The sequence below is a fragment of the Carettochelys insculpta genome, chromosome 3 (genome assembly GCF_033958435.1).
Source record: "Carettochelys insculpta isolate YL-2023 chromosome 3, ASM3395843v1, whole genome shotgun sequence".
Lineage (NCBI taxonomy): Eukaryota > Metazoa > Chordata > Testudines > Carettochelyidae > Carettochelys > Carettochelys insculpta.
The window spans coordinates 48,563,051-48,810,286 of NC_134139.1; the positions used below are offsets into that span (position 1 = coordinate 48,563,051).

Here is a 247,236-nt window from a genome sequence, read left to right on the forward strand (position 1 = left end):
CAACATCTATACCCCTCCAAGACTTCCACCCTCCCCATTGGGAGGTTTTCCATCTGAGTGTGAAAGCTAGAAATCCCAAAGAACTGCAATCCAAACTCTACCTAGGGAAACGTTAAACCATTCATGCCATAAATATCTCTTAGAGGCTGCCTGACGTCAGAGGCTTTGGAGAGGGAGGCTGGTCTGAAAGTGAAAACAGCAGCAGTCCAATCCCAGTACAGTACTGTGCAGAGAGCTAAAGGAGAAGAACAAGTACTGCCCTGTGTGGATTATAGGAGCACAGAAAGGGGGGAACTGCACAGAGACATGGGGACTACAATGTAAGTGCAGCTGCTGCAGCACCTCTTCTTATTTCTTTATGAACAAAAGCTCCGGCAAACTCTGCTTTCCTTTCTTTGCTAAAACATTCTGGAGACACTTTGAAAGCTCCAATGATTTGGGTTTGGCTGTTTGTTTCTCTCAAGTGTACACACAAGGGTTGACAGAGCTTTCATGCTGTGTGTGTTTGTGTGAGAGAGAGAGCGAAAGAGAGAGATTTTTTTGAAAGCTACCGTGTGATCTGGGGATTGAAATGTTCTAGTAACAGGACAGTTAAACCCCAAATAAACCCCAGGCAACATGCAACTTTGCTCAGATTTTTACACTCTGTAATTTATTTTTAACCCTTTGATTCCTAGAACACAGCAGTGAGAAATTTTTCTTTCACTGTCAGAAGCAAAGCTCCAGGACAGTGGCATGGAGAAGTTCTGTCCAATTCTGTTTGTCTGGCATCTCAGGGAAGCAGATGCTTAACTGCTTATTAGATAATGCTTATAAAGACCTGAATACTAAGTACCTCAGTGCTGTCTAACCTGGTGCTACTGGCTCTCTTTGGGAGTTTGGTAATTGCATAGAAGGAAGGAATTAAGAACTCTCAATTCAAAAAAACTAACTATGTCCTTTTCTGGGGCATCCCCAAGGAAAGCATCTACTGCAGCAAGGAAAAACTCACTGCAGAAAGGATGGGGGTGGTGAACACATGTCCCCACTGATAACAGAATTAGGGACTGACAGCATAGAAAGCATTCTGAATGCCAAATAAATTCTTTTTTTCTACCTTTACAACCCAGAGGATTCTCAAGCAATTTATGAAGCCCTCTCCATTAAAAAAAAGGGATGCTCACTGTGGGATTTTACGTACTTATTTTTTATAAAAATTGAATGTATTGTGCAATGTTATTAGTGTAATTAAATTATCTATCTCCATACATACACATTCACTCACAGAATTCTCCATCTGTGGGATGAATAATTATTCTGAACAGACGTGGACGCTGTCAACTCTAGAATGAGTTGTTCAATGTGATCGCCTCTGCTTAGATTCTCTCTCCTATCTAACCATACCCTTGTCACTTTAAAGTCAATGGCTTTGGTTGACAAAACGAGTGGAATGTCCATACACAAAATGTGTTTTGTCGACAGTTTGTTGACAAAACTCAGCACTTTTGCCAGCAGCATTTTGCCTCCAAGATGTGAGGCATAACGCTGCTGTTGACAGATTGTGTCAACAAAAAAGCTGTGTGGATGCTCTGTGGGAGTCTTCTCTTACAGACAGGGCATCCAGAACAACGGGGAGCCCTGTCTGCTGTGCTTCTGAGTGCCTGTTTTGTCAAGAGAGCAGCTGGGCAGTCCGGCTGCTCTGTCGACAGAGCGGAGCACTCTCCCAACTGGCTTTTTTGTGTGGCTGCACTTTGTCAACAGAAGATTTGTTGGGAAATCTCTTCTGACAGTGACTTCTGTTGCCAAAGTGCTGTCATGTAGCCATAGCCAATAACGGGTTTTAGATTTTCTTGTCCAGACAGGCAGGAGAGTTTGATACATGTTTGGTGACACTAATCTCATTAACAAGAGATTTGAAGAAGACAAAACTCCTTTTCAACTGAAAGGCAGTTATATCAGTGCAGGAGTTGCGAGAAAAAGCAATGCTGTTTAATGACTTAGGATGAGCAGCAGAAGCAGTGTGAATTTGTACAATATAGTCAGTGACGTCAGAAACTGGCTTTAACCAACAAGCAATCAGAAAAAAGGCTGTTTCAAGTCAGCGCTAACTTGGCTGCTGTTTCAATAATACAGTAAGTCTGTAAATACATTTTCTCTTGTGGATGGGAGAGTAAAGGGGTGGGGGGCAACAATTTGACAAGGAGATGCTGAAAAAATATCCTTGGCTCTTTTACACTAAATTGGGCAGATCCAGGTTTCTGTATGTAGCATAGCTGCAGGAATCTCCCGCTGTGCTTGAGTGGGTGGTGTAATGCCTACAGCAGCTAATGAAATGGGGCAATATTTCAATGGACAGATGTTCAAGGGCTAATCCAGCTGAGCTATGCCATGCCACGCAACACAAGCTTGCCTGAGCTGAAGCAAATTAACTGTACTGGAAAGGAACATGATTGTGCATGTGCCCAGGGCCCAATCCTGCTGTCATTTACCCTGGTGTCAATCTGAAGTTCAATCTAATAACTTTTAAAGTATTAGCTCTGGGTTTGTGCTGGCATAGCACAGCAGCATTCAGACTCCCCAATTTATTTTTCAAAGGGTTTTATTTCCAGTAACTTGGCAGCTGTTTTTCCAATAAGCATTTCTTCACAGCAGCCTAATTGCACTAGCTGGCTGGCAACATGAAGAAAAACCCTTTAAAAAGGCTTTAACAAGTTGTTAGGAGCTGAAAATGGTTTCCCCAGTAAATGCTGACAATATTAAAAAAGGGTAACAATGACTATGCAGGCATTTCAGGTGGCTCAGCAGTGACTCAGCCTGGCACTGAAGCACTTCTGTATCATACCGGGCTGTTGGCTCTGGAGCTGGCAGGGGATGGAGGAGAGAACTTCACATTTGGAAACTTGTGAGGAAGATCTGGTCATGTCTGTCCCACCCCTTTCCTCTGCCTGACCAGCTGGCTGGGGAGCAACTTTCCCTCTAGAGGTTTGAAAGCCTGGAATAGGCTAGAAGGAAAAGATCTCTATAATGATCCAGAGGGGTAGTGCTGCACACACAGCTGCTTGGGACAAATGGGTAGGGGAGCCACTGGTAATATAGAAGACAGGTATGGTGGCTCAGAATGAGTGGGTGGGCTGGGCCATATATACATGTGATCCTTGACATGGATAAGATTGCTTCAATGGAGAGAGCCTACTCTTGGTTGCTTTATTAATAGACACTAAGCTTAAAATGGAGAGAGAAAGTTGGAAGGCAGTAGGAAGCAAATGCTGCACTAAAAGGACCATGTTGGTTTCTTTGTTGGGTTCTGGCTTTAGGGTGCAGTGGGATGATTTCTCAATAAAAACTTCATGACAATAATTATGTGACCTTAACATTTTAAAATATCTCCATTGTATGCCATAAATCTAACCATGTGATCTTACAAAGCTGAATCAGCAGTTTAACCTTTTGACATCTTGTTTCCCTGTAATTCTTTTGCTTGCTGGTACTAGAAGTGCATCCTTACCTTAGCTGAGTTTTCTGTGTCTCTAGGCACGTTGAAATCAGTTGAAAATCTTCCCAGCCCTGGACCTGTAGCCAAGGAAGACTAACTGTAAACTCTTGAATATACTTTTTTCTTCTGGCAGTGAATGAGATCCTGCTGGAATTGAGCATTCTTGTACCATTATCCTGCAGATGGAGCATTTCTGTTTCGGATCCATCTCCCACATCCATTGGAAGGTTCCTCAGGGTATTTGTGGAATCTTAGGCAAGCCAGATGTCCTAACTGTTCAGAAATGGGAGGACCCCATTTCCTGACACCAAGGGTGAAGATGTATGAGAGCTTTGGCTCTGAGCATATTCATTAGTGTAAATTTTCATACTCGGGTCAGTCCCCTTGAGATCTGACCCACCACAGCAAAATCATCATGTTCCTAAGTGAAACAAAAGCTGACTGCTCTATTTGTAAGTAGATGAAGGAATTCATATGTTTGTTATCATGGCTTTTTTTTATCAAACTACAAATGGACATTGGTTTCTCTTTCAGCTTTTTGTTCTCTCCATTCTGCTTTCATGAAATATCCCTCCTTTGATATACTGCTGTTCCAGTAGGTAGTTTGTGTAAGAACACGTATCAGACCTGATTCTTTTTTTCATATTCATTAGTTTTATTTCACTGTAGCTTTACTGACTTCAAGAGAATCTCTCCTGGTTTACACTGGGGTAAGTGATATTAGAATCAGGCTCATCACCCTCAAAGTGCTGCACCGACATTAACTGTACTTCACAATGCTCATTAGGTTGAAATGATTGGACCAGGATCTTAGCTGATATAAATTGGCATAGTGGTAACTGATTTCCAGTTTATACCATCTGAAAAGCTGGCCCATTGTCTTCAGTTGAAAACATGGGTTAAGTAAGGCACAGACCACCCACATCTGCCCACATTACAACAGTGAAAATCTTTAGGAACTCCAGACACTTCAGTGAACTTACTTTATTAACTTATACCTTTCTACTGTACAGTTCAAACAGGTAGCAGAATTTGGCTCAGAGAAATGGAGGACCAAATTCTGGGTATCTCTATTTTTGGATTCCAACTTAAGACACCTTTGACACACAAATTGTGACACCAAAAATGACAAGGAGCTTGTGTATATGTTAGCCCAGTGGTTCCCAATCTTTTCACTAGTGAGGATCTCCAATCATACTCCCCAAATTGGTTGAGTACCCCCATCAAAGCCAGTTCTAGCTGCTATGCACACTTCATTACATGAAGAAAGGAAACCACAACATAGATTTTCAGACGGCAATTAATAATTTTATTGGAAGATATTTAATTTAAAAATAATAAATGATTATAACTTTGCAATTTATTTAAAACTTATTTTCTATGATCATTTTTGTTCATCTTTTATATTTTTCTGGACCCCCTGCAATATCCTCACAGACCCACAAGGGTCTGTGGCCCAAAGGTTGAGAAAAATTGTGCTAACCTAAGTGAGGATGTGAAATCTATGAAGTGGGCTTGATTCTTCTTATACCAGTTTCACACTGGTGTAACTCCATTGAAGTCAACGAAATTACTCCTGATTTAAAACAATGTAAGTAATAGAAGAATTGGGTGCAGTCAGTGTCAGAGCTTATGGAAATCTTGAGAGCTTTTGGATATCAATCCTGCACTCACATATTGCTTTTCTTGAAAAGTCATGGAATAGGCTTCTCACAGTTGTTTTCTCTCTTATGTCTGCTGTTGTCCTCTGATCCAATGCATTTTGGATCATTGAGGGAAGGTCGGGCTGTGCTTCTGACCCTGAGAAAACCACAAGTTTGTGGGATCAGAATAAATTACTCAACACCTTAGAGAGAGAAAGCAAGACTTGACCCCCCTATTGGTGGGTTATCATTAAAAATAGATGTTTCCCAGGAGTCGCAGAAAGGGACACGGAGAGACCTCTTTCAGGCAAGAAGAGGGAATTAGGTCTGGGATCAGAAGACCTTATGGAAATTGGGGAATATAAAGTGGATTTTAGGCAAGGAACAGTGGATATGACTGGACTGGAAGGAGGAGAGAGGAAGAAAAAGAGGTAACCTTAAGAGGCTGGGAAAAGCCTTAGATAAACTTTCCAGGGCCCATCACACATTGCCACCAAAGGGGAATGAACTCCTCCAAATGCTCCAAATGCTTGCTTACTTCTCTGGATTTGCTGGCCTCTAAGCAATAATCCCTAAAGTCGACATTTCTTGTTACAAGCTTTGAAGTTCACATTTGTTTTTGTTCAAGAAGAATTTTTCTCTTAACTGTGTCCCAAGATGACTCAAATGCTGGCGACGTATGTTCCTGCTCAGTTCAGCTTCTATTTGAATGTCAAGATGAGCTTTGAGCCCCTGAAGCTACAGTAAATTCTCTGTCCTTCATGGATTTTTAAAAAGAGTTGACTGTAAACAAAGGAGCATTTTTATCGTATGTTTCTGTTGATTCATGACAGCCAAAAAACCTAGATTTTTTTTTATTTGTTTGAAGGGGGGAGAATATGTTTTAGCTGTTAGATGACTGAGTTTTTGAGCTATGTAGTCCTGACAGGCTAAAATTTACACAGAGACTTGTGGGAAAATGTTGAGCCTCTTTGAGACAAGCTACACTGATACCATATGATGTTTAAGTCCTGGACTGAAGATGTGTCTCCAGGAAACCTGGAAGAAAAGAATTAGCTTATGGGACGTACAGCAAAACAAGTTGGTTGTTCATCTGGAATTATGCCTATCAGTGTCCCAAAACTTAACCATTAAAATGGACAAAGAAATGCTACAAGAAATAAGTAATTTTCACTACAGATCTCTCTAGTTTTGCACCCTTGGGACCTGACTGATACTGAATGAGAGAATTTGCTGAACCACCAGAGGTCAATATTGTCTAGCAGCATACCCAACACTTACACTGCTTACTGGGCTCTTAGAAGACATTTAGGGGTAAATTAAAGCTAAATAACAGCACAGGACACTGAGAGCCAGGACTGGAGTCTGTAAACAAACTTTATGGGACCACAGGAAACTTGGCCACACCAATGATATGTGAACATCTGGATAACTGAAATCATGATGGACCATGGATGTTGCCAGATGAGAGAGTGCTGGACAAAAGAGGTTCAACCTGCATCTAGGGACTGAGATGTGCAGCACTGGTGATACCATGCTAGAAGTCAAGCAACAAATATTAAAAGCAGAAAATTACTTTCATAAACTTTTCAAATAGCTAAAAAGTGGCACGATGGTTTCCAATACAAAAACATAATTTTTAATGCTACCATCATATCCATTCTCTTATATGATGCAGAGTCATGAGATGTACAAACTGAATTGATAAGCAGATTGACAGGGACATCTTTAGGTTTTATGACGCCCTTTACAGTACTATTAAATTGGTGCCCTATGCCTGATAACCGCCTGGGAGCGAGGATGATGAGTTTTTGAAATGCAATTTTATACTCTTAAGCAACACACTAATGGAATATTTGTAAAGAAATGTTTAAACTAATGTTCTATAGACTAATTCAGAAACTGACGTCCTATACCTGGGTTTGCCATATGCCCATTAAGCAGCTGCATTGCCATTTGAAAAGCTCTTTCACAGGTTCAGTGTTCTGCTCATAATTCTAGCTGGAGTTTTCACTTTTAAATTAACTAGACCCTCTCCAGAAGAAACAGAGCTCCAGAGCAAGGATAGGAAGAAAACAAGTCACCCTCCTCCCCACAGTGCTCCCTTTCACTGGAATTCTATGTTCACTGCTTTCAGTGCATGCTACTTTCCATTCTTCTTCTTGTGCTATTTTTTATCTTTCCTCTCTGCTCCACCTGTGCTTCCTAAATAGATTCTTGTCTACCCTAGAAACTGCTGTGTCTGTAATTGTCCTCTGATCTTATTGTTGACAATGATTGTTGGTAATGGATCTGGCCCAACAGACTGAGTTGATTGGTTTGCTAGACAAAACAGCAAAAAACAATTGTTGACACCTTTGGAGAGAGGATGATTTAAGATTTGGTTTCACTGATGAACATTCTCAGTAACTGCCCAGTGTGTTAGTGCAAATGCAGTCTTGCTTTCTCACTGACTCACTGCTGGCCATGTTGTCTGGATGCCCAGGATGTGAGTCCCCTGCTTTAATTCTCCTCAGCAGAATCCTGACCCCCTCCATACAGGAGATTCCATTTCTGTCTGCACATCAGATTAAAGAAAGCAACATCTTAACCAAACATGAGGAGACTTTAGTCCTTTGCTACTTTCAAAGCCACGTATGCAGCGGGAAGCAATTAAACTGTGATGCCAGCAGCTGAATGCATGGTGAGACAGTCAGTTGTGGTTCTTGCCTATTTTGTGATCTGTCAGCCTCCTTTAACACTATTACACAGGGAGGAAGTTATAACAACATCAGGGCCCTGCCAATACAGACTGTTCTCCAGCTGTGCCCTACTGAGATACGAACATGACCACATTGATTCTCTCCATATTTTTACTGCCCTAGGGGTCACATGTCCCAGTGAGTGAATCCCTGCACTATGTTGTGGGTGACAGAAGTACAAAGCTTGACCCTAACCTTCCATCATCAGCAGGAATCAGGCAGCTAGCTTATGTGAGCATAGCAGTGTCTCTAGCACTCAGCATTGCTATGGGGAGAAGAGCGATGCGCTTTTTGAGTAGGTAAAATTTTCCTCAGGGATCCACGAGTAGTGTTCCAGCTCTGTCTGGGCCTATCTAAATTAGCTTTATGCAGCTACAGCTACTGAGGGACACATTTTGTACTTTAAAGGGAGGCAACATTTTATAGGCAACAATTCATTCCCCATCTCTGGTATTAATCATAACAGTGTTTCATACTTGCCCTCTCTGGGCCATGTCCAGACGACCTTACTGTGATTTTACTCAGCCTTTATTCAGACCTAGCTTCTATGTGTCTGAGAAATAACTAAATGAAAACTGGTAAAGGTTGAACCTCTCTGGTCCAGCATTCTGGGACCTGATTGATGCTGCGTGAAAGAATGTTCTGAGCTGCAGGAGATCAATATTGTCTACCAGCATTACCAACATTTCTTCTGCTCACTGGGCTCTTTGAAGACATTTAGGGGCAAATTACAGCTAAATAACAGCAGAGAACATTGGGAGCCAGGACTGGTAGCTATAAACAAACTTTCTGGGACAACAGGAAACATGGCTACACCCATGAGAAGTGGTCATCCAGCTAAGCCTAAAATCATATTAAGTTCTGGATTAGAGAGGTTCAACCTGTATTATGAAACATTTCTGTGTCCACACGACCTCCCGGTGCCTTTCAGAAAACACATAGGAGGAGAAAGCAGCACCTTGAGGCATGGAACTAAATTTTCAATTATTGGGCTCCATATCTGTAGGTGCACATGGCAGCACAATAATTCCAGCTTACATTTCAGGCCACCAAGCCTCATATTTGCAAGAACAAACAAAGACTTAGACATCAAAGTGACATTTGCTGCACCTGTCATTATTTTCATTCACCATCAAAAATGGAGGCTTACATGAAACAGGGCTGAAAAGAGGTCTCTAGTGTCTGTCCAGAATGTTATGAACAGGGACATGGTAGTCCATTTCTGTACAATGGAATGAATCAGAAAAGGGATGGTTAACCCATGCTTGTTGATTGCCCTGGTGACGGATGAAAATGGGGCTATCCTTGAGGCCTTTAACTTGACCTCACTCCCTGTGGCTAGCTCATGATCTGGTGTTACATTAATCAAAGAATACTCAAATGCATTGAACACAAAGTCCAGGGGACCAGAACACATGCAGCAAGTCACAGTAACACATGTGACCAAATTAAAAACGAAATAGTTTGTGGAAGATCCTCTTTGAATCTCCTTTTGTTTCTCTTTTTTCACTCTTGGATGTTGCCCTGAGCATTGGCTGAACTGGCCTACCGGAAAGTATGTCCCTGAGTTCTGATAAAACGGCACCAGGCTTTATTGTTTCTGGGCACTTAAGTACCAGGGCCTACATACTGTGGGGTGCAGGAAGGACTTCCAGATTCCTAAGGTGCCAGTGCCAATAGAAAATTCAATCTCTAATGACTGGGGCTTCAAGGGACTTGGAACTTTCTTTTTTCCACCTGAGTCAGTTCATGTGGTTTTTTTAAGATAAAAAATAAAAATAAACCAAAACCACAATCAAACAAGCATGGGTTTGGAAATTTAGAACCAGGTCCTGAAAGTTGCTGTACTACCTGAGGCAGAGTGAAAGCTTTCAACTTCCACTGAATTTGTGTTATCCTGTATGGTGACTTCGCTTTTGCTAAATCATCACTGCAAATTTACATTACCATTACTGCCAATGTCCGTTAGCTAATAATGGACACTTCCATGAGAGCTGGGTTCACTGCTCCCCAGAGTTCTGTGTGTTAATGGATCAGCTCACACAGCATGAATGTGGAAACCACATTTTCCAACTTTTATATTTAAACTGAGTGTCCCAAAGGACTGCAACCCTGGCTACATTTCTACATTTGTTGTACATAGTCTAGCAAAATTTTTACCATCCCTTCCAGATTCAGGGTTCATATAAAGCAACTTATACCTCTGTATTGTCCAGAAAAGCTTTTTAAAGCCACTGACCATCATACAGATGTACAGCTAGTTTGGGCTGGTAGTTCTGGGTCTTCAGGTAGGTAAGTGCAACATTGCTTTCCTCACTGCTGTGAGTGGGAGAGAATTGCTGCTTGGCTCCCAGCTGCCTGCCACTCACAGGAGCCAGGAAACTGACCAGAGCAGCTGGACAGGTCAGTTTCCTGGCTCCCCTGAGTGGTGGGCAGCCCAGAGCCAGGTGGCAGCTCCCGCCACTCAGAGTCGCGTTAACCCGAGATCCGCACAATTTGAGTGCATGTATCTTGGGTTCTATTGTATGTAATTTTGGGAATCCTTTCACTTAGGGTCAAAGTGAGCCTTGTATTAACTTCTTCCTGGCTCCCCACAGGAACTTCCAAGATCTTTGGGTGTAGACAGTCTTAATATATGTCTACATTTGCCTGTGACTTGCTCTGCTACCCTGACCTAGCTGCCAAGGACTGCATTTTCAAAAATATCAATTAGTTTTCAGTGTCTCAATTTTGGGATCACAAAATCTGGGGGTCACAAATTTAGACCTTACATTCTGACCCAGATTCATTGAATTCAATGGAAGCTCTTCTGCTGATCTCAGCAGGGATTGGATTGGGACCATAAGTTTTAATTTTCAGACATGCAAAGCATTCATGCCTCCAGTTCATTTCTGATTGAGTTGTGGGAGGCACAGAGAGATTCCATCACTTGCCTAAAGTCGCAGATTGCAAGGTCAAACCAAGAATTAGAAGGCAGCAGGTCTTGGCTCCCAATGATTAAGCAATTACACATGAAAAACTGATATGACCTCCTGAGCTGTGCAGGGATCTTATTTAACAGCAGGTCTTGAAGTAGGTCATTAGTTTTTATTTTTAAAAAATTGTATATTTTCTCATAACAATATCAGCTGCCACCATCTGTGAAGCAAGACTGGCAACCAGCTGAGAAGGAACTTTTGTCCATCAATAAGAGTTCTCCTCCCATCAAAGTGTCTATTTAATAAACATCAGTATTGAAACTGTTTGAAAGTCATAAGCTGTGATTTAGCAGTGACCCAGATGATCCCTGAGTCAACATGTGGCTGTGGGACTCTGTGGTACATCACACTTTTAAAAGGCACTGAGTCTTGCTTTACTGTGTTAGGGAACTTATGTTGACTGTCTTTTTATTCTTCAGTTGGGGTCGAGGATGCAGGAAGCTCTGCTTCCTACCAGTAGCCATACTTTGTGTTAGGACTGTCTGGATAGGGTTCCCATATCTAAACTTTCAAAAAAGAGGACACCCTTGAGAGAGAGTGTATCTATTTCACTATTTACCAGTTCATGTTGTATTAATGTGTTATACCTTTAAATGAAGAGAAACCCTCTAGTTTTTGCAAATGTAGCTGGCCTTGTGCTGAGATGCAGCCTGCTGCTGAAAAGATCCATATACTGTGCTCTCTCTATCTCTCTTACTCTTTTATTAAGACTTGTCCTTATTTTGGTTTTTATTCAGTATAAAAACAAAGGCCTTTCTTATGGCTGTAAATGCATTCAATGTACTGTATGTGTTTCTGAATGATTATAAAAAGTATGCTCGTTGTATGTAAAAACATTCATTCATTCATTCTCCATGTGTCTTGCTGGTACAAAAACAATTTTCCTATTTTAATAGACTTTAAGTCCTCTGTTTCGCTTTTCAACTAGTGCAACAGCCATTAATATTTCCATTGCTGATCTAGCTGGATCAATTGACTACACTAATCTTTTTTTTTTTTTTAAGATATTCACTCCTTATTGAGACATTTCATTTAGAATCAAACCTTTGTGGGAGTAGGTAAGATGAGTATCGATGTGCTGACAGAAACCAGAGTATATAGCTAGCTTAGAGGAAGGGTATGGGAAATACGTGACAGAGATTCTATCCAGAGGTTCTCAAACTGTGGGTTGGTATCCCTCGGGGTTTTCAAGGTTACTACAAGGGAGGTTTCAAGCTGTCAACTCCCCTCTCAAATCCTGCTTTGCCTCCAGTGTATATAGTGGTGTTAAAATACATTAAAAAGTGTTTTAAATTTATAAAGGGAGCTCCACTACATGAAAGGGGTCACCAGTACAAAAGTTGGAGAACCACTGTTCTACACCTAGTTCTGTCATTGCATGACCAAGGGCTAATCTTACAGGGATCACTTTTCAGATGGTCAAGACTAATTTGCACAATCAAAACATGTGCCAACCTATTTATATGCACAGCTGAATTGTTAATGTAAATGTGAGTACTTTTACCCCCAGCTATCTAGCTGTGAGAGAAAACTGGGTAGTTATTAGTGAAAATAATCACATTTGTGCTCATAACTTAATTTTATAGTCACAAAATGTGAGTTCAAATTGTCCCTCAGTTTCAAAACCAGAGAAACTTATCCTAAACTCTTCTGAAAATATAACCCTAATTTTCCTTGTGCTCTGGTTTCACCATAGATACACTGCAGCTAATACATTATAATACACTTGGAGATCTTTGGGCAAAATGTGCTTTGTGTAAGTGTAAACTGTACATTATACAATACTCTCTGTATTTCCCTTCTTCGTATTTTCTTCATTATTGAGAACATTAGCATGAAAACAGTAACCTTGTTTCTTAAATGTTCATCTGTTTTTGTTTTGCATTTTTAAATTGAAGTCAGAATCTCCTGTTTGTAACAGCATAGGAATTGCCACAATACCCATTCATAATACTATAAAGAGACTGTACTGATGACTTTTCAGCCGAGTGTTAATGGGAATAAAGGCACAGGAAAGGCTATTAACTGGAGAGAGAGAGAGAGAACAAAGTCAAAACTTCAAATTTGAGCTTCTTCCTTCCCTGCTTCTTTCCTGGAACTTACAGATCCAATCCACCCCCTTTACATCATTGCCATGAAGCCTCATCTTTTGCCTGTATCTCCTGATCTGCACTCAAAGGGCATCTCTTTGGTTTGCCTCTTACTAACAATACTAGTTTCCAGGGCATTGCACTGGTCATAAGTACAATATGTAAAAATTATTTTTGTTTGCCTATCCAAGGCATTAAGTTGACCCCCCATCTCTTCACCTGCCTCATCCCAGATCAGCTCTATTTCTTTTCCCTTCCCCTTTGCTATGGGCAAGAACTTGTCTTCTGCCCATCGACCCCCTTCCCAAATCCTGTGGTCCTTGACTGGGTTCTTGGAGTACAAAGTCTTCTGAGAAGCTTCTTGCAACTTTCACTGTAGGGGTCAATTTCTGGCGGAAAAAGGGGGTTCTAGGTCTAGATATGCCCTATCCCATTTTCCACATAGAATGGGTTTTCAGAGATCTATTTGGGCATCTTCTTACTGCAACAAAACTCCTCCCAGAGTCAGTGCATATCTACTAACACTTCAGTTGGTTTCCCATTAAGCTTATGGTTGAAGATGTCCCTGAAAAATGTAAGAGCAGGTTTTGCCTAATTGTATGCATACACATGGCTGGGGAAGGGGACTAAGGACCCTTCCTTTCACTCCCATAGCTCTGCAGAGGAGCCATTACAAGCCTGCTTTCCTAGGTAGTCTAGTACTGGCAGAAGCACTAGATTTGTGAAGGGGTTGGAAAGGGTGGGACAAATGTGGAAAGAAGGCCCACCTCTCCAACACAGCACCAGCCAGAAAATGCAGGCTATGCCTAGTAACTGGCTAGCAGCAGGTACTGCTCTCAAAGGCACTGTTCCTGCATAAACTGATACTGAGACAGAGGGCTTCGACCTCATTAGTAGCACCACCACCACCACCATGGCTTTGTGTCTTAAATCCAGTCAACTCTAAGCGATTTGCTTGGGAGGGTTGGCAAGGAGGCAGGAGGCAGAGAGGATTAATGTCAAACTGCTTCACTTGATGCAAATGCCAGTCTCCTTGAGTGTTAATTAAAATTGCCTTTGTGGAGACATACTTTGCTTAAGAAGAATTTACCTTTCCTTTTTTATAATCTTAAGAAAATTTGGGAAGAATGCAAATTGTTTTGTTTTCCATCTTCCTGTGATGGCAGCAATTTATTTATAGCCAGAAACCAGAGGACAGTTCTCACGTGGCTGCTGAAAATTAAAACAGCATGTGGGGTTTTGTTTTGTTTTGCTTCTATGCCTTTGCAGTTAAAATTTCTCTCTGCATTCCCTAAATCCTTGTTATTGTAACCAGAGCTGCATTTCACATTGCTACAATTCCGGGTTATGTAAATTCTGAGATCTTTAAAGGCAAGGGCCTGCACACTCTGGGCTGGCCATGGGGAAACTGACAAAAACAGTAATCAATTAAACACAAGTGACTGACCTCAGCTCCTTGAAATATAAATGCTAGACTCTGCTTACAGCTTGAAATGCTAATAGTTTTCATCAAACTTCCATGTGTCATAGAAGAACATGTTTACTTTCCATCCCTATTAACAGTGATCCAGATATATCTTCAATGTGCTTTACCAAATCTTACTAATTCATCATGATTGACACCATTAATCTTCTCTCAGGCGATGGATTTCTCCTCTTGATGGGCAGTGTTTCATCAGCTCATAATAGTTTTTGGAGTCTGCCCCACCTCTGAGTGTGAATCTAGGCCCTGAGTCTCACTCTCTTATCTTCATTTTAAGCCAGTGCAGGCCTGCTGGAAGGGAAGGAACTCCATTTTCTGACTGGCAGTAGCTAGGTCAACAGAAGGACTGGTCCATCAGCCCAGCTATGTCTACACCTGTTGTCTAGTCCAGGACAGCTACGGCATTCAGAGCCATGACTTTTTCATATCCGTTAGCAATGCAGGCATGTCAGTCTCAATTTTGTATTGACTGGGCCTTAATTAGTCCTTCAACCACAGATTATTGTAGGTTTATGTTTCTGGAGCAACGCAGTCACAATGTTAATCACTTGTGTACCACTTAGTGCCTCTCTGCATCATCCCCAATGCACTAAAAGCCATTCTGCCAAGTATAGCAAAGCTGCCTTAAACCTCTTCCTCTCCTCCCATGCACTCCTTGAGATCAAGCAGCTTTTCAAATTAACAATTTGGCACCAGGTCACTAAGAACGTGGAGCCACCTTTCCGTAGGAACATTGTCACATTTCCAGGGCTCCTAAGTATACAGGAATTCCTGTTAAGGAAAGCCAAGTGTTCTTCAGGAAAGTGTGTGTCACAGAGTAGGACAGTTTCTGTGTGATGGGAAGTCATGCCATGTCCAGGAAAATCAGGGTGGGTTAAATATGGCACAATATCAAAAACACTGTGCTGGAGACTAAATGTCATTTATCATCCATTGCTATAATAAGATCAGCTTCTTTCCTAATTGATCACAGCCTCTTACTAAGAAATTGGCTTTGCCAATTAAATTGCCTGTAAATGCTACAGAATGTTAATATTCAGAATTTACATGGACATTTTACCCACATTCACTAATCTTTCTAACATTTCCACAAGGGAGGGACATGGACAGGTGTTATTGTCCCTATTTTACAGAGCTTTTTATGTGGCTTGTCAAAGATCAGAAGTGTTACTGGGCAGTGACCTGCTCCATCTGCTTTGTTACTCTCAGATGATGCAAAGCTGACAGAATCCCCATAGAGCTGGCTAATTGGGAATTCCCTGAAACTGGAGAGGAATTTCTGGGTGATGTAAGGATGGTATAGAAGCCCTATAACATGCCCATGCCCTGCTCCCAGTCTGGATGGGAATTTAATGTTAGGCAATAGGATTGGTGACAGGAGTACCTCTAAGTTCCCTGGCTATTTGAACAGCAACTTGGAGCCATAGGCTGTTGGATATAGTTTACAGCAGCCCTGAGGTCGTTCTAAATTGCAGTCTAGACCAAAGCTGCCCCTGACCAGGGAGCAACAAAGGCAGTTTAAAGCTATCTTTGCTTTCGCTCCACTGGAGCTCACCCACACCAAAGGATCTTCCCCAGTGTCTGAGCCAAGATTAGGAATGTCTTCCCATTCTGAGATAAATTATTTTCCTCTGGTTCTGTAGCAAGATGCCCTCAGACGCTTCAAAGGCTATTGCTTCTTGTTTTCATTTATTTATTGGTTTGACTTGACTGTCAGATGCTGACAGGATGCTAAGGAATAGATCACTTGATGATTGCCCTGTTCATTCACTTGGGAGTATTTGGCACATATCACTGTTGGATAGTAAGATACTGTGCTAGTTGGACTATTGGTCCAACCTTGTATGGACATGTTTATGTTCTGTGTTCATATACACTAGTTTTCAATTCCTTCTGCACATACACTGGAAGTCATTTAGTACTGTGTGTGGCATAGTTGGGAGCTTCATTAGTCTCTTAGGACCAGATTTCTCAAGGTATTTGGGTGTTGCTGGGCTCAGTATTATAATGCCTAACTGATTTCAGAACCTAAATCTCATTTGAAAAGGCACTTAGGCACTTAGGAGCACAAAGCCCATTGCAAATCTCTTTATATGGGCAGTAGAGGAGAATATAGAATTGAAACAAGTACACAACAAGGGGAAGCATAGGAGCAGTGCTTCATTTCACAAAGCAAAGATCTGTGCTTCACTGCATTTGAGACAGAAGTAAAGTCTGAGCAACTGTAATTCAACCACAAAGAACACATAGGCTACGTTTACACGTGAACGCTACATCGAAATAGCTTATTTTGATGTGGCGACATCACAATAGGCTATTTCGATGAATAACGTCTACACGTCCTCCAGGGCTGGCAACGTCGACGTTCAACATTGACGTTGGGCAGCACCACATTGAAATAGGCGCTGTGAGGGAACGTCTACACGCTACAGTAGCACACATCGAAATACGGGTGCCAGGCACAGCTGCAGACAGGGTCACAGGGCGGACTCAACAGCAAGCCGCTCCCTTAAAGGGCCCCTCCCAGACACAGTTGCACTAAACAACACAAGATCCACAGAGCCGACAACTGGTTGCAGACCCTATGCATGCAGCATGGATCCCCAGCTGCAGCAGCAGCAGCAGCCAGAAGCCCTGGGCTAAGGTCTGCTGCACACGGTGACCATAGAGCCCCGCAGGGGCTGGAGAGAGAGCGTCTCTCAACCCCTCAGCTGATGGCCGCCATGACAGACCCCACAATTTCGATGTTGCGGGACACGCAACGACTACACGGTCCCTACTTCGACGTTGAACGTCGAAGTAGGGCGCTATTCCTATCCCCTCATGGGGTTAGCGGCTTCGACGTCTCGCCGCTTAACATCGATGTTAACATCGAAATAGTGCCCAACACGTGTAGCTGTGACGGGCGCTATTTCGAAGTTAGTGCCGCTACTTCGAAGTAGCGTGCACGTGTAGACACGGCTATAGTAGGCTGGCTTGCCCCTTATGGGCTTGTGATAGCCAGCCCTAGTTTTGGAATGAAGCAAACTTAAGTAACTCCCTGTGAAGGGCAGCAGCTGGCAGCATTGAAAGAGGAAGTGCAGAAAGCCATGGGAATAAGGAAAGGTGCATACTGAGGACAGCCTGAGATCAGGGAGTTGTTGTGGGGTAGGGAGTTTGAGAGGAACTGTAAAGGCCCAAGGTGAGGAGGAGGAAATCTTATGTTGTGTGGATTAAAGAATGGACTTGCTTTGGGCATGTTGAGTTTTCTTTGCAAGTGTTTTTAAATGTATATTTATAAGCCTGGTCCCCAAGGTGGGGTATTTTGACCAAGTAAAAAACCTGAAGGAAAATTTGCTTGCATAGAGCAAGAGGGGAAATCGAGTCAGGCTTCCAGTGGCATGCCCTTAGTCCATGAGGGTGTGCATGGGAGGCAGTAGGCCCAGTTACAGGAAAAAACTAAGGAGATAATTTACTTTTAGAAAGTTTTAATTCTCTCTCTTCACTCCTCACTAGATCACCCTGCTTCATTCCTCCAATAGCTTGGAAACTTTTCCTCTGTCTAAAAATAAAGGGCTGCCTTTCAACCCCTTCCCCAGCTGCTCTCACTTCAGTGCTGCCAGCTTTTGCTTTCCCCTCACTCGAGGCTCAGCTGTCTGAGCTCACACATGTTACTTGTAACATCTAAATAGATACTGAATAAGAAGTTTAAAAGGGGTCTGGGATGGCAGAGGGAAATGAGCTGGGGAGGGGAAGAATAGAACTCAGTAGGGGGAAGCTGCAATTGAGCCATCTACAAGAAGGCCGAAACCAATACACCAGATCCAAACAACCCACTTGGAGCCCTATCTGAACGTAGTGTTTGGCTTGGCCTGAACTTTTATAACTGGCCAGTCCCTAACTCTGGATCAAAATGTCCCCCAACTTTGGGAACATTCAGATCTGGAGCTGAATGTTGTGGTTCAAGCCTTTTACCGAGGCCAACACAGATTTTAATTTAGCAGAATAATATCTGGGCTAGTATAGCTGTGTTGGAGCAGTTGAGAGCCTGCCTCTGTAGTATTGAGGACTGTTACATGTCATTAGGTAGCTATTATACTGACTTCCTTTGAACAGAGGATGCCGTCTAGTTGTTGAGGCCCAGAACATTGAATTACTTCACATCTGTTACTAATTTGGAGGGATATTTAGGTCTAGATATTATTTTTATTTAAAAAAGTACATTTTAAAAATATTCACTGAGAAACAAAGCAAAACTCCTCTCTTCACACTGGACCTACAACAACAATATGTTTTACTCTTCTAGCAAAGCAATTAACTAAGAAACCCTCTTCTCAGAGGCATGCTAGTGTCAGTACTGTAAAAAGGGAGTAAACTAAAAGTCCATGTATGTTTCAAACTAATATAATTAGACATATGTTTTGGGACAATTGTCAGACACATAGACTCCATTGTTTGCCAACTGGAAAACTCCAAAGCCTATTCATTTTGATGATTTTCTTTAACTTTCCATCATATAGAATAGAAGAGTCCAGCTCCAAATCACAGTTTATTTAAAGGGTGCTTAAGTCCAGGGTTCTGGCTTTATGCTTTACAGAGGTGGATCAAGGTGAAAAGATTGAACCTGGAACCCCATGATCCTGCACCATGGAAGTGAATAAAAGCAGGATCAAACCCTTAGATCTGGGGGTTTGTTTTGGCCCAACACTTCTAATAAACAGAGGTAAACTAAATAAAGCTATATGCATTTCTGCATTGTCAGTATATTTCTTAGTGCTGCCTTTCCCAATGGAACAGATCATTTCTGGGGCAATATGGTTAAACATAAAGCCATCCCACTGGCACTTCTGATGGTAGTGCAGTACCAACCTTTCTCCATGTGCTCAGTAGAGCCAGGAGATACTGCCCGCTCTGTACAGCATGTTAGAAAAGGGAGATATGATGAATCAGTCTCTGCAGAGAACAGATTAAAATAAAGACTTCCTAGTGTTGTAGCATGTGGTGACTGAGCAGTTAGAGTGTCTGTTCACTGAGCATGGTCGCCTTTGAGTGATAGTGTGAGGCATGGCACTCAGCCCTGCCCACAAAGCTGGGGTGTTTAATCTCCTCGCTGGCTGGAGCGGTGAGCCTGGCACTGGAGCTCCATTCACAATGGGCACCTTTGTTCTCAGATTAATAATGCCCCGTCTTTGTTTTGAAACTGTCTCTAACAAACAATTTAGCTCTCCAAAGGCATTGTGACATCTCACAGAAACCTTTGCAGAGCATTCAGTGTGGAATCAATTATGTCTTGTGTGTGTGGCATAACTGAATATCTTAAAATGTCTGTTCTCCTTGACTTTTGTTACGGAGCCAATAGAACTTTGTTTTTTTTCTAATTTTCTATGTTTCCCTTCCTTCTTTCACATGTGGATTAAAAATCCCTTTTATGAGCCACCAAACATGATCACTGAGGAAATGACCATAATGCCTGCAATACATGATTGTGATTTCAGGTTGGGAAGGAATAGGGACAGCTGAGAAAGTAAGAAATATGCTGCCAAATCCTGGCCTCGCTGAAGTCAATGGCGCCATGATTTCACTCACATTCTGTTATCCTAAAGACACATAACATAGATTTCACTTCCATCCATCCTTGGATTACAGAACCTGAAAATGTATAATTGTGGACCCAGTCCTCCAGGACCTACTTCCCTGATTCTTTGTTGACCTCATGTGTTTTGTTCTGCGCCTTTACATTTCTAAGGAAGCTGTTTGTCTGCAGGAGTGGTTGCTACGTTTTGAGACAGTTTGTACATGTTAGAGGGAGACAGACAGATGCTTACACACACACACACACAGAGTGATCTTGCTCAGAATTTTTTTCCCTTGGTTTTGCTGTTTCCCCTTAATCTAAAGTAAGTAATTCCTCCTGAAAGTATATGGTTGTTTCTTGAGTAAGGGCTGTAGGACCACTCATGGCCTTGCTAAACAGAACGCTTGTCAATCATCAGGGAGGCACCAAGAGCACTTAATAACAACCAAGCCCTGTCTACTAGATCTGTTTTCCTCCAAGGCTCTGAAATCACTTGACAAATATGAATTGATTAATCCTCACACCACCTCAGTGATGGAGGGTAGTTTTACAGTATCTATTTTATAGTTGGAAACTGAGTCACAGAGTGGTCAGAACAGTGGTTCCCAACTTTTTCAGTAACACGACACACTTCAACCAGACAAACCATTCCATGGCACATTCACTTTTTTCCAGCTGAATCGATTGCTCAGACACCACCCGTCTCACCACCCCGTTGGAGCTGGGATATGGTATTTAAACCATGTCCCAGCTCAAACAGCTCCCTCCCGCCCTGCCACAGCAGGGAGCGGGAATGGGGTTCCCACCAGCCCATTTGGGCCAGGAAGCAGCATTTCCCAGCATGAAAGGGCTCCTGCAGAATCAGGATTTCCCCTTACAGCAGCTATACAAAGAACCACCATGGGGGTGGGGGAAATTGACCAGCCCTACACCATCTGGGGCTCAGTCAGCAAGACTGGCATGGGATTGTCAATCCCCCCTACCCCATGGTGGCTCCTTGCAGAGCTGCTGCAAGGGGAAATTGATGAACCCCACGCTAGCTGGGATTCAGGCAGCCTTGCTCTTTGAGCCCCAACTGGCATGTGCCATCAGTCTGTCACCTCCCCACTCCTCTGGCGGTGACTCTGCAAAGAGCCGTGAGGGAAAATTGACTAAATTTCATGACACACTTGGACAGTTCTCATGACATGCCAGTGTGTCATGACACACTGGTTGAAAACCACTGGATTAGAAGATTGGCCCAGTGCAAGACTGAATCAGTGGCAAAGCAGGAAACAGAAAGCAGAAGCTCTCATTGTCAGCACTCTTTATCCATTGACACTCTCCCCCTGCCCACCTGAAGCCAGAAATAGAGCTTAAGAGTCCAGGTATCATCAACACACCCTAGCCTATCAATATAAGAGCCAAATCCCACATGTGGATGCTCAAATCTATGCTTAGGTGCATAAAAATAGAACCCTACATGTTGGAAATGGAGGCCACCTGCCAGAACATCCAGCTCTTCTCACTGGGGACAGTGCAGGATTGTTCCTTACATGACAGATTCTTGTATTTTGTCCATTCTAGTTTTCAACATGTTTTGCAGTGGAGCCTCTGTCCTTTCTCAGGGGAGATGACCCCCATGTACACCTCTTCAGTACTGTGATTCTTCTCCATCTTTGGTGTCCCCCTCATCAAACATTTGCACATGGCAATATTCCTTCTCTGTCATCTTGGTCAAGCTTTCAATACCTATTTCACACACCTTTGGTATATAATGGGAGTCCAGTGAAGGATTTTGGATAACTTGGTAGGTTCCCTATGTATTTTTTTTCCCTCTCATAAACTGTATCTCATTCTGTTTCTTATCTTATGTACACACACGATAGAGGTACGGTACAAGGTGCTAAGGTGAGAAGGGAGAGTGTGCTAATAGCACATGAATCTGCCTAACTCATGACCTTTGGCCGGAAGGTTTTTTCCAGCCTCTCTGCTAAATCTCTGGTACTAGGCCCTCTGCCAAATTGGCAGATGTTGAGTTGCCCTACATTGTCTCCTAGTTAGTCAATCAGTGCCTTTTACACCTGTCCTCCCAGCTCCAATGAGACCACAAAGGCCGTGTCTACACTAGCCAAAAACTTCGAAATGGCCATGCAAATGGCCATTTCGAAGTTTACTAATGAAGTGCTGAAATACATATTCAGCGCCTCATTAGCATGCGGGTGGCCACGGCACTTCGAAATTGACGCGGCTCACTGCTGCACGGCTCATCCAGACGGGGCTCCTTTTTGAAAGGACTCCGGCTACTTCGAAGTCCCCTTATTCCTATGAGCAGATGGGAATAAGGGGACTTCGAAGTAGGCTGGGTCCTTTCGAAAAGGAGCCCCGTCTGGACGAGCCGCGTCAATTTCGAAGTGCCGCAGCTGCCTGCAAGCTAATGAGGCACTGAATATGTATTTCAGCACTTCATTAGTAAACTTTGAAATGGCCATTTGCATGGCCATTTCGAAGTTTTTGGCTAGTGTAGGCACGGCTAAGGGGTGGTTGGATGGCTTCTCCACTAAGTGCAAGAATGCACCTTCCCTCTGGTTAGCTGCCATCTACTGAGCCCATTTGTGAAGTGTCTTTAGTGCCTTTTATAACTGCCATCATTGTGTCAAATGAGTGTGAAATGCTAATACACTGCAGTAATCACATTGCATGACCACTGTGCTAGAGCAAATGACCATGCAAGGCACTGGACAGCAGTGAGTTGGCTCCGCTTTCTCTTCTAACTTGCTTTTTTTTTCACAGAAATATGTCCTGCTTTTTATGACTCATTTATACTTTTTTTTGGAATGAAGTTTTTTTCTTGTAATGTGTTTTGGTTGGTGGTCTTATTGTTTATTTATAGCATGAAGCATCAGTATTTTCCATATGAAAGATCAAACCATGTTCTTTGAGGCTGGATTTCTTGCATTTGTGACTAAACGAAAGAACAAAAGAACAAAACAAACGTAAAGCCTGTTTGGAAACAGTTACTCTCTAACTTCCTAACCAACAGAGGGAGCAACTCCTTCCATTTTAGGATGCAATACACATCTCCTGAAGTAGAAAATCCCTTAGAAAGAGTGGCTTGGTACCAGATTAAAGTTAGTTTCAGAGTGAGTGAGAGAGTGAAGAAACAGGATAATTATAGGTTTGCATTTGTTAAAATATACTGTCTGCCTTACTAGGGAGTAAATACTTATAAAGACAATGTAATGTGAGTCACTTGCAGCTGTGTCTGATTGGCTAATTGTATAATATGGGTGTGTATATATATATATGTACATACACATGGGTATATATATCCATACACACAGTCATTCTTTACTGGGAGTGAATGTGTATGCTATTGTTTAGATCAGTGATCTAGAGTTGAAACTGGCATTTTAATCTCAGCTCTGCCACAGATTTGCCAGGTGATCTTGAGCAAATAAATCATTTTCTCAGTTTTTCTGTCTGTAAAACAATTCCCACCTACCTTTGAAAAAAGCTCTAGCAGCCTTGAATAAAAGGCTGTGTGGAAGACTAGTATCTTGTTGTTAATGAAGCATGTAGGAAACTATTTCACATGCTGATGGTTATCAGCCAGGTCTTAGACAATGAGAACACAAATGTCTCCTCTAGCCCTCCAAACACCATCCTGTTCAGTTTTTCTTACTTTTTTCTTCTTTCTTCAAGATCCTGTTCACTGGCATTGCCTGTCAGGCTGGTGCTTGTCTCTTTAAGAAAGTGTAGCACAGTAGCAGAGGAAGGCCCTGCCTCCTGGAGTGTAGCATTGTAGCTGGACTGTGGAATGGGAAACAGTTCTTGTTTCTCATCCGAATACAGTACACACACATGTAGTCACCCCATCTCCAGCTCACACAGTAACACCCAGTGTAGAGATCAGCACTCCTGCCTGGACTGCCTAACACAGGATGGACGTTCCTGAGCACTGAGCTCAGCTGCTGTAAAAAGCAAGTAGGAAAACATACAGCTGGATAAAATTGGTAAGTCAAGCTAAAGTCACATCCTCCTCTTTGCACTGCAGCTTTCAAATCTCTTTATTTTTAATATTCTTTGCAGACAGTTGGGTTTTGTTATTTATATTGTCTTCTGAACAGAGCAGCTGGGAAAACATGAGGGGAAAATAACCATGAAGTAGATCTTGAGCATTTGTGTTCCCTTCTGTTTTAAAATCCCTTTTCCACATTAACAGTTGGCTGCAGGAGCTGAGAAAGAAAAGCCAGCAAGTGCTTCTGTGTGGGGGGAGGAATCTGGTAAGAGTGCTAATTGGCTTTTGTAGCGAGTATGATTCAAGGGGGAGATCTGAAAAATAAAAAAATCAAGTTGTTTGAAATACATTGACTGTCATTTACTTTACAAGGGTAAAGTATTTCATGTTCAGCTGTGTTTTGCAAAATTGTGGTTGACTGTGTGTAGTAGCAGTAGATGGAATTTGAAGATGAGTTATTGACTGCAGTCTGATTTCAAAATACTTTTAAGCAAGTGGTGAGTAGATGTCGGTTTGTTTCAGATAAAATATACTGGTAGATATGGAAGAGTAGGTAGTGGAATTAAGTGCCATTTCTCGGTGGCAGACAGAGGGCGGTGTTGCTGCATTAGTACTAATCTCTAGTTAACTAGCCAACAAAGTTGGTAGAACTCATTTGTTAGTAACTTAATGGTGATAAACTGGTACAAAAGACATATCTATACAGCACCCTCTACTTTGTAGCACCCAAAGGTAAGTGCATCCATTTGGTGGCTTGATGTTTTGTATTTTAAGTGACAAAAGTAGGTTGATTATTGGAATTGTTATAAGAATAAAACTTCTGTCAAGCAAATCAGAGACCGCTTATAAAAATTAGGTTCCAGGCTCATGGTGACAGGAGGTAAATGCTTAATTGATACATTTCTTGCATTTTACTCATGGACACAGCTTTTTGAATGCTGTGGAGAAATAGTGCTGCACACCAGCTACTAAAACAAATGTGTGAAATGTTTGTTACTGGTGCTGCCCTGTGGTGTGCTCTGCTGTGTGCGTAGACTGAGTCTAGATAAAGATTTTGATGGTGCCAAATATAAAAGGTTTGTTAGAATCTGACAAATGCTTCTTTAAAGAAAGCCTAAGTCAGTGTTAACCAGGTTGCCAGTAGGCAGTAGATCACTGAGTCTGGAACCAGTGTGTCTCAAAAATTGGTCCAGTGCTTACTGCAGGAGGTGGAGACTTGGTATTGGGGAGTCAGGACTCCTCGGTTCCAGTTCCATGTCTGAATCAAATATTGTCATGTGGTTAGGATATGGGGGGCAGAGGAAGTGGCTTCAGAGTGGCCATTGGGAATAGGTTCTGTTCCCTGCTGCATTGTTCTGGTCAAATCTCTGAACCATTCTGAGTCTCATCTTACCCTGTGTAAAAAATAAGAGTTAGAGCATATACTAGCATATGTACACAGGGATAGGGTGTAAAATTCTTGCCCCTATAGGTAGCTAAACCTGAGATCCTCAAATAAAAGGAACTACATTGGACCAAAATATTACTATAATTAATGCAGTTATGCTAGAGAAAGGTCTGAATTGCCATATCCAGTGAAAAGGTAATCAAAGTTTGATGTCTGTTTTGGGATCTGGGGGCTTTTGTACTGGTTTGTCTTGAGCTGTATGGCAGTCTGAGATTCCTAACTTTCATTCTTGCTCCTTAAGGTGAGGATGGGTTTACAGTCTCTTAATGCTCATTGTAAGTGATTATGAGAAAAGCAGATTAAGACCAGTTGAATGACTACACAAAATCTGCTCATTCAGACATTGTGACCACATTTCATTGAAGGTTTCAGGGCACTGTTCTGCATGTTGTGGCAATGGTGCACATGACTTGCAGTCACATGGGTAAACTTGGAAGAAGCTTGGAGAGAGCTAGCTGGGGACAGAGCACGTCCATGGTGGTAGAGGCTTTTCAGAGAGTAGGCAGGTAGGTAGTGATCCATGAATGAGAAGTGGGTACAAGAAGTCCTTTTACATGATGCAGTTTCCTATGTAGGAACACTTTCTTGTTTTGTCTCGCTCTCTCACACACATTCCCTCTTTAAAAGAGCACACTGGTTGTTGCTTTCTCTAACGGGCACTTGCCAGCTGTTTAGGTGCTGCACACTTTGCACTGCAGTGATCTAGCTTATTTTGCCACTGGGATTGAAACAATTTGCCTGAACGCGTTACTCAGCTTGAGGTGTTGGCTGTCTCTCAGTCATTATGTCCGGTATTTGAGCCTTCTTGGGGAGGTAAAGGGGCTGTCGTAAGCATTAAGTGAAGTGGTAGGTTACTAAACTTGATTAATCCCTGAGCAGGAAAGAAACCCTGAATGGTTGCTAGGATGCCTTGGCGAAAATGTTCTTAGTGACTTTACTACAAGGGCTGAAATCTCCCTTTGAGTTTTGTGGCTATTCATTCACCTCCGTGCAGCAGCAACTTTTGTTTCTGCTTATGAAAATTAGTATTTGGTACTCCAAGTTTAAGTGGGAATGCTGCTAAAACCATTGAAAATGCTGAGGTGAATTTGCTACTTGCTGATGTTCATCCCGGCAGCCAGGATGTTCATTTGCTGAGATGTCCATAACAACTTGACTTCTATCTTCTTCTACTCTGCTGACCGAGCAGGTTAAATGATTATCAGTTGCATCTCCAGGTCTACTCTCTCAATCAGCAAGACTGCTTAGTATGTGTATATGATTTTAATCCAGTTACTGTTTTCCAGTTTACTACATCATCAGACTGAAGTCTCCAGTTTAGCCACAGAATTGATACAGTCAGGAGTAATTCACCTCAACTACTATAGGACCTGCTTTATTGTGAACTGGACATTTGCACTAGGCACTGGGCATCTCTGTACTTAAATGCTACAATACCACAGCTGAGCCCCTCTCAGGGAGTTCTCCCATCAGTGTTGGTAATCTACCTCCTCAAGAGATGAAACAGTTCTGTTGATCTAGCTAGCACGGTCTACGTGGAGACTTAGGTCAGCTTATCTATACCTCTTAAGTGTGGATTTCTGACACCACTGACTGACATAATTAAATGGACCTTATGTTCTAGTGTACAGCAGGCCTATGGGCTCAATCCGATCCTGGTATCTGCATTGTATCCTCTCTGTTTGCTATCTATGTATGATTTCTGAATTTTGGAGATACTCTGTTATCTTAAACCTAACACAGATAACATTTAATCTGAAGAAGTGGGTCTTAGCCATGAAAGCTGATGACCTAAGACATTTGTTAGTCTTTAAGTTGCTACAGATGCTTTCTTGAGATAAAAGTGGGCTACTTCAAATGGTTTTTCCTAGTTTGGATGTCTCTAGGTCTATCTTTCTGTAACAGCATTGTTTTTTTTTAACCTTTCAAAGGATACCCACGCCTTGAAGTTGCTATGAAGTCTAAACCCTTGTCAGACATTCAGTTAAATTGTCAGTGACAACTCCTTGTGAGTCTAGCTAGCTTGAGCTCTGTCATTACTATGCTACTTGTTGACAGTTCTGTGGCTTGTGCGAATGCATCTTTTCTCTTGAAGAGTCTCTGGAAAGCTCATACTAGTGGGAGGAGCCTCATTTGCTGGTGCACTTTACGGGACCATCCTGACTTTAATGTCTATGTGGCATGTGCACTTGCAGGACCATACTGACCTGCAGAGGAGATGAAGGCAAAGAGACGAGATTAATAGGACATCAAGGGGAAGAGATTGAAAGGTCAGGTTTCCCCAAGAATAGTTTGCTGAAGATACCCAAACGAGGCTAGTCCTGACTGACACTTCTGGATAAATTATATCTGATCTTCCAGTGCTTACATATCTGTCCTCTGTGGGGTTCATTATGCCTCCCCCACCAGTGCAGTTTCTTTAAGGATTCAAGTGTCTGTATAATTGATTTGTTATTTCATTTGAGTAAACAATGAAAACTAGTCACACAGAAAGCTTTTAGCCAGCCTAACATTTCACTAAATTTTCATAGACATAATGACCACCCAATGTCATTAACTAATCCTAGCCAAATAAGTGCTAACGTAGACAGCTGATAAATCATAGTACCAGGAAGATCCCTCTCTTCTTGGAACATGCTATCAAACTAGACCCTTCCCCATCAAATAAGTGGTGGCCTTGCAGCATATACAGAAACTCACCAGCTTGAGGCTATTTGGGACTAAGCTAATGATGAAGTCGGGAGGGACGACTGAGTGATTTCCAGAGTCTTAGGGCCCCATCGAAATGCCATATTGGAAGCTCCACTCCCTTTTTGAAGAAGATCATTTCAAGAGACCAGGGATTATAAAGAAGTCCCATTAAATGGAAAAGCCTAAGGTGCCGCTAAGTCAGTGCGGCCACGGGTCTCAGCTCTATCATTGCAAGGGGGGAGCTTAGCTTTTTTAAATTTCAATTCACCTTCCTCTCATTCTGTCCTATTTGTTGTTTTAAGGTGTATATGGCAGAACTGCTGATGTGTGAAGAGGAACATAGAGGAAATGTAAGTAAGGACAAAGTCCTTCTTTTCTCGTTGTTTCCAGCTTCCTGCATTGTTGTCTCTTTCCTCCTGGGTCTCATAGTTGGTCTTTGGCTGGCTGAGTGGTGTGGGTGGTTGAATGGGAACCAGAGAACCCTGAATGATCTCCTATACTATGTGATGCCTAATGCAATATCCATACACAGGAAGGTGGGCTAAGGACAAGCAGGGAGTCTTCTTTCTGATTTCCCATCTGGCTTTTCCCACTCATGTTAGAGGCACTGCTTCACTGTGGCGTTTGTGGTTCAACCCATGTGGTGTGTATGCCTCGTGTAGCTCGGAAGCCTCTTTCTAAATGTGTTGGAACATGTAACCTTACCTAGCTCTGTCTACTAAGAGTCATGAGCATATAGCTGTGTTTACTTTGAAGCCCACTGTAAGTGCATGGAGAAGCACTGTAATTTCAGCTGAGACAATCTTTTCCAGCAGCTGATGAAGCCCAAGTATGCATTAGATAAAAAGTTCTTGTGTTATCATTTTCAGTTTATTAAAAAAACAAATTCCAAATCCCTTACAGAAGCAGTTTTACAAATACCAGATATATCTCTCCACCCTTGCTCTGACTGCCCTTGGCTTAGACAGCTGCCAGGATATTGCACTATGGTAGCAGGTAAAAGACATGGTAGCAAGGGAGGATAAGCAGTATTTTTCTCTTCACAGTTCTTAGGTGCTTATTTACTAGAATTAACATTTTTTGACTGAAGAGTGTAAACTGGAAGCTAAGCATTTGCTTTGAATGGCTTTTTTGAGCGGGGGAGAGGGGAGGACATTTTAAAGGTGCAATTTTATTTATGGGAGGGCAAACAAAATATATTCTAGCCATCTGTCTCCCTAATAAAATGAGGCAGGATTTGATTTGATGTGCCTCTTTTTTGCCACTAAGAACAGGAAGCAGTATTCACTTGAAAGGAAATGTGCATAAGGAACTGGGACCAGTGTGCCTCTGTTGGGTCCCATGTTGATCAGTTAACTCCACTTTGCTGCCCGGGAAACTCCCAGATCCTGGGCAGCTTCACAAGTGAGCCTGTTTTTTTGTTTTCAGTTTTCCTAAAAGTGATTGTTCAGTTCTGGCAGTAGGTGCCAAATACTCAGCCTTGAAGGCTGTAATCCTCTGTTTGTCCATAGAATAAGTGTAGCTTGGACAGTAACAGAATAAACTTCCCTATCCTGCCCTTTGCCATTGTGTCTACCCCCACCTACAGTGCCAAGAGCCATGTTCAGTCTCCCTGTTCAGCTTCATTCTTTGCCATCAGCAGGGCAATTAGTTACAACTGTGATGATAGATTGTGGGCCGTTTGGGTCAGGGGTTTTGTTTGCCTCTATGTGCTTTGTGAATGCTAACTGGGGTACTTGGTGCTCCCTTACCACAAAGGCTAAGTAATAGACATAGGGTTTCATTTACTAGGAGCTGACCGGGGCCTTCCAACTCATTTCATATGAACAGCCATCAGATGATGATGAATTTTGGTCATTATCGCAACCGAATTTGACCCACTGATGTAGGGAGGTGGGGGAAGGTTCTGTATCCCATTACCAGCCCTCTGAGTCATCAGCCTTCCTGATATAGTTTTTCCATCAGTGGTGCAAAGTCTGTTTCCAGGCTCTCCATTCTTCCCTTGGACCATGTGGGCATCCGTGGAACCTTTAGGAAGACTGATAACATGAATTTTTGTAGTTAGTGTCTGACTTGAGGATCCATCCAAGTTTGAAATAAAAGATTGGTGTCCATAGACTTGAAGGCATGTTTAAGGGAATATGTGTATCAGTGTCATACAGATTGAAAAGCCAAAAGGCTGAATCACAACTTCAGGACAAACTGAATTTTTTGGGGCAATTTCATTCGCGGATTAAAAAAAATATTGTTTTAAAGCATTTTTGCAAATTATGCATTGATACCTGTAGTTATTTACTAGTGCCTTTGTCTCTCAGCTATAAAAGGCATCGCCCTATTACATATAATGTAGTCCCAACAAATGCTTAACTTGCATTAACTACTAGAAAATTAAACCTAAAAGTATTTTTAAAAATTGAAGTTACTTTTCATGGGTTTTGCTGCTTGTTTAATAACTGTATGATGCTCAGTTTAGAACGAGAAACAAAAACTATCAGTTTTACTTCTTGTCAGTTTCACTGGCAGTCTTTCATGCACTGACACATGAACTATTTGGGTTGGAAACGCTACAGGGACATATTTACATCTAAACAAAAAAGGTTTAATTAAAAATGAATCACAGTATCAGTTGTATTTAATATAGGTTTTGCACCTAAATCTTGCACCTAAGGCAACCAGATGAGGTCACACTTCAGGAAGCTCATTTGGCTGTTCTTAGAAAGTGGAATTAAAATAACCATGGCCAGATTTTTTGGTGGTTTCATTTATTTTTAAGATGTTAGTTCATTTGGGCTGAAGAGTTGATCTGAAACTCTTAGAGCAGTGTAGTGATGAGAGCAGGACTGTAAAGATCAGAGTGTTGGGATGCCATTTCAGGTTCTTGTACTGCCTTGCTATTTTATCTTGGGCAAGTTATGTGAGCCAGATTTTCAACAGAGTTCTAACCCTGGTTGGCAGATGCTCAGCATTGACAACTGGGGACAGATGTCCAAGAGCCCAACCCCCAGCAACTTCCATTGTGACACTTACAGATGGATTTTTCAAAAGAGTAGAACATTCAATATGCTGAGCTCGTTAAAAACATAGCTCCTTATTATCATGCCTAAACAGTACCTGAATTATCTTGAAAGTCTGATCCTTCATCCCTGTTCATCTGTGAAAGACACACACAGTCTTCCATGTCTTATGGGGTGCCAAGAGGTATAGCTAGGCTTGCCAATGCAGGGGAGGAAAGGGGGAAAAGGGCAATTGCCCTGAGTCCAGTGTTTCAAAGGGGCCCAGAGCTCCAGCTGCTGCCACTGCCAAAGTAACAACAATGGCAACTGGTGCTGGGGGCCTCTCTGAACTGCCATGGCAGCGCTGCTGTGTGTGGCTGTGAGGAGCGGGGAGAAGAAGGCCAGCACCATAGTCTGTGTGGTACTGAGGGCTGAATGCCATAGGCTCGCCCCTTCCACCCTTTGCACTGCCTCTTCCAGGGTGCAGAGTGGGCCCCCCTCTCACCTTGCCCCAGGGCCTGCAGTGCCTTTCAGCACTGCTGGGTGTTCTTTAATCGTTGACATCTTTTTTGAGATCCCTGACTAAAGGGAGTGAACACTTGCACTTATGTGTTGTCATCTAAGTTATTCTGGGAATCACACACAAACCTCTGCAGTACTGGAATCCCAGCACACAGGGCTTACAATGCCACAGGTTTTTCTGCCAGACCTCTGAATTATTGATTTCTCTTAGGAGTATGCAGGGTCAATAAGATGCAAGGAGTAAAAGCTGAGTAATCAAAAAGAAATCAGTCTTCTCCTCTTTACTTTTAAAAATCCTCTTCTGTTATCCTCTTGCATACATCCTTCACTCCTTAATATACCCACCACGGCTCCTTAAGTGGAATAGACTGTACTGCAGTATTTGGCAGCATGGGACCAACTTATTGTAATGGAGGTCTTCATTCACCCACAAATGCAAAGGAACAACTCCTTTAAGCAGCTTTGATATGACTGTAGCTAAAAACATGAGGGTATGTGGCAGGCAGTGTTTATATAGGGGTATGGTTAGATGAATGTTGGTTTGAGGCTGGGTGTGGCTATGAGAACATGCAGTTGTCTGTATGTGGTTGTCTGGTTGTCTCTGGGAGCATCTGCAGGGAATTGTACAGTATTAATATGCTGATGTGCATGGAGAAAGCACTGTAACTTTGCTTATTTTCTACTTGTCTTACTGAACCTTATCCCGGTTCCTTATATCATGATATAATCCAGAATAGATCCACAGCTTGCTGCAGCTGGTTCTTTCAGCCCCTGGGAATGTTCCCCTGACTTAAATGGATGATACTGAAATGTGTAACACAGGGCTGGAGCTTATAGATCAATAGTGACTCTGTTTGTGGGAATGAATGAATGCCTCATGTTTGATGTGCTATGGAGAGAGATCACAATTGACTCCTTATGTTATGGCACTATGGTTTTCAGGCAGTGTTTTTTGCCATATCTTGGCTTGTGGAGGTGTTACCCTGTGTTTCTCTGGGAAGCGAGTAATACAGGAGGTATTCCTCCCTGGTGGCTTTTTAATGGTTTCAGCAACTCCTTTTAGGTGGGAATGGAATAGTGATATTGTGATCATTAGAGTGGTATTCCATTCCCACCTGAAACAGGTGTGGAACAAGACTAATATGCAGGAGAGCTCTGGGCTACAGTTCAAAGAAAAAAATCTTCCACTTTAGCAATGATTTTTTATGAAAAACTCTTTTTGATTTCTCACTCATTTTCCCATTGCTTCAGCTCATTTAAGAGCTGCGGACTGGATTCAATATAATCTGTGTATCACCTCTTTGCTGCTGATTTCTGGGACTACCTACCAATTGCATGAAACTGGAGAGGAGCTCATCTCCTGGCCTTGTTGCATGGGGCTGCTTAGACTGGGCCAAGGAGGAGGTCTGAAGTATGATGTCTGTCCCCTGTGAACCAAATTCCTTTCTGAATGCACCTATCTTCCCAGAAGCCTGTAAACTGTGGCCCAGATCTCAAAGCTCCATGGAGTTAAGTGATGTGCCAACTAGAGCTGCAGGAATATTTTTTTGAATTTGTTCATTCAATAAACCAAAAAAACGTCAGGGGAAACATTTGGTTTAATTTTAAAAACTATCAAAATTTGTCAGCAAGTCAGTCATTTCAGGCTGGCCACTGTACTTGGGTCCATCTCTTTGGCCCCATCCTCCAAGCCTGATAACCTTTATCCTGATTAGAGGAAGGAGTTGAATCCACATCTCCTTCCTCACAGGTGAGAGTGGTAAACACCAGACTGTAGAGTTACTCTTTCTTTCTCACAATGAATGTTTAAGTATTTAATGGAAGTAGAATAACTCCAAAAGGAGAGACTGAGTGTAACCTACCCTACTTCCATCCTTGACTGGTGAGGGCATGCCCCTGTGGAGAGAAAAGGGAAGGATGCAGGACACGTGAGTTCCAGTCCCTGGTCCTATCTGGTAATTCGAACCTCCATCTTACATCCCAGACAAGTACCCTAACCACTGTGCTACACGTTATAAAGAAAATCCCTCCTCTTCCACCCCCTACTTTCCCTCTCCTCCCCTTCCACCAAGAAAAATCTTGTTCATTTCAATTCATGCATAGTTCTTGGTTGGTTTAAACTACATTTTTCAGCATGTAAACTTCTCCTGAAATGTTGTGCTGCTCAGTTGTTAACCCCGTTGCTAATACCATCTTGCTGTTTTTACATTTCATCCCTTACCTTTTGTCTATATGTTGGCTGCTTTAATTAGGTGATTGTAGGAGGAAGGAAGTACAAAAAAGACGTAGCTGCCTCCTACAATACTCCATGCTATTAAGGGCATCAACCTGAAGGTACAGGGCAAAGTTGTCCGACAGCTTTAGGAGTGTTTTGATCTGCTTGGTGCCCTTATTGTCCACATTGACAAAACCAGCAGAAGATGCTCACTTCAGTCCATGACTGGTCAGGAGACTTTCATAGCATTTTGGTGATTTTGGCCCCATCCAGGGCCAGAAAGAACAGATTGTGAAAACATTAAAGGGGAGGGAGACAAGTATTTAAATAACCATTGAAGGCTTAATTAAAGAAATGGACAATGGGGTGCTACGGATCAAGAAGGGAGTGGGTTGTTTCTGGGACCGGCGAATGTCTGGGTCAGTTATTCCATTCTTTTTAGCTTGGCCATTCCTGTGTTTAGAAACTGACTTGAAAGGAGCCAGCTGATCAGGCTTTGGAGGCAATCCAAATCACAGACAAGTCTTTGAGGGTGCCAGGGGAATAAAATTCAGAACAACCTTCCAGTCTCTTTTCCCAAAAGGAATGAGGCAAGTGGCTCACAAAGCTCCAGATGAAGAAATGCTCAGTGAATGCCTGGAATCTCTTGCTCTCCCTCCATGTGGGTGGGGCTCCCTGGGAGAGTGAAGTATCACGGGCAGAGGGAGAGCTTTAGCCAAAGATGTGTAGTGGGAACCTCCTGCTGACAGGTTCCCACGCTATGCACAAGCCAGGGGAGGCTGAGTATGGCTTGCCTTGTCCTTGACATGTTTTCCTGCAGTCTTCCACCCTGGGCAATCAGGCTGGTTTGGCGGCATCATTTTTAGTGTTTGAGGGGTCTTCCACCTCAGTGCCAAAAGTGCATGTAGTACATCTACCATGCTCAAGACCACTGGGGCTCAAAGAATCTGACTTCCAATCACAGCCACTTCCCAGTAGAAATTGGCTGGTAGTTACTGAACATGTCACTGGTGATTCCAAAAAGAGATTCAATAGCTGTTGTAACTTTGGACCCTGGTACTGCCTCTGCTTGGCATGCAGTTATGTGGCAGGCATACAACAGCTGAGATAGCTCCATGCATCTTATGCTCCCTAAGCCAATCTTCCAGTAAAGTATGTTAGCTAAGATAACGCTACAAGCCCTCTGATGTGTGCATTGGAGGTACACAGGACTGGTTCCTAGAGAATACATAGGACTGACTTACTGATGAACATACTGTTCATTATGCTGCTACTATCCCTGACATAAATGGGCTGTCACTCTCTTCCTTAGTTTACCCAGCTGTGAAATGGGGATGATAGAGCTCAGAAATCTTTGGCTGAAACAGGCTAACTTATTAGACTTGGAAACTCTCAAAACACAGCATTAACACAGATCAGCTTCTCCTGCCTTTTGGAAGAGGGCTGTGAAAGTGTCACCTCCAGTTTTCAGAGGAGAGAATTTAGAGGACTAGAGAAGCAGTGCCTTGCTGAGGGTCAACCAGCAAGTGATTTAATTTGTATCTCTCTCCTGCTCATCCTTCCTCATGTGTAACAAAGGATGAAAATAGTTAGGCAAACTCTTAGATCTGAGCTTGATTCAATTCCGCAGGTACAGTGGGACTTCCTAGGTCCTCTTACAAAGGGTGGCTCATGGAGGTAGATACTGAGGGAATTCCCAGAACTCTATGGGTGGGAGAGATGCTCTGAGGGATCCCACAGGTAGTGGGGTGGAACTCCCAGGATCCTGAAAACAGGGCCTTCTTGAGGGTGGGGTGGGGTGGGGTGGGGAGGGGTCCAAGGCAGTCCCCTCCCAGTGCCCTGGGTGTGTGGCTTCAGGAAACCTTCCCTCTGTGCCACAGGCTGCATCCCTCCCCTTTTCTGCCCCCACCCTGCCCCCAAGCCTGTCCCCAACCACTGTGGCCAGGGGTCAGTTAGGGCAGAGTGTGTCAATGGCAGGGGCAGAGCAGCAGGAGGGGCTTGCCTTTCCTAACCCCCCCCCCCATGCACACACCACACAATGCAAGCAGCAGCTGGCTCCACTCTGCTCCGCTGCACCTTCTCAGGCTGCTGAGCCCTTCTTTTCCCTGCTCCAGGTAACCCTCCTCTGCCCATCCGTAGGATGGCTCGAGCAGCTGCCTTGGGGCCCCCAAAAGCATAGGCCCAGGCCAGCTGCGTCACCTCCTCCTGTGGAAAAGACTGCACTGCCTGAAAGTCTTGATTTCATCTGTCCCATTGCTTTTGCTTCTTTTGCTCTATCAAATATCAGTAACAAGTCCCTTGCTGTGCTGTCTTCCTGGTTCCTTGAATATTGCATGGAAATTCAGGCAGAGGGTCATAGCATGTAAGGGTCCCTCTTGAATTACTGCTGAAGGATGTTGTAGTTTTACAGCAACAGAGTTAGGTCTCCTCTCTCTCCCTCTGGGATCCTGTGGGGAGGGTTCAGTCCAGACATAAATGTACTTGAGGGAATGCAGTTTCCATAGAAGGAATTGTTGCTCAACTCAGTTCCCGGAACTGGAAAATTCCTCACTTTGCTGTGTTGTTCTGTCTTGTGGGCAGATGGAACAGAAAGAGGGTATAGCAGACTAAGAACTTAGAGCGCCTAACGCTCTCTGAACAACAAAATGCGGGACGGGATGCTGCTGCAGAGGTCAGCAACAGAAAAGGATCACTCAGAGAGGCTCTGCTGATCATGAGAACAGCTTCTGGTGCAAGAGAAGTTGCCCTTAGATTGTAGGTTTGTGGGGCAGGGACTCTCTCCCCCCCCACTCTACATTTGTACAGAGCCTAGCGCAGTAGTGGCCTGGTCCGTGACTGGGGCCCCTAAAAGCTACTGCAGAACAAATGATACATGTAATAGCCAGCCATGCATCCTTGGAAGAATCTTGGTAGATTCTGTTCTGATTTGGGCTATCAAAAAGTCCTGTTGGTTGACTACAAGATTGACTTCAAGGTTGATCTCCATTCATGTCTCTGTTTCAACAGCCAGAGCCTAATGTGACAGTTGAGGGGTTTGGGGTGTGGTGGTGTGTGTGTGTGTTGGGGGGGGGCATGTTAAGATCACAGCTTGTGATAGTTGACATGTCAATGATGCTTTAGATTATAAAAAGGAGGTTTAAACAGTGTTATTGTTCACTAGCTAGTATGGTTTGTTTGCAGGCAATTTACTGTGAAAAGCTAACGTGGCTGAGCATTTCTTTCCAGGTGGTTTCAGTCCCTCTGATCATATTCTGCTAAAGGATGGAGGCCTGCTGATTCTGATGAATGAACTCCTGCTGACACATTTTGATCTTTTTTTTTAAAAAGACTCTGGGTGTTTCATTCACTGAAAATTGTGAGGACAGCTTTCTCCTTATTGCATCCTGACTTGTTTCCTGGTAACAATACCGAGGCATTGATAGACAGCTTCCTCTTCAACATAGGAGGCGAGAATGCCATTTCTGCACGCTTGCTGCATGCCAAGGCTGCATACAGAATGGCCACAGCGGTTATCAAGTGTGCAGGGTGGAGAATTTCTGCTTTGTCTTGCAAAGGGACTTATGCTGTGAAGAAATTATTTATTTGTGGCTCAGGTGAATTTTGCTGTTGGCTGCAAAATGGATAAGTCAAGGTATGTGGGTAAAGACGATTTGAGAGTCCGTCAAGGTTGGCAAGGATCTGGTCTCTGTTGGTGTCCCCCAGGTTTTGCTATTGACTTTGCTGGGTCAAAGATTTGGACCAGTATGTGTAAAACAGTGACTTCAGACAGATGTTTTTGATCACCTTGTGAGTTAAGAGCATCTAGGTGAATCTGGCATTGTCTTTTGCCTGGACATGCATCTGGGAGGGGCCAACAATCTGACACATGAGTTAACAGGTAACATGAAGACCTTCAGTGTGCATTCACTGTACTGGCAGGGGATTGAAACATAGGATTGGAATTGAGGCCCTGGGCTCCTCTACCAGCTAGTGATAGATAAGTGAGAGCTTGAAGTCAATCATAAAGCAGATCGTAAAGAAAGGAAATTCCTAATATTCCTTACTTATCTGAGTGACAAGGAGAGAAGACAGAACTCAGGTCTTTGTAGCCCTCACATGGCTTGATAAAACATTTAAAGATGCTGAGTTACTACGGAGATGGGTGTATTACAAATATCTAGATCAGCAGGCTGGGGGAGCTTTGCATTTTCTAGGGACATAATTTGGCTTTAGAATCAATGCTCCACAGGCTTAACTTTCAAACAACTGGTAAGAGGGGCTTGGCCTGACTGTCCGGGTCACTGCACTGATCATAGCCTTGGGAGTTATTTCAGTTGTCTTCATACAGCATTGATATTTGTCATGCTGGATACTGAGCAAGTTACCATGTGAGTGACACCAGCCTGCATAATTATTTCCCATTCTGGTCCTCTTGCCATCTATGTGTGGCTCTGCCTCAGATCTTTCCTAGTCAGTTACTGACAATTTAACAAAGATACTTCTGGGAAAGTTAAGGGCTGAGGCAGACTGCAAGTGCCTCTCCCCAGGCCTGTGACTATTAGGTCTTTCAGTATTGATATGGACTATACCCTGCCCAACCTGTCTGTGAGCTTAGTCCAGTTCAGGGTGTGTTCGGTAACTGGGAAGGGAAAAGTCCTTGTACTTTGTTCTTTTTAGAGGTAAACAATGTTTCTCTTAGCAACGCTCTGTGAGCTAGACCTGGAGAGATGAATGATCTCATTCTAGTTAATTGGGCACCCTAGAAAAGGCTTTCCTCCTTTTTCTCAATGAGCTTTGGATTTATGAACTCCCTACTTCACATTCAGAAGTCATGACCTGCAATAGACAGTAATGTGTCCTTAGGGGTCCTTTGGCAAGCTGCCACCAAAGCTACCTTACTGTGTTCAGCAACTGTTCTGCAGCAGGGCAGGAAACAGAGAAGAGGACCTGGAGTTGGGATTACTTGGTTTTATTTCAGGAGGACAGCATTGCCTAGTGATTAGAGCAGAGCAGGGGACTTCTGGCTTGCTATTTATCAATCGTTTGTTTATCTCTATGGTATCTCAGAGCTTTATATGTCTTTAAAATGAAGTTACTACATAGCTTTAGTATCAGAGAGGTAGCCATGTTAGTTTGTATCTTTGAGAACAGCAAGAAGTCCTGTGGCACCTTATAGACTATAGGTGGTTAGTCTATAAGGTGCCACAGGACTTCTTGCTCTACATAGCATTAGGTGAGTCACTTAACCACTCTGAGTGAAGTCTAGGCCACAATTCTCATTGACTTCAGTACGTCTATAATTTCATCCTCTGTCTCTCTCCATTAAATGGGAATAATAAAAATGTGTCTTAATTTCACACATGCTTTGTGCTGCTCTCCCAAGTATGTAGCAGATCATGTGACCTGACCCAAAGACCTAACATTCTAACAACATTTGCTAGTCCCCCTCCCCCAGGGGCTAGGGGGGCTGTTAATTCCTTAACTTTTAGGATGGAAGGTGCTATAACACCGCTATGGACACAGTGAATGAGTCTGAAAGGCACCTTCTCCCTCATTTTGTAGCGTTGTGGCCCCCATAAGAAGGGGAGGTAATAATTTTAAAATGTGTATCGTTGTTTTTCCTCCCACCCTTCATTTCTAAGTTTCCCACCTAGGCCACAGACAGTCAGCTAATCATAGAATCCTAGGGCTGGAAGGGACCTCAGGAAGTCCCTGGTGCTACTTTAAATGCTGGGATGCAGGAATGTGCTTTCCCAGGACCGACCTTCCCTCCAACTAAAGCTTAATTCCTAACAAATTATTCAGTTGCCCAAGATGAGACTTTTTGTGGTGTTTAAATAAACTCCCTGTTCCAGTCACTTAGAAAAAAACCAACCACCCTGCAAACAGGCCCACTTCTATGTGCTGGGTGGCTCTGTCCAGCTGTTCTGTTTCTTGCAGGAGCCATTAGAACAGGTTACAGTGCAGCATGACAAGTTGTAACAGGTCTGCCACTTCAGAGTTCAGTCAATTCTGATTTTTGCATCTGCAAGTCAGGGGCTGGATCTCTTCTGCCCTGTGTTCAGCAAGATAGTGTGTTGATTCAAAGATCCTTTAAAGACCCTCTGCTGGAGCTCCAGTGGGGATAGATTTCTTGGCATTTTGTGAGGCCTGGCAGGAAGCAGCAGAGCTACTCTCTTTGGTCCCCATGACTCCAAGTGATAGCGTAGCCACTCAGATATTGGAGCTTGTGAATTTTTCCTGCAGCAAGAGCAGCCAGCCAAGGTTATTCTGATCTCAGGTTCCACTATTTTCTCTCCATGTTTCCTGAACACTCATCTTCAGAGTTCATTCTCTGCTTGCTCCTAGCTATGCATGCTAGGATGAAGGACAGGTGAAGGCTAGGATGCAGCATAGCCTTTGGCAGCAGGCAGGTTGACTTTTGCCAGCACATAGCCTCCTTTCCCTAATACATCCAGCTGCCCCCTTCTCTCTAGCAGTGAAGTAGAGAGTTTACTAGTGAGGATTAGAGGCACCAGTGAGTCAAAAACTTTGTCTGGCACTAGAGAACTTCCCAGATGAACCTAAGAATTCCTAGTAACAGAGAGGTAGCCGTGTTAGTCTGTACGCCAACAAAACAAAGCAGCAGAAATGTAGCACTTTAAAGACTAACAAAATGATTCTGTTCCACGAACAGGAACAGGACTCAGTGGTTTCTGTGACATGGCTTTGGTGGCCTCCATCCAGTTCTTAGCGGATGAGTGTTCGGTGGTGCTGGGTTTTCAACACGTGGACACATCTGCTTGAAATATCAACAAATGCCAAGGGCTAAACAGCCTTAGATTAAAGTAGCTTCTTTCCCCGAAGGAAGGTGGTTTTCCCAGTATGGGATTATAGCACCATGTGAAAAGCAGGTCTTACTACTATGCCTTCCCCCCCACCCACATATGCACAGGGGCTTCCATTTCCATAGGTATTAATGAAGAAGCTTTTGTACTCAAGAAAAATATTTAAAAGGTAGCTCGGGAGGGAGGGAAGTGAACAGCCTTTAATTTGTGTGTAGATTCTGATTGAGACAGGCTTTTCAGATTTCAAATGGGCTTCTGTGCATTTTCCTCTCTTTTTGAACAGATTCATTCCTGTGCAGATTCTGGCTTAGTAACATTTATTACTAGAGGTTCAATTCCCTGAAATTCAAGGAGCAGAGCAAAGCTTTAATAACGCTATTTTCCCTTAAGCCTGGTGTTTTTAACTTTGCCTGGGGTGATCTCTTGTTTTATTAAATTATAGACCCAACTCTGCCCGAAGGAACACAGTTCAAAACAAAAAACCCACCAAAATCCCCAGGTGATTGGAAACTTTTTGCTGCTTGATTATTCTATCCTGATGGGTAAGCTCATACATAAAATATGGTTGGCACGAAGGGAGTTGTCCCTATGACTGTTTTGATACTGCATGTCAGACATTCCCAACCAACCATGCGAAGGGCAGCTCTTGGCAAAGAGCCTCTTGAATCTGCAATTCTTCTAGAGGGAGATAGCTGGGAGATGCTTGCACATCTCAGGTAGACTCCAGAGTAGCCCCAGCTACCATGCTCCTAACATGCAAATCTCCTGGCGATGGCAAAGATTCTCCTGACCATGAAGAGCTCTGGAATTGAGAACATAGGCTGAATTCTGTTAGCCAGCTGTAGTTCAGAAGGCATTTCTGGCTCTACTGCTATATGAAATGTTTAATAGTTCCTGAACAGGGAAGTCCTAAGCTCCGTCAAATCTTTTTCTACACCAACAGGAATTCTCTTCCTTATGCTTGAACTGAACGTAAGGCAGCTTTTTTTTCCCCGGTATGTCACTTAGAGCACAACTTGTATGAACAGACAAATGGCACTTTTTGATCAATGCTTGGGTCTGTCAGCAGTTTCTAGACAGTAACATCATGGGTTTCTGATCTGTCTTCTGTCCTGACTGAGGTCATAAAGTGGCCTGTTCTTGCATCGCTATCAACCATGGCATCAATTGACAATGTTGCCATTTGTGTGGTTACCGTTTCTGGAAGGGCAGCTCTTTAACTGGCCATGAACTGCAGAACTGCTCAGGCTCTCATGTTCTCCCCTCTTCTGTGAAGCACTATTCACTGGGACAATCATTACATCAGATGACTGAAACAAAAAATATTAGAGAAGATGAGGCTCTGTAGTCTTTGGGATGTACACCTTGCAATTGCTGTCTTACATGGCTTTCATATTTTTATTATTGAGGCTGCTGCAAAGTTGTAGTCTACTATAGAATTAACATACTAGGAGACTTTAAAAATAGCCTGGCACAGGGATAATTTTCCCTCCCTAGCTTGAGCAACATTGCCTGGATGCTTTGCAGTCCACAGGGTTCAAAATAAATGGATTTGTGCTCTTTTTAACTGAGCCTTGGGTGGAAAATGAGCAAAGTAAAATTCTGTCCATGTGACTGATAGACACAGTGAATTGGGAGAAGTTGAGAAAATTGTCCTTGCTGTTTGGAATGGTTCTTGATCACTTGATAACATGTTCTCCCCCATCTCCCTCTGTGTGTAGGATTCAATATATTAGGCAAAAATAAATTATACTCTAATTTCTGACATCAGGCTGAATTTTTATCTGGGGACTCTGGTCACGCTTTAAATGGCGATAATGAATCCCAGGTGCATGGTTGTCAAATACAGCCTTTTTATACGTGTAGTTTAAATACATTTTGTTTTGCAGTGTATGGAGCAATCCAAAGTGAGGGAGAGGGAAAAAAATGTTGCTTATAATTAACTTCTTTGCTTTGAATTTGATTCTTGTTTGTTGTTGCTGGGGTCAGTCCAGCTTCTGCCAGATGTGTATGCTACACTTCCCACTCAAAAACAACAAGAAATCCTGCGGCACCTTATAGACTAACAGATATTATGGAGCATAAGCTTTCTTGGACAAAGGCCTGTTTTGTCAAATGCATGAGTGGGGGTTCTAGAGGAGGGTCAGAATATATAGGCTTATGAAAAAGAGGGAGTCCCGGTCAAGAGGAGGGCCAGAGTTGACGAGGTCAGTTCAGTCACAGAGGATGTGGCCCATTAGCAGCAGCTGATGTGGAATTGTGAACATCAAGAGAGGAGAAACCAGGTCAATTCAGTCAGGGGGGACGTGGCCCATTATCAGTAGCTAATGTGGAGGTGTGCACATCAAGAGAGGAGAAACTGCTTTTGTAATTGGCTAGCCACTCCCAGTCTCTGTTCAGTCCTTGGTTGCTGGTGTCAAACTTGCAAATAAATTGCAGCTCTGCGTTTTCTCTTTGGAGTCTGTTTTTTGAAGTAACTTCCTAGGTAAGGAAAGCTATGAGTGGACAGTGATACTCACCCTCTAGCCTCCCATCAAACAGGCTCCAAACTAGCTTTAGTGTGGCCATGTCCAGGGATAACGAGGGAAGTCTTTCTCAATCAACTCTTGCCCATTTTGCTGGTGCTGTCAGTGGCTGGAGCTTGTTGCGTTGGTGCACTTTTTATTTCTGTTGCAGGCATCTGTCCAACGAGCACTGCATGGAAACAGCAAATTCATTACATAGATGAGCAGAAGAGCATTCATCTGCTGGATACATTTGATCACCACACAACTGGCCTTAATTTTCTCCCCTGGAATTCAAAATAAATGTATTAAATGCTACTGAAGCTATAAGAGGGTAGACTTCAGGTAGTTGGAGCACCTGGAGTCTGTGCTTTCAGGGTTCCTGAAAGCTCTTAAATTGACAGCTGACTTGGGGAGGCAGAAACCGAAACAATCCTTGGGGGTGGGGTTGTTGTTTTTTAAGAAGTCCTAAAATGCTTCTGGAAAATAAGCCTTGTACAAGAAGACATGTCACACAAAAGGGACTGTTTGGATCCCACAGGAAGCTGACAGTGCATAAAAATACAAGAAGGCCACCCCAGATCCACTGAATTACTTCAAGTGTGAAATAATACTGTTCTGTACAGTGAAGTGTGCATAATCCTCCTCTGTTTCTGACGGAAAATGATTGGATTTTGTTACCAATGTCTAAACTCCCAGGCTCTTAAAGCAGCACAGACAAACTGGATAAGAGCCTACAGAAGCTACTGTCTTTTTCAGTTGCCAAATGACCTTAATGTGATTTTGATTCTGCTGAAGTTCATGGATTTCCAAGAACTTGCTGGATGCTTCCCCAGGCATAAGCATTTGTGTTTCTCTCAAGGTGACTATCTTTATGGCTTAAGCAAGTTTTGGTGAGCTTGCCTCGAGCAAGCTGGAATCCCAACCATGCACACCCTCCTCAGGCAGTGTCAGCTCCGCTGGCTTGGCCACGTCCACAGGATGAATGACGGAAGGATTCCAAAAGACATCCTGTATGGTGAGCTAGCCTCTGGCAAAAGACCTCCCGGACGCCCCCAGTTGCGCTACAAAGATGTCTGCAAGAGAGACCTCAGAGAGGTAGGCATCGAGCTGGACAACTGGGAAGAACTAGCAGATGACCGCAGCAGATGGAGGCAGGGGTTACACAAGGGCCTTCAGAAGGGCGAGATGAGGATCAGACAGCTAGCAGAGGAGAGGCGAGCACACAGAAAGCACACTAAGGACTTGCCAGACACCCACCACATCTGCAAGAGATGCAGCAAGGACTGTCACTCTCATGTGGGTCTTCATGGTCACAGTAGACGCTGTAAATGAAGTCCTCAATTGAAACTATAAAGGGCGCGATCCATAGTCTATGCAGACTAAAGGATGCCTACTACTACTCTTCAGAAAACCAAGTGAAGTGGTCCTGGAAATAAACCAAGATACCAGGCCTGCAGGAAGTGCCATGAGCACGTGAATTGGAGCAATGGAGAAGTAAATGTCTTTTGTCACTAGCCTTTGTTATTGGAGAAATCTCTTCCCTTCCTGATTGCCAAGATACAGCCTTTTCCTCTAAACTTCTTTTCAGATACAGAGAAGAGGCTTGCATTGTTCAGGCACATCCACACCTGCATGTTGGCAAATGCACTGGTAGGCTGAGATTTGCACAACACATGTACACTGGCCCACGTGTGCACACACCCTGCCATATACAACACACAAGTTTTTTCATGTATGTCTGAATGCTTGCTTTCCTTTGCTAATGCTAGTGCATTCACGAAGACACCATCTTACAAACACTTCCATCTAGCTTTTTTTCCCAGCTGGAACATGCTTTTTCTGTCTTAAACAGAAATCTTACATCTTATCCTTAGAAAATATTTTGATGTTTTGGCCTTTTGCAAAAGTCCTGATTCAGCCATCCTGATCTGTTGTGAAATTAACTGTGTGATGACATCGTAGCTGTTAAATACAAGGTTTTGCTCTTGCTAATAGTGGGATTTTGTGATATCCATAACTGCATACAGTACATCTTGGGTGTGTGAACCAGTGACACAGCATAATGCCTGCAGGAAACTCATTCTTTTACAATGGGCCATCTGGGTGTCTCTGCATTTTTTTGATGCAGATAGGAAGATAAGGGTTGTTGCTTGAGCTGTTTTTCTTTATTTAAATCTCTTTGTATTGCATTTTGTTCCAGCACGTAGCTCATGCATCACAAAAGTATGTCTGAGATAAAGCAGAACTCAGGAGCCCTGTACCAACATTACAGCAGAATATTGCAGGTCATGTGAGGTGGGTCCCAAAATAGGGGAGACTGTAAATAACTCTGATACTGTGAAATATAAATTGGTAACAAGTATACCAGTCCATTCTCTGCACGTGGGGGATGGGACATTTAAATATATTAAGTATGTCAAGAAGGGCTAAAGCAAAAGTAACAAAGCAGTGGCCACATACTTATACACACATTTGGGCCTTGGGCCGTCCCATTAATAGCTATCAGGATGTTGGCAACAGAAACATCAGCCTGCACTATTTGTGCAAAGGGGAAAAACTCAGCAGTGGTGAGGTGTTATCCATGCTGATCCAGCTGTTGGAGGGAGACAAACTCCCTATGCTAAAACCACAGCTGACGAGATGTCACTGGGCCCTGGGGAGAGCTGGCTATGAGCCAGGGAAGGGGTGGGGCCTTAGCTGGAAGGGTTAGGGCTAGGATCTAGTCTTCCTCAGCTAGCCCTTCAGCACTGCAGGGGATCTCGAGCTATGCATGGCTGGGGGCTCTGGCTGCTGCCAAAGAAGTGGTAGCCAGGAGCCCCAGGCCCTTTTAAATGACAGTTTCCCCCACCCTGTTGGTGGCCCTGGCTAAAACCAGTGTATTTCAGCCCATGTGGTATAGGTAGACATATTTTACCTCAGTGTGGAAGAAATGATTAAATGACCACTCTAGGTCCCTTCCAGCTCTACATTTCTATGATTCTATATAATTGCCAGGCAAACCAGTAGGAAGTGGGCCATTGCATGGGGGTTCTGAGAGCTTCGTCAATGCCACAGGCACAGCGGGAGCTGCAGTGCTGTCTGAGAAGTGATTGTCCTATTGCGTGTACTTGCAGCATGGCTAGTTGTTGCTTAAAGGGTGGAAGAATGAATCCTGGTGCCCTGACGCTCTGGGGAGGTGGGTACAGCATAACAAACTAGGTGGAATGGCAGCAGTTTTGACCAGGAGCATGAACAAGCATGGAGGGCAAGCAGGGGCATATCCCCCCAGTGTTCACTGGGGACACACAACTCCTCTGGCTCCATGGGCTTGGTGGACAGAGCAAACTCCTCCAAACTGGGCCATAGTGGGGTCACAGATTATTCCCCTGCCAAAAAAAAAAAAAAAGTGGAATTTAAACTCTTGTGGATGCCCCTTCTTTTCACTGTAGTATATGGGGCCTGCTTGTACCTTGCTTCTGAAATCCTCTGAGTGGGCTGCTCTCCTTAAGCTTGACACCATCTATAGTTCACTTTGTTTTTGGCTTGTTGCATCAGCTCTCCCAGTACAGTCATTGGGCAGGAACTGTCACCTCTTGTACTGGTGACTGGAAGCCAGTCTCCTGCTAAGTCATGAAACTGGCTGATTTTTAAACCCATTTACAAATTAAACCCTCCTTGGTACCTTTGAATTTTCAGGGCAATACTCTTGCACTCCTGAATCTCAGCACTTTCCCTGAGGTTCTTGAACCCACTTGTCATTTGTTGACTATAACATTCCTTTTAGTCAATTTCACAAAGTGAAACAGAAAAAGGTATTTTTAAATGCCTGGAAAATTCAGCTTTCCAGGTTAGCTTCATTTGTTTAAGACGAAGGAATTATCCTGAACTTCACATTAGTGAAGAAAACCTCCACTCCTAATCTTTTAGGAGATCCCTGTTTTCCTCGGTGGGAGGTTACATTACTGTTGATAATCCAGGATGCTTCATGTATTCATGGGTTATTTATATAGCCAAGTACAATGTTCTTAAGGATGGATTTGTGTGTATGTTTAAATCTACTCTCTAGGTCTATTTTACTTTCTTTCTGTTGTGGAGCTGGGACTGCAGTATGCCCAGTTGGCATCAAGTTAAACAAATCATTGCTAAATCAGTACAAAAGTTGAAAAGCCCTGTGACACTAACAAAGTTTTATCAACTTAAGAAATAAATGCCTGAGGCAAGGGCAGTCAGTTATTTTTGTTAAGGTCCAAATTTCTTGGTCAAGATAGAGTCAAGGTCCAGACTTCAGAGAAAGCAAGTAAATAACATAGAAAGTAAAATAAGTAAATAAATAAAATAAAAAGACTTCAGGTTCTGTTCAAAAGCATCTGGTATTCTGGACTTGTCCTGTAGTTCACTTATTGATTACCCTTGCCTCCAGAGAATCAAAGGTCCCTTCAATCTGGAATCCTATCTCTGACAGAAGTCAATAGCAGATGTTTCACAACCCACCTATGGTGCAGGAAGTCCTCCCTGATTTCAGCTCATAATCAGTTTATATCCTGAACCATGAAGGGTTTTGGAACAAGAAACTGGAAATGGATTAAAGCTCATGACATTCCTTATCTTTCACTTTTATACAAATACTGGAAGCTTCTGGATTAGTTGCAAGGCATACCTGGGCCAGCAGTTTATCTAGTCCTGCATTCTGTAGTCACTGATTGGTTCAGAAGAAGGTTCAAGAAAACCATAATGACAATTATGAAATCATATGTTTACATTAACATTAAATAATGTGTTTACATTAAAATTGAATCTTCATTAAAATTAAAAAATCAAAATACCATGGACAAACTGGACAAATATCCTGAAGTAAAGACAATGAAATTTAATAAGGACAAATTAAAAGTACTTCATTTAAGAAGGAAAAATCAGCCACACACATATAAAATGGGAAATGACTGCCTAGAGAGTAATACTGCAAAAAGGGATCTGGGGGTCATAGTAGATCACAAGTTAAATATGAGTGGGTAGTATAATATTGTTGCAAAAAACCCCAAACAGGATTCTGTGGTGTATTAGCAAGATTGTTGTAAGCAGGATGCAAGAAGTAATGCTTCCATTCTATTCTGTGATTAGGTCTTAACTGGAGTACTGTGTCCAGGTCTAAGTGCCACATTTCACGAAAGATGTGGACACATTGGAGAAAGTCCAGAGAAGAGCAATAAAAATTAAAAGTTTAGAAACCATGAGTTCAGAGGAAAGACTGGGGAGAAAAATGGGTTTCTTTAATCTGGCGAAGAGAAAACTGAGAGAGGACATAACAGTTTTCAAGTACCAAAAAGTTTGTTAAAAGGAGAAGGGAGAAAAATTGTTCTCCACCTCTTAGGCTAGGACAAGACGCTTACACTGAAGCAAGGGACATTTAGGAAAATCTTCCTAGCTATCAGGTTAGTCAGCCATTGAAATAAACTACCTAGGGAGGCTGTGGAATTTTCATCCCACACTTATTCCAGCCATGAGTTCTCAAAGTCTCTTCCAGTCCTATGATTCTATGCTCCAGGAGGGGTTTTCCAGATGACTGTCTAGAATTTGGTTTATGCTGTGGAGAATGAGGACTTATATCCCATTATAAATGTTATTCTATATAGTGCATCTGCAGATGCAGCTACATACAATAGCTCTGAGCATCCTTCTCTTCCAGTCTATTTATCCTACAAGTCAGTGAGTACGGGACTGCCTTAGTGGCAAGAGAGGAGAAACATCGAGATCACACAAGAATGTTAATGCCAGGTTTATGGGAAGATTCTTGGCACCACTGTGAGAAGAAAGAGGATCAAAAACCTACAAAGTACAGTTGGATCCTGGTAGATTTTCAGTTGAGTGAAGCATCATCTTTTCATTCTTTGGGTGGAAGGTGAGGAAATGAGTATACAACAGACTGAATGCTTTCTGTTTCCCAGACTGCTCGTATCAGGGAATAAAAGGAAAGTATTTGGTTTGAGTGGGGTTTGCAAGGATAAAATCCTGGTCTCATTGAAATCAATAGGAGTTTTGACACTGACTTTACTGGAATGAAGATTTGGCCCCAAAAGGCAGCTTTGAATTAAATTCCTTGTTTATTTATGGCTTCAAGTGAATTGCAAGGCAAGGAGACCATAGAAATACTGCACAGTGCCACTAAATTAAGCCTGATTACTCTGGTGCAAAAGAGCAGAGAACTGGGTTTTAGAAGTCACACTCGTGGAAGGCTATTGTTTAGTTTTCTGGTAGCTAAGGTGTTTTCTTTTGGTGCAAGGCACAAGCTGGGGGTGGAAAGAGAGGAAAGGTCAAGTGCAAACAGGATTCATGAGGTTGCATTGGTGCAGGGGAGGCAACCCTTGCTGTCTAGCTGGATTTAGTCATCTGACAGTAATGAATGAACTGGGAGGCAACAATTCCTGAGGTATAGACGAGCCTCAAGGGGAAACCTGTCTGCTTCAGTGCTAAGGTTATGTTATGGATATGCCTAGGGCATGTGCCCTTTGGAAAGTGCCCAAGAGGAGTTTGTTCTGCTGAAATTGAATGAGCATGTAACACACCAGAGTGTGGCCAGGACATAGTGTCTTATTTGCAAGTGAATAGATCAGAGCCCAGTGCTCTATCAAGTAGTGAAAAACTCTGGCCTGTATTTTGCAGAAGGGCAGACTAGATTATCATAATGATCCCTTCTGGCCTTTGCTATATGAAACTGGTTTAAAGTTACATGTTTCCTACATTCTTTGGGTAGTTTACAAGGACTTGCTGTCCCAAAGGGAGGAAGTTAGGAGATTGGTGTTCTCTTCTGGGCTACGCATCTAATCCTCTGAATGTGGAGTTTTGGTCCTTTTGGTTAGTCCTAATGCTGTCAGGTGGACAGTGCAAAGACCACTTAACACATTAGGTACTTTTATGATGATCTGAGCTAAGTCTGGCATGTGATGGAATAGGACAGGGTAAGCAAACTTTTTATGTTGGGCCTCACTTTTCGTCCCTGCAATTAGCAGGGTCCCCCAACCTGTCTAATGTAATCCAAACCGATGGAAATTTCAGATATGTTCATATGAGAAGAAAAAATCCCTTTCAGCACTTGTTAGAAAATAAGTATGTAGAATGTAAAAACTTTATTAATCAGTATATAAATGTCAATACATGTACATAAAAACAGGGCCGTATTTCAACATTTTAAGGCGATGGATGAGCCTGAGACCCAGCAGCCAATCATGTGGTGCTCCCTCCCCACCCTGTGAAATTTCATGTCCCCTCCCCAGAGGTGGGCCACGTCCCATTTTGCATGTCCCTGGAATTGGATGCCTCTGAGGGATAGATGTCTATTGATGCCATATGGCCATCACATTGTAGGTATTTGGGAGGGTGTTTTTCATCTTGCTTGCTGAGAATCAAACTAAAGAGATATTCTCATAGGGAAGTTGATAAGTCCATCCCCGAATGCCCAACACTTTAAAGGGTGTTGGTTGGCTGCCTGAGAGAGCAGGACCTGTGTAGTTCAAGAATGGATCTCTTCATATAATTTGAATCTATACCATCCAATTTCACTGATCTGGAGATGCTGCACATTAATGTTGTCCAACTTCTTTTAAGCTTTGACAGTGAGGGTCCTTGTTTCAGGGCTGTCATTCACAATATTGACCACAAGAGCATATGTAGACACATGGCTTTATCGCTCTGTTTTAGAGCTGTGGAAATCTTGGGAGGAGGAAGATTCTCTTACATGCAATGAGGCTAGATTCAGTAGTATTTGTAAAGTACTTTGAGATCCTTCTGTGGAAGGAACTGTCAAGTATAAGATCAAGTCTGAATTCTGACTTAATCTTAAAATTGTTTTGGGTTGCTTGAGAATATCTTCTGGATTCTAAATGATGAGAAGGAAGCTTATGGTCTATCAAATGTGAGTCAGGCCAAAAAGTTCAGTACTTTTTTGTAATATAGAAGTCACTAAATTCTTCTGCCCCTGTAGGAAATCAAATAGCTGAAATCAGAGTGGATGCCTTTGATTCCTTGGTGCCATTGTTACAGAGAAAGTCAGATTAGAGGATCATAATAGTTACTCCTGTCTTGGAATACACAAAGAAGATAGATTTTTATAGAATGAGAAGAAACAAGGATTGCTGTGCAGAATGGAAGGTATGTTTATGTTGTAGTCAGAAAACAAGAGGATCTTTATTAGGATTAAATGGGCAGAAATACCGAGCCCTGTTCCAGGTTTCTTGACCAAATCAAATGTTTATTGTACAATATGGTTCAGCAGATGTTGTGTTGTATTACAAAGTATAGATTCAGTCCCTGAACTAAAAAATAAAATGCTTGTAAAACCACCTTAAAGGTGAGGAAGACAAGAGAAAAGCAACTATATAGGTAAGTGGCTGGACAGGAAAAGCTTATGATCTGGTAACCTATCTCAGAAGTATAAAAATAAGCTATTTTAGTAAGACTAGTTGGGTCCTATCATCTGTACTCCAATGTTACATTGCTAGAATGCAGGATGCTTGTCGCATGGGATTGTGATGTGATACGATTGTATGTTATCACAACATGTAACTGTATGGCCAAGCTGGTTTGTTGAACTTCACGCCTATAACCTCAGGTTAACCGAGTTTGCCCATTCTGTTACCTCTGTGTTCCATTAACTCAGGATGGTGCTATCTTAGCTGATCAAGCAGTCAGGGAGTTGTAGGAAAGCATTGATATGGTAATATGAACATAAGGATTTCCAGGGCAAGCAAAGCCTATATAACTCAGCAACTGCTGTAACTGGGAATACAATGAGTTTGGAAGACTACATAGGTACGATCTAAGTTTATCCAATGTGCTATCCAGTCTTGTTGCCCAGCCACAGAAGATGTGCCTGCTGAGACTCTCTATTATTCTTTGTCATTAAGCTCCAACCAGGAAGAAACTGTTACTGCTCCAGGGAGCCTTAAAAGGACAAAGTGACACAAGTGTACTTGGTGATGCGGAGGATATTACCGGTATCTCTTGTGGGGGTGGAAGCGGTTCCTTTGAAGAGGACGTTAACAAAATTTTACTTCTGAGGTGTTAACAGTGAACTTTGTATAAATGAGTGGGACTTGAGATTACCTCAATCTGTATCTAAGAGGACTGTTCTTGGGACACACTGATGCAGCGTGGTGAAGTGGTAGACAACCTGTCCACTTTCCAGTTTATTTAGGAAGGTTCTGCATTCAAACCAAACTGCATTTGATTTCTAGGGCTGAGGGGATAGGATAGATGAATTTCTGGCTGATCCTTTCCTCAGAGGTCACAGATGGACACATACCACGACCAGTCCACAGCCCCCACAGCAGTCATGCAGCTCTCTGTAGAAGCCAGGACCATATTAAGCAAGAATATTCCCACTCTGGAATGTGCAGCAGGCCCGGGATATGGTATGCGAACAAAAGCACTGCTTCTGCCAGTGACAGACTTGGAGCTTAGCATTCTCTCTGCTCCCTCCTCACATATTATCTGACAAAAGTCAGGCAGTTAGGCTAGGCTAGGGCAATGTGCAGTGATGAGGTAGTAAGGGTGGTGGGGAGGCTTTCTATTACCAAAGCTATTGCCATTCTTCCAGTGACTGAGTGGCTGCTTTGTGCTCTCCTCATAGTTCTAGGTGGTCTGAAGAAATGGGCAGTTGGACTTGTCTCAGACCCCTGGGCCTGGCATTGATCATCTGGATCATTGGTATTTACATACACAAGAATAAAGGTGTGGATAGAGAAAATGCAAGCAGGCAACAACAGTTTTCATATTGTAACCCCCACAGGCAGGCTTGAACCTGGGACCGCTGGAGCTTAATGCAGGAGCTGCTACAGTTTGAGCTGAAAACCATTGGGCTTTCAGCGAAGGTTGTAGAGGAGACTGATTCTTTCACTCTGTGTAAGTGGTCTAAGTAACACTACGGGTGCGTCTACACTAGCCGGCTACTTTGAAGTAGCCAGCACAACATCGAAATAGTACACGTCGCGTCTACATGCGCCGTGTGCTATTTTGATGTTGAAATTGATGTCAGGCGGTGAGACGTTGAAATCGCTATTCCCATCCAAAGATGGGAATAGCTCCCTACTTCGACGTTCAACGTTGAAGTAGGGCACGTGTAGATGATCCGTGTCCCGCTACTTCGAAATAGCGGGGTCCTCCATGGTGGCCATCAGCTGAGGGGTTGAGAGACGCTCTTTCCAGCCCCTGTGGGGCTCTGTGGTCACCGTGTGCAGCAGCCCTTAGCCCAGGGCTTCTGCTGGTAATAGGAACATAAAAATTTCCAGGGCAAGCAAAGCCCATATTACTCAGCAACTGCTGTAACTGGGAATACAGTGAATTGCTGGTGCTGATCCCTTTAAGGGAGTGGCTTGGGGCTTTGCTGGCCCCTTATTTCGATGGGGAGCAGTTGTGCATGTGGACGCTCCGTATTCCTTCCGCTGCAGCTCCTTTCAACGTTCTCCGTCGCTACTTTGACGTTGAACGTCGATGGCACCAGCCCTGGAGGATGTGTATATGATACGCGTCGAAGTAGCCTATTTCGATGTTCTTTCTTCAAAATCGGCTACTTTGACGTAGTGTGCTAATGTAGACGTAGCCTATATGGGACAGTGAACCACCCACCTAGATGTGTGGGTTACAGTATCCAAAGTGAGAGGGAAGATAAGATTATGCTTTTAGCTATGCTCCTGCTGCCCTGTACTCAAATCACTAGCTGAGTTTTTGTGGGATGCTTTATATGGGCTAGCTAGGAAGCTAAACACACGAAACTTTTGGTCTTGCCCATGTTAGACTAAGATACAGATAAGGAAGCTGAAATGCTGCTCTCATTGACACCTGTGTAATCCCAATGGAGTCAAATGCAAGTTTCTTTTACACAAGATCTCAGGGTAGTTTTCACAAGCAGATGGGCAGGTGCTGAAGTTAATGTCAAGAACTTGTTCCAAGTTCTATACCATTCAGGCAATGCGTGTGCAATTAGTGCCTGCTTCACTACCTGTGGGTCATCACATCAATACAGCTCTTCTACCTGATGCCTTTCTGAGTGATTTTTTTCCCCTCTGCAAAATCTCAGTTCTAGAAATGCATTAAAGAATATTAAGTAGGGAAGCCTATTAGATAGCTGTGAGAGATGCTTCGAGGGTATCAACCAAGAGCCTTGCTGAGATGCAATCCATGTGCTCTGTGACAAAACAGGAGAATAATAACAGCTCTTGCTTTCCTGAATGAGGAGAATCTAAGGGCAGGGTTCACTTCTGGTGTCTGAGATGCTCCTGAAGGTAGCAGATTTGGAAACCATTTTCTGAGCAGAGGGATAGCTCGGTGGTTAGATTTTTGGCCTTGTAGGCCCAGCGTTGTGTGCTCAATCCTTGAGGGGGCCTTTTGAGGGTCTGGGGCAGGTTAAGTTTAAAAAAAAGTGTGTCAGAGATGGTGGTAGGTCCTGCTCTCAAGGTCCATTCCATGAGATATGTATATATCTGTGTTTCATTTAGAAAGGGGTCTTGGCAGACCATTGCCTACTTTCCTGTGTGATGCAGAAGTCCTGAGTTTTAACAACAATAATGAACTCCAGGTCATGTTCTATTGTACTGTAATTTCTCCCCTCATGCTGTTGACACCACAAAATCCAGAACATGTGATTTTAGCAAAATGACATCGGCTGTTTGTTCTTCACTGCTCCAGCTTCATTCCTCTTCAGCTCGCGTGGTGCAGATGAGGAAAGGTGCTGGGGGAGAGAGGAATGGATCTTTTGAATTACTCTGCTACTCAGTGTACAATGTATCACTGCTATTTCAATGAACAGTGTGACTTATTCACAGGCCCTAAAGAGTGGGGAGGTTGGAGTAGGGTTAACCCCTGCAAAGCTCAGTCTTGGTTTGGTAACTTGAGTTCCCAGTTTCCTGGCAGCAAGTCTCAGGACTGAATGCTGCTGTTCTCTTTTGAGGTGCCTGGTTGGCTAAAATTGCTAAAGTGTCTGGTGGGAGGTATGTTAGCACCAGGACCTCTTTTGAAAAGTGCATGTGTGAGAGACAGAACGAGGCTTTGTTATCAGTGGTGATAGTTCTGAGATGGAACTGCTCAGCTATATAATTGATTTCAGCTCTAACTCCTCAGACTTGCAGTGAAATAGGCTCCACTTTCCTCCTTAGCCAGACACCACTCCCACATATCTTCTGAGGCCGTGTATCCTGGTGACCTTTTCTGGCCAAGAAGAGTTTGAATATGTTTCTCCTGACAGCTTGTCAGCAGTGCCCAGAGTGTCTCTTGGATCATGGTTCCGCCTTTAGCCCTGCCTCCTCCTGTCCCTCCTTTGGCAAGCTCAAGACCAGACTTCACATTGTTCTGGTGCCAGTACAGTGTGCCCTGCCCTGCTGAGTGAATCTGAGGTGAGGGATTAATTTATCTCTGAGACTCTTTTCTGATTAGGAAAGTGTCTTGAGGCTGGGCTGTTCCCTAGTTCTGCTATTAGGGGTCAAGAGCGCTCTGTTGTGCTGCTGACTTGCCCTCTGTAGAGCCCTGATAATCTGCAGATATTTGCTTTTTATCAGCAGAGGTGCATGCGGGTATCTGCAGCTCAATTTTGCAGATGTGGGTGCAGATACAAATTTTGAGTCTGGAACCCTGCAAATTTGCAGTCTGCTTTAAGGCCCTGGCTATCTGCATCAGCAGCTGTGCATGCAGATAGCCACACATTATTTTTGCAGCTGTGGGTACAGATTTTGTGCCCATGCAGGGCTCCAGCTGTTTGAATTTGGAGAAGCCACTTAATGGCTCTGTTCCCCTTTCTTTAAAATGGATCATACAATGCTGATTTTATTTTTGTCCTGAGTATTTGTCATGTGCTCAGCCATTGAAACAGCCCTCCCCAAAGGACCAAGAACCTCTGTACTGTGGACACAAAAATAATGACTTGTACTATTGCTTTTTGCAAAGCACGCACGCAGAACATACATGCACAATATGCGCAGTCACAATAATTGTGAGTGCGAAGGACCAGTGTCTGGTGATTCACAGTGCATCTAGCCCTGTTTGTATGTGCAATCATGGTTATAGTGTGTACAAACTGCACCTGAACACATCTTAAAGTCCAACTGCCCTGGATTATTCAGAAAAAAGGATTGTCTCAAAGGATACTCTACCTTTCAATGATATTTGTAAAGCACTTTGTGATCCATGAAGGACAAATATTTTAAGACTAGTTTTGTTTTTCCTTCCATCTGATGAAACAAATAAAAAAAAATCAAGTTCATATCTTGCTGTTTTGATACCACCTTACTGGGAATTGTGGACACAGACAGCATGAAATACTCCTGGCATCTGTGCTACAGTTATTTTGAGTGGCTCCAAACAGAGGGGAGTGTGTTTCTGTGGTGATTTTCTCCAAAGAAAGAATTCTGCTGAAATGTCTTTTCTTTGGTGGCTGCAAAAAGGAAGCCTGTGTTTGAGGCCTCAGCTCTGTGCATCTGCTGGATCAGTTTAGGCCAATTTTTCCCCCTCTTTCCATTAGCAAACTAGATATAAAACAGAAGCTATTGGATAAAAAGGACAAATGCGTAGCAGAGGAAGCACTTGTGATTAGGGAGCTGTTAACCAGTTATTTTATGTCCCGCTTTCAGTGTATTTATAAAAATGATGCTGTTCAGTGACACTTTGAATTACTATAAATGGCATCAGCTCCTTTGCTGCTTTCTCACAGAAGTGAACTTGGTATTTATTTTTAATATAGGCCCATTTGATTTTTCTTTGTATTAATATGATCTTTTTGAAAGGTTGACCAGAGAAGCAGCTCCAGAGACAGGTACAACATGGGCAGTGGCTGAGCAAGCTTTTCCACACCCTGTCCTGAAGGGGTGAGAGAGCAGTTCAGTTTCTGGCAGCTTCTCCAGCCCTGCCAAATGTACTGCTCCCAGACCTCAGGGGTATCTCTGGCAATGCTGGAATGACCACTGACTGAATGATGATTAGTGCCAGCTGTGAGGTTTGTTGTGATGTGGCCGCTTGTTCATTAGGATCTGGACTGAGACCCAGCAAACTCATTTTTGTTGATCACTAACAGCTGTCATGTCACTGCATGAATTTATACAGCTCCTGTCCAGATACTGCAGGAGTGCACATGGTTTAGATCAAGAACAAATAACATCTTCCCAAGTAGAGGTAGCAGAGACACCACAATCCCCTCCCCACTTCATCCCTCTGCTTGCTAAATTTAAAGGACAAGATGGAGAAAATCCAGCCTGTGGGCAAAATGCCAAGGATTCCACAGCCTGCAGTTAGTGGAAAGCCTCAAACAAAAGATGAATCTTGTATTGTTGTCTAAATGTGGACAGACTTAGGCCTGCATGTATTTTTGGTGAAGCAAATTCCGTAGCCAAAAGAGCACACTGCATGTATTCTGCTGAGCTGTGTTTACTGCTTGGAGGAAGAGAGCCAAAGTACTCTGTGTGTCTAGGCAGCGTGGTAAGAAAAAGACGTTCTTAGAGGTAAGAGCGATCTAGGACATTTAAGAAAAGAGTTAGGCTTTATGGATAATGTAAGTGAATAAGCATCCACTGTAAAGTATGACACAAGTGTAATGTGTTCCATTTTGGCTTCCCCACTTGGACGTAGGAAGTAGTATTTCACACTAGCTAAGTGTTCTAGGTGGCCTTCAGGGTCAGTCCTGCATAGTGTGTTTCAGTGAACAAGATCCCACGCTGACAGGCACCTTAAATATCCAGGCCTTTAGCATCTCAAAATTGAACCTGTCTAATCCAGCACCCTTGGGACCTGACTGGTGCCAGACGAGAGAATTTGCCAGGCCACAGGAGATCAATAATGTCTAGCAGCATTAACAATACTTCCACTGCTTACTGTGTTCTTAGATGACATTTAGGGGTAAATTACAACCAAACAATAGCACAGAACACTGAGAGACAGGAATGATGGCTGTAAACAAACTTTATGGGACTGTGGGAAACTTGGCCACACCCATGGTAAGTGGTCATATGGCTAACTAAAACCATGTTGTATTACGGATGTTGACAGACAAGAAAGTGCAGAATTAGAGAGCTAGCAATGACTTGAGATCAACATCAGCCTGGGTTGTACCCTGGAGATGAAAGTGTTTGTTCCATTCCAAATTCAATGGGCCATGCAATCCCCTGTGCCCACAGATCTCCTGATGAGTTATGCTGCCTATGTTGAAAAAGTCACCTTTACCTGAGACAAAACTACAGTAGGGCATTCTGTTTTCCCATTTTAGTCAACACCGCTATGGGCTAAAGAATGCACTTTAACTTGCAAATTCTTAGGAACTGGTCCTTCTTCTATGATGAGGTTACATACATCTAGACTGCACAGGGCCCTAAGCAGTACATTGTAAGATGCAAAGCTGTGTTGGCTGCAGGAAAATGGACTATATTAGCTTGTGGACCTTTTCCCTCCCTAGCTTCTGTGATTCTGAGAGGTCCATTGTGTTGTGGAACATGCTGTGTAGGGAGTACTTAATTTGTTTTTGGTAGCCTTCCAGTTTGTGTCTCAAGAGGATCCTTCATAATATTTATGTTTGGCTGTCTAGAATGACAAAACTAATTGCTGTCTATAAAGCACTGGGTAAATGTATGGCACAAAGTAGCGAGATTTAATCACAACATGGTAGAACATTGTTAATAGGTCCTTTTCCTAGTCTGCTCTCTTGTCAGGGATTTAATAGCAGATGCTGCAGTGACATCTCTTTATTACTGAGACACTGTTACTTTTTAAAAACGTTGTATAATATGTTGGCTAGTGCATTACGAAGTGTTATATGAATAATTAGTTTTTAATCTCAGCTATATCTTACTTCCACTGTGACTGAGAGCAGAATTTAGCATGGCCCAACTGAAAAATTGTTCTACTTCTTCACGCCTCCATTTCTACATGTGTAAAATGGGAAGAGTGGTGCTGAAACAATCTGTATAAATTGCTCAGAGATTATAATTTTCAAAAGAAACAGTCAATGTTGCAGTGCAGCGTCCTTGCTGACCTGCTACCTCAGTCAGTTTGGTAACTTCGCAACAAGTCTATGTTCATGGGTGGGAATCAGCAAGGTACAACTGTAGAGATCCTTCTGCTGTGTTGATTCGCTGCCAAGGACAGAATAGCCAATGGGGACCTATTGGTGTCCTTGTGAGGCAATGCTGAAACATGAGGAAAGGGAAGATGCTGAGGAAGGAAGATAAAATAAAAATAAAGACTGTTTGTTTAGCATGCTGTTTCAGGCCCAGCATGGCTGTGTTTAAATCCCACTGATGGAATATCCTGACATCATGTTTATTTTTCACCGCAGTCTTGAAATGTAAACAGGACATCTTTGGATGCTAATCCAAGGGACAGGAAATGACTGGGAATCTTGAAATTTTGGGCCATTGCTAAGAGACAAGGAACTGAATTTTAAGTGAGGACTGTCATAAAAGCCTGTGCTGTGCAGATGGAGATGTCTGTGTGCATGCAGGTGTATGCAGCAGTCAGAGCAACTCCAGGGCAGTTCCATCTGGCCAGGTGTACCTTTTATAGACAGACATCCTGCATATGAGCGGGAATCCTGCTTTGTGGAAATTCTGAACACTAAGGTGCTCTGAAATCCACTTACAGTAAATAAGTGGAGAAAGCATTTACACGGGGTTAATAGCATTGCCTTTCATTGTAGGACTCTCTGCTTCCCTATCAATGGTGCAGAGGGAAGTTATGTTGGTATTCCACAGGGAAGGAACATGCTGCATGCTCTTGAGCCAATCCCAACAGGCCAGGACACGTGGCTGATGGGAGATAGCACAGCCAGCGATCAGTTGGTTTAGGTGTCTTGCTGCACTGAAAAATCCACCCTGCTCCCAGGAGAGAGCTCCGGATAACATCATGCTGTTCCTTGCAGCATTAACTTGATGGGAGAGGAGGGACAGCATGGCACATGAGTGGCAGGATGAGTGCACTGGGAAAAGCAGAGGCTGCAGGAATACAAAAAGAACTGGCATTGCATGCACAGTGTGAGATCCACATAGTTGGACACAGGACTCAGTCAAATGGGGAGTGTGTTTGATCCCAGGCCTCTGCTGATCTGGGAGCAGCCATATTCGCAGCATTGATGTGGGCATTAATACAGCTTCCCTCAGGCTTGGTTTTAAAGGGAGGCATTGTGTGTTTTGTTTGTGTTGAATGTACCTTGTGGGGAGCTGCCAGACAAGAGGCTGAGACTAGAAAAGTAGAGGGGCATGAAGAGGGTATGAGAGGGAAGATGAGCTTTTCACGAGTGAAAAGTTGCCAGTGGTTGGTGTTCTGGTTTCTCAAGCCAGGTTTCTGTGGAGACAATCTCCAGTACGTAAACTGTCAGATGTTTTGGGAGCTGCATGCCGCCGAGCAGGAAATCGTTTACATTCTTTATCTTACAGCAGGCTCCGGAAAAGCCCTGCCAAATGTACTGCTCCCAGACCTCAGGGACTAGGGATTGAACTCTAGGAAAGGCCAGGGTACCTCCTTTGGCTTTGCTCACCAGAATTGATTTCATCTGCTTTCCAAGCATTTGTCCTGAAAAGCTTCATAAGAGCAAAGATCGGATGACACTTGATCAGCTCTTTTATTGCTTCCAGGGCCCCATCCTGCTCCCAGAGACATGGGTAGTTGAGCCACCCCTTTACTTAAATCAGAGGGACAATGAGGAGCGATGGGTCAGAATCAACAGGCGGCACTGGAAACTCCTTGGTCTTTGGAAAAATTCAGATCTGGATCTAGATCTTGGATGCTGGGCTCATCTTCAATACCAAGATCCGTTCTCAGCAAGCTGGACCAATGGGGTTAAATGAAATCTAGACTACTGAGTGGCAAAGTCCATTTCAAGTGCTGAGTGGCTTACCTGGTATGTCCCCTCATGTGTTCCAGGGACCATCAGATCTTCAGAACAGGCCAGTGCATTATGCCATCAAAATGGAGCTGATGCAGGAACCAGAAACTAAGAGGTTAAATGTACTGCACTGAGTTGCAGTAAGACTGCTGTTGCAGAACGCAGCTTTACAGAGTCTTTTAGATACTGTACGTTTGGTAGGTGCAGGAGTTGGATATGTTCATGTGAAAGAGACTAATGTTTAGTGCCCACGAGGTTTTCTTTAATGTTGGGAGGGCTCCTCATGCAGTCAAAGCTGCAGTTTTCCCAGGAGTTTGTAGTGCTCAGTGTTTTATGTAGTTTAAGAGCCAGGCTTGGGAAGGGGGTGGGGCAGCTGCCTGCACACAGCCAGTTGTAGGAGAGTTTGTGCAGTCTAACGTCCTGCAAACAAGAAATCGGAGAAGCTGCTGTTTTGTTGCTCTAACTCGGTCCCTAAAAATTCCCTAGACCTGCAAGCAGGCAGGGCAGTTTATAAGGAGTTGAACACCAGCACATTTGGACCGATGTGGGTTTTTTAATTATATTGCAAAAGTACATTTGCAATGCACTGATCTTTAGTTCTTTAGCCCATCCCCTTCCACCTCTGCTACTCAAAAAAAACACAGATCCAAACCTAGTCTCCCCAGCAAATATGCTATCTAGACCTGCACCAACGAGTAAGTGCCCTTGCCACACATAGGCTATGTCTACACTAGCCCCAAACTTCGAAATGGCCATGTAAATGGCCATTTCGAAGTTTACTAATGAAGCGCTGAAATACATATTCAGCGCCTCATTAGCATGTGGGCAACCGCGGCACTTTGAAATTGACACGGCTCACCCCCGCGTGGCTCGTCCAGATGGGGCTCCTTTTCGAAAGGACCCCAGCTACTTCGAAGTCCCCTTATTTCTATGTGCAGATGGGAATAAGGGGACTTTGAAGTAGCTGGAATCCTTTCGAAAAGGAGCCCCGTTGGGACGAGCTGCGTGGTGGCGAGCTGTGTCAATTTCGAAGTGCCACGGCCAGCCGGCATGCTAATGAGGCACTGAATATGTATTTCAGCGCTTCATTAGTAAACTTCGAAATGGCCATGTAAATGGCCATTTCGAAGTTTGGGGCTAGTATAGACACGGCCATACAGGAACAGGTATACATGCATCTCTGTCCACATGCTAATAAGCAAGCCAGAGACCCTAGTACATGCTTGCAAGGAAGGCACATGCATGCTGTCTCTGACAAATCCGTGTGGCCCTAGATGAGTATATGTACCCAACCCTACCATTGCAGGTATGCTGTACTGCCATTTTTAAGATGAAGTGAACAGTGCTTTGTTTACACAATCCCTGAAGAAACTATCAAAAGACTAGGGAAAAAATTGACACGATTCTAAGGTCGTATGCAGTGTAGTTAGCCCAGGCAGATATTTAATAATGATGAGCAATTTGCAAGTGGAACGTATGACTGCACCCTTCTGACTATCATAGTCTGTCTTCTCCTGGCTTACCAGACCCATGTGGGATTTTTGTCTGTACACCCACCTCTCTATGTACAATTCCTGTTAGCACTGATGCTGTCCCCTCTGAAAAACAAAAAGCAGGATAATTTCAGCTCTGCAGTTTACTTAATGGGGTTACCCCAGGAATTCATCCGACTTAATGGCTCTTCCTTGTGGAAAGCTGCTTCCCCCTTCTAATCTAAATGCATGGCACATGACTTTGATGTTCCCTTCTCTAACATAAACATATAGCAACCTGTGCATGTAATGTAATATTTAAAACATTCCATTCCACTGCACTGATTCTTACCCCTGGGGACAGGATGAGAGAACAGATGTACGACAGATGTTTGCGACATTGCTTATGCACTACAAGGAGGACTGACAGTACAGTGAGCGCTGTGTGAGAACATGTATGGAAGGGACATTAAGTGCTGTGTACAGAACACCTTTCGTTTTCTGCCCCCGAAGTACCAAATTTGTCTTTTGTAGGCCTGCCATTTTCCTTGAGGGGTTTGTGTGTCTGGCTGCTTCACACCATCCCATCCTGCTCCTCTTTCTCTGCCAGCTGCTCAGGATTCAGTTATCAACTTCTGAATGAAAGGTGTGTCCTGTCTAATTTGTCTGCCAGAGGTTGCAAGAATTGGCTGAGGCTGGTTTTTGCCTCTTAAAGAGACACTGTTGGCTCTTTTTAAAATAAGCCAATGTTTGTTTTACTCTGTTTTTTTAACCATGTGTTGTTTGCAAAAGAAGCATAGTTTCATGAGAATTTCCATGAGGCTGAGGGCAGTTTTCTCACCCACCCTGCCCACCTCTCCCTCTGACCTTTTTTCCATGTACCGTTTGCATTAGCCTCTGACACTAGCAGAACTAGCAAGGACACACTATTGGTTCTGCCATGCAAAAGGGGATTTTACTAGAGTTGGCCCCTAGCTGTAAAGCTGGGTTAAAACTGAAACTGGTAAATAGAGACCGAAATGTAGGAGTGTGAGAGTGAAAATAGGACCAGAGCTGTAAGAAACTTGGCGCTCTCGGGATATTTGAAGCCATGAAATGTGTACAGTGCAGCTCGGAGCCTCACAGCCTGGAGAGAGGGAGGTGCTCATGCTAACTCAGCTCAAGCTAGGTCCTAAAAACAGCAAAGTGGACATACTGCTGTGGTTCTGGAGTATGCGCCGTCCATGCGCTCAAGTTCAGACATGGCGTATCAGGTAGGTTTGAGAGCCCAGGCTGGTGTCCAAGTCCCAGCATTCACACTAGTATTTTTAGTGCATGATCTCAAGCCCCACTGGAACAAGATTGTTTATCTGGGCTGGGAGGCTCATGCACAGCTGCAGTATAGACATACCCTTTGGGCCTGTTTCCTGTGGGGCTCATGTCTTGCTTCCATTTTAGGTTTGAATGAACAAGAAACGTTGATTTCACAGCTGACTTCTCTTAAAAAAAACAAAAAACAAAAAACCCCCTGAGTTTCACCATACCAGCCTGTGGCCTAGATAACATGCACCAAGGTTCTCCTTCACCTGGGGTAATGGGACAAGTGCTCAATCACCTTTGCAGCACTGTAAAGCTCCTGCCCCGGAGCTGTTGAGGAGACCCCCCCCCACCCTCCTGGTCTGAGGGGTGTTGTGGACAGGGAAGCTCAGGGGCAGGAGCAAGCCTGCGGGAGGGAAAGAGGGAGGCACGCGCATTCTTCTGTGGTCCTCTCTGCAGTGGAAAACCCCATATACAGGCAGGAGGGGAAAACTGGTTCCCAGACCAAGCAACCTGGAGTCTTGGCCCTGTAGCTCCAGTGGATTATGTTGTTAGGAAGCCAGGGAGAGCCACAGAACTGCTGTGACTGCACGGGGTCTCAGCACAGGTTTTCTTAGCTACCTCCTGAGGGTCTCCCAGAGATCTTCAGAGTTTAGGGCTTGTTCTTTAGCTCCTCATGCTTCAGAATGATTTGGGTAGATCTTTTCTTGAATATTCTTATAGTCTGGGTCTACGTGGCACTCCACCCAGCACTGCTGCTGGCAGAGTCATGCAAAATGAGCTTCTCGGGATTGCAAATGGTGTGCCATTTGCATACTCTGAAGCTCATTGTCATAGTCCCGCTAGAGTTCGGGGTCGGGAGAAGGGGGTGCCGACCCTGAAGAGGCTGTGTGGATGTGCCTCTGCCGACTAACCCTGCCTATGTCACCAGTCCCAAACATTTGAGGCATAAGGGACTGGTAACAGATGGAGGTTTAGCCGGCAGAGGTATGTCCACATGGCCTCTGCAGTGCTGGCACCCCCTTCTGCGGACGCTGAACTCTCGCCAGGCTCTGGTAATGAGCTTTGGGAGTATGCACATAGCACACCATTTGCAATCCTGAAAAGCTCATTTTGCATAGCTCTGCCAGCAGCAAAACTGGGTGGAGCACTATGTAGACATAGACATTGGGTTTTCTGCCATTACCTGCCCTGGAGTCCTTCCTGAAGGTGTAGAATTGAGTGGGTGCAAGGCAAGAAATACAGCCCTTGACATTCTCAGTGGATTTTAATGGATGTGCTGCCCCTAACTTTGTTGTGCTGGAGCAGCTAAAAGTTGCCTTTGCCTCCATCCTGAGCCCTTTTGATACTGCTTTTGGTTTTATCCTGGGGGTGGTGAGGGCAAGAGCCGGAGGTAGGGGAATAAGAAATTGCAGGCTTCTCTCTGGCAATGGGGTGGAACCCGGTCCTTTGTTTTGAGGAGGAGAAGCAAAGTGGGGTTGAGTGTTTTATTGTTTGTAAATGGGTAGGGCTGGCTTGCACTTTATAGTCCAGGAAACCTGTATGAAAGGTTTGCTTGTTTTTCTCTGCCTTTGAACTTCAGTGACTTTTTTTTGCCGCATGTAAACATTTACAATGTGGGAGCACCTGTCAGTGAATATTGGGAACATGCAGCTTGCACAGGCAAAGAAGCTGCTAGTTTGGCAGACCTTTCAGTGTTTGGATTTGAGGTTTTGAAAGAGAGGCTGTCAGCCTACCTTTAAATGCATATTTTTATTCACAGATACTTGTAATGATGTCTTGGGAGCTTGGCTGACCAAAAGTCTTCATCTTGCACACCAGCATGCAATTCGATTCTGTTGGCAAGTGTGCCAGGTTGTGAATGCTGCTGTTAGGGTGGCAAGATATGAAGTGTGAAAAATCAGGACAAAGGATGAAGGGAGATAATAGGTGCCTATATAAGAAAAAACCCAGATTGTGGGACTGTCCTTATAAAATCAGGACAGCTGGTCAATTACTTGTTAGACTCCTGAAAGCTGGTTTGTTTCTTGGACTAATGTTGGGATCACCTCTTGTGAGGAACCTTCCCACAGGGCATCTGCTGGGAAGCAGGTGGCGGGATGCATGCTGGTGGGGTGCATTAAGCAATCGGAATAGGGGTGCTGGAACTCTTACCTGTGGAGCACTGAGATGCATGCTTGGGGCATATTGGCTGTTCATGAAGTATATGCTGGGGATAAGGGTGAGTCAGTGCTGTCCTCTGGTGGCTCTGCAGAAGGTAAATCACTTCCAGAGTTTGACCTTTAAGAAGCGTAGGAACTCATTGTCCATGGCATAATCTCTGATCTCATTTTGAATCGCAGTGTGACCAGTATGTCTTAGTTGGCTCTTAGCAAAATCACTCATATCAGAGGAGCCTTTTCTTCTCAGAGCTAGTTTTTCTGTTGAGGAAAAAAAAATCCCATTCAGACAATGAATTGAAACCACCGGATCTGGTCAATTTAATTATGTTGGGTTGTCCTCACTGGGTGCCCAGTATGGTTAAATAGCAGGTAGTAGTTTGAACCCAGAGCTTTGTTCATGGTCGTGGGGTTAGATGAGGTACAGACTTCATGAACTGTATTAGTGGAGAACAGGCTGTGGGTAGCACAAGCAATGGGAGGCTTTCAGTTTCTGGAAAAGATCACCCAAAAGAGCAACTCAGTGCAATTGGATCAGCAGTTGCATAAACTGCCTTTTAATTCCCCCACTTTGTAGGTGTTTGGAAATAGAGCCACATCTCAGTGCCCTATTTATCCATTGTAGCAGTGGATCTCAAGGAGGAGTGGAGTTTGAGGAGGGGTAGATTCCTTTTTTCATGATACACACTTGCGTGGGAGAAGTGGAACGTGAAGCCTTGGTGGATGACAGGAGCGCCTTTTCACTCCTCATTGCTTGTTTGAATACAACCCAGGGACTAAGTGTTGTTATGACTGGAGTGGCTGACTGAGGTTCAGGTTGAGTATGCTGGTGATCTCTATCTCGGATTGCCATCTACTCTGGTATACATGGGACCTGTGGGATTTGTTGGATGGGCTAAGAGCTTGCATCTCCTATTTGGCTTCACCTGACTTGCAGTGTTCCCTTTAAGCTGGGTGCTTGGGTGGCTGCCTAGGAGAGATTCAGGTGCTGGCCAGCTGATTAGCAGAGTGTGTGTTTCTGTGGTGGTGCACATCTGAACATGCCTTGGTGCACATAACAAAAATATTCTGCCCTGAATGAAAAAAAATTGAGGGAACACTGCTGACCTGTTGGCTCTCAGTGAACCCCAGAATTAACCCCAATGTCTCTTTCAGGAAGTAGATAAATTTATTTCAGATATTACATGGTGGTATAGTACAATAACTTACAAATGCCAATATTGGGTTTCAGGGGAAGATTTCTACTGGTAAATAAGACTTGCAAGTAAGTCCTGGACATCCTTATCTCTGTCTCTTTTGTGACAGGCAGGGGGTGGCCTTGTATCACACATCCCACTCCCATAATTGACCCCACTGGGAGAGACTGTAGAAGACTCAAGAAATGTTCAGGCCACATAGAGCTGCTCTCTTGTCCCTCTGGCCAGTGGGCCAGATTCTGTTCAAATCCGTGCTAGTGCCATGATGCTGTCACTGGTGCTAGGAGGCAAAGGAAAGTTTCCCTGTTACAATCTGAGTCTGTGCTTGTCCTATACATAAAGACAAGGTTTCAGAAGTTCTATAGCAAACTCAACATATACTTATGAAGAATGCCTCAAAAGAACCTGCTTTAGTTGATGACTTGGATACAGACACATGAAGCCTGGCAGATGGTTTCCTGCTGTACAGCAGCAGAGAGAAAGGAGACATTATCACAAGATGCAAAGCCAAGCGACAATGCAGAAAAGTCGTGCACAGGGCTAAAAAGAATGGGGGAGATGGTGATAGAGCTTCAAGCAGAATATAATAGAAGAACCAGAAGGGGAGAATTACCAGATGGTTATTCATTCTTAATACAAGATGGTCTCCCTTCTAACAGGGGGTCGAGTGCTGTAGTAGTTGCATGAAGCAGTTCATCTTTGGCAGTCCTAATGAAACATTATGGAAATAAACATGCCTGAATCAGCTGGCCAATAAGCTGTTTTCTTATTGTGTGCAGTGGAAGTGGGGAGTTGGAAATAAATTCTTGATATCTGACTTCCTAGGCACCAGGTTTGAATCCCTTAAATTGATAAACTTTCTGCCAAATGCTGTGAAAAGTCTGTTTGAAGTCTACTAATTTGGTTGTGATCTATGTACGTTCTGATGTCTATCTTATCACAAACAACTGATGTGTTGAATTTCCTCCTGGTCTAAATCTGGCCTGTTTCTCTGCAAGCTCACTCCTTCAAACATCTTGATTCTTCTCTGCACATCTTCTTAATGAATGCTTTTCCCAGCTGATTCAGTAAGGTGATTCCACTGTAGTTTTTGCAGTCATTTTTACTGTTTATGGACTGGTACTATTATCATTTCCCCTCTTCACTCAGCACTTGTTTGTAAATCTTTGTTGCCTAGTTAAGGCATCCTCTTTAGTTCATCTTCCTCACCTGGGGCAGCTTTGGGGTTTAGGGTGTTGCTTTCCAAGTAACTTTTTCTTTCTCAAACCTATAGAGATCTTTTCTTCTAAGAATTTGACATCTGCTCCCTCTTGTTTGTTGTTGCTGGAAAGCTTCTCCAAGACTGCTGGATCTATTGTGTTAGGCTTGTTGTACAGCTCTTCAGCATATTCTTTGCTCTGTTCAAGCTGATGGATGAGATCTACAGCAAGTCAATGAGTGCAATGAGAGTAGACAGGAAGCTGAAGGATTGGTTCTGGATGCCCTGTGTGTGTGACAATGGTGCAGGCTATTGCCAGATTTGTTTAGCTCAATAAGGCAGAAATGGTTGTAGCGCTGAAAGTTAAAAAGGGAGGAGTCATGGTATTTGGTAGGACAGTGTGTAACCTTAGATTTGTAGATGATAGTGACCTCACGTCATTGACCAAGAAGGATTTACAGAGTACAACTGACAAGATTGTCTGGGAAACGCAGGAAATTCTAATTGAAGTTCAGGATCAAGAAGACAAATGTTATGGCAATTTGAAGCCGAGAGAAAGGAAAAGATCAAACTGAGTCAAAGAGCTTGATTAATTGGGAAAATGTTGAGTACTTTGGAAACTAGTATCGAAGAATAGGAATTGTGAGGCTGGCATAAGAAGAAAATTGGGCACTGCTCTTCAAGACCTGGAAAGCTAACAATATTCTGACAAAATAAAAATCCATGAATATGAGACAAGTGTCATGCTAATGCACTTATGTATGAGTGGAGATGCTGGGAAGCAAAAGATTTTGACTACAGAAATAAACTGGCTGAGGGAAATCCTGAGAGTTTCCAGATAGCAGAATTTTTTTTTTAAGTCAGAAGATAATAGGGCAAGAAATAAGATGATTACAGAAGATTCAAGAAAGATGGCTGCAATGGTGTGGACAGAAGGGGAGCCGGGGGCAAATGGCCCAGGGCCTGGCAATACAAAGGAGCCTGAAGTTCAGCTGCTGCTGCTGCTGCAACAGCAGGAGCCCTGGTCCCTTTAAATGGCTGCTGGAGTGCTGTGTGGTGTGCTCCAGGCAGCACTGGGGGCTGCCTGGCTCCAGCCCTGCCCCTTTGAGGAGTGCGAAGCAGGCCACCCTCCATCGTGCCCACCAAGCTGTTGGGGCTGTTGGCCCTACTGTGGACACTTATCAAGAGTGAACCTGAATGAATATGATGATACATACCAGAGTGCAAAGAACTGGAGGAAGATCAAGGATGCTTTGAATAGGCATGGTGAAGAATGACAGAACAAAAAAGTTTTAAATGTTAACATTCTAAAGAAACTAGAACAAGATAGAAACTGGTGGGCTTCATTTGGCTCTATATCACTGTAGAGTGGGCTGATTGGGAAAAAGAGAACTTGAATTTTTCATGCAAGATGCATGTCACCCTGTGGGCAGCAGCTGGGAATATCTGCTTCATTTTTGGATGTGCTATCGAGGTTCTGTGCTCACTGAGGAATTAGGAGATGGGTACTGAATTTTTATTGCATGTTACCTTTCTGTTGTTTCCTTGGTATAGGGGAACCCTGAGATGATCAGCTAGGCTGTATTTGGGAAAACACAGGTTGTTGGTCAGCTACAGACCTGGGAAACCTTTATCCAGACATACTTTACTACTTCAACTTTGTTCCTCATCTTCATGAGCTTGAAAGGGTCTCTGCAGCTGTGACCTCTTACTATGATTTGAAGGCAGGCTACACCTTAAAACTGACAAAGTAGTGAAACAAAGCTGTTGGCATGGGATTTACATGCACCACACAAATGAGGTCCATGCATGTCCTCTAGACAATATGGACTAAAGACACCTCTCATTTTGTAAATTAAATGCCACGGTCGCATTGTATAAGTAAGGGACAAGTAATCTGTGCAGGTTAGACTTAGGTATACATTCCCCAGATATTCCTTGGCTTGCTTCTCTCCTCTGATCTTATCAATGGGCTGTGTGCAGCACAGTATCTGCCAAAGGCAGCCACTGCTCACAGAAGCAGTAGCAGACTACTTTTGCTAAAACAGCGTAATTTCTTTTCAGATCCTTGTAGTCATCGCCAACGTCATTCTGAACACTGTCCCCATGCAGAGCATCGATAACCGTAATATAGCCATATACACACTCTCACTGGCACCAGAATCCAAAGATACAAGTCCAGGAGCTATAACCTGCTTCCTAGAGTTGACCTGTAATCTCTTGCCCCTGCACTTATCTGGCCAGTTGGAAAATATTTTATCTGGATAGTGCTTTTAAACATACGATGAAAACAACCAGCAGTCCATCAGGCAGGACTCACTCCAGTTATTCAGTCTTCAAGAAGATGCATTTGGTTAAAAGTTCAGCATTTTTACCAAATTGTTGTCTCAAAGTTCAAGCCTCTTTACGTAATCTTGAGGTTTCAGGGCACTGAACCCAGCTTAACCCTTGTCAAAATGCTTGAAGAAAATAAAAATGCTGGAATAAATACTGTGTTTGACCCTCTTAATTTCATTACTTTAAGTGAATTTAATGTGGATGGCCAAATTGGCAGTCCTGTAGTCTGAATTTTTCCATCCAGAAACAGGTATAACACAGATGGTACCTCACACTGTCTACATGTGTCAACTTTTGCTCTGGAGGAGCCATCGTTTGGACTGAAAGAGACATTCAAAGTCCCAAGCTGTCTTCAACTCTTGGTTCCTTCATCGTAATCATCCAAGAACTGAACTGAGACCCACCAACTTCTTAAACTCATGGCACATATCTACTCTGCAATTAAATTCCTTTAGCTGGCACATATCAGCTGACTGTCTCAGACTGTGGGTGTGCATAATTGTGGTGGAGATGTTAGGGCTCAGGCCAGAGTCCAGGCTCTGGAGTCTCGCCCTCCCCCCACCAAAACTCATGTTCCAAGAGCTGGGATTGCAGCCAGAATGCGAATGCATACACCAGAGTTAAACATCCCAAACTCTGCAAGTCCTACTCAGCAGATGCTGGCCAGCCAGGGGTCTTCAACTGCAGTGTAGATATGCTCTTAGTCCTCAGTTCTCAGATATCAAAAGCAGAGTCAGCACTGGCTCTGGAATGGGAAATGAGTGGGACCACCAGTTTGACTTATCTTTTCCACATGGCCTTGGAAAACACTAGCTACTGGGGTACTGCACCGGCTAGACACAGCAGATAACTACTTAGGCCTTATTTACGTTGGAGTGTTGCCCGGGGTACAGCTATCATGGCAGAAAGATAAGACACCACCATTTGCACTCATGGAATCTGCCTGTACTTGACATCAAGGTAAGCACCACTGAGGCAAAAAGGTTTGCCTCACTACACTGGAGAGTGAACTGGTACAGTGACATTTGTGGCTGTCTACTGATGGCTGTAACTGGGGCAAATTCCTGCTTAGACTAGTCTGTCCCAAGCTTTTAGAGCTATATTGATTCTGGAGCTAATGTTAGAATGGGAATCAAACACTTTAAAGCAATGATAACATTCTATCAAGGAATGAAACATTCTTTTGCTAATTGTGTGGAAAAGAAATCAACAATTCACATGGAAAAGGGTTGGAGTTTGGGAAGATAAAATTGGAAGACTACCATTTGTTTGTTTTTCTTGGCACACAGTGGCAATTCTTTCAGAATGTTCTTTCTCCCAGCAAAAAAGCGTTAATTCCCTCAGTGGCTTATTTCTGTCTGTGAGATTCAAGCACCCAGGATAGCAAAGAAATAAATACAATCTTGTTTCCCAAATGCCTTTGCAAAAGAGTTACATCACATCTGGAAATATGTGGACTGTGAGCAAGATGAATCAGACAGGACAGGGTGGATTTTGGGAATAGTGCTATGCTCATTCATTCTTTAAAAGGCCATGTTTGTTGGGGTGCTTGTGAAAAATCAGGATTGGCCAGCCCTGGAGACTGATTTCCTCTCTACCCAATGAAAGTATGATTATAGCTACAGAAGCTTCCACCCAAGTTTTGCAGACCTGTTCAATCCGTGGCTTCTTTCCTGAGATGATTGACATGACTGGTTTGACAGACAGTACTGACTTGAGTCAGAACCAAACCTAGAAGATGGGTCACAGTTTGGCGTAATGGCATTTGGTGTAATCGTGTGTACATCTGTATATGATGGAAGGAGCAGAGTCCAAGGTGTGTGTGTGTGTATGCGTGATTCTTTGTTAAGTAATGCTGTCTTGTCTTTAGCACATACATTCATTATACCAAGTGTTTGTTTTTGTGTGTTGTTTTTTAAAGCAGCCGGTTCTCAGCCAGCTCCCTGCCCTCATCCGCCATCCAGTCCCATGGCTGAGGCTGCCAAAGTGCTAGTACTCATTACTGGCAAGTACCGGCATGAAAAAAGCATGTTTTATAGCAAGTGAAAGGCTTCATAGCTTACTCTAGCCTCCTAAAACTAGTCATTCCCTTTAATCCTCTCTCAGGTAAAATTGCTAGACTTGGCATTATCGGGCCATATGAAGGAGGTATGGGAAACAAATGAAGGTGAGCAAAGCCAAACTACTTCAATGCATGGCTTGCAGCAGAGATGATTTAGATCAGTTCTACCGAGTAGCATAGAGACAAATTGAATTGCATGTACAGCATCCTTGTTGCATGCAGCGGCAGGATTGATTAAACTATGGAGATGGCCATGGTCCTAATGTTACAATGTGTTCTTTGGACACTCCTAAAAATAACATTCTATGCAGGTGGTCATTTGCAACTGTGCAAATGCTTAGGAATTATGGATAGGCTCTGAAGTGATTGCATGGTGGAGTGACTGGCCTTGCTTCTGATTGGCCTTTGGACAGCTTCTGTGAAATTGGTGGGATTTTTTTTTCTCCCTTGTTTTGTTTCTTGCTAGGCAGATTTCCAGAGACTTGCAAGAGAACAGTGACACATACTACGTAAGCCATCTTGTGAAGTTAGTGCTGCCACATGTGTGGATATGAAGACCATTCCGTGAATTCTTTTATTTTGTAGAGCAGAGCTAGCATTTCCAGCCATTATATAATTTTACACTGAAATGGTGGTCAAGATTAAACTCTGCCCCCAAACACACTCGTCATTGTTGGAATATGAACCCCAAATCTTGGCCAAATTTCCATGTGGGTGAAAATATTCTGGTTAGCTTCTGGGGCTTGTTAAATTGTTATTATTTGTATAGCACTGTAAGTCTACTTGGTACTGTACAGTAATTTAGCTGGTTTAAATGTGTAACAAAGCCCCTCCCCTGGAGCGCTTACAACCTGAGGGCACCAGCTGGGCCAACAGAATACGATACAATAAAAAGAGAACAAACATAGTGAGGTGCAGGCTTTACAACTTGTGTCATGGGATAGGTGGGTTTTCAGAAGCTTGTTTTTAAGAGAGGTGTGCTGCAGTCTGAAGTGCATTAAGTGGGAACTGGAAGTTATTCTAGGCTTGAGAGTTGGCATGAGAGAAAAGCAAGCATACTGGAGTGCAGTTAGGAGAGAGAAAGGTCAGGAAATAAACTTCGTGAAACAAAAAAAGGGAGAAAGTTTAGGAGGAGTGGAGGACCAGGCTGGAGATTAGGGTGGCATTTTGGGGAACCTAAAAATGGCAAAGTAACTTGAATTATATAAGAAGAAAATGATGACATTGAGGAAGCAAGTATACTGCATCAGAGTTGAAGGAAAGGAAAATGATACCGATAGCAGAGGAAGGACTTTGCTGTGAGAAGGAAATATAAGATTTATAGAGAATAACCAAATTGCATAACTAGAAAAAAATGGTGGTGTTGACTGTGAAGGGAGGCGAGAAGTCTAAGTATGACTTTGGAAAAATCTTCTCTCATTTGAATGAGTGCAATTCCACAAATTCCATGATCTGTAAGAGACATCTGATTTTGATCCATAGATTTTTTTTTTTTTGTTGGTGGGTGGCGGGGGGTTGTATCGGGAATAGCTCAGTGGTTTGAGCATTTGGCCTGCTAAAGCCAGGGTTGTGAGTTCAATCTTTGAGGAGGCTACTTAGAAGTCCAGGGCAAATAGATTAAAAAAAATCTGTCAGAGATAGTGCTTGGTCCTGCCAAGAGGGCAGGAGACTGGACTTGGTGACCTCCCAAGGTCCCTTCCAGTTATATGAGATGCATATCTCCATATATTTATATTTTTCTAATCTGTTTACCTTAATAAAGAGAATGTTAAGGGATGATTTGATTACAGGCTATTAGTATTACCATGGGGAATGAATATTTAATAACAGGATTTTTAGTCTAGCAGAGAAAGGTGTAATCTAATGGCTGGAAGTTGAAGATAGACAAATTCATACTGGAAATAGGGTGGACATTTTTAAAAGTGAGCATAAGTAACCCTTGGAACAATGTACCAAGGGTCATGGTGGAATCTCTATCACATGTAAATCAAGATTGGATGCTTTCCTGAAAGCTATGCTCTTGAAATCAGTAGTATGTCTTGTGTTATACAGGAGGTCAGATTATCACAGTGATTTTATCTGGCCTTGGAATCTATGAATTTACATAAGCACATGCAATGTTTTAGGATGGTAACAGAAACAATTACAAGCCCAGTTACAATTATAAAGGAAACTTAGCTCTGTCCATGCCTGCTGTTCAGTCTAGTACCTGTTTCTTCCATCAGCCGTGATATCTGGTAATTTCCAGCTTCAGAAGACATAACTACGCTAGCTCACATAGAACTAGTGCACTAAAAATAAAAATGTAGCTACAGTGGCATGAGCAGTGGGACTGGTTCGCTATTCTAGGTATGATCTTGTGAGAGACCCCAGAACACATTCTTTGGGGGTAGGTGAGGGGCACTGATGCTCATGCCACTGTAGCTAATTTTAGCCTTCTAGCCTTCCAGCACTGATGTAGACATAACCTGACACAATAAGGTGATGAGCACCATGTCTGTATCTGGATAAGCAGATAGGTGTATCTCCTCTTAGTTGTCTTCTTATTGTGGATTAAATTAGCTCTGATTTACAGTTGAAGTTCATGGAATTATATGTGGTAATTGAGAGGGAGTTGACTGAGTACCCGACTGAGCTTGAAAAGGTAGATGAACGCAGTAGTTTGTGAATGACAGGTTGCATAGTGTCAAACAGATATAAATAATAAATACATTTGTAAAATTAAAATAATTCACCAAATGAGAAAAGACTTAATTCCTCAGAAAAATTGTTCATTCAGCGCTGCTTGTGAGGGAGAGAAATCCCTGTTAGATAAGGAAACCAGGGCACAGTGAGGAGAGTTGGCCAAAACCAAAGAGAATTCTTGGCAGCGTTGGACAGAGAACATAGGAGTCCTGACTGCTTTCCCCATTGCACCATTTTCCCCCTCCTTTTTCATGTTCCTGAATCTCAATTTGTGTGTATTTTAAGATTTATTTTTTATGGCTGCATTTTGAATTGGCGAAGAAGTTAATGGGAGCCTGAAAATCCTGAATCCTTTGCTAACATAGCAAGAGGGATTTTTCCAGACAATGTCTTCCAGAAGGCATGGCCTCTTGCATCTCTTTGGGTGTGTTCTTAGTGGGTGAGCTGGCTTCAGGACAGAGTCAAAACAGCATTGGATCTGTGGGCATTGAAAGCCTAATGTCAATAGTCATTAGTAGCTGCCACATTTTTAGCATCCTCCTAGACTTCCATTTATTACTAATTAGTAGCTTAAAATAAGGAATAAACCAAAATGAATTCTTTGAGAGTTTGAGCTTCCAGGGCAGTAAAAATAGCTTAATTAGGCTTGCCTAACCCAAAATTAGCATGCTACTTTTTATAATCAGTTATAAAACTCAATTAACATTACATCCATCTTCTACCATATCTGTCTTTCCGCTACAATTAAATATTTTCTGCTTTCTCATTGGGTATTTAGTATCAAGCATCATTTTGATTTACATCTGTGTACATGCCATACTATTAACTTTCCACATAGGTGACATTTTCCAAAACATGAACATTTTATCTAAAACACTTGTGAAACCAGTTGTCCCCTGGTCATGCTGTAAACAGGTTTTGATTCTATGGCCTAACTTATCTGTAACTTGCTTCTGAATTGTCATTTCTTTCACATTTTACCAGGCCTCAGTTGACTGTTGATTGTCAAACCTATTAAGGAGAGAAATTTGTGGGGCCTACTTACATTTCAACACACTTATGTATAATGTAGTCAAGCATCATCTATTATAGTCTGCACCTTGCAGAATTAATAATAGACTTTTGATAAACTTTGACTGATGTTGTTCCATATTTATATGCAGATGTGTATGTCTCTTAATAGTCCATGCTCCCCTTGCACAGACATATCTTTTCAGGCATACGTTTCATAGCCTACACAGTAATATAATATGTAGTCTATGCCCATGAGAATTTACAGGTTGCATGGGATCTCTGATGTTCTCAACCACCTGTGCCTAAATAGAAAAATTCACTACTCAAAAATTGTTGAAGAGAAAAATGATGAGTTGAGTTTGCCTTGTGAAAGAATCACAGAAGGCATTTACAGCAGAGCTGTAAGGCTTTGGATAGATGCACTGGTTGTCTGGCTTCTTTTTCCACTGGGAGAAGATCACATTGGTGGGGAGCAGAGATCAATGATTAAAATATAATGCCTGCAGAGCTTAGGAAATACACCTCTACTGCTGTAAAGAGCCTCCTTTCCTTTTCAGTGCAGGTTCACTCTTCTTTTCTTTCCCCCATCCCATTCTGTTGGAGCATCTTATCCTCCTGGGTAAGTGCTATGCAGGTATACTTTTCAAGAAGGGGTAGTCATCCCTCCTAAATGAATATTTGCATAGTAATATAGGACTTCTGAAGTACTTTTTGCACTCTCTGAACTAGTAAATTACTTTTCACGACAGAGGATAGAAATCTAGGAATTCGTATTTCACATCAAGCCATTGGGCTAACATCAGCTTCTGGTCTAAACTATCTCATGCTGAACCTGACTTTAAGGGTTTTAACATACATGACAAGACCTCTGTGGTATTCAGAACATGCCTTGAAACATACATAGTTTGATTATCCCTGCATTGGAGCATCAGACTGGCGTAGAAGAACAGAACATAGGGTCAGAAGTGGGAAAATTTATTTGCTTTAATACTGGATCTCTCACAATGTAACTCTGAGCTATGCTGCTTGCTTTCTTTTCCTTCCATGAGCTTTCGGTGAGGGAAGCTTGTGAAAGGCTTTCTAAAAGTCCAAGTACAGTATGTCCAGTGGATCACTCTTGTCCACATATTCGTTGACCCCCTTGAATGATTGGTGAAGCATGGTTTCCTATTACAAAAGCTATGTTGACTCTTCTGCAGCAAATCATGTTCATTTATGTGTCTGGGAATTCTGTCTCTGATAGTTTCAATCAGACTGAAATTTGTCTTACCAACCTCTAATTGTTCAGATCACTTTTGAAACTTTTTTTTTAAAATGGTGTCACATGAGCTATTTTTTCAATTATCCTGGTACAGGTTGGATACCATAGTTGGCTGTTAGTAGTCCTGCAATTTCATATTTGAGTTTCTTCAGATGTCTTGGGTGAATACTATGTGGTCCTGGGGGCTTAGTGCTATTTATCAATTTGATCCAAGACTTCCTGTGTTGAGGGGAAATAGTTCTTCAGATTTGTCACCTAAAAAGAATAGCTCAGTTATGGGAGTCTCCCTCTCAGCCTTTGCAGTGATAGCAGCTTCACAAGGAATTATCTTAAATTAGAGTTTAGCTCTGTCAGACAGAGCTATGTGGAGAAAGACATTCTGGTGCACCTCTTACACACAACTGCCGAGAGAGCACATGGCTTTAAATTTGTTACTTTTCATACTGAGAGAGTACATGCTGTTCTGGACCTCTTGCATGTGAAGCATAAATTTCAGCGAACAAGAAAAGGATGTTTCTGTCTCCCCTCCTCCCAGCAGAATGAAGAGGTGATTTAGAGCCTGCCTTAGAGAGGACCCTTAAAGGCAGTTGGAGTGTATCTTGTCACATGTGGGCTAATCCATCTGATAAGTCTTGGGGAAATTGCATTTGGTTAATTGTGTTTGGTCACTGAGCCAAGTGGTTTAGAAATAAACACGTACTCCCTGTCAGAGGAAGAGGACATCATTATAAGTAGATCTCCGGCAAAGATCCAGGCCCCACCTCCTGAGCTAAGCCGAACCATAGCCTAGGCTGTGGGGTGAGAGCAAAGACTGAAGTAAAGGTCTCAAATGACAGTGAGCTGTTCTGTGTTGTTAAAAAGGCCATGACTGCACAGCCAAGAGAAGGAGGGAGGGGTATTTTGTGTGTGATACTGGGACTTCTCCAGGGAGCATTATTTTCCCATTGGTTCTCTGTACAGCTGTCTAGAAGCAGATAGCAAATGTTCGCTGTTTTTATAGTGCTTTCCATATGAGCACCTCAAAGGGTATAGAATTATTAAACCAATCAAGAAAAGGTAGTTTTCACTCAATGGTCAAACATTTTATTATTTATTTTGAGTGGAGAAAAGTGCTTTGTGTATGTGGGGAGTATTTCCTTTTATTTTCTCTCATCAGCTCCCCCTGTTCCTCCTTTGCTTCTGTTCTCCCAATTTGGCTACAGTTAGTATTATAGCAATATGTGTGTGGCATTTCACACCTCTGAGTTGTTGTGGAGCTTCAGCAAGGGGCTGGGATGTGAACTTAGAAAATGTTACTGTTCTGAATATAGGTTATGGGATGGAGTGGGGTGCTGGAAAGCTTTTACTGCTACAAGTTTGGGACAACCAAGTTACTTGTGTAATCTCTGTAAACCTTCCCTGACAAATGTCAGTAAAAGTTTTATAGCTGTTCTGTGTGGTCTCAAGCCCAGATCCCAATGAACAGGTTTTTAAGAAAACAAACAAACAAACCCACCATGAGATTGATTATTAATTGCCTCCTTGGTTAGCAGTCTCAGTACAGAAGGCGTGGAGATTGACTTCTCATCTCTTGTCTCCTAGGAGTGGCTCCTCCCAGATAAGAGTTGAGATGTGTTCATAATCTCAGCATGGGGAAACTTGCACAGCTAACCTCCTCAGTAGAAGATCTGTCTCCATGACTGTCTGTCTAGCACTTCTCACCAACACTAAATTCACTTGCTAGAGGTACTTTCTTTTAAACACAAGAGAGAAAGCTGGAGTCCTTGCCACTACTTATGATTAAAGATCTCATGGCTTTTTTTGTAACCCCGATATCCTGGTCAAATTTCCATTTGGGTAGTGATACCTCAATGCTTCCCAGAGGATGTTGTGTTTTGGAGGTTGGTGAAGAGATCTGTAGGCATACAAGACCACATCTGGAGTACTGTTACACCAGTGCCAATAAGCAATACCTTTACAGACATCAGTGGAGTATCTCAAACTTATACTGCAAGAGAGTGGCTAATAGATTGGGACTGCTTTAAAGAGATGCGAAGTACAATTATTATTATAATTGCAATTCTGGTTCGGAATATCATGTAGGGCAGGGATCCCCAACCTTTTCGAGGCAGAGTGCTAAAATATGACCTTTTGACTTTTGCGTATGGTCCCAGTGCTGGTGATACATTTCTGAAGTCATTAATAGCCCCTATTTACAACAGCTTCATTAATAAATAAATTAAGATGTAGAGGGTTGGTAGTGTTAGCTGGTCTTTTGTTATTCCACAGACAGCATGGCTTTGAGCAAGCTCCCGGGGGGGGGGGGAGGGGCAGGGCTGAGCTCCTGCCTCGCGTGCCAATGAAATTTGGCTTGTGTCACTCTTGGCAGCCCTGCCGGGGGCTGCTGACCCTTGATGTAGGGTGTCAGACAAGGAGCAGGCCCTGAGGGAATGAAATGGAAAAGGGCAATTTCTCTTTTGAGTTGCTCTTGTGGAAAACATATACGGGCTTAAAGCATTTCACCAGCTACAGAGAGACAAACACACCCCTTCCCTTGCTAGTACACTATTGCACAATGTGTTGTGTTGTGTATCGGCATTTTTACCTTTCCCAGCATGGACCACTGTCAGAGTCTGAATTCCAAACTTAGGTTGTCTATTTACCTACTCCAGGGAGAGTCCAGCGTTCTTATGAATGGGCCTTGAAAGCTGGTATCGGTATCTGCTCGCTGTGTTAATCCCACAGGCACATACCAGTCATTCCAGCTTTGGCATGGACAGCAAGAGGATGTGGGTATTCCACAAGTGCAGTGCATGGTATCCCTCTCCATGGCTTGTTCCTTTTCCTCTCACTGCATGAAAGAAATAGGAAATGACCTTGGACAGGAAGGGAGATCTAGATAGGATAATCAAGGTAGCAAAATTGGGACACACATGCTGTGCTGAGCATGCACTGCTACAGGCTGATGATCCTATACAGGATGACCCTGAAGTGCTGTTGGTTTGACATGACGTGTTAGTTTCACAGGCCACTTCTCTATCCCATATACTCAATTTCCACGAAGGCACAAGGCAGCCTTTTCAGGCAAACAAGCAGGATAAATGTACCTGGGGCAGATTAGTACAAATGTGCAGCCATAGAATCTCGGCCAAAGATCATCTGTGCAGCAGCTGATCTGGCATCCTGTGGCTCAGTTCACTTGCCTTTGTACCTATCCCCTGTCTAGTCCCCAGAGAAGCCTGGCTTTGCAAAGGCCTTTAATCATTTACTCTCAAAATACAGCTTATTCTAAAGATTGAATGGAAAATTAAGCCCTTAAAAACACAAATAAACCCATGAGATGTCCAACAACAAGTCTCTTAAAAAGGCAAAATATGCAGCTTTCTGTGGACTACACAGATCCCTCTTTTCAGACTTCTGGCAGGAGGCTTCCTCTTTGGATGGGGTGCTCACAATGAGTGCTATGTGGTTGAGGTCAGTCATGTCTGAGCCCATCCCCACTTCCTCTTTCAAACCCCTCACCCCTTCCATTCCAGCCCTCCAAGCTCCTCCTACCTGGGTCCTGTCAAGACTAGATTTGTCAGTTAAAATGTAAACTATAAAGGGCGTGCCAGTTGTGGACAGCCCCTCCTGTACCTTTCAGGGAATAAACCCTTGATTTATGAAACAGACCCAGAGTACTAATCTATTTTAAAAAGTGGCCCTGCTGAGTTACTACTGTCATGAAGGGTTCATCTATGCCATGACCTGTCTGACTACTGTAGGTAAAGCACTTTCTCCTAATTTTGGTTTATTTTTGGTTTTTGTTTTATCAGAGTGAGCATTTTTGGTCCTTTCACAACCTGCAAATGAACTCTTCTTCACACATACTTTTTTGAGCTTTACAGTACTTGGGTCTCTAACCCATGGCAGTGAGAGAAGGAGAAATCCAGAAAGTGGTTGGGTCCTGTGCTGGGTGCTGAGTTTTATTTATTACTGGGAAGAGAGTAGCTTGTGTGAGTTTCCTTCCCCTCCAGACAGTTGCTTTCTCTTCAGTAATTTTTCTGCTGCACCTCAGTACATATTTCTCCCAGAAGCAGAACAGGTGAAACTCCAGATGCAACTTTTTTTTCCTGATGAAATTCCTGGCTTGACTAGAAGCAAGCGGTTCCATCAATGACCCTATTGTCATATGATTTCCAGCCCTTTTATACTGTCTCAAGTAAATTCCAGATCTTTACATCCTTCCACTAGTATTTCTCATTCAGGGCAAAGTGAAGATTGGCACAATTTCTCCGTGATGGCACATCTTCACCATTTTACCTTCAAATTTGCTCATTCCTACTTATAACCTACGGTCCCTAGGATATGCTAATGTCATTGTTACTCTTCCTTGTTTATTCATCACTGAGTGAGTGTAATTCTGATGGAACTTGCTGAATTGATGGCCCCGGAACTGCCAGAGACTGGAGTTCTATGTCTAGCCCCGGAGTAGATTTAGCATTGTCTTCAGCACAGCAGTCTTCCCTCACAAGCTAATATGTCTCAACCTTGGCCAAGAGGGACTCACCCTTACAAACAAACAAAAATTTAAAAAAATATCCAGATACAGGGTTTTCAGGAAAAAAATTGAAAACATTAATATTTCTAATTTTGAAAAGAAGCCATTTGTGGGGGATGGGGGAGGAAAGGCAGTAAAAACTCCCCACCTGGAATGAAACATTTTGAGTAGTTCTAGTTTATATTTTTGTTGAAGTGTTTCCCATTATTCTCCTGTAAGGTAGCAGTTCTTGAACAAAGTGCAGAACCATTCTGTCATGGTGGGGGTGTGGGGGGAGGTGAGCAGCAGTCTTTAAGCAGTGATTTTTACCTAATGTTTTCTCCCCCAGCCCTCACCAGGACTCTAAGAGTTTCCAGAGGGTTTTTAACCACCAAAATTACCTCCCCCAAGTCCTTTTCTGCACCCTGTGCTCCCAGTTATGCGTTCTGCATCTCCCCAGCCGTTTCGGCTGCATCACTTCTCTTTGGCAGTTCCTGTCGTAAACTGTTGTGCAATATTTTGTTCTGCTCTTTCCATGTCACCAGTATCTGCTGTATGGGATAAAAGAACTGGTGCTTTCTATTCCCAGAGGGGTTGTGTGTCAGCTGTGGGTGGATTGAGCAGCTATGTGGTCAATTTATGGGTGGGATTTTTCCAAAGGGCTTACTGTTGGCCTAACTATTCTCCCATTCAAGTCATTGTTAAAATTCCCACTGATTTTGACTGGAGCAGACTTAAATCAGTACTAGCTTAATTGAAAGTTGTCCACTATGTTTGTAAAACCTTTTGGGAAGCTTTGGGATGTAGGTGCTAAATAGCCCTGGGAAATGGTGATGGTGGTGTATTAAAGGTCAACTAAGCAGTCCATCTAGGTGGCTCATTTTTTTATTTTACTCTTTAGTGTGCAAAATCAGTCTGCTCTCTGCCTATTACACTGACATTGCTGATAAACACTAATAGCCTGTGCTGGGTGGTGCAGATTGTCATTTAATGGCTTCACTTCTTGTCTTCTCTACAGATCATGATCAGTAGATAGCATCTCACATCATGACCATGGCACCACGGAAGAGGAATCGTCATGCTTTGGGGTTTCTTTGCTGTTTCGGGGGAAGTGACCTCCCTGAAATCAACCTCAAGGATAATAACCCCCTGCAGTATCTGGAGTTCTCCGTCCCAATCCCACCAGCAGAGGAACTCAATGCTAGGTTCTCTGAACTTGTGGTGAGTTTCTGCTAGTGACCATATGTTTCAGAGTGTTTGGGGGTTTTCCTGTGGGTTAATGTAAGCTCTTTTGGGCCCAGACTATCTTTTTTCATTTTGCGTGGCATCTACAACAATAGTATTCTGGTCCGTGGCTGGGACTTTTAATAATATTTTAAGGGTAAAAATAAACACCTGATGATGCTAAGGCATCATAAACTTGCTGGGAGCTGTGGACAACCTTCAGTGAGTTGTATAAACCACTTCCCTATGATGTGGCAGACTTTAGTGACTCGCTCTTGAATTCAGGCAGTGTAGCTGCTGCCTTGAATAGTTCTTTGCTGAAATTCCAAGGAGAAGATTACAATTAGTTTGACACCAATAATATTTCAGATATGAATGGGATTAAATCAATAATGATGGTGATCCTTTCTTACGGGGTTAGGCAGGTAGCCAGATTTAAGGTTGGGAAGCAATTTTTCCTAGGCCATGTAGATGGGGTTTGGCATCACTGAGGCCATCCCTGATCATTGGCTCTGAAAGCAATTTCCTATAGCTGCCTATGGGATGAAATGCACTATGGTAGATAGTATACCAGGAGATTAATGGTTTTGACCTGAGTATGGAATTGTGATAATACTTGTCAGTAATTTCCTGCTAGCGACAGATGAGAACAAAGCAGCCATTGTGATTTTTGTGGTCTTTGAGATACCTTTGCCCACAAGGTGATCTTGACATAGCTGCAGATGTTAGCAGGAATGGAGGGAGTTATTCTTGTATCAAAACAACAGGCAGTATTGAACAATTTTTCAGTTGCTATAAGGTTCATCTCCTGTCGCATGCTGGAGGATTCCGTTATCTGTGTCTCCCCTACTGTTCAGCATGTATCTGAAGTCAGGCCATTGGGGGAAGATGTCAACAATATGAATTATGGTGACTACAGTAGGAAGAGGTCACCCAGGTGGACCCCTGCTATGTAGCTGACCAGCTTATCTGGTGTCTGGGCAAGACTGGGGTTTAGAAGAGGGTGAAATGTCTGTGATTACAGCTAACACTTAGTTTATGCTGGTAGGATGAAGGAAGCCAGTCAGATTGACTAAGATGATACTGGCCCCCTAGTTGGAGTTACATGCTTGGTTTTTCAAATAGCTGCTGCTCCAGCTGCTTCAGGATGATCAGACAGCTGTCATGGCCAAGAAGTTTTTGCATAATAGAAGGTTAGTTGGAAAGTTGTGACCTTTTCTGTTGGATATGACTATCACCACACTCACCCATACTTTTGTCAGTTTGAGACTGGATTACTAGAAAGTGCTCTATGTATGGGTACCTTTTAGTCTATTGGAAGCTATAGGTGACACTTTGTATGACAGCCTGTTTGGTGTTTCTTATGGGAAGCATATTGTCTGTGTTCTGTGATCACCATTGGTTGCAGTTTATTTCCCAGTGTAATTTAAGGTGTTGATTTTTAATCTCCAAATCTTTAAATAGCTGGTCTTGGCTAGCTCAGCCTGTTTTTCTGTCAATGTCATACTATAATGGCTGAAATCAACCATTTCCCTAAAGCCATTTTTCCTATGGGAGATCCCTGAAGGGTTTGCTTTCCACCTTGGTTTGCCATAACCTAAATCTGCTATTGTTTAAGTCACACTGTTTGGTCTATGATGCTCTGACAGATTTTTCCTGGTACTGAGGATAAGTTTCTGTGAGGAGACTGGGGGTGGGCGGGTAGGTGGGATTTGGAAGGCGTCATTACTTCTCTGTGTATGTGTGTGTAATATACTGTATCATTTGTAAACATGCCTGGACCCTGGAATAGGCAGGAATTTTTTTAAAGCCATTAAAATGTAAAGCTAAACCAAATCAATTGCTGTGTATTTCTTGGTACTATAGGAACTGTAACTTTTTAAGGACTTAGATATGGGCGAGAAGTCCTCTTCTTCAGAAGGATAAAGAAGCATTGCCTAGTTCTGGAAGGTGCTCAAATACAACGGCGATGGAGATTGTATGAGTTCTTCTAGAAGTGGGTAGAGAGAGAAAAATAGTAAAAGATTTCTGAATGGGGTTGCCTGCGATAGAAGCTAGACTGGTATGTTGCAGAATTTGCCTGGGAGGCCTGACTCACCCATAATCCTAGGCTAATGCATGCTTTCTGAAAGACTAAAATAGAAAAGACCATGTTTGTATTGATGGCTAAAATGAGATTTTAATTGGGTTAGAAAGGTTCAATCTGCAAATGTGCCAGTGTAACTCAGTGACCTGGAAGTGCTTGGGAAGGCTCTGCATTGTATAACAGCCACCCCACTGTTCATCCTTTATGGTCTTTGCGACAAAAAACAGATATGACTGTGGAGACTTTTGACCCAAATCCCTGAGTGAAATGATGGCACTGACACAGCCTGAGATCTCTTGTGAAACCAACATTGCATTGTGCTCACTGCAGCATGCCAGAGGGCTTGGCTTGGCCTGTGCCATCTGTTCTGTAAAATGGTATAATGAAAAATATTCCTGCAGTTGTCTGCATGTGTCTTTCATTTAACAGCCCCAGCCTGTTCTCCCCTTGTGCAGCTAAAATCTGGGGCATTGATCCCGATTTTAGATAACAATATGGAAAAAAACCAATCTTAGTTTACAGGATATTTTCCAGCATAGCTCTTTTCTGGTCCAGTAACTAGTATTCTGGACATGCCACCTGGCTGTCTGAGGGAAATAGCTTCTGTGAAGGATCCCTTTGGGTGCCCATTTAATGGGACTTTGGAGGTAAAATGCATGTCTCTGTATCTGCTCTTTTCATAACATTAACTTAGTGTCCCAAAACTTGCTTTTTAGCAGCCCAATATTGCAGATTGGGAAATGGAATTTGGAATGTGTTGGGACACTTATTCTACCAGTTGGATGGTATGTTTGGAGTCCCATCTCCCCAGTCAGATTCTCTGCGAAAGCAAGGAGGCTTTTCACTCCCCTCATGGGGACAAATTAAAGCCTTGGTGGATCTCAGTGGTAGCTGCCTTGCATATGTCATGTACAGTTTCCTAGTGGGAATGTTAACTCATATGTCATCTGCCCACAAACAGAGGCATTCTGAAGCAAATGTTGATGTCATAACATGTCTGTCTCCAGTGCAGCAGTCTGGACACAAAGCAAACAACCACTTTGGTCCTTGTGCTTCTGGGACCTCCCTAGCCCAGCTGAACTTTGCACATTGAGGGCCCACCCTAATTCTTCCTCTTGCCCTACTGTATGATGGAAAAGAACATCTGGAGCCAGATTGTTTTTTCTCTAACTTTCCTGGTGATAGAATGAGAGTATGGGAGCCCCTGCATCTTGGCACACCTCTGAGGTGGTTTTGTGCCCTGGAGATGATAAGACTGGCACTAGCCTACAATTTTAGATTGCTTTTGCTCACTCTCCATCACCTTTTCTTGAGCTCTCACATAAAACCTGCTGCCTTGTAACAAAATGCTGCTGCAGTTGGTGGTCTCCTCAGCATGTGCCAAGGTGGTTATGTGGCTGCTGGCGAATGTGACCATACTAAGATCTTATGTTTTCCTTTGCACAGATGTATTGACTGAAGAAGAACTACAGAAAATCTGGAAGATTTGTTTTAAAATCTATTGCAAAACAAGGGGAAATCTCTTAACCTCCCCTGCAGCCCTCCCAGTTCTCCGCTATATTTTATGGGTACTGTGAGGCTGTTTCATCCTCTCCAGGATGACTTCAGATTTGCTCTGTTCAGGAGTTAAGAAGTCCTAAGCTTTAGTTGGTAGTGGAGATGATTTGCTTTTGAAGTCTCATGATGCTGGAAGTTTCACCACCCAAATCTGATCACTAATGTGAACTCAAATGGCACCAGGAAGGGTAACTGACTGCCGCAAAAAAATGAAATGAATGTCCACTGTTAGGCAAGAAAGTGACACAAAAGCTGTGGGTTTTTTTTTCCCGTACATTGTTAAGATAGTCTTTCTTGCCTGCACACACACATAACACTTTCTCATCTGTTTAAAATGGAAGCTCCTCAGGTGGGACTGAGCATGTGGCGCTTAACAAATCAATGATTATGCTATTGTCCTTTCCTAGGTTACCAAGACCACACTTGCTTATTAGCTGCGAAAAATTTGAAACATTCATTTATTTTCCCTCTCTGTGCTGTTAGTTTTGCAATACTACTTGCACATAGCTTAGCTTGGACTCTGAATTTAGAGTGAATTCAAAATTGTGGATGCACACACATCTCATAGAACTGGAAGGGACCTCGGGAGATCATTGAGTCCAGTCCCCTGCGCTCTTGGCAGGACCAAGCACCATCCCTTTTTGATGTATTTCTCTTGCATGCCATGCGGTTGTGTGATGGATTCCCAAGAGGGACAGGAATGTTTAAATCTATCTCCTTTGTCTCTGACCCCATAACAAAAACTAAGTTACTTCTTAATTAATGAAATATTTATCTTTGTTACCTTTTAAAATCCACAACTCAACTCTGGGCCTAAACTCCCAGAGTGCTTCTCATTTAATTGTTAGCCTCATGCCCAGGAACAAAAGAAACACCTTTGACTTTGCAGAATTTTTTTTTTAAGACAAAGAATTTCCATTCACTGTGTCTGAAGACTTCAGGATTTCCCATAATTTTAATCTGGCTTCCCACCCCTCCTCATTCTTTTGAATTCAGAGGATTCCTTCCTACCTTTGCCCCTTTTCAGATCCTATTGCTCCCTTATCAGCTGGAGAGGTAGGTCATTGCTTAGTTCGGGGTAGTTTGTCCTTATAGGACTGAGCACTCTTGTCCTGTCTGATGACCCCTGGCCCTCATTGTCAAAGTTATAAGCAAGATAGGTATTGAGCCTGTGTCTCTATCACTGCTCCAGCAGAGGTCCCTGCGTGAGCAGCAGGAGACTGGATATCCAAAATCTTTCTTCCTTTGCAGTGTTCCCAGTGTACAGAACCTCTTTCTCTCCAGGGCTCAATATTTGCCATATTCTTGGCTACTGTGGACCATGGGAATAAGATTAAATGTGACTAGCAAGCAAGCCTGGTTTGCATAATCAGCTATTTGCAATGCTAGCTGGTAGCAGGGGGACTCGCTGCCCCTTCAAATTCAGTTCTTCTTTTCTTCTCCTGTTACTGTTCATCACGTTATCCTCTGTACCGGTGTCTCTGGTGCCTCAAACAACTTCTGTTTTTTCAGGAGACAGCTCTGTAGAGTGACCAGATTCCTGATTTTATAGGTATAGTCCTGATATTTGTGGCTTTATCTTATGTAGGCACCTATTATCCCCTGCCCCATCCCATTTTCTTTTTCCTCACTAATCTGGTCAGCCTACTCTACTTTGTGTTATCCTTTGCAGAGGTCATCGTAGATGCTCTTTCTCCTGCATAGGTGCAGTCTTCTAAATTTGGACTCTTCGTTCATGCTTCCAGTCTGCCTGAAACCTGGCTCTCTGCCTGTGATCACTGCTCTTTCTGTCCAGCCTAGCAGTTGGTTAAATGACCATTTCCCCACCCTGCCTAACTCCCTCTACCAGAAGGTCACTGAAATACAGCTGTTAAGGACTTATCCTAGGTTGTCAAACAGCCAGCAGTTAACACTTCCTGGTCCATTTTCACCTTACAATGGCCTCTTGATTCACTATAGCTGTTCTCTTCTGGGTTGGATAAATTGGATGTCACTGAAGCACAAGTCTCTATTAGTCTCTTTGTCCCATGGTGACAGCCATAATAGGCGGCCCTGTCTCCTGGGTGCTCTGATACTGCTGTTTCCCAAGCCATACTCCCAGCTCTAGAAGCACAGTGTTTACTGGATCTCTGGAAGAGATTGCCATCTCCTCAGTTTGGTGCTGTGTTTGTCCAAGTGAACCAAGTAGGTTCTTTGATGGGACTAAGCATGGTGAGATGGAAGGAATCTACTCCTTTCAGAGTGAAGGAGTAGGTGCAAGGATGTGCCTCAGGTTATTTGGTGTAGTGAGTGCCTCCTACCTTTTTTGGTTCAAATGGATGCCTAACAAGAAACCACACTTTGAAATCCTCAGTCTGTTTCTACTCCATTACAAGAAAGGACAATGAGAGGAGAGGGGTGTAGATAATCTATACGACTAGATATGTGACATAGAGATCTGCTTTGGCCATTGTTCTGTCATAATGAACTGGTGGTTGGGTCAAATTTGAGTGGGTGGCATTGCAAACTCATGCCCAGGTTCCTATTAGAAAATAGGGGCCCAGAAATATATGTTTTCTGAAAGCCCACTGATGGGATAATCCAGCCCTGGGCAGCTTACATTGATCCCACTCATACTTCACCTCTTTGGTGACAAAATGTAGGAATTGTAGGCAGCAGGGCCATCGATCAGTAGAAAATTGATTAAAATTCTATTTTAAAAATGCCTCTGTTCCTCTCCCACCAGACATGTGGCCTTTTCACTGCCTGAATCCACTCGTGCTGTGCATTTATATACTAAATTGCTGTTCCTAATTAACCAGGAAAGTGCTCTTGTGCCAAATGCAGACATGGTTTGGAGAGGCCCCTCTGTTTCATTCACATATGAGAAGCTCTGATTCCAGTAGAGCAGGAGACTTGCTGGCTTTGGGCCAATGGAGACTTTTCCCCATTCCTAATTACTGTCTCCTTCCCCTTAGGCTGTTCAAACAGGAACGTTTCAGTGGAGGATATAAGAAAAATCCCTGTAAAGAGACTAAGTGCTATTTCTTAGCTATTACGTGAAGCCAGGAAGAAGGTGAGAGTCTAAATTTAGAGTCATTAGCTAAGGAGATCCTCTGAAAGCAGAGAGATTGCCAAGGCCCTGCAGTAGTGGAGTGCCTGTTTAGCTGAGGGGAGTCATACCACAAAGCCTTCTTTCTCAGTCAGGCTAGACTGTGGCTGCCTCAGTAAAGCTTTCTATGCCACTCTCAGATGAGATTAGTTTCCATTAAAATCACGGGCCAATGTGATGGGGTATTGATTCAGATTTTTTGAAGCCGTTAGGAGAGCAATACTTTAAAAGCAAAGGGTCTGTGTTCTTGTCCTATGTTTCTTGCTCTCCCCAGACATTTCCTCTCTTTCCTGCCCTATGAAGCAGACAAAGTGAGAGCTTGGACGTGGTGGGAGAGTGCAATGGGAGTGCCATGGAGGAAAAGGCCCCTTTCACAGGGAGTGAAGCCCAGTGCACCTGTGACTGATTCTCTTTTTCCCAAGTGGGTTTAAGGGAAGGCACATAAACCTTGTAAAAAGGAAGCTGTGACAGAGAGTGAAGAAAAGGTGCGGTGAGCAGGGGTTTACAAGGAAAGTCTGGCACACAAGGCGGAGGAGGTTCCAGGCAGCTAGAGCTCTGAGAGATCAGCTAAAAGCAGGAAATTGGGTTGAATTTTATTGTGTGACGTTCTGAATTTTGTTTGAAATTTTAATATTAGCCCATACCTTGGGTTGCACAGATAGAAACATGTATTGTGAAATTGGCGGGAAGAAGGGAAAGTGAAACAAGATGCTGTGGGGTGGGGGTACTTGGGAGGTGGCCTGCCCAGCTATAGGTAGTCCTTTGCACATCAGTCATTAGTCCATGTTGAGCCCATTCAACAGATTTTCTGTTTTGAGGTTCTGATCTTGTGGGGCCAGACTTTCCAAAGCATGTGCTTCTGCTGAACTCATGTACAATCCCTGAGCCTCATGGGCGAGCCCTGAGTTGCATGCATGTTTCTGTAAGTAAGCACAAATCAGGGTCTGTGCTTGATGCCACATTTTGGGGGTAGGGATGCCGGGGCTACAAAATAACCCATATATTTGTGAAATTTCTGCTGACAATTGTGAATGAAAAGGGAAACCACATATAATGGATCACTTCACAGAATGTATTGCTAGTTCACTACATTGTCACAGAATTTGTGGCCTGATCCTCTCCTGGTATAAATCAATTTTTACTGACGTCAACAGAGCTATGCTGTTTTTCACACATTGAGGATCTGACCAATGTGGTGTTTTGGGTCTGTTCCATAGTGACTGGCTGCAAATGAAAGTCACAGGCAGAGCGTACTTGCTGTATTGCATAAAGGTGTGGTTAGCATGCATACACTGTGCTCATGAAATGTTTGGATACATTCCAGGTGCAATGCACCTGCTGTGTCTAAAAAACATCCCAGGTAGGACCCACTCACCATGGCAGATGCATGTGAGGTAGGATGCCCTTACTGTGCAGAGGGAAAGAACTTCATCCATCCTAACAATCCATTGTTTTCAATGGAATATTACTTGAATTTCAGCAGCATGGAAGCAGGTAGACCAGACAAGAGAGCATGGAGAACAGAGCAGCTATTAAAAATGCAAGTTTTGCTATAAGTTCCTGGCCTGTGTGACTCTCTCAGAACAAATGGTGATATACAAAGAAGCCAATTTGACATTACTCCACCATTGGATGCTTGGAAGTTGCAGTGAGATCTTGTCTTATATACTATTTTTAATGTTGGTATGTTTGCTGTTTTAAAAAAAAATCATCTTTCCACAATGTCTTTATTGCATTTTCAATTCATTTGTAAATGCTAGCATGATCTGACATAGCTGAAAGTACACTCATAGCAAGTGCTGTGTTAGAGCAAGACATTCATATATAGCTGCACTGTGGCCTATTTCTCACTGTAATGATGTTCGTACTGTGAAAATTGTGCATCCCATCAAGACTCTAATTTGTGGCAAGGAAACGTGGCTGAAATAAGATGCTGAGTTGTCCCTCAGAGTGCAGATGGACATACTGCATGGCTCTGCAGACTGTCTTGCTCTCTTTTCCTGTTGCTTAGGTCTGCTCTTCACCAGTTTTGGCATACAAAGAAAATTTTCCTATATATGAACTCACATTGCCATGTATGGAGCCCAGTAAATATGCAGGTGTGGATGTCTGTGGCTCACTTTTGCAGATACCAATTTGGTAGCTAGAACCCTGCAAATGTGCAGATACCAACTTTATAAGTGCAGATACCTGCAAATCATTTTTTGCAGGTGTGGCTGAAAATGAGTTTTTGTGTCCATGCAGGGCTCTAGGCATGCATTTCCCCTTATAATCTTGCTGACTGGGGGTGATAATCTCTGCTCAGACCAATGGGAATAGAGCAGCATTGGTAATACAGCAGTATGTTCTTTCTTCTGTACCCTAATCTGGCTACACTTTCTATAGGTATAGTAGTTTATGCTGTCTTTCTCTAGTGTTTTATAGAGTTCAGAACTGTGCTAGGCACTTTACAAATCAAATAAGACCTGATCTCAATCCCCGGTTAGTTGTTTACAGTACAATTTCAGACACAATGCAATGAAAGAAGATGACAGATAGGAAGAGGATGGAGAGGAAGGACAGGGTGGCAGGAGGGTAGTCATCTTGATAATTAGCTCAGGAGGGTATTCCATTGACAGGGGCATGCATGGAGATGTTTATTGGAAAAGCAGACACCTAGGTGTTGAGGATGGTTTGTTGTGGTTATGGAGCAATATAGATAACTAGAGAGGGGCAGGGCAGAGTTTTGTAGGGCTTTGGCTGTGTGTGTGTGTGTTCACCTTCATGGGATGCTGAAGGGATAGCAAGTGGCTGGATCCAAAGGGTTTTCATGAACTTAAGCAGGACGATGTGTGTGATGGAAAGAGAAGAATGGCTGTAGTGATTTGGGGAATGCTGAGCACCTTGATGTATGTGTTAATTGGAGGCATGGAATGGAAATCTCTGATCATAATGCTCTAAAGAAAGAAGGGGCAGGACTGGGCTGTGACGAGGATGCAAGAATCAAGGGAGAGGGACACCAGCAACTCCTGTGGTGATGGGGCCCTGTAGAGCTTGGATCTAAGATTTCACATGCAGAAGAGTCAAAGGTGGTTCCAGGAAGAGGTGTCAGAGGCTAAAATGCGAGACTGAGTAGAGTGAAGGCCACTTGGGTAAGTTTTTGAGTCATCAGCATACAGGTGGTAGTCAAAGTTGTGGAAGCAGATGAGAGAAGTCATATCTGGAGAAGAGAGAAGAATGGAACTTAGTGGGATCCAATGGAAGGTGGGAAACTGTGGGAGGAAGAACTACCAAACTAGAATCATAGAATCATAGAACACTAGGACCGGAAGGGGCCTCGAGAGGCCATCGAGTCCAGTCCCCTGCCCCGACGGCAGGACCGACCACTATCTACACCATCCCTGATAGACATCTATCTAATCTGTTCTTAAATATCTCCAGCGAGGGAGATTCCACAACCTCCCTTGGCAACTTATTCCAGTGCTTGACCACCCTGACAGTTAGGAACTTTTTCCTAATGTCCAACCTAAACTTCCCTTGCTGCAGTTTAAGTCCATTGCTTCTTGTTCTCTCCTCAGAGGCCAAGAAGAACAAGTTTTCTCCCTCCTCCTTATGACACCCTTTAAGATATCTGAAAACGGCTACCATGTCCCCCCTCAATCTTCTTTTTTCCAAGCTAAACAAGCCCAATTCTTTCAGCCTTTCTTCATAAGTCATGTTCTCCAGACCTTTTATCATTCTAGTTGCTCTTCTCTGGACCTTCTCTAATTTCTCCACATCTTTCTTGAATTGGGGTGCCCAGAACTGGACACACTATTCCAGCTGAGGTCTAACCAGCGCAGAGTAGAGCGGTAGAATGATTTCTCGTGTCTTGTTCACAACCCACCTGCCAATGCATCCCAGAATCATGTTTGCTTTTTTTGCAACAGCATCACACTGTTGACTCATATTTAACTTGTGATCCACTAGAACCCCCAGATCCCTCTCTGCCGTACTCCTTCCTAGACAGTCTTTTCCCATTCTGTACAAATCACTTTGCTTCTGTGTCTCAGTCTCCCCTTCTGTGAAATGAAGATAATGTTAGACCAGCTTCTATATGAAGTGTTGTTTGCTATTGACTGAGACAAGGCCCAGGCTGTTTGTAAGCAAAGTGAAACACACATTCCTGATCACTATTCTGGATTTCAGCAGCAAATCCCCATCACAGTCTCCTGTTTATAGATTTTGTTTTCTTCTCATTGGTAACAGTTCTGATGAGCAGACTGTAAACTCTTTGAGGCATGGACTGTTTTTTTTTGTGTTTACAGCCCCTTTTGTGTTAGGACACTAATACCCATCTTGATTCTCTTGTGCAAATGTAAAAAGAGCAACTCATGTTTCTAAAGCTGCTGTGAACGTAGGGGACTGGACTGGATAACCTCTAAAGGTCCCTTCTGGTTCTATGAGAAAGGTATATCTCCATATGTTTAAATGCCTCCTTACTATTAAGATGATGCCCTGAGACTGTGTTCAGGTATACACACACCCATGCAGCTTTGTGTTTAGGGAGAGATAGGTCTGTGGTTTGAGTATGGGCCTGCTAAGCCCAGGGTTGAAAGCTCAATCCTTCAGGGAGCTATTTAGAGGGGAGGGATAGTTCAGTGGTTTGAGAATTAGCATGCTAAACCCAGGGTTATGCGTTCAGTCCTCTAGGGGGCCATTTAGTGATCTGGGGTAAGTAGTTTAGGGGAGGGACAACTCAGTGGTTTGAGGATTTGTCTGCTAAACCCAGGCTTGTGAGTTCAATCCTTGAGTATGCTATTAAGGGCTTGGGACAAATAGATGTCAGGGATGGTGCTTGGTCTGGCCAAGAGGGCAGGGGACTGGACTAGATGACCTCCCCAAGGTCCCTTCCAGCTCTAGGAGATGTGTATCTCCAATATAATTCTAATTCATCCTTAGGACTTCCAAAACCCTTTGCTGACTATGTACAGAATCACCTGCGCAGAACTATAGCACAGCCATCTTTGGGGACCATTGTGTTTACCAATACTCAACATAATTATGTAACCATTTACGAAGAGGGGAGCTAAAATGCAACTTCTCCAGTTGAAACAGAAGGGGAATTTTGTGTAGGCAGAATGTAAATACCCAGTTTGGAATTTGGCCAGGGATACCCCTGAGTCACAGAAAAGACTAGGGGATTTTTAATGGCCAAGAGAGGTCAGAGCCTTAGTGTTATAGCTAAGCAATGACAGCAACAGCTGGATGAATCTGTCAGTAAGAAAACGTTGGCTGCCTCAATTACACTGTGATGAGTTTTGTATTACAAATATTTGACACAATAATAACCATGAATAGTAATTGCACTGAAGAAATGCAGAGGATCCACAAGGCTGGATGCCCTACCCTCTACTGTTCCTTTTCCCATGTTTTACGAGGTTTCCTGTTAATGCTCTTTACAAGGTTTAAAGGAAAAAAAAATCTTTGGCTTGTGTTTTATGAGCTCAAATGATGTCAGTGTAGTGAGTGCCATGCTAGTTATCGGGGCATATGATCGGTGAGATACACAAAGGAGTGAGTAGCTAAGGGCACATGATCATCACCCTTCTCTGTAGTGTTTGAGCAGGTGATTCAAATGCACCTTTTATCTTTGGGCAACATACATCACTTTTTGCAAAGCAAGGAAAGTACTAACCCTATGGAACAGTTTCCTGATGGGCCCGGGTGTGTCAGATGCTTCATCGCGTGGGAGAGTTTAAACTACTCTGAACCAATTACTAGCAAATGTAGGCTCTTCATTGATTCAGGAAATAGATTGCAAGATATTAAATGTGATTGCATAGGTTTCCTCTATCCTTAAAGTCTGGTGGGGGGGTGGGGGGGAGCGGAATTCTGTTCTCTATTTCATCAGCAAAAATTTCAAGTTGGCTGAACTAACTGAGTTACGGGAAGATTGAATTTGCATTTGTGCCAGTGTAACTACACTAAATTGAAAAGAATTAGGCCAGATTCTAGTCTCAGTTACTGTTGCAAATTTGGAGTAGCTGAATAGAATTGGTGCCAACTTCTGATGTCACTTATGTCTGTGTAAATTTGGAATAACCCCTCTAATTTCCTTGAGGAGCTAGAATTCCTTTTGGTTTTCACCTCTGAGAGAGAACAAAATTTGGCCCTATGATCCTGAGTCCCAACAGCACACTTTGATAATTTTTTAATTTCACTCTCTGAAAATCTTATTAGCTCTCTGTTTCTCCTGCCCTTTTACATAATGTTGTCTCAGAGAATTAAAGGTCAGCCAAGGCTTTGTCTTACATGTTTTTCCTCAGCAGAGGCGTATGGTAAATAGGATGCACACAAGGGGATAGAACTGACGGGGAAGGAGAGGGCAGTACCCACACCCTTGGAAACACAGCCTGCCTTTGGCATCGACCTCCGGCAGCAATGAGTCTGTTGCTGTGCCTTTCCGGCCCACATTTTGTGGGGTGAGCCAGCAGAGCTGTGTTTGAGCAGGAAGTGATCAGAGAGGTGTGTGCCTGCGTGCTTTGGCACAAACTGAGCTGTGAATTGCTCTAGTACAGGAATTGCCTCTGAACTCCTTAGTATTAAAGAGAAGAGTAGAGACTTCAGGGGCTTGGGTGTACTAGGGTGGGGAAGCTGGAAACGTAGCAGTTCAGAGGGCTGTTTCCTGATAACCTTTCCCACACCTAGCTTTCCATTCAAACTCTCATCTGAAGGGCTCTGGCCTGGAAAACAAACCTTGGGTGGAGTGAAGAGGGGGGAGGGGAAATGGTGTGGGGAGAGGAATGAAGGGTGGGGAAGGCTCACTTGTGCTGAAATAGCACATCTTGATGATGATGTCCAATGTTAAGAGGAACACCCAGTGATTCCAACTGGCATAGCGCTCTTGTGTGATTTTTAAGGTCCAAATGGGAAGGTGAACATGGGCCTTGCCCCAAAGGGCTTACGACCGAGGATGGTGAACAACATACAAATGTCAGGTGAGAGGGTGACAGTCTCTCTCTCTCTCTCTCTCTCTCTCACACACACACGTGTGTGTGTGTGGGTGTGCATTCCCACAACCATTTGAGTGGTGGTGTGTGCATGTGCATGCTGCCAGTGGCAGTGCAGTTGCAGAAATTAATACTGACTGTCCCAGCTGCTCTTCGGCTGCCTGCCTTGGTTACCAGCTTTCTCATGCTCCTGCCTCCTGTTTCAAGAAGTTTGCTTTAAGAAGTAGGATCTGGGTGGGACCCAGCTTTTTGCCCAAAAGTAAACTAGAGATTAGCCAATGCTTAATGAGAGAAGGGAAGCAGCAGTGTGTGAGGCTGCTGAAATTTCTGTTTGGCAGTGAGCTGCTTTCTTTTTGACAGGTGAAGTCTTTGCCCTAATCCTGAGTTTTGAGAAAGAATAGCCACTGAGGTGGCAGGGAAGAGGAAAGATAGTCTTTGTCTACACTAGCGCATAAGGTCGATTTTAAGAGTTAGGTCAATTTTATAATGTACCTGTCTTCTCTACATGTATCACTAGGTCAATTTTAAGGGGTTGACTTTTCTACTCCAGCTTTTACATGAGGAGTTAAGCCAAATTCAAATTTACAAGGTCCACTATTGTAGACACAGCATTATTTAATTTGATTTTATTGGCCTCCAGAAGTATTCCACAATGCCCCCTATGTTTCTGTTCTGATCATCACTTTCATCTCTGCTGCTGTCCAGGTGAGCAGGAAGTAGGAAACATGAAGCATGAATCAGCCTAGGCTCTCTGGCTGCCCTCTTGCACTACGCAGCTGCCAGACGCTCCATCTGCCTTCTGCACCACATGGCTGCCGGGCTCTCCAGCTAACCCACCATCACGCAGCTGCCAGCTCTCTGGCTGCCCCCAACCCCGCAGGGTTGCCCCCTATTACCACAAGTCTTTTGTGTCAAAATGAAATGAATCAGAATCTCAAAATGAAGCATTTCACAATACCAAAACCAACTTTTCAATAGCTCCAAATTGAAACTTTTCAGATGTTTATTTCTGCATTTTACATTTCTCAGGACTGGCCTGCTAGCCCAGTAATGGCATGTGCCAGGGGCAGGCTGTAGAAAAGTGATGCAAAAATGCATTTGGCAGTTTGTTTTCAATGGGAGTGGGGAGTGATGATGACGTCAAAAACCCACAACCACTTGTGATGCATTTTTTCCCCATAACACACTGGCACAGAAACCCAGAATGCAATGGGGGTGCAGGAACTGTGGGATAAGTACCCACAATGCACTGCTGACACAGTTGGACTTAGCAAAGGTAATGGGGACATACTACGTCAACTTTCTTAAACGTATGGACACTCACTAGTGACTATAAAATCTAGTGGTATAAAGTTGACTTTAATAAATTCAACTTTATTTCCTAGTGTAGAAATAGGCTAAGTCTACACTGGCCATGGAAGATAAAATGCTTAGGTTCAATCTGCCGGGGATGCTGTCTTGCATATATTCTGGGGTCAATATTGACCCTGGAACTCCTTGCAAACTACAAAGAGTAAGGAATGTGAGCAGGAGAAGCACTCCTGTGGACGTTCAGCAGCAAGGACAGGGACCAATGTCAAAGGCTGCAAAATTGATTTTAAGTATGCAATTGATGTGCCTAAACTTGCGTAGCAGCCATCAACATTCCCACTAAGCGTAGACATAGCCATAGCCTCAGGCCCAGATTTTCTTGTCACATACACCAGTTTTACACAAGTGTAACACAAATGAAGTTGTTTCTGATTTGCGCTGATTGATGTAAGAAAATAATTACTCTTCCTAGCCAGGAGCCTTCCAGAGCAGTATTTGTTACAAAGATAGGACTGGAAATAGGAGGAGGGGTGAGGAGAGGCTACAGACATCTGCATTTGAGAATTACAGTGAGAGCCACATTCGTGTCTTATCTTTGTTAAGCTAATGACAGTAACAGACTTAGACATGCCTTTTCACATGTGCTGTGTGTGTTCAGTAAACATATGTTGTTTGCATATACCACACACAAGACATACAGGTGCAGGCATGCACAGTATGTAGTGCAGTACATGGATAATATGTGCATAGAGCTGGTGGCGTATATGTATGCATATCAGTATGCACACAAAGCTACAGAAGTCCAATTGTGCTTTGTTAATGAGTTCATAACCACTCATGCCCCATTGCTTTCAGGCAGTTGGACAGAAAATATTGCTTTGTCCCCATCCTTATCCCACAAGTGAATTGTTACCTTGTGCCTTAAAGAAGCTGCTGTCGATCACAAAGGCTTAAGGTAGTGTGACGGAGTAGTTCATGTGTATTAGTGAAGCCCTAAGGCCACATAGTGTTTGTACATGTGAGAGATAGGTTGTATCTCCTGCACACAAGAGAAAGCAGAGAGCCCATTTCTGTAGGTGACAATAGTGTTTGCCTGCTGAGTATAAATATCCAGCACATAATACCTGTTGATTGTTTCCCTCCTATGGCACTTGGTGAATGGAAATTTTCTTGTGTTAAGTTGAGCTGGCAACTGTGCCTAGCTCATGGAGCTGACTTAATCTATCTCAGTGAAAACTCAGTCACCAGTTTTCAATGCATCCTGCCAGATTCTTTATATTCCAAGCACTGATTTCTCCAGCATACTGTCTCTGATTTGTCAGTGTGACAAACGAGATTGGACAGAGCACTGGAAAATTACACTCTGGAGGAACAGTTCTGTGTTGTCCCCTGGAGATGAACAAAATGATCTAATGAATCCTCCCTGTTTCTGATGCCCATGATTTCATATCTCTGTGTGGCATGACTGAGATCTGAAGCTGGATTATTTTATTCATGCCCTCCTGGCTGGCTCTGAAGTGGCTTTCAGGACTGCTGACTGTGAGCCTTGGATGGGGTTTCTCTCCCTTTCTCCTCAGCAGGTAGAAGTGCAGACAGAATGTGAAAGCCATCCGTGCAACCCACTTGTAGTTTGCCAAGATGGGCCTGGCACAGAAAATGGGGACTGAAAAAATAACGGTTCCTGGGACTGTTACTAATGCCAAAATGTAGCTGTCTGGTAGCATAAATCACATGCTAGCAATGTGGTCTCACTCGGTTCACTTGTTAACACCATAACAGCTATGCTGGGTTGGATCCTGCATTGGAAAGGCTCACAGTATGCTGACAACTCCTCCTTTGTTTCTCTCTGCTTCTCTTTCCTCTCCAGTTCCAAAGTCACCGGGACTTTTTATCTGGTTTGGCTTGAGTTGCATTTCAGTATTGTTTACCCCACCACCATTTCCCCTTTAAGTGACTGCGCTGACAGTCCAAACCCTCAAGCTGCCAGGAACAAAAGGCACTGGATTGGTCCTATAAGTTAGAATCCATGTTCACCTTTTACAAAATAAAGCCTGGTTCACAAGGCAACTTTTTTAGTTGGGACCAAAGCTCTGCCATCCCATCTGAGAGTGCTAGAGGCTTAGAATTTCTATTGACCCCTCTTCTAATTATGTGGTGAGAAATGTACAGGTTAACAGCCCTCGTCTGATGTGCCATGGAATTGGGATCCCAAGGGAAAGCATTTCAACATCCATTGCAGGCCAGCCACCTGTGAGCCAAGGATGGCAGTGGGAAAGAAGTCACTCCGTGATCTTTTGTAGCTAAAATAAACTGTGTGTATGACTTTGTTTTCTGGGGATGGCAGGGGCACAGCGATAACCTGGCAGAATGCGAGAAGAGGCATAGAAGGACTTGAAAAGAGATGTGTCTGTGTAAGAGAAGAAAAGGATAGGAAGTGTGAATGAGAGAATGTGCATGGGGTGTGGGGAGATTGTAAAGACTTTGTTTGGGGATCCTTCTTTTTGGACAATTACCTCTACCTTTATGGTAAATAAATCTGGCTCTTTTGATTTGTTTTGACTTGCAAATTTCTGGCTTTGTGTTTTTAAACAGAGTGCTATGGACATATTAAAATAATTCTTCCCTAGTTTCTCTCAGTTGCACATTCTGATTAGAATGCAGCTTGTTGAAAAGTGCCAAATGTCATTGGAGTGATCGGCAAGACAAGACTTATGCAGAATTTAAAAGACAATAACGTTGTCCCAAATGCCAGCATGGAAATATTTTAGAATGGAGAGACATTGACCAGATTCAGGACTCTAACCACTCTGTGGCTCAGGCAGTTAGGAGCAAACATTGGCTGGTGACAGCTTTTTCCAAACCTTTTTGCTGCAGGGTTCCTGTGCTTTCCTATGAAGCTTTAGGTGTTGGTCACTTTTGCAGACAGGGCACTGGGTCACATGAACCAGCTAGCTGAACCAGTATGGTAGTCTCTATCTTCCTGTCTTGAATTTGTCAGGGAAAAATAAAAAGTAAGGATTGAATTCCCAGTGCAGCTACGCCAGCCTACACCATCAGAGAATTTGGCCTCATGGTCTTTCCTGGTACAAATTCTTTGAGGGCTCGTTGTCCTTTTGCAAGACAGACACTCAGGCCATCTTAAACATAGAGTAAAATATAATAAAATCATGCTTAACTTGGAAAAGAAATGCTGGCAATAATTTTTGGTGTGAGGGGGTTCACAAGTATGTCTACAGCCAGAAATTAACAGAGGTGGCAACAAGAGTATAAAGCTTCAGAAGCCATCTTACAAAAACTATTGGGCAAAGCCCTATCAAGACTTCAGAAAGAGATCATGACATTGCAAAAGCACTCACTTAAAGGTGATGTACAAGCCTGGAAAGCAGCTGCTTCTAGCAGACAAGCTTTCAAGAGCAGCTCTAAACAGGCAGGGAGCGTCAGCAGCCATGGCTTCCCCAGTGCTCCGGGGAGGAGTGCCAGCAGCTGCTGCTTCCCCAGGGCTCTGTGAGCCTCCCCCCATATTCATTAAATTCAACATTTGTAAGGGTTCTCAAGACAGAACCCTTGCGAATGTTGAGACCCTAGTATATAACCCTGCTAGCCGTTTCTGAAGCAAAAGTTAAGAGGCTCAAAGAAGAAACACAGAATAACCCAACTTCAGGAGCTTGAGCAAGAATTAGCTGGATAACCATCAGAAAAAGTCCAGATATCACCTCATATTAAAACACAGTGGCCGTGTCTACACTTGGGCAAAACTTCAAAATGGCCATGATAATGGCCAAATCGGAGAATACTAACGAGGCACTGAAGTGAATATTCAGTGCCACATTAACATGTTGCTGGCTACGGCACTTTGAAAGTGCCACGTTTGCATGTGTGTGGTCCTTTTTGAAAGCACCCTGCAAAGTCGAAATCCTCTTATTCCTATCAGCTGAATTGGGAAAAGGACCCCCTTGTAGATGAGATGTGCATGAGCGAAACTTGGCGCTTTCAAAGTGCTGTGGCCAGCAGCATGCTAATGAGGTGCTGAACATTAATTTCAGCGCCTCGTTAGTATTCTCCGATTTGGCCATTAGCACAACCATTTCAAAGTTTTGCCCAAGTGTAGACATAGCCACTAGGACTGTAGAGATGAACTTAGTGACTGTGATGGAATTATGTCCAGAAGACACATCCTATTTCCAAGCTGCCCAAGGTTAGAAAAGCTAAACATACGGTGATGTAGTGTCCATCTGAATATTGAGAAGTTTAAGTAGAGAGCTTCTGCATTTCTTACAGCTAACGTTCTTTGACACCTTTTCTTTGATGTCAGCAGTATTATGCTCATTCGAATGTATCATCGCAATTGGTTATTTGTATCAAAGTAGCAGCCACAGTCAAGGGTTGGGGCTCTAGCATGTTAAGCACTTCACATATTTGAGGAAAGGACAGTACCTCCCCAAAGAGCTTGTAGATTGTGACAGGATACAATATGGTGGAATTGTTTGAGATTCCTGGATTCAGGAATCATTGGATGAAACCAATGGCCTGTGTTTGTGCAAGTAGTTAGATTAAATAGTCATAAAAGCCCTTCTGGTCTTAAAATCTGTACAACCTCAGGACTGCCCTTAGTCCAATGTCAAGCTAACTTGAAGTCAGTGGCAAAGAGGATTTCATATTGAACTGTGCCGATGTAATTAGATGTTGCAAATCACAGTTTGTCCCCCATATGATTCCAGGTGAGTTAAGATAGGGAGCAAGAATTCAAGAGGGGTACATTTTCATAATTCTCTTCAAAGTTGGTCCATAAGCATCATGTCAGGTTCTTCCTGAGAACATTCTGAAGAGTTAGGCTTTGTCTACACTAGAGCATAAAGTCAATTTTAAGGCCCTTAGCTCAATTTTACAATATGACTGTCTTCATTGAAAATACCATTAGGTTGATTTTAAGGGGAGCTAAGGTTGACTTTCTCACACCACCTCTCCCAGGCAGAGTAAAGCCAAGTTCAAATTTAAAAGGTCAAATTAAAACTAGTGTGGAAACAGTGTAACTTTACATTGATCTTACTGGCTTCCAGAAGTATCCCACAATGTCCCAAATGTGTTCACTCTGGCCTCTTCCACCTCCACTGCTCTCCAGTAGTGCAGGAAGTAGGTAACAGGAAGCTCAGCAATTTGAATTCATTTTTCTTTCTGGCCAGCATGGCTAGCAGACTTCAGGAGCAATCACTTATAGCCATGATTTCTCAGGGTCACAAAAGAGCCCCAGTATGGAGCCATCAGGAGATCCGAGATCTCATTTCTGTGTGGGTGGATGAATCTGTGCACAGTAAACACCAGGAATGCTCAGCAGTGCTCGGGGTGAAAATCAAGCGCCCTCCCCACACCATGTGGCTGCTGGGCTGTGGGGGCCCTGCTTCCAGACAGCAGTGTGTCTTGCTCTGTGCAGAATTTCAGTGCTTGAGAAGGCTTCCTCCCTGCATGGGATTTATCAGGAGAGGCTGAGAATCTTGTTGTGTGCACCATACGTTTTACAGGACTGCCCCTCCCCCAAGGCGCTATGCAGCTGTTACATTTTTAAGCAGTCCCTGCTGGAACTGTGCTTGACTGGTTATTTTCTAAAGAACATAGTCTTCTGTCCCTTTTTAAAAAGTAACACCGAACCAACAGGTTCTTTGGTTAAAGACAGCTTCCTATGCCCTCCCTTCCCAAAACATGTAGATCTGTGAATAATTTCCTATAAAGGAATGGAGCTTGTGGGCTCGCTCTCTCTTCCTTCCTTCTCACATACAGGCAATTGATCTAGTGCTTCTTTACTAGAAGAGGCAAGGGAATCCCTTAATTCTTTAGCTGAGCCAGCAGACAGTCTCAAGGGTTCATCTTTCCTCAACTTTTCTATCTTCTGATACAGTACCTCCTTAAATTGTCCTTATCTTCTCGAGCCACTACTGCTTCTGATGGGGTAATGGGTCCTTCCAGCATGCTACCCACTAGACACCAATGCCCTCTGGGATTCCACCTGGGTCTTTTCTTTTTTTCTGTTTAGATGTGTCTTGGCACTACTACTTCTAATGGTCTCTCCTCACCTCATGCTGGAAACATCCATGTAAGAGCTCCTTCCAGTACGCTAACCACTAGACAGGAATGCCTTCTGGGATTCCATACCAAGTCTTTCCTTCTCATGTCATTGTATCTTCTTTCTTTGTGAATAATATGAATTCTTTCCTTAGTTGCACAGACCCACTTCCAAAGAGCGATCCTCACTTTTCTACGGTAATGACTCACATATTTTTCTCTCTCTCTCCCCTTCCTTCAAACCTGACTCCTTCAGCCCAAATTAAAATCTCCAGCCTCTCTCTGTTCACTTGTATTTAATGTCAATTTAAAGTCTTTTGTAAAAATTCTATTGTAAAAGTTTCCTGTTCCTGTAATGCAGACGACTCAAAAAATTTCTCTATGTCTGCTTCAAACTTGGTATCTGCACCAGCCACAAGTGGCAAACTTGACTCATTTTCTTGAACATGTGGTGGAGCCCACCTTCCAGATACCCAAGTTGAACATTGTGTATCATGGGCTTCAGCTACTGAATTGTTCCTGCTTGGTGTATTTTCACCAAGGGAAGAAACTTTCAATGGTGAGGGGAAAGAGGGGAATGCACTCTGGGAAGGTGACATCATACACCCATAAACGCTTGTGGAGCATTTTTTTCCCATAACACCCCAGCAAAAAAGCCCAAAATGCAACACGGCTGTAGTGACTGTGGGATAGGTGCACACAATGCATTGCTGCAACTGTCAAATTTAGGCAACGTAGTGGGGGAGCACTAAGTCGACTTTGTGAGCAGGTGTGGACACTCATCTTTGACTTTATAGACTCTAGTGGTGAAAAGTCGACTTCAAAAATTTTATTTTATTTTGTACTATAGACATAGCCTTCGAAAAATGTATGTAGGTAGCAAAGAATTTCATTTTAAAGAAATGGCTTGCTGTGCTTGAAGGGGATTCCACCCACAGCAGCGTTAAAATGTCCCAGAGCACCTCACGGGGGCTTATTGATATGACTATTTTGGAGTATATAAAATTCTGCCCACCAAAACCCAACTGTTCAAATGGAATTAATTATTGTTATATCTGGGATTGGACTCAATGACTTCCTGAGGTCTCTTCCAATCTTATGATTCTATTCCTCCTGTCCTAAAAACCCCTGATGTGCAGACTTGCTGTGCCCAATGTTCCATCCAGTCATGGCTGTGTTTTAGAGATGGAGAAAATGATCCCTAACCACAGTCTTCAATATGCAGGCAGATTCTTCAAGATAACCATGGGGTATTTTAATTTTCTCCCATATGGCTTTTCCTGTGTTAATTTAACGTAACCCTTTTTCAGAGAGGCACTGCCTTTTATTCATAGAAATTCCCTTATGTTCAGCTGGTTTTGGACTTTGAATATCATTATCATAAAACAATGGCTGGCGAGCACCAGATCCAGCTTTCACAACATGTTGAATGTTCCACAAAACATGGGGCATGGTATAGCTTTTAATCCTACAAAAAAAAACTGTTTTCTGTTCCTTCTCCATTGCTCCTCTTTTCTCCTTCTTGTTTTCCTGGATTGCAGCCATTTTGAATTCAGCTCATCTTCCCCTTTGGCCCAGAGAAATGGACTGGAAATACTTGAACCTCAAATCCAGCTCCAATAGGCTTTAATGTTGTAGCCTCAAAACTCAGTCTTTGTCCTTAAAAAGAGCCTACATAAAAGGGAAGTTAACTGAATGTATCCCACTCTCAGCTTAGTAAAATAAAAAAGGAAATGGAAAATGGAATGTGATGTAAGGACTAGTAACTGGACTCTTTTTTACATCTCCCTGAGGCTGTCCTGTCTTTAATCTCTATTTCCCTGGAGCACTTGCATCTTGAAGTGCTTTTGAGAGCCAGGCAGCTAAGCTGTGTTGTACCGGAGCCCGTTGGTAAGAATCTCTGGAACTGAGTGCCTTCATGCAAGTCGTGGAAGATACTTCTGTAAGGAAATCAACACAACAGATAGAGGGATTTTTTACCGCTTAATCCCAGCAGAACATTTCTGCTTCTCCCGCATGCTGCCTGGGTATCCAAGCATGAGGGCATCCTTGGCTACCGCTGTCCCTGTTCTAGATGACACTGCTCAAGGTTTTTACTACTTCCATACACTTCAACCTCCTGGTTTTGGTTCCTTTTTCTGCAGTGGGCAGCCACGGTCACTGCACTCTCACTAGAGCCATCAGTCTCACTCAGTAACTAGTACCAACTCTGAAACCAGGACAGCGTGACATGCTCATAAACACATCAGACATAGCCTTCCACAATTTCTTCAGACCCTGAGGTGCTGTTTACAGCCATGCTCCAAGGCACTGAGACTCTTAAGGTGCCTTCCATGAGAGTTCCATATAGGAACAGGCAAATAGTTGATGTGCTCAGTCCCTTATCTCTGGATCACAGCCTGCCCTTTCTTCCATACTCATAGAAGAGTTTCATCCTGCCACTGCAGAAGGGCGTAGAGAAAGGAAAGATTTGGAGAACTATTAAAGGTCAACCTGTTCCTCAACCATAGGGGCTTTTGGATGTCCGGTCAAGGGGAGGAAATAAGCAAGGCTGATATATCCATGACTATGCAGTTTCACTGGCTTTCCTTCCACACTGAGAGAGTAAAGCTGCCACAGGAGTAACTGCACTGATGGACAGGGAATGGCTTTGTTGCTGCTCTGCATGTGGTAAGGGAGATTTTCCTCATTCACTATGGAAGTGGCCTCACTTGCAACCTTGCCTGTGAGCTGGAGTCCAGGGTTTGCCTTTCTGACAGTGATCAGTGCTGATCGTTTCGGAGGAAGGAAGGACTAGCCCGCCTGTGGCCACCTAACTGCTGCTCAGTGGAAGTAGGTTCCTTCCTGACTTCTATTTGGTGAGCTAGTTATACCCTGAACCATGAAGATTATGGGGCAGGGGAATGACTCTTACTGTTACTCCAGAGTGTTTGCTTTTTTAGGTTATAGCGAGAAGAGATGGCTGCATGTGCATAGTTTCTGTTTTTCCATTGCCTCTTCTTTTATCCTCTTATCTACCTCTTCTGTAAGCTCATACTATCAGCATGCAAAATATATAATTAAATGGCAGACAGGACAGTGGGAGAAAGATATCAGCACACAATTTGGTCAGGAGATCAGACTAGATGAAGGTAATGGTCTCTTGAGGCCTTATCTGTGATTGCAAAGAGTGTTCTGATTACGTTTGTCTTATCTTTTGTTGATTGACTGTGCTGTTGTTCATTATGGTATTGGGGAGCTTCTGTGAAAACCTCACACAACTAGCTATCTTGCAACTTGCTCTTGTACATGAATTAAGCTTTGTGATAGAGTTCCAGCTGTTTATCTTATTCTCCTCCTCTTTCTTGACTATTACTATTCCAGATAGAGCAGCATGGGTTAAGAGGTCTGGTTAGATGCTATTTGTAAAACAAATGATAAATTCATTAGGCACTTAAATAAAGAAATGATGATTTTCTAAAGACCTGACTGAAAATGTCCAGCTAACTTGTTATGTGTATTGCAGCCCCAGTAGCTCTTCTTTCAAACCTAGAAACTCATTTCCTCCCTGGCCCTCCCACTCATCCCACACACTTCACCTCTAACCGCGTAACTTTGCTTGTCTTATGATCTTACATGTGGTTTCTCTGTCCCTTTCCATGATTCTGGTTGGAGCTCACAGAACTTCTTGTCTCGCTTGGCTGCCCCCTTGGTTGGAAACTCACCCTAAACATTTCCACATGCTTTGTGTTCTTCATGCACAGCTAACTTTTTTTTAAAATGTTTTTGAAAAGAGTAAAAATCCCCCCGCTTCTTCTACCTTTTGCTGCTGGCAATGACCTAGCCTTGTTACTGTTTGCGTTTCTTTTGTACCTTTCTGCTGCTGCTGATGTCTCTGTGGACTTTTAAATCTGTCAGCAGCCACTACCAGGCTCAATGTGCAATTTAGCTCACTGTTTTCACAAGTTTCTCAGCCCTGAAAGCTTTCCAAATGAGCCATTGTGGGGCTGAGTTAAAGAGGTATATTGTCCCTTATTTGGGTTAGCTTAGCATGGGTGCTGCATTAACCGTCGTTAGGTCTGACATCATCTTGTTATAGTACCCCGAGCACATTCTTCTTCAAATAGATATAGATAGATATGTTTTTTAAAAAGCCTGGCTAAAACATTGTTTGAAACTACGTAAGACAGGACTGGATGGTCTTTATACCTCTTACTCTCGTTCATGCGCACGTCTCTGCTTCTTGTCTTGCGTAATCAACACAGATGGATCAAACAAAGCAATGCATGTTGATGTATGCTCTTTACAATATTATTTCTATCCCACCAAAAGCTACAGATTTCACCTGAGATTGATGCCCCATTTTGTTAATTGTTTAATGTATGCTGTAAGAAATAGTCTCTGCTCTGAAGAGTTTACCATCTAAATAGTCTGGGAAAAGGGGAGTATGTCATCCCCTTGCATAAGGGGCACTACAGCACAGAAGGGTAAAGTGCCATGTCCAGAGTCCCACTGGAAGCCTGTTGCAGACTTGGGAGTTGCACCCAGGTGTCATGAATCCAGTGTAGTTTCCTAATAACAAGGTAATCCTTCCTCTCTCAAAAATACTGTGCCATGCTTGCTGCTCTCATCAACAGGCAAACATATTTGCCCAGTTTCACCAATGGCAAATTTTGTTTTATGTTGTTTTTTCTAAACATGAGGGCCACGTCTACACTTACATAAAACTTTGAAATGGCTATGCTAATGACCAAATCAAAGAGTACTAGTGAGGCACTGAAATTAATATTCAGCGCCTCATTAGCATGCTGCCGGCCGCAGCACTTCAAAAGTGCCACAGTTCACTCACCCTAGGCTCATCTACCTGGGGTCCTTTTCAGAAGAACTCTGCCAATATCGAAATCCCCTTATTCCTGTCAGCTGATTTCGATGTTGGTGGGGTCCTATCGAAAAGGACCCTGGTGTAGATGAGCCACGGGTGAACGAACTGCAGCACTTTTGAAGTGCTGTGACCGGCAGCATGCTAATGAGTTCCTGAATATTCATTTGAGCGCCTCATTAGTATTCTTCGATTTGGCCATTAGCATGGCCATTTTGAAGTTTTTTGTAAGTGTAGACACAGCCAAGGTGTTACTTTTTGTCTTTTACTGGGAACTGGATGACGTAGGGGAATGGTGAGAGAACTCATTCATTTTGTGCTTTGAGGTGGCTGATTCAAAGCTGGCCTAAAAATAACTGGCAGTTTGTCCTAACTGGCAGTATCTGGGGTTATTCTGTTGGGGGTTGGTTCAGGTCAGTGTTAAAATGTGTTGGCAGGGCTGCGCTAGGAGTGGGTAGGATCCTAGCTGGTGTTTTGGGCCTGGAAGGAGGTACCTTGACTGTATATATCTGTCTCAGAGAAAGTTTGGTATGTGATTTACTTTAGCCAGAATAAGGAGATTTTTTTACTTCAACTCTTTGTCGACATACCACCTCTATATTAGGACCTATCACTTATTCACCAAATACAGTGATTACTTCCACCCAAGTGATCACAGGTGTAATGACAACTCATAAGGGGAGTCATACGGTGTGGTTGCTTGTGTCACCTCTCTGGGTTTCTTCTGCTGTGTGCTGGGGCAAACTGTGGTAGAATGTGAACGTAAATTAGTGGTGAAAACAATACATACAATAAAAGTTTTTACAAGGCTCAGTCATTGCAGGAAGACACTCTACCTCTTTACTTAGGGTTGGGGGAGGCATGCTTGATTCATGTTCTTCCTACAGTATCAGTGGGTATCTATGCCATTGACTGTGTGTTTCATTTACCAATCCCAGGATGAATTGGATCTCACGGATAAGAACAGAGAGGCTATGTTTGCACTCCCACCAGAGAAGAAGTGGCAGATTTACTGCAGCAAAAAGAAGGTAGTATCTTTTGATTTATTTAAAGTAGCTAAATAATAATCTGTGTTCATGTGTCATTATATATGTGTGTGCATGTATATTGTGTTTACCCATCTACATGGACTATGTGGTAGAAAGGCTTTATTGGCATGCGTCTGGAACAACTTTCTTATGTGTAGTGAAAGCACAAGTGATTTATGAAGGGCATCCAGAACAAGTAAAAGCTTTTATGCCTTATCACATGATCATGAATTTTGCATATGACACATAAGTTATGAAAAAAAATTGGGGAGTGTTTTATAGGATTTAAAAATCTCTTATTACTTTAGTTACCATGAATCCAATCATTGAAGGCTCAGCAAGTGGAAAATGTATTTTAGGAACCTCTGAAGGTATCTTATTAAGTATGTAATAGCATTGTTGTTGTAAAGTTTGATATCTCAGGGCCTTCCAGAGCAAGTATGAAGTAGTGTGTATCACATTTGAGAGAGAGCTCAGCTCATGTGACTTTCTCGGGGCAAGTTCCTTATTCAATTAATCAGGATGATTTTGAAATTCCTGTCAAAGAAAAGAAATATGAGAAGGACAAGGACTTGTAGCTGATACCCGTATTAATTCCCACAGGCTTCCATCACTAGAAAAATGGGGGTTGGGAGAGCTAGCTTTTTCTTTTTAACCCCTTTGTGAAACCTGTAAGAGAGAGACTCCTTCGGTGGTAGAGCAATGGATATTATTACTGGTCCACAAGGAATAAAGACATATTTCTCTATGGTGTAGCGCATGTTGGTTAAAGAGAAATGGCCAGAAAAGTCAGCTCTGTTTTTGTGTGTGTCGCGCATGTTCATCACACCAGGAGATTTTAGGTTTTTTGTCTTCTCAAGGCTTGTGTACACAAAAGGATAACATTCTGATTATATGTTAAAGTAGAGTTGTCTCAAACAGTAGATTCGTGCTTGTAGCACCTGCAGATGACTGAACTGAGGTCACATTTGCCCTGCTGCTTGCACCGTGTTCATTTGGTTTTATTATGTTTTGTTCTGTTTTCTTTTGTGAATACACTGACAGCTTCAATTTCTGGGGTTGTCAATCCAGACCTTTGTATTGGCACTAAAATTACAATGGAATTTAAAAACAAAAAACCTCAGACTAAAAAAGCGCCGTGTTTTACATATAGGCAGCTCTCAGATGAAACCTATAACCCAGGAAAGGATGATGATAATAATGGTGATGAATAATGTATTAGTGTTTGAATCTTAGCAGTAATCCAAGAAGTACCCAAGAACATCTTCAGCTCTGAGAATTCCATACATCTGTTCTGTTTGGTGGCTTCCCTTATCCTTCCTGCTGCACGTGGAGAAAAGATGCAGGCTCCTGTGATTAATGGCTGCCTTACGGTTTTGCTGGCAGACTCATCTGGCTTCCTGAGCTCTAGTGGGAGAAGATCTATTTGTAGTCATCTCAGAGAACCACACATTCCATCTCTTGGACCAGCCAATTTTGGCACGAAGTTGCAGACTTTAATGTATTTAATGTGTTGGTTGGATTCACTACATAGCACTTTTTTTGAGGCAGTAGGTTCGATGCAAGAATTCTGAAGACCTCTCAAATTAAAGGTGCCACACATGGGAAAACGTTTTATAATAGACGTATGTTGCAAACTCAGCTATCCAAACTCTAGGTATGTGAAATGCTTTGTTAAGTGAAACAAGGTCTTGGTGGCAGAAATCCTTTAATTACATGGCAAATCTTCTGAATTATCTGATGTTCTTTGTCTTTTGCTCCCTCATTGATCTCCATTCTCTCCCTAGAGGATAGTCAGAATATCAGTGTTGAGCTCTGTCTTCCCCTCTGCCTGTCTCTATCTAATCAAATTGATCTATATTTATTCTGCTATGACAAAAGTTTGCTAGGTGTCTCACAGCACAGAGAGATGTCCCTTCCCCAAAGAATTAGCCACGAAGGGTTCCAAATTTCTAACGTAAAGCACCCTGTTGGGAATCCAGGATATGCCCAGTGCTGAGCACGCTCCAATCCCATTGGTTACATTTAAACCAACATTTAATGGTATTTTTCCTTCTAAATGATACTGTGACTACGTGACAGATTAGCCCTAGGAATAGTTCTTGGAAAGGTCTAAGGTCTGTATTATTCAGGAGGTCAGACTGCATGATCATTGTTTTCCCTTTTGGCCTTGGAATCTTTGAATTGTTTGACACCTTGCAGGTGGAGTGAGCAGTCAGTTTTGAGTAGGATGTATGCTCTGAAATGGAAGTGTTAAGAAGTGAAAATTGAGGGGACTATTCACATACATTAATTCACATACGTTAACCCAAGACACCAATTCTAGTATAAGAAGAATAGAAGGTCAAAGCCCCCAAATTTTCCTCCAAGATTGTGGGTCCCACTCACTGTTTTAAGTAAACAAATGTCGTTTACAAAAATGAGGCTCATGCATTACTAAAGGCATTTTGTTCATTTAACTTGACAATTACAGTTTAGATTTAATTATTTATGGTGGTCATAGAATATCAGAACTGGAAGGGACCTCAAGAGGCCATTAAGACCAGTTCCCTGCCCTCACAGCAGGACCAAGCACCATCTAGATCATCCAACCTGTTCTTCAATATCTCCAATTACAGAGATTCTACAGCCGCCCTTGGCAATTTATTCCAATAATTAACCACCCTGACAGTTAGAAAACTTTTCCTAATGTCCAACCTAAACCTCCCTGGCTGCAAGTTAAGCCTATTGCTGCTTGTCCTATCATCAGAGGATAAGGAGAATAATTTTTCTCCCTTCTCTTTGTAACACCCTTTCAGGTACTTAAAAACTATCATGTTCCCCTCAGCCTTTTCTTTTCCAAACTAAACCAACACCGTTCTTTTAATCTTCTCTCATAAGTTATATATTCTAGATCTTTAATAATTTTAGTTGCTGTTCGCTGTGTCCTCTCTAATTTCTCCACATCTTTCCTAAAATAAGGTGCCCAGAACTGGACACACTACTCCAACTGGGGCCTAATCAGCACAGAGTACAGCAGAATTACTCCTTGTGTCTTGCTAACAACACTGCTGTTAATACATCCCAGAATCACATTCACTTTTTTTGTGACAGTGTCACAGTGTTGACTCATATGCAGGTTGTGGTCCACTATGACACTTAGGTCTCTTTCTGTAGTACTCCATCCTAGGGAGTCATTTCTCAATTTTTATGTGTGAAACTGATTGTTTCCCCTAAGTGGAGTACTTTCCCTTTGTCTTTATTGAACTTCCTCTTGTTTCCCTTAGACTACCAATAGTTGCCAAGGTGTTTGTGAAAGGTCATTGTGGTGCACTTAGACCTAATTACAGCCTGTTTTTCATGTCATATCATTATTGAGAAGTGGGGAAAGACAAATGTTTAAAAATATGTAGGCCTGAGCCAAAATCAGCTATCCATTCACTGCGGGACTTAGACATTCAACTATGGATCCAAACATTTTGGTTTTGGGTCCTATCTCTTACTTTGGATAGCAACTGCAGCTGAGCAAATTTCTGTACCATTTGTGTAACCAACATCACTCTATCATTGGCCTTTCGAAACTAGGACTGCTAGTATTAAAAGCAGATCCTTCACCCCTTTAGATGAAGGAGTAACACCTCGTATTTGTAGTCAACTCTTTTCTTCCTTTGTGGCTATCTCTCTGGAAGGAGACTAAGACCCACTCCACCCTGGCATGAAACGTTTGCATCATTCTCATGTCCTTGCATATGCTTCTTTGGAGTGTTTATGTGGGGATCTGTTCAGAGCTGATGCTAACACACAGGATTTTCGTCGTGTGTATTGGGCTGAATCATGATTGTCTCCTTTGAAGATCTCCAGACCCAAGTGCCTAAAATACCAAACACTAGACTATTGCCTTAGGTCTGCATATTGCTCTCTGTGCTGTCTCTATATTGTAAACAGCCACTAGGGTCCAGGTGTGTGTGTAAATGTATTGGCTGGTTGGGTTTTATGATACCCGCTACCCATTCATATAGCATAAGATGCATTTGTTGACTTTGTGTGTACATCTTTTTCTTTCCTCTGGGTTACTCAGGAGCAGGCAGCACTCACATGTGTGCCTATGAACCTGATGGGTTTAATATTAAGGAGATCCTAAGTGTCCCAGTGGTGATGTTGGATAGTTGGGACTCGCCTTTCCGACCCTGATTTCTAAAGGTCTGTAAAATGGCAGTGCCTCCAGCTGGCTGTCTCCTGTACCCACTTTATGGTGTGCATTTGGTGCTTAGAAAAATGTTAACTCTATGTGCACATGTTTGAAAAAGTTAATTTGAAAGCTCATTGGCTAAATTATTGAACTGTTATGTGACCAGCTCTTATTAGGGTTCTGTAACAGCTAGACAGTGTGAACTGCTGAGCAACCTCAATTCGTACTGATTTAGAACATTCTGCACCTCAAACAATCAGGATTTAATGCACCCGTAATAGCCTTCTGCCTTCTGCACAGTCTCAGTAACACAAGGCTCCCTTAGACTTCTTATTGCTAGCTAAACAAGTGAGGCTGTTTTCTTTTCATGTTCCCTGCTGCCTCCAGAGACTAAATTTCAGTGGGGAGTGAGTAATTTGTGCATTTGGATGATTTTTTTTCTTTTCTTTTGCTTTGAGCTGGAATAAAAAATAAATCAATTTCTCAAAACTGATCAGACTCGAACTAGTCTGTCTGGAAGAAACAAGTGTGTTAAAGCTCCTGGTAGGTTACTTGGCACTCTGTTTCCTAGTTTGTTTTACTCCTTTGTGATAGTGGAGGGTCCTTGGCTGAAGCAGAAGTGTCAGGAAGGCTTGATGGCTTGATTTTGATCTTAGGCTGGAGAAACTCCTTTGACTTCAAGAGACTTGCTTGTGATTTATGCAAGAACAGGTGAGGAGCGAGGAGTGAATCACAGCTTGAGTGTTGAAGATTAGTCAGTCCAGTCTAGCTCTGCCAAAGAAAGTACTTGTGTCTGAGAGAACCTGAAGCACTTTTAATCCCCCAAGCAGTGACAACTTTCCATGTTAATAGCGAACTTTCCAGGGAGGCAGGAGCCATTCTTTAGTGACAAAGTGGTGACTGAGAAACTACCAGAAAAAGCCACGAGGGAGGCATTCTGTGAAACCATGCTGTGTCCACCAAAAAATGTAGCACTTGAGAGAGAGCTGAATTTTCTCCTGTCTGTGCTGTTCACTGACCGTTTATTCCTGCCATCTATCCATTACTAATTCAGTGAGGGTGACACACTTTTTTTTTTTTTTTAAATCTTCATGTCTTGAAAAAGGCGTAGTTTAGTAGAGAGCCTGAGATTAGAAGAAAGGAACTCATTGATTTTAAACTTGGCCCTGCCATTGATTTACTGTATAGAACTGGTTAAGTCATTTCACACATCTGTCTCAGTTTCCTCTTCTGCAAAGCGGGGGGATGATGATACCCATGCAATCTCACTGCTGTGAGCTGAAAATTATCCATCATTCTTTATACAGTTCTTTGCTGTCAATGGCAGTAGTAGGGCCAAGCTACTAATGATTATTTGTGCATAGATAAACATAAAATGCACAGAGAGAAACTTCATCTATAGTAAAACTGGTCAGTATCATGGGAACGTCCTGTGTTCCCTTCTACAATAGGCACACCTTTCCCAAAGGGCACAGAGATATTTTCTGTATGAGTCTGCAGATATTCTCAAATCTCAGTATTGCTGCTCAGGCTGTGCAATGTGAAAGTCCATCATTCTTGAGTGTTAGTATGGGCATGGTTCCTGCAATGAGCTGTGTGCTCTTGGCTGACGGCGTTAGGAATAAAAGGTGCTTACTGCCTAACAGGGTCAGGCGTCAGTTTTAAACACTGTTCAGTGGTGGCTTTTTACAGCTTTGCAGTGTGGTGTCCCACAGAGTCCCAGTCTATACCCATGGTATCTGTGTAAGATTCATGAAGAGAATGTCTAAATGTTTAAAGAGAGTTTCTCTTACCACTCGAGCTTTGTCATTGCGGTTTGTGTTGTCAGCAGAAATTCCCCATAAAATGCAGTGTGATATCTTGCAGCTGGAGGTAGAAATAGAGGCTTTTGTCCTCCACCCCCATGTCCAGGCCTGGCTCGAGCCTCAGACTCATCTTTAGCCAGAGTTTCAAATCCTGCCCCAACCCCAATCCAAATTGTGATTGTTGCTCTAAACCAAGCCCCAGCCTGCCTACATAAAGCATTTTATCCTGGGCCATGGATGTGTCTTCCCTGCCCCTGCCCCTGCCCTGCCTTTTCTGGTGTCTACTGTTCTGATTTCATTAGCATTAACAGCTTTTGGCATATGCAGGCAAGAGTGAGAGGAAAATGATGGTAATGAAAAATCAGACGTCCTTAGCCCTTAGGTGAAATCTGGTGAACTGATGGAGGATCCTGAATGCTGTGTTTGCACCCTGATTGGCTGATGCTGAGAAACAAGATAGTATATTACTTGTATTTATTTCTCAGGTTAAATGGAAGCTGAAAGGCTGTTTCTTCTCAAGCTCTGAGGTCTTGTCTCCATGTTTTTCTTGCTCCAGCTGATGTCATCACTGAAGTTTAATGCAGAGCAAGGAGGTTTAGGTGGTGGCTACTCCATTATTTACAATAAGAGAAAGTATACGTTGCCTTCATATCCCTTCCTCAGATATTGCTCTTCCCCAGGACATTGAAAAGAAACTCTTATAGAAGCAGAAAGAGAGAGAGAAACTGGACCTTCACTTGGACACAAGCACTGTTGCGATTTTTGGGGGCTTTCTTGGTACAGACGTGTCATTAGGATGAAAGACCAATGAATTGCAAAGCATGTTTATTACCAAGGAATACTGCAACACAGCTGGCAATAAAGTGGTCAGGATCAACAGCTGTGAACATGAACTGAGTATTCTGCCAGACCACCAAGGCCCCAGCTATGGCTTGACCCAAAAAGGACTTGACTATCCATGATGATGATGACGATGACATTTCTTCAGGAGATCCTTTGAGTCTCCCCTTGAAAATAAATGTATTATAGATTAACCGGTGGGGAAAAGGATGGGAAAGAACACATTGAAACAGCTCTTAACATTTAGTCAAAGTCCAAACATTCTAACAGAGAAAATCTGCTTTCTGAAGGACCCTTAATATGCAAACCCCATTCTAGGGGACATCTTTTTATGTGCACTGGCTCACAGTTTTCATGGTGCAGTGCTGGCAGTTGGAGGCTCATTATTCATTTTGAGAGCATAGATTATTTGGGTCAGGCCCTTGGAATTATAAGTTAACTTTATAAATCTGAAGATGGGTTTTTCCACATGAGAGGCACGGAATATTTTTGGTTTCGTTTTTTGTTTTAAGCCCAGTCATTGTCAATACAATACAGGATATATTGGTGGTATCAGATACTAGGAGGTGTAAGCTGTGTGAAGATACTGATTTTTGTGTGAAAATGACAGCTATGATGTTTGGTCATCTACCATTCTACTCCTTCCAAAACAGGATTAAACCCTACATTTCATATATTCCTCATGACAAAGCAGATTGTCCTGCTGATGGTATGTAATAATAATACATGCAGACACCATTAAGCTCTTGCCCATCAGATAGCCTCAAACGTATAAGCAAGAGCACAGAATAAAGATTCAAATTAAAACGTTCACTGAGAGTTCTGGGAAGCCATATGGTACAGAGCAGAGCTCCCACTATTTATTATGTGTGTTCTGAATTCTGCTTAATGTTCATTACTCTTCCAAGGACAGCAAATATCTAAAGAAAAAGTCATTCAGTTCCATATCCTGTTAGATATTAGTACTAGAAGGGGCCATTGTGATCTGCTAGGCTGATCTACAAAAAACAGGTAGGCTGCGTCTACACTCGCTGCCTCTTTTTGGAAGGGGCATGGTAATGAGGAATTTTGGCAGATGCTAATGAGGCGCTGCCATGAATGTGCAGCACCTAATTAGTATAATGGCAGCCGCGCGTGATTCAAAAATGCTGCTTTTGAAACGCACAACACCCATGTAAACAGGGACCTTTTAAAAGAACCCCCCCCAGACTTTGAAAGCCCCCTCTTTCCAAAACCAAATGGGAAGAAGAGGCTTTCGAAATCAGGGGGTCCTTTCAAAAGGCCCCCATCTACATGGGCAGCGTGCGTTTCGAAAGCAGCAATTTTGAATTGCGTGCGGCTGCCATTGTGCTAATAAGGTGCTGCATATTCATGTCAGTGCCTCATTAGCATCTGCTGAAATCCCTCATTACCGTGCTCTTTCTGAAAGGAGGAGGCTAGTGTAGACACAGCCATGTAGAGCTTCTTTGTATTATTTCCTGCTTTAAGTCCTTTACCTGTACTTGAATTGGTTGTATACCAAAAAAAATTCAGTTAGGATTTCAAATAAGAAGCAATGGATTGTGAAACAAACAAATTAAAAAATATTTTCAGACTCTTCTGTCTGTAAGAATAAAAAAACAAACAAGTCTCTCTTTCTGGGCCTCCTGCTTTTGGAAGGTTCTTGTGATTTTTGTTTTCTTTATTATTTTTATTAAGCTTATAGACTGTAGCTTCTTGAAGCCCAAACCAACGTGAGGGCCCCTTTGGGTTAGGCACTGAGCTCTCATACAGTAAAAGAAAGCTCTTGTCCCAAAGAGTGAAATAACTAAATGTGCAAGACGTGCTGGCAGAGAGAAAGCAAGCATTATGGTTCACAGAAGGGGAACAGATGCAGAGAGGAGTTAAGTAACTTGCCCAGGATTAGACAAGAAGTCTGTGGTAGAACCAAGAATTGAAGCCAGATCCTAATGGGTACCAGTTTAGTGCCTTAACTTCAAGCCCACCTTTCAAGCTTCAAAAGCTCTGGCTATAGGCCGCATTTCATTGAGTACATGGTGGCACCTGTGAAAGGGAGACAGAATGTCCACCACAACAACACCAAGTACTCTTGCAACCGGATGGCCCAGAGTGGGGCCAGGGGAGAAGCATGTGGAAGTGTGTGACTGGAAGTCTTTGTAAAATGATATTTTTCTGAGAGGCAAGATAGCTAAGAGAGGTCTGTCAGACCATTTCGTTCACCAGTCTAGGCAGGAGTATTCCCCCAGGGAATAGTTTGTGGGGCCTTGGAGGGGAAGTGAAGTCTGATTTCCATCACCAGCTTAGCAGGCAGAATAATTGCCATGGGTCTTGGAGAAAAGGTTTTTTCTTTTAGTTGAGGGAATTTTTTTTCTTTTTAGTTTGGAAGAGAAAATAAGTGGTTGTTCACTAGAAATAAACAAATCATCACAGAAACAGAAACTTCAAATGCAAGCATGTGGCAGCTGGGAGGTTCGGTTATGCTGGCTTTGGCTTTTCACTGAGATGTCGAAAGGATGCCAAAAATGAGGAGAAGGAATTGAAAAAGGAAATATTCTCTCGGCCAGAATGACATAAATGCCGACTCTTTAGGCAAACAATTGAAAAGGGTGCTGCTGAAAGTAACAAGATGAGTTGCAGGCAGTCTGCTCCAGGAGCACATCCTGACTTGTAGGCCCGCCATCTTGGCTCAAGACCTTATCAGTTACCACAGACTAAGCAAGGTCAGTACTGCAGCAGAGACTCCCAAGCAATCGCTAGAGGTTTCCGGGACTACTGGTGGTATGGACAATTGGGAAGGTGTAGGTGGGGGTGGGTGAGTGAGTGAGTGAGTGAGGTGCTATTATCCTTGTGGCAACATCGTCCTCCTTCAGAGAGAACTCTGCTAGGACAGCAGGCAAGGGAGCCTGTTGCCCTTAGTCTTCTGTCAGGCTGGGGCTTTCCTGCTCCTCAGCGCACTGCTGCCAAGTTAAGAGTGGGCAGGGGTTTGGTCCAAGAGGAGGGAAAACTCAGTCCCCCCCCAGCCTTGCCCTGCTGCCATGGAAGAGGACTCCTGACAAATCCAAAAGCCTCTGTGCCAGGAGTCAGCATAAACCGAATGGGCTACCGAGTATGAATTTATATTGCTCCTTCCCTGTAATATACTGATTTAATGTGGGAGAGTTGAATTGCTTAGCATTAATATTTATTGATTTTTGGGGAAAAATGGGAAGTATTCATTGTTTTATTTGGGCTAGGTGGCTGCCCACTGTACATTTTAAGCGGTGGTATCTATCAGAGGCACTGAGGGTGCTGTCCCACCTTCTGGATAGAGGTGGTTTTCATCACATACAGGGTTCACATACAGGGTTTGCAGTTTGGTTCAATGGATCTTAGCAGCGCTCTTACGAATCAAATTGTTCCAGTGCCCCTGCTATTCAGTGGTGGCACAGAGCTCATCCGAAAGGAAACTGAGGCCTTAGGGCCACAATAGTTGAGGGAATCTAACCAGCAGGAGACCAGGTAGAATGCAACATGGCTCACAATGGGGCATAGCTTGTATTATTGGTGTATTTCCACCACATGCATAATTTTTTTCTTTCAGGCTGGAGAAATAGGTCCATTTCTCAAGTCCCAGCTCCAGTGTTGTATTTGATTAGACTGGTGAACTCTGAGAGATGAAGTCCTTTAGTTGTTGCACTACTCCTGCAAATCAGTGGCTCATGCTGGCAGGATCCTTATCAGACAGCAGGGGCTCTGTATTTGGACAAAACTACTTGCACTCGCTAAAAATAAGATAATGGATGCTGTTGGCATTGCCAGCAAGTTTACATTTGTCTGCACCAATGATAGTGGTGATGACAAAAAGCCAAAAGGGAAGAAAAGGGGACTGGAACGTGAGGGCGTTTTCAAAACTAAAAATGTACTGTGCAGCCTTGCTATAATTTAACTTCTCTCAGATGGGATTTTATCGGGGAAAAAACCTAGAGAAACACCTGTGCCAGATACAGTTATTGCAAAGTTTAAACGTTCATTAAATGCTGTCATTAGATAGTTTATTTAAATCGAGTCTGAGGCCTCTAAAGACGCTTGGTTTAAAACAAAAACCAAAACCTGCGTCTTCAGGTTACATAGTAATGTGCCCAAAGGATTTTTGCCCTTCAGGTCTGGACTTCCAGCCCATTGCTTACGTGAGGGTGGAGGAAAGGAGGTATTGTTTAGTTCGTTTTACCTGTGAGGTGACCACACACCCTCACTTGTATGAATACTGTCGATGAAGACTAATTCAGTTTAGGTTGATGGAGTTATATCAGTGCTAAGGCAGAACAGAATCAGGCCCCCTGTGGTTATATAATGTGCAAAATATCTAAGCTTCTCCACCGCAGGATCAGACATAGTGGAAAATGTAGTGGGTAGGATGCTGAGAAGCATTTGGAAAATATGTGGCTTCAGTTTAACGTGTGAAATTCCAGGGTATTGTGGGGAAAACTGTCTTCTGTAAAATGAGTGAGCACAATTTCTAATGTGTTCCATTTCTAGAGACATGGGGGATTGGGCGACATGCATGTTTCTCCCAATACTGTGGGAAGGTTCCCAAAAGGGAAGCTCCTTGGGAGGCTGAATGTTTGTTCTTCTTTCTATCACTGAATGTATTTCAGGACTGGACCAGAGATCCACTGGGCTAGGACTCAAGACCTGGGTTCTTGTCCCATCTCTGCCACTGGCCTTTGGGCAAGTCACTTCCCCTTTGTCTGTCTCGTCTAATTAGTTCATGAGCTCTTTGGAGTAGGGACTGTCTCTGCTTATGTCTGTGTGAAATGCCCAGCAAATTTGGTCTCGGTTGGGACCATGAGGTAGTACTGTAATGTAACTCATCATTATGGCATGGCAAGCTTTGCTGCAGTCTATCCTTGAAACATCAAGTTAGCAGTCAGAAGCAGCATACTCAGCCAATTGGACCAGCAGCTTGAGACTGCCTGGCTGGAGGAGGGATGCCATACTAGATGAAACAATATTCTAATTGGGTAAATGTGTCCTGATTTCATGCTACAAAAACTCAATAATGTGCACATGCACCACTCTCTTTTAGATGGAATTGGAATATTTCAACTGTGTTCTAAGTCTGGTAGCTGCCAAGTAATGGATATTCTCTTTTGTATCTGATGATACAGTAGACTGCTTTTGGAGCAGAAAGGTTATCATCGGCATATAGCCTGAATGTAGGGAGAGAAATAATTGTTGTGATTCTTCGTCTGGATGAAGTAACATTTGTGATTCTTCCTCTGTGCTCCCTCCACAACACCTTGAGAATATTCATGCCAGTACTTGTCATGCCATCTGGGAAATAGCACAGTAACCACATCTGTCTAACGAATGGCTCAGTCTCGTGGTCTGTCCTGTTTCAAAATTACTGTCTCCAAGAACCTAGTTGGCTTTTTAAATGCATGAACTGTCTCAAAGCTCTAGATTTGTTTCAGCTGTCATTATGAATTCATATTTTGTCTCTTGGGAGATCAGACACATTTAGTATCTGTTAACCAAAGTGCTCCACAGGGGCATGTTCTATTACTGATATAGATCTGAGCAATAGTTAGCAGACTTGGTATTTTTAATGTTGAGGGAAGAATTTCATTTGGGATTCAAAAATTATCCTAAAGGTGAACTGCAAAAGCTTGAAGTCTCAGAAAAATCTCTTACATAAAAAAGTAAAATGGTCGACTGGGTAAAAACTCAGGAGGTTAGAGTCTAATAGGTGATACCTATTCCTGTCTCTGTTACGGATGTCCAGTGTGATTGCAGGGAATAACTCAATATCTCTGCCTCATTTTGTCAGCCTAAAACTGACCTAGCTGAGGAGGCAGGAGCGACTCTTAGTTCATCAGAATTTGTGAAAAGCACTAGGATATTGTTGAGACAAGTCACCATAGGAGTGCAAAATATTCACAGTACTTATAAGCTGAGCCATTCAAAGATATCTTATGGGAGCTCTCATTGCCTTTTACTGAGCGCCGCAGGCCTGACTCCCTTAGATGCTTTTGATAAAGCCACCCTAGAGATTTAACCGACGTGGCAAACCCTTAATTACACTTTTTTAACCACCCGAGTTCAGGCTTCTGTGACTTTTTTGCAAAAGTGATGACACTGTTGACAGCTAGTGCTGAGTTTAGGAATCCAGCTTCCTCCTGTCTGGGATGGGAATGGTGCCATCAGCTGTTGCAGGGGAAATGCACTAACAGGAAACTGTCTTGCCAAATCCTGTTCTCAGCTATCCAAGTGTAAATTCAAATATCCTTATTGATCTCAATACTGTTTGTTTCAGATTTATACCCTTGCAGATATCTATAAATAAATAGGAACAAAAAGTTTCATTTTGCCCATTTGGCTTTCTTGTCTTCCATCTGTTTTTTGTGCAGTTTCTACTGAAGTCAGCTAGAGTTACTACACAGAGAAAGGGACGTATGAAAAAGATTTTAAAATCAAACTCCCTGGCATTATCTAAGTTGTCTGTCCCTCTGCTTCTCTAAATAATGCTTATCAACCAATTGGACTGGCAGTTTTAAAAGGGGGAAGGAGTTCAGCAGGTAAAGGTTGTTTGTTAAGCGCACTTCCTGATAAGTGGAAGTAAGTGCTTTTGGCAGCTGTGTAAGAGGCAAACAATACCTTAGTCTGTGCCTTTAGACAATGTGACACATCAGCACAGGATATTTACACCCAAAGTTTGATTTAAATGCTGTCGTGGTCCACTGTGCATGTGGCCTGATTTGCTGAGACGATAAGCACTTGCAGTTCCCAAGGAGCTGAGAGTTTCCAACACATATGAAAATCTGACAAGGTGATAGGAGAGGAAAGATGGTCTTACAAGGTCTGGGAATCAAGGGATTGGAGTTCTTTTCCCAGCTCTGCCACTGACTTGCTGGGTGAACTTGGATTCTCACTTCTCCTTTTCTTGTCCCTCTCGCCCTATTTGTAAAATTGAAGTAAATCGCTCCCTACCTCCCAAGAGTATTGTGAGGATAAATTCATTCATGTTTGTGAAGTGCTGGGATACTATGGAGATACTCTGGAGAAGTAGCCTGAGCTGTTGTGCATGTATTTGGTGCTAATGTAAAATTTCAGCTCAACAGCCTCAGACATTGAAGTTGAGTGCTGAACCACAAAAATGGTACGGCAATGGCAGCTGCTGTGGAGACTACTCCCAAATGACTCAACCTCTTCTTGAGAGGGAGATTTGTCAGATAAGCCAGGCATTTAGTCTTCAGGGCCTTCAGAGATCTCTTATTCATTTGTATGGCAGCTCTCACCTTAGTGTTTGAGCGCTTCTCTGCAAAGGACCACCAACAGAGAGGAATGATGCCCTTGCAGTGGTGGTTTTCTGTTGCAACCACCTTTCCTGCTAGACGCTGACAGCATCAGATGTCAGTGTGCCATTGAAGAGAATGCATGCCTGATGACTGTGTAGAGGATTGATTCTCCAAGAACTCTGTAAAAGTTTTGCAGGATCAAATGATCTGTGCCTACCATTTTAATTTTTGCAGTGGGTTGAAATATTCCACATATTTGACCGATTCCATTAAATCCTACTTTAAATGAAGTTGTTCAGCTCAAAAGTCCCCATTTCTGCCATGAAATGGACTCAGTCCAAATTAACATCAATATTTATGTAATACTGTGACTGCATTGCAGGCTTGTGTATCGGGACCAACGTTCCCTCTATTTTTTTTTCTGTCTCTGTGTGGACTAAAAATTTTGTTATGGGCACTGAGGATGTGCTGATGTGCACCACCCATAGACACACATTCTGAGGGTGCTCTGCTGATCAGCTGCATGGCAGTTAAATCTCTGCTGGTTGGCAGCTGAAGCAATCAGCTTACAGGGGACACCGATCAGGACCATGTTTTCATAGCAGCTGCATGGCTGTTGCTCTGGTGAAGAGTGACATGGTTGCTTGTGAAGCACACAGACTGGGCTTACATTTACTTACTTCAATGTAATACTTATATATTCTTCAAGGAGGTTGCAAAGGAGGCTTTGCTTCAATAGATTTCTTTGACTGACATTTTGTTTTGTACAGCTGGCTAATTGCAATTGTTGAGACCTATGCGGATTTGGATATCACCAGGCTCTGCATCTTCTGCAACAAGAAAGGGATTTTGTCTTAAGAATCAGTGCAGGCTGCTGAAAGTCAATTTTCAGTGTTTTATTTGATTATCAGGATCTTGATGGCCTTTAAAAAAATTTAACTTATTTAGGTTTTAGGCTGAGCTTCTGCTGTCTTGAAGGAAATGTGGCCCTGGGACTTCATACAGTGGAGAATGTTTGTTTGCATTATCTGGGCAACGAACCACCTTTCCCAGTTTCTCTGATTGTCACATATCACAGTATTGCTCCACAGGGAGATGAAAATCTCAGTGTGATCTTGGGTGTCTCACTTCAGAATCTGATGTTTAAAAAAATATTCTGAAGGTGGCTTGCTAAAATTAGTGATGAACCAACCAGTTTATCTAGACCCCTTTGGGTTTGCGAAAGTAGCGTTTGTGAGAATTGTCTTTTTGATACTTCAGCTTATAAATAGAGCTAGATTTTGAAACACCTAGTCAAAGTTTATTTGGACCTTTTTCAAGAAAAAAAAGTCATTGACTTCAATGAAAATTTTGTCTGAATAAGGACAGAAGAAAGCCTTCGAGATTAGGCCCATAAACAGAACGGCTTATCTTACAGGATTTTGGACCTTCTGTTTTTGGTCAAAACCAGAACCAGGAAATGCAAATTTGTGCACACACAAAAGATATAACCAATTTTTTTGAACATCACGTCAGTGATTTTTTTCATCCAGACCAGTACTCAGCCAGCCCTAACTCCAAAGCAGCAGAATAGTCATAAATGAGGCATTAAGCTTTGGTCTCAGGGTTAAGACCACAGTACGTAATGGGACTAGAAGGATATAAAGTAATGGGAGGGAAATGATAACTCACAGCATACATCACACACACCTTCACCTGCTCAACCAATTAAAATAAAGAATCCTACCATAGGAAAGTCAGCATTCCTGGTTCTTCATACAGCTGGTCAAACCTTCAAAGCCTCAGGGTCTCAGATAAGAAATTACTCAGGTTTTGGATGCTTCTCTTGTCTTAAACCATTTTATCCTGCATGTCTGGACTAGAAATCTAGCAAGAACAGGATTTTCCATGGTATTCTAGAGCTTCTTCTTTTTTAAGAATCTTAGAACATTTTTTTATCCAGCTTGTTCCTGAGATTTGGAGAATGGACCTGAGTAGTTGTCACTTTATATAAACATGTTTCCTCTTTACTAACCTGGGGTTCAGCGAATAGGCAATTGTGAACAATATACACAACATCTCTTAGACTCAATGTCCCATTTACCTAGGAAATAACTGTAGTATGGGTCACTTGCTCTTTCAAACCCCTTTATACAAGAAACTTTCAGGAAGGCACACCAAGGCACCTTGTATTGCAAACTGGTGTCTTGGCCGGATGTCCCCTTATAAATAGGTTGCTGTATATGTCACAGTGCCCTATAGAATGGCCTTTATTTAACTAGCAGTAGATTAGCTCTCTGTCTCTCCTGCGCTACTCAGGTCACGATAAGATTATTGTCTAAAAATAATGCCGTATTTATCAGTTGCATGGTTTTGTGTTGTTTTTTTCTTCAGCAAGGTCATATTTTGTCTCTTGGATAGGAAGTTAAGGTCTGCTGTGTGCAAAACAGTTGTCCAACCACATCTAGTGTAGAGTCTGTGTTAAAAGGCAGTCTTGAATATAAGTAGGTGTAGAAATTTAGCTGACTACTTGTGGGGAGTCATATAGCTCCATGATTTGTTGGTAAGTAAGGATTTAGCTCTGTCAGCCCGTTGCTTTCACCAGAATGAGGAAAAAAAGGAAAACAGAGGCTTTCCTATGTGCCCTGGAAATGTGTGCATGTGTGGCATGAGTTTCCAGACACTGATAGGCAGGTGGCATAAGTGATAAACTGTGGAGTTGGACAATGCATTTGATGCCTCTTGCCACTTCACAGCCTATCAGGCTTTATGTATAACTAGAAGTAGGTGATATAAAGAACTGGCTTGGTAGGTGTATGTACCATTGCCCTCTACTGGCTAGAACATCTCTCTTAAGTCATTGACTGTATACTGCTAAAAGCTAATTGAGAGTCTCCTTTAGTACAAACGATAGGCACCTGTGGTCTTGGAACAGGGACATCTGAGTTTTACCCTTGCTGTTGCTCTGAATTCCAAATTAGAAGCCTTATGTTTTCCATGGATTTGTCAAGAGGTATAGGGTGATTTAATTCTCACCTAGAAAGAGCTTGACAAGTAAAAAGGTTCTCTTGAAGGCAGGCCAGTTTGGGGAGGTGTAGAAATCTTGCTTCTCTCCAAACAGCATACATTTGTAACAGCAGTGAAAGCGATCTGATAAAGATCTGGCTATTTAATGTTCATCTGTATAACTTTTACAAACTAAGCCTGTTGATATGAGCAATTGTTTACACATATAGGACAGTATAATGTCAGGAAGATTATCTTTCTGTCTCTCTCACTAATCTCCATTCATCCATCTTTAGTACAACCTCAAGGGACTCAGTTCTTCTACTGCAAGACAGAATTCAGTTGATTTTAATGTAAGCTTCTTATATCCTGTGGTGGGAGATTAGGGCTCCAGAAAACAATTGTTATTTTTTACTGGTTCCTCTACTATCTGTGTCTCCTCTTCACCAAGTAAAGTGAAATAAAATCTGATACAGTGAAATTTCTCACAAAGTCACCAAAAGAGCCAGCAAAATTTGGTTGCACAGCAGTGGTAAGCCTTCAACTGAAAGGTGAGTTTAGTTGCACTGCAAAATATATGGAGATGCATTAAAGCGATTGTTTGAGACCACTCTAGCTGGTGGGTCTTTCATTGTAATTCACAGACTACAGGTCAATTCATCTATATGCTTTGATGTCGTGCTTAAGACTCGCTGGGTGTGTCTACATTAGGAACTAACTCTAAAGTTAGGCACTACATCTAAGTAGCCAGCAGGGTCCACACACATTTTCTCTTATTTCAAAGTTAACTTTGAAGTAGGGAGCCCAACTTCAAAATCCTTACTCGATTCTTGGGAATGGAACGGTGCCCTGCTTTGAAGTTTAACTTTGAAGTAGGGTATATGTAGACTCTCAACTTCAAAGTTGCTTACTTGGAAGCAACTTGCAAGTTATTTTTGTAGTGTAGACACAGCCCCTGTGAAGCAATCATTTTGACCTATTTCCAGAGTTCTTGGCTTGCTGTTTTTCACTGTAGTGAATGCTGGTAAATCTTGCCCATCCAATTAGCAGAAATAATGCCAAATATTTTTTTAAAAAAACCTAACAGATGTCAGACTTGAAAATGTAACTGAGTTGTTTATGGCTTTTGAGTACCAGCTGTGTCACCACACTGTAAGGAGAGGAGCTTTGTCATTTGGCCACTCAAGGACAACCTTGTCTCAATCAGTTCAGTAACACCATTTGCAGTAATCCTACTTGAAGGATGAGCTTTCCTTTTCTGCCATGACAAGGCTAGCTTTAACATTATACTTTCGAAAGATTTTTGTAATGAATTCCATAATGAAGACTCTCAGATGATTTCAACCAAATGAAAACTATTAAAGTTCAAACTTGTTCATACAACATTAACTTTCTCTTACAGGAACAAGAGGACCCTAATAAGCTTGCTACCAGCTGGCCAGATTACTACATTGACCGCATCAACTCCATGGCTGCAGTAAGTTACCTCTGAACATGGCAGGCAAAATTTCCTAACACTGAGGTTTATTTAATTGGGAAACAGTCTCTTAAGAAGAGTATTGAGAGTTCAATCGCTCGATTGATTTAAAACTGAGCAGGCAAAGAGAGCAGTGTATTCTGTAGGGAGGAGTCCTGCACTAGCAGAGAGATGGATTTGATGAAATGAAGGCCTTTTTCAACTCTCATTTCTGTGAATCATCGGACTGAGAATAATGAAAAAAAAAATCTTCACTGGAAGCTCCAAATTATTAAGATGTGATGGTGTCACTCTGACTTAATCAGCAAGGGGGTTTCTGCTGTTCTTCTGTGTACATGCATGTGTGTGCACACATATGTGCATAGATATTCTCACTGCTCTCTTTAAACCATGCTTAAAGATATTCTGAAAAACTGGAAAAGCAAAATTAAATGTAAATGCACAATACTAAACAGGTAATAAAATGTGGCTCTGACTTACGGTTTTAACTTTGATTACCAAACAAACTCTGTTCAACATGAACGTGAAAGGAAGGGCAAAAAATGGCCTTGTCACCTTTGTGCTTCCCTGGTCTGAGGGCCAGTGTGGTCCCAAGCGCAGCAGAGAGATCAAGAAAAAAGTGATGTCAAGGATAGGAAAGGCCTTCTCAGTTTTCACTACATTTAAAGAGGCATGGAAATCAAAGCGATTCAGTGTCAAAATCATGCTGAGAACTTTTGGTGCTAAAATACATGCGCTGGAGATCTATTAAAATGCTGGATATGCACTTATTTTCAAAGGTATTGAGTTTTCTATGAAAGCTTTTGATATAGACACTGACTCCAGGGCTGGAGCACCCATGGAAAAAATTACTGGGTGCTTAGCATCCACTTGGGCCATCTCCTGCCTTCCTCCTGGCACTTCCCAACCTTTGTTCACCCTGATAGATGTTCTGTAGTGTGCAGAAGGCACTAGGGTGATGCGAGGAGTGGGGATGGGTGGGAGGAAGAGGTAGAACTGGGTGGGAAGAGGGAAAGCAGGAGGGCAGCAGGGGCTGGGTTGGGGAGGTGTTGGGGTTATGCATGGGTTGAGCATCCCTGGGGAGAGGAGGAAGCCAGCACCTGGAGCATTTGGACATTGGATGGTGCGTGTTCTTCATAAACCAAGAGATCCAAGAAATTACCAACCAGCAACTTGTTTCCACCAGAATCAGAGGAAATCACTGAGAGTATTCATGCAGGAACCCCACATGCCAACCTAGACTCCCACAAGACACTGTCAAGCTGAAACCAACTGAAGTGAGAAACAAGGACACCCAATAGAAACATTAAGGATAAGCCTTAGCAGGGATAGCAAACCTGTAATCTCAACACTGCAGAGAAGCAATAGCTTAATACAGAGGGGAGATGGAATAGACTTGTTTCCACACTGTCATGGAAAGGATATAGTGATTAGATGATACAAAACAGTCCCAGGGGTCTCTCAGTTACACTGACTGGTAAGGGTCTACAGAGATTGTTAAGCCAGTGGGAGCTTGGTGGAGCTCACAGGCACTTCATTTATTCCCCCTATGTTGATGATGCAGAGCTGGATTGCTCCTGTTTCCTGCCTCTTCCATCCCCACCCTCTCCGGTTTACCTGTCAGGTGCTCATGGGTTAGTACCTTCTTCTAGTCATGTTGATTTCAGTGGTATTATTTGCAAACCTATATGCTACTCCATGTGAGTACTGGTGAGAGGATTTGGCCCCTAGGGACAAGAAAAATAGGTGAAGCTATGATCGGTGTACATGACAAAATGAATGGTGTGTTTATATACAAGAGCCATTGACTTCCTTTAGCAGTTGTTCGTGAATTTAGCAGTTAACATCTTGAGCAGTGAGAGTTGTTGGTGGGTTTTTATCATAATTAAATTATACATATTTCAGTTCACCATTAGAACAATTTTATGGCCTAAAAATAACCCTAAAATGACTCTTGTTTTGCTTGCTTGTTTCTTCCTGATAATGTGTGTTTGGTATATTGGCACAGTCAGGATTTCACTAGTGTTAGAAAGGTAACGGAAGGACTGCTTTCTGTTTTGACAAGTATCAGGGAGGTAGCCATGTTAGTCTGTATCTTCAAAACTAACAAGACGTCCTGTGGCACCTTATAGACTAACAGATATTTTAGATCATAAGCTTTCATGGGCCAAGACCCACTTCGTTAAATGCATGACTTCTTGTTTCTATTCTGATGTGACTCATCAAAACTGCCACCAAACTGCCAATTCCAGAATTTGTTGGTGATGAGGGTGAAGTGGAAAGAACACAGCTTGCTTTTAAGAGAAGAGGCTGACTTTGCATAATTGGCAATGACTAGTGTTTTGACTTCTTGAATGAGCAAATTTCTTCTCCCTTAATGACTCTCCTAGAGTAAATATGGACCTTGCAACATCGCCACTCTAAATTCTGCTCTTAGAGCTTGATCCAAAGCCATCTGAAGTCATGGGAGTCTTTCCAATAATTTCAGTGGATTTGGATCAGACCCTGCATTTCTCCTGGTGTTAATCTAGAATAAATATGTAACTGACAGTATTCTAAAGCTGGAGCCACTTCAGGAATTGAAAACAGACTTTGGCCTTTTTTTTTTTTTTTAATTATTGTTATTTTAGCCACATAGTATCAGTAAACTTCAGGTTCTGATAAAGGTCTTTTGACATGTCCCAGCCCTCGACTGATAGATTAAAAGTTCCTTTTGCCTTATGTTTTACCTTATCACAGGAGATATTTCAGGGTGATGTGGGTTAAAAGTATTGTAGTTCATTTTCCATTTATATACTTTTATTCAGGTTTAATGCCATTAATTTAATTTTACTAGAGTTGCATCATTGTAAAACTGGAGTAACACAGCAGTGAATCAGGGTATTTTAAAAATGTTCTCACGTGTATGAATAAGACTTCTGAGATTCTTAAGATGGAAAAAAAATTAAAAGCCCCTTCACTTTCACTGCTTATGCTGCTGGTCTTTTTTCCGCCCCCACCATGAATGAAGTGTCAGTGAAAATTAGTAATCAGTTTTTTTTGTTTCCAATCCACATCTAATTAATTTCACTCACTGAATCTCTCCTGTTAGTACATGCTACAGTATTTAGATTGCAAATACTGCAAGGAATGTCAAACTTGAAACTAAAATATGAGAATTTTAAAAGCATTATGGACATATATCTTTTATTTTTAAATATTATATCCTGGTTTTTATGTGAAACTGAATTTTAGACATACAGGGGGTCCTCGTTATGTCCATGTTACATTCCTAAATAATGCAACTTCCAGTGAAATAACTTAAAAAGGGGAATTAATATCCATAAGGAATAAAGTAATTAGCTTGCAATACATTCCCAACATGTATAGTTCACACACGACTCCCCACGAGCTCCCCGATGGCTCCCCATGGCTCCTCGACAGCTCACTGTTGGCTCCCCACCAGCTCCCCACCTGTTCCCGCGGTGCCCTGCTGGCTCCCCCCAGCTCCCCACTGGCTCTCTGACTGTTCTCACGGCTCCCCACTGGCTTCCCGCAGTTCCCCACTGCTGTCTCACCTACCTGCCAGCTCCCCCCGACTCCTCCCAGCTCCCTGCAGCTCCCCACTTGTCCCCCATACCTTCAGGGCTCACTTCCATGGCACCTGTACTACAACGCCTGCTGCCCAGCCACCACAAACCTCCAGTGTGTTCCTGGCTTTTGGTCCCTCGGCCCCTAAATGACATAAGTGCAGATCAGTGCAACTTACAATGAATCAGCTTTACGGAAGTAATTAATGACTTATATGCAAAATGACTTATAGTGAAGTGACTTAAAACGAGGACCCCCGTACTGCAATCCTTCAGTGACCCTTTAAAAAGTACCTTAAATACCTTATTGTCCCTAACTGCTTATTTATAGGGGCCAGTCCTTGTTGTGGGCTATGTATTGATAAAATAATTGTCAAATTGGGAAGATGTTGTTCATGGGATCTAGCAGGGAATCTGCCTCAACTCCAGAATTAAGTATTTCCATTAATGGCTTGGAGAATAGAGAGGAGACTCAGTGGTCCCTCCCACCTTGGTGTGATCTGCAAATTTGATAAGCAAACACTTTGGAAGATAGGAATTGGCGTTCACAAAAAGCTTGACAAACTGGGGACTTGGACTGAAATCAACAAGATGAAATTCAACAAAGACAAGTCTCCTAAATGAATGCTTCATTTAGACAGGAAAAATCAACTGTCCAAGTACAAAATGGGAAATGGGGAGCTGAGTAGTGGTATTGCTGAAAATGAACTGGGCTTGTTCAGTTGGGGATCCACTGTATGAGCCAACAATGTGAAGCTGTGAAAGGGTTTATTAATAGGAGTGTCATATGTAAGACAGGGGAAGTTATTTTCCTAGTATACTCAACCTTGGTGAGGCCACTCCTTGAGTACTGTGTTAGGTTAGGCACACCATGCTTTAAGAAAGATGTGGGCAAGTTGGAAGGAATGTAGAGAAGAGCAGCAAAAATGACAAAAAGCCAAGGAAGTCTGACCTGGGAGGAAAGGTTAAAAGACCCGGGCATGTTTAGTGTGAAGAAAGTCTGCAGGGACCTCACAACTGTCTTCAAATATGTTCAGGGCTGTTATAAAGCAGACTGTGATTGTTCTCTGTGTCCACTGAAGGTAGAACAAGAACTAATTGGTTTAATTTGCAGCAAGAGAGGTTGAGGTTAGTTGTTAGGAAAATCTTTCTACATAGAAAGGTGGCTAAGCTCTGGAAGAGGCTTCCTAGAGATGTGGTTGAATCCCCCTGTTGGGAGGCTTTGAAGGAGAGGTTAGACAAACACCTGTCAGGCAGAATCCAGTTTTAGTGTTGTGTCAGTAGGGAACCTTGGATTTGAGCTTTCATCCCACATTTCTATGAATCTCTGACCTGTTTTATACTGTGTTTACATCAGTATAACTTCTTTAACTTTTGTGGTTTTATTTCTGGTTTGCATCAATATGTTTGAGGTAGAATCAGCTCTCCTGCAACCACAGTTGTAATGCCCCCATTGTAATAGACTGAGCTGCCATTCAGATGATCCAATTGGAAGGATCTTAACAACTAGCTCATAAATGGAATAAAAATCTCCTGTATCAATCCCTGGAAGAAAGGGAGCTAACTAGTGGTACCACTTGAGGTTAGAATAGTGGCCTTCAGTTCTACACCTGTAATTTTGTGCCTGCAAATCCAGTAACTTGACTTCTAGTGCCACAAGTTATACCAGTGATTATCTGCAGACACAAAATCATATACCATTCTAAATATCAGGGTCACCATCCTCTCAGCTGATTGCTCCCCTGTTTCTACCACATCAGGAGACTAGTTTCTTTCTCTCTGTGATAGTGTCTTCTTGACAGCATCAGTAAATTGAATCCCAAGTGTACCGTGCAGAAGGATGATTACTTTTGATGCCACCATGTTGCTTTTATTGGTTTTAGCTGTATTTTACTTGTACAGAAAGGCTTGCAATGAACAGTAGCTGCAGATACAGCTCTTTGGAGTGATGTGTGTGTTGAGAACTTGGGATGGGGTCAAGATTAATAAATACAGCTGTTACCAGGCCCTTTTTCTGGCTCAGGAATCATTTGCTCAGGGCAAAACAGCTTCATAGGATATAAAAATATTATCTTCCAACAGAATCTAACAGGTGGAGGATGCCTTCATCTTCCATCTGGTTCATGCTACTCTAAACTGCTGTTTTCTCAGAACATCTTATGTTTGTTTGTTTTTAATTCATTCTGCAATGAGAATTTCTGCTTTTGAATCAACTCTAATCCAATTTAGCAGAGATGTCATAGCAGCTTGAATTCTACCTGAGATAATTGAGTCACATTAATAAATGGACTCACTTTAATTATAGCATAAATCCTGATTTTTGTCCATTTATACTTGTGTAAATTGGAAGCCAGCTGAGTAATATGTAAATTCCTATAGGTGAGATCAAAATAAGGAGCTTGAACAATAATCGTAAAATTCTAAAAATCCAGTTTGCACGTAAAAAAAAAACATTTTCTGCTCTTTATTTCCTTTATTCCATCTGATTCACTTTGGCAAAGGAAACTAGGCAGTTCAGTTCATTTTTTGCTTCTAGTCAGTTTTGCTTTCTGGTTCTAATGCACGAGTATTATACTGTTGTGTTTTGGATTTCTGCAATTTCAAAGGGATGCTTGGTCACAGGAGGAGGGAGAGTTTTTCTTCCTGGATTTTAAACAAAATACAAAGTTAAAATTAAAATTTCTATTCGTACTGAGCAGACCAGGTAGCTAGATGTCAGATTTCCCTGATGAATTTAAATCAACATTTCTGAACATGCAAAAATTTATATGTGAAAATAGTAGGTATATGCAATAATGCATGGAATATCTGAGGCTGTTTGAAGCCCTCTTAATAGTTTTTTTGTCCATGAAATAAAATTCACTAATACTGAGTCCTAAACTAGGCCAACATTATCCCTTTAATACCGTGATTAGTTCAGAAAAACTGTTTTCTGGCTAAACACAGCTATGAAAAGAAGCCACAAACAGTTATCCCCACATACAACAGTTTCCTGTACCTTTTGCTTGATGAACATGTTTTCTGTAATTTTCACACCATATTTTCATGATGTGGACATATGACCATTCTGTCATTAGAGGAGGTGCAAGGAGTCATGTTCCTGGTCTTGTGTAGCAGTGAGAAAAGTGAAGAGCTCTTGACTGCTCGGCTTCTAGAAAGGGGGTTTTCTGTAATTAACCATCTGCTGCAAAAGCAGTATTACTTATGTTTGTTTCCCTTGGGAACATGCTATCTCCATTCTCAACAAAATACCTCTGAACACTCTCCTGCCATTCATGTGCCTCTCTCCAGTAATGGGTCAGATGAGAAAGTAAACTGTTGTAAAAATGGGAGCCTTTCAAATGAATGTTTATGTGCCAAGAAAAGTGAACCATATGGGCCCTCACCCAAGCAAATACAAATCAGGCACCGAAACCCACCCAGGAGTCTGCCATTGAGATTCCACAATGTGTTTTCATGGTTTCTGTTTGTTTGTTTGAAGAGGGGGATCATATATGGCTTGGCTCGAGTGTTTCGTATGTTTCTGGCTGTTGGGAGATGCTGGCAGAAGATAAAACATTGCCAGCTCATTTTCCATCAGTAGCGCTCTGTCATTCCATTAGGGCAGGAAATCTCTCGCTCCATTACTGAGTACATTTGACTTTAGCATGGATCAGAGAGAGGACCCCTGGAGTTAAATACAGCTCCCAGTGCCAGCTGTGTAGCATAAAACAGCCATGGTTCTTAGCCAAGTGACTACCCTCAGGATTTGACATGAGTTGGCACCACATGTGTTTCAGCGCAGAAGGATTTGGGAAAGAAGGGGCAGGGATGGGGGAGAGGTAAGAGATGGTCCAGTGAAAGGAGGATTTTTTGGGGGGACGTGTTTGCTGAATCATTACAAAATGTTCAAATGAGTGCTGAGAACTGAACAAAGCCAATTGTCTTCACGGAAGCTTCTGTGTGCTTAGCATCTGCAAACATTCCGCTACCCACTTCAAATGTCTCACACTTAGTGTAGTTATCTAACTTTAGGCATGTAAGTTTGCAAGTGTAGATTTAAGTGACTTGCCCATGACCCTATAGCAAGTCAGTAGAAGAGCTGGTTGGGACTAGAATGGGACTACTGACCTTTGACCTGGACACCCAAAAACCAGTTTCACCCAACATTAGTTAATACAACTGAAAATATGGGTCTAAGGCTCTTTGTGCTTTGGTTTACCTGTCTGAAAAATGTTTATTCGGACATATTGCAGTGAAAATTCCAAATAAAACACAGGAACATTGTTTTCTGAGTGTATCTGTGTCTTCCTCTGATAATATGAGAAAACTGGGTTATCCTACATGTTATTACCAATCCCTAGGAATACAAAGAGCATCATCTGTACTCAGCTTTGCAGCTGGAAGCATCAATCACCCCCAACTGATCTGGCTGAATATTTCTTACTGACGGTCTCTGTGTTGCCTAGCAGTCTGTTTCCTTTGACCTTACATCAGCCAGACCTGGCTTTGGTAACCACCTCTCTGCTTTCCAAACAGATGCAGACCTTGTACGCTTTTGATGAAGAAGAAACACAAATGAGGAATAAAATAGTAGAAGACTTGAAAACAGCTTTGCGGACTCAACCCATGAGGTAATTGTTGTTCATCACCTCTTCCATCTACTCCTTCACAGGGCTATATCTGACACAGGAAATGGCAGTGAGAGAATCTTCAACAGATCACAGGCAGGTACCCAAATGAGAGCAAGAAAGCCAACTTTGGTAGCTCATAATTTTGACAGGGGACCTTGCAGCCCTCACCACTAAGCACTTCATCTAGGTGCATGTGCAAAGTTATGAATGTGCCTCCAGGAAAGCGTACAAGAAGTTAATTTGTTAGAAGCCTGTAGAGGTTCTTCAAAAATATGGATGACAATTGTGGGTGGTCACATTTGATATTCCATTGCTTGTGATATCCCTGCATTTATTAGGGAGTGAGGATGACATGTCAGTCTTAAGTCTTGAACTTCATTGGATGCAAATCATCCTTCATCTGGTGCAACTCAAAGTCGTGAGTATGAAACATCTAAGTCATTTGACATGTACCTGATTTGGGAATTTGTTCCTGTGATGCATGCAGCTATGAGAATGTAGTTAGATGATGGATGAAAAGATGGGTTTGTCTGTGATAGCAGAGGACTTGATGATCTTGATCATTGCCCAGTCCTGTATTTTTACTTTTTTGTTTGTCTTTTGAATATTTTGGTACTTCACCTTTAAAAATGTGAGGTCACCTTTTGTTAGCTGGGTGCAGCAATAATGAATATTTACAAGCTGGCTACTTTAGAGACTTCTCACATTTAAAAGCACAGTACACAGAAAACAGAACCATAACAGGTGTGAGCTCAGGAAGCAGAGCAGGTTGGTCAAAAAAAGTCCATGAATATTTCACATGGGCCTGAGACCAATTAATATATCTGCACCCAAAGCATGCAGAAGTTAATTTCCTAGGGCTTCAATACATACCCTGATGAAGCGTTACTGTTCCGTGGTGAGTTCAGAAGCCAAAGCTCCAAGTGACGTCAAGAGAGGAACCAAAAAGGTACTAACTTCCACTGAAACTGGCCACTTTGTGACTGCTACCCCCAAGAGGGTTGGGAACCCAGGTGAATGGCAAGGGAGGAGGATATTCTTCTGAAGTGTTCCTGCACAACCCAGTGGCTTAATTTTGTACGTCTGTGCCCTTCAGGTTAGTGCAACAGTTTTTTGTGATCATGAATTTTGTAGATGTGTGGACTTAATAAAGGGTTAAATTGATTGTGGTCAGTGCAGTTAACACCAGGGATAATTGTGGAACAGTGCTTCTGCTAACCAAATCAAGCAGCTGGGAGCAATGATTTAAACAGAAGCTGCTTTCTCCCTTTGTGCAGAGAATTGTACAGCTGGGTGGTGTGTGCGTGTCGCTCCCTCCAAAGCATCAAGTATTAGTCCCTGCGGGAGGCAGGATGCTGTCCTTCATGGACAAGTGTCCTGATTCATTATGTCAAATCTTAAGTCATCTTAACTATAAGAGGAAACAAGTCCTCTTTTGTCAGGATTTTTTTTTCTTTCTGCCTCTACATTGGGAAAGCATAGTCTTCTCAAAACTGCTGCAAATGTGAGACTAAGAGAAGCTAGGGTGTCTTTATTTGCCATGCTGTCCATATGTCTGGGTCCCTCCCCTATCAGCTCACATACACCAATAATCTGCTGGTGTACCTCAGTTGGGGGCAACATGAAAAAACACCTAATGCCATGTTATCTCAGGAAAAATCTTATGAGTGGAAAATACATTAATCCTAGCAGAAGGAACCCACTCTCCTTGGCTTTGCCTGATACAGGCTCAACTAAAAACTCACTAGTGTCCTTTCCAGGAGTAAAAACAACTTTTATTATGAAACCTGTTCTCTGTTGTGCAGGGAGGTGGAGGAAACACATCTAAAACTGATTTTATTGACTGTGTACCTTTCCTACAACGCCTCTCTCTTGACAAAACTCAGTGATTCTGAGTACATCATGAGATGCTGGGAATGCTGGTTGCAGGTTTCAGTCCCTCAGAAATGTTGTAGTTTTGGGACTCAGGGTTTTAATTTGGTCTATTATAGAGAGAGGCTGGCCCCTTGCAAAGTCCTGAGCTGGGTCTCATTTTGGAATCAAGTTCAGGAATGTTCAGATCTGGGATTTGGGTTTAGTATGCTCTCTAATGATAACTGGAGTGAGGGCGCTAGCAGATAGGAAGCTTCAGATCTGAGCTTCAGAAAAGTGGATCTGGATGCAGAGACAGTATTATGATTTGCTCCTACGTTGATTATGAGCCAGACTGGAGCACTGACAAACCTCATGCTACTGTCCTATCAACCTGTGCTGCTACTCAGCGTTTTTCCAAAATGTAGCCACCAATTAGAATTGGTGAAACATGTCACAGAAATATCTGTTCGTGTTGTGCTCTGAATGTAGAGGAATTTCTCTGCACTCATCTTTTTGAGGCGGTGAGCAAATTCAAATGGCCCATCATTTTTGCCTTTGGTCTTCATCCAGGCTGGGTGAATGCATGCTCAGATGCTGGGTGAGTATGGAACTTTTAAGAGGAAAAGGGAGACCATGGCTTGTTGACCTGGAAGAACATTGTTCTCAAATTTGGTCATGCTATGGATAGGTCTATACCATATTCTGCACCTGGCAATCTGACTTCACTTAATATATCCCAGAATCTTTTGTGGCAGTTTTGACAGACTTTCATAGGAAATGCTGTGTGCCGGTTGAACCTGTCTAATCTGAAACACACTCATCCAGTGAACTCTGTGAACCAGCATGATTTTAGTTAGCCAGATGACCACTTATCATGGATGTGACCAAGTTTCCCGTGGTCTGATAAAATTTGTTTACAGCCCCCAGGCCTGGCTCTCGGTGTTCTGAGCTGTAATTTAGCTGTAATTTACTGTCAGTTGTCTTCTAAGATCCCAGAAGCAGTGGAAGTGTTAGTAACGTGCTAGAAAATACTGACCTCCAATCATCTGGCAAATTCTCTCATCCGGCACTGGTCAGGTCCCGAGGATGCTGGATGAGAGTGGTTCAACATGTATTGTGATGTACAGCACCTCCTCCATGGTGAGATTCTGGGCAGTGTAGCCAATAGTGATGCAAGGATTTGGATGGGGGTTTGGCATTGGAGGACAATCTGCTAGCAAGTGACCATGTAACCTTGTCTTCCTGTATTCTGTTTGTGCAGCAGAGCACAGAATACAATGCAAATTGACTTCCAGGATACACAGAAAACATGAAACTTGGCACAATTTTCCCACTTTCTTATGCCAGGTGCTAGTGGTTCAACCTGCATGTGAATATTTGCTGTGGTAGAATGTAATCATACAATTGCATTGGTATAGACCTGTTTTGGGATATTCTGGGATACCCGTAGACTTTCACTGTAGCAGCAAGTGGTGGTGTGAGGTATTTCTGTGAGCTTCAGCATCCAGCTCAAACACACATTCATAGCCAACAGCGATAGTTTCCTTCAAGAAGTTCTTTCCAATAAGAAGGCCCCAGTCTCCTGGGGGGTGTGGGAATGTGAGCTGGGTAGAGAAAGTGTCTCCAGCCAAAGATCAGATTTTCAGGGCTTTCACGATTACTCCTGTGCTGCTTTAGCTGGGTCCCTCTGACAACAGGTATTCATTTAATTTGTTTATCATAATGAGCACCCACACCAGTATCAATGAACTGTCACACAAAGAGTTCCCTCTTAACTTGCCAGCAGTGGCTTAGAACCTTCTTCCCCCACCCACACACAATCAAAGCCAAATTTTGAGTGAAGTCCATGTTTCAGCTAATTTCCAATGACTCAATTTGTTAGCTGCCAAACACGCCGTGTGCCAGTGCCTGGTCAGCAAGCCAATTCTTCCTTTGATGAAAAGGATGTGGAGGTGGAGACAAGCAGCTACATCAGATCCCTTCCATAAGCAGCTCTGTACAGAGGCTTTCAAGAGACCAGTCGTTCTAGTTGAATTTGGACATGAATCCCATTTTCCCCGCTGCTTCTTAGATCCCTGAGCAAATGACAATGTGAACTTCTATCGAAGATAACCTGTTTCTGGAGGCACAAGATACCAATGGGAACTCTTCATTACTTACCCGTAGGTCAGCTTGCAGAGGAGTCACTGACCAAAGGGTCCCCACTTGGAGAGGTACTTCTTGATGCTGTAGATATGAGTCTCTTTATCTGGGACGCAAATCTGAAATGACACACACCTGTATCTCAAGAATCTTTGTGAGGACAAATTTATTAAAGCTTTCTGCTTCTACAGGGCTGGTAATAAGCATTCCATTTATAAAAAGCCAGTGTGTATTTGTCTCAGTGCTCAGAAGCAGCCCTACAATAATAAATAAATGCATAGATCTCAGTGACAGCGGTATGAAATAAGCCATTTTATGCATCCCAGCACTCAGCAACAACCATACCATTCAAGAAAATATGTGCTGTAAGGAAACAGATATTACTACAAAGTTCCAAAAAGATTATTACTAGAATCAGTGAGAGATCAGTGTTGCTTTTCATATTTCAGAATTTGAACCTGACAGTGCAGCAGCACAGTGAGAATGAAAATTGAGGAGGGACATGAGAGGTTAACTCAGCTGTTTGGAATCTTGCAGGAGTTTTGGGTCAAGTTTGAGGGCAAGGAGAAAAGAATCTTATGTAATCTGAATGATCAGTAATAAATGTCACTCTTTTGCCCTGTTCCAAGCCTATTTTATCCAGATGAAAATAAATGAAGTCAGGCTCTCTTTATTTGGCTAGATTTAGCCAGGTCACACTCCTCTGTACTTTAGCTGATCTACCCAGCAAATGCAGTCTACTCTGCTTTGAATTTCAGGCAGGGCAGAGGTCCAGGGTTGTCAGGGTTGAACATGTCCCCTGGTCCAGAAGCCATGACTGCAGCTAGCCTGGGAAACATTGCTCTGACTGTCAGCAGGGTGGGAACATCCTGCCCTCCTCATGCCCCTCCCCCTCTCCAATGTGTGTTCTTTCCCTCTTTCCCAAGCTGTCATTTCTCACAGTGAGGCCACAGTGTGATCTATACACAGGGATAGAGCAAAGAAGACACAGCAGTAGGGAAAACCACTACCACATAGGCCCTGTTTATACTAGAATAAGAGGTGTGTCGTTGGGCTATGTTAGCTAACATTTAAATTAATCTGTGTTAAAACCCAACTGTACAAAAGGAACCCAGTTTTTAATGTGCTTTATGCTGGTAAAGATACAGTCTGCAGGAGGTCTAGGGGTCAATTCAACCAATGTGGGACCTGTTTAAAGCACACACTGCCTTGTTTACACAGGACACGTAAGCAACCACATTCTGACACCACATCTTTGACTCTCCATCTAAAACAAGGTTTTCATGTGCAGCGTGTGCACCATGGGGGAGGTTAGTGGTTCACACACACAACACAGTGATGAAGACACTTTCCCTGGACACTGGGCTGCACGCCTCATACATGCAGAAGCATGTAAGTGTGTGTGCATGAGTCTACCTGTAAATGCACCAAAGCACTACGCAAACGTGATGATGTAAATGGCACTCACCCTGCAAGTGGAAATCTCCAAACTGTGTCTCACATGCCTGCGTGTGTGCTGGCCAAATAAATACACAGTGAGAATGACAGTTAATTAACTGGAATCCTCTCTCTCTGTCTCGCATACACGCATGCACACAATTTATAGCTTTTCCTGATGAAAGGGCACTGAGTGTTTGAAAAGGAGAGGTGAAAATCATAGCTTTATTCCTACTTCTGATGTCAGCTGAGATTGGGAGGTAGTCAAGCGTGCTTCCTTTTGAGTAACAGAGATTAGTATTTCATTTTCAGGACCAGATACAACACAGGAAAATCCCAACATTGAAACTGTGTCGTTAATCAAGGTCTATGACATCAATCCCTTTCCTGCACCTACCCTCCCACTGGAGTGACCTCACCCTAGAAACCCTAGCAGCCTTTCTCTGCCATTACATTTATTTGGCAATTGTGCTTGTGTGAATGTTACTGTGTCTTTCACAAGTAATTTATCATCTGGTCTTCGGAGCTGGTCTGGCAGAGGTATATGAAGGTCACAGTGACTGGTATGTCTCTCACCAATAGTGAGTGCTCCATCTGGAGTAGAATTAGAAAACCTTAATCCACCAGGGGTTGGGTGGTTTTCTTGAAGTGTTGGAGGATGCAGTGTGCTCAGTGTGGTGTCAGTCTTAGCCTCCCCTTAACCCTGGAGCTATGACAATAGCACTGCTTGTGCCACCGGATTTTGCTGCTGAGTTGGCAAGCCCTTTGATTTGCAAAGGACCTTGGCAAGAGTCACCATGAATAAACAGATTTGAAGTACATGTGTTAGGACTCAGCGCTGATAATACGCAAGATGTGTTTGTTGCACCATCCAATTCAGGCTAGGGAATAGAGAAGATTTCAGGCCCTTCTGGGCCACAGGTGGAGAAGCATCTACAAGTTATCATTTCATGTTCATTGGTACTCTGGGCAAAATTATTTTGGTCTCAGTCCAGTTCTCAGTGGACGCAGTCACAACTGACATGGTGCCACCACATTTGGTCGTGACTGCCTGAATTGTAGTTTGAGAAAGACAAACAACCAAACAGGTCACAGACCCCAAACTGCCCTTTACTTTTCTTGGAGCCACTTAAAATACCAAAAAAGGGGTGTGAAAAGAATTACTGAATTCCTGGTGTGCTCTTTGTGAATGTTTCCATCTACCTGGAGGGAGAGGGGCTTCTGTTCCTATGGCATACATAGATAGTTCGGATGGTACACTCCAAATCCAAGTAATTTGTGATCAGAACTGTGTGAAACTTGGCAGTTTTGCTCAGCTGGGCTAACAAAATGCCTCTTTTCATTGTTAGTCAATGGGTGTTTGATCCCTTCTGAAATTTGCTTCGAAGTTTAGATTTGAAAAAACCGAACGCAAAACTCATCTGAAACCACCAGGTTTTGCCTAATTTCCGCTCAGCTCTGTTGACCCAAGTAAGCTGAAGGTTGGCAAACCTTTTAGTATATCTGGCCCAACTTTCAGGTAGATTGTGAAATTCCCTGTGTGGTCGAGTGGAGCACCAGCCCCAGGACTGGCCTGCATATTTCTGTTGTGCTTTGTGTACTAATATATAGCTAAGACTCAGGAGTATTTTTGTACATGGAGAAGAGAACAGAAAGCAGCCCCCCCCCCACATCCTCTGTGTTCACAGGTTGGAGAGGGAACTGAATGGAATCCTCCTATTTACTTCACTTTGCATAAGACCCCAAACACTTAATTCTGCTAGAAACTTACAGTGAAATTAATGGGGTGAATTTGTTCCTACTATTAGTTCACTGATTTCAAGGGACTTTGTTAACTCCACTGGATTAAGTCCATGGATCAACTGACCCATCATGGTTTTTATACTTGTTTTGAATGAAACTATAGACCCCTCTCTTGGCTTTTCCTATGTTGTATATATCCAGGATTGCTGTATAATCTTTCTCTGAAACCAGACACACTTTGCCTGGTTTCATACTGAAAGTTTGAAATAGAGCCCTAGTGACTTGAAAGTCACCCAAAAGTTGTTCCAACACAGCTTTATTCCATGCTGTTCCTTCTGCAAATTCACTGTCTCTATATTTAGTTTATTTGTGTCCTCATGCCATACCGTTGCGATATCTAAGGTTGATATGGAATCTGCTCCTCCCTTAACCACACCTCCTGGCAACAGAGTTCATAAGCCATGTGGGAGTTTTGTCTGATTGAGGACTTTCGGCTTGGACCCTGCAGATTTGCCAGCATGTAGGAATCTTTTCACCAGTCAGTGAAATGCATCAGTCATTGGGGTTGAACACAGTAGTTGTTATAAAGTAACATTATCCAAGCACTTAGGACAAGGAGAACAAAAGCTGGGATTCTAAGCAGATGGAATGTAATTATCTAAGTTAGAAAATGATTGTGACAACAAGGCTGACCAGCTGTTTTTGTGATAGGTGCCCTGGAATAATCTGGCGTTCTTTAGGCTACAAACAGCTCTATTCTTAGCATCTTAGTTTCATATTCTATTAATGAGATGTCCACTGTGCAATTTGTCTTAGTTTTGTTTTCATCTCTTTCTCCTCAGGTTTGTGACCAGGTTTATTGAACTGGATGGCCTGACCTGTTTGTTGAACTTCCTGAAAAGCATGGACTATGAGACCTCAGAGAGCCGCATACACACATCCGTTATAGGGTGTATCAAGGCACTGATGAACAACTCCCAGGGACGGGCACATGTCCTGGCCCATCCAGAAAGTATCAATATCATCTCCCAGAGCTTACGAACTGAGAACATCAAGACCAAGATTGCCGTGCTGGAGATCCTTGGTGCTGTCTGCTTGGTGCCGGATGGCCATAAGAAGGTCCTACAGGCCATGCTTCACTACCAGGTCTACGCTGCAGAGAGGACAAGATTCCAGGTATAAACATGTCACTCAACGATGCCTAACACATGGCATCTTTGAAAATGTAGTTTGCACTTACATTCAGTGTATAATGTTGTCAAAGGTCTATTTCCCTCACGTGAACTTTGGATCAACCAAAATAGTGTCAACTGCAAAGATTATTTATCGCACTTATTCCAGAGCCAGTCACTGCCGTTGATGCTGGATGTGCTTCACCTTTAAAATTGAGTCTGTCTTTTATTAATGAAAGGTTCCCAGTAATTTCGCACTATAACCTAAACTGATGGTATCTGTTGGGCAATTGTGGCTGTGCTATTTAAGTTCCAATAGCTTGAAGGCCCCAGGAGCTTCTGTAATGCTTTTAAAGTCAATGCTACCATAATGCAGAAAGTATGAAGTAAATGATCTAGAGCAAAAACCATTAATAAGCCAACATTTACACACCACTGATATGGCCTTTCTAAGATTAGAGGAAAAGCTCAGAAAGGTAGATCACTGAGTCTCTGGTTGGTGGGCTCTAGTTGTGGGGATTATAAACTAATACTATGACCTTCCTCTTCCTAATTAAACAACTATCTTGATGAGGAGAAACTTGCTACTGTGTTAAGCGGAGGTTTCTAAACATATTATCACTGGACCATTAGAATCATAGAATCCTAAGATCAACCCTAACTGAATCATCCCAGCCATGACTTTGTCAAGCCGGGACTTAAAAACCTCTAGGGATGGAGATTCCATAACCTCTCTAAGTAATGCTTTCCAGTGCTTCACCACCCTTCTGGTGAAACAGTTTTTCCTAATATCCAACCTACACCTCCCCATCTGACACTTGAGACCATTCCTCCTTGTTTTGCTATCATTCACTACTGAGAACAGCCTTTCTCCATCCTCTTTAGAGACCCCCTTCAGGAAGTTGAAAGCTGCTAACAAATTGCCCCTCACTCTTCTCTTTTGCAAGCTAAATAAGCCCAGATCCCTCAACCTCTCCTCATAGGTCTTGTGCTCCAGACCCCTAATCATTTTGGTTGCCCTCCACTGGACCCTCTGCAAGGCTTCCACATCCTTTCTATACTGGGGGACCCAGAACTGGATGCAATACTCCGGATATGGACTCACCAGTGCCGAATAGAAGGGAATAATAACTTCTCTTGATCTGCTGGAGATGCTTTTCCTAGTGCACCCCCATATGCCAGTGGCCTTCTTGGCTACAAGGGCACACTGTTGATTCATATCCAGCCTTTCATGCATTGTAATCCCCAGGTCATTTTCTGCTGTACTGCCACTTAACCAGTCAGTCCCCAGCCTGTAACAAATGCTTGGGATTCTTCTGTCCTGAGTGCAGGACTCTGCATGTGTCCTTGTTGAACCTATTCAGGTGGCTTTTGGCCCAATCCTCCAATTTATCTAGGTCATTCTGGACCCTATCCCTACCTTCCAACATATCTACCTGTCCCCCTAGCTTAGTGTCATATGTACATTTGCTGATGGTGCAATCCATCCCCTCATCCAGGTCATTAATAAAGATGTTGAACAGTACTGGTCCTAGAACCAATCCTTGCGGCATTCTACTTGAAACCAGCCACCAACCAGACATTGAGACACGATCGCTACCTGTTGGGCCTGACCACCTAACAAGCTTTCTGTCCACCTTACGGTCTGTTTTTCTAATCCATACTTCCTTAACTTATGAGCAAGAATGTTGTGGGAAACTGTATCAAAAGCTGTGCTAAAGTCAAAGTACACCACATCCACTGACTTCCCCATGTCCACAGAGCTAGTTACCTCATCATAGAAGCTAATAAGATTGGTCAGGCATGATTTGCCTTGGATGTTGACTACTCTTGATCACTTTCCCCTCTTACACGTTCTTCAAAATGGATTCCCTGAGGATCTCATTCTTATAATTCTTAATATAATGTATATTCCTTCCATGGGTGAAGTTCCTATTGGGTTTTCTCTGGCTATTATGAGGAGGATAATATACAATTAGGCCCTAAAACGTGGTTTACATCAGCCATTGCTTACTGGCTCGCATTCAGCTGTGCATGCACTCTAAGCATCAGGGGATCTTGGGCTGCTCTAAATTTGAGATTGTAAAAGTAGTTCAAGCTCCATGGAAGTTAGCAGCATGCACAGCTGTGTAGGAAATGGTGTCTGTTCGCTGACAGCACCTCATGCCATTGTTTCTTCAAGGAAGCTCAAGGAGTTCAGTGGTTTAGTGTCCAGGGTACAGTCTATACAGAACTAGGATTCAAGAGGTCTTGGTTCTATTTCTCAGCTCCACCACCTACCTACTCTGTGACTTTGGTCAAGACACTTAATTTCTCTTTGCATCTGTTTCCCCATTTACCCCTTTCATGTGTATTCAGACTGTAAGCTATTCTATATATTCACTGTCCCACTGCATGTTGTACAGAGCTTAGCATGCTGGGGTCCTGATCTCAGTTGTGGGATCTCACTGCTAATATAACCATAATTACTATGACACTAGGAAGCTAAGGACACCAAGACTTCTGCCACAAAAGACTAATGTACCAGTAAGAAGTTGAGAATTACTGATAAAAAGGATTGAAAGTCTGAAAAAGATAGAACAACCTTAAATCTTACTTGTTTTCTGGTAATTAGCCACAATGAGGGAGTTCTTCTGAAGCTTGAAGTTGTTTACATCAGAGGAGCTTGGGGATGACTTCACATGCTTGGCAGTAACTCCCAACTTCAGCAATTTTCGATTAGATTTTAATGCTTTGTCCCAGCTTGACAAAATTGATCTTCTGAATAAGCCCATATGCCAAAGCAAACTCACTCAAGTAGCTTGTCTGGGCATCTTTTTTTTATTGGTCTCAAACTGAATTGATAAACTGAGTTGATAAACCATAGCTGGACCAATGTGTGTGATAACACATCTCATCTTGTGCAACTGGGCCTTTGAAAAGACACATCTAATGATTTACAGAAGCTTTTGTAAGCCTGAGGGAACTCACTATCTCATCCATGAATGAATGGAATGCCCAAAAAATTGCTTTGTCAAGTATTTTCGCATTGGGATTAGGGGAAAGAAACATGTTTGCTTCCTCTTTTAAAAAAATGTGATTTAAGGATACACTCCTTGCTAATTTTGTAAAGCCTTTGTCTAAAAGCTGGAATGGCATTTTCCACAGAGCTTTCTCCAATAGGCTGAACCCAAGCAGTTCTTATCTTAACTCTGAAGAAGTCTAAAAATACCTACCACTGCCATCTTCTACCCATTTGTGCATCACAGTGAATCAGTGGCAACTTTAAGAGAATGTAGTTGATGCTCAATGAAAGGCAAGAAAGGAAATTGATGCCACACTCTAAGGTTCTCACTTAACAATTCCCATGACATAATGCTTCATATCTCATCAGTCAAGTGTGAAGCACTGTTACCTTCCAGTGCTGGCCTTGGCTCTGAGTGTTCTTGCAGTTTCTTGACAGCTAGGAAAAGGAAAAGGTATCTCCATGTCTTTGCTCTGGGAGATCTGGAGCTTTCACTAAAAGGGTGAAGTGGCTGACCTCAAGGAAGCGCTAGACAAGCCACCTTGTGCCTTTACTGTATGTGGCTGGGAGATAATACAGAACTGCATCTGGATTTAATACAATAAAGAAATGGCAGTGTCCTTTCTGAGCAGCTCTTCACTCTGAGTCTTGTATCTGCAGCTTTATAACCAAGACCTTGCAAATACATAATAGCTCCTTTAGCTTCCAAGGACAATTTTGAAATGATTCCCATCACCTGAGCATTTAATAGCATCTTTTGGTGCAGAAGTTCTCTGAAGGGCTTAGAACTTCATGCTTTGAGCAGATGCCAAATTATCACCTTCTAACTCCCTCCTCCTCTTCAAAAATTCTCCCTCAGCCTATAAAACCAACTCAGAAATTCCCCAAACAGGGATCTGGCCTCAACACAATTAAGCCATTAAAATTCTTCCTGGGCATTGAAAGTTAATCAAAAACAAACTATATCCAGGAGGAACAAGGGAAGCATATTTTGAACATGCAAAGTGGAAACAAATTTCTCTAGCTCCATTGTTTTTCATGACAAAAGATGAAATTGTGGATTGGCCTCATGGAACGGATGTCTGGGACTCTCCCCAAAATCTCTGCTCTGTTTTCACAAAAATTATGAGACGAAAGGCTGTTTAAAGAGATAGCAGATGGACAAAGAGGAAGAAGATTTCAGGGTCTCAGCCTTGGAAGCTGCCAGAAATGGGACCATTAGGTCCATAGAAAGTGGAAGACAGGGTTCTCTGGAACCTGGCCTGAGTTCAATCTTTGTCATAGATTCTAAGGCCAGAAAGAACAACTCTGATCATCTGGTCTGGCCTTCTCCATAACACAATCCATAGAACTTCCCTGAAATAATTCCTTTTTGAACTAGAATATGTGTTTTAGAAATCACCTCACCGGTGTGTTTTACATAGTAACTTAAATATGAAGAAGATCTAAAACTCTGGCATTCTCATTAGATTTGGTTTTGCTTTACGCTGGTAAAAACTGCTGGATTGACAGCTCTAGATTGGAACAAAGGAAAGTGACCATGCAGGCAGCAGCTGCGTAGGCTTGTCTTACTGCCTCACTACCTTGTGCTAACCGTCACTGACTGGAACCAGTTAGTGTAAGGATGAGCAAGGAGCTCAGTCTTCATGGGCTATTTACTCTCTCAGTCTTTCTGCTGAAACTGCCAGGAAGTGTGCCCCTTGTGATGGCACCTTGAGCCATGTGGAAACTTCTGCACCTGGGAATGGGTAGAGATCTGACAAATTCATTTACACAAAACATGAGACGGTTACAACCTTTTGGCTAGTATTGGCTCAGTTTAGATTCACACCAGTGATGTAGAGGGGAAAAGCTCCATATGCCTTCACCATTTCCCTGAGCCATTTAATCTCTTCCTCTTGATTTTTCGTGGCTTCTTTGCAAGAGCAAACAACATTCATCACTAATAATGAAGACCATGAGCTATATTCAGTGACTCTGAGAGTGCCGTCCCCCATGCCACAATGTGTACTTTCTCCTAGTCCCCATCCTAACAGCAGTGGTACATCACTTCTTTTTTTTCCCCCTTGCCCCTTTTATTATAGATTGATCCCTCTTATTGGTGAAATACCCCCTCCATCTCAGCTGCTCATCGGTTTTGCATTTAGCATTTTTCCAATAATGGTGGCAATGTCAGTATGTCTCTCTCTCTCTCTCTCCTCGGATCTCCTTTGGCAACCTCTCCCAGTAACGGATGGTTCAAAAAGTCAGTGAGTAAACGTGAGACAGCTGTTGCTGGAACCATTTTCTCTCAGAGAACTGTGAGTTTTATTTTCCATTTTCACTATTTCTTGTCTTTTCTTGGTGGAATTCCTTAATTATTTTCCTTTTCCCCTGCTTCCTCATATGAACAAGGAAGTCAGGGTCAGCTTCATTTATTGGCAGCTGTCTAAAACTTAAGCTTCTGTATAACTCACGACTGACAGCTTCAGATTCAAACACTGATCATTTCCAACTTGCTTGTGCCTAGATGTGTGGATTAGTGCATGGAGAACACCCATTAGATCCAAAGAACATTATATTCCCCTTATTGTAGGTTGCTGCTCAGTCTTAATTCATCTCTGGTCTACTAGGCATGAATGTGACTATTCAGAATACCGAGTATAGTACAATGCAGATACAGAACAGGAAATGAAAAAGTAGTAGGGAGATTACACAGGGAAAGGTGGTACTTTGGGCCAATTCTTATTTTGGTTAAGTTGCGATAACTCTCTGGTGTAGCTCGTTTGACCTGATTAGCGTTACTCCTGTTTTTATACAGTGGAACTAGGATCAAAATCCAAACCATGCTCAGGAGTTACACTATTGTAATTCTGTTGAAATCAGCGAAGCTGTACCCATTTACACCAGAAGAAAATCTGGCTCCACCAATATTAATTTTACTAAAATGGATTTGTTGAGGATGGATTGTTTTGGGGGACATAGGAGAAAATATAGACAACTGTTCTGCTAAAACTAGGAGTTAATGTGCTTCTGAATTAGAAAAATTTACACTTTTTACATTTTACATTTTCCTACTAGAAACCACAGCCTGAATTACTTCTTTGTAATCAAGACTTTCTTACATCTACAACCGGTCTGACTCTGACTTCACACTGGTGCTAATCTGGTGTAAAACTCACTGACTTTAATGGATTAATTCCTGATTTATTTGATTTTTGGAACAAATTATCTTGGTGACTTCAATGTAATTATTAGATGATAATCACCCAAAAGTTTTTGAGGGAACTCAAATATGAAATACTAACTGTAATATGTAGTCTAGCACTTAAATTAGCTTCTGCTCCACATAACTGGAGGATAAATAATGTGATACTAACTTTAATAAAGACCCCAGAAGCAATCCTGCCAGTAAGCCTAACCTCAGGCAAAATGCTTGAAATGGATACTATCAGACACATGGATGAACCTGATTTGTTGAAGAAACAGCACAGGTTTTGTAAAGGGAAATCATACTTCATCAATCTATTTTAGTTCTTTGAGGAGTCAACAAGCATTTGGACAAGGTTCAAGGATCAAATGGGTACACTGTCCTGGGACTTTCAGAAAGCTTTTGACAAGATCCCTCAACCAAGGGTTCGTAAGGAACAGCAGTCATGGAATAAGAGGGAAGGTACAGAGAAAGGCAACACAAATATTTAGTCTCAGAGGGGTAGCTATGTTAGTCTACAGCTACTATAGGGTCAGCAACTTTTTCAAGGCAGAGTGCCAAAATTTGACCTTTAGACCTCTATGTATGGTCCGAGTGCTGCTGATACTTCAAAAGTCATGAATAGTCCTACTTAGAACAGCTTAATTAATAAATAAATAAAGATGCAGTGCTTTACCGTTTAGAAGGTGGTTGGTAGCGTTGGCTAGCCTTTTTTGTTAATCCACAGGTGGCATGGCTTTGAGCAAGCTACTGACTGCATGGGGGAAGACGGGCAAAACTGAGCTCCCACCTCATGTGCCAATGAAAATTGGCTCCTGTGCCGCTGTTGGTCCCCACACCAGGGGTTGCTGACCCCTGATCAATAGCGTCACAAGAATCAAGCAGTCCTGTAGCACCTTAAGGACTAACAATTTTATTTATTAGGAAATGAGGTTGGGTCTTACCCAGGAAAAATCATTACCTAATAAATAGAATTGCCAGTTTTGAGGTGCTACAGGACTGGCTGACAGATATTTAAGTGCATGGAACAACTGCCGTATGAGTAGAGATCAAAAAGACTTTGACTAGTCATCTTGGAAAAGAGATGACTAATAGGGGAATATGATAGTGGGCTGTGCAGTCATGAAAAATGCGAAGAAAGTGAATGTGTTTCAGATGTTTACATAACGTAAGAACTAGGGGTCACCCAATGAAATTAATAGGCAACAGCTTTAAAACAAATAGAAGGAAGTATTTCTTCACTCAGTACGTGGCCAAGCTGTGGAACTTGTTGCCGGAGGATGCTGTGAAGGCCAAAACTGTAAGTGGATAAGTCCTTCAAAGGCTACTTAGCTAATAGTCAAGATGATTAGTGATACAACCCCATGCTCTTAGTATTCCTGTGCCCCGACTGTCAAATGCTGGGACTGGTGACAGAGGATGAATCACCTGATTATTGCCCTGTTCTGTTTATTCCCTTAGAAAAATCTGGCATTGGCCACTGTTGGAAGACACACCTCTGGGTTAGATGAAACACAGGTTTCACCCAGTGCGGCTGCTCTGCTGTTTTTACCTTCGTCTGATAGGAGAAGCAAGCCCCATATACCCAGATTTCACCCTTCTGATTCTCTTCACTGCTAAGACTTTAGTCTTTACTTCAGTCATTTTATTTCACTACTGCAACCTCTGCCCTTCCAGCTTCCCCCATCTCCCAACCCTGCAGCTTGACCAGAGTGCCACTGGTAAGATCATCTTCCTCTTGCAAGATGTATCATTGGTGTTCTCACTCCCTTTTACTGCTGCTAACATTCATGAGTGCAGGGGATTGGACTTGATAACCTCTCAAGGTCCTTCCATTGCTGTGATTGTTTCTCCTTTTCCATTTTTTACCATCTTTTACCTCGTTCAATCCATTATAAACTACCCACTCCCTCATGGTTGCCCCAGCTTCTTTCCTGAGGTGAGCGTTCCCTTTGCTCACTCTGCACCTACTGAGTAGATCAGGCATGAATAACTGCAGTGCTGTACATACCTGAGGACACAGATATCTTACTAAAATACCGTAATAGTAGTAAACATAAGTGGATCTATTTAACACTGGAGTTTGGCCTGTGGAATGCCTACCTACTTTCTTTATCTACTTATTGAAAATTGGCTCCTCTTTTTGCACCTTTGCCTCTAGTATGTGATAACAAATGTCTTAAATCTATTTGTTCCAGGCTGGACATGCCTCTTCTTCATTCAGTTTCTCCATCCCATAAGCTTGTCCCCAGTAGAAAGAAAATATGGTGAATAAAGCAACAAACACTCTGAACAAAACTAATGAAATGGCAAGAATCTTTTAAATTTACTCACTGGGTTTCTTTTCTTTCTCCTGTGTTCAGTCCCACTAGCAGAGTCTCTTTCTGTTTAGTCACTGACTCATTGCATGACCATGACCTTCCAGAGTCCCATTACCTGGATTGTATTCAAAACTATCAGTACAGAATAGGGCCCAAAGGAGGAGATTTTGAGTGATTTGAGCTTACTATAATAGGGCTAAAAAGAAGTAAAAGCCTTTATTTCCATCTGATTTGCTTCCACTCCAGGGCTCATCCACGCAGCTTTGAGTTTTGCTGCTCACTAAAGGAACCTTATTGGGTATTGGAGGTGAGGACTAATAAGATAAGCGAGGAAGGCTTTTGCTGGAATAGTTAACTTTTATAACTGTACACAGAGGTGTGTTGAAATCTTCACACGACATATTTAAGTCAAGACTTGAGCATCAGATGCTCCTGAAGGGCTACAGATATTAGTGATCTGTCACACTATCTGGGGTGGAGACTCTGACCCTTTAAAGCACTTCATGACTTTATAGTAGTCCCTTCCAGAGCAAAGCGATAGCAGAGTACGCAATGCGGTACACGTCACTCAGAGAGCATTTTTGTTGTTGTTAACCTGCAGCATGCTCTGCTCAGCCCTCTCTGTTTTGCACAGCCTATTCCCAGCTTGCTCTCGGGAAAGGGACAAAGAACTTTAGCAGATGGCCTTTGAACTGGATTGCTGGTCTGGAATGATGCTTTATAAATTCTAACGTTCAGTCTGTCTCTCACAGATGACCTAACCAAAGCACAGAAATACATTGTTGACATGGATAAGTGTCTATCTGCTCTGTCTCAGTGCTGTCTTCTCCAAATAGCTGATTTATCTTGACTTTGAAAAAAGGGAATTCTGACTTTCAGGTCAGGTTTATGCAAAATTTAGGGGAAAACTGATTTATTTTTGGAGCTGCTGTTTTAATACCTAGGGAAACCCTGCTCATGTCATTCTGGTGATCTAAGGCTTTCGATTTCAGTTTCCAAATCTTGGCACAAAGTCTGAAATAAATTCTCTGCTGTTTCTCTTCAGCTTTTTTGTCAACTCAGGCACTTTAGTTTTGTTGGGCGTCTTTGAACATGATAAATAGGGAGCTGGGGTAGGTGTGGGACGTCCACTTGAGCAATAGGAAGACATTGTCATTTGGGGATGATCAAAAAGCAAAGCCTGGAGCAAAGGCACTTGTAGCTTGCACAGAAGGTAAAGCTAATTTTTAGTCAGTGATGCCCAGTGAACTTAGAGAAGATGCTGTAGAAAGGGCTTAGATAGTCAAGCATGTAGTAATATGGAGGTGGACACAGAATCATAGAATCCTAGGGCTGGAAGGGATTTCAAGGGGTTATCAAGTCCAGCTCCTGGCCCAAAGCAGGATCAAGCCTAGCTAAATCATCTCAGCCAGGGCTTTGTCAAGCCAGGATTTAAAAACCTCTAGGGATGGAGATTCTACCCCTCTCTAGGTAATGCATTCCTGTGCTTCGCCACCCTCCTAGTGAAATAGTTTTTCCTAATATCCAGCCTACACCATCTGTTCTGTAACTTGAGACCATTGCTCCTTGTTCTGCCATCCTTCGCTGCTGAGAACAGCCTCTCTCTCCATGCTCTTTAGAGCCCCCCTTCAGGAAGTTGAAGGCTGCTATCAAATTGCCCCTCACTCTTCTCTTCTGCAAACTGAATAAGCCCAGATCCTTCAGCCTCTCCTTGCAGGTCCAGCTGGTAGAGCCTGGTGGGCAGACAGCACCAGAGCGGCTTTCAGTTGTGCTTAACTCACGTTAATGTGTGTTACGTGAACTCAAAGTCGCTCATTTTGAGGGTTTACTGTATAATAAACAGGAAAAGGGATTTAGACCATTGTACAAGACATGGTTTATGTAACACCTTGGCTACGTCTACACGTGCACGCTACATCGAAGTAGCTAATTTCGAAGCAGCGACATCGATATAGCCTATTTCGATGAATAGCGTCTACACGTCCTCCAGGGCCGGCAACGTCGATGTTCAACTTCGACGTTGCGCAGCCCAACATCGAAATAGGTGCAGCGAGGGAACGTCTACACGCCAAAGTAGCACACATCGAAATAGGGATGCCAGGCACAGCTGCAGACAGGGTCACAGGGCGGACTAGCGCTTCCAGGGCAACAGCTAGCTGCTCCCTTAAAGGGCCCCTCCCAGACACACTCAGCCTGCACAGCACGCGGTCTGAGGAGCCATCGGCACACAGACCCCGGGCGCCGCAGTCATGGACCCCCAGGAGCAGCAGCAGCAGCCAGAGGTCCACCCAGCCCTCCCGGCAGGAGCAGGGCTTGCCCTGCTCTGTGCCATGCGGGAGGCAGCTGAGCACCTCCTTGCCCCAGAGGAGGAGATGCACCCAGGGCAGCAGGGCTCAACCCCTACCCCTGCAGCACCCCGCCCTCCCCCGCCTCACACGCCGGCGGTTGTGGAGCTACCCCACCAGCACCGACTGGTGGGAGCGGCTGGTGCTTGGGGAGTGGGACGAAGACCGCTGGCTCAGGAAATTCAGGATGAGCCGGCAGACATTTATGGAGCTGTGCCAGTGGCTCACCCCCGCACTCAGGCACCAGGACACCGCCATGCGGCATGCCCTCCCAGTGGAGAAACGGGTCGGCATCGCTGTCTGGAAGCTGGCCACTCCAGACAGCTATCGATCCGTGGGCCAGCAGTTTGGTGTCGGCAAGGCCACCGTCGGGGCTGTCCTCATGGAGGTAAGCGAACCCACGGGGAGAGGGCAGGGCAGGGGGAGGGGGGCCCAGGCACAGGAGGGCAGGGCAGGGCAGGGGAGGCCAGGGCAGGGCAGGGCAGGGCAGGGGGGCCAGGGCAGGGGAGGGCAGGGCAGGGCAGGGCAGGGCCACGCACACCCTGCTCACCCCTCATTGGTGCTGTCCCATGTGCTTTCTCTGCAGGTTGTGCATGCCATCAACGCCATGCTCCTGCACAGGCTCGTGAGGCTGGGGGACCCACATGCCACCATCGCAGCCTTTGCCACCCTGGGCTTCCCCAACTGCTTCGGGGCTCTGGATGGGACTCACATCCCCATCCGCGCCCCGCATCACAGTGGAGGACGATACCTGAATCGAAAGGGCTACCATTCTGTCATCCTCCAGGCCTTGGTGGACAGCTGGGGACGTTTCCAGGACATTTATGTGGGCTGATCTGGCAGCACCCACGACGCCCGGGTTTTCCGGAACTCGGGCCTGTGCCGCTGGCTGGAGGCGGGGACCTACATCCCCCAGAGGGAGGTCCCTCTCAGGGACACCACCATGCCCTTCTGCGTCATCGCAGATGTGGCGTACCCCCTCCGGCCGTGGCTCATGCACCCCTACACAGGCCATCTCTCCGCTAGCCAGGAGCGCTTCAACCAGCGCCTGAACCATGCGTGCCAGGTGGTGGAGCGCTCATTTGGCCGCCTGAAGGGACGCTGGAGATGTCTCCTGACCCGCCTGGATGCAGGCCCCAACAACATCCCCCAGATTGTGGGTGCCTGCTGCGCCCTGCACAGTTTGGTAGAGAGCAAGGGGGACACTTTTTCCAGGGCTGGGCTGCGGAGGCCGGCAGGGCAGACGTCCAGCCACCTGCTGCCCCCAGTTGGCAGGTGGACCCCGAGGGGACCCAGGTCCGGGAGGCCCTGCGGGTCCACTTTGATGAAGAGGCCGCGGGGTGAACTCTGCCCAGGCCCCCTGCTGCCCACCCCTTCCTCCACCACACTCCTGCCCCAACACCTGCACCATGGAGCACCCCACCGCACCCCCCTCCCACTTGTCCTGGACAAATGACAGCACGCACTTGTGGCTGAACTTAAACTTTTTTTTTTCTTTCCGAACCCTTTTTTTTTAACTATAAATATTAGAACCAAAAGCAAAGTACGTAAAAACATGTTGAACAAAACCAATATGTACAAAAATAAAACAATACAAAGAAACAACTGTCCTCAATAATAAAAAGAAAACCAGGGAGGATAAAGGGGAGAACTATTTACATGGGGGGGACGGGGCAAACCGGGGGCAGAAAATAACAGGGTCCAACTATATACAAGGGGGGGGGCCACGTCCCGGGCCCCTCGCCCCTATAGCCCGGCACCGGGCGTTGGCGGCCGGGAGCCCCGCCACGGTCGCAGCCCTGTCCGTGGCTGGGTGGGGGCGGGCAGGACCGGAAGGTACGGTGGCCGGCGAGTGTCAGGTGGCTCCAGGGGTCCCTCGGCGCTTCGGCGGTGGGTGGCGGGGCGACGGCGGACGGGACAGCGACGGGCGGAGCAGCTGGTGGTGGGGCTGCAGGAGCAGGCAGGGCGGGCGATGCGGCGGCCGGCGTGGCATGGGGGGCCAGGTAGTCCACCAAGCAGTTAAATGTCTCCATGTAGGCCCCCCATGCCTCCTGGCGCCAGGCCAGCGCCCGCTCCTGCAGCTGGAGGTGCTGCTCCGCGACCTCCAGCTGCCGACGGTGGATGGCCAGCAGCTGGGGGTCCGTCGCCGTCGGCTGTTGGTGGTGCGGGGTCCGCCGTCTAGCCCGCCGTGGGGCCGGTCGGTCCTCGGCCGAGGGGCTGCCCTGGAGCGATGGTCCCGGAGGGCTCTCCGGGACGACTGACGCCTTGCCGGCGCTCTCTTCCGGTCCTTCTGATGGTGCAGGTGCAGGACACAGGAGAGGAGGGGGGGGAAGAAGAATGGAGACAGGCGTTAGTGTGGGCCCCGAGCCGTGGACTTTGTCCCCCCAGCCCTGTGCTGCAGGTTCCCCGTCCCCAGGAGATGCTGCTGTGATGGATGGGGTTCAGGGGTCCCCCTGCCCTGCACCCCATCCCCTGGTGGGAGCGACTCTCACTTCACCCCCTAGGGTCTGACAGCAGGAGAGGTTTCTTAGGCCACAGATGCCCAGTTTCTCCCAGGAGTGACAGCACCAGCTGTCGGAAGAGACAGTCCTTCCAACCCATCCTGGGGAGAAGACCCCAAGGGGTGCCCCTCTGGGATGCAGCTTTCCCCTTCCTCAGGCTGGCTGCCTTCCAGCTCTCCCTTCCCCTAGCCTCTACCTGTGGGCCCCGCCCTCGCCCCCCAAGTCCAAGCCAGCTCGGCTCCTCCCTCCTGTTTGTTCAGGGCAGAGGTGTCACCTGCCAGCTGTAGTCCCAGGATCCTCCTTTGCCCCTGGGAGCTATTTGGCTCTTGTTGCTCATATGTAGCCTGAGTCTCCCTTTGGCACGCCCCCCACTCCATCACATGCTGCTGCTGTGGGGTGTCCCACCCCCTCCTCCCGGGGGCCCCTCGAGGTTCCGCTCCCCCCTGGCCCGGGGATGGGGCATGGAACTGTCATGCGGGGTGGGGGGGGCAGGGGCTGATGCAGTGCTGTGAGGGCCATAGCCCTGGTGTCCTTGGGGCCATGGCCATGTGAGCATGTGGGGGGCCCTGGACACATATCTCTTACCCCCACCCCTCAAGCCCAGGGGTGTCCACCAGAGGGGGGTACCTACCTGTTGGTCCGCTCCCACGGTCCGGAGATCCCCGGGGGGCGGAGGCCCTGCTGCTGCTCCGGGATGGCAGGAGGAGGATCTGCAGCCCAGATTCTGCGCAGGAGGAGCCCTCGTCCTCCTCCTGCCGTGATGTCCCGGGGGTGGCCTCTGGGGGGAGCCCCCGGGGTGCGGGACTTGCCTCCGGGGCGGACTCTGTCTGCAGGGCCTGCTGGGGCTCGTCGGCCGAGGTGTCAAGGGTGGCCGGAGGGGAGGAGGTGTGCCGGGGGCCCAGGATGTCCCTGAGCTCCCTGTAAAAGGGGCAAGTGACGGGGGCGGCCCCAGATCGGCTGGCCGCATCCCGGGCCCGGGAGTAACCCTGCCGCAGCTCCTTGACCTTACTCCTGACGTGGTCAGGAGTGCGGGCAGGGTGACCCCGGGCAGCCAGGCCGTCGGCCAGCCGAGCGAACGCATCCGCGTTCCGCCTCTTGCTCCCCATTACCTGGAGCACCTCCTCCTCGCTCCAGAGCCCCAGCAGGTCCCGCAGCTCGGCCTTCGTCCAGGAGGGGCCCTGCTGCTGCTTCCCAGCCTGGCTGCCCTGGCTCCCCTTGGGGGGGGTCCCCTGGGGGCGCTGGGGGGGCTGCCGGCCAGCCATCGCAGCTGTGTGGGGGGCTGAGGGAGGTGCAGGCTGGCCGCATGTGCAGGCTGCAGCCTGCACGTTCCCTCAGCTTCCTGCAGAGGAAGGGAGGGAGAGGGGACCTTTAAGGGGCCGCTCCACGTGGCCACCAGTGAGCTGAGGGGCTGGATAGAGCGTCTCTCAACCCCCTCAGCTGATGGCCGCCATGGAGGACCCGGCAATTTCGACGTTGCGGGACACGCAACGCCTACACGGTCCCTACTTCGACGTTGAACGTCAAAGTAGGGCGCTATTCCGATCCCCTCATGAGGTTAGCGACTTCGACGTCTCGCCAGCTAACGTCGAAGTTAACTTCGAAATAGCGCCCAACGCGTGTAGCCGCGACGGGCGCTATTTCGAAGTTAGTGCCGCTACTTCGAAGTAGCGTGCACGTGTAGACACGGCTCTTATGTGGAATGTGCTTTTCTGGAGGTGGCTGATAGACTTATTACACTGATCATTGGCATGGGGGGACTTGGCTAAGAATGATAAGCTTTCAGAAGCCATGGTCGGAGAAGCTGCTAATTAAAAATTAACTTCCTTGTGCAACTTATCTGTTCCATTTGTGCATTTGAATCTTACCTGCTGCATGTATTACATTAGCTTGCTTTAGCCCTATTTTCCATGTACAGCCAAACTGGCTTTGGAAGACTGAGTGGGACCGCATTTTCCCTGGGGCATGAGCAGCACAATTGTCAGCTGAATTCTGATTATATGATTTTTGCTTAGTGCTGGTGATAGGAGAGGCAGAAGCTGAACAGCTTAGTTGTCATCTTCCATGTGGAATTTGCAGCTTGGACAGTTAGACTCATATTTGGATTTGCAAGCTGAGCATATTTGCCCTGGAATCAATGACAAAGGATACATGTAGAATGGCTCGTCGTTCTTTATGACGCTAATAATTTTTTTAAGGGGAACGCTACAGTAGGCATTCAAATGGAGTTGAGCCCAGCTAGGCTGCAAGGGTCACTTGGCACCACAATATGTTAACTGTTTTGTCTGTGTTTAATTCTTTCCTGACTCATAATGACATCTCTGGGTGCTTCCAATCCCACTGTTGATATCCCAGAAGGCATTGTGTTACAGTGATATGCTCTGGGATATCATCAGTGAACCAGGAACATTTAATAAAGGTCAGCTCAAAGGTATTTGAGTGTCAAATGTTTCTGCAGCTTGTTTAGGGAGAAGGGGGGAAATTGGTGTGGAAGTCAGATTTCAATCCATTTCAACTTTAGCTCTGCCTCTCACCTCTATGCAATAAAGGGTTTGCAGCTGAGTGACCACAGGGGCTCTTTCTCTTGTGTACAAATGAAAAGCTTTTAAAGACTTGGGCATCAATTAAACAGAACCAAGGGAACAAGTGGAAAGTAAAACCCCTCTAAAGTCTGAGTGCAGGCATACACTTTTGGGGTTCTCCTCCCACAAGGGTATTTAATGTGGGTTTCTCTATTCTCCCAGTTGGCACTGGCAGAACCCACCTTGCTAGAATTCAAGAATGAAAAATTACCAGGATTATGCTTGTATAAATGGGCCAAGATGCATCACCCATGGAGATTCTGCCTTGCAAATGCACAATTAAACTGATGAGAGATCTGGAATACGGAAGGGTCTCTTACTGCTGCCATATGGATCATACTTACAGATACCATACTTTAATGGGAAAGAGGGGATTTGTTTTCCTCCAGAGTCCTAAGCAGACGTTCTTTATCAGGATCGAGAGGGCATTTTATTATTTTCACTGAATGCCCCAATTGGTAATGAATGTGGACATGTATACATAGTCCTGACCTTCAAGCACTTTCACTCTAAGCAGAGATGAATAGTAACAGAGAGTAAGCTGTGCTAGTCTATACACTATCAAAACAAAAAGCAGTCAAGTAGCACTTTAAAGACGAGCAAAATAGTTTATTAGGTGAGCTTTCATGGGACAGACCCACTTCTTCAGACCATAGCCAGACCAGAACAGACTCAATATTTAAGACACAGAGAACCAAAAAAAACCCCTCCACTCTCTGATTTGCTCACCTTGATTATCTTTTTCTGATTTGTCCTCCTTGCTTACTGTTTTTGGTTCTCTGTGTCTTAAATATTGAGTCTGTTCTGGTCTGGCTATGGTCTGAAGAAGTGGGTCTGTCCCACGAAAGCTCACCTAATAAACTATTTTGCTAGTCTTTAAAGTGCTACTTGACTGCTTTTTGTTCTAAGCAAAGATGTGACACATCCAGGGCACATGTCTGACTGTAGCTCCTTATAGGTGGATGGCAGGCAATGTGGAAGCTGTCAGTGGAAAGCAATGAATGTTATCAGTCCCTTTCACCTCACCCTTTGTGTTTCAGACATTGCTGAATGAGCTAGACCGAAGCATGGGGCGCTATCGGGATGAGGTGAATCTGAAAACAGCCATCATGTCCTTTATCAATGCTGTTCTGAATGCTGGTGCGGGTGAGGTGAGTCACCACCCTGGATAGTCTATCTGCCGCAGCACTGTTGCTGCTGAATCAGTTGCTTTGGAAATGTCTATTAGACCAAGGTGCAAATATTTACAGTGGTATTGAGTGGGTGTAGTTATTGGAAAAGATGCTTGACTGGTCATATGAATCCTAATTTACAACATCTTCTTCGCTCTTTGCTTGTGACTCCCCTTTGAACTCCCCTCCAAAGAAGAGACTTCCAAGCTTGTCAGTGTGAGGGGTGTTTTTGTGAGGAGCCAGGTCCTGAACATACTTTTTTCAGACTCAGTACAAATTTGGTACACAGGCCCCTCCCACACACATACTGCAATTTGCAGCCTGGGCTGGGTCCTGGTAAAGTGTACCCCCCTCCATGTGGGAGCCCTTTGAGGAGTGGACATGTAATTTGAATAAAGCCTCCAAAATTCTTTTCACTTTTCACCTGGACTTGGAAGTGACCTGTTCTTGGCTCATAGAGCAAACACTGGTTTGCTTTGCTCTTCTTTTGTCCCAGGCGGCTGAGCATTTTGTAGGACACCTGCAGGTCTTTGGGTGTTCCCTCCCCAGATGTCAGTTATATGAGGACTAGATTAGAAAGGAGACTAACGGGATACACAAGTATCCTAGAATGACATGGTGACCGAAGGCCTGACTTAAACTTACTTTTTGATGGAAGGGCAGGATTGTTGAGAGAAGTACTGAGTGGGAACATGGGACATGAGCCTACCTGTGAACCCTTAAAAGCGGAAAAGGTGATACTCAGAGTAAGAATTTATCTTTAAAAGATTCAGGACAGATTCACTTAGAGTCTGATGAGTTGTTTCTTCCACCCCCTCAGGACAATTTGGAATTTCGATTGCACCTGAGATACGAGTTTCTGATGCTGGGAATTCAACCTGTTATTGACAAGTTAAGAGGACATGAAAATGCAACTTTAGACAGGTGAGTCAGGTTGTCTGAGAATAGTTACTTAATTATGGAGCAATGGTGGAAGTTCCAAAAATAAGATTTCCAACTGAGTTTCCATTTAAGCTCACTTTTGGCTCTCTCCCTAAAAGTCAACATGCTTTCCCTACCCCAAAAACAAACAAACAAACAAACAAACAAAAAAGTATCCTCAGAATTGATAGCTTGTTTATGGAGGGAACAGGACAAATTTTGGACAAGGAGTTCCAGAATTTTGCCAGATTTTGTAGATAATCACCAGAATTCAAAATATATTTATTTTGCCACGCTTTAAAAGTAGACTAACAGACCCCTCCACCCCACAACCTTGATATGAAAGAGAGAGAACCAGAGATCAATAAACACGTCAAATCAATACCGAGTATGCAGGACTGATGTTTTAGTTCTTGAAGTCATATTTTAAAAAGCTAGGATATTAAATAGCACTCCTGCGTGGCACATCAGCCGTGGTGACTTAAGTTCTGTAGCACACTGTGTTGAATGAAGCAGTTTAAATTAGGCGCATCAGAAATCTGTAAGCCAAAGTAAACACCTTATAACAACCAAACTAGGTAATTTGATCGAGAAAAATGAGGGTCTTGAATAAGCTTGAGAGAACAATGAGGCTCCTGTAGAAGTGTATCACCCTGCAAAACGAGGCAAAGCAGAACAGAAACTTTGAGGGAAGAATGAAGAGTGGTGCTCAGAGTGATGTGTGAATCAAATCTCTTCCATGACCCACCTATTCCTGGAAAGGGAATGTCCCCCTGCGGTGCTACTACCAGCTCTGTTACTCCAGTTCAAAATGCCTTCTGCAGGATAGGGCAGGTGTGGAAGGTACCATGTGGCTTGGAGAGTGGCAGTAGTTTTTACTGGAATTAGGTGACTTGAAAGACAGGCAAATTAGGCCCCTAAGTTTTATACCTAGTTTGCAAGACCTAGGATGTCCCATCAAAACTGGTGTTTCCTTCAAACCTATGAATGGTTGGGAATACTGTGGATGATATTTCTACCCAGGGACCAAAGCACGGCATAGTACAGCCTAACGCTTGATATAAATACTGGGTTAAATCAGTTGCCTCTTGTGAAGGATAATGCTGCACATCTTTGGCTCAGAATTTGGATGTAGGTTGCTGGGCTTTGCTTTTTATATGCACATCCCATTATATTAGCACTACGCTAGACCCCTGACTTATGTGAAGGTTGAGTTCCTGTGCAACCCTGTGTAAGCCAAATATCATGTTAATTGGGGGACCCAGGAAAGTGACCAGCGCAGCAGTGTTGGACTTTTTCCTGTCTCCTGTGAGTGGTGTGAAGCTGGGAGTCTGGCTCCCAGTTCCCTGCCGCTCACAGGAGACAGGAAACTGATCAGCTCTGCTGCGTTGGTCAGTTTCCCCACTCCTGTGAACAGCTGGGAGCTGGAACTTGGCTCCCAGCTCCCTGCCACTCACAGGAGACAGGAAACTGATCAGCGCTCCTGTTGGGGTGGCAGCTAAGAGTCAGGATGCCTACCCTGACAAGAGCTGGGAAGCCACTCCTGTCAGGGGCAGCAGCCTGACTCTTGCCACCCCTGACAGGAGCAGGGAAACTGTTCAGTTTCCCAAGTCCCGTGAGTGGCTGGCATCCCAGAGACAGGTGGCAGCTCCCTGCCCCTCAGAGTCGCATTAACCCGAGATTAGCACAACTTGAGTGCATGTATCTTGGGGTTTTACAGTACTGGGTTAGATTCTGCTCTGTGCCACTGCTTGAAAGCTGACTAAACAGTTGCTCTGTTCTGACACCACTGTACATGAGATGAGAATCTGGCCCATGAAACTATTGACGATTCTTTCTCCAGTAAGCAAAGATGCTGAGCAGGAAGTCAATGGACTTACCATGGAGTAAGGTTAGACAAAGAGAGCACTGAACCTTAGGGCTACGGCAATTTAAGAAGACCCCAAGTGCCATGACAAAATGTCTTGTGTTTCATGGAATATTTGAAATTCCCTGAGCTACATGTCATGAACAGAATGAGACTGTTCTAGCAGTCTGGCGAGAAACCAGGGCACAGGGATTTTCACTCTGTGCAGTGAGTGATAGTGTCAGTCTCATTACAGCATGTCATATGCCTGTTTTCATTTCTAACCTCTGAAAGCAGCAATTGCCTTGACATAGGGACTTAAATGGGGATTAACAACTTGTTGAACCTCAGGCCATTCACATTTCTGACCTTATCATTAAGGCCTGTTTAGTGCTGTGTCTGAGTGTAAATATTCCAGTGTGTCCATACACTCCTGTTACTGGGGTGGTGGTAGGAGGAGGAAGAAAGAGGTTGCCTCATCAACCCTGTTGTTATTGCCACCTCTGTAAGGGAATAGAGTTCCCCTTCTCCCATCTTCTCCCCGTAGCTTTGGTCCAGGTGAGAGTTGTGCCACACAAGTTAATTGGATTTGTTTCCTCTTTCCTAGGCACTTAGATTTCTTTGAGATGGTGAGGAATGAGGATGATCTGGAACTTGCCAAGCGGTTTGATGTGGTGAGTTGCCTCTGTGGGAGCTGGAGTTGCCAGCAGCTGAATATCTGTTTTGGCTGCTCATTGCAAAAGCCTGTGACTTTCCAAGCTGTCAGCAAGGAACAGCCATGGCTGCTAAAAGGATGATGGCAGCTTTTTGCGGTTTTTCCTGTGCAGCAAGGGGACAGTACTCATGAAAACACTGAATGCTCATATGACTCTTGCCAAAGGGCTTTGGACAAAGGCTCTTCCCTCTCTGTGTTTTGCAGAGCTTTCAGGAACAGAAGAGGACAGGGCAATGGAACACGTAATATGCGATGGCCTGAACCAAAATTCTGGATCCAAATATGTGTTTACTTTGAGAGAGTTATGCTCTGGACGTGATTCAGACCATCCCTGAGTTTTCCAACAACAAACTCAGTATATTTCTGAAGTTTGTCACCTGGGAGGTTGTGAAGACAGGTTGGCATTTAGAAGAGATGGGAAGGGGGAAGAGTGCATATATTTTAGGGAGAAAAAGAGTAAATAGAGCAAGGTTAGAGGCATGTGGTTCCCTCCTTTCCAGCCTCCCAACCTTTTTAAGGAACCATTCCTTACTGCTACTACAACCAGGTGTGTCAGAGCTGATCCCAAAGGCCTGCCTGACTCACTATCTGCCAGTCCCCTGAGTGGCTCAGCAAAGCTCCTCTGCTAGGTCATCACAGGTCAATTCCTGCTGTTTGAGGTCTGCCCATCTCTCTTGTTAAAGACGTTTCGCTCTTGGATCCATTTGCCGCTCTATATGTTTCTCTTCCACTATTTCATGTTATTTCTCTGCCTACTCCAGATTCACATTGACACCAAAAGTGCCTCTCAGATGTTTGAGATGATCAAGAAGAGATTGAAGCACACGGATGCCTATCCCTATTTGCTATCAATCCTTCAGCATTGCTTGCAAATGCCTTGTGAGTATATCCCAGCTTCCTGAGGCAAAGGGAAACAGAGAGCCATGATATAAGAAAGGGACAATAGAGCACAGCAGGGAATGGACTTTCTCTCTGATACAGTAGAAATGTGTTCAAACATTGTGGATGATGGAACCAGGATTTGACACTGAATCTAGCAGGCAGATTTTGGAAAGTTGCAAGCTAGCAAATGGCATCTTCACTCTGTGCTTTCAAACAAAATTAAGATGCTGGGGACCCCCAGGCTTGTCACGAGCCAAGCTTCTCTTTGGGTGGGGGGCATTTAAACTAGACGGTTCAAAGGAGAGACAGAACTCTTGTGTTCTGGGTCTGGGAACGTCAAGGAGTGAGTGCCATTTTGAATTTTGGGACAATGCAATAAGGAATTAAAACATTCAGATAAAACCTATGTTGTCCATTGATGTGAAATGTCCAATAAGCCTGTCTTTGGACTGCTGTTTCATGGTAATGCATATGCACTCACACCCTAATCAGAAAACCAAATCAGGGTTTTCTTTTTGACGGGTGTGGCATGAATTCGGCTCTTTAAAGTTATTTTATTAAATATTCAATTGATAATAACCAATTGATGCTTCTGAAGGTAATGGCCAAGAAGAGGGCTTAGCAGGATCCTTATGCAGCTGTGTAACTCCGTTCTTGTAGGGAAATGGGCTGTGGCATCCTGGACAGTGGTTTTAGTAAATTCCACCCAGGCTTGACCAGTGAAACTGAGAAACTTGGCAGAGAAGCTGGAGCTATAACTCTCCTGATGTCTTTCCAAGAGGCTGCTTACAGTGCATTATGGGGCACCTGCTGGGTTTAAAAGTACAGGTGGCCACCTGTATGACATAGATAATTCTTTAGTGTGATACAAGACATCACATATGCTGTGGGGGCTCAGGAAGAGCCCAGAGTGTGCTAGCAGAGGAGGGCTACATTTTATCAAAATGTTGTGGGGTTATAGGCCCAGTTCAACAGTTTTTAGATATTTAATAAAACAGCTTTTAAAAGGACAGTCTTTAGGTTAATCTACAGTGCATTCCTTGCTGTTGGGTGTATAATCTGTGTCTTCCCATTTGAGATGGATCACAGCTCCTCTAATGCATACCAGAGGGCTCAGTCTCTTTAAAAAATAATATAGACACTGGTAACTTTTTTTTATAGCTCATTATGTCCACAGAGGGTTTTATTGAATTCAGTTACAGATACCTGAGCATGTAATTGACTAATATAAATATTGTAAAGTGCCTGGCTACTTGGTATGTAGATATCCCCACCTTGGAAGAAAATTCAGCTCCCAGCAATTAGCAGAGTCACAAGTCTGACTTACTGAAACTCCTCTGTAGCTGCATTTCTGCACACACTTACCTGACCTGTAGCAGGACTCATGAAATATGAGTGTGTAATAGAGGCACAGGATTGAGTTTGCACTTTTCACGAGTCTGGTTTGATAGGAATTTTACACCCTTGTTGCTGAAGTGTAAATGGCAATGCAAGACACAAGATAGTGTGGAGTCAGGACTTACATTCTATAACTTACCTGCAGTGGGTCATTAGCCCCTTCCCCCCGCCCCCCACACACACCACCATTAACAACTCTTTTTTAAGATGGATAAAAAGAAAGCAAGGAACATTGTGCTGTTGCCTGGGGAATACAGCAATTGCAAGCACCTTCAGTTGCTAATAGTAGCACCTGTATGTTGGTAACAACAAGAAGTCCTGTGGCACCGTATAGGTTAACAGATATTATGGAGCATGAACTTTCATGGGCAAAGACCTGCTTCATCGGATGACTCGTGCATCTGATGAAGCGGGTCTTTGCCCATGAAAGCTTATGCTTCAAAATATCTGTTAGTCTGTAAGGTGCCACAGGACTTCTTGTTGTTTTGGAAGATACAGACTAACACGGCTGCCTCTCTGATACTTGTGTGTTGGTGTTTCTTCCTGCAGATAAGCGGAATGGGGGACATTTCCAGCAGTGGCAGCTGTTAGACAGGATACTACAACAAATTGTTCTTCAGGATGAGAAAGGGGAGGATCCAGATATAGCTCCACTGGACAGCTTCAATGTCAAGAATATCATTAAGATGTAAATTGTGTTAATTGTTCTTATTCAATCCTGCTATCCAGCACATTAGTTGTAAATGGCACTTAAAATACCAGGCTCCTGCAGTTAGGAGCTTACATGTAGGTTATATTTTATTGTGATCTGCTGTACGTTTTCTAGTTAATTGCTTTCCAGACTCTAGCTTAATCTGTTCCTTATTTTGTAGGGTATGTTTTACTTTCCTCTGCTCTTTGAGTACTGTTAGCTGTGGAGCTGGTGGAATATCAAGGAAGGAATGTCATAAAATGTTAATGAATTGTGTTTCATTCTGTGGGCTGCTTCACATGAGAGATGTGGTCACATGGACCATCCCTTCACTCAGCTCCTTCTGTGCCCCATTCCTTGTGTAGTACCATACTTTCCTGTGCCATCTCATTTAATTATGCAGTTCATCAGGTTGATCTCTCTGGTCCATGGACTGTAGGTGGAAAGCTTCTGGTCTAGGCACTATGAAGTGCTTTGCAATACTTTGAATATAAACGCCTCCATAAGACTAAATTCCAAAAGTTGCCTTTTTCACTCATCTTTCATTGTGACTAGTTGCCCACAGGGCTGGCAGGCTGTCTCAGAATAGACCATAAATGACCTGGTTTCATCTTTCAGGCTGGTGAATGAGAATGAAGTGAAACAATGGAGGGATCAGGCAGAGAAGTTCAGAAGAGGTATGTGATCTCTGTCTCTTTGTTGGAAAAGCTCAGTGAGATGACCTGATTTTAACCACATAATGATAGACAGTAGAGATGGAGATGACAGTTTTCATCCTCCAGTCCATATTCCCAGGGGAAAATGCTTGTTTGGTCCTAGTAGTATATTTTCCATTGCCTTCTTTAGTCTAGTTTAAATGACTCAAGTCATGAGGCATCCACAGATTTTCATGGGTGATTATTCGACATCTGGAGACGTCACCTCTGGTAAGTAATACATCCTGAAAATCAGTCTATGTATTCCTCTGCCCAGTTTCATCCCATTGTTCCTAGTTATAACCCACCACCAGTTTGCATTATTTATCTCAATCTGTCTCACATCTGTTTAGAGAGCTTTCATGTCTTTTGCTTCATCAGTTATGCTTCCTCATTCTCCCTGCAGAACATGCAGAGCTGTTGAGCAGACTAGAAAAGAAGGAAAGGGAATGTGAGATAAAGACCCAAGAGAAAGATGAAATGATGAAGACATTGAACAAGATGAAGGACAAGCTGCAGAAGGAATCCTTGGAACTGCGCCAAACTCGGGACCAGATGACTGACCTGGTAGCTCAATTCAATGAGTTCTCGGTATGAGGTTGGGAACTTTTCCTCTCATCCTTTAACCCACAGAAGTGAACGAATAGTGAGCAAAGGCACAGTAATGGTGGATTGTCTTTCTCCCCCCAAGGGAGTCTGAGTGCATAGCTGCAAAGGTGGAGTCTTTGGATGCATCTGTGCTGTGGTCAGAAGTATGATCGCAGCGTGAATAGACAGACCTGTACTAGCTTTACCCATGTGAGCATGGCTAGAAATAGCAATGAAGACATGGCAGCATGGGCTTCAGCACAGGCTGCACAAGTACACTGAGAATCCACAGTGTGTACTTGCATTTGCTAACCTGTGCTCGTGCCCATGCTGCTGCATCTTCCCAGCTATTTGTACATGTTCCAGCTTAATTAAAGCTGGCACAAATATGCCAGCCCGTGTTGCAAGCACACTCCTGATGGCAGCATAGACTCACCTGTAAAGGCTGCATAGGCCTGCATTAGGGACCAAGGTAGGTGCCTTAGTAAGACATTCAGGGGTCACCATCCACATGTCTGTAGATAGCGTCCCATTCTTTGTAATCACCTTCTTCATTCAACCATTCGCAAATAGCCGGGGGGTACGTGTCCCTTCCCACAGTGCAGCAGATGCCCGTAATTTGTATTGAAAACCCCAAATGGAACATGTTTGCCTCTTATTTCCAGAGACAGCTGGAGGAATGCAAACAGCACCGGTTATAGGGGTGTAGGAAAGGGAGGTGACAAATGCTTCTTGTGGAGCCTCCAGAGGTACTGCTGCTGCTTTTACACTCTGCAGGCCTAACATTTCCATCAGTTACCTCCTGTGTGGTGCAGTGTCTTCCTCACTCCCCTCATGTCTCCGCCTCCAGGAGTCTAAATGCAATCCCCAGAAGCTGGTCACTGTGGATAGGGGCTTCCCTCCTGTCTATGCTGGTGGGGTTAATTGGCAAGTATCCAGTAGTTTAAGAATCATACCCCCAAAATTCAGGAGATTAAAATTCAAAATACCTTTTGCCTTTTTTCCTGGCTTTCTGTGTTTTTGAGTGTTTTAAGGGTCATATGTCAAGGTCTTTCCTGCCACCACGAGGGCTAGAGATGTATTTTTTGACTTTCAAAGGAAAGCTGAGAGTCTTCTTTATCATAAAAATTCTGCAATCTGGGGCTTTGAGGAAGATACCAGATATTGTGAGAGAGACTGCACATGAATGGACAACATGGAATTATTGTGCATTTAAACATTTGCTGCTTTATTTGTTTTTGTTTTCCAGCAAGGAGGTGGCATTTCCTTTCCACCCCCACCCCCTCCCCCTCCTGGTGGCCCATTAGCTTTGCCCTCTTCTCTGATGGAGTGCTTACCCCCGCTTCCACCCCCACTCCCATTTTCCAGCTGCCCCCCTCCACCTGCTCCGCCACCTCCCCCAGGAGGGCCACCTCCCCCACCTGGAGCCCCTCCTTTCTTCAACCTGGGGATGATGCCGCCTCCCACAACTACCTTCAGCAGCAGTGGGACCAGCCTGAGGAAGAAATCTGTCCCACAACCTTCTCACCCACTGAAATCCTTCAACTGGGCCAAACTGAGTGAGGTAAGATACCGCAGCACCTCCACTCCGCCTCTGTTCCAGTCAGGCATTAACTGGGGTTGGCTGGTGCCACTGGGGAGACATTCTGAGTATCGGAAGTTGATGTCTTAGTGTTTCTCTTTAGACCAAGGTTGCTGCCCTGAGTGGGAGAGGGCATTGTAGTCTCATCCACAAGATTTCACAGCTACACTGGAACATCGTGGGTCTGAACCAGCAGGCCCTAGTGTAGGACTTCAGCAAAGATCCTCATTCTGATGGGCTACATTATCATGACCAAGGCACGGCCTAGACTTTCCTGAATCCAGATCCAGGTGTGTCTATAACAAGGGCCCAGCAACAGTGGATGTAACATAAACCAGATCCAGATGTCCCATTGACTAATGCCTAGAGGTATCCCGTTCCTGCAGACTCCCATCAGTGAACAGGAGCATCTCTATAGTGCGACCAAATCTAGGACAGACATTGCAGATTTCACTTCTAAATATAGCAGGGGCAGTCTCTCAGTAGGCACAGCCACCCATCAGGGCTCATCACGTGATCGTGGCTGTATGTGAACCCACATCTGCCCTTCTCACAGTTAGATTTGCAGCCTGTGGTCTTATTTTCACTCACTCTCTTGGTAGGAGAATTCCTAAGTGAAGTTGCCATGAGAAACGGAGAAGAATTCAAACTGGCTGTTGTGTACATGGCTCACTCCTTTCTGCCACCCCTGCAGCCGCTATCACCACTCTGCCTCTCTCCCTTCTGCTGGATTTTCTTTTTCTCCCCTTCTCTTTGGAGTATTTTTTTCCACAGATTTTTTTTTTAAAGTGTCTGTTGGATTTGGATAGCTGCCTAGAAACCCACGTTCTTTTTTAGACTGAAACTCACCCAGGGCCCAACTCAGGCATTCAGAATGAGTGTCTGGGGACCTCTGGAATGCCACAAGAATTCACTCACTCTCTTTTGCTTTAAAATAAAGCAAAGTGAAATATTTGCTGCCCCGTCTGTGCTTGTCTGTCAGGGCCACGTGGGGGTGTGGGAGAGAATGGGGATTTATTTTCCTTCTCAGAACACAGGACTTGGTGCACTGATGAAAAGAAGTAATAACAATGCTTGTACTTTTTAAAAAGCAAGAGGCACAGGTGTTTCTGTTTAGTGCACAGTAACCACAGGCTTATCCTGCCCTGTGGTTAAGACTGGAGGCAGCTGTGCTAATATTGAAGGCCTGAGCAGTGAGGTGGATAAAAAATGCTATTTTGGGGCATGTGGAGCAGTTTGGGGAGGTGTAAGAGGTAGGATATTCCTAGCGGGGCATTTCTTAGTGAGAGCTCAGTACCTCGTGGTGCTGTGAGTAGAAGTGTAGCAGGGATGGTTGGTTGGGGCACATTTTGTTGCAGTGTCAGTTGAAGTTGCTCTCTGCAAAGGGAACGGCCATGTTTGAGCCACTTCCCTCAGCGCTGGTGGGTTCTCTATGCTGCTTACTGGGCACTACCTTTATGCTTATTACCGTGGTAACTGATGGGCTTTACCTCTACCCTCAGAACCCAGTAACAAGCCAGAACAAGGCTGGTTTAATGGGATCATCTTTAGTTTTATTTATTTATTGGCATTTCTGTGGTATTCATCCATGTAGTCTCTAAGCTCCCCACAAATACTAATTTTTTAAGCCTCACAACCAATCAACCTTGGAGGAGATAGTATCTCTAGTTTACAAATGGGAAAGCTGGGACGTAGAAGTGGTTTATTATCTGTATCACTGCAGTATCTGGTTTTCTTCCATCAGGATCCAGGGCTTATTATGCTGGGTACAGTACCTATACGTGCAGACAGTCCCTACTCTTATGAGCTGAGAAGGCAGGCAAAAGAAAAGGTTAAGTGGCTGCACAAGGTCACAAGCGGCATCTGTGGCAGAAATGGGGGTAAAATCCAGAACTCCTGATTCCCACCCTGTGCCTTAAACTACCTCCTCATTGAAGGGACTTGGTATTTCTTGGACCACAGCATGTAAATCAGGATAAAGGTTTGAGGCTTCAGATTTGAGGCTCTCAGTCCTATGGGGAGCAACCCTGTCCCCTATAGACAAAACAGTGATGAGTGTTGACAGGCTCCAGAAGGAACAGTTTGCATTTTTGAGGGCAGTGGAGTTAATGGAAGTGGGAGGAAATTGCAGGTGACCTCCTAAGTAAATGTCTTGAGAAATATAAATTTCCCACAAAGGTTGCTATTGTTCTTTTGTGCAAAGCTGCCAGCTCAACAAAGAGAACAAGTGCTGAATTGGCCGTGGAGAGTAAAATCCCCTTGTGTCTTTATCATGGGCCTTCAGAGGTCCACACTGGCTGGGGCAGTGTGTGTCCATGTGCCTGGAACGCATGTGGTCTGTGCAGTACCTCTTCTGTGGGTCCACAGAGCAGAGTGACATCCAGGGCAGTTGATCAGCACCTTTCATGGCATTATTGATGGCTTGGGAAGTAAGGTGCCACCTTGTTGTTTATTATGAGAATACTCAGCTATTTTCTAACGCCTGTTGTCTAAGCATTTGACCGTAGCAGTAAATCACATCCCACAGTTCTGATGGGCAATATGGGAAAGAGAATTCACCCAGAGCTCAGCTAGAAGCTGTGTGCGCTTTGATGAAACTAAACCAGCTTACAAACAATGACTCATTAATTCACCCCGAGACCCACAACCTCTATTAGCTTTGTTCTAAATCAGTGACCGGTGTCAGACACTTTGATGGCATAGGCTGAGTTCTAGTTAATGTTTTCCATGTCACAGCTCCATTCCAAAACTATTGTACTTTGTGTGGAGAGGTACTGGCTTTTAGAAAGGCTGGGGAAGAAACACTTAGCATTGCAATCGGGCCATGATGAAGCCCTGGCAAGATTTCTTTCTTTGTTAGAAGACTGCAAATGGGGGTTGCTTCCCCCTCCCTCCCACCAGGTAATTCCATCCTGGGTTTTATCCTGGGCATGTGTTAGCTGGTGGCCAGGTAATGTGCGGTGAGGTACTCCCCTGGGTCCTACACAACCCAGTTTTTTACTGTTAGAGGAGGCAGCTCCTAGCACACTCACCCACGGCCAGGCTGTAGTAACCAAACGGTTAAAGTTCTTTTGTTGTGCCGGCTGTGTTGCAGTGACAAAAGGGTTAACAAAATGGTTAGGCTCAGAGCTTAACTAGTTACAAGTTTATTTAAGCTACAGTTATAAGTGTGCGGTTACAAAAGGCTATTGTTTACTTCTTATATGGTAGCAAAGTACAGGTGTTAACAAGTTACGTTACAATCCAGTACAAAGATATCTGTTACCATCTAACACAATGATATCTTGGCACAATGACATCTAGTTACAGAGCTCTAATTCTTTAGCTGTGCACAAAAAAGTCAGAGACCTAGCATGGGTGTATCTTACCCTCTCTGCGTCTCTCGATACCAGCGTAGCCAAGCTGGATCGGTCACTCAATTCCGCGGAAAGACGAATACGAGGTTGGGCGTCCCCAGCTGTGGACCTCGGGAGGCAATCACCTGACCCGACCAGCAGGTAATTGGTGGAAATGCACTCAAAGTTAGAGTTCTGCTGGACCCATCTTTTATACCCCTTTTGGGTTATGTATTCTCTTTCTTATCTATGGTGCCAGATCATACTGGTCTGTCTTTGTGATGCCAGTTTGTTACAAGGGCATTTCTACTTAGTTTGCACTTGTAAGACAAGAGATAAACAATTTAGGAGTACAGGACATTCTTTTGTGCGGGCGGGGCACGTCTCCTTCTGGGTGATTGTGTGTGTGCATCATATTGATCAATGCCAGCTGGGGTGATTTCTGAGGGTCCCCCCCCTCTTGTTGACAGTCTGGCCTGTTAGCCTTCCATCTGTACTTTCTGCTTCTCAGGGTCACGATAAGCTAGCACATCTGGGCCTCAATGAGGGCATCAAAGACTGTGATGTCAGCAGCCATTTCCGTGCCCTGTATGCTCCTCGGTGGGGGCGGGGGGGGCAACGAGTAAGCTGGCTTGTAAGGGGGAGACTTTGTCTGGCTACATTCCACCCCCGATGCACCACACTACATCCCAGAACGCAAGGTGGTGGTGATGCCAGCACCTTTTGCCCTCCTTGGGGGAAGTCTAAAAGTGCCCAATGATCCGATCAGTATGTGGGGAATCGCGGAACCGGCTAGGATCACTTGTCAGCTCCATGTATCGGATTTGCATAGAGGAGATAGCCACGTCAATCAGTCTCCTAACGATGCACAGTATTATGCAAAACACAACTACTATGATAAGAACAATCAAAATAGTGGTTACATTGAATGCAGGAATGGAGTGAGAGAAAATTCTAATTGTTGAGCTAGCCATTTTAACCATGAGATAGTTACAGCATGTAAGATTTTAACTGCATCTTTGATGGCAGATACATCCTGTTTAATCTGTTCTGAGTGTTTACCTAAAAGCAGCAAGATTGGTTAATTACAGCACAAACTCTTCCTTGTTGGGCCAGTACTACATACTTTGAGACCCACCAATCCCTTGCTGACACTCAGACAGAGAACAATTAGACAGGAAGGCAGATGGGAATTATGGTCTAATCCAGAAAGTTCAAACCAGTTACTTCTACCCACACCAGCTTGGCTGGGAGGACAGGACAGAAGGGCCCAGCTTAACCTTGGAGCTTCCTCGCACGCGATGGCTTCCACTCCGAGGAATGACAAGCAAGACACTCAGTTCCACGAAAGTTTAAACCGGTTACCTCTACCCACACCAACTTGGCTGGGAGGACGGGACAGAAGGGTCCATCTTAACCTTGGAGCTTCCTCGCACGCAATGGCTTCCACTCCGAGGAATTACAAGCAAGACATTCAGTTCCACCCTCCCAGCACCCGGGACGACAAGGTTGTCAGGGACTCAAATCCCAGCAAGCCTCATCCCGTTACAGGGTACAATAACAAAACCAGAACCAGAACTTCCAGATTCCTTATCCAAGTAGGAGTTCACCCTATCACAGCATGAACCCCAGGGGCTGTGGCGAAGGTAGGAGTGGACGTCGCTGTCATCAAAACAGACTGGTCCCCACCAGAAGATGTTGCTCTTGTGCCACCAATCATTCAGGTTCAGAGGGACAAACTCAATTCCCAATGTGGTAGAGGAGTTCAGCAGGGTACACATCCAGCAATCCGTGGCACCAGCGGTGGAGACGATGGGCTGGATGGCATTCCTGAGGGGATGCTTAGACGTGGCAGAGGTCAGCAAGGTAGTCAGGAAGATGACGAGGAGTTCAGGTGCCATGCTGTCATCTGGGTTGAAGGTAGCTACAACACAACTAGGCCTATAGCAATTACTAAGAGTCTGTTAGTATTAATATGGCATCTAGCAGCATGCATATATTATATACATTAAAGTTCTTTGGTGTGTACTGATGTTACAGGTGGCCATTGCCTTGCTTTGTCTGGCTACAGCATGTGGCATGCTGGGACTGGATATTTGGTTTTAGTTAGAAATATAAAAAGGCACCTGGAAAGTTTGGTTCCAGATGTGGATTTGAACTGTCTGTTTCTTATCTCTTTATCTTCACACTAAGTACATAGAAGTGGCCATACTGGCTCAGACCAAATGTCCACCTAGCCCAGTATATCCTGTCTTCTGAGAGTGGCCAATGTCAGAAGCCCCAGAGGGAGTCAACCAAACAGGTAGTCATTGAGGGATCCCATTCTTGCTATCCATTTCCAGGCAATGACAAACAGAGGCTAGGGACACCATTCCTACCTATCCTGGCTAATAACCAGGATATGTTATAGATGGACCTAACCGCCATGAATTTATCTAGTTCTTTTTTTGAACCCTTTTAAATCCTTGGTCTTCACAACATCCTCTGGCAAGGAGTTCCACCGGCCTACCATGTGCTGCATGAAGAAAGACTTTCTTTTGTTAGCTTTAAACCTGCTACCCCTGAATTTCATTTGGTGACTCCTAGTTCTTATGTTATGGAAGCAAGTAAATAACATTTCCTTATTCACTTTTTCCATACCTGTCATTATTTTATACACCTCTGTCATATCCCCCCTTAGTCCCCTCTTTTCTAAGCTGAAAGTCACAGTCATATTAATGTTTCTTCATACGGCACTCCTTACAAACCTCTAACCATTTTTGTTGCCCTTTTCTGAATCTATGTATTCACATATTAATTTGAAGCTACCAGAGTAAATAATTTACCTGTCTACTTCTTTTGTTCTTGGTATCTGGTGGCTAGATATTATGAAGTGGACTAGCACTTTCAGAGTCCTCCTACTGTGGGCAGTGGTTCTACCAATGAGGTAAAAGACAGTGTTTCTGTAGCCAAACCTGGTGGAATTTTTGCTCGGCATAGACCACGTCAGGAAGGCTTTGGTTCAGCATAGACCAAATCTATGAGTTATGCAAATAATTTCCCACATAGAGTGAAAAAACTACATAATGACCAAAAATATTTGTCACTCGAGGTTGAATTTTTCCACAAAATTAAGAAATTATTTCTGCTCTGAAAACAACAAAGTCCCACTTTTAATGGTTTTGTGACAAAGTGGTGGGATTTCTTTGTGAAAAGTTGTAGTTGCTGGTGGAAAATCACAAGATCACATTTCACCACAGGTCATTAATATTGGTGGAAAACAGTAGTTTTGCACAAACACTCACAAGATAGGAGTGTCCTGCTTTGCTGAGGACACTGTAATTTTTTTGCAACCTCATTTTCTTGGAAATCTTGCTCATGACCTGCCACTGGACTCAGTGGAGATTCACCCTGCCTACAGAAAGTGATGTATAGGGTACTTAGACATCCTTGAGTATGCCTCTCCTTAAACGAGTATGAATGTCCTGGCAAACAGAGTGATCCTTGAGTGGGTCCCAGAATGATGAGACCCTGTCGCAGGGGCTGGCACAAGGGAGATGGGTCTCAACACCACCAGTGACATAGCCTGCTCTCCTGCCAGGTGGGAAAATGAAAGTCGTGTGACTAGTGAGTCATATAACCCAACCTGACCTAGCTGAGTGGCTTGGGAAGAAAGGGAAGGTCATGGCCACAGATGGCTGCTGACAGGTTGTGAGGGCCAGAGGAAAGGTTAAGGCAGGTAGAGGCATGTGGAAGATTTAGGTAGGTGGGTACTTGGGGGTGTGACTCTTCAGGAAGGGGCAGAGAACAACTCGGATGAGCCCAGAAGGGGCTGAGGTGAAAAAGGGAAAGGGGCAGGGAAAAGGCTGAAAGCCAAGCTGAGCGGATGGACAGAAGAATCAGAGGAAAGAAAACGGACGCCTTAGGAAAGAGACCTTGGGCCTAGTTTGAGACTGGGGCAAAGACTTTGTCTTTTGTTTGAAGTTGGACAGAGGATCTCTGCTTCTGTGGAAGGAGTGGACTTGAGTTAAGGCTTTAGCCAGAGGCCCAAGAGTCTACAGCAAGTTACAACAGCAAGCCCCCCAGCAGCTGCTGAAGCAGCCTGAAAATGGGAAGCAGGCAGGAGATGGCATTGGGGTGGTGGGGCCACCTTGCCAAAATTACATGGGGAGATAGGGTTGCCTACACATCTCAGCCTGAAAATGTTCACTGTTGTTTCAGGTGGTTCTTTGCATTGCAGATTTTGGTTTGCCCTGAAATGGCGCAAAGTAACTGTTGTCAATCGAAAACCGTGCACCCCCATCTGAAAAACTGGAAGTTAGAGTTTCCTCAGAATGAACTCCAAATAGGTTTATTTACGTGGATAAAGGGATCCAGTTATTAAGAGGGGAACATCTGTTTTTCATCACATTTTGAAACTTGCAAAGAAATGTGAAAAAATTCAAATTTCAAGTTGTTTCACCTATTGGTTGTGAATAGTTTGTGTGCATCTAGCATTTGCCTGTCCTAAAATCACTGGCCACTCAGTTTTCTCTGGATTCTCTTGACTTGTAGGAGAGCTAAAGAGGCCTTGAATGTATTTGGGACCTCCTAAAGTGAAGTTATGGTTCACTCATCCTGTGCATCTTCTTGTCATATCATCTTTGTAACCCTATGGCCATCCTGCAGAGTGAACATCATTTCAAACACCCAAGAATGGAAATGAATAGCCTGCAGGAATTAAGGTTATAAATATAATGCACCAAAAACCCATCTCATTAGAGCAAATGCCTTATTATGACTCAACCTGACTACTCCAGTGTTTCTCAAACTACACCACTTCCCACCATTTCTGAGCTAATCAATGGGGGACCCTGGGAAATGTAGTTTAGTTCCTCAGCGTGGGTTAAAAATTTGCTAAGCAAAGAAACCACAGAGCTTGGCAGCCTTGTAACATTTTTTTTAAAGTAAAGAATTTATTTTATTTTTAAACTACTAGTTAGGGACCATAAATATTTTTATGGAACTGAGGGAATCATTTATCATAGCAGCCATACTATATGAGTCTGTTTCTCTTAAAATCCTTAGTCTCTCTGGCTGATGACAAGAAACCTTCAGCCATCTAATCCATAACTAAGCCATGAGAGCACAGCAAAAGCAATTGTCTAGCAGCCCTCTGCAGCTTTTCAAGGGTCTGTTTTAACACGAGAATGGACAGGACAGCCCCTCCATGTGTGCACTCTGTGTACCAAAGGCTGTTCAGTCTCCACCTCTCTGCCTAAAGGAACTATTACCTGGTATATTTCTTCAGCATGTAAACTGGCCCGGCTGGGTTTGACCTTCTTGTGCATGTGATAGAAAGAGTTGTCCCAGCCTTGGGTGTGTCTTCATAAGTTCATGTGATATATAGCCAAGAGATGGACAAACCAGCTTAGATAAGTCCATGCTCAGGGTAAATGCACTCTGAAATCTGAAGAATTGGGAAATTTTCTGTTTACATTTTATTCTGGGAATTCAGGTGAGTTGGGAGACTGTTTTGATGCTCCTTGGTTCTTGCTCCCAGGTAAATCAGAAATCTGGTAAGACTTGCTTCTCTCATTCCAGCCACAAGGGAATCTTGCTCCTCTTAGAGAGTTCCAGCCTGAAATTTAGATGAACAGAGTTTGAGCAGCTGTTTGGTCACATCCACGCTTTCACTGTACATAACATGTTGCATGTGAACCTTTCTCAGGGCTTATCACTTTGATGGGACTTTTCCTGAAAAAACACCCCATTTCTTTTTTTTTTTTTTAAGTACAGTTTCATGTCCAACTAGTGGCTGAACATGCAGCTAGTGATGTGATGACCCAGAAAGGGTTGAGAGCTCAGGAAAACATCAACAAGTTTTGGTGTTTGTGTGGAACTTTAAGGTCTACAAAACCAGGCTTGAGAACAAAGTGCTTGAGAACTTACTTTGTTTGGTGCTTCTTGTTGAGACAGGAAGTAGCATCCAGGGATGAGAAACCATGAAAATTAGCTTTGAGGTGTGGGCTGCTTGTTTAGTTCAGCCAGCTCATCCCATTCTAGTTGCAAGATCCAAATATCTTGCCAATGATCATGACTTTGCAGTCGCTGGAAAGGACCACCCTGGATACAGAAAAAGTCACAAAACTATCAATGAGCCTGTTACATTATGGCTGGGTCAATACTACAAGTTTTGTCGGTAGAAGGGGCTTTCTGTCGACATAACTCAGGGCGCCTCCATGCACTTAAAGCATTCTGTCGACAAAGTCTCAACAGAACTTGGCATTTTCCTCGACAGTATTATCCCTCAAAAATTTGAGGCATAAGCGTACTGTTGACAAAAATGCAGTGTAGACACTTCTGTCGACAGAGAGGGCTTCTGGCTGACAGGCAGCCCTGTTTGCAGAGCTGCCATCCCATTTTGTGTCACCAGAGGGCAGTGCAGCCTGGCAGTTCTCCATCAACAGAGCAAGTTGTATGTAGCCGATATCTGTCGACAGAGGTTCTGTCGAGTTTTTGCTGTCTTCTGTCAACACATGCTTCTAGTGTGGACATAGCCCATGTGTTCTACTTTCACACAGGAGGCTTTCCAGGGCTGTGATGACTCCACACTACTCTTCCTCTGTCTGCTTATGCATCCACAACCTGCTTCAAGAGAGGAAGGGCATTGATTTTTCCTTTGTAGCTTCTACCTTCTCAGGAATTTCCTCCAGATAATTTAGCTCTTTTTAATCAGAACCCTCACCCCCATGCTTTTCCTTTATTTTTTGTCCTCATGCCTCAGATTTTTCCTGTTTCTTTGTGTCTTGTGGCTCCCAGCATTTCTCTTATTCATCTAATGCGTGTAAGTGGGAAGTGGAACCTGTTCCCAGTTCATTCCTACAATGAAGTGTTAATCCACTTTGCTGCATGGGTGTACTTTAGATACCAAAGCCTGATGGGGCAGTTTCATTGACTTTCCTTACTTCCTGTCCAGAAGAATCTCTTGTTGTACTGTTCTGCTTCGCCTTCATCTCCAAGATTTCCCAGTCCCTTTATATTTTTCTGTCTATGTAATCTGATGTTTTTCACCTCAGGGGAGTGCTATTGAAAGAGGCCACATTGTCAGCCCTCTCTAAATGGGTCATTGCACTACGCTTGCCCCACACTGCCCTGCCACAAGTTTTGGGGAGCGGAAGGTAGTTCAGTACCTAGGGTCTGGTGCGTCTGCTGAGTGTTCAAAAAGCAACAAAATCCTTCTTCTAACGTAGAATGACAGCTGGCTTTAGAACTCAAATATTTTCAGGAGCTTCCTTATGCCTGTGGAGAGCAAATAGTAGTCAACAGGCATCTGCCTTCCCCTTATAGTCTAACAGATATTTTTGAGCATAAGCTTTCATGGGCAAGACTCACTTCATCACCCACGAAAGCTTATGCTCAAAATATCTGTTGGTCTATAAGGTGCCACAGAACTTCTAGTTGTTTTTGTGGATACAAACTAACACAGCTACCCCTCTGATACTTGGCTTCCCCTTGTTGGTGACTCTCTCTTTCATGCTAGCCACCCACTCGACAGGGAGAGTCTGCCATGCACCATGCTACCTTCACCATTGTGACTGTCACTGCAGCTGTTTGAGAGGCTGGGATACAGAGCACATCTGTTTGAGACCCAGGAACATCTTTTCATGTAAAATAGTAACACATAAGCACCCGCAGGCAGACATGAGCCTGGGCCTTCTGGAGCTTAGTGCATGAGCCTCTACCGCTTGAGTTAAAAGCCAGCTGGCTCACAGCTAAGACTGTAGAGGAGACTCATTCTTTTCTCGCTAAGTGGCCTAAGTGCCACTGCATGGGACAGTGAACCACACCCGGTAGGTGCGTGGGATACGTAGACAAAAGATGCTATCCAATAGAAGTTGATTTGCCTTTAAAGATGGGGAGGGAGTCACTTGGAGAGAAAAATTTTGACCCCCTGTTACCTGTGCAAGTTATATTCCACACCCAGGTAAGGCTGGCAGCAAGGTCTTGCAAAATCTGTTGCTTGAGAGAGTTGTGTTTGGGATTTTCCACACACCAGAATCCTCATTCAATTTCCTTCTTTTGACAGCGACTCCTGCTGCCCTATGACCATGTTTATCTGCAGCAGGAATTTCCACTGACGAATGGAAATGTACAATATATGGGACCTTGAGTGGATCTGGAATGATATAGTCTAGTTCTGGAAAGTGGTATTTTAAAAGGGGGATTGATGTAATGCAAATTGCAAAATGCCTAGGTTAAAAAATATAGCTCCATCATTTGTATTAATGTTTCTCTTTGGACTAGAAAGTTATCCTACATATTCCAGAAACAAAAGATGCTCCCCAAAATGACAGCATCATCATACGTTATGCCAAGTTGAGAGGTGGATATGCCTTGCTGGAATTGGGTGTAATTAGCTACAAGTTTTCACTGTGGTTCATCTCCTGAACATGCACTTGTCTCTTTTGGCTTGTAGGAGAAGATTCATGGCACAATCTGGCACGAAATTGATGATTTAAAGGCTTTCAAGGTGCTGGATCTGGAGGATTTTGAAAAAATGTTCTCTGCTTATCAAAGACACCAGGTAAGGGTGGGCTCTTCCCCCAGCTTTGCAGGCAGTTTTCCCTGCAGGCTGTGCACTTGGGCAGCCACTCAAGAGAGGTTCAAGTGCCACCCACTTCATTAGCAGAATGCCCACAGCTGTCAGTATATGTTTACACTGGTTGTGCACATCCACACATGCCTCAGTGCACATAAAATTTATTCTGCACATGGATGGAAACATTAAAGGGAGCAGTTATTCAGGGCTTGCATTTCCTGAGACTCTGCATCAGGGTAGGTCACATTTGTGACTGAATCTTTTCCAGCACTAGTTTGGGGGACAGATGAACAGGAGCCACTTCTACTTGAGAGTCTGTTGTTCCCTAGTAAAGAACAGGAGTGAGGAGGTGGGTGGGTGGGGGACTGTTGGCCAAAGTACAGCTTGCTGTTGGCTAGATATTTAGTCCAAATATGCAGCCCTTAGAGCCTACAGATCCCAGCAGGTAATGTTCCAATTTTATCTGAGCAGCAGCTAGCTTCTGTAAAGCTCTTGAACTTTGTATTCAGTGCTCCTAATCTCTTTCTTTCTTTCTTTCTTTTTTCACCCTCCTTATTCATCCAGGGTAAAACTTTGGGCAGCTACAGAGGATTGAGCTATGTGACCAGAATTAGCTGTGTTTTGCTTTGTCTCTTTTTTTTTTTTCCCCAAACATCATATTGGCCAAACTGGCTGAGTTACAGAAACTGTCCGAGTTACAGATTATAACACTAACAACAGACTTTTACAGCAGCCATTTATTAGAAAGTCTTTTCTCCCCTCCTCCGATTCTTGGAAAGCGAGTCACCTGCAATCTGTCTGCTTTGCAGGAATGAGATTCAGCAGGAATGGCACAGTCCTTCCAGCCCCTTCTCTCCCCCCAGATTTCTCTGTCATTTGTAATGTACTCAGGGAAACTTTCTTCCAACACTAGAATTGGGCCATTGCTTCTGTGTTTGAAGACAGACACAGAAATGATAACTAGAAGCCATTTTGATGCTTAAACGTTTCCCCATATGGTGCCACAGAAATAGCAAGGGAGACTTGGCTGGCTTTGTTTTTTTTCACTCTCCTTTTGTTTGTTTAACTTTTCAACTGATGCTAAATTATAAATATATTAAAATAACTTGCATAGTCTCATTTAATGGCAAAAAGATAAGGAGTTTAGCAAAGGCTTCCCTCTCCATCTTTACCCCGTACCGCTGAGTCTACACTAGGTATCAGCGCTCTATTATCAGCCATTGGCAAACTGGTTCCAGTGAAATAACTAACTAGGGCAACATATCTCTGGCCTTCATAACAGCAGGATTAGTAGAACTCTTCAGACGTACTTAACCCAAAGTTGTCTAGATGAGCACCCCAATTTTGAAGCACCCCCTTTCCATTATAAGATGAAAATTTTGCACCTGATTCCTCATTCTGCAGCTGTAAATACATTGCAGTTTCAATGGGGTTGCTAGGATCACTGAACTGTTCTTATCTTGGGGTATTCAGAATATGCAAATGACTTGCATGAGAAAAGACCCCAAACTATCCCCTAAGATATTTGCTCCTAAATAAATAACTCATTTAGGATGATTAAACTACACGAAATTCAGCTGGTGGGGGGAACTCTGGACCAGTTCCCAAATAGCCTGAGTTGCCATCTGTATGTGTTAGCAGCCATAACAGCAGCAAGACCCCATCCCAATGCAGCGGTATTGCATCAGCACTTGACATCAAGATGTAAACATTGGAGCTTCATCATTAGGAAAGGCCTTTCAAAGTCTTGCCTTGTTTGGGCCCCAAAATGGAAAGGCAAGGCTGTCCTTATCTGCCAATTCATAGTTAGAAACATAATATTTATAGCTGCATTACCAACCACAGAAAAGCAGTTTGGCCTGTTTCGCCATAAGCTAACCGGACCCTAACCCCTTCCCACTGGAATGGAGCCATCTTCTGACTTTGACCTCCAGGAGTCTCAAAATGGTCTTTTTCATCCTTATAAAGTATTATAGTGCTTTATAACAATATCTCAGACAGTGCAGGATCACAGATGCAAGACTGGCGAGTGTAGAATACCAAACTGTGTTTTTGTACTAAAGGTTATAGACTATGCTCCAGCCCTGGGTTTGGTTTTAAACATGTTCCTTTCAATATTCCTTTGTTCTTCCTTTAAGCTGTATTTCCTTTTTCATCTACATGTATCCCAGTGCAAACTGAATTTCAAACAATAAGGCCATTCCATAGTGGGTTTTTTAGGCCAATCACCCAAAGTTCGTCATGAATTAAAATCTGAGAAGAACTTTTCTGGTTAATTCACACTTGGTCTTTTCTTCCTTTTTTATTGTTAGGAATGCTCCACTCTGGCCAACTGTGTGTTTACTCTGGGTTCATGACTTTTAGATTTCATCCAAATAGCTGTAAAGAAAAATGTCAAAGCAAATCTGCTCCTTTGCATTTGAAACAGAAAGTGTGCGTGTAAATAAGGCATTTCTTTCTTTTGCTACTATTAACATGGTCTTAATATTTTTCCAGTTTCACTTGTTAAACTGCTTCTTTATTTTTAAAGACAAAAGGATCTGTTCTCCCCTCCTTTGATACATGTATCTCATGCAGGTGGCTGTAGGCAGCATCAGTGTTGTGTCCAGTGGATGATCATGCACTGAGAGTTGGGTCTCTCAGACTCACCTCCTGATTGTCACTGACTGTATGATGTTGACTAAATCACTTGAGCTCTCTGCGTCTCAGTTTGCCTGTCTATAAAATGGGGATAAATACCAGCTGCATAAGGATGTCATGAACCTTAATAATTTAGTGTTTGTAAATTGTCTTGAGATCCTTGGATGGTCATTGCTCTAGAAGTACAATGAATTATGATTCATAATGGGAAGCTATGTGCATGCATAAGGAGAGGAGAACAGAGCCTGGACTGTTAACCTTGGCAGCTCTTTGGGTAAATACTGTGGCCAGTTTTTTGAAGGTATTGAGTGAACTGCCATTAACTTTTAATGAGCAGAGCAATGCTTAAATACCTTTTCATAATTTGGGCCTATGTTACTTGCAAATAATTTTATTCTCTTAGAAAACTGTGTATGGCTAAAATCTGCCTCTTTGTTAAACTTGATGTCTTTATTTCCATGGCTAATGTTTGGCATGTTTCCTTCTCTGTTATTTGCGGCTGCTGCCTGCATAGGACCTGCTAACTAACCCCTCCTCCTGTAAGCAGGTGAGTACCACTGTCTGACCCCTAAAAACAATCTGTTGGCTTGCAAGATTCTCCTACAGCATGCAGACCAAAGATGAACACAACACCACACAGATAAGGGGCTGTGTGCTCCACTAGTGCTTGATTTTCAGCAGCTCCTGTCTGGGTGGGGAGAAGGTACAAGGAGCTCCCATACATGTATTTATCTGGGCTGTGAGGAAGCTGAAACAAGCATCATGTTTTCACTCAACTGGGAAAAATGTGGTCTTGGTCTGGTTTCTACTGACAGGTGATCACACCATGGGTACCCTATGAGGGCCCTCATTGGTCTCCTTGTTGACTGTCTTTTTAACAGAGAAGCCAAGGACCAAATGGGGCACAGAATGTGAACTCCTTCTCAACCTTAGCAATGCTTTCCATAGTTCAGTGTGTGGGACATCATGGTAGGCCACTCTGAGGAAAGTCTACACTGCCCTGCCCTGCTCAGACAGAGTCTGGAGATGACTTCAATCTCCTGGCCCATCACTTTTTCACTAGCCATAAAGCTATCAAATACAAATTTGGGCAGGAAGAAGATGCCCAGCCTTGAATTGGGGAGAAGGTTTCAGGTCATTTGACAATGACCATTCAGGGCAGTTGAACAGCAGAGAAGGTAGATTGGTAAGGAGCCTGGTTGAGCCCCCTTTATATGGGAATTTCATAGGTCTCAAAGGCCAGGAGGAGAGAGAGAAGTATGTGTGCATGAACTGAGAAGTTCCGTCTCACTTGTCTACTCAGCATCCTACAGCCACTTCAAAGGAAGGCAACGCTTTCAAAAGTGGGTTCTGCAGTTTGGTCCCTGATGTCCCTTAGTGAATCCTCATCACGAAGTCACTGGGAACTACACTTCTTAGAAAATCGTATAAGAACCTTGGCCACCAGAGGAAGTCGATATATGGTTGCAGTCAGCTCAGTATTTTTCAGCATGTTAAGGGACAACAATGGATCAGGTTGCGTGGTAGAAACAACTGCCCAAGGCAAGTTTTGTAGGTTGTGATTTTTACAGGAGCCTAAGGAAAATACTCCAAATGGGAGCCTTGTCTATAAGGCCACCAAATAATAGGCACCTCAGGTATTTCTCTGCCATGTGAAAATACCAAGTGATGCCTTTAGTGTAGTTTGCCGATGAAACTTTTAAAAAGGCCTATTCTAGATACATCTGTGTAGAGCTTCTTTTAACCTTATTCAGAGTCACACAAGCCCTTTGAGAGGAGAACAGACTCACTGTGCATCTTTGTGTCTCCACTCCTTGTTAATTCTCCATTAGCAGTGGACAGTTCAGGGAGCTGGTTGCAGCACTCTTAACTGTGCAACCACAGCTAGAACTGCAGGGATGGCTACTCTGCTGCTGACACATGCTCCCTAACAGACCTGACTCCAGGAGGATGAGGACTAGTGCTGATCTGATCCAGCATGCCCCTTCCTGCCCCTGACGCAATCCTTTCCTTTCCTTATATTGGAGGGCAGCTGATGTAAGAGATGGTTATACTGCCTCTGCCAGCATTCCCCTGTGGAGGTTTCCCTAAGGGGCAATTCTGCAGCATCAGTTTCTGGCCCTCATTGGTCTGGGGAATCTAACTCTGAGACAGCACAGGGGCGTGCTCCCTCTCAACAGCCACTTGGTGTTGGTCACATATTTTTGCGGCAAGTACAGCTGACTGACTCCAGGGAGCCTGCTCATCATGTCTTTTCTTTGTGTTCTTTGGCGTTTCTCACTCAACTGGAATTTGGCAGGCCTGGTGTTCCAATGGTGAACTCAATAGTTAAGAGACAAAATATAAGGACGCTTGCCCAATTCTCTCCAACTGGGATACAACCTTTCTGTGCTACTGGACAACCTCTACTGCAGGCACTTCCTCATGAAGGTTTTTCAGGCTTCTGGGTAGGCCTGTGCTCCTGGCGATATACACATGTGTGCAATGCGCCATAGTGCACCTGCTTCTGCATCATAATGACTTTTACACCAGCATAACTCTGTTGATGGAGTCATTCCTGAGTTACATGGGAGTGAGATCAAAATCAGGTCCTAAGCCTGAGAGCGAGAGTGACCCTGCACAGCTAATAATCAGCATTTGATTGACTAGTGAATTGTAGTGAGAATAGCTACCTGATCCCTTCCTCCTCTAGAAATTGATTTCTGACACTTTCTATCTTTTATTCTGCTTCCTGGATGAATTTCCCCACAAGTTCAATTCTAGTGAGTTAGGCTGGGCTGTTGCCTAATATACGTGGCTTATTCTGGGGGTGTTGGCTAGAGAGAAGAGGAATTACAAACAGGGCATTGATTATTTTTTCTGTCTGGTTGCTTGCAGAAAGAGATGGGCTCAACTGAGGACCTGTACTTAGCCACGCGGAAGGTTAAAGAGCTTTCTGTTATTGATGGCCGAAGGGCTCAGAATTGTGTCATTCTCCTCTCCAAGTAAGTGCAGTAGCAATGAATTACTGGTGTGTAGCATGGGTGATGTGCATAGTGATAAAGACAGACCCAAACCAGAGGTACCCAAATGATCACTGAGATCAACCCATGAACACCTGCACATGAATCCAGATGTAGCCATGCTCAGATAAGATATAAGCACCTGCCTACTTGGAATTCCATCTGTTTCTGGAGACCCAAGTGTTATTTACACTTAGCATACATGCCTGGGTGCTCCCAAAATACATGCACACTACAAATATATATCAAAATACAGGCAAGTAGATGGGCCCTCAACTGCCATAAACACGCACAAACAAATGTTTGTGACTACTGTGCAGTCACTGGTATGTGGGCAGTCCCATTATGATGTAAACTGTGCATGGTATATGTCGTTTGGCAACACTTTTTGTCACACTCTTCTCTGCATATTGCGCTGAGGAACCCCCTTGGGAGCACACCTGATCCATCAGGGAGCTGGCATATCCAGCATGGCTTTTCTCCAGTCTGTTTTGATTCTTGCCTTTGTGGGGAAGGCAGCAAATGTAAGAGACTCTCGGGAATGAGTCAGTTATTGTGGCCTTAGCTGCTAAGGGCCATCAGTTGTTCTTGCATCCTCCATATCTTGCTACCTGTGTCCTCAGATGCTTTGTATCTGGGTTATATGCACACTTGGCATGTCCTTTGCCAACTGTTAGGCTGCAGCTCTGTTGTTCAATGACAGGTATGGCTCAGCACTAAGCTTTATACCAGAAGACTCCCCTTGTTACTGGAGAGAAGAGTCAGTGAGTGGTTTCAATTTCCAGCATCCTTAGATAACTGGTGCCCACAGCAAAAGACATTCTGACCCCCTTGTTAACAGTCTTGGTAGAGAGGCCAATGACGGAATGGATCATGGAGAATAAAGTCTGATTGCTTTCTTTGAGAAGTCCAGATCTGAGCCTAATCGATAGCAGAGTAGCAGGGGAAGCTTGCCATACAGCCTGTGCAACTAGGAAACAGCCATCTGCAGGGCTGTCAACTCATCATTTTTCATGTGCATTAAATAGACTAGAAAATCAAGATTTTGTAAATGGACACTGGGTGTTTTCCCTGAGTAAAGGGTGAGTAAGGGCATAACCAGTGCTTTTTTAATAGGAAAAAGGTGCTGGAATTCAAGTCTTGCCAGCACTGCCAGCCATGGGATCCTTGGCCAGGAGCTGGGAGGACCTCGTAGCCCCGTGCCAGGGAGCCAGCTGAAACATGGAGCCCTGCTGGCAGCACCAGCCATGGGATTCCCCAGGGAATGCGGGGGACCCCATAGCCCCATGGCTTAGAGCTAGATGGGGAGTGGAGCCCTGTTGGCAGCATCAGACACAGGATCCTTGGCCATGGTTTGAAACGGTGCCAGAACTCCATTCCAATGCATTCCACCAGAAAAAAAGCCATGGGCATAACAATGTGGTCCATAATTATTTTATCTAGACTTCACAGCTTCATAATACCCTTCAAACCTAACAATACCCAAGTAAGACAAAAGAAGTAAAAATCCTTGAGCAAAAGCTTCACTTAAATTCACTTCTTTCTACTCGTTGGACTATAGACTGAGTTATGTGCAGCATGCGGCTTTTTCAGGTTGCTTTCAGACAATAATTGAAGGGGATTTTATCATGCCTTTGTTGTTTCCTCCCTTCCCTGGGCTTTTGTCCTTGCCTCCCAGCCTCCACCAAGCCTCCGAAGGTGAAATGCTCCAATCAGAGAAGGGGTTTGACATTTGTGAACATGTTGTTTTTCCTGCCCTGTTTGAAAAGCCTCTTATGCACACTCAGGCTCACACAATAAAAGTTTGTTGGGTTTTTTGTTTTTTCTAAAGATGCTGCTAACTAAACTCAGAGTGCATTTGTGAAATTCTAATATCCAAATCTGCAAATGCAACTCTCAAGTTGCCACAGTACTTTCCAACAGCTGTTTCCAATTGACTGTAACTGTGCATACATCCCTGTAGTTTATTCCTCCTTTGTTTACACTAAACTGTCGTCTCCTTTAAAGTAAAAGAGCTGTATGAGGCTTTTTCCACTACTCAAATGATTTTGTTTTATTAACACTGTGTTAGGAGGGGTCAGGCAGAGCTCATGTTTCATAGGGCTCAACAAGTCAAAACCTAGCAGGAGTGGGAGGTGGCCCTCTTTCTCATCTTCAATAAGACATTGGCCGAAGGGATTAATTGAGGTGAACTAATGGGGATGAAAATTGCAATGCTAGTTAATTTGTGTGGATGTGGAAATTAGAGAGTAAATTCCCTTCAGTGTCATCTTCTTCCTCATCCTCTTCCTCATGGAAAGGATCTTTTCAGCTATTTACCTTTGCTGCACACTGGGACTTTTTCCAGTGTGATGGGTACAATATTCTTAATGGTGAAGAACCTGATGAATGTAAATTCAAGACCCAGTCCATGTCAGTTAGCTAATTTTAACCCCACAGCCTGTGCCCTGCGAGCCCAAGTCAGCTGTCCAAGGCCAGCTATGGCTATGCAGTGCATCTTATCTTGCAGTGTAAATGTACTCTAAGAAGTTGGGTATCACACCAGTCTGCCACATGGTACTGCCTTCTCGGCTCTTGTACCTCCTTCATTCCAGACATCAGTGGGATGGATATGGAACCAATGCCCTCACTGCAATCCTCACCTCTCCCCTCTGCCATAGCAACCACATCACCCAGGAGTAATGGTAGCATCTCTTTCCACCTCCAGTTGACTGTGCTGACAGCTGTGAGAGAAGGCTGGTTAGTTACTCCTTGCAGGGAGAAGCAGTAGCTATACCTGCTCAACCCCTCTGCATGCTCCACTTGGGATCAGCCTCAGTGTGAAAGGAAGCCAAGAGTTTTCTTCTTTATCCTCCCATCACAGGATAGTGATCATGCTTCTTGAGCAGGAAACAGGTGGAATGACCTCTTTCTGGACATAACTCACTGGACTCCACTTATAGAGGAGTGAAATTTCTCTGTCAGCAAAGTGCAGTGGAAGCAGTTAGGACTTTCTTTCGATGTAACTGGGAAGGTTCATCTGCACAGAGGAGTTGCACTGACTTAACAAAAGAGATTATGTCAATCTGAGTGTGTGGAACTAGTATATGGGTTTGTACCAGCATTTTGTCACCTTAGCTTACTTCTCTGTATGATAGGGATCGCTCAGGGGATTAGTAATGGGATGTGGCCACCAGTTCAAATCCAGCCAAGGTTAGCAGAGACTAGGATGCACTGTTATCAAAAGGTTGTTTAGTGGCTGATGTGAAGTGTGTTGTGGGAGCAAGAAAGGGACCATTCCAGTTTCTTTAAGGTTAATATCCACATCCCCAAAACATACTGTCTCTCAGCCTTGCTGGTAATTTCAGTAAAGGCCAAGGTAGGCCATGGAGACATTCCTTCTAACCCTACAGCTGACTTTCTAGGTCAGTATGCAGTTGGGCAGGTGAGAATGTGTGTGTAGGGGAGGAGTGCAGTGCTGCTATACCTAATCCGTGAATAAACAGAGCGAGTCAGTCTCCAGGGCTGGCAATCCCAGTTCCTGAAATCTGAGTAAGACCTAACAGTGCCTGCCTAGAAGTAGAGCTGTAAAAGGACTTGCTCTTTCCTTCTGGAGAGAGTTGGCTGATGAGTAATGGTGTATTGTGTTGGTCTTGTGGTGAAGAGGGAGGAAACAACTCCAGCTTGAATCAATGGATATCTTTAAGGAAGAAAAACGAGAAAGCTCTGGTTGTCTGGAAGGGAGATTGATGTGGAACTACAGCATGTCTCCCAGGCATGTTCCCAGTCAGGCAGACGTCTTTCTCTGAGACAACCAAACAATAAACCACTTGAAGTCTGCAAGTGAAGCTGGCATTAAATCAGCTGAGGTGTCCTGGGGAAGATTAGTGATGAATGACTCTGCTGAGTCAATAGGGATTATTTATGTGTCCCAAGGGGCTAGAGGGAGGGAAGTTTAGTACCATATTAGAAGTTATTTGTAATTGTTCAGCTCCAATGCCACAAGAAGAAGCCACAAGCAGTTGGGTCTCCTTGCTCCAGCATCAGAGGTTAGGGTCAGGGAAAAGAAGGTGGGATTCCTTCCAGTGCTCTTTAAGTCCTTTTCCAAGCCTGGGGCAGGACTGAATGTAGGTTTGGGAACTGGTTGCACTATTGTTGCTGACGAAGAGGGTGCTGCATACCCTTTCAAGACATGTCACCAGGTGGGTTTGAGGCCCAGATCTCTGTTGTCAGTGAAGACATATGAAGCAGAGCGGTCACAGCTGGAATTATTCATGCTATTTGGAGTCTGGAGGACTGTGGCAATTGGATAAATAAGTTTTGGCTCTGGAGAGCTAGTAAGAAAGTCACTGATTTTGGAAAATAGCTCTCCAATGCTGAGCAGTAATTTCTACAGTGTCACTTTTTGGGCCATAATTACACTTTATTTTGGTGTCTGCACCACATGCCAGGGAAACCTCTATTCAGTCTTGACTGGAAAGATTTTACGCATCTGCTTTAGGTTCCTGTTTCATCAGTTCACCTGTTTCTGTTTAAAAGCAGCACATCTGTTTTACATTACTGTGGGTGATTTTCAGATCTACTGCTGGGAGTTTTGAAAATATAATGAGAATCGTTTGATTAACAGCTCTTTGGGCAAGTCATTCAGCTGGGTTCTAATTGTGGGAGAATGCTGTTGACGTTTCAAGAAGTAACTGCCCCCAGAAGAAAAACAAACCCCATTTTGATGAGACCCTTCTATCAGATTTAAATGGATAAGTAATAGTCTGGGATGCCCACTTGCAGTCATGACCCCATTACCGGCTTGCAAGTGACCAAACGCAGCTGCCTCACTGCAGATGATTGGGCAAGCTTTATGGCACTTTCTAAGGTGGATTTGTGGTTGGGCTCAGATGTATCCAAGAAATGGATGGTTTTTGTACCTGCGTGTCCTTTGGAGCTCTCAAATATTTTTGTACCAAAGATGCATAAAGTGATTTTGGTGTTGGTTAAAGGTCCCAGGTTGATGGAGTTGAAAGCTGAAGTCTTCAGTTAGGCCACAGGACATATTAGAATAACCAGAAGCAACATGAGTTTCTGCCACTGTCCTTGCCTTGACCTTACTTCAAACCTGTGTGGTTAGTTTTGGGACACTTGCTGAAACTGATGCCAGATGGAAAGGATGGTGCAGGTAGTGAATGCTGTGGGTTGTTTTCCATATCCTTTCTGCCTGAATTGTTTCCCTTTTAGATCAAGTTGAAAGTCAGTGCAAAGACAAACTTAAGGTTTCCATGTGAGTGCACATGGTGTGTGCATCTCTTCTGTAACAGTCTGACGAATCTCTGCCTCACAAAATGACACCTACCACCTGCTGAGAACAGACTCCTGGAAATGAAAGATGAAGTTCCAAGAAAAACAGAACCATAACATTTATGTAGCACTCAGTGGCCACATCTACACAGCCCTGGTCTTCAGCTCTGTTTCCAGAAGAGCTATGCTAAGCAGGTTTCTGGAAATTGCAAATGTTTTCCCATTTGCATAGTCACTCAGTTAATTAGCATAGCTGCGCAGGATTTCACTGTTGGCAGAGGGTTCTGCCGGCAGTAAAGAGGCCGTGTAGACGTGCCTGACAGCTCTGACAGCTAAACCCCCCACTGTTGCCCCAAGGAAATAAGGGACTGGTGATAGAGGGGAGTTTGGCTGACAGAGACACATCGACACGGCCTCTTTACTGCCGGCAGACCACCCTGCTAAGGCAAAATCCCCTGTGGCTATGCTAATTAGCCACGTGAGTATGCAAATGAGAAGCCATTTGCAATTTCCAGAAACTTGCTTAGCATAGCTCTGCCAGCAGCAGAACTGAAGACCAGGGCCACGTACATGTGGTCACTGTGTGTTTGTGTCTGCTAGGAGCTAGGCACAGACCCACTAAATCATTTCAAGTTAAGCTCTTCAGCCATCAGATTGTAACAGGTTTTGTTCACTAGACTTTTTAAGACTGATAGATTTTAAGGGTGGAAGGAGTCAGACAATTAGATCATCTAGTCTGATCTCTAGTTTATTACTGGCCATAGAATTTCACCCAGTTCCCCCTGTGTTGAGTTGATCTTGAGTCAACCTGGTAATCTAGAAGTAAAATGCTGTTCCCAGTCTTTCAATCCCAAACTTTTTAATCCTCCCATCTCTTCCAGTTGAGACTGAACTCTATGCCTTTTATGGAAATCTAGTTTCCTTACTTTTTTTTGCTGGCAGCTTGCCTTGTGCACCATTTATACAATAGCTTCATTTCTAAAACAGATTGAGTGAATAGCTGGGAACAGCATAACTGAAGATCGTTAGGAGGCATAATTTTTTAAAAAAGCTTCTGAATGTTTGCTAATTCATATGTGACTTCCCAGCCATTGATTATATTGATCAACATTAAAATGATTTATATTTCTCAGATTTACTTATATTTCCTGTCTGTGAGAAAATATCAGAGGGGTAGCCTTGTTAGTCTGTATACGCAAAAACAACAAGTCCTGCAACATCTTATAGTCTCACAGATTTTTTGAAGCATAAGCTTTTGTGGGCAAAGACCCACTTTGTTAGATGTCATGAATGCACCTGATGATGCGGGTCTTTGCCCAAAAAAGCTTGTGCTCCAAAAATATCTGTTAGTCTGTAAGGTGCCACAGGACTTCTCATTTTTATTTAAAAAAAAATTCACATTTGCTTTAGCATAGTTCCAAAAAATGTGATCCCATCCAAATGTCAATAGCAGCGTGAAATGCTATAGTGATCTTTTTCAAGACTGAGGACAAAAACATTCTGCTGTATTCATCAACCTCATGACTCATTTATTTTTGGTACCTGCCCCCCCCCGCCCACACCTCTAAATATTAAGTAATGCATTGATTGGGGAAAGTCCATGGAGATTTAAGTCCTTTCTGCACAAAAGTTTCTGTTCTCCCCGCATCTCTGCCTTGCCCTGTAGGCTTCATCTCCTGATGTAGATACGTTTTTTGGAAGTAAGATGGCTGCTCCTTTTGTGATCCTTTCCAGCTTGGAACTTCCAGTGAGGGTGTCAAATGTGGTGTGTAAACAGCTGTTCACTCACAACTGGATGGTAAACCAGCTAGCCCATTTCAGACAAGCCAGATGGCAGCTATTAGATGGTAACAAGTTTTGATTCCTGCTTGTCTGCATCAATTTTGACATGGTGACCTAGAGGTGAAGAGACTTTGATCAATTCACTGAGCCCTGCTTATTGTGCAATAACTGATTGCCTAATTAACAGCAGACCTCTAAAGAAGAGGACGGAGGCTGGAGGGAGGAGAAGGGTTATTTTATCACCATGTCCATCTGGCAGAGGAGTTCGTGTCTTGCAGTGGCTAGCACTGCAGAGGGGTGATGAGAAGCAGGTAACTCATGACTTGCCCATATTCATGGTTTCCGTTCCCTGTTCAGCAGTGAAAGCTGGCAAAATGAATTTATCAGGCAAAACCATTACACATGCACAAAACTAATTCCCTGATCCAGAAGGGAAGGTTCAGCATCATTACTCAGTGGGTTTGGAGATCTTTTAATACTCTCAGAGGTGAAACGTAAGTTGATAGTTGGATGCAATGGTATGTAGATTCAGGGTGTGAGTAGTGAAAGTATTTGAAAAGGAAAATGTCTGTCGTGAGGAAAGATAAAAAGAATTCTGATTTATGGGGAGCTAATTGTTGTTGTTGTCCTCCTGCTTTTGATGTGACTTTAATTAGCTAAAGAGAAGAAAAACATAATATGGAAATTCATTGTACAGCAGATTTGATCAGATCACCTTAAAGGTGACCATGGACTTCCCTAGTCTGACAAAGCGTGCAGGGAGGAGTGTCATAGGATACCCTACATTGAAGCTGTCAATAGAGCCTTTTATGCCTTATGCTTTCTGGGGGACTTTTTGTATTTCACAAATTACTAACGGGGAAGTATTAACACTATTGAAAGGTTGAAGCTCTCCAATGATGAAATCAAATGGGCGATCCTGAAGATGGATGAACAAGAAGACTTGGCCAAAGATATGCTGGAGCAGGTGAGAAGAATCACAATTACTTAGAATAGTCAATATAAGGACAAAGAGCAATTTTTTCCTTTTTGAGCAGCTCATTTGGCCCTTTTGAAACCTAGGCTAAGTGGATGTGGCTCATCCAACTTCATTGGAAATGCCTCTGTTTGTAGTGGTCTGAATTTGGCTCTGAGACATAATTGTACTAGGTTTAAAGAGAGAGAGAGAGAGAGAGAGAGAGAATTTTGCCCAGTGTGCCAAAATGCACCCCTTTTTTAATTCTATTAATTTTGATGGACTCACATCTTTAAAAAAGGGTTTGGGTCTTTCTGTTTTTCCAATTGCATAATAATTGAAGTTTTCGTATCTCGTGAATGTGATTATGACTTTTATTAGTACTGTTTTTTTTCATCTAATTTCTACTTTCCCTTAATTCTCTCTCTTCCAATTAACCCACTTTTCCTTTTCTCTGCTGACCATTCTCCTTTCCTTCATTCCCAGGGTAGTGATTAGAGCAGCAAACTGGGATTCTAGAGTCCTTGGTTCTATTCTCAAATCTGCCGTTGGTTCATTTTTGCTTGAGTTTTCCAGTCTGAGAAATGGGGTAATGATACTTACTCATATTAGTACAGTATGTAGAGAGCCTTGCATTAAAAAGTGAAAAGTATTACTTTAATTCTGATCCCTCGAAAAAGATGATTCTGATTCCTCTCAGGTCAGAGAGAGATACAGGTGCTCTGCACCTCAATATGAGACTGTAGATTTCTTGTTTCTTGAAAATAGTAGAGCAATGATGAAAAGCAGATCTGCTGCTTGGTGTTCCTTGCAGGCAGTTTGCTTCCTGCGAGTGTGGGTCCGAATGTGTGCATAACAATGTTTATAACCCAGACTGAAGCACAACTCCCACCAGATATGTCAAAAATCTGTCAAAGTATGAGCTTTTAAGGTCAGTACATAAATAGCAGCCTGTGTCAGGCACATAGATACTGGTTTAGATATTGTTTATTGTTTCTGTAGAACAGGGCAAGAAAGGAGAGAGATAGTTGGGGCTTTGTGTGGTACTGTAGAGTGAGTGGGATAGATAATATACACTGGGAGGAGCAGATTGTACTCTCATTTACATCAGGAGTTCTTTCTAGATTTACCGTGATGCAGATGAGAGTAGAGTTGGGTGCTTGACAGTTATAAACAGGAAAGACTCTGAAGCTAAAAAGTACCTAATGAGATCGGTGAGGGAAAATAAAGGCAGACCAGCAAGTAGATGTTTTAACATGGTCACTATTGTAGCAACAGCTGCATTGCTTTGATATTACAGTCACGTGGAGGAATGTGAGCCAAGCTTTCTCACAGTAACACAGCTCACTCTGTCTTGCACACAGTCTCGCTCTCTAGCTGCATGGGTCTCTCTCTCTCTCTCTCTCTCTCGATCCCTCATGCTTGTTTTTTATTTATTTCTGTGGTTCTAGCTGCTAAAGTTTGTTCCTGAGAAGAGCGACATTGACCTATTGGAAGAACATAAACATGAAATCGACCGCATGGCCCGGGCTGATAGATTCCTTTATGAAATGAGCAGGTCTGTGTGACATATGCTGAGAAAATGCCCCGGGGGCTTCTTGGGAACTGCTGTAATTGTGATAGAAAATGGATCATGTGGCACTGGTGAAAAACAATCAAGATATTGTGGCCAGATTCTGCACTGAATTATACCCTGGGGGTCTCAGAAACCCACACTGAGGCATTTTAAGTCATTACAGCAGCCTTTCTTGTTACTAAAAACTATCTCTGGACATCATTTAGAGAGACTCTCTCAGTTGCTTGGAACACGTTTGTTGCACCCATCCAACACTGTTCCCATACACAGATGTTCAGACCTGGCTGTCAGCTGCTGGACCTCCTGGTTGGGACTTATTACACACCCTTTCCGTCTGTCTGTCATGTCCCCCCTTTGGAACCTGTTCCATTCCCTATCCCAGCCTGACACCTCTTCTGAGTTTGGCCCCTCTCCCAGTTACCCCACTTACAGTTTCCTGTAAAAATGCATCTTTTCTGAAAGAGACTGGAAACCAACCAGCTGCCCTTGAGATCTGGTCGAAATACAAATCCTGAGTCTTACGTTGCACCCCTCTGTCTGAGGAAGAGTACCTAATGCTGGCTGGCAAGCTCTGAGAGCAGTTGGCCTTTATATGCTGCCGGCTGCTTCAGTAACCCCATGCCTGGCTCAGTTTTGTATGTAAAATTAACTGTGCTGTGCTGAATCAGTTTGTTTTGGAAGGCTGCCTTCACAGGTAGGTAGCCCAAGCTTCATGGGGTCTGTCCGCTTCCCCTCACGTAGGATCGATCACTACCAGCAGCGGCTGCAGGCATTGTTCTTTAAGAAGAAGTTCCCAGAAAGGCTGGCGGAATGCAAGCCGAAAGTAGAAGGTATGACAACGGCCTCTGTGGGGAGCTGGTGAGGGAATGTCTGAGAGGTTCACCCACCCATGAGGCATTGTACATATGTGCTGTGTTGGTAGAGAGTCACTACAAGGCAAGAGCGTCAGCTAAGATGGTCATTACAGCTGAAGGTTCAGTCAAGGTGTTACTGCCAAGTCTGTCCTAACTGCTGCCATCTAAGTTACCCTGTGCCGCAGAGCTGCCAACACTTGCTGTGCCCTTTTTCCACAGGCAGGCATCCTTCACAGCCCCAGTCCCTGTAGTTCCATGTCAGCGTGGCTGCAGCAGGAGGTGCATGTGGTACAAATGTAGGGGAAGATAGGCTTCACCAGGTATTTAAACTGTTCTAAGGCCCCCTCCTTGGAAGTATTACAGTGAGCATGTTCCAGTCAGCATTTTCCAATGGTGTTGCCCCAGTTGAGGCCATGATTAGCCCCGGGTTGGACGCTTTGAGACTGGGGATCCCTGGGAGTGTGCTTAGGATTGCTTATGCCTCCAGAGAAGCTGCAGTGACATAACCTGAGGTCATCTTTTGCTTCTTTTCAAGCCATTCTTCTGGCCTCCAAAGAGCTCACCCGCAGCAAGCGTTTGAAGCAGCTCCTGGAGGTCGTCCTGGCCTTTGGCAATTACATGAACAAAGGCCAAAGGGGAAGTGCATATGGCTTCAAAGTCTCCAGCCTGAACAAAATTGCAGACACCAAATCCAGCATAGACAGGTAGGCTTCAAAGTCCCCAGCAAATGAAAGCTGCTCTGCTGCATCTTTCTTCCTCAGCTAACGTACTGTAGAGAATTTCAAATGGTGTCTTACTTTTACATGTCAGTGGTACTTTCGCTCTGCAGGACCCAAAAGAGCTTTTGAAGCTATTAATACAGCACTGCATTTCAATCACATCTTGAGTGCAACTTGTCAGCTGTTGAACTGCAAACAGCAATGCTACTTGTATTTAATATTCTACTGCTAATGGAAACCATGAGGGTAATTTCTGCAGAGTCTGGCCAAAACACCCCTGCTTCATGTCCTTTCTTTTGCAAAATAAGACATGGAATCTTTAGCAATCCCAAGAAAACAGGCCCACAATTTTACTTCTCAACCAAAAAGTAGTTGCTCTGACAGTAGAGCACATCCATAGCCAACGTTCTGCAGCATAAGTTCTGTATTGACTCAGAGAAAGGCAGCAAAGAGTCCTATGGCACCTTAGAGACAGACTTACTAGGACATAAGTTTTCATGGGTAAAACCCACTCATCTGATGAAGTGGGTTTTACCCATGAAAACTTGCACCTTAATAAATTTGTTAGTCTCTAAGGTGCCACAGGACTCCTTGTTGGATTTTCCAGATACAGACTTAACATGACTGCTCCTCTGAGACTCAGGAAAGAGTGCCACCTACTGAATCAATAACATGCTGCAGTACTTTAGGTTCTCCTTCCATGACTTCGTGCAGGTTATTTGCCAGACCGTACCCTCGTTTGGTGGGATCTGATGAGACAACAGCTTCAAGGGGGATAGCTTTAGACTTCCATTGAATGAGTCACTACAGCAAGAAGTCATATGGAATTCATCTCTATCTTAAAAATATTAAAACCAATAAACCTGAACTAACTATAGTTTAACTAATGCCAAGTACTTCCTGTGTACACACCCTGATTAGGTTGGCCAGGTGTCTGGTTTCAAATGAACACACAGTCAAAAAGGAACCCTCTCTGGCCTGGTGAAAATCAGTGAGAGAATGATGGTGGGAGAGAGGTGTTTGGTTTTGTTCAGCCACAAAGTTAGAAAACCTGTTTCTGAGGTCTCATTTCCTGTGTAGCTACTGCCTGGATACATATTTTTTTCCTTTGGCCCAATGGAGCTTTAGTTCCCATATTTGGAATGTGCTCTGCAGATCCTATGGCATCCCTAATTCACAAACCCCTTTAGTTTTTAGAAAAAAATGATTCTTAGGAGAATAGTCTCCTTTAATTGGTGATGCTTTCGTTTTATTAACCAAGTTACTGATTTGTTCTCTGAAGTTCTCTTCATTTGATGAGCCAGAGTCCATCCCCAAACCCTTTGCAATGGCTGGTATTACCCCTGAATTCATTCCTTTCTCATCTGTGTCCTTTTTATTTTAGGAATATTACACTGTTGCACTACTTAATTATGATCTTTGAGAAAAACTACCCAGATATGTTAGATATGCAGTCTGAGCTGCAGCATCTTCCAGAAGCAGCAAAAGTCAAGTAAGTCCTATGTTACTGTGGGTCTTGATTTCAAAAATCTATTAAATTTAAAGGAAAACCTTTCACTGACTTCGGTGGGCTTTCAATCAGGCATTTAGTTGCTGATGGTCTTGCTCTGCATATATATTTCCAAATAAGGAGTAGCTCCTCAGCTGGTGTTAATTGCCTTGGTTTATTGACATCCATAGAGCTATGAGAATCTGTCTGTCAGTCATTTGTGAAATCACTGGTATGTTACTCCTAAACTATTCACCCTCAGTAGACTGTTTGTAATTGACTACCTCTGCTATGTGATTGGTAACCTAAATCATAAAAAGATTGATAATGCTCCATGCTAGATAGCTGGAGGTTGCTTAAATACAAACAAAGCCCTGTGATTAAGTCCCAGGATGTTTAAGCTGTTTTCAAGTTGGTCATGCAAACCTTTGTACAGACACACTTTTGCACAAGGGTTTGAGATGCTTTCCCTTTTCACTAAAATTTTTCGTATAAACATAAGTATTCCTAGGGATATTTATGGAAAAAGAATAGTGACAGAGAGGTAGCCATGTTAGTCTGTATTCTATCAAAACAAAAAAGCAACCCAGTAGCACTTTAAAGACTAACAAAATAATTTATTAGGTGATGAGCTTTTGTGGGACAGACCCACTTCTTCAGATCATAGATCTAATGGACTTCCGTGCTTTATATATTGAGTTTGTTCTGGTATGGCTATGGTCTGAAGAAGTGGGTCTGTTCCACGAAAGCTGATAACCTAATAAATTATTTTGTTAGTCTTCAAAGTGCTATTGGACTGCTTTTTTGTTTTTATGGAAAAAGAAATCAGTTTTGACAACCTTCAAAACTTCTTTGGCATTGTTTCCAAAGCACTGGTCCAGAATATCTGTGTGCAGTATTTGCCCAGCCATTGTTCTTCATGTGGGGAGATGGCTTTGTGTAGTACTACTACAGCCTGTGAGAAGCAAGGGAAGAATGACTGCAAGTTATCAAAAAGAGAAGGTCTGTGGTCCAAGCTCTCATGTAGACATTAGCACCAGTACTGTGTTGTTAGATGTGGCCACTTCTTCACCAAGGAATTGGTTAAAAGGGAGAGAAACAATTTGTTACTCGCTCAGAACTTGCAAGAAATTTCTAACTAGTAATTTAGAGGTGACAGGCTTCATCTCCTAGCAGTAATGAAAAGTACTCTGACTTATGTATGCTAAAGAAATATCCATTGCAACACTACAGTGTAACAAGTCTTTGTGCTAAGCTCAGATGTTAACTCATATGGACTCCTGTGGAATGAAAAGTCAGCAACAGTACTTGCATGCTTTAGTAATAAGACAGTTTAGTAATAAGACTGTCCCTAATGGGATTTTTTAATTAAGTAGGGAGAAAATGTCATATGAAACTGATCTGAGACCAAGGTGTGTTGTGTGCGATGAAGCGGTGAATCAAGCAATTATTATAAACCGTTTTGTGACTAGCACTCCACACTGAAGCTGGGTGGAGTTCATAGGCCTGGTATCGTGCATCCTATAACAGATGTTCTGAATCTGTACTGTTCTCTCCTCTCCATAAATACCATGTGATCTGTAATCTGACCACAGGCAGTTAGGATCTTGCTTTTACTTTGCCTGCAACAGGCAGCACAGACCCCTTCCCCCAGATCCCAGCATCTGGCATGCCTGGTGCCAGAGGCAGGATCCCAGGCTTGCTGGGCCAGTGGTCTGTTCTGCTACAGCAGATCCTGTATAACACTGCCCTTTTTGTTTCAACTGCTGTGTCTCTGTCTCTTTCACAGCCTGATGGAGCTGGAGAAGGAAGTTAATAACATAAAGACTGGATTGAAAGCTGTTGAGGTTGTAAGTATGTCAAGACTTCCAAATCTCCACACTAAAAATGTTCCACTAGGAATCTGGGGCACTGCATTTTCTATGGGAAAAGAGGGGGGCTTTTCTTTTCTCTTTAAGCACAATGCGTTCATGGGGGGAAAAAATAAATAAAAGCTGCTCCTGCGAAGATCCTGCTGATGATCCTAGTAGACTTTGGCCCTAATAAAAGTTTTGTTTGATCTTGGTCCAGACAGCAAGAGACTGACAAATGGTGCAGCCACCAAAAAGTAAAAACCCTCTTTGTTTTGTGTTGAGAAATGGCAGGTTACTTAGCAGGTGTCTCACATGCCCTTCTGGGATAGGAGTAAACAGGTAGGGAATACATGACATATTAAGCAATCATAACTTGGCTCATCTGCCAGCAACCTGAGCTCTGCATGGGAGGGAGAAAAAAGGCAGGGACCAGACATAAGAATGGTCCCACTGGGTCAGACCAAAGGTCCATCTAGCTCAGTATCCTGCCTTCTCATAGTAGCTAATGCCAGGTGTCCCAGAGGAATGAACAGAATAGATAATCATCAAGTGATCTGTCCCCTGTCACCCATTCCCAGCTTCTGACAAACAGAGGCTAGTGACACCATTCCTGCCTATTATGGCTAATAGTCACTGATGGACCTATCCTCCATGAATGTATCTAGTTCTTTTTTTGAACCCTATTAAAGTCCTGGCCTTCACAACATCCTCTGGCAAGGAGTTCCACAGTTTGACCGCATTGCAAGAAGAAATCTTTCTTTCTGTTTGTTTTAATAGCTTCTACCTATTAATTTCATTTTGTGACCCCCCCCTACTTCTTGGATTAAAAAATACAGAGAAGACTGGGTGAACTGTTACACAAAGAAGCTGTAGCATAACAATGGCATGTCTTCTCACTGATGCTGAAAGCCCCCTAAATGGGGCTTCTGTTTCCTTTGCTGCTGATTCACTTTTGCAGAGCACTCTCACAATGTGTTGTGTTTGAATGAAGCAGCCCTTTCACCCAATGTAAGCCCATCACAGGGGCTAAAGCAGGGGCACCAGTGTCAATGATCCATGGATTGAGCTCTTTATGTCGGCACATAGGTCCTCCACCTAGAAATTACTAGAAAAATAAACAATATTGATCCAACACGGGGCATTTGCAGAATGAGTGGAATTCAGGAGGCAGCTAAAATGTGATATCCACTGACACAGCATAGTTATCATGGAAGGAGGAGAGATGGGAAGGGAGCTTGGAATTTGGAGGTTAGCATATACAGAAAAAAAGGAATAAAGGAATAATTCAACAGCAAACCCCAATTATATAGTTGAAAGTAACTCTCTAGCCACCAGGATCACTTTGTTAGAAAATGAGTCTGATTTGACATGAGCATCTTCAAATTCCTTGTGGAGAAACTTGAGAGAAAGGCTAGCCCTCAATTCTGTAGGGTGGTTCAGAAAACCAGTATGAAGGGTCCCATTCTCTGCTCAGCTCCGTGAGTTTGTTGGGTAATTTCCATAGAACTTGGTTTCTCTCAGCAAAGCTAGCTCTGCTATGTCTGTAATTGCACCTCCCTATTGCCATGTAAACACACACTCTGTCATCCTGAGGCAACATGGTGGAGAGTGAGAGGTAGTATGGTCTGTTGGACTGAATTTAGGGCTTGGAGCCAGGAAGGAATGCCTGCTTTTTAATCTTGGCTCTGCTACTGACTTTCTGTGTGGCCTTCAACTAGTCACTTAACTTCTCTACCTCCCATCTTTGAAATGATTATAATCTTTGTGATGGAGTGGGGGATACCTGTGTGTGTGTGTGTGGCTCACAGAGGGTGTGGTGCTCCTGCTGAGGGTAACCCTGACAACCCAGGTAACACCTTTGTACTGCAGACAAAGGAGGAGGTGGAGTCTGAGGGGTTTGAATTGGAACTGGGAGTTGGAAGCAGTTAGTCTGGGCTGAGGGAGAGACAAAGGAGGGGGCAAGGCCCCAGCTCTGGGGGCCCCTCGAGGCCTCCTCTCCCCAACATGGATGGGACTGGCTGTCTCTGCCGGCTGTACTGACTCCTCTGTACGATGCTGTGTCCTGTCGGCTAATAAACCTGCTGTTTTCCTGCTAAGTGAAAGACTCTCCTGCCTGCGGACGGGGTGCAGAGCTTGGGGAACCCCAGAACCCCATCACAATCTTACCTACCACAGGGCGTTCTGAGGGTTAGCAAGTTAATGTTTGCGTAGAGCTTTAAAAATGTTAAGTGCTGTAAAAGTGCCAGGTCTTACTGTTGTTATATACTCTCTGGCCTACGTTCATTTAACAGCTGCATATTCCCCCTTCCTTCTCCCTGGGTTTGCAAGCCATGAATCCTGCATTGCTTTGGTCCTATGCTGACTGTTTGACATGAGGGCAATGATGGCATTAAGTAGAAGTAAAAGACAGCATCTGAGCTGTTTGAAAGACAATGAGCCCCTTGCTGTGTTTAGCTGTCAGTGAACTTTTTGGCCATGGTTGTCACTTTAAAGCTGGCTTGTATGAACTTCCCACTCTTTCGGTGCCCTGTTATCTGTAATGAGGCACTTGGCTTTGTTTTGAAATATGTCAGTTTAATGATAGTGGAAGGTGCCAGACTAGAGACCTAATGGTGCCACTCAACTGGTGCGATAATCAGTACTAGAAGCACAGGTTTGCCCCCACATGACTCTACCAGGGTGTCTTCACTCTCACCTTTAGAAACCCTCCTGCTCTAGTGATGGGAGCAGAGCCCAGTCTCCATTGCCAGTTCATTTGTTTGGCCTCTGACTTGCAATTGCCAACAAAGGGGCCAACTGGTGGCAAACATGATGATCTCTGTGATAGGGACATCTCTATTAGGAAACTGAATAAGACCCATATCTCATTTCTTATATGTCATCAAATAGTCTGCATGAGGCAATGACTTTTTCACCTGGGCTGGATTTGAATAGGTGACCAGGGCTCTGTACCCTATTAATTGGTCCACAGAGCCATCCTACTAACCTCAGTCATCATTGTTTCCTCCTGGATGAAAAGCTCCAAACCCATTGTGGATGGTTTGGTGATCAGGAATGCTGGTGACTGAGGCTGCTGATATGGTGTGGTATTTGTGGTTTGAAGGGAGCCTCAGTTATGGCTAATGCAGGCAGTTCCCTCTTTGAGAGCACCTATTTTGGTTTCTTTTATGTTGGTGGGTCGCTTGCCCTTTTGTCCTTCTAGCTGCTTTTCCTCTGCTTTCCTGATTGTGGACTTCTGGGGCAAAATCTCCCCATTTAGTCTCCATCTTCCTTCCTTCCACTTCTGTGCATGATGCTTTTCAGTCTGGGCTGCCAGTCTCATTCCTTTCACATTTGTTGCACTTAAAATGCAACACTAGAGCAACAGTAGCAGATCACTGTCAGGTGTGGGGGAGAAGGTGCAACTTTTGATCACCTTCCAAAGTTGTCTCACCACATGCCTGGCTCCACTGATCGAGAAGCTTCTTTAAGGCCCCCTAAGAATAGAAAACTAAAAATAGCTCTACAGTCAACTACTCTTAAAGATACTTGTGATGCTTTGCTTCCCCATGTTTGCAGTTTGATTTTAAAACTGGACTGCTCTTTATTGCTCAGTCTAGCTTTTGAAAATCACACATCTGAAGATACACACCCAGCCACAGCTTATCGTGCAGGATATGTTGGTGATTACATTTGTAAATTCAATTGGTCTTTCTTGGACTCCAGCAATAAACAGCCATGCTGCTGAAAAGGTGCTTTTGGAGTCCATGGGAGGTGGCACGCACATGTATACTCTTGTTCTGAAGCCTGGGGATTGGTGTCCACCCAGCTGAAGGGGTGCCTCAGCCACTGAAAGGGAGAGTTTTCATGTATTCAGGCACATACATTTTGATCAGTGACTTCATAATTAAAAGTTTCCCTTCTTTTCCCTGATTCCCTTCTGACGCCGAGTACCCCTCTGCCTGCTGTTGATGGCACAAAGGTAGTCATCAGTCCAGCTAGCCAGTCTATCCACTTGATAATGTTAAATGACCTCCACCACAGTAGTGCCTTACGACCTCATGATTTTCATTGTATTTATCTTCTCAGCAACCTGGGAAGGCAAGGAAGAACAGCTGTCCCCATTTTAAAGCTGGGGAACTAAGGCCCGGAGAGGCTAAGTTACTTGCCAGAGGTCACATGGGAAGTTAGTGGCAGAGAAGGGACTTAAATGAAAGCGTCCCAAATCCTAGGCTTTGACTTTAACCAATCAGTCAGCTAATTACCTTGATGACAATTTTGAGCATTTTTTAAAAATCAAAATCCTTCAATTCTGAAGACAGAAATGCTGTAATATACCCCAGAAAAACCCCAAATTCTGGCACCTCAGGTAATGTGTTCCGTAAACTTTAAAAAGTAAGACTGCAGCAAACACCTAAAACTATGAGAACAACAAGAAGTCTTGTGGCACCTTACAGACTAACAGATATTTTGGAGCATAAGCTTTCACGGGCAAAGACCCACTTCATCAGATGCATGAGTTGGGGAGGTAGTTTCAGAGGGGTATTTAAAGAATGGGGTCCCAGGAAAAGGGAGGGCCAGAGCTGACAAGGTCTATTCAGCAAAGTGGAAATGGCTCATTATCAATAGTAGGTATCAAAGAGACAAAAACAAGTCAGATCAGACAGGGGGATATGAGCCATTGTCAGAATCTGACCCCATTCTTTAAATACCCCTCTGAAACCACCCCACACTCATGCATCTGATGAAGCAGGTCTTTGCCCATGAAAGCTTATGCTCCAAAATATCTGTTAGTCTATAAGGTGCCACAAGACTTCTTGTTCTCGAAGCTACAGACTAACATGGCTACCTCTCTGATACCTAAAACTATGCTTACTCTACCATGTCTGGACAATTCCATGTCTGAACGCTAACAAGGCTTTGCTCTTCTATGTCGTCAATACAAAGATCTCAAAGCACTTTGCAAATATTAGGAGCAAACACCGAGAAGACTCACATGGCCCCATGTGCTAGGAACAATGCAGCCCTCCCTCACTGCTTTAGAATCAGTATGCTTCAACATTGGAAGATACTTTCTGCTACCTGCCCAGTTTCAGGGCAGGGCAGCTTCTTGAAATGTCCTGGGGTAGCCAATACCATTGCACTATTAAGTAAATCAACATTTACTTGTAGTTACCCCACCATGTTATCTGAATTCCAGGTATTTCCCATTCTGTGTATAAGAAAAAACATAGTTTCTCAGCTATGTGGCAGTTTAATACCAAAGTTGCCTTAGCAATACAAAGTAGATGAATAGCATGGAACACATCTGTTAGTATTGCAGGATCTAGAAGACAAAAAGTGACACTTGGCTCCATCTCACAGGGATTTTGCCTTCTGAGTGGGTGAAAGTAGAGGAGGGAGTGGTTCTGAATTGTAGTTGCTGATGGGTATATTAGGGGTGTGAGTGTGAAATGACCAGACTTGCCTAGTCCCATTGCTGACTGCCAATCAACACCCCAGGCCTCTTCTCTTCCAGGAACTGGACTACCAGAAAAAGCGCCTGCGGGAAGCAGGGGACAGGTTTGTGCCTGTCATGAGTGACTTCATCACTGTGGCCAGTTTCAGCTTCTCAGAGCTAGAAGACCTTCTGAATGAGGCGAAGGACAAGGTAGGAAAACTCACAGAGGGGCTTGACTGAACCCTGTGTCTTTCAGCCAGTTGGTCTCTCTCTCAACTTCTGTGGCTTTTTACTGACTCTGGGAGATAAGTTCCTTCATTCTGCTGCCACAGGATCCTGATAAGAGAGCTTAGTGAGAGCCAGGGGCAAAGTGTGTACCCTATATTTCTCTGTGTCAGAGGAGGGAGGGAAACCTCCTAATCAGCAGACACAGCTACTACTTTCCTTCTAATGTGTTCGTGTATCTTTTTCCCAGTGAAAAGTACCAGATTGGCAGCCCTGGGGACTGATGTCTACTCTCTAGAGGTAGGGCGTAGCAGTAGCACTCAGACATGGGTTAAACTAGTCTGGGCCTTAGGTCTCTGGAGGAATTTTGGGTAGTCTGAACCTTGCAAGCAGTTCTTGAGAGATTTTTGGGCCATCTTGGGTCAGTACCTCCTGGAGAACAGAAGTCTTCCTATGGAGCCAGAATGGAAGCAGAAGTTTAAAATGGCAGGACATTATTGAGGGGGCAGTGAGGCAGAAAGCAACATCCTGACATTCAAAGAGTTTCAGATTAAAGGTGATGTTTTTGGTACAACTGTTCCATCCACTGACAGGATACAAACCATATCCCCTCTAAGTTCTGCCCATTGAAACTTGTGCTTCTCTAGAGCTTTTTGATGAGAATGGTGTCTATGGGGAGGAAGGGGTGGATGGGTTTTGTGACATGGTGTTAGCAGGCTGTGCGTTGTTGGGAATGTTACCTTCTGGGTGAGAGGTGGTTCTGAAAGATTCCATGACATGCATTTCAAAAATAAGGTACTTAAATTTTGCCAGGGTATCAAATTTAGCTGAACTCTGCTCATGTAACAGCAGGGAGATATTTCAAATGGAGAAATGAATTCTTCACTCCCTTTTCCCTCTCTTTCCCCACCCGCACAAAAAAACAAACAATTAGTTTACTGGCTAGAAGTGGCTACTTGTTCCAACCCATAGGGCTCTGCATTTAAATAGTAGGTGGGTGATCTCAAAGACATACATCTGCAGAACTTTTTGGGATCCTTCGTGTTAAAAAAGTCCCATAAATGTATCAGTGTTCAGTTATTGTCATCAACTTGCTCTTGCTTCTCTGAGCAGATAATAAGTGAAGTGTAGATGTCTGAAGAGGTGCCAGCTCTTTGCTGATGATAGAAGCTGGCATTAATCCTCTGTCTTTGGGCTGACTAGGAAAGAGCATGTATGATGAAAATGTTCGAAAGAGTCATAAAATAGATGTGTGATGGCAAACTTGTCCTGGTTGGCTGGTAATGCTAAAAACAGTTGGCTGTCTAAAGTGAGAAAGGGATTCCTCTCAACCAGTTTATTTCCCTTGCCGGTGTCAGTAGTCTGAAATGAAAAATGTAAGGCAAGAAAGAAACTGTGAATATAATAGCAGTAAAAGGTTGCAAGCCCCCCTGGTTTCCAGAGCACAAGCAAGATGCTAGAGGTAGATCAACACGATCTAAACTCCTCAATAACTATGTGGACAGTGTCCTGTCAACATGCTGTACCCTTGCCCTGACATAACATTTCATCACCATGGGAATGGCTTGGCTTTTCCTAGTTGCAGGATTTGTCTCACAGCACGTTGCCACAAAAATCACATGATCCCAACAAGAGCTGGTTGGTTGTGATGGCAGAGTTGCTTAAAAGTCGTCATTTGATGCTTTCAGCAGAGGATGGGTGGTTTATGTCCCACACCCTACATACTGTTGTAGCATGGCTTCCCTAAGAGAGCTTCTATTCTCTGCAATATTTTGGATGTCTTGCTTTTAGTCTTGTCTGGGATCAAAAAAACCTGCAGAGATGCAAAACAATGGCACAAAAGTAGAGTCCTGGGAAGAACAAGACATAAGTAGACATTTTAACCATTAAGAAGACTCTGATTCAGTTCCATATAAATTTTGAGTAGGAGTTTTGAGTTGGTTCCTCCAGTATCCAAATGATTTTGCTGATAATTATAAACACGATCCCCACCTTTGGTATGCACAGGAATGAGATACAGCCTACTTAATTTGCTTCATTAACTGGTCCAACAAGTGACAGGTGAACCTCCTGCCCTCCATCTCCCTGCTGTATAAATCCTGGATTCTGTTTTTCCTCTCCATTTTTCATCTGATGAAGCAGATTTTACCAACGAAAGCTCATGACCCAATAAATTTTGTTAGTCTGTAAGTTGCCACAGGACTGTGTGGTCTTTGTGGAGCTACACGCTAACACAGCCTCTCCTCTGAGACTAAGATCCTTTGTATACATTCCCCTCTTTATATCTGATATAGCACAGCAGAGGTACTGTCAGGGCCAGATTTACACCCCCCAGGCACAGCATTTTCAGTGATGCCACCCCTCCACCATCAGCACCCCACGGTTGACCTGTCTGTTACACACAGTTTTAGAGAGGTACAGCTTGACAAAGTCCTGGCTGGGATGATTTAATGAGGGTTGGTCCTGCTTTGAGCAGAGGGCTGGACTAGATGACTTCCTGTGGTCTCTTCCAGCCCTAGGATTCTGTGGTGCCCCTAGAACGTCTGCACCCCTGGCAATTCTTCTGAAATGCTTGTACTCAAAATGGAACATAGGTCATCTACAGGTTGTCTTCATGTTGTCTGAGGTCTTCCTCTTTTGTGTTTTGCTTGCGGGTTCCATTTGAGAGCTTGCTGGACTATGCTGGATGATGTTTCTCTGAGTGTGTGACCTAGCTATCCCCACTTTCTTCTCTTGATTTGAACATCAAGTGGTTCTTGTCCTGCTCTGTTCCAAAGCTCCTCATTTTGACAGTCTTGCCATTTGATGTGAAGGATGTACTTCAGGCATCTCCTTATGAATGTCCGTAGCTTGTGATTTGAAGACTTTTTTGTAATGCCAGGTCTCAGTCTCACATCCATATAAAAGCACACTCTTCACATTTGTGTTGAAGATCTGCAATTTCATCTTTGCAGATATCATTTGTGAGCTCCATAAGGGATGAAGTCTTGAATGCAGCTGTTGTTTTCCCTATCCTGGCATTGATATTCTTGTCTGTGCCTCCATCTCTGCCCATAATAATCCCCAAGTAGATGAATTGCTCTACATTTTCCAGATCACCCCCTATCAGTGTGATGGTGCTCTTGTTGGACTGGTTGATTCTCATTGTCTTGTTCTTTCCCTTGTCAATGCTTAGTCCGGTCATTGAGACAGTTTTGTCTAGCATTGCAGCCTTTTCTTCCATGCTTTCATGCCAGTGCAAAAGGAGGGTGACGTTGTAAGCAAAATCAATGTCCTCTAGCTGTTTGAAAAGTGTCCACTGAATGCCCTGTTGTTCTGTTTATAATCCAGTCCACTGTGATCAAGAATGAGTAAGGTGACAATAGGCACTCCTGAGAGTATGCTGAAGGATTCTGCCAAAACACCATTTTGCACATCTTGGCATGTTGAGGGTTTGTATGTTGAATGAATCAAGTTAATAATTTTGGATGGGATGCCACGCTGTTGCAGCAGTTTCTATCAAGGCTGCCAAAGGCTTTTTGAAGTCAATGAAGGTTATATACAGGAGGGATTTCCACTCAAGCGACTGTTCTGTGATCACTCTGAGAGCTGCTGTTTGGTTAGTACAAGATCTCTCGCGTCAGAAACTGGCTTGTTCTTCCTTGAGCTGTCTATTGATTTCTGTCTTCATTTTCCCGAAGAAAATCCTATTGAACACTTTTCCTGGAATAGACAGTAATGTGAAGCCCCTCTAGTTCTTGCATTCCTTCAGGCTGCGTTTCTTTGGAAGCTTGATAAGGTGCCCATGTAATTGAAAACCCAGCCCTGGATACATTCTATGAACAGACACTGACTCTGACCAAGGCCCTTTGTTTTGGTGTCAATAGTGGGTTAAAAACATAAAACCACTCACTCCAAGGCAGGGGTACAACATTTCCTTGTCAGGCCAGGGCAGGAAAAGGGGGGTCCTGTTGCTTTAAGGATGTTGGAGAGTCTCCCCGCAGCCGGACCAACATGTCTGGAACTTGCTGCGCACATTTTTCAACACTTGCCAACATAAAGCATTGAACAAGAAAAGTTTTATTTTAACGACTATACCATACTTGGGAAGCCTCTCCCCCATTCCCTATTACCTTCTTCTAACACGCCCCTACTATGCCTTTCCAGCTTCTTTTGAATCTAGGGCTTTGGTTCTTCCTCTGGCATTGAGCTGCCTTGGACTCCTGAAAGAGAACTCTCTGTCCTTACCAGCACACTGCTATTTCTCATGTTCACTTCAATTCACCCCCGCACTCCTTTGCCCCCCTGCTCCTTTTTCAAAACTGGATATTCTCAACAAACCAGATGTACTTGTTGGAGCCCATGACAGCTCCCACGCTCAATGGGTTCTGTGTTGGCTGAATTGTGAGCTCTGTCCATAGCACGGAAACCTGCTACTACAGCTGCCCAGTGAAAGTAGAAGGACAGAACACACACAGCGATTTCACTAGCCCGTTCTGTTTGATTTCTAGAAACAAAACTGGAGGGGACTTTAAAAAAAATCCTCCCTGAGCCCAGGAAGTGAGGCTCTGGCTCACTGATTTTAATAAAGAAGTTTTGGTTTTAACAGCTGGGTTTGAGTATAATGCAAGCTAACTGAGTGCCATATTTTAGGCAGAGGCATCTTTCCTGAGCTTAGGTTTAGAACTATACTACTTATGTCTTAAAATTGGACAAATGATTTTAGGTGTCTTTAGTAAAGGTAAAATGGGTTCTGTAATTATTTAGATTTCTATAAGAGATCCAGTGCAAAAGAGTGCTACAAACATTTGCTCCTATCAGCATCTCTGAGATTCATTGATGAGAGAGAGAGGACCAGTGATCTCCTTTCATTCAGTAATCAGCACAGTGCCAACCAATCATGGTCCAGCAGTAAAAGCTCCTACTGAAACCTTCCCATTCCCTCATGCCTCACAGATTTTTAGGTCAAAACTAACGTTTTAATTTTTTTCCCCAGAGCCTTCTGTTTACCCATGGAGCAGATATAGGGCTGGTACTGCAGCTTTTCCCACATCCTACCCGTGCACCTCAGCCCTGCCTGAGAGCTACCGTATCCAGTGTGGGGAGGTTACCTTCAGTCTCACCTGCCCTGTAGAGTCTTTGGCCTCTCAGACAGACAATGACAAGACCACTTGGTGCCAATTGTCATAATGAAGAAGAAACTATGTTTTAAGGTCCAGATTTTCAGACTCTCCGCTCTGTCTTTGCAAGTGAAATACTGTAACCGCTATCACCAGTGCACACACAAAACAGATGTTCAATTAAGATCAAGCTGAAAAATTGGCCTCAACTCTCCTAACAGCTCATTCAGAGAGCCGGGCACTGTTCTATTGTGGCTCTTTCACCTTCAGTGCACTGAGACATCTGACAGGTTTGGGAGGAGGTGTGGAGGGGAGCTTTTGCTTTTTAAGAAGTCAAGAAATCACAGATTTGATCAGGGGCTATTTTCTGCCATCCCCAGTTGGGGGGTTGAGAGAAATTCTATCCTGACCTAACCCCAATTTTCCCCAATTTGTCAAGATGGAAAATTGCTCCCTTTTGTAGGGAACACAGGATGAGGTGGTCACCTGAAAAAACTGCCCTTCTTGTTTTTGTGCAAAAGCAGCGCAAAAGCTAAAGCCAAATCAATGTGATACTTTTCACCGCTTCTTCCGAAGGTACAAATTTTATTTTACTATATAATGGGGATGACATTTGCGCCATCAGCCTCTGTTCCACTAAAGTCCCATGTAAGCACTGACAATAGAACTGAAGTGAAGCAACAACATTGTTTCTGTTCCCTGCACAGGGTTGACCTTCATCCCACGTGTATAGCGTATAGCACATCTGTTTGTAAAACACTGAATGCCTTTTTTCCAGGAGACAATGTATGTTTCAGATGCGATCACTACCATAGTGATTAGACTTCAACAGCTGATTCTACAGGGCAGAAGCTGGATAAAATCAACAGCGAGAGTTGTGCTGCTTCTGGTCACCCAGTGCAAGGGCATAATGAAGGCAATAATAATAATAATAAAATAATGGTTACACTGAAAGGAAAGTGAGAGCCAGTCTGTTATCAAGGCTTTTTTTTTTACTTGACTGAAATGGTACCTGAGGCAGAGAGCAAATACTTAGCAGCATTATGATGAGAGGTCAAAATCTGCACAGCCATTGGATGCCAGTAAAATTGGAAAACATAGGAGGTCTGTTTGAAGAGCAGCAGAGGAAAGTGAAAATCCAGGTAAGATAATAGCCATTAATGGCAGACAGCTGCAAGACACACAGGGATACTGCAGTTCAAGTGGCAAAGAGAAAATGTCCATTTCAAGCACAAAGATTGGCCTCCCTTGGTCTTTTGGAACTGGCTCCTTCTGTCAGCTGCTGAGACTAATGGACTTGTGGAGTCAAGCTGGGGCATGCTCCAAGAGGCATGGACCGATAACAAAGCTTATCATCTCAAACAGAGCTACTTGATGAATAAATTACATGCCTGATCTATATTAAACTAGAAATGGAATGTCTTGTATTGCATGAGCAGGGCTGCTCTTGGCACCATGGAGCTAGGTCAAATTTTTTTTTTTTTATAATCAATAGGTTTTGAGGAGATGTAAGGTTCTGGCCAGTCTCTCTTGAAACTGATGAAGGTCTTTCAAGAAGCATTCAGCAGAACTTCCTTGTTGCAAACTTGAGGTGTTAACAGTATCAACTTTGGCACTGCTTGACGAGGAAGGTCTTTTAAGTTTTGCTCAGAGCAGGAGGTATAATCCATTCTTCCCAGTCTAGTCCCCCAAAAGCAGCTGGAGACTCCAGAATAATTTTCATCATTACTGCTTTTTCTCTCTTACATGGGGCCCCACAGGTTCCCGCTGCTTCCCGTGGAGTCTCTGCAGCCACTTGATGTTTCATTGGCGGGCACAGCTGTGAGCATGTGCTGCCATCCCATGTTCCATCTCCTTGTTGAAACAACTTTTTAAAATAAATGACTGTCTAAACCATTTGCTTTGGCAAAATGAGGAATTCAGTGGAAAGTTTGTCAGGGGAGCGGAGCTGGCAATGAGCTAAGGGCCTGGTATATCATGAGAACGAGTCATAAGTTGTGAAAATGAATTTATTTTAATGAAAATATATACTGCACCATGTTACAATCCTCCTTAGCCCATCCCCTCAAAAACCCACATTTTCCATTGTGCCTTGCCCTTGTATCTTCCCCCAGGAGACCTCAGTAATTAGCAAATTTCTATCCATATTCTAGTGCTTGACATCACAGAACATCACAAAATAATGTAATGCTTAGTGCTGAAATAATGATTTTCATATGTGGATTTCGAAGCACTTTACAAAAGAGGTGACCATAAGTACCACTGTCCTTATCTCACAAAAGAAAGCTGAGTCAGAGAGAGGTTCAGGGTGTGTCTACACTGGAATAAGAGACCCCTGGCTGGCTCAGGTTAGCTGACTTAAACACATGGGTCCCAGAGCCTGGGATCCAGCCTCACCTGAACCCCTACACCCCTAAACAGCCCTTGAGGCCTACTCTGCTGATATAGGTTAGCGGTGGCTGTTTAATTGCTGTGTAGATGTGACCTAAGTGACTTGCCAAAGGTCATCAAAAGTGACAGTAGAAGAAGTGGGTTTTACCCATGAAACCTAATAAATTTGTTAGTCCCTGAGGTGCTACAGTACTTCTTGTTAACAGTGGCTCTGGTAGTCAGGAATGTAACCCAGGAGTTCTGATTCCTTTGCCAGTGGCTTATCAAATAGCAACCTTTCTGAGGCAGAGTGCTGAAATTTGACCTTTTGACATCTATGCATGGTCCAAGTGCTGGTGACACTTTTAAAGTCACTAATAGTCCTACTTCCAACAGCTTTATTGATAAATTAAGACGCAGCTCTTTACCATATAGGGGGTGATTGGTAGCATTAGCTGGTCTTTTGTTAATCCACAGGCGGTGTGGCTTCATAAGACTCCCCAGCCCTTCTTTTCTTTTAACAAGGGTATTGTGCCTTTTAGGAGGCAGTGGAATTCTGAGACTGCACATAATGGGAGGAGCAATAGAGCTTCATAGCTTAAGAAGCAAGAGTTGCTGGTGCATGATAGCTGATGGGCAAATGGGAGTCAGGAGTGGAGAGTGTGTGTGTGCAAGTTCTTCCTTTGAGAGGGAATTAGGAATGGCAGCTGGGAGCTACACACAGGTTACCTGTGGGTAGGATTCAAGAGGACTAGGAAAGGGCTAGTTCTTTGAGAATCCCAATAGAAGCACTAGGAAGTGATTGCGTACTCTGAGTCTGAGGAGTTGCCCCAGGTGGTTTTACACTAAAGTGGCTGATCGGTACCATCTCAGTCACCTTCCCAAAGTCCTATAAACCACAGCAAGCTTAAGATTCTTTCCATTTCTGCATTGGTTCTCCCCTCCCTATCTACGAGAACCTAATAAATGAAATGGTGCTCTGTGTGTGTGTGTGTAGCTGCAGACTAAGATGGCTACCGCCTCTAGGACTATGGGAACCCCGTGACAGAAACTGCTCGTGGCTAGATGTAGTGACTGCCCATTGTATGTTGTTGTCCGTGCTCTGATCTCTAGAACTAAAAACCATGATCTCTAGAGCTAAAAACGCGGACTTCTGCCACTTGATCTAATAGAATAATGGTCTCTGCTGGCAGCGGTAATAACCTCTTCTCCTTTGTGAACTAGATCCTAGCAAGAAACTGTGCAGAGTTGAGAATTAGTATTTCGGCCTGCCTTTGAGTAAATAAGAGCCATTCAGACAAATTTTGTGGGTGTTCAAAGGGCAGGAAATTGTCTAGAACAAGAGAGTGATGTTTTTCATGCATGTTTTGCAGGGGGGAAGGAATGTCACTGGTCTTGATTTGTGCCTTTCTTTTCAGTTCTCTGCAAACCACTGGAATGAATTAAATGGAGAGGGAATCCTCAACTAGGTCAACCCCCCATGGTTGTAGAGTGTTCTGGGCCCTTTGTTGTGTGGGTGATGGCAACATCTGTGCACTGTGAAGGTCTCTTCTTTTTCCCCCGCCCAACCCCTTGGTTGATTGGCCTTTAATGGTAAAGAGGGAGAAAAAGCAACAGGATCTTCTTTTCCAAGTTCCAAAGGAGCTGTCTTGCAAACCTCCCAGCAGTTGAAACATCTAATGTTTGTGCTGTACCTAATGTTCTAAATATATAGCGTATGTACAGAGATGCGAGCTAACACAACAGGCATCCATTACCAGACTGCATTTGGCCCCTGATTTCCTGCTGTGCTATGCTTACTTGGACTCGTATCATGCTCACTGTTTGTACTGCTTGCAGCAAATTTTATTTACGTTCAGCTGCTTTGAATCTGTTTCTTTTTGGCCAAAAAGCAACTGTGTGTAAAAAAAAAAGAAAAAAAAGAAAGAAAGAAAAGAAGCCCAAATTATGGCTGTAAACTGGTTTTCAGGAACCTGGCACTGGTGGGAGGAGCAAAGTGTGGGGGGGAAGGACATGGGAAGAATCATAAAGTTTCCCAGGCAGAGCCAGAAAGAAATGCTTCCTTCCTCCATCAATTTTTGCTAGGGGATTTCTTTCACGTTCAGTGTGGGTTGGGTGATGTTTCTGCTGTTCCCCTCCCAGTGTCTGTCCTGTGCAGCCATTGGAGTTGCACAGGCTTTTGAGGCTCAATCCCAGAGTTTCTTGCTCATTTCCTGTTTGGAAATATGAACCACATGGCTCGTGGGCTCTCTCATGTTCTATAACTTCCCCAAGGGGGGAATGGGAGGCTGACCTGTCACCCCCACGTTCCTGTCATTTGCATTAGCTGTGACCATATGAAGTGCATCTATAGGCTGCCAGAACCAGGGTGGGGCTTACCAGACACACGTCTGTGGGGAGGTGTAATATTATGAGGGGTTCTGGGTCAATCGGAGAGAACCAATCTTGGGCAAATTGCTTAAAACTGGGCCACTTACAGCCCAGGCTGGAGATTCCTTCTCAATAAGGCAAACCAAGCCCACCACAAAAGTACCTCTGTCAGCCCCACTGGCCAGCCAGAAGCTACACAAGCAAACCCACAGGTTCTCTAGCTGCTCCTGATGCCTAAACCAGTAACCCTCCTTAACTCAGGTGAGGAGTTATGAAAACCAATTTCACCAAATTCACACAGATTCTTTCAGGCCCCAAAGTGTCTAGCCCCATTCCCAGGTCAATACCACTAAGATCTTACTCAGAACACCACGCTGTGCCAACCCTTTAGAATATAAAGGTTTATTAACAACGAAAGAATAGGGTGAGGGAGAACACGTGTCAAAGTGTTAAAATACATACATCAATTGAAGCTTTTGATCCAGGTTACAGCAATGTTACAAGCTGCTGTTCTTGAAAGTCTCTTAAAAATATATCCCATGAGATAGTTCATGTGGGCTTAGTTCATGATGGCTGAAGAACAAGATGGTCACTGCCCGGGACATATTTATAGACTTTTCCTGTGGAGGGAAAGATCCTTCCTTCTTCACATAAGCAATGGAAGACCGCCTGATCAGGTGGCCCATTGTGGCATTCTGCCATTGGCTGAATCCCAAATGACACATCTCAAATCTCTGAGATGTGTATTTGATGTCTGGGTCCTTGTTTTAGTCCATCGTCCTGGCTGGGAGGGTACCACACCTCCCGTTGTGATCGTTAGCTCCAAGACATTTCTAATACAGATGTAGAGCCAATATCTATAACTTTACATACAAAGATGGTATAGATACATGAATAGCATGAACAGATTCAGTGACTCACCAGCTTTCATTAGATACCTCACTTGGCATGAAAGTTGATGCAAACTTAACACAGTGGTCACAGAAACGATTTTATAATTATTGTGAAAATCCAGTAACTTGAATATCGCATTGGGGGATATGTATGCGAGTGCGCTTATGGGTGCCGCTGCTTGTAGGTCCATGTGGGAAGCGAGCAGATCAGGGAGAATGCATATGGAGATGTATGGCTCTGTGAGCAGCAGCAACATGGCCAGGAGGTGCATGTGAATTCAGGGCTGTGTCCAAATGGGTGAGCATGGTGACGTCTGGATGTACTGGTAACAGCATGTCTGTTTCAGGGCTGCCGGCTCATGACCCAGAGCCAGGCATTGCTGTGACTTCACCACATCCAGATCCGGGCTGCCTGGTGACTGAAGTCCTGCCAGTTGGCACCCACCAACTGCTTCCTATGGCCTCAGCATTCGCCTTGTAAAACAAAGGCCACTTCTGATGTTTCTGCTCTCTTTGAAGTCTGCTTGGGTGGGCTGGCTGCTTTTCTTAACTCCTGTCCTGCCTGCTCTGTCAATTGCCTGGGTCCTTCCCGTCACCGCCCTGGAGGTTTACTTGGCGGCCTCCACAGGGATGGGTTATGCAGCAAAAGGCCAATGCTGAAACAGATTTTCTTGTTACAGCAAGGGACCCTTAACCTCAGCCATGCTAGCGACTAACCCAGAGGGGTGAGATGGGGGAGGTGGCTGATTCAACCGGGCGCTGTTTGACACTCATTGGTTACAATTGGCCGGACAGCTGCTCCCTGAGATGACTCTGCAGCCTTGGGCACTCGGCTTTAAAAAAAAATATATTGTTCTTAACTGGTGCCCTCCAAATCTGCTTGCACAGGCCAACCGGCCAGTTAGGAGAGGAGCTTCTTCAGTGGAGACCCTCGGGGAGAGATCCAGTGGCCTTTAGCCAGCAGAGGATTGTGGAGGCCATTTCCAATTGGCCACAAAGACCCCAAAGGGACTTGAATGCTGTGCCAAGCCACCCTTAGGCACTATCTCCACATCCCTGTAGAACAGCCCCTCTAATTGCCATGTTCATGTTCTGTGTCCCTCCCTCTTTGGTAGTATGCCAAGGCGCTGAAGCATTTTGGAGAGAATGACGGCAAGATGCAGCCAGATGAATTTTTTGGCATCTTTGACACCTTCCTGCAGTCGTTCACTGAGGCCAAGCAAGATCTGGAGAATATGAGGAAGAAGAAAGAGGAGGAAGAGCGCAGGGCACGCATGGAGGCCATGGTGAGAACCTGGGAGAGAGGGTGTGGGGAAGGGGATGTCTCTTTCTTTGCTTGTGTCTCAAGAGAACAGGGACCAAACGACAATTTCCCCACTCATGTTCCATCCTTCCAGCTGCTTCAGTCACTTTCTCTCACTGTCTCCTTCACTCCCACAAGCCTGGCTCTCCTCCACCTGTCCCTCATTTCTCATCTCCTCTCCCAGCTGCCTGTCCTCCCATCCCCCCTCCTGCCAAAGAGCTTTTTGGCTGTGAGACTTCCCTCCCACTACAGGCCTTGTTATTGACACAGAGTTCTTAGTCATCATGGCAAACATCTGGTGGCTGCCTTGAAATTCCGGGGCTGACCCAAGACAGGGAAAAGGAGGTGCTTTCGGGCCCCAGGGATCTGTTCTGCACAGTTCTTTCCAGAACAGGCTGTGCTGCCCTGTCAAACCAGGGCAGGCTGTCCCAGCCCCCACGCTGCCTCCATGACATCTGGGTGCCCCCCTTACCACACCTAGAAGATGCTATCCAGCCCTTGGGCTGCCTCCCATGCACACCTGGGAAATCTCATCCTGCTTAGGGCTGACATTCCTGTTCCAAAGCACTGGATGCCCAATCCCACTCGGTCCTGCCAGCTGTGCTGCTTCTGTTCACAGACAGCGCACCATGGCACAGGGTCAGAGCACACTTGCCTCAGTGTTTGGCATGTGATACCAGCAGCATTTCCGGCTGGCTCCTCTCAGTGCCTTGGTAAGTGAGGTTGCTCTGGGCCCTGGCAGGGCAGGGAGAACTTGCATGTGCCATTGACTCTGCTTCTGGAACTCCATGGTATGGGTCCCTGGGGGTTTGAGTGAGCAGCTTGGCACTTCTTTCCCTCCTTTTGTACTGCCAGCGCTTTAGCACCGGCACCTTCCACAGGCCAGGCCTTGCTTAGGACGGCTGGTGCTGTGGGATGTTTCTAAACCAACCTATTTGGCTTTGTTCAGGGATTAATAAGAAATCCCAGATCTTTAGCACTGGCCTGTGAGTTGCTGTATATGGGGATTTAAAATGCCAATACTTGGCATCAATTTATTCATGCTTGGTATTAAAAGTGAAGTAGTTCAATGTTAACATGTCAGTCTGCCAGGTCAGGACTAAGATGCTTCAGTAGCCTAGAATAGTGGGGGTGGGGTGGGCTGCAGGTCGGGGTGGGGGGCAGAGCTGTGGGTGAGGAGGCCAGGCTGGGGTAGCCGGGGGATGCAGGTCAGAGTGAAGGGCACTGGCAGAGCTGTGGGTGAGGAGGCCAGGCTGGGGTAGCCGGGGGATGCAGGTCAGGGTGAGGTGCACTGGCAGAGCTGTGTGTGGTCAGGACTGGCATAGCAGGGGATCTTGCATAAATGTTTCTTTCCTGTGCAGGTTGGGGGAGGAGCAGGAAGTTCACACCATGGCCATATTCAAACTTCATGGGGCTGCTTCTCTCCAGAAAATCCTTCCCTGCTGTAACCCCCTTTCCTGGATGCCTCATGTCAGCCACTATGCTTTAGAGAAGAGATAGTGAACAGGACCCCTTCACTGACCTAGAGAAGGGCTGCAGTTGGTATATAGAACTGCCTCTCCTACATCTCTGAGTCTGACACAGAGGATCAGAGGATTGCACTTGGGTGCGTGCATGGGGGACACATCACCAGCACTAGCCCAAGAAGCCAGTCAATGCTGGGAAGCTTAGCAAAACGTTAGTGAGACAAACTCGTGGGGCCAGACTCCCTGTGTTGTCACACCAGGGAAGAACTTGGCTAGTAAACTTATTTTTAAAATCAGCTATTCTTTTTCATCACTGATGCCACTAGTTGACTTTCTGCATCTCTTTCAGGTAGGACGGTGCAATTGTCCTGTCTATTTCACTTTGTTTATAATTTATGAGGTGTCACATGTAGCTGCCACTGGCCCCAGAGTGGGACAGCGATCAGATTGTAACTCTGAGTCTGGGCTCTGCTTCTCCTACTGCAAATTGCAGGTTGAACCTCTCTAATCCAGAACCATCTCATCTGGCAACACCCATAATCCAGCATGATTTTAGTTAGCTGGATGACCACTTACCATGGGCATGGCCAAGTTTTCTGTAGTCCAGTAAAGTTTGTTTCCAGTCACCGGTGCTGGCTCTCAGTGTTCTGTGCTGTTATTTAGCTGTAAATTACCCCTACATGTTTTCTAAGAGCCCAGTACGCAGTCAACTTGTTGGTAATGTGCTAAACCATACTGACCTCCTGTGGTCCAGCAAAGTCCCTTGTCTGGCACCGGTTAGGTCCTGAGGGTGCTGGATTAGAGAGGTTCAATCTGTACTCATTTTCCCCTTTACTACTGGGTTTAACACAGTGTTGGTGCACTGGGGAAGCGGGTGGGGAGGACAGGCTGTAGACAGGACTCCATCCCTCTGTATGCATCAGCACAGGAGAAAAGAGGAGAACCCAGTATGGCTGCCCTTCCCTTCTACCCTCCCACAAACTCAGGCATAGGGTTTTGAGGGGGTTTCTTATGCTACCTTTCTCCCCCATGTGCAGCAGCACTCCAGACTGAGCCCCCCTCTGTTCACCAGCTTTCCGCAGCAGACAAATCACCATGGTATTCCAGTTCCTGCTTGACACCATCCCACCCCAACCCAGCCTAAATCCACATGTCTTTCCCAACAGCTGAAAGAACAGAGGGAGAAAGAGAGGCGGCAAAAGAAAGCAAAGGCTGGCAGCATCTCCGAGGAGAGTGGGGAGTTTGACGATCTGGTGTCAGCCCTGAGGTCAGGCGAGGTCTTCGACAAAGACTTATCCAAGCTCAAGCGCAACCGTAAGCGTTCGGGGAACCAAGGCTTGGAGACAAGTCGGGAGCGAGCAGTGACCAAACTAAATTATTGACAGCAAAAGGAAGGAGGGTGTGTAAAAAGCAAGAACCAACCCAAAGAAGATGATGACAAAGAATAAACCAAGAAAGAGGAGCGTGTGTGGTAGCAATTGGCTGACAGCTGCCCCGAAGGGCTCACCCAGCCTGTGGCTAGAGACATCATCATTTGTGATTAGTTTTCCTCTTCTGTCTCCCCTTCCCCGTGCGCCTAACATGGAGCAGCTGTAAAAGTGCCTCCGTGGACCAGCAGAGTTTGTGACTAAGCCATTTAGATCATTGGCCAGTTTGCTTCTGGGAATCTTGCCTCCAAACTCAACAAAGGCCCCTTGAGGACAACAGGAAGCATGTGGGCTTTGTGGACTACTTGACATCTGGGGGAAGATCATTCACTGCGTGCCAAAGTACAAACAAGTAGTTTTCTCTGTCTTTTGAGAATAGGTATGACCATTACGTCTCAGACTGGCTCTGAACATGTGTGACACTTCCTCAAGATCTGGATTAGCCTTCGGGAGTTTGCCATGGAGTAGTTTTAAGAGTTTGGCGGTTCTTTTCCAGAAACTGGATTAATAGAGAGTCATTGATTAGAACCCAAAAAATACTTTTGATCTCACTTAGGGTGTATTTTTATTTTTGCTTTTTGTGGCCTGGAATATCCAAAACAAGTGACTCTCAGAAGGGAAGAATGGAGTTGGAAATGAGATGGAGTCCTGGCTCAAACACCAATAATTGGGACTGATAAACCATTCACAAACCATTTTTTTTCCCTAAAGCTGTTTTCTGGAATCTGTTGAAGCATTTAGAGATGTTCTGGAAGCCAAGAAGTTGAGAAAGGTTGAAGGACAAGTCCTAGAATGGGTGCTCTGTGTTGGAGTCTAGAAAAAGAACTCATAGCCGATTGAAGCCAGATCTAGATGATCCTAGAACCTACTGTCACTGTCCCAGGGTGGGAGGGGATAGCCACCCAGCGCTGACCATTTCATACTGCTTTTGCATCATTTTGTTAGCATAACCAAATGGAAATTGGGAACTGTCTGGCATTACCAAAAGGTCCTAAATAGAGACAGTCAAATGGGGTCACTAGCTGTGGAAAAGGGATATTTTTTCCACTTGGTGCCATCTACGACTTTATTGGGATGAACTGGAGCTTGCAGCTAACCAATTGGCCTTCTCTGCAAACCCCTGTGGGAACCATAAACCATCATAACATAAAAATGTGTCAAAGGAAGGCCATGGCACCATGGGACTTTTCCACTTGGAAAGGATTGCTTGCAATGGAGGGGCCATCAACAAAACAGGAATTAATCAGGAGGACACAGATGTGAATGGGTCAAAAGGGCTTTGAAAATTACAGTTAATCAATAGGATTTTTTATTAAAGATAAAAATGTAAAGCACACAACCAAAACCAACAAGAAAGACGCTATTATGTTATTTCAGTTCATCTTCATGACTCCAGCAAGGAGACTAGTTTATGCAGATTGTCATATTTCCCTTTGTCCTTTCTTCCTGAAGTGAGCTTTTTGGTTATCTTCCCATGGAGAGAAGAAGGAGGAGAAAGAAAGGCGTGTTCTGGATGTGATACTTGGAGAGAGAAAAACACCCATCTTCTGCAAACTAGCATAAAAAACCAAATAGCAGGCAATCTCATGGAATTTGGAGAAAGTCAGAAACAGCTCGGTTTGTCACTTTAATCGCTTGGCTTTATTTTTCTTCATATGTCATTTAATCTCAGGCTTGGCATTGAGTCTGCAGGACAAAACTCTGTGCCCCAGGCACACTGCCTGATCAGTATTATATTCAGACAACATTGGGGAAACAAACTGTGGAGGTTTTCTGAACTCTTGGAAGGTTAAATAATAATGTAAACTATGGAGATAAGAGAAAAAGTTAAAAGCTGTAATGCTGTTTACTGTATTTTGAGTCTCCTATCCTAGAATTTCCCTATTTACGACATTCCAGACCACCGCGCCTCTGCTGAATACTCATGGTAAAGAGCTGGTATCTTACAAGAGCTGCATGCATTCTCCTTCAGTATTAGTCCCTTCCCCTTTGGGGATTAGCCGTTAACAGAAATGTCTGTTGTGGCAGACACTGGCGCCTTTTCGGAGAGCATTTGTATTTTCATACAGGATTTTGAACATTTAAAACCACTCACATTTTAAGCCATTTTTTTAAAACTCCAAAATAAGATTTAAAAAAAAGTGTTGTGAAGTATTTTAACAAGCTCCTCACTGCCACCATACTAGATCTGTGCTATATTCCAGCAATTTTGTAAAGCAGGACATATAACCCACCCTGCGTGAGCCATCTGAGATCCTAATACGTGCCAAATTAATGTACCATTTGTGGTAGTCTCCAAATTCCAAGCCTGACACTTTTAAGGATTAAAAATATTGGGACTTTTAAACCTATTTCATCTGTCCTGGTTTTAGTGCTCATCCACTAATTCAATTTTAGTACCAAGGTCAGATTTCAGTCCTGGCGTAAACAGATGTGACTGACTCCATGGTTTCACTGGAGTTGTAACCTCTTGCCACACCCCCCATCTTAGCCTACGTCTACACTGACTATGGAAGAGCAACTGTTGAGGTTCAATCTTCTGGGGCACTGTTTCACGCATGCTCAAAACGGCACGTTCCGAGTGAAGCGTCAACCCCAGAACTCCTTGCAAGATGCAAGGATTAAAGAAGATCAACGGGAGGAGCACTCCTGTTGACCTTCTGCTATGAAGACAATCGCGGAAGTCGATGGCTGCAAAGTCAATTTTTGATATGCAATTGGCGTACCAAAAATCACATAGCTGTTGTCGACATTCCAGGTAAGTGTAAACGTATCCTAAGACCAATACACTTCGTAAGGAAAATTCAACAGGGGTTGAAACATCAAAGAAAACTCAGCTCAGGGGAACAGCCTTGAATTTATGAATCCATATCTCACCACCCTGTGCTTACCACCAGCAGGCTTGTGTTCAGCTGTCTGACATGCTCGTTGCCTTACAAGGCCACGAGTGTAGCAAAGGCAGAGAGGAAGGTTATGTTACGGAGCTATTGTCTATTCATCAGGACTGCACTGTCGAGCCCAAGATCTGCAGAGATCTTTGTGATATAGTCAAAAGTAGATGGGGAAATCTTACAGGTCCCAGGCTGGTGCACAAAGCACACCACTACCAGGGTGCTGTGGGCTGCCGTGTGGACTTATGTTACGGTGAGTGAAAAACCTCATATATGCTTCCTAGATCTACTCCAGCTCCGTTTTCTCACCATCAGGAGTTTTAATCTGTGATGCTGGTTTCAAGCTGCTTTCTCCATCCTAAGGATGCTTCAGCACATTCCTCTTCTCTGACCACGTGCCCCAGGGTGAAATGTTCTTGAGATGAGGAGGTGCTTGGTGAGGTCCTGGGGACACTTGCTTTGAATTGTGAAGGTTGGCTGCTAGGCCCTAAATCCTCTCTGGCATTGCCACAGTCTAAGCCTAACTCCACCCCATGCTGATACTGCCATGATCCTTCTGCACGGGAATGTCTATAGCATGTAGTTGGCCATTTTGATGCATTGTCTCTGGAAAGGAAATGGGGAACAGCACTGGCATATATACAGACCTTCCTGTTTCTGACCATTCCATTGAGCCTCCTACAGCAGCTGCTCACACGTAGCTACTTCGTAGCACTTTGGCAGGCAGAAAGCAACAGCCAACAGGAGGGTAGCTTCAGTAGGAGACTCAGCCCATTCCTTTGACAGATGTCATAAAGCACGAAAACGCTCTCCTGAAAAGCTTCCGTGAATCTATTCTCTCTTCCAGGAAGAGACTATGACTGAGCCTAGGACAGTGGAAATTGAATAGTTACCTTCCCTCCCCGTCATGACATCACCATTAATTTTTTTTTTTAAAGAATCACCTCCTTTTCAGCATAACGGAGGCGTCTCCAGCATTCTTCGTAGTGGCTCTTTCTGGTACTTAAACCCTACCCCAGCAAGAATGATTCAGGCACTTTCCTAAAGACCTGCCTGCAGGCCACAGAGGGATGCTGACAGTGGGCCAGCACATCCCAGGGAGGGAGGGAGGACAGGAAACAGGACATTAGGCCAGTGCACATGCAAGGAAAAAAGGATAGCTGAAGCTATCTGGGGCAGTTGCCAGTAAAGGTGGGGTTTGGTTAATTCAAGAATCAAATGGTGTAAACCCTGGTAAAGTGTCAGGCAGTGGAAAACACTGGTTATAGCAGTACAACATGGCTTCAACCTCTTCTGCAAGGGGCCAACCCACCCCAAAAGTGGACAGGCTGAACAGAGGTTTGTGCCAGTTGAGCACCCTCCTCCATTCTTCCACCTGCACAGTAACTCTGGTTTTTAGTCCAACTGAAGGTAAGGTCACCTGTCTTCCCTTGAGGTAAGGCCCTGCCCTGGTGTCTCACTGCCATAGAACACAATACTTTCTGTCTCCTTGAATCTGGCTCTAGGGTCCCGCGCTGCCCTTAGTTACCCTGCACAAGCCCATTACTCTTAAGAGGCTTGCACCAGGTGGCCACAGAAAAGTTATTAGCAAGCTCTTAGTCAAGTCTCTCCCTGTCTGACTCTGATCTGGGTCACTCTTCTGAATCAGTCACCTTTCCAGAGACAGTTGACTTCAAAGCAGCTCCAGAACACTGAAGCAGAAGAGCCAGGCACCAAATCCAACCCTCAGCAGCAGCAGCAGCAGCAGCCGCCACCGCCGCTGGAGGAGGATGAGTGCTTCGTGGCTAGAGACTTTTGGAAAGACTACGTGGGTGCCCTTCAGAAGCATTTCTGTAACGTGCTCATGGTGTTTGAGGAAGGGAGAAAGGGTTGTGACTTACCTTGTGGGAAAGATGTGGGGTGGGCATTTCTGTGACAGTTGCTTCTTCAGAGGACTCTCTCCACTCTTCAGAAGCGCTCACACTCTGAGCCGGGTTGTTGGTGGGGGGAAGTGCATGTCTGAAGTGCCCTTGAGGGGAGTGGAGACGGGTTGTACAGTTCATGATGTACATGATGTATGCAGTTTTGTTTCTGGGTAATTGTTTTTTTTAATTTTGGTTACATGTTGTTTTTAAAAGAAATAAGGTTTTTAGGAAGCTCTAGGGGGAACCTGTAAATCTGACACCTCTATTTATTTTGCCTTATTTTAGTTTGCTATGTTTGCATGTATGCACCGCACTACAGCAAAGACTATTGAGACTGTGCCAGGGCATTACATCAGCTTGGCAGTTCTGGACTGGGCTGCCCAAAGGCAGGGGCTGTGTGTCATGGGTTTCATGGAGGAATATGGGAGACAGGGAGTGGTCCCTGAGTTTTGGAGTCCCTGTTGGCCCAGGCCTCTGAAAGCAAGGAGCTGACCAAGAAGAGCTTTTACTTTTAGACCAATGACAGATCTGTTACTTTCATGCACATGGTGATGGTATTTTATCCCAAACTTGAACAGTGGTATAAAAGGTATTAGCACTCTGCTCAAGCTGTGCCTACAATCCCTAGCTCTGACCATCATCCCTGGGGAGCTGAATGTTTCCACAAAATTGATTAACACCAAACAATGCTCTCTTGTAAGTTCTCATTGTTAGACTTAAAAGCTAACTAATCACAGAGACAAACTGGGACTCACCCCTCCAAGCTATTGTTCCTCTCCGTCCTCAGACTCTCAGAGACAGCACATATTTTTTTACATATTGGGAAGATTTTTTTTACAGGTGTAAGGGCTAGGATGTGTTGTTTTTTAACGCAAGCTTAAATCCTGCACGTACGTGTCCTGTGGATTGGCAATAACTACTGATCCAGATAGGCAGTTTGACTAAGGCTACTTAATCCTTGTGGGATTTATGATGAAAAATGGCCACATTTTATTTTACTGTGGTACCTGTGACCTCATAGGGCTACTTACATTTGCCTGCCTCAAATAGGCCTATGAGTCTCTAGTGGAGTCTTGAAGATTCTTTAGAGAGAGTCAGAAAGCCCTTCGCTGTGTTCCCATTCTTGGATGAATGTTCAAAAGATCTTTAATGCCAGATTCTTCTGTTAGCAACATAAATCCAGATCAGCTCTAGGGCAGTCAGCTCACATTGCCCTGAATTTACACCAGTATAACTGGGAGCAGCATCGCATTCCATTAGTCTGCTTTTGTGTTGCCTACAGCATGTTCCATAAATTCCATACAATATGTACTCAGAAGGGTTTATTGCCAGCACCAAGAGCTCCATGTCCAGCCTGTCATCCACCCTTCCAACTGCCATCTGAAAAGGCTACCCAAAACGTCAGATGTTTTATATCAGGTTGCTCCAGATGTGTTCTTGCTCCTGCTAGGACCTCCTCTCATCCAGTCTTCTCCTGCTTCCTTGCGTTAGGTTTAGCTTGACACTTGCTGGCCACTTTGGGAATCCCATACACATTAAATTGGATGGCACAGTGCTGCCCACAGGAGTTGGGGAGAGGTCCGGTGCTGCTGTAATGCCTTGGTGTATCCTCATTTCTTGGGTCAGTTTAAGACTAGAAATAAATTTAAATGTACAAAACCTGTAGTGTCCTTTTTATCTGCACCTTTTTATAAGAATATACTGTAATACTTAAAAAAAAAATTAAAGATATATTGCCCCCAGTCTTTTGCAGTGAATTATTTTAAGATTGAATTTTCCATGTGCTTCAGAGGATGTCAATGGGGCACCTTTGATCGGTAGGGGGACATGTGCAGGGGTAGAAGGGGTGTTGTAAGGCTCCTCTATGTAAGGCGTTATCTCTCTGTGACCTTTGGGCAAGAAGACATGATTGAGAACACTCTTCAGAGCCCACCGGGTGGGCAAAATGTCCACTGTCCACAGTGGAGACAGATACAGCCTCATTTGCTGTTCCTGTTTTCAGGAGAGTCTGAAGAAGATGCCCTCACTCGCTCAGAATATCCCATAGCTCAGTCATTTGAGCACTTGCCTGAAAGGTGGGGGTGGGGGCTGTTCAAATATGATGAATTTAACCACTGGGCTTGAAGTTGTAGTGTGATGTTGCTGCTATGTCCCCCTAACTTGCATCAAATATTGCATGACATGATTTCTCCAAATGAAATGCACATAGTTGTCTTTTGTTTGCACATAAACCTTCCTTCTTCTGGAAGGAGGAAGGGCTTGTTGGCTCTGCTCCTCCCTAAAATGCTCTGGGGCTACTTGGCAGGTCCCCCTAGCTGCTTGTGTTTGGCCACTTGCATCCAGTTTTGAAACAGAACAGCAAACCTCAAGCAAAGTCCCAGGACAGTGCAAGCAATACATTGACAGTTGGATCAGGCAGGCACAGACTTAATTCCCTGCTATTGTCTCCTGCAGCTCTGCACCCACAAGAGTGGAAGCAGTTAAAGTAATGACACAAAACTCCTGACCAGAGGCAGGCCAGGAGCTAATGGTTTGCACCTGGGTGGCCTGGGGGAAAGGCCCACTGAGAGTAGCAGGCTCAGGCAGTGCAGTCATCAGGGAACAGATGAGAGTGTGCTTTTTGGGGCTAGAGTTTAATTTTCTGCTTGTTAAATGCTCTCTGGATTTCTCTGATCAACTCTCCTTTCCTTGCCTGTGTACTTGCAGCCACTAAAACAGGTTAAAAAAAAAAAAACAACAAAAAAAAACCACTTTCCTGAGCAGCCACCTAAGATTCAAGTGGTAGAACTGGGAACCAAACCCACCCTTCCTTCCCCCTTGTTTAACAGCCAGACAAACTCTCTGCGTAATTACAAAGGGCACACCACAGCTCTCTGCCCCACTGCCAGCCAGCCTAGAAAGACTTGTATTCCAGCCGAGTTTGTTAAGTACAGCGTTGTGTATGTTATAGCAAAAGAGACACACAAATTTCTTGTTCCATCTGTGGTCATGGGCTGAAACATTGTGATAGCCGGTATGGCAGGAAAGGACCTAGCATAGGACCCTCTGCCAGCTGCTCCACCTCGCCTTGCGATGTCCTGATTTCTTCTCCCAAGATCAGGGCAGAGGAGGTAAGTGCTTCTGGCTCACTGAGGCGCCCATATACAGGAACTGAAATCGGACCCAGGCATGCACTGTCCTAGCAGTGTCATTGTATGGCTATGGGACAAGGGGTTAATGTCCTAGTGGTTTGGGGTGGGGTGGAATCTGGGCTGCCTTTCAGTCTCCCTGTCTTTAGCCCCGGGCTCCCCTCTGAGCCATAAATGGATGATCTCTTCTCTTCAGGAGAGTAGCAGGTGCTGTGGAAGTAGCTCATCTGGAAGAAAGATGGCTGAGTTTTGGAGAGCTGAACGTGAGTACTAAAGAACAAAGTGGCTAGAAGGCTTGACCTGTGGCTTGAAGGTGGTTGTTCTAGAGAAGCTGCTTTTTATAGTAACAAATGGGCAAAGGTGTGTGTGGGTGGGGGGTGGTGTTGTGTAGTGGAGGGTGTTACTGTCTTTGGGTTGGTCCAGGCTCAGTCTTATCAGTGTTCTCTTAGAAGGTATGTGAAGGGTGAATGGTTGGGCTTCCCTCTGGTGTTGTGGCAATTTGCTGGCACCCACACTCCTGTCTTGGGTATCTTGGCTGTTTATCATTCAGTATCACAGCTGATCCTAAAAGTTGGAGGCCACTGGGTCTGTGCTGGGGGTCCCACATGGTTTCTGCTTGGCCTGGAGCCTGGCTGTGGGAGATGTGTTTAACACAGCACAGGATACGGGCATGAAAATGCAAACATTAAAAGCAGAGAAGGCTTCTCTGGCAGCTGCTGTGTTGGGAGGGAAGGACAGCCCGCTGCTGAGGGTACCAGTTTGGGAGATCTGGGTTTTGTGGTATGTTCTGCTACAGACTGCCTCAGTGACCTTGGGAAAGTCATGTAATCTCTGTACCACTCTTCCCTGTCTGTACAATGGGAATATCAGCACTGCCCTGCCTCGGGGCTGTGGTGCGGATAAATGTATGAAGATGAGGTGCTCATGAAACTGTTATATGGGCCACGCAGGTACCTTGAGAGATGGGGTGCCCTAGAGCAATAGTTCTCAGCTGGCGAGGCTGAGGCCATGGAGCCCTGGCAACCCCCAGGGCTAATGCTGCGAGTCTCTAAGCAGAGATGGTGAGCAAGGGGGTATTTCACCCCCAAAGTGCAGTGCCTTACCCAGAGCTGAGCAGCCTTGGAGGCAGTTCTGCACATACACCCCCACTGCCATCTCCTCCTCTCCCCTTCCTCGGAGGCCCTGAAGGGATCCACAACTGTACTGCACTGCAGCTGTTGCTGTGGCAGAGCCCTCGGGGAGCAGCAGATGCAGGTGGCACAAGTACATGACCCCTAACCACCCCGTCCCTGCCACCTGAACTGTCCCTTGCCTGCAAACAGTCCCCAGCCACCCTCACCCTACCACCTGAGCTACCCCCTGCCTGCATACAGCCCCAGCTGTCCTCAGCCTGCCCCCAGACCTTAGCCACCTCCCACCAGCTGAGCTACCCCCTTCCTAGGCACAGCCCCCAGCTCTCGCCTCTCTGCCTCCTGAGCTCTGTCCCTGCCTGCACTCAGTCCTTGAGATACCCCTCTCTGCCCCCAATCTTGCCCCTGCCTACACACAGCCCCTAGCTACCTCCTCTTTGCCCCTAGTTGCCCCCCTGCCTGCAGGCAGCTGCTAAGGCAACCCTCCCTATGTCCCCTGAGCTACCAGTCCCTAGCTATCCCCACCCCTCCCCCTGAGCTACCAGCTTGTAGCTTCTCCCTCCCTGCCCTGAGCTGCTCTCCTGCCACGCATATCCCCTGGCCACCCGCTCTGTGCACTCGGAGCTATTTTCAGTCATTTTGAGCTGACCCCGTCCCTCCTTCCCCTTTGAGGTACGGTTTTTGGTCACCCTCCCCCGACACACACACACACACACACACACACACACACACACAGAGAGAGAGAGAGAGAGAGAGAGAGAGAGAGAGGTGACCTGCTGTGGTAGCTCTGGAGTGAGGGTGGCTTTCCCTCCCCTGGCCTTGCTGTGTACATCTAGCTGGACCTCTGTTGGACCCTTACTCCCACCCCAAACAGAGGTCAAACTATCTCTGTGCTGAGGGAAATGAGGGGGATTTGGTTTATAGTTTCCAGCTCACCCCCTCCCAATGAATCCTGGAGCTTTTCTAGCAAACAGGTGTAGTACCCAGAGGCACTGGGACCTCATGCTAGCGTGAGTGAAATCTCTGCTCTACAGCCTTGGCTCAGAGGCAGCTGGCCTTTAGCTCATGTGGTGGAGCACAGGGCTTTTCCCCCTATGATTGCAGGTGTAATCCCTGGTGCCAGTACCCTGGGTCTGTTGGCGTTACACATGGGGTGAGGTGGAGGTGGGATTGGAGGTGCAGAGAGAGGGCTGAGAAAGAAAAAGGGTGAGGAGCCCTGTCCTAGAGGCTGAAGCCCTCTTTGGTGTCAGTGTTTAATTTGCCATGTCCCTCTATGCACAGTGCAGGCACTGGCCCTTCAACCCTTCCTAATTCTGCCCTGGACTGTGGCTTGTGAGGGGAGTTCAACGTTTTGAATGGGGCGAGGAATTTAAGCACCATTTCTGTGGGCCAGGTGCATCAAATGAGGTCTCTAGTCATCCACTGGCTGTGATGGTACCTTTGGGTGGGGCTCAGCCAGGAGCCCATCTTGTGCTGACCATGTGTTCAGGACCTGTGGCTGGACACTGGAAATCGACTACTCATGGCCCTTCTTCTGAGCAGCCAGAGTCAGTATCTATGCTTGCTTTAGCAGACCTGTCAGGCAACAGCATGATTGGGGCCTAACCTCATCAGCCTCCACTCCAAAATACCCTTTTATTTTTAGGCTTCCCTCCAGAGACACATGCCTGGCCTCTTTCTGCCAATTGTGGGACAGGTTTCTGCCCCAGGGCTTGTGTTTGGCTGTTGTGTGGAACTGAAATTAAAGCATCATAAATAAATCACAAATAACAAGCATGGCACCGCCTAAGCCTCTTTGAAAGGGAACATCAGGCAGGGCCCTGGAGAAGAGCCGTCTTGCTGTGGTAAGGATAAATATTTGTGCTCCTCTCTCAGGGCTGATTTCCCATGCATTTAATTAGTGAGGGGAAAGCTTAGCTCCCAAAGCGCTTTCCAGCCATGATCAAAGAGTGCAGCATAGCACACAATGAGTTCCAGCTCACTTACTGCATCTCCTACCTGGAGTTGAGGGACTGGGACACCACTTACCGGGAGATGACGCTGCTAGGGGCCCGAGGTGTGTGCTAAGATTCCTGTGCCATTGGGATCCCTTAGAGCTGCAGCTGCAAAAGAGCACGAGAAGGCTGCAGGTGACAGCGAAGATGAGAGGCTTCAGGGTTATCCAACCATGTCTGATCTCGTGAGGTACGGAAGTGGGGCTGCACACCAGCCACTGGCACAGTCACCCTGGGCTGAGCGGCATACTCAAGGGAGCACAACAGCTCTCCTTCTGCTCCCACCCCACAGACCTTGGCTGCCACAGTCCTCTGCACATACTCTTGGTGATGACTTCCTGAGGTCTCTTCCAGCCCTAGGATTCTATGATTGGTGGACCGGCAGCTAGAATAAGGTGAGATGCCTCCCAATGCATGAGCTGGTCCAATTTGATCCAGCAGAGGGCGCTCTTGTTCACGGGTTAGTCTGTCTATTACGCTGTGGTCTGTAGGTTGCTGTTAGTGCCTAAAGCAGCCTACCAAGCGATCTCTCCACTCTTCCCCTTTGTATGCGGCTAATTGTTGTCTTAACCAGAAAGAGGTGGAGCTCCCAAGGGGCAGTTGCTATCTTGTTTAGTCCTGCTGCTGCAAATACAGCATGGAACAACGAGTCTACAGTGCAGTTCTGCTGGGCCCCAGGGCATGCTCCTTTTCCCTCTCCTGGTGCAGCTAATACATGCTGGTAACAAATGGGCCTGGGCTCCTACACGTCTCTTCTTCTTCACAGCCCTGATTTGCTCCAAGAGTTGGTTCAGCCTGTGCACTGAATGAGGTGATGGGCAAAAATATCATGTCCTCACTGAGTTAATGGCGGCTTCCTAACATATATGCACAAAGGGGCCAAATTAAGGTTGCACAGGCAGGCATCATGTGGGGTGTCCTCTCTTTTGAGTGCATCCCACTTTCTGCCCTGTTCCCATCACTCCTCAGCCAGTTGGTTTCATTTTAGATCCTGTCTTATTTTTTCCCCACTTTTCTCTGCTCCCCATTTCTCAGTCTCTCTGCTCATCTCCAACTTTTACTCCCTCCATGCTGCTCTCCCTGCCTGTTACTACCTCAGGCCTCCTTTGCGTGCTCTCCTTGCTGGCAGGATGCAGAGCAAGCACAACAACAGCCTGATAATGGGAAATACAGCTTCCACTTCCCTCCCTCAGCACAAGCTGTTGGATGTGTCAGGATCCCACTTAGTTGTGCAGAAACATGCCAGGACTTGTGCAAGGTCCACTGGAAACTAATGACAGAAACAGTGGCATTTTAGCAGTACAGTTTCCCAGCTTCTGGTGCATTTGTGTTTGGCAGAGGAGAATGCAGCACAGTCCCAATTGTCCTGTGCTAGGACATAGATGTGGCTCTCACATTCCTTCCTGACCCCTGCCCAGGGCAGTTCCTGGCCTGAAATATAAAATCTTCTTGATGATAGGGGGTTTTGATGGTCTGGAGCCAGACATTGCAACAGTAGGGGAGGACACGATGCCAGAAGGTGAAACTGAGGCTAAACAAAACAGAAAACTAGCCTGTCTCCTTCTCATTAGCTTAACAGAGAAATGTCAAAAGTAAACAAAAGCAGCAGTGGTGAAACATAAATGAGGATTTCCTAATTCTTTTGTTGTTAGTCATTTGATGAGAGGGGCTGTTAGTAACACAGAGGTGCATTTAGTTTCTTTTTTACAACAATTATCCTGAAGGTCTCTCTGTAATGCAAATTAAACGATTACACAAAGAGCTACATGGAGTTTGCTCTAAGGAAACCTGTACTATGTCATAGGGACCACAGAAAAGACTTGGCTAGATTAGCTAAGAAACCAGTGTTTGAAATGTGGTGTGTTCCTGTGAATTACACACGATTTCTCCTGATTGCACTAAAACTCTGGGCCATCCAGAGTTTCTCAAGTAGCAGATCTAGGGGGACAAAGCCCTCGACTGGTTTGCTGAGCAAGCCTCAATTGATTGGTAGGCTCAGCCGGTATTGGTTTCATTGCAGCAAGCTGGGACGGGTTTCATCTTTGAGGAGGGAATTAACCAGAGGTGGAAAAAGTACTCCAAAAGTTTCTTGAGTAAAAGTGCAGCTGCTTTGGGGGAGGATGGTGTACTTAAATACAAGTCACTGGTGTCCCTCTGGAATACTACTTGAGTAAAAGTACTACGGAAACATACACATCACATGCATCTTGATTGTACTCAAGTCTCCAGAAGTGAAAGCAGTTGTGCTTTTATTGGAGTAACTTTTGGGGTATTTTTCCCACCTCTGATACTAAGCGAAGCCCAGCTTTCAAAACTTGGCAGTAGAGGGGAGAGAGGGCTTTTTGCTCAGGCTCACCTGTGAATTTCTGAAGAGGAAGCAGTAGGATTCTGAGCCTCCTTCCCTGCTCACTGAATGGGGTGTTTGGATGCGCTTCTCCCCATTCCAGACAGCTGGGTTTAATTTTAGAAACATAGTGCTATCTTGGGGCATCCTTTTCCATGGAATGCAAGTCATTTAGTAAATAAATAACAGCTTTGTTGAGGTGGAATCACTGCTGGAACCACATTGCAAAACACTCAGCACTGAGGCAAGCCCTGGTTCACATGCATGTGGAACTGCTTTGTATGGGTACAGTGGCCTTTCTCTCCCTCTGTTCACAGCCTGGCCTGCCTTTGTCTGCACGCACTCCTAAGTGTCTGTTAAATCCACAAATAAAAACACCATAGAATGACACCTGAGGGAGATGTGAAAATCAGGCCTTCCACTTGGAGGTCTCTGGGGGAAGATGGGATTATTGATGGTTCCGATGAGGCCCCATGGGTTGGCTCACTGATCATGCTTTTGCTGCATCTGTGATATCCCAGAATGCACCATTTTGGGGCATCTCCTGTGGTCTATAAAGATTATACACACATCTTATGGAGCTGGAAGGGACCTTGAGAGGTCATTGACCCCAGTTCCCTGCCCTCTTACCAGGGCCAAGCACTATCTTTTTTTTTTTTTCCAAATCTATTTACTCCAGATCCCTAAATGGCCCCCTCAAGGATGGAGTTCACAACTCTAAGTTTAGCAGGCTAATGCTCAAACCACTGAGCTCTCCCCTATCTCAGGTAGGTGCTGTAGGATGTCCATCACAAATCTCAAAGGAACACCCATGTTAGTCCACATTTGTAAAAGTGAGGTGTCTTCTAGCACTTTAGAGACTAACAGATTTATTAGGGCCTAAGCTATGGCGAGTAAAACCCACTGCCTCAGATGGAGTGGAGTGGAAATACAAAGGCAGGTATCTAGGTCAGAAAATGACTGTAAAAAAGAAGTTACTGTCCATTGTAAATTAAGTGATCAGTCAGGGTGACTGTGGGCATTCAGTGTAGCTGACTGGGAGATATAGTTATCCCTTGAGGGGAAGTTGCCTCTACCGAGTGCTAACCAATTTTGTTCCCTGTTGAGGCCTAATTGTATATTTTTGCATTTACAAATGCAAAACTCTGCCTTCAAAAGCCATTACTCCATCAGGTACTATAAAACTCCTCATTGTTTCCTCATAACAAAGGCTGGGTGAAGGCTTTTAGCTCATATTCCTGTGCTTACTTGTGTCTGTGTTCCAAGGATAGCTCAGTGGTTTGACCATTGGCTTGCTAAACCCAGCGTTGTGAGTGCAATCCTTTAATGGGCAATTTAAGCATCTGGGGTAAATAGATTTAAAAAAAAAAGAAAAAGATGATGCTTGACTCTGCCAAGAGGGCAGGGGAATGGACTTGAGGATCTCCTGAGGTCCCTTCCAGCTCTGAGATGTGTATCTCCATATATATTTATTTAGAAGGTACCAGATGTGCCTATTAAGGCTTCTGCCTTCACATAGAAAAAAACACACTGAAATCCATCATCTGAAGAATGGGAACCCCATTCATCCATCCCACCAGACTGGAGCAAGTAGAAGAGCTTTGCATCTGTGGCTTCATCACATCAACAGGTCAATAAATTGCCAAGTGTATGGGGCATTTCTGAAGCACTCAGAGTGGGACCTGGACATGGGCCCTCTGCCAAGAAAACTGCAACCATGCCTTGTACTTCTAAACCTGTTAGCTTGAGTGCTTTGTGCCTGATGCTGGGACTGAGTGATAGGGGATGGGTCATGTGATAACTGTCTTTGTTCTGTTGATTCTGTCTGAAGCATTGGACATTGGCTGCTCTTGGAAGACAGGTCAAAGTGGTTAAGACCATTGGTCTATCTTATCTTCTCTGCTGATCTTATGTCATTAAATAACCAATGGGCCAATTCAGTCCTGGTGTAACTTGGGAACATTCCCATCGACCTTTCATAGTGCTAGATCAGGACTGAATTTGGTCCCACATCTCTCTGTGCTTATGTGGAATAGCACACTGCAGGCCTAGGGTAAGAGACCTTCATGGTTTGCAGGCCTTGGGCAGCCATGACCAGAGCTCCCACTGTGCTATTCCTTACAATCACTCTTTACCCCACATCCAATTCTTCCTGCCCTATGCGTGCACACATCCTCATCTGGCCTGCAACCAAAAGTGACCTCCTCAGTGCGGGGATATGATCGTCTTACACTCCCAGGCTTTGGGGCCACAACTCTAGAAGATTCAGGACAAGGGACAACTACTGCCTCACAACCAGTTGCCTTCCCAGGATTTGGTCTGGCCCTGCTGATTTCATTCTGGGGTGCAGATTTCTTATGGAGACTCCTGAAGTCTGCAGGATAGAAACAGCCACCCAGAAATAACCAGGTGAGCAAAGACTGCTGGCCATTCTTTTTAGGCCTGCTGTTGCATATGATCCCCTGTATCATAGCCACTTGGAAAATGCTAACAATGGCTGAGCTGAGCTGAGCTGAGATCCTACATGTGTCTTTATATCACCCTGACACAACACTATATGTCCTTTGCCATGTGGCAAGTGGGCCTGTCAGCTCCCAGAGCTGCTGAGAGAGACGGCTAGGCCATGCTTGCACAAGGCAGCAGGAGCAAGATGTGGAAAGAGTCCTCAGGGTCCTCTAGCCCAGTCCAGATGTTTATGGCTTGTCAAATGTCATGCAATCAGTCCCCCTTTGTGAAGTGGCCAGGCTGCCTGTTAGTGTGGAGAATTCAAATTGGGTTCTGAGCTCCCATTGCAAACACATTTCCTCTAAGGTGTCTTTTCCGACAGCCCAGAGGAGGAGTACTGCAAGCTGTGGGGCCGTCAGAGAGATGTTTTTTAGGGCCTATTTGCAGCCGCAAGTCTGCAGCGACATCTTGGCTTTGCTGATGTCTCATCTTTCCCCTGCTGGCCCTGGTTGTGGGTCTCTAGGCCAGGCTTGTCTGTTCTTGCCCTTCTCCCTGCCTTCATTCTGCCTGTCACTTGGCTTCCCAGGCTTCCCTTCTCTGCACAACCAACCAGTCCTTCCCCACCCCTGCCGGCTCCCTGTCTCAGTGTGAAGCACTTGGCTCCAGCGGAGGCGTTTTTCCGACTGTGAGTGATGGCTCTGCCGGCTCCTCTCTTCTTTTCCCCAGTGGGACTGAGCCAGCCTTGCCCCCGTTCTCTGTAAACCCAGAATCATGGAGGCCCTGGCCACCGCTTGTCTTTTCCACTGAATCCAATTAAGTTTCAGTTTTGGCAGAATGGAGCTTCTCCAGCTGCCAGCTGCAATAGGAGAAAGGAGGTAGGGCAGTAGAAATTATTCCCTTCACTCAGCTCTGCTTTTTTCCTGGATCCGGCGCAGAGGATGGCCCTGGGAGTTGATCTGCGCAAGCCAAATGAGCCGCAGCATTTCTATACAGCACAGACACAGGGAGGGGAAGGGCAGCTCATTGCAGGGCTGAGGACGTGAGAAAGGTGTTTTCTTTAGAAGACGATTACTGAGGCTTGGGTGGGGAGTTGCATCCAGCAAGGCTTGCATTATAAATAGCTCCCTGGAGTCCAGGACAAGAAAGTGGCATTAATGTTAAAAACATGCAGCTGAAATGGCACTGCAGCAAAAGTGGCCCGCCACATCCTCAGCTGGGATAGATTGGCATATTGACATCAATGGAGCTATGCTTACGTGGTATCCAACTTGCTGGCTGAAGGGCTACCACCAACAGCAGTAATGCTGTGGCATTACAGTGCTGTATATTTGCTGGTATATCCTTTTCCCAAATAGAACACTAAATTAAGACAGTTCTCTTACACAAATCCCCATCCCCACACCCAAAAATCCGTGCTGTCAAGCGCTCCTTGATTTCAGACCTTTAACCTTTGCTTCACTTGGCTTTGCATCCTTTCACCTCTGTCCCCGAAAGCTGTGTTAACATGAGCAGGAGAGCGGGTTTCCATAAGAAGATACAAATAAAAAGATGTTTCTGTTTTTTCCCAGGTATTAAACCCACAGTTAGTAACTAAGTACTAAAGTGGGCACCTACATATTTGAGGATAATCCCTAATGGACCAGTGCCATGACATACTATTTTGCTTCCTTTTCTGTTTTACTTTGCATCAGCATAGTACCGTCAGGCTGTGGAACTCCTGGCCAGAGGATGTTGTGAAGACCGGGGGTCAGAAAGAACAAGCAACATTCATGGAGGTTAGGGCTATCAATACTTATTAGCTAGGATGGATAGAAATGCTGTTTGTTGGAGGCTGGGAATGAATAACAGATCAGTCTAGCTTCTAATGCCATCAATTGCTTGTTCCTTCCTTCAACCCCCTGCCCCCGCCCCCAATCTGCTTGTTGAGCAGTACTGACTTCACAGAACTCCCAGAGAATGGGCATTGTCCTCGTATTACCCACCAGGAAACAGAGGGTGTGTCTACATTGCACAGCCAGGCTGGGGATGTGGAATCCAGGTGTGTGGACTGCGTTGCCAAGCCTGTGCTTGAGCATCCACGCTGCCTTGTAACGCTGAGAGCTGGCCTCGAGTGTCTCAGCCGTGCCGCATCTGTACAGCACTATACTGACCTGGGTATACAGCTTGAACTTGTCCATGTGGCAAATGGCAGGGCTTGGACCTGATTCACAATGGGACTCAGGCTGGCATTCATCCCCGTAGCAGAGTCCTGGGACCTGAGTGTTTGCTGACAAAGTCTGATGATTGGCGTGTATGGACAGAAGTGGGGGTTGGGGTCAAACCTGAGTCTGAGCCCAGGATTACTGCACATTGTAGATGTACCTGGAGACAGAGTGAAGATAGTTGGTTTGCCTAGGCCTGTACAGACTGTCAGTGTCGACACTGAGCCAGGATGTGAATGCAGACTGAACTCCCAGGAATGTGTGTGTTCAGCTTCCTGCTCTAGCTTGTGTAGGATTGTATTAAGGTCATGCAAGAGCTTATGTACAGATCAGTAAAACACAGCATTATACATTGAACTGGAATGCTTTTAAATTTGGTCTGCCAGCAGTGAGGGACAGCTGGAAGTAGAGTTGGCCAGGTGCTGACCTCAGTCATTTGCCAGTGAGACAAAAAGTCTGCTTTGATAGGTGCTGTGCATATGTAGCCCACAAGTTCTTCCAACCCCTTTTGCTGCCCCAGCCCTTTGCCTCTCTCTAGGGCAGAGATGGCCAGCTATGTCACAGACTTGCGATGTGAAACTGATAGGTCACAAATGAAGGTGGATTTGGTGCATGTAAGTCCAATCTTGGAACTAGAATGTCCAGAAGTGGAATGTTTGTGCACTTCCCTACTGCAACCAGTAATTCCTCTAGCTATTTTTATGTTCACTGAAACCTTACACTTCCCTTGGAACAGGGTTATGTTAAGTGGAGCGAGGTAAAACTGTTTCCATTTAACTAATTAGCAAGGCTATTTCCTGGCCAAAGCACACAAGTCTGCAATAGTTTAAATACTGTCACAGGCCTGCATTACAGTCGCTGAGCCAGACAAAAGGAGCCACAGGCTAGTTAATGGCCAATAAGGGGGTGTGGGGGAAAGAGTCAGATGTTGCTCTTGGTTAAACCCAAATCTGGAGTAAAACTTCATTGACTTAAGAGGCATTACTGCAGCTGTACACTGGGAACAGAATTTGGTCCTAGATGGCATATTGTAGCAAAGAGTTTTTTCAAAGCTATTAGTGATTGAGGGTACACATCCTGAGCTGTCCGAAAAGAGCCTTATTTTGGGGTGAGGGGGCACTGAAGGAAGTTCCCCCATCCTTGCGCTGCAAGTTGGGCCCCTTGAAGGTGTCTCAAGTTAGCCACTGATGAAAATTTTGGCCAGTGATTTTGCAGTGGTTCTCAGATCTCACTGCACTGTGACAGTCTCATAAACATTATTACATGACGTTGGGCGGGGTGCATTAAATCCTGAGTGTATTGGAGACCTGCCACGCTAGGGTACATGGGTTAAAGCCAAAGTCCTTGGGCCTCGGTCCTGGGGCTCGGGCTTCAGCGCCGTCAAGTCTAAGATAGCCCTGGCCTCCATTAAAATAGGTCATATCTGACTGTAGGGGCCTGACCCATCATTTGAGAACTATGGATTCTATAGCTCTCTGCCCATGTCACTGCCTAGTAGAGAGAACAGTGGTGAGCTGGTTACTTGCCACAGAAGACAAAGGCTAAACCAGTCTTGAACAGCATGTACAACACAGAGTGGAATAGCAGAGACAAGCCAGGGGCAAGTGTACTCCTAAAATATGCTCTGGTGGACACTGGAGACCAGGTCGCAAACTTCTCCCCAACTTTCCGTGCTCATAGAAATGTGGATTGTGGGGTCTACTGTGATTTGCCAATTCAGTGACACCAAAGTGGTGTGAAAAACGAAATGTTGCTGAGGTGTTGAGGAAAACCATCAGTCCCCTCAGGCCTCTGGCAGGGCAGGTACGGCCAGCCCAAGACAGGAACACAGTTTGTGGAGAGGAAGCAGAGAAGTGATGTTGTGTCTGTCTGTCAGCCTCTCAGGCTGCTTCTACACATGCCACCTCCTGTGGGCAGTGGCATGGTAATGAGGTAAGTCGAAGCAGGCTAATGAGGCACTAACGTGCATATTCAGTGCCTCATTAGCATAATGACAGCCATGAGAATTTCAAAGTACAGACTTCAAATTGCAGGTTGACAGTGAAGATGGGGGCAGCTTAGAAATCAGTGCCCCACTTCCACATTCCCTTACTCCCCCAGAACTAGGTTGGAGAAAGGGAAAGTGGAAGTGGGGCACTTATTTTGAAGCTGCCCCCATCTTCACTGTCAACCTGCAATTCCAAGTCTGCACTTTGAAATTCAGGCAGCCACCGTTATGCTAATGAGACACTGACTATGCACAGGGGGTGGGATAGCTCAGTAGTTTGAGCATTGGCATGCTAACCAGGGGTTGTGAGTTCAATCCTTCAGGAGGTCATTTTGGGATTGGGGCAAATAGATGTCAGGGATGGTGCTTGGTCCTGCCAAGAGGGCAGGGGACTGGATTAGATGACCTCCCAAGGTTCTTTCAGTTCCAGGAGGATGTGTATCTCCAATTTTATATTATCCTGCTTCAAATTGCCTCTCACAGGAAGTGGCATGTGTAGAAGCAGGCACAGAAACCTGGTCTTGGTGAAGTGTGTGAGAATTGCCTCCTTTACATATCACCTTTGGTTGTAGCCTATAGAGTAAAATAGAGAACTCAGGAGGTCATCTAGTCCAGCCCCCTGCCTAACGCAGGATCAACCCCAACTAAATCATCCCAGCCATGATTATGTCAAGCCGGTACTTAAAAACCTCTAGGGATGGAGACTCCACCATCTTTTTCCCTAACACATTCCAGTGCTTCACCACTCTCCTGGTGAAACAGTTTTCCCTAATATCCAGCCTACACCTCTACCTCTGTAACTTCAGACCATTGCTCCTTGTTTTGTCATCTGTCACCTCATTACAATTCAATGCAATACAACACCTAATTGTACTTTCCTCAAGCCATTCTTGTGAAGGGCAGGAGGCAGAGATTTACCGAGCTCTCCTCTTACTCCCCACACCCCTAACCAACAGGAGCACAACCCTCTGATGTTTCACAGAGTGCCGCAATCTGCTGGTTGCACTGGATCATGTGTGTGGAGGCTTTGCACCAGGGCTTGGTCTCCATCCTTCAGGCACCATGGCTTGGCTGACGTCTGGGTTGTCTGGAGATAGTTCCAGAATCCTTTGATGGAGTTCAGTGCAGAAGTTCCTATGTCCTGAGGCTGACTTGACACTTGGATGGATTAGTTGCAGGTGGCTTAGGTGACAATGTGCACCTCTTCCACCCTGTCTGCAAATTCTGAGGACATGATTGGGAGGTGTTGGTAGTGATGGGCAAGACACCCTCATGGGCCACTGCCATTTACATGTTTATCCTAGGGGAGTGATAGGAATGTCTCTACCAATACATTGTGTGTAGCTTTTCACTTTGCATCTTGTGCATCATTATGGTTATTCAGGCCAAGTTCCAATTATGTTGTGTTGGATGCTAAGCCCAAGGCAGTTTGGGTTTTACTAGCTTCATTTAAGGACAGGAACTTTGCTCAGCTCTTTCTTTTTCAATACTGTCCTCATTGTATGCCAGCAGATCTTTAATCGGCAGAGGATGAAGTCAACTGCACTGGGATCAGATGAGAAAGGAGACTAAGGGAGATAAGGCTGCTAATTGAGAGCGAATTGAGTGCCACTACAAAGGTGACAAACAGCTCTGAAGTTTGCAGTTCTTCATTAATCCTCTTTCCCTACCCATCTCCCTGGTACAACACAGCAGTTCAAAATTCATGGTAGGATACTGCTAGGCATCAGCCACCACTTGGGTCCACTTGACCCTTGGCTTGTCTTCTGAACCTGATATGGGTGATTTTATGGCCATTTGTATGGCTCTAATATGAGACTCCTGAAGGAAGTGGGCTAAGATCAAACTTGCTTCACATTGGCCACCAAAATTACATACCAATATTTTTGCTGATGTGGAAAATATGGACCTAGGCTGCATTATCAGTGGTTGGAGGTATATGGTTCTGTATCTCTTTACCATAATTCCCCTCTACCTTACACAGTGAGCCAAGTTGAAATTCTCTTCTGTATGGTGGGACCCAAACATGTAGCTCACCAAAATCTGTAAGTTACTAACTTAACATGGCTATGTCTTCAAGGAAAATCGTCATATGGAGGACAGCTCTTCTCTGCATCATAGACAATAGGAAAGTGAACAAGACAGTAGAAAATGGAAGGTAAACCAAGCTCTTTTTGAAGAGCAAATAGGATGTTTGGGTGGGGGGGCGGTCTATGCACCAAGTCTGTGAGCACAGCTGGTTATTGGGGCATAAATGAGTGAGTAAGAAGAGTGTTTGTTTCAGTTTCCACATTATTGAGCAGTTAGAGAGGAGAAATTACTAAGATTCAGACTTTTCGTCTTGGAAAGGAGAGGACTGGGCACAGGGGGGCAGATTTGGTATTGGGTCTATAAACTCATGACTGGTGTGGAGAAAGTAAATAGTGTTATTTATTCCTTGGCAACTAGGGGTCAACCAATTATATGAATAGGCATCAGGTTTAAAACAAAATCAATTATTTCTTCACTCAACACACAGTCAGCCAGTCAGCCTGTGGCACACTTTGCCAGAGGACACTGTGAAGGCCAAGACTATCACAGGGTTCAAAAACCAAACAAACTAGATAAATTCATGGAGGATAGGCCCATCAGTGGCTCTTAGCCAGGATGGAAAGGGATGGTGTCTTTCACCTCTGTTTCCAGGGAATGAATAGATCACATGACCAGTTCTGTTCATTTCCTCCGGGACACCTGGCACAGACCACTTTCAGAAGACAGGATACGTGGGGTAG

The 247,236-nt window shown here is 44.1% G+C and overlaps 1 protein-coding gene across 4 annotated transcripts; it reads left to right on the forward strand.

Moving 5' to 3' along the window:
* Nucleotides 1-252: 252 nt before the first annotated feature.
* DAAM2 (dishevelled associated activator of morphogenesis 2) lies at nucleotides 253-230,973 on the forward strand. 4 transcript variants are annotated; one of them, XM_074989803.1, is made up of 27 exons: nucleotides 253-320; nucleotides 28,402-28,449; nucleotides 83,163-83,365; nucleotides 110,235-110,324; nucleotides 128,802-128,876; nucleotides 136,964-137,058; nucleotides 145,077-145,410; nucleotides 162,387-162,497; nucleotides 163,339-163,442; nucleotides 165,893-165,959; nucleotides 166,762-166,879; nucleotides 168,830-168,968; nucleotides 169,590-169,648; nucleotides 170,073-170,257; nucleotides 171,504-171,818; nucleotides 183,609-183,716; nucleotides 186,886-186,918; nucleotides 189,249-189,355; nucleotides 197,306-197,390; nucleotides 198,830-198,936; nucleotides 199,696-199,784; nucleotides 200,344-200,512; nucleotides 201,912-202,019; nucleotides 203,806-203,866; nucleotides 209,367-209,498; nucleotides 221,361-221,531; nucleotides 224,181-230,973. In XM_074989803.1, exons 3-27 carry the CDS (start codon nucleotides 83,192-83,194, stop codon nucleotides 224,394-224,396), a joined length of 3,252 nt encoding a protein of 1,083 aa, XP_074845904.1. In that variant the 5' UTR covers nucleotides 253-320; nucleotides 28,402-28,449; nucleotides 83,163-83,191; the 3' UTR covers nucleotides 224,397-230,973. The 4 variants fall into 4 exon arrangements, with proteins under 4 accessions (XP_074845904.1, XP_074845903.1, XP_074845905.1 ...); XM_074989802.1 differs by lacking the exon at nucleotides 253-320 and adding an exon at nucleotides 23,806-23,956; XM_074989804.1 differs by lacking the exon at nucleotides 253-320 and adding an exon at nucleotides 23,806-23,956 and having other exon boundaries at nucleotides 170,073-170,233.
* Nucleotides 230,974-247,236: the final 16,263 nt, after the last annotated feature.

What these genes read in the sequence shown, in the direction of transcription:
- DAAM2 (XM_074989803.1), top strand. Translation starts at nt 83,192, where the DNA reads ATGACCATGGCACCACGGAAGAGGAATCGTCATGCTTTGGGGTTTCTT. An exon ending in TGAATGCTGGTGCGGGTGAG is followed by an intron (nt 162,498 to 163,338) that starts GTGAGTCACCAC and finishes CCACCCCCTCAG; the next exon opens with GACAATTTGGAATTTCGATT. An exon ending in GGCAGAGAAGTTCAGAAGAG is followed by an intron (nt 169,649 to 170,072) that starts GTATGTGATCTC and finishes TTCTCCCTGCAG; the next exon opens with AACATGCAGAGCTGTTGAGC.